At 40.8% G+C, this 268,943-nt stretch overlaps 1 protein-coding gene across 9 annotated transcripts; it reads left to right on the top strand.

Moving 5' to 3' along the window:
- The first annotated feature begins 31,155 nt into the window (after positions 1–31,155).
- On the top strand, positions 31,156–253,192 carry myocd (myocardin). Of its 9 annotated transcripts, XM_028819265.2 has the most exons (16): positions 31,156–31,304; positions 149,124–149,374; positions 223,831–223,896; positions 231,367–231,422; positions 232,215–232,290; positions 233,758–233,922; positions 238,494–238,657; positions 240,264–240,389; positions 240,603–240,865; positions 240,961–241,108; positions 241,459–242,148; positions 242,227–242,367; positions 244,545–244,682; positions 245,128–245,256; positions 247,038–247,095; positions 250,170–253,192. In XM_028819265.2, the coding sequence occupies exons 2-16, from the start codon at positions 149,212–149,214 to the stop codon at positions 250,709–250,711; spliced, it is 2,925 nt and encodes a 974-aa protein (XP_028675098.1). In that variant the 5' UTR covers positions 31,156–31,304; positions 149,124–149,211; the 3' UTR covers positions 250,712–253,192. The 9 variants fall into 9 exon arrangements, with proteins under 9 accessions (XP_028675098.1, XP_028675096.1, XP_028675101.1 ...); XM_028819263.2 differs by having other exon boundaries at positions 31,157–31,304; positions 241,459–242,367; XM_051918895.1 differs by lacking the exon at positions 250,170–253,192 and adding an exon at positions 247,659–247,787 and having other exon boundaries at positions 31,160–31,304; positions 241,459–242,367.
- Positions 253,193–268,943: the final 15,751 nt, after the last annotated feature.

Below are 268,943 nucleotides of genomic sequence, written 5' to 3'. Positions count from 1 at the left end.
CTCGAGAGTGCCACCAAGAGTGACCATCTCTCTGCTGTGCCACCCAAACTCAGATCCAAAGCCTGGGAGGTCTTTATGCAGTGTCCCGGGTCACCACAGGTGACAGCAGGAGTCGCCGTTGCCTCTCCTCACTGTGTGAAGTAAAGTGGCGCTCCGTCTATCGCTGTACACGGCGAGTGTTTATTTGAAATCCGCAGCGCTTGACTTATGGCTCTTAATGATTACTTAAATACCCTTTCTTAGAGCTAACATTTCGATGATGCCTCCAAACAGGCCCTCGCGTGTTTATTTGAATTTTCCATTTTATATTACAACATGTCCTTTGCCTGTTTACAATTCATCAAGGGGGGATTGATTTGTGGCTTTACCCTTTTTACCCACTCAAGCACAATAAACCTGGCAGCTTTTGTGAACGGTTTAGAAACACATGACAAAGCTGAGAGTGTGCAGCATGGCAGCCGGCGGGTTAGTTTATCATTGTTCTATTAAGGCGCCCCCCGCTTTCGGCCGTTTTAGAGGGAGCGCCGCAGAGCCTGGGAAGTTTCAATGAAGGCCGTGCTTGCCAGCGGCTGACGCTGCCCACCGGTGCGGGGAAGCCGTCCCTCTTTGTGCCATTCATGCGGCTGGGCCGCTTCAATGGCTTTCCGAATGGAATGAGGGGGCTATCTCAGGGGCTTAAAGGGTGAGGCATAGAGTGTGAAGGTGAGAGTGAAATTGGGCATCAGGGGCGAAAGGGTGGAATAAAGCCTGGAGGTGAGAGTGAAAGTGGGCATCAGGGGCAAAATGGTGGAATAAAGCCTGGAGATGAGAGTGAAAGTGGGCATCAGGAGCGAAAGGGTGGAATAAAGCCTGGAGGCTAGATTGAAAGTGGGCATCAGGGGCAAAAGGGTGGAATAAAGCCTGGAGGTGAGAGTGAAAGTGGGCATCGGGGCAAAAGGGTGGAATAAAGCCTGGAGGTGAGAGTGAAAGTGGGCATCAGGGGCAAAAGGGTGGAATAAAGCCTGGAGGCGAGAGTGAAAGTGGGCATCAGGGGCAAAAGGGTGGAATAAAGCCTGGAGGCGAGAGTGAAAGTGGGCATCAGGGGCGAAAGGGTGGAATAAAGCCTGGAGGCGAGAGTGAAAGTGGGCATCAGGGGCGAAAGGGTGGAATAAAGCCTGGAGGCGAGAGTGAAAGTGGGCATCAGGGGCGAAAGGGTGGAATAAAGCCTGGAGGCGAGAGTGAAAGTGGGCATCAGGGGCGAAAGGGTGGAATAAAGCCTGGAGACGAGAGTGAAAGTGGGCATCAGGGGCGAAAGGGTGGAATAAAGCCTGGAGACGAGAGTGAAAGTGGGCATCAGGGGCGAAAGGGTGGAATAAAGCCTGGAGACGAGAGTGAAAGTGGGCATCAGGGGCGAAAGGGTGGAATAAAGCCTGGAGACGAGAGTGAAAGTGGGCATCAGGGGCGAAAGGGTGGAATAAAGCCTGGAGGCGAGAGTGAAAGTGGGCATCAGGGGCGAAAGGGTGGAATAAAGCCTGGAGACGAGAGTGAAAGTGGGCATCAGGGGCGAAAGGGTGGAATAAAGCCTGGAAACGAGAGTGAAAGTGGGCATCAGGGGCGAAAGGGTGGAATAAAGCCTGGAGGCGAGAGTGGAAGCTAAGCCAGTATTTGGGTGGGAGACTATCTAGGAAAAGCAGGGGTTGCTGCAGGAGGAGGTGTTGGAGGGTCCAGCAGGGGTCTGTGTGGGGATTCCAGTGCAGTGACGGGGACACTGTGCTGTAAAAATGATGCCATCCTTCAGATGAGGCGTAAAAACCGAGGTTCTGACTGTCTGTGGTCATTAAGAATTCCTGGACATCTTTTGAAAAGAGTGTCCTGGCTGAACTGCCCACCATGGCCTTATCCATTCCGGCTGTTTGTCTCGTCTCTCTACATTACAGTTAATGTTGGGTGAATGTCCTGGTGCAATAATGGCTGCCGTCCCATCATCCAGGTGCGTGCTACACAGTGGTGCTGTTTGAAGTGGCTCTGTACTGTCAAAATAAAGCACATCAAGTCGTGACAAAAGTGCTAGTGTATAGAAATGTAATCTCTCTATTATAATAAAAACATCTTGGGAAGCGAGACGAGACGCGACTTTCTCAGAGAGACACATTCACATCCCACTTTGTGCCAAGAGACCACAACGGAAATAAAAGACAAAGAGAAGATGACAAAGGAGAACATCGGAAAGAATTCAGAAACGTTGGCGCGGTACACATGGAGAGCAGGTTAGAGACAATGGAATTAGGAAAATTCGAAAGTCTCAAAAAAATGACAGTAACGATCGCATTAGTGCAAACAAACGAAAATTATTACTCGACGAAATAACGGAACAGCGAAAAGAGATCAAAGATATCGTTCAGATTTAAATGTTAAGTCAGAGACTAGTGGATCGTCTGAGTCGTGTTGCCATCAGGGAAAAGTCGTGTTTCTTCCCAATGAGGAGGCGCATCTGCGAGAATTAAAAGATTTGTTGTTTGGTGAAAGAGAAATCCTATGAGAGAAAATTTCAAGCCCCGCGAGACAAGAGCTTATGCAAAGAGATTTGGAAAAGTCCTACACACATAACAACGCACACGGCTCAATCATCTCTCATTTGTGTGAATGCTATTGTCAGACACAAGAAAGAAACGATAATCACTCACGGGCAGTCATACGTTGCGTTGTCACGATGGAATTCTAAACACGGAATGAAAATTTAATGCGATATTCACGAAAAGGTAAAAGTGAAAAGAAATCGAATATATGAACATAGGTGATATGACAGAAGTGTGTCGATACTGTTTGGCTTTGAACGTTAAGTCGGAGACGTGTAGATCATCTGAGTCGTGTTGCCATCAGGGAAAAGTCGTGTTTCTTCCCAATGCAGAGGCCTATCCGCGAGAGTTAAAAGTTTTGTTGTTTGGTGAAAGTGAAATCCACAAACGAGAGCAGCAGAGATGGGAAGTGGCTGGCGTGTAGCGCAGGCGGGGGGGTTGGCGAATGAAGAGAGCAGGGGGCGAATCCCTCTAGTTGATTATTATTATTACTAGCCAACCCGCGGCGTAGCATACGCCCACAGAATCGACAAAGAGCTATCAGTCTGTCAATCCTCTCCGTGTCCGGGCCGGGTGAGGTTTCCCGTGTTGAGTCAAATTAAGCAAAATTTGTGTGTGTTGAGTTGTTGCGTTCGGGCACATGAGCGGGCACTGTGAATGCCTTGAGAGCGCGGGTGGACGTGTGCTCGAGTTGGTGGGCTGGGCTTTGTGAGTTGACTGACATGGCTATTTTTTGCGTATCCCATGGTTGTCTTCCGGCAGTGTGAATGCCTCGAGAGACAGGGTGTCCTTGTTTGGTGAGTTGCGATGGTTTTACATGCTGGTAACAGTCAGGCAGGCGGGCCGGCGGGCAGGCGTTCTCGTCCTATGGTCTTAGCGTTGGTGGGCGTGGCTCTGTGAGTTGGCGGGCGTGACTATATCGTGCGTATCCCATGGTTGTCTTGCCTGTTCTGTCGGCTTAGTGAATTATATATACAGATTTTTGTAGACAAACGTTTTCCGTGTTCCTGCAGGACCACCTAAGAAGAAGCATATTTGTCGCGGAATCGAATCGCTGTATGCAGCGTGTAAAACAGTCGTGCGTCGTAATCGAAAGGAATAATGAAAAGTCAACGTGGCTCTGAGGTGCATATGGACCTTAGCGGAGACGAACCCAACTGACGCTGTGATTGGTGAGTTGTTGCGTCCGAGTACGCCGCATAATTATTTATTGATGAGTGAACACTTCCTGAAAGACACAGTTGTCCAAGTGAGGTTGGTTTGAGGATACGACTGTAGGTAAATGAAAAGAGAGGGCAACATACAATTGTCCGTGACTGACAATTGGAGGACCGCCGTCGCACGCTCATTCAGCGATTCACATCCGTGACAAACATGCCTCTTCTTAGATGGTCCTGCCGCTTCCACCCTCGTTCTCGAAGCATACACACCGCCTGGTCATGTGCCCGCTCGCAAGAGCAACTCACGGAGACCCGCCCACCAACTCTAAGACCATGCCGTGTAAAACAGTTTGCGATGGTGGACGCGGTCCTGCATCATAACCAAAAAGAATAATGAAAAGTCAACGTGGCTCAGAGGTACATGTGGACCGTAGCAGAGACGAACGCGAAATGACGCCCTGTGTTGTGAGGTGCTGCGTCCGAGATGGTGGGCGTGGCTCGGCGAGTTGTCGTCATATCCAATGGTCTTAGAGTTGGTGGGCGTGGCTCCGTCCTGCGTGCTTCCATGGGTGTTTTGCTTGCGCTGGCGGCGGCTTAGTGAATTATATATATAGATTATTGTTATTACTTTATGTGGGCTGAATCCCCCATTTAATTATTATTATTATTATTGTTATTGTTATTATTATTATTATTACTAAGTATGTAAACTAAAAATTGAGATATGCTGGCTAGAAAAGGAGTTACATAAAAGAGCTCAATGGGCAGCGCGACTATTGTACCTTGGGCTGGGGTGCCTTCTGTTTTCTGTTCTCTTTCTCCTCGTATGAAATTTCTCTGAACACATGTCACCCCTCACTGTGGGACTCGATGAGTCTACCCTCTGGCGTTATGGCGCCCCCCCCCCAAAATAAAAAAGCATTGTTAGTGCTGCCGCCTTGCGATTGAGAACACCAGGGTTCTTGTGCCCTGCGTGCCCCCTGTGTGATGTTTGTATGTTCTCTCTGTGTCCCCCGGGGGTTTCCTCTCACACTCCAAAGCCGTGCACTTCAGTTGGATTGCCGTTAGTGTGTCTACCCTGCGTTGGATCGGCACCCCGTCTGGCGGTCGTTCCTGTCTTGTGCCTGATGTTTGCTAGGATAGGCTTCAGTGTCCCCGTGATCCTCCCATGGATAAGTGGGTTTGGAAGATCGACAGATGGAAGCGGGACAGTAAAAGGATAATTGTGTGTGACTGTGTGCTCACTCTGTGAAAGACTGGCCTTGCACCCGGTGCTTGCTCAGCAACGCTGCTTAGGATGAAGTGGGTTTGGAGGACAGACGGATGGATGGATGGATGGAGACGTGACAACTAAAGGATAACTGACTAATAAACTGCACCCCCTAGTGGCAGCTTTCTTTTCCTGATGTTCCCTCACTTTGAGTTGGACACACAAGATGAAAAGCAGACTTGAAGAGCAGACCAGCAGCACCCTTATAAAGACGCCTGCCGGGGGCCGAGTTTGAGTGCCTTGAGAGGTGGCCACAGACCAGACCTGGAGGAGGAGGAGGAGGTTGCCCACCCGCCCTGTAAGCTGGACGTTTGCTCATCATTCCACTCCTTCCTTGCCCTCCTTGTGTGATTTTATGAGCAAAGCGCATGAAAAACTTCCATTCTTGTAGGATCCCCTGCTGGTGTTCCATAAAGTATTTGCTCTCGTGTTGTTGACGTACCTGTCAGCTTCTCGCATTAAAATGTGAAGAAATCTGCTTTGACATCTGCGACTGATTAGCATGCCTGGTGCCAGGCCCCGCCCCGCTTTGACCGGTACCTGCTGTCCAGGACGCTGCGGGAGCTGTTATCATAACCCCGCTCACAGCAAGCCCTAAAAATAACACAGGAGACCCCCAGTACAACAAGCCGCCCCACAAACTACATACTGATGTTGGTCACGGCGGCCGGCTCCTCCCTCCTGCTGGCTGTTAACACTTGACAATGGGATGCAGATGCTGGACGCCCCCTCCGTGGTGCACAGTGTCTGCTGCTTGTTTTCTTTTAAGTGAATTAAATTTCTAAATGGCTATGAGCCGCTCATATTGGGTGGATGGATGGAAATTTGTAAATGTGTACATTATTTGGTGCCGGCCTACTGAGAAAGGCACTATATAACAATGAATGGAATCAACTGCAGGACAATTTGAAGCAATTTCTATGTGTGTGCTCTCCCCCGGCCTTTCAGTCTGGAGCTGTTTATCTTTAAATTGTAACCACTCGAAACCTGAGAACTTAAAAGCCACCATAAATCAACAGTCAAAGAGATCTTGCAGCACATCTCTGCTTCCCAGCATGCCTGCACTACAGATATTTGCATAACTTTGCACCTACCCGCCTATTTTTATTTTTGTAAAATAAATCTTTTTCTGCCTTAAACAAAAAAAACAAGTGTCAGTGTCTCTGTCCGTCCGGTTGCTATGTCTTTGTCTTTCCAACAGATGGCGCATCACACACATTAACAGTGCTTTTACAAATCCCATACCTAATGGCATATAAAAGAGACATATGCTTTGCATTTGTCATTCCAACAGGTGGCACATCACAAATAAAAACACTTTGCATTTGTCATTCCAACAGGTGGCACATCACAAATAAAAACAGTGCTTTTACAAATCCCATACCAAATGACTTATAACTAAGACATAGGCTTTGCATTTGTCATTCCAACAGGTGGCACATCACAAATATAAACACTTTGCATTTGTCATTCCAACAGGTGGCACATCACAAATAAAAACAGTGCTTTTACAAATCCCATACCAAATGGCTTATAACTAAGACATAGGCTTTGCATTTGTCATACCAACAGGTGGCACATCACAAATATAAACACTTTGCATTTGTCATTCCAACAGGTGGCACATCACAAATAAAAACAGTGCTTTTACAAATCCCATACCAAATGGCTTATAACTAAGACATAGGCTTTGCATTTGTCATTCCAACAGGTGGCACATCACAAATATAAACAATGCTTTTACAAATCCCATACCAAATGGCATTTAAAACAGACATATGCTTTGCATTTGTCATTCCAACAGGTGGCACATCACAAATATAAACACTGCTTTTACAAAACCCATACCAAATGGCATATAACAGAGACATATACTTTGCATTTGTCATTCCAACAGGTGGCACTTCACAAATATAAGCAATGCTTTTACAAATCCCATACCAAATGGCATATAACAGAGACATATGCTTTGCATTTGTCATTCCAACAGATGGCACATCACAAATATAAACGCCGCTTTTACAAATCCCATATCAAATGGCATACACAACAGAGACAACTCTGCCTACTTTGCAGCAAAATAAACTCCCCCTTCCACCGGAGGGTAGGATTGTTCAAAAAGCACGCTAGATCTGCCCACTATACTGCTGAATTACAAAGGTCGGATAATCCGACTTGCTCTCGTCTTCACTCACTGAACACAATTTCACACGACTGTAATGTTACTTCCAAGTCAACGCTGGCATCACAACCAGGGTCGGGGGCAGTTCTAAAAATTTCCAAGCCTGCCATGCTACGTTGCCCTTCTGTGGTTCTTGGGCACACTGCACCTCGATGAGTAGCTTATTTGGGAGTCTTTCTGAGAAAACTGTGATTTCAATTAGTCCATCTTTGTTTTATATAGCACCTTTCACAGTGCACACCATACAATTTTAAGTTATTTAGGTAGAGACATGATTTCTCTTTGCCTCAAACATTCCTCTTCTCTTTGGGCTGCGTGAGGGGTGTCTGAAAGGGTAATTGTGGCCCCTTGATGATTCTTTGCTTGCCAGCCGGGCTGTCTTCTTACTGTGTTTTGATGTCACATCTGCCCCTTTTAGAAGCCTTCTCCACCCCCACCCCCCCCAAACTCTATTGCTTTTTCCTACACGGGACCCACAAGTGGCCTTTCTCAGCTCGAGTCATCCCACGACAATTATGGCCTATTTATAGTGTGCCATTCATTCTGAGACGTTCCTGTCCTTGCTCTTCTTGGGAATTATGAAGTCAAAAGGAGGCAGGTGGACGAGGAACACTGGGATCAGCTGGGCCAGCTTGTGCGGGGTCCCAGCACTGAGCCCATTCTAAACTGGCGACCCCTTCACCAGACTTGCACTTCCAGGCCCCACAATGGCACAAGCCGTTTGGACGTAACTCTTGGCATACAGCACTGTGGTGGGATTTTTTCGGTCTGATGTAAATGAATATTTGAATGAAGATTATTAGTCAAAATTGTTACCCTGTAACCAAACCGCTTTTTTTTTTTTTTTTTTTTCATTTTTTTTGCAGAAGAGAACACCGCCGCTCTTGAGAATGATCAGCTTAGTGGAAGATTGGCTGTTTATAGAAGTCGAAAATGTTCAGAAGGTGCCTATCTGCTGGGGCTAATCCCAGGAGCCGGGCCTAATTAAAAGCAAATGTCCGAGACGCACTTCAATACTCAGCAAAGCCGCCACCACCTTCCTTTACTTTGCTTTATTTTCTTTAATGGTGTCTGGCAAATTGCTAGCTTCTGTCAATCTTTGAGGTGGCCCGGGGGACCCCGCCATTACCCTGACCTTCGATTATTTCATTTCCATGTTGGCTGGTTGGAAGGCCTGCTGGCGAATCACCCGAGCGGCACAGTGGAGCTGCTGCTGCTGCTGCTGTTGCTCTCATGGTGACAAGCCGGCCAAGACAAAGGCTTCCAACTTGTCACCCAATTCGTCACTCCATCTTGACAGACAGCTGAGTCTTTCAAATGAAGAAAGTGCCAGGGCACTGCGTCTAAAGGGCCCGGGTGAGCAGGTCCTCCTGGCACTCGGTTCTGATTATGACAGTGAAGATCTCTTTAGGAGCCGGAAAGGGGATATCACTGGGGTCCTCATCACTTTCAAACTCGTCTTGTCCAATTTAAGGCATCGGTTACAAGGCAGGAGCCAACTCTGGATGGGACTCACTGGCCCACACAGATTTTACTTCATTTTCTATTCCGATGTTCTCCGCCCATCCGGTTCTTCATTATTGTGAATGTTGTAAAATACACATAAACATCTGAAGTACCACATTATGTCTCTGTTTGAAAGCCTTGAATGGGCTAAGGGTGAAATCACACTACATTGGTGGCATTATATACTGCTCAAAAAAATGAAAGGAACACTTGTTTTATCCGAGTATCGCATCAATGGCACTTCTGGGCTATCGAGCTGCTCAGTTGAGTAGCAGAGGGGCTTGTTCATCAGGGCACTAGAGGGGCAACAATGAGACAACCCCCAAAAGAGGAGTGGATGGTTTAACAGCTGGAGGGAGGCCACTGACATCTGTTTTGTCACTCGTTTTGTATTTGGCTACAGTCAGTGTCACTACTGGACCCTACAGAGCTGGCACAGGTAGTCCAACTTCTCCAGGATGGCAGGCACATCAATACCACGTGTCATTGCCAGAAGGTTTGCTGCGTCTCCCAGCACAGTCTCAAGGGCATGGAGGAGATTCCAGGAGACAGACGGGCAGTTACTCTAGGAGTGCTGGACAGGGCCCATCATAGAAGGTCCTTAACCCATCAGCAGGACCCACCAGAGGAACAGGATGAGCACTGGCAGAGCCTCCAAAATGACCTCCAGCTGGCAGGCAGGCCACTGGTGTGAATGTCTCTGACATCTCAAACAATCAGAAACAGACTTCATGAGGGTGGCCTGAGGTCCTCTAGTGGGCATCGTGGAGCTCAATTGGCATTTACCATAGAATACCAAAATTGGCAGCTCCACTACTGGCAGATGCCCTGTGCTTTTCACAGATGAGAGCAGGTTCACCCTGAGCACATGTGACAGACGTGAAAGGGTCCGAAAAAGCTGAGAAGAACGTTATGATGCCTGTATCATGTTTGTTGGTGGGTCAGTGATGCTCTGTCTGCGGTGGCATATCCATGTAGGGGCACACAGACCTCTACAGGCTACACAAGGGCACTGCAGGACTGCCATTAGGTATCGGGATGAAATCCATGGACCCATTGTCAGACCCTATGCTGGTTCCTCCTGGTGCCCGACAATGCCCGGCCTCATGTGGCGAGAGGATGAAGGAATTGATCCCATTGACTGCCCCCCAGTGCTCACTCACCTGACCTCAATCCAATAGAACATCTCTGGGTGGGACATTATGTTTCGGTCCATCCGACGCCTCAGCCTGTCACGGAGCTCAGTGATGCCCTGGTCCAGATCTGGGAGGAGATCCCACAGGACACTATCTGTCGTCAGGCATGGGTGGTGGTGGTGGGGGGGCATACAAAACACTGAGTACGATTTGGAGTTGCTGCAATGAAATTTCGGCAAAATGGACTCGCCTGCCTACCTGCTGCCATCATTTTGTTCCCTTTGATTTTCGGGGTGTCCTTGAATTCAGCCCTCTGTAGGTTGATTATTTTCATTTCCATCAAACGATGTGGCTGCCATCCTCTCATTCCTGACACTTCACCATACCAGTCCAGATCAGTAGAGATACCCAGCAAGATTTTTTTCCCATTGAGATCTGATGTGATTTCAAAGTGTTCCTTTCCTTTTTTTGAGCAGCTTATTTCCGCCAGGGTCCCCACACCGCCACGCCTCGGGGTCAGATGTCTCCTTGTATGTCTATGCTGTTCATGTTAATATTATTAATTACTTGACAACTTTCGTTCTGTGTCATGTGCTTTGTGGGTGGCAGCAAACCACTTACCCATCACTGTCAAGGGGCTGCCCTCTGCCCTATAAAGGCTAAAGGATAACTCGCAGTCCCCTGTGGTTCATTGTGGTGGGATGAGTTCAGTTCTGTCTTTTTGTGATTACTGCGTTTTTTGAACTGATGCTCTTGGATTTCGAATTCAGACTGACATTGCTATTTCGATTGCCTATTTTGAAGGCACTGCCACCTGTGCCTTTTGCCTTGTGATCCTCAGAGATTATTTTTGTGCTACAGAGCATTTTTGTATTATAAAGTGTGGACGCTTGAGGGCGCTCTTGCCCCGTGAAACCCAAAAGACAGATGTTCAGGACACACGCTTAAAAGCACCAAGTAGAATTTTAATCCTTTTCTTAAATGTAGAGCCCTAAAGCACCGCAATCACCACAATTCACCATAATCAATAATCACCAATTATCACAGTACTACAATCCTCCTCCCAGCAGCTCCGTCACACTCTCTCCCAACTCCCAGGAGTCCCCAGGTCCTCTATGAGCTCCCCCTGGTGGCACCCACGGTACCCAACAGGGCTGAGGAAATGCACTCCATGTCCCAGGATGCCCTGAGGGAATCTGGGGTACAGCTACCATCCAGGGGAGCTGCCACCTAGCGTTCTGGGGTAGGCAGTGTCCTGAAAATTCTGCCTTCCTCCATTCTTTCAGTTCTGGGACGTCCCGGGCCGGATTGAGCGGCCGGCCGTTTATCACAAAAGCTTCTTTGTTGCTCCTACTGTGCGACTGACTGGGGTTGACGTTTTTCCCCTTTACTTGGTGTCGGGGCGTTCATGCCTGAGAACTCTCAAACTCGACACAGGTGGTCTTTGCCCCCGTCCCCCACTGTGGCTTATTTAAAAAGAGAAGACAAAGGGGAATTGTCTGAGATGGGGCTTGTGGCAAAGTTCAAGGATTACTTTGACTGCGGTTAAAATGACGTGAGACAAGAATCGAAGAGGAGACGATCCTAAAAGAGTCGAATGATCAGGCGACCAACACCAGACAGCCAAACAGAAATCGGTAGTGAAAAAGAAGACAGGAGTTCAATAAGCCAAAACGAAACCTGACGCTAAGGCCTAATTGTTTGGTAGCTAACTACCACTTGAAAGAGACTCGGACTTTTTATCCATTATATGTACACCATCACATCCCAAGATGCAACTGATGCGACAAGTGTGGTCACATGACAACTCCTACTGCGCAACGTAAGTAAAGAATGAGATGGGAATAAAAATAAGCTTTCTCAGAATAAATCAAAATGATCCGAAAACCTCCAAAACAGAATTTATACAGCACAAAACCATGAAATAAACTAAAAAAATAACACGTATAACACGTATTAATCATTACAGACACGGAGAAGATGCATACGGTCTGGTCAGGCAAGCCTGGCCTGCTGCTCCACGACCCTCATCAAGAAAAAGTGGAGTGAAAGAGAACTCATTTTCTGGTCCCATCTCCTCCCACCAGCTTTTCCTTATTCCATCAGTCCACACGTCTGTCTTTGTACCCACCAGCTTCATCTAATTGTCTAATCAGTTTCAGGCCTTCTCCGTTCATTGGCCTCAGGGATGAATGGGGTGTGGATGAGAAAATACATGAACTGTGACTTCGTCTGCGATCAATCATTTGGAACTGATTTCTTTCAGAGGGGTTCAAACCTGGAAGCCACCTTGTGCCCTTTTGTGCGTTGTCACAGATGGCTGGGGTCCTTTTCTGGCCAGGACGCCTCTTTGCTGTATGGACTGGGGGAGCAAGCCTGGTCAAAACAGTACCTCCCTCCGGGATGCTAGATGGCAGACCCCCCTGGGTGGCAGTGGTGCCTCGGATTCCCGTAGGGCTCCATGGGAGATGGAGTTCTCTACAACCCTGTTGGGATCCAGGGGTGCCGCCAGGAGGTGCTGCAGTTGTTCCTGAGCCCGTGTGGGAGGTTCTCCGTCACACCTGGAAATAGGTCATCAAACACCTGGAGCACTTCTGGGTGGTCTATAAAAGGAGCCAGAGTCGGGAGGAGAGGAGTGGTGAAGATAGAGGGTGAAGAAGTATAGTATCGTGCTTTGGACTGTGTGTTGTGCAGTTGTGGGAACGGGGAAGACATTCTCCATGAGCAAAGGAAAATAAAAGCACTTTGTTTCAGTTGTGTTGGGTTAAGCGCTGGTATAGCGCCATCTACAGTCACAGCGTATCTCTCCATCAGTTCATCTCTCCACTTCTATCCATCTGTCTAATCCATTCATCTTATTCCATGCAGCCATCTTCTCTCCACTTTGCCGTTACGTCAACTCATCATCAATGCACCGTCACACTTACACGTGAGCAGCGACAGGCTCCATGCCAGGTCTTGGGAGTTTTCTCTGATGCCTCACCTTTTGGTGGTCCTCTGGGTTACCGGCACACAAAATGACTTTTTCAATACAATGATGTGACACCCGGCCGGGACGTCCCGAGAATGGAAGGATGGGGGAAGGCAGCTACTTTTAGACACTGCCTCCCCCAAGACGCTAGATGGAGACTTCCCTGCAGCATAGCAGTGCCCTGGATTCCCGCAGAGCACCATGGGATCTGGAGTTCGGTTTCACAGCCCTGCTGGGTACCGTGGGTGCTCCCCTTATAGCCCGGAAGTATGTAGTAAGTCACGAGGACGGAAATCCAGAAGTACTTCTGGGGCTGAAGAAAATTCAAGTTCTCCATCTGACTCGGAAGTGCTGGCAAGTCACGTGAACAGAAGAACAGAAGCACTTCCGGGTCGGGTCATATATAAAGGACTGCTGTGAACCCAGAGTCGGGTGGAGGTGGACGAAGCTTGCTGGGAGGTGTGGAGGAGAAAAGAGAATTGTGTTTGTCATCGCTTAGTGTGCTTGTGAGTTACTTGCCAGTTTATTGTGGCTGTGGTGCTTGGAGGAAGAAGAAAAAAGAATGAAAATATCTTCTTGGTGCTTTTAGTGGTGCTGTCTGTTAGGTTTAAGGGGAAACAGTGACCCCGAGCGTCCGCAACGTCTAAAACAAGATAAAGGGTTAAAGGCAATGGAAAACAAAAGAAAAAGTAGTGGAACTAAAACGCTCCAACGTTTGAAATCAAGGTCACTCCTGGCGTGAGGTTCTTCACTGAATTGGCCATTCTGTTACTTGGCCCGGGGCAGATGGGAGTTCCGTGAGGTACAAGGAAGTGACATCACTGCTCCTTGGGCCACCCCATGGTTTAGGAGCGAATTACATTCATCATAACGTCCATGAAGATGACCCTAAGCGTGTGTGTCTGACACACTACAGGAGGTGATGGTGGGTAAAGAATCAGAAAGGTAAAGATCCGAAACTGGGAAAGCGCAAACAAAAATCCCACCAGAATGAGACAGTCAGAAAACTGGAAATGTGAGAGCGCAGCTCTAAAGCGAATCACCTGTGTGTGACGTCACGTGACTTTGACAAAATCACACACAATGCTTTCTCCTGTCCAACACAGACGAGCCAGCATCTGAACTTGCCTTCCGTTCTCAGGTTTAAGCAGCCAGATGGCTCTTGGGCCGCGTCTGGATGTGAAGGACTTGACTGTAGTTTATAAGGTCTGAAGTGTAAAGTGAACGACTCCCAGAAGCACAAGTGAGTAGAAAACAAGGTCTGTTCTGGAAGCCACATTGTCCATTTTATGGCTACAGACACTTAGGCAAAAGCGGCCTGTTAAATTAGCAGCAGGAATTGGTTACTAAAGAAGAAAGACGTCGAGGGGTCCAGCCCTGCCCAATGAGGCACCAGATGTTCCCATAAGTTACCTTCGCTGTGTAGATGGTGTGGCGGGTGGCCAGGTCGCCCCTTCTACACATGTTCCGGGGGAGCAATCATGGACTGCTCAGTACCCGAGACGCTTGGTGGCAAGGTGCCTCAGTTTCCCACAGGGCCCCATGGGAGATGGAGTTCTCCACAGCCCTGTTGGGATCTGGGGTGGTCGCCAGGGGGGTGCTGCATGGGTTCCCTGATCCGGCCTGGACGACTCTACTGCCCCGCCCGGGTGGACTATAAAAAGGGCCGGCAACCACCATTCGGGGCCAGAATCGGAGGTTGCCTGGGCGGGGTGGTGGTGCCAGATGAAGGGTTATGTGTTGTGGTTTAAGTGCTTTTGGGACTGTGGGGTTCACGGGGAAGACGGTGAAAAAAATAAAAGTCTGGTTGGATTTTACACGTGCCTCTGTGTCAGTCTGTGCCGGGTCGGGCGCTATATAGCGCTACTATCACGACGGCCAGAATGGTTGTCCATCCCCAGGACTCCTGTGAAGCTACAACACGCTGCTCACAGGGTCTGCAGTGACCCCAAACCCCTTTGGGTGATCAATAAGGGTATTGCCACCCAGGATAACTTCATAAAGGACATTCTTTAGGTCTTACTTGAACTTCATTTGCGTTTGACTCACGAAGTCTGCACTTAACACACAAGGTCAGATGTCCCTTTGGAGGGAAAGTGTCTGGCTCATAATTTGAATGTGACGCACAGCTTGTTTTTTGAATGCCTGAGTTCATCTCCCCCATTACGTATCAACATCATGTTTCACAGCCAAGACTCAGCTGAGGTCCCGCTTGGCGGCTGATGGCACTCGGACATTTTGTTTGAGGACTGACACCCTTGGGCCATCACGTAGCGGTGAAATTTGCATGGCCGACAGACATATGCACTTTCTTCGGTGTCAGGTCGGCCACTTGAGGAATCATTTGCTTCCTCGACCCATAGAGGCTGCCTGGATGCTTGCAGTGGAGCGTGACAGGAATGCTCCGAGAATTGATGCTAATGGCACCTAGGGGACCGCTTGAACCCTCTGCAGAAGTTGTCAGGACATTCAAATTGTACACAATGGCATCTACTTGGATAACCTCAGAAAGCTGCATTTGGGTTGGAATTCGCCATCTCCCACTGTCCATCTTAATCCAAGCCCCTGCGAACGCACTTACCTGACACGTTCATTTGGCCACTACGCTATCGAGTTACTGTCAGACGGCGTTAGGGGATAATATCCTGCAGACGAATTTAGTCTCTGGCAGAAAGCCACACATTCCACAGTCTGTGTCAGAATCAGAAATAGACAGTTTTAAATAGAATGAACGACTTGCACACAAAACAACCCCGGACTCGCCGAGCGGAAAGGGGTGACTCTGCAAGCCTGACATTCCGACCATTTGGTCCGACTGCCACTCCAGCAGCTTTCCAATTTCCAAAAGAGAAACCGAACATAAAATAACATACGTGCCTTGTCCTCGGAGAGTTCCTGCGTGCCATGTGCCAGGGTTGGCTGCAGTGCTCCTGTGCTTATGAACTTGCGCCATGATGGATGGAGAGATGGTGTCACGGCCCAGATGGGGGGTCTAAAAAAGGCCTCGTCCTAAATGGGATCGGGAGGATGAGAGAGCAGGGCAGACGAGAAAACAAGACGCCAAGTCTCAAAACAGCAAAGCCAGAGCACCAGACAAGAATTCAAAGTCAGAATCACATTGGCAAAATGTGGAGACTATAATTAGAAAAATAGACTCCCTAAATCACAAAAGAAATGCGAGTTGCTTTATTTAGGTTTATTTTTTTAGAAAGAATCCAAAAAGACTGATGCATGAGAATACCACGCCAGCATGTTTTCTATGGGCAGTGCCATCATACACTGGGTGACCGGAGTCACATGACTGGCAGTGGTAAACAAAATGGCAGCAATTATGAAAGAAAAAAAACAAAATGGAGGCAATGGTGGATATTCATAATAGGCACTGAAAAATGAATCATCTCTCTCTCTATATATAAAATCCACCGTCCGTCCGTCTGTCTGTCTGTCCGCTTTCATGAGAGAACTACTTCACAGATTTAGATTGCGTTTTTTTCTACAATTTACTTGAACATTCCGCTTGATTTTGCGACTTCTATCAATTTGTGCGAATCCGAGAGAGAGGCTGCAGGCCGAGGGGAGGGGGAAACGTGACGTCAGGAGTGGGGAGCTGGGCGGGACCCCCCTCACTCACGTGCCAGCCTCCACTCGAGTCGCTCTACCTCTCGCCACGTGTTGGAGCGCAGCTTACCTCCGCTTAGCTAGCGATACCTGTTTGTTTATTCATTTTTAAAGTTTGTCCTGTTTCACTACTACGTGGGTGGAGCTCATTTTAATAAATTAAAATAAATATATATTGTTATGAAATGAATGCCAAAGCATAAAAGATCAAGATAGACAGAAGTCGAATAAAGCCCATCAGTGGTCAATCGCCAAAGAACCGATAAAACATGATAAAGCAAGTCGAACAAAAACAAAAATGGCAGAACAAGAGTGCAACCCACAAGCCAAAGTGGATGACACTAACATGTCCCTAACTGGCTGTAGAACGTTAGAACAATCTGGATGAGATCGGACCATTCAGCCCAGTCCTATCCACCTCATCAGGTCGTGTTTTGAACTGTCCACCACCCTACTTGGTCACTCATTCCATGTGTCTGCCCTTTACAAGTTTCCTGAGTCCTCGTGTTCCTGCTGAACTTCATGACGGGACGCACCTGATGACTGTGGTCTTGTTTGAAAAAAGTTGTAAGTGGGGTGTGACTTGAAAGAATCTCATGGCAAAAGTTTCCATCTTGCGGGACTTGCTTCCAAAAAGTCTCTTCAAAAAGTCACATCTCAAGATTTTTTTATTACAATATATATATATATATATACTAGGGGGCTCTGCCCTCTGCTCGCTTCGCTTGCCCACCGCTGGGTTTGGTTAACCGGATATACAATTTAAAGAGTTTGTGATTTTCCTGGGCATTATTACATATGCATTATTTTCACTTTTACTTTAAAACTTCAGTTTTAACAATATTTGGAATTAACTTTTCTTCAAGATCGCATTTAATTTTGACTCCGTGTTTGGACTTTGAAATTAACACGCAAATACTTTTTAAACTTACACTTTTACTGTAAAACTTCATCAAAAACAATTTGTAATTAACTTTTCGTCAACATCGCATTGAATTTTGATTCCGTGTTTGGACTTACATCGTGACAACACAACGTATAATGGCCCATGAGTGAATATCGCTTCCTTATCTTAATACATAATTCGCCTGCCTCCTCACTCACTCACTCACTCACTGACGTCCGTCCGAAGCCGAATGCACAGTCGCCCGAAAAACCTTACGAGACCAACATCCAACCCCAACATCGCGGCAGGCGGCGGATTTACGGCCGCAAAAATTCAAAGAGAAAGATGACTTCGATTAAAGCTCTAGAGGCCTGAAAGGCGATTTCGACTACAGCTTGAGGCCTAATTACGCATTCTGATTCAATTACGCATTCATTCAATACACCTATATCAGGTTTGTGGTGCTTACACTTATTACTATTCCACTCGTGCCCGTTTCATCTTACGTTGTCGAAACGGGCTCTTTGTCTAGTCTCTAATAAATTTCTCGACTTTTTTCGAATGTTTGTCCCTGCTCTTTCTTCTTCGCTTAGTTGTTGACGTGTCTAAAACGTATAAAATTATTGTCCTGATAAAATTTATAAGAGCTGAGCATGCAGGAAGTGTGTCTGCCAAAAGCATTCACACGACTGAGAGGTTAGATGTCCGTGGTATTGTTTAAAAATGATTGTAAGTAGGGCGTGACTTGAAAGAATCTCATGTTTAAAGTCTCCATCTTGCGGTCACATCTCGTCCCAAGATTTTTTTTTATTATAATAGAGACTAGGGGGCTCTGCCCCCGCTTGCCCACCGGGTTTGGTTAACCGGTGTAAAAGAAGCACAAAACGCACATAAAGGTTTGGGGTTTCTGGCCCCGTGTACTGTAGAAAGTGATGAAAAAATTGCAGTAATTCATACAACAGTTTTCATAACACCGTCCGCCATCATGGCGGATGGGGTAACATTTATCTTGCGGGACCAGAAATAGATGAATGGACTGATGGGAAGGAACCGAGATGGATGTTGGGATTGCTGACGTCATCGGGGTGAGACAGAGGGAAGGCGGAAGTGGCGTGTTGTTTTGAAGTGTTCAGGTGGATTCATAATAAATAGAGAGAGGGTAGTACCCCGCCATTCCCGTCTGGCATATGATGTCGCGTTACATTTTGGGTCGTTCCACGGCTCCCTAATCGCGCGTGCGTGACACCGGATAAACAATTTAAAGAGATTTTTATTTTCATGGGAATTGTTACATATACATTATTTTCACTTTTACTTTAAAACTTTTGTAAAAACAATATTTGTCCATTATTTCCGGCCCCGGGTGTGGTCAAATCTCTTCCTTGCGGGACGTATAACGCTGCTGGCGTTGTGAAGGGGGGGACTGAACGCACACTAAAGAGATGCGGTCAGTTCAGCTGCTGGCTTGCTGCTGCTGGCGACCTGCATCTTCTGCTTGTCGTAGTTTTAAGAGCTGGGAGCACATGAAGTGTGTCTGCCAAAAGCATTCCAACAACTGCTAGGTTAGATGTCCATGAACTTGTTTTAAATTGTTTGTAAGTAGGACGTGACGTGCAAATGTCACCGTCTCACGGGTTTTGCTTCTTAAGGTTGTAATGTCTAGTCTCACGTGTCGTCAAAGTGTCTCTCCGAGATGATCACGTCTCGATCGCTTCGCTCAGCCCCCCTGCCCCACCCCGATGCGCGCTACGCTCCTGCCACGTCCCGTCTCTCCCACTCGCGTTCTGAATGGGGGGAGCTGAACGCAAACTAAGGAGTAGCGGATGGATCAGCTACTGGCTTTGTGCTGCTGCTGCCGGGGTGCGTGTTCTGCTTGTCGCTCTGCACGTCGATCATTTAAAAGCCAGTGCAGCAGCTGTCCTTCTGCCTCACAGCCTTGTCTCGCGTGACGTCAAATTGTCTTCTGAGAAGATAATAATAATAATAATTCTTTGCATTTATATAGCACTTTTCTCACTACTCAAAGCGCTCAGCAATAGCAGGTTAAGGGCCCAACAGAGCAGAGTCCATTTTTGGCATTTACGGGATTCGAACCGGCAACCTTCTGATTACCAGTGCAGATTACATCTCGTCTCCCTGTTCTCCCTGCCAAGATTTATATACAGTATATATACATATATATATATATGGAGACACTTGTAAGGTCCTACGCTCCTTCTCGAACACTCAGGTTTGCTGATGAATGGCTCTAGTGATGCCACCTCAGCCCGGATCTCAGTGCCACCTGCTCGTGTGTACTTCCTGGACTGGACTGAGCTGCCCACCTCTGTTTGAAATTCCGATTCTCTCAATGAATATAAAAAGTGTTTGAAGCTTCCCTTATTCTCAGAACTTCTGTCTAATCGATAATGGCTTTGGCGGGTGACTAAGGAAGTGTAACCTGCCGACATTGTGAAGATCGGTTCTGTAACCTTGTCCTGTTAACACTTGTCCCCAAACAGTCCACCAAAGTGATGTTTACACGATTATGTTGACCTCTTTTCCGTGTTGCTTTGGATAAAGGCAAATAAACATAAAGGTAAATTTAAAATCCCTCGTTTGGGGAACATGCAAGAGCACAAGCTCACGAACCAGGAAGTGAAATAAAGAAGGATGAAAGGCAGCGTAGGTTGCTGGAGCCAGATGGTTAATGGCTCTCGCCGTGCACTTTCCCTCAGTTCGAGTGATCGATCGCTCTGCTTTGAAGTCGCCGGGGCGGGGGGGTGGGGGGGGTGCAGCACCTGTCTTGGACGGCACTGCACTCCGAGCTTTCCTTCCCGCTGCCGTCTCCTCAAGATAAGCGAGTGCAGGCAGGAATGCACGCGATGTGTCCAAGTCGGCAGAGCCGCGCCGTTCAGAAGCCCGCTGAGCGAGCCCAGCACCTTTTATTGCTGCTCTGATTGCGTTACATCGCTCCTTCCAAGAGTTTGCATTTTATCAGTCGGCTGTCAGCAGACAAGAAAAAAAAAAAAGCGGGACTTTTTGGACATTTGGCCACTAACCATGATTGAAAATGCTATTTCGAAAGAGGTAAATTTCTCATTGTTTTCCGTTTTCTTGGATGCGTCAGGATGAAAATGGCCCTGCCAAGTCTGTGAACTTTAGCGGCGGCCAAGAAACATCTTACAAGTCACAGGGAGAGAAAGAGCAAAGGGGCAGCGGGAGTGCACGCAGCAACAGTCGGAGACACCTCACGAGCGGCTCGCGTGGTCTCAGATTTATTAGCCACAATACAGAATGAGGTGGCGCCTCCGAGCCCTCAGTGATCGTAGACACGTTAGCCAGATGTGTGAAGTGTCAAATAATTTGAGCATTTGATCTCAAAGTAGGTGGCATTATGGCTGACCAATGAGCTCCTCCTCCTACGGGGAGGGTTACAGACAGTGCCTTCTGGCTTAGTCGTACAGTCTGGATTTGAAGAAGCCCAGTTCTGCTCTGGCTGCCTTATACCGCTAGGGTCCCGGGTTCAAATCCCAACCTGGGCTGGCAGTTCACGTGTCCTACCTAAGCATGTTTGGGATTCCTTCTAAGCCTCAAAGACCTGCTGATTAGCTTGCTTTATGATTCTAAACAGGCCCCAGTACCACCCTGCCCTTCAATCGACTGGCACCCAGCCCCAAAATAATTTTTTTTGCTGTGTTCCCAATGTTACAAGTGAAGGCTCCGACTTTCTACAACCCTGACTTGGATTAAGCAGGTTCAGAAAATGGGAGATATGCTACATTCACAAGGGTTATGTGTGTTGGAGGTGGGCAGTGTCATCAATCCAAGGGTTCAGATCCTGGTTACTTTCCATGTGGTGTTTGCATGTTCTCCCCATGTGTGCATCCCCAAAGACGTGTGGGTTAGGTTATGCTATGTCAGCGACCTGAGTAGATTCGAGAAATGACTGGGAGAATAGATGACAAAACAGAAAATTTGCTCAAGAGAAAAGAATCCTGGTCAAAAATTCTGAGCAAAAGTCAGAACCAAGAAACGCCAGCACCGAGTAACCTTTAGAAAGCGATTTGAAGAAAGGGCTTTGAATCCACAACTCAGATGAGAAAGGGAGGACCTTTTAACCTGTCCAGTCATGAAATAACCATTGTGGTACGCGGCTGGGGGTGGCACCCAGCCGGGACACCCAGGAATGCGGGAGGAGGGCTCTGCCCTGGTTGTGTTGGGGGCCACGGGTACAGGGCTTGGAAGCCCAACCCTGTAGGGGCCCGTGGTCACCGCCAGGGGGCGTCCGCCTGCCTCAGGGACCTGGACCCCCAGCACTTCTACCACACCAGGAGGTGCTGGGGGGGAAGAAGACTGGGGACACCCGGAGGGCTTCCAGGGGCACAGCCGGCGCTTCTGCCACACAGGGGAGTGTCCGCAGAGGAGCAGAGGAGTATCGGGAAAGCACCTGGAGCCCATCCGGGCATGTATAAAAGGGGACTGGAGTCGGGCGAGGAGTGGACAAAGTTCTAAGTGAAGGAGAGTGGAGGTGGCCTGAAGGAAGCAGGCACTGAAAGGAGAGGCCTGGACTTTGGGGAGATTGGTGCTGGAGGCACTGGGTTTGTGCACTTGGACTATTGTAAATATGATTAATAAACGTGTGGTGGACTTTAAAAGGGTGTCCGTCTGTCTGTGTCCGGGCTACTTCTCACACCATCAAAAGACACGGCCCTAACGATGAGAGCTTCAAAATGGCGGACCTAACGGGTCCAAAAAAAAAAATTATTAGGAGAAAAATCCACAAATGAATATCAGAATCAGACTCAAGGTGACTCAAAACCCCTCCTGAAAAGAGTGTAAGATAACCAGAACCGATACAGAAAAACGTATTAAAAGTCAGAGCAAAGAATCCAGTCCTAACAGGTTAGGTTCCTACTCCATATTGCCCCTACGTGAGTGTGTGTGTGTGTGTGTGTGCGCAGCTGGGCCCTCAGATGGCGTGTTTCCTTCCTTGTGCCCGATGATGCCAGGATAAGCTCCCACACCCTTGTGACTCTGAAGCTGGATGACGCTGGCTTGAGAATGCTATTGTATGACAGATGACCCACTGAGAGTTGACACCTACTGTCTGGAAATGTCCTCAGGTCCTTCAGAACTTTACAGAAACTCGCCAGTACTTGTTGTTTCCAACAATGCACAAGTGCACACTTAGTACTGGCATTCTGCCCTTCTGTGTGGCCATTATCCTATGGACAATATCCACATTGTCCCAATTTCTCTGCAAAAGGACAAAGGTCCAAGTCTTTAGAGTCCTGGTGCTTCCTGCCTTGCTATATGGTTACGAGACATGGACGCTATCAGTGACCTGAGATGAAGACTGGACTCCTTCATGTGTGTCTCTTCAGACCGCTGGTATGATGCCCCGAATGAGGCACATGACCTGCACTGTGAGGGAGCGTCAGTTACGGCACTACGGCCATGTGGCGCGATTACCCGAGGGTGATCCAGCTCGTAGGATCCTCATTGTTGATGGCTGATTGGCTGGACCAAGCCAAGGGGACACCCACATAACACCTGGCTGTGGCAGAGAGAGGGTCCTTTCTGGAGGGTGGGATTGGACCATGTATTATAATAATAATAATAATAATAATAATAATAATACATTTTATTTATATAGCGCCTTTCCATGCTCAAGGCATTCCAATGTATCTGTCTGGGAGGTTGCCATTCAGAATCCCGAGTTGTTTCGTCGTGTGGTGGGTGCAGCAATGCGCTGTACCAGTACCTGCTCCCCAACCTCACCTGACCTGATTGTCCTGACAGTGAACTGACATGTTAACTTTTAACAAAATAAAGGACAAGCTGGAAAATCACAAAGCCAAGAGGTGAGGACCAAACAAAACACGCTAGAATAGTTAGAGCACGGTGTTTTGATAGAGTTTTGGTGTCCACCGATCGGATAAAGAAATAAACCCCTAGTCGTCCTTTTATCCCGTCACGTTGATTACAAAATGGTTATGACCTCTGAGGTCACACCCCTAGAAACGCAGGGAAAGTGGATCTGACGACAGGAACTCAAGACGGCAGCAATAAGAACTTGAAATGGCGTCCAAGGCATTGCAAAAACAAAATGATGAATGGTGTGGGTGGTGTGTGATGTTATGGACAAGCGGGTGAACGTTGCTCTCCGACCTTCAACTCCTGAGAAAATGAAAGCAGAAACAGAATCTGGTTACACCCATTTCAGAAAAAAAATAAGATAATACTCGTTTAGTACCATACTGGCTTTTCTTATTTTTTCTTCAGGTGTCCTTTTTGTAAAAGTGTGACCTCATAAGGGCACTCTAACTGCTGCGTGGAGAAATTATACCACAGCTCAACCATTTCAACGCACGTCCAAAGGTTTATCAAACTGGGTGAATCACTGCATCGACTACCACGGCTTCAGCAACATCACCTATGGCCTTCAAAGTCAGGTACTCTCAGGTCTCTTAGCCTGGCTCTCCCGGTACTACAACGGGCAAAGTTTACGCCCATCAAAGGTCAGAGGTGCTCTTCAATTGGTAGCCAAATCAGAGCCGCCAAGCCCCCTTCCAATCCGACCGTCCTGGGTCACATGACCAGAAGAGGTTGTCCTGCCCGCTCCTTTTAGTGACCTTACAGGGCGATTCCTTATTTGGCTTTCTTGTCCTTTCTGGAAATTTCTTTTCTGAGAAAAAAAAGCAAAAACACATACCGGGGTGTCTGGGGTGTCCTCCTGTACCGGAGTGAACTGTGACAGCAGATACTGTGAATTATAGACGGCAGCTGCAGGATTGTTTAAAATGTGAATACCGTATATACTCGAATATAAGCCGAGAGAGAGACACGCGAGAGAGACACACACACATGTGTGAGAGAGAAAGACCCGCGCTAAAGAGAGAGACACACACGTGTGCGCGAGAGAGAGAGACACACACGTGCGAGAGAGAGACATGTGCACGAGACAGCGTGAGCGAGAGAGATACCATATTTTTTTTGTTGACCCTCTTCTCCAATTACAGAGCTAGTTTACTGTTTTTCCTTGAAATAAATACTCAAAAACATTTAATCTACTGATGCCTCAATTAATGTACGGTAATTTTTATTGGTATTTATTTTGATTATTGAAACTTACCAGTAGCTGCTGCATTTCCCACCCTTGGCTTATACTCGAGTCAATAAGTTTTTCCAGTTTTTGTAGGTAAAATTAGGTACCCCGGCTTATATTCAGGTCGGCTTATACTCGAGTATATACGGTATGTTCTCCGCATGGCACTGTGAGTGTGTACTGAGAGTAGGATGAACGATGAAACTGAATGTAGGGACGAGGTTCAGAACCTGACAGCATGGTGTGACATCAACAACCTGGTCTTAAATACCAAAACGACCAAAGAGGTTATTCTGAACTTTAGGACCACTAAAACCACCAATCACGGTCCAATTTGCAGAGAGTTTCCGGCGTGGAGTTTCCAGGAGTCACCATCTCAGATGGACCTGTCCTGGGCTGACAACACCTCGGCTGTGATAGACAAAGCACAACAACTCCTCTGTGTTCTGAGGAAGCTAAGGAGCGCTGACCTCCCCCAGAAGCTGCTGGTCACTTTCTATAGGTCCATCATAGAGACGGCCTGGTACAACAGCTACCCCGAGGCGGCTAAAGAAGCCCTGCAGCGGGTCGTAAAAACAGCAGACGTCATCATCGGCACTGAACTCTTGTGTAAGACTTGCTGTGTGAGGAGGGCCAAAAACTTTATCAAGGAAATTCTTTGTCTGAGCTCCTCCAATCAGGTGGATGCTTTACATCAACCCACATACACACAAATGGACTGAAAAAAAAAATAGCCTTTTCCCACCTGCCATAAACTTTCTGAACTCTGAATCTCTTCAGTCTGAGATCATTTTTAACTGAATATGTGCAATAAGCCATATTGGTAATGTGCAATATACTAATAAAATACAACATATAATACGCAATATACTATTCATTAATAGGTGCAATAACAATTCATGCTGCCGGACATTGGGCAATAATAATTTGCTCTGGTTTCTTGATCACTTAACACTGTATATGACATATTTGAAAATATTTGAGATATTTTGTATAACTATTCTATTTTCTTCCTTTTTGTAAATTGTTATTTCTATTCTATTCTTGAATTAATAATAATAATAATAATAGTACATTTTTTTTGTAGGGGGGCGACATGGTGGCACAGTGGGTAGCGCTACTGCCTCGTAGTTAGGTTTGCTTCTCAGGTCCTCCCTGTGTGGGTTTTCTCCCACAGTCCAAAGACATGCAGGTTAGGTGCATTGGCGGTCCTAAATTGTCCCTAGTGTGTGCTTGGTGTGTGGGTGTGTGTCCTGCGGTGGGCTGGCGTCCTGCCTTGGGCCCTGTGTTGGCTGGGATTGGCTCCAGCAGACCCCCGTGACCCTTTGTTTGGATTCAGTGGGTTGGATAATGGATGGATAGATGGGATTTATTTGTAGGCGCCTTTCTAAACACTCAAGGACACCGAACAATAGATAAAACACAGATTATACACAAAACTAAAATACAAAAATTAAAATCAGACAGAGCAATTGTAATCAAAGAGAAAAAGCCGTCTTAAACAAATGAGTTATAAGTTTAGATTTGAAAAGTGAAAATGATTCAATTTTTCTAAGCTCAGATGGTAGTGAGTTCCAGAGTAACTGAGTGCTGTGCCCCCCATAGTGGTAAGACAGACAAAGGGGACAGTCAAGTGGATGGAGGAAGAGGATCTCAGGGTACGGCGGGAATGGCAACATGGAGGAGGTCAGACAGATATGGAGGGGCGAGGGTGTGGAGAGCCTTAAAAGTTAACAGAAGAATTTTGAATTGAATGCGGAACTGAACTGGAAGCCAATGAAGCTGCTGCAAGGCGGGAGTGACATGGTGAGTAGAGGGGGCTCCAGTAATGATGAGGGTGGGCAGCTGAATTCTGGACCAGTTGAAGCTTATAAAGAGATTTGCGAGAAAGACCAAAGAAAAGGGAATTGCAATAATCGAGACGAGAAGTGACAAGTCTATAAACGAGGATAGCAGTGGTGTGGGGAGTGAAGGGGGGGCGAATACGATTAACGTTACGTAAGTGGAAATATGAAGACCGGGAGATGTTACTTATGTGGGACTGAAAGGATAAAGTACTGTCAAGGATGACACCTGTGGGGAAGGGGAGACAGAGGAATTATCAATAACAAAGGACAAACGATCAGCTAGGAGAATGTGGATTTTGTACCAATGAGACCTTAGTTTTGTCACTTGTTGTTATTTAATTTAAGAAAATTTGAAGAAAACCAGGATTAGATTTCTGCTATGCAATTAGTAAGTGAGGAGGGTGGAAGGGAAGCAGCAGGTTTGCTAGTAAGGTAGAGCTGGGGGTCATCAGCATAACAGTGGAAGATAATGTTATATTTACGAAAGGGGAAGGAGGTAAATAATGAAAAGGAGGGGTCTCAGGACAGAGCCCACCTGAAGTAACAGCGGTGGGTTGGGATGTGAAAGGTTGAAGCTGAACAAACAGTGCGGCCTGAGAGGTGGGATCTGAACCAGTCTAGTGGCGTGTGGGTCATGCCAATCGAAGATCATCTATTGAGAAGAGTCGTGTGACAAATAGTGTCAAAGGCCGCACTCGGATCAAGGAGGATGACAATAGGAATTAAACCAGAATTAGCTGCCATAAGGAGGTCGTTAGTCATTTTAACAAGTGCTGTTTCTGTACTGTGGAGGGGACGAAAACCAGACTGGAACTGTTCATACAGATTATCATGAGATAGATGAGGATGAAGTTGAATTGCACCTTTGGGGCTGTCATAAAAGTAACTTCATTGTGTTACACAATGCCAATAAAGTGCTTGAACTTGAACTAGGACAAGAGTATTAATGAACTCAGATATGTGGCCATACAAATGGATGTGTGGACATAAGGATGGACAAATGGCTGCCTACATATTCAGTGGGCTGATGGGTGGCTGAAGAGGTAACTGCATAGGCAGATATACAAATAAACTAATGGTTAGAAGGATAGCCGAGCACATGGAAGAACAATGGACTGAGCTACAGTACAAGAGGATCAAAGAATACGTATGGAGTGTAGACATACCAGTGAATGGAGACTGTCACACACGTGCGAGTAGGAGGTCAGCTAAAGGGCCTGAATAATTGTAATTCCTCAACAGACCAGGGGGCGGCGGGGTGCACTGACTGTCTCTCACAGTTCCCTGCAGACCATTCTCAGGAAATCCCGCCAGGTTCCGGCGCCTCTAGTGACGTCACTTCCCATCTCAATGACATCACTTTCCAGTCCTGGCCCCAATGGTGACGTCACTTCCAAGCCCGGGGCCAATGATGACATCACTTCCAGTTCTGATGACATCACTTCCGGTTCCGGCCCCAGTGATGACGTCATTTCCTGCACTGGACTTCAAAGCCGCCATCTTGCCTCCAAACAATCAGTTCTGTCTTGGACTGAGACCAGTGAACATCTCTGTTCATCTTCAAACCTATTTTTGCAGCCGTGGAACAATAAACGGGTGGCTGCCCCAAACCTTTATGATGTCTTTGTCTCGTCTTTATCACAAGACATAAACATGGAAATGGGCAGATGGATAGACTGACGGACAGGCAGAGGGGCTAAAGTTCACATAAACGAATGGACAGACTGATAGGCACAGAAATGGATAAACGACTTCACAGATTAGATGGATGAATGCGTGAACAAACAAATGCAAGGGTGAATGGGCTGACATTCAAAAGGATGGGTACGCTGAAGTAAAAAAAACAAATGAACGGCACAAGTCACATGTGACAGAGTTTTTGAAGTGAAGGCAGGACTCTTGACCAGTGAATGAGGAGGAGAGGCAGATCTTCAATTCAATGTGATTCGTGTTTCCTGCTTATGATGCGCACCGATTTTTTCCGGAAGAATTTATCTAAAAAATATTTTTTGCAAAAAAACGCATGTGTTTTTCATGTTTTGAGCATACAACTGCATAACTGACATGTGGATTATGTGACACAAGTAATGTGAGATTTTCTCCATGGATGTTGTTCATATTGCTTGCCGTTGTACAGCATTGGCCACCATTAGCCTCTTATCTATCATAATTTTTTTTTTTAAATCTTTGTTCTCCAAGAAAGGATGAGATTAAAAAATTTTCTGGGACATCACTAGAAAGCACAAGTGCTCAGTAGCATATATATATATATATATATATATATATATATATATATATATATATATATATATATATATATATATATATACAGTATATATAAATTACTTTTGGGTTAAATGTTCCTTTATAACCTTGTGGCTTGTGACAAGAAAGTTTTCACTATTGCAGAACTCGCGTGAACATGAATAGAAAAGGAAATCGCCACGCAGGACCCTTGGGTGTCAAGCACCGTGAGCTGCCCATCTTGACTAAACCAGGAGCACTTAATTTACACCAGAAGCCTAAACACCAAACAGCATTCAAAAGCGGAGTGAGCACCTAAAGAAGCACATTTACACCGTTAATAACGTCTTATAACAACAGGTAATAACTGGCTTGAGCCAGAGTGTCTAAGGGGCGGGGGCAAACACAAGAGCACCAATGGGATCACTCGAATGTGATTTAGTCAGACGAGGTCTTCCATCAGATGCTCTCTCTCCTTCTTCATTTGTGTTCTGGAGGTTTTCCAAAAATCTGCTTTAAGGTTCTGGGTTGAATACCGTATGTGCTATATGGCCAAAAGTACATGAACACCCTTCCTAATAGACACATAGATAGAACTTTTCCCCCAGGGGGTAATTTGGCTTTTTACAAAAGCTCAGTAAATAAATATACACACACACACACGAGAGTGAAAGAAAATAAAAACAAACTTCTGACTCGGCTATCAAAGTGCCAGTAAGGTGCTATACACTGAAAAAAGTATTCAACTTAGAATAATTAAGGTAATGATTCACACTTAATATTTTCAATCTGAACCAATATAATTCTTTTTATCTTATTGAACACACATTTTTTAAGTTGAGGCAAATCATTTAGAGTGATTGGGTGTAATTCACTTGTTTTATACTGAAGTAAATCTATTTTTTAAGTTGTTACAATTTAAAATGGTTTATTGGTCGTAACCTGTTTTTATGCTATTAGAAATATTACAAACATAACACATTCCAATGCTGTACTTTTTACATTTATTTAACAATCTAGTGTAAATCTTAAATATACCTCAAAAAATTATTTAACGTTTCTAAAGCTTTCTTGAAAATATGTTTTATTACGAGTTGTTATACTTAAAATTAACAGTTGAGAAACAGGATTACTTACCAGAAATCCTCCGTTATAAAAGTCTGCTACTGAAAAAGACCAGACCTGTATAGACACGTCCACTCCACTCAGGAAAGTCATCTTCTTTTTTGGCAGTTGGAAAGCCATCACGCTGGAAAGTTCGACCAGAAGAATATACAAACGGCCCCTCGCACACAGCACACGAACAACCTAAAATATTAGGCTAACTGAAATAAGATTTTTACGTTTATTCCCTCCACCATAACTTACTTTGGTACAAAGAAATTATTTTACTTTGATTGAGATCTGAAACAAAATTTTTCAAGCTACAACACTAAATGATTAATCTTAAGTTGCTTGAAAGAGAAAATTTACATTGAACGAACAACATCAATGTTATACATTTTTCAGTGTATAGGAGTATTGTTGCTGGTGTAAAGGAGCCCCCTTACTGTTTCTTGCTCTGCTAAATAATTTGTTGGCTAAAAGTCCTCAGTGTAAGTGTGTCAGATAGAGGATGTGCAGCATTATTCATAATGGCACTCGGTTTTGTCTTCGTCCTCTCTCCACTATCACCTCTAGGAGGTGCTCCATAGCTGAGCCTGCCCTTTTTAATTAGCGTGTTGATTCGCTGGACCCCTGTTGAAGTGAAGTTACCAGCCCAGCACACCACACTGACCACCACAGAGCTCTAGAAGATGTGAAGGATGTCACTTCCCACATTAAAGGAAGGCAGTCTCCTAAGGAAAAAAAGAGCCTGCTCTGCCCTTCCCTAAATAGTTCCTTTATGTTATGAAACCAGTCCAACCTGACACTGATGCGGACCACCCTAAGTGCACCACCTCTACATCCACTCCCTGAACTGTGACTTACGCCACCCTTGGACTCATGCTAATGGTTTTGTCCAAGAGGCTCATATAGGTGTCACGGCCACATAGTGCAAATGAATCATTGTTTGTGACAATGAACCTTGTTACAAATTTTGCATCTCCAATTGTTATGCGCATGTTGTCCAAGGTGCTGGCACCCTGCCCGGGATTGGTTCCTGCCTTGTGCCCTATGTTGGCTGGGTTTGGCTCCAGCAGACCCCCGTGACCCTGTGTTCGGATTCAGCGGGTTGGAAAATGGATGGATGGATGTTGTCCAAGGTTGAACTCCCAGTTCTACCTTCTAATCCAGGATTTCCTGTAACACTGATAGTGCTGTAGAAATGACTAAGTTTATTAAAGAGCTTGAGAACTGATATGTCCAAACACACCAAGTGGGGCAACTTCACAAGATTTGTTGCGCCAAGTAAACGGTGTGTTTATTTAATTTCTCCTTAAGCCGCTCAGATGTTAACAGCTTCTTCGGTTATTCTAAGAAGAACTTGTAAGCGCTTCGTTTTCTGCAGCTTCCGTCAGCTTGTCAGCATGCTGGATGAAGCTTCGGTAGCGTCCGTGAGTCGACGGCAAGGCAGCCGATTCTTCGGCCGTTTCGGCAAACAGCTGGAGCGTCGGCCCCTTTCCGTCAGTTCGGCCGGGTACTTCGGCAATTTCCGTCAGCCGCGCGGCTTTCGGTCGTGTACTTCGGCAATTTCCGTCCGATCCGCATCAAAGCTTTTATATCGCCGCCGTTGCAGCACTCGAAGTTTATAGACCTGGCGAACAGTAACAGGAGCGGTCTGTTAAAATCATTAGCCACCCGCCCAGACGCTTAATCCTGCCTGAGAGACCGAGCGCCCACTGTCACAGCTACTAAAGTAAGTATTTTATGAAGTTTTGTTCTTGGCTTTGAAAAGACAACATGAATGAGTTGGATGTGTGCGCACATTTGTAGTGCTGATCGCGGATGCAGCGAAGCCGGGCGATGGTGGGGGGGTGTTCTGGCCGCCCTTCTGCGCGGTCCTGGGTGGGCTGTCAGATCGAGGGCATGTGAAGGTGGGCAGCTGGGTGCGAGTGGACTTTTATTCCGCATGTGCTTGCTAACCGTGAACTCGTGGCGTGCGCGCTGAAGTCCTGTCAGTGTCCTGTACATTCTCGGCTGTTCTGTCACTTGTATGGACATTCGTGTTACTGGTCAATGCTAGTAGCGGGAAAAGACGCAACCCCACTCGCCAGCGGAGTGAACTGAAGGCAGGTACGTTAGTCTCTCCGCCGCACACCTGTCTGCCGCACGGCCGAGGCGGATGTGCGAGCGCGATGGCTGGAAATGCCTGGGCGCGAGTCTTTAGTGATAAAAAGGCTTTGACAAATGATAACAATTCCGTTATGCACTAAACGCACTAAGGTCAGACATCCTTGTACTTATGTGTGTGTGTATGTCTATGGTCGGTTCCTGCCTTGCACCACATGCTGCCAGAAAAGGCTCAGGCTCCGCAGACTCAAAAGGCAGAAATGAGGCTCATAATGGATTGATATATTTACAGAACACACATTTGTCGGAATTTTACAAAACATATAATTTGTTTTTATATTTTAACAATGAGACGCCCGGCAGGACTCCAGGGCGTCAGTGATGGGCTTTGAACCTGAAGCCTTCTGTTGGAAAGACTAAGGGGTGTCACACTGTTAGTGTAAGAAACAACTCTTGTCCTGTCACAGTGGGCATCGCTGGTCACTTACAGGACCACCTGGTCCATGTGTGGCGTCATCCAAACCGTCTTGATAAATTATGTGCTAGGAGAAATTATTTGAGTCCCTCAAGCGCCTTGAAATTGTGCCAGCGTCATGTGTTGAGATCCTATGCCCGTTAACTGTTGGTGTGGCATTTCTATGTGGGTACTTCTCAGTGTGCCCTAATGGTATATGCCAAGGCTGTGTTAAGTTAACTTGACAGTCTTAAACTGGCCCAGTGGATATGGGTGTGAGAAGTGCCCTGCAATGGACTGAAAACCAGTCCAGGGTTGGCTTCTACTGTGATGCCAGGATGGACAGTGGTTTCTCGCTACTTTGAACGGAATTCTAAGTATGTTTGAGAATGCATCACACGCAGAACACAGACATGTCAGTAACGTTCGGCAGGGTGACTTACGCAGGGCCGCGCTCGGTGGGGACTGACCGTGTGATTTTAATAGTGGGCAGCACCCCAAGGTGTTTGACTCACATGGTACATATGGCTGCCTATTTTTAAAACATGAGCATCAGCTGGTGAAGCAACTCATATCAGGCAGCACCACTGAACAGGCAACCAGACAGCTGTCCGAGCAGGGGGCGAAGCTACGGGGGTGGTCATTTAGAAGTAAGGCCCCTCGTTAACGTTTTTATTTAATTGACTTTACTTGCCAATTATTTCAGTTGCTCTCCTCAAATGGATCCCCCTTGCCAGGAGCTTAGTTCAATCGGGTCATCATTAAACTTCAAGAATGTGAATTTCCCATTGGGATTAATAAAGTATCTATCTATCTATCTATCTATCTATCTATCTATCTATCTATCTATCTATCTATCTATCTATCTATCTATCTATCTATCTATCTATCTATCTATCTATCTATCTATCTATCTATCTATCTACCTACAGTAGTTGTTGCGATTTCTGTCCTGGCTGCTGTTTCAGAGCTACACCTTAACTACCTGCAGGCCACGGTTTTCAGGTAAAGTGAGAGACTTGGGGTCAAACCGTGAGGACTTCAGATTTAGTGCATCAGACACTAGGAGGCCACACCACCATCCCATTCATTAATAAAGCACTACGAAGGGAAAAACCTGGGGGTGGGTGGCAGGATTGGCACTCCAGCCACCGTAAAAAAAAAAAAAAAACCTCACCCTGTCCCAGAGTGGTACTGAGGTGTCACCCGCTGCACTCGGGTCTCAATCCAGGTGGTTCGTTGTATAGTGAGTGGGGCAACGCGCCTCTATGAGGTGTGACAATCAAATTCCTGGAATGGAGCTCAACGCTATTCTAGAAGCCGAGTTCTGGTTATGTTTCTAGCAATGGCAACGCCGTCTAACTAAATTCATACCCGCGGAAGGAGATCACTTTTAAGGGGACAGTGCCCGCTGTTGCACAGATGCACACCCTGCAGGTTCTACAGATTCATTCTGGGCATCAAATTGTCACACATCACATATTAAGCAGCGTGGTGGCATGATGTGATCTAGAGCAGGGCTTACCAGGCTCAGTCCTGGGGCACCGCTGTGGCTGCTGGTTTTCATTCCAACCAGTTTCACTATTAAATGGCTCAGTCTTACTTCTACTGTAAATGATCTGATCGTTTAATTACTCTCCTTCTTCTCTTATTTTGCATTCAGAAATATGTGCTGAGATATTTACATGGAATTAAACTTCACAAACTGCACTTTTTGCCGTAATGTTAAGTCTTAACTTGCGTTGACGATATGTCCTCTGGAGTTTACTTCTTTCCAATTACTGACAGTCAGCGATGAGCTGTGAGGAGCAAATGGCATTGAATGTTAAAGCAGAGCTGCTGCTTTAATGTTACATTCATTTTGGGGCTAACTGGTAATAAAAGGCTTAGCTAAGTGGTCCTCAAGTTCAGTGCTGCGGACCACCTTAACTGCAGGTGTTCACCTTCTGCTTTGAACTGAACTCCTGCCTTTATTAAACAAGCTGCTATTTCTCATGTTCTCCCTTTGTTTGTGTCAATCCAGAAATTTCCAGAAGGGTTTGCTGCGCTTTTACGGGAATGCAGCAAACAGTTTTGTGTGTGACATTATTATTCGTTCCCTTTTCTTGCTTTTTAAGATGTTGCTCTTTTTATGTTCTGCTCATATAAGCCTTTTCTTATTAATCAGCTCACACATGATTTTTGTACTGAAGTAGCTGCCCCCTTTAATATTCAATGTCATTTGCACCCATGTCTGAACCTGCTCACTGCTAATCGTCAGTATTTGGGCCCTTGCCTGCCCGGGACGCCTCTTCCTTGGAAGGACTGGAGCAACAAGTGTGGAATGAGCATTAGCTCCCCTGGAATGCTAGATGGCAGCGGTGCCACGGACTCCCATGGGGCTCCATGGGAGATGGAGTTGAATACAGCCCTGTTGGGATCCGGGGGCACCGCCAGGGGGCACTGCAACTGTCTTCTGGCCAGGGACGTTCTTAGGCATACGGGTAGGACCCTGACCATGAGGGGGGGGCCCCCAACCCGGCCCCAACTTACAATTTATTTATTTATTTTTTTGTCGTGCTGTGGGCCTGGGGCCCCTGTCATGCCCTTGGCACTGCAGCCGTCTGTGCCAGTCCCAGGAAATTCAGTTCAGTGCATCTCTTAGTCTTATTAACAATGGTAATACATTATCCAAATTGCAATCTTCACCTAAATCCCTAATAATATCTTCACCTAAATCCCTAATAATATTGTCACGCCATCGTAACTTTGCCAAATGCACTATAGCAAACGTTAATTTTAGAGATTCGTTTTGGATTCATTCAGAGAGATCCCCATAAAATCATGAAATATCCCAATATTACCGGCCTTCACCAGATCAAGAACAAAATAATATTTTACCACTCTGCATACACACAAGCGTACATGTAGGCCTACTGGTCATCTAAGGCCAGACGTTTTATTAGAACACCTTCCTGAGCTCCACCACCCCCCCCTGACACCCCTGCACATTTCTGAACCACGTAGGGCCCCCATACTGCTAAGAACGGCCCTGCTCTGGCTTCTTATATAAGGCACCTGGAATTGCTTCAGGTGTCCGTCGCCCCACTTCAGGGTGTGGCACAACAACCCCCCACACGGGCTCAGGGAGAGCTGCAGCGCCCCCAACAGGGCTGAATCCAACTCCATCTCCCATGAAGCCCTGTGGGTGTCTGGGGCACCACTGCCACCCAGGGGGGGCTGCCATCTGGCATTCCGGGGGGACGTATTGCTCTGTCCACACTCGTTCCCCGGGTCCTTCCAGATCCACGACACTTACAACTGAAGGAGTAAAGTCCACCGTGAATTAAAAAGAATACGGTGAAAGAAATTGAACAGAGATATGGCACAAAATGCAAGTTTACAAGTAAATCTCACTAGATAGATAGATAGATAGATAGATAGATAGATAGATAGATAGATAGATAGATAGATAGATAGATAGATAGATAGATAGATAGATAGATAGATAGATAGATAGATACTTTATTAATCCCAATGGGAAATTCACAAATTCACTAGCACATATTTACGAATGCAAAACAAGTGAAAAATGAGACTCACTAAAAAATGAGATCATTTAGGAGAAAGACTGAACCATTTATTTGTGAAACTGGCTGAAATGAAAACCCGCAGCCACGGTGGCACCCTAGGACTGAATGATCTGGTGGACTACTGGAGAGGCTGAGGTTTATAAATATGTGCAAAAAGTCCAATTCCATTTTAAATAAACGTAACTCTCAAAGTGTCCTTCGATTGTTGCCTAAAAGTAGGCCGATATCAATTAGTTCTGGAATAGAGAGGTCACATGACACGCGATCACATGTGTGTTAATAGTCTGCTACAGTAAAGCGTCAGCTTGGATCAACAGGCCTTCTACAGGGTCAGGCAAAATGATGTTAACGCTGACGGCACTGCTATGCATATACTTGTATTCAATTTATGTGCCTCATATGGTCCATGTGTTGAACATGATGGCCAACAGGTTGAGACATTCCTGTAAATCGTCTTGCACATATCAAGTATGTTTTATGAATAAACTGTTTCCGCCATTCAAATGTTAACATCATTTTGACTCACCGTATATTATAATCCAAAATCACACGGCGTGAGAAGAACCAAAATTCAAGATCATCCTCTGTTTCCCTTACATTGGATTTATATTAGCGGGACCCTGACTAGGTGGCACAACAATTTTGAAGATGTTTGGCTTTAAAAGGTCCAGTGTCATGGGTTTGAATTCAACACTCAGTTGTTGTCTGCATGCCATGTATGCTTTCTCCCTATTGTCCGGGTTGGTTCCATTTTTCCCTTTCGGTTCTCCTCCCACATCCACAAAGATAAGAGTTGTGGGTCTACTGGCAGTTCTCACTTGGTCAGGTGTGGCCCTGTGATGGGCTGGTAGACCCACAACTGTTTATTACCTTGGGTTCAATCCCAACAGGATACCATCAGGCCACTGTGACCCTCAAGGAGAGATTCTGAGAGTATTAAGTTGTGTTATGTTGCTGATGTATACTGTAGGCACAATATGTCTGTATGACGGCAGGTGAAGCGACTCCATCATCATCACATAATGAATCACTGCTGGTGACTGAACCTGCAACCTAATTTGACATTGTAAATGCCATTCCAAAGCACTGCACATTTTTACTGTATTTCAACACATAATAATAATTCTTTGCATTTACAGTGCATATGGAAAGTATTCACAGCTCTTCATCACTTTTTCCACATTTTGTTATGTTACAGCCTTATTCAAAAATGGATTAAATTTTTTTCCTCAGAATTCTACACACAACACCCCATAATGACAACGTGAAAAAAGTTTACTTGAGGTTTTTGCAAATTTATTAAAAATAAACAAATTGAGAAAGCACATGTCCATAAGTATTCACAGCCTTTGCCATGAAGCTCAAAATTGAGCTCAGGTGCATCATGTTTCCCCTGATCATCCTTGAGATGTTTCTGCAGCTTCATTGGAGTCCACCTGTGGTAAATTCAGTTTATTGGACATGATTTGGAAAGGCACACACCTGTCTATAGAAGGTCCCACAGTTGACAGTTCATGTCAGACCACAAACCAAGCATGAAGTCAAAGGAATTTTCTGTAGACCTCCGAGACAGGATTGTCTCGAGGCACAAATCTGGGGAAGGTTGCAGAAAAATGTCTGCTGCTTTGAAGGTCCCAATGAGCACAGTGGCCTCCATCATCCGTAAGTGGAAGAAGTTCAAAACCACCAGGAGTCTTCCTAGAGCTGGCCGGCCATCTAAACTGAGCGATCGGGGGAGAAGGGCCTTAGTCAGGGAGGTGACCAAGAACCCGATGGTCACTCTGTCAGAGCTCCAGAGGTCCTCTGTGGAGAGAGGAGAACCTTCCAGAAGGACAACCATCTCTGCAGCAATCCACCAATCAGGCCTGTATGGTAGAGTGGCCAGACGGAAGCCACTCCTTAGTGAAAGGCACATGGCAGCCCGCCTGGAGTTTGCCAAAAGGCACCTGAAGAACTCTCAGACCATGAGAAAGAAAATTCTCTGGTCTGATGAGACAAAGATTGAACTCTTTGGTGTCAATGCCAGGTGTCACGTTTGGAGGAAACCAGGCACCGCTCATCACCAGGCCAATACCATCCCTACAGTGAAGCATGGTGGTGGCAGCATCATGCTGTGGGGGACTGGGAGACTAGTCAGGATAAAGGGAAAGATGACTGCAGCAATGTACAGAGACATCCTGGATGAAAACCTGCTCCAGAGCGCTCTTGACCTCAGACTGGGGCGACTGAGGTTCATCTTTCAGCAGGACAACGACCCTAAGCACACAGCCAAGATATCAAAGGAGTGGCTTCAGGACAACTCTGTGAATGTCCTTGAGTGGCCCAGCCAGAGCCCAGACTTGAATCCGATTGAACATCTCTGGAGAGATCTTAAAATGGCTGTGCACCGACGCTACCCATCCAACCTGATGGAGCTTGAGAGGTGCTGCAAAGAGGAATGGGCGAAACTGGCCAAGGATAGGTGTGCCAAGCTTGTGGCATCATATTCAACAAGACTTGAGGCTGGAATTGCTGCCAAAGGGGCATCGACAAAGTATTGAGCAAAGGCTGTGAATACTTATGGACATGGGATTTCTCAGTTTTTTTATTTTTAATAAATTTGCAAAAATCTCAAGTATACTTTTTTCACGTTGTCATTATGGGGTGTTGTGTGTAGAATTCTGAGGAAAAAAATGAATTTAATCCATTTTGGAATAAGGCTGTAACATAATAAAATGTGGAAAAAGTGATGAAGCGCTGTGAATACTTTCTGGATGCACTGTATATAGCTCTTTTTCTCACTACTCAAAGCGCTCAGCAATTGCAGGTTAAGGGCCTTCCTTGCTTAAGGGCCCAATGGAGCAGAGTCCCTATTGGCATTTATGAGATTCAAACAGGCAGATCCCCAGCCTCCGAACCACCACTCCGCCTATGTAGACTCAATGGAGAAAGTGACCTGGCAGCCTTATGGTTTACAGTACAGTATCTTAGCCACTAGGGGGACATGCATTTCATACACTTCTTTCTTTCTTTCTTTCTTTCTTTCTTTCTTTCTTTCTTTCTTTCTTTCTTTCTTTCTTTCTTTCTTTCTTTGTCACATACATAGTTATACAGGACAACACGCAGTGAAATGCATCTTTTTCGCATACCCCTTGGGGTCAGAGTGCAGGGTCAGCCATTGTACAGCGAGCGCCCCTGGAGCAATTACAGGTTAAGGGTCTTGCTCAAAGGCCCAGCAGAGCAGCATCTGTTTTAGCAGTGACGGGGATTTGAACCGGCAACCTTAGGGATGCCAGCGCAGATCCTTAGCCTCAGAGCCACCACTCAGTTTATATAGTGCCTTTCCATAGAGGCCACCATCTCAGCATTTTATGGGCACAGTTAATTTGCGTAAGTGCTGCCACGGTTGCGCAGAATACTAGTGGTGGCAGTGAACTTACCACTTCATGGCCCACCATGGTGGGGGGGGGCAACACATCTGACATTCTGCGTCTTCATTCTTTTCTCAACTTATCATTTGTGTGTTTACCAAAAAAAAAAAAAAAAAACAAATAGCACACTGCGTGTTTTTTTTCAGTTGTAGAGATTAATTTGTACTTTGCCTCAAGCATTGGTTTTCAATGCAAAAAAATGTTAATTACTTCCATCAGTGTTGCATTATTAATGTACAAGCTGAAGAGTACCTGGAAGTAATCTGCACCGTGTGTCATGCGCTGGGAGTCCTTTACTCCTTCAGTATAACTTTCTCTTCCAAGCCCCATTACTTTCCTTAACGTTGTAACTTAATGACAAAACTGAATTCTGCACTACGAGCTATGCGGCCCAGAATGGCACCCGAATATCTGATTTGAAATCAATCATTTGGCTTGTTGCAACAAATTTTTTTTTTTGGTTCTTTATTTTGCCTTATCCAATTTCTTGTATTAGGAATTTGTTAGTTTTCGCATACCCCTTAGGGTCAGCCATTGTACAGCGAGTGCCCCCTGGAGCAATTACAGGTTAAAGGTCTTGCTCAAGGGCCCAGCAGAGTAGGATCTCTTTTGGCAGTGACGGGGATTCGAACCGGCAACCTTCTGGATACCAGCACAGATCCTTAGCCTCAGAGCCACCACTCCGCCCCAAACAATAAGGATCCATTGACTCGGCTGTCATAACTGACAAAGTGGAAGTCCCGCACGTAATTAAAAAAATGGCAAACAACGTCAATGGGCCTTACGAAGGTACTGAGACGGGCGCCTCCAGCAAGGGAGCCAAGCGATCCTCAGACGTTACTGCTGGGGCCTTTTGGGAGTCAGATTCCACCAGGTTTAATTCACTCGCTTGCTTGTTCTTTATTTAGTTCCATAAGGCAGGAGGAATGCGGGGGGGAGCCGATATTTTCAGAAGTATTTATATGAGATAAGTATGTGTAACTACCCATCCATTCATTCATCTTCATATCCATTCATTCATTCATTCATTCATTCATCCATCACAGCTATTGGGTATGTGCTCAGTTCGACTCGAAGCTGCTAACCCTTAGGACGCCAGCACTGCCAGTATCATGCGTGAATGGAAGTGTTCACAGACACACACACACACACACACACACACACACACACACACACACACACACACACACACACACACACACAGACACACACACAGACACACACACAGACAGACAGACCTGTACACGCTGAGTAAGTCCATTTATATTCTTCTACCTCAATGACAGCTGATCTCCATTTGCCCTTCTTTTTTACTTTTATAAGAACAGGCCATTTGGCCCACACTTCCTAGTCACCAACTCCTCTCTCAAATCATGAACTCCCTGGGCGTTGTTACTTTCTGTGGGCAACACTTCATTACCACACTCTGCCTATTTTCAAATGGGTAATGCAGCACGTCACAAAGCATGGATCTTGTCAAGCTGATTGGCCGTACATAACAATGACTTCAGCCTGCTCCAATGGCCTGCACAGTCCTGAGATCTCGATGGAACAGAGCTGCGGGATGTCAAATCTCAAGTCTCTTTCGGGGCGGTTGTTGACTTTTGTCGAAATTCAGGGATGGAGGACGGTAATCAGCTGTAAACTGTGACAAAACTCGCTGTTATGTTTTCATTCGGCTCTCTTTAAAGTTAGCTTTGTTCATTTGACCGAGATTTCCTGCGCATGCGTGAGTCGCGAAGAGCAAACACCCCCTCAAAATGGCGTCGATATCTGGCGAAAGAGCAAAGAGAATGCGCAAAACAAAATACTCTGCGGACGACGATTTGCGTATCATATCACCGAGTCGGACTCTGAGTTGTCGGATTTTGATGTAAGTAATCTGGAGATCGGAAACCAAAGTGAAGGTACCAGCGTCAGCTGATCGTGGTGCCGCACATGTCTGTGTAGCTAATGGGCCTACGCTCACGTTCACCCGGGAAGACTGCCTCTTACGATGATAAGCGCTACAAACCAGATTGTGTCACACTGCGACCACTACTGCTGCGTGAAGACAGCCAGGCAGCCGGCCCATTACCTATTCCTGCTGGTCACTAAGCTGCCAAATGGGCGCCGACAGCAGCCATGGCATGCAGCAAAGGATGCTTTATATTGATTTCTGTGTGAAACCATTGCTTTGTGTGCTTTTCAGAAAACTGGAAAAATATTCAGCCCTCAAAGAGTTAAAGGAACATTTTCTTCTTTAATCCGTGTCTCAAAGAATTCAGGCTGCACTGGAGAAAAGAGAAGGTCCCACCTGCTACTAGCTAGCTCAGTGAGTCTACACAGACATGACATACTGATATATACACACAACATATCATTTACACTTAGGGTATATAGACAGACGGGCATCCCAGATGTATTGGCTCACGGTACGTTTCCAGACCGGCATCCGTTATTCGAACATTAGAACACTCTAGACGAGAACAGGCCATTCAGCCCAACAAAGCTCGCCAGTCCTATCCACTTATTTCTTCCAAAAAAACATCAAGTCGAGTTTTGAAAGTCCCTAATGTCTTACTGTCTACCACGCTACTTGGTCGCTTATTCCAAGTGTTTATCGTTCTTTGTGTAAAGAAAAACTTCCTAATGTTTGTGCGAGATTTCCCCTTAACAAGTTTCCAATTGTGTACCCGTGTTCTTGATGAACTCATTTTAAAGTTACCATCTCGATCCACTGGACTAATTCCCTTCATCATTTTAAACACTTCAATCAGGTCTCCTCATAACCTTCTTTTGCTTAAACTGTAAAGGCTCAGCTCTTTTAATCTTTCCTGATAACTCACCCCCTGTAGCCCTGGAATCAGCCGAGTTGCTCTTCTCTGGACCTTTTCTTGTGCTGCTATGTCCTTTTTGTAGCCTGGAGACCAAAACTGCACACAGGACTCCAGATGAGGCCTCACCAGTGTGTTATAAAGCTTGAGCAGAACCTCCTGTGACTTGTACTGCACATGTCAAGGCGCTATATAACCTGACATTCTGTTAGCCTTCTTAATGGCTTCTCAACACCGTCTGGAAGTTGATAGCTCAGAGTCCACTATGACTCCTAAATCCTTCTCATAAGGTGTACTCTCGATTTTCCGACCGCCCATTGTGTATTCAAACCTAACATTTTTACTTCTGATGTGTAATTCTTTACATTTACTGACATTAAATTTCATCGTCCACAAATCTGCCCAGGCCTGTCTGCTATCCAAGTCCTTCTGTGATAATATAACTGACTCCAAATTATCTGCTAATCCACCTATCTTGGTATCATCTGCAAACTTAACCAGCTTGTTACTTACATTCCTATCTAAATCATTTATATATATTAAAAACCAGTAACGGCGCACTGCACGAAAACGTGCAGTGAATACACTTGACTTGAGCATTCATAGTATTCATCCTCTTCCTCTGTACGTTAGCATTCGTCTGCTCAGAGGTTGATGTGCTTGCTGCTTAATGAGCAGCTCTTCTTTACTCCACCCTAGCGGCCAGCTGCTTCTCTTCTTTCGTCAGCATCTTTTCGTGTTAAAACTGATTAAGTTAGTTTTTGTGTTGCAATTACTTAGTACGTTTTCTTTAATTTTTCACTTAATCTGGCACTTAAGTCTTCAATCTGCCTCAAGAATGATTAGCGAAGGTGGTAGGGAATGAGAACGGCGCCCGTACGCATGCGCCGCACGGCCGCCCTGCTGCGCACTGCCGAGAGTTGATTCTACAATAAAATAAAATAAAAATAAAAAGAGTAATAACATCATCACCCCGAAAGCGGATAGTAGACCTCACATAGTATATGTGTACCAAATTTCAAGTCAATAGGTGAAATGGTTTGCGAGCTACCGGTGATTTAAAATCCTGGACAGACAAACAAACAGCCACGGTAGCGTATTATAGAAGAAGATAGCAGCAGCCCTAGCACTGCCCCCTGTTGGTCACCACTCTTAACATCGGCCAGTTCTGATGAGGTTCCTCTCACCTCTGCTTCCTGTGTCTGAGCCAATTCTGCACCCATCTACACCCCATACCCTGAACTCCCACTTCTTTTAATTTGATGCCCAACCTCTCATGTGGCACCTTATTAAATGCTTTCTGAAAGTCCAGATAAATAATCTCATCTGCTCCACTTCGATCGTATCCTTTTGTTGCCTCCTCATAGAATTCCAGTAGGTTAGTAAAACACGACCTCCCTCTTCTGACCACATGCTGACTGTCCTGTCCTTGCCAGGTGTTGCTCAATCTTATCTATATATATAAAATCCCTATGTGCGTCCAGGTGTCCGTGTGTGGGTGTCTTCTGATGAAGTGCGCATGCGCGGGGCACGGTGAGTGTGCGATATTACTGTCAGAGAAAATTAGAGGCATTTTACGGAAATACAAACCAGTATTACTGCGAGAGGAAATTAAAGGTACACAATACAGTTACGCATATTACAGCCACATACAAGCCAGTATTACTGTCAGAGGAGATTAAAGGCATATTACCGACGCGCACGCTTGTATTACCGCCAGAGAAAATTAAAAGTATATTACGGACATACAAGCCAGCGGACGTACAAGATGGTATCCTTATTGAATAGAGCCATACAAGACAGTATTACTGTCACAGAAAATTAAAGACACACAATACACGGCGGCAGCCCACAAAGAACGGTCAGCTCAGCAAGTAAACATCAACAAAAGAAAGGCTGAAAGAAAGAAAAATACGACCAACAAAAAGAATGAGGTCAAAGTCCCTTGCCATTTCATATAGACTGTTCCTACTAATGTTTATGCACTGTTCTAGCGCCCGTTATTGTAACGGGCTAAATGACTAGTCCTTAATAATTCCTTCCATTAATTTTCCTGTGATGCACGTTAAGCTTACTGGCCTATAGCAGCTTGGATCTGCCCTGTTACCCTTTTTATATAATGGGATGATATTTGCCATTTTGCAATCTCTCCAGTGTACAGTGACTTCCTAAAAATATGTGTCAAGGGATTATATCTGCATTCACTAGCCTCCTTAAGAACTCAAGGGTAAATATGATCTGATCCTGGTGATTTGTTTGAGTTCAGTTTATTTAATCTCCCTCTACAATTTCCAAATCCCTCAGTACCTCCTTAGTAGTCCCTGTTACTGCTCTGAGGTTATCCACTTGCTGACTTGTAAACACCTCAGCTCATCCACTATTTCACTGTCTGTATCTTTTAATTCCCCTTTACTATTTCTGATGCACTTGACCTCCTCCTTGATTGTTCTTGACTGTTAATAGTGGAAGGACAGAGGAAGACAACCTCCCAGGGCCATGTACGTATGTTCCACAGTACGCTGGGTAGCAGTGTCCCTCCACCGGTATGGCTGCCTGTTTGGACACCCTGTTGGGTTGCACAGAGATTGTAGCTCTGATGGGTAGCCCTGTTGGGGTCCTTCGGTGTTGCTAGGGGGGCAGACTGCAATGTCAGGTATAAGTCCCAACTCACCCAGAAGAGCTTCCTGGTGACGGTGTAATCCCGGATCCAAGTTAAAAGAAGATCTTCACCTCACCTAGACGAGAGTCGGGAGTGGAGGAGTGCAAAGCTCACCTGGGAGGAGTGAAGGAGAGAGAATTATACTCGTATTTGTACAAACAGAAAGGAAAATGCTGTGAAAGTTATTTGTTTAAATGAATAACCCCGGGACTGTGGGTTGCATATATTTATTTCTATACTTGTATGCACAGACATGTAGACCATACGTAGAGAAAAACACACATGCAATTACTCACACACTATACATTCCATAAATGTTTTGTGCAAATTACATTTTTAAACGTGTTTGTTTGAATGCATTATTATTATTGTTATTATTATCTTTGTTCCAAGGAAAAGTCAAGATGACTAAGAAGGAATTTCTGTGGCACTGTTTTTTCTTTCTCTGCTCGTCTGCGTGAAATGTCATCAGCCTGATGTTTTCATGAAATTCCATTTGGAGTTTCACACAGACGTGTTCTCACAATGACCAAATAAATCTGCCCTGTGGGAGCCAAGCTGCATTTGACCTTTGCTCCGCCAAGTCCCTGGAGAAGCAGCCCAGTCACTCATAGGCTGTGTTGCCGAATTGTGCGCACTGAAGTCTCAATGCTAACATCGTGTCATTGTTTTCTTTTTCGTAAGCTGGAGGTTCCCAAACTTTTTTTTTTGCTTGTTGCTATCTTTGGCGCACCCCCTGCTCCTCTCACTGAGGTCTCGAGTCACTCAAGTGGAGGGTGACACCTTGTGAATCTTGACGTCCTCAGATAGGCGAGCAGTTGTTCAGGTTTAATGAAAGAGTCCCACGACTGGCTTTAGTGACCGTGGCCAAGCCCACGGGGACGCCTTCTGGCCTGTAGCACTCCAAAGCCCCCTTTTCGTGGTTTTCTCTTCAATGTTACCCTCACTTTGTGAACATGAAGCCTCCTACCGTATTTAGAGACCCTGCCATCGGATGTTTGCGGCTCACAGACATGTCTTGCTGTTCCATAGATAAGGGCTTGATGTTTAAAAATAAACCAAGGAAAGTCCCACTTTCAGGCAGGACTGCCCAGATAAAATGCTTGCCTCGGTTTGTACTCGCTGATGTGGTTCCTATGGCTTGTAAAAACTATGGCAGCCACCACCTTGCCAGGAATTCAAAGGGATGCAGCAGTGACACAAGCATCTGCTTCAAGTGCTCATGTACCAGCGAGTGTTTGGGGTCGAAGGCTGGCACGGGTGGGTGGATCAGTGCTTGGGCTGCCAGATATTCCAAAGGAAGTGAAGTGCAGTTTTAAAATTGCAGAAGTAAGACAATTCGACAAAGCTGAAAGGAAGAGTGCTGATATCGCTATGCGGGTAACCCAAACTCTTACCAGTGCAATGTTATATACAGTAGTGCCCCTCACAAGGGATTCAAAATGAATCTATGAAAAGTAAAATGATGTTTATGTCCATAAATGTATACATTTGCCCATTCATCTAGTCTATTGGTATGGTCATCAGTTTGTGCGTACATTTATTTCCAACCTCCAGTTAAACTCTTCTTGTGACAGACGGGTATCAGAAAGAGTGAACGAGAAGGTCTACAGGACGGTAGTGAGACCAGCTATGTTATATGAGGTGGAGACGGTGGCACAGGAGACAGAGCTGGAGGTGGCAGAGGTAAAGATGCTAAGATTTGCATTGGGGGTGACGAGAATGGACAGGATTAGAAATGAGGACATTAGAGGGTCAGCTCAGGTTGGATGGCTGGGAGAAAAAGTCAGAGAGGCGACATGGCGATGGTTTGGACATGTGCAGAGGAGAGATGGCTGAGTATACTGGGAGAAGGGTGCTAAGGATAGAGCTGCCAGGCCTAAGCAAACGTTTATGGATGTGGTGAGAGAGGACATGCAGGTGATGGGGGTGACAGAACAAGATGGAGAGGACAGAAAGATATGGAAGAAGATGATCCACTGTGGCAACCCCTAACGGGAGTAGCCGAAAGAAGAAGAAGAAGAATTCAATTAATCTCTTCATCTGTTGTCCTTTCCTCTTCTCTTCATTACCAATAGTTGCATCCAGCCATCTACGTCCTCAGCAATCCAAATTTTCAACTCTGTTCTGTTCATCTAATCATTCAGGAGCAATCATACTGTATACTGCACAGCATTGCCCCGTTACGCATCCATTCATCTCTCCAGCAAACCAACATTTTTATACTCTCCATATACTACTGATTACTCCAAACATTAACAACTGGCTACCATACACTATTAGATATCATCTTACTCAGGCAAAATTACAAAACTGCATGTCATCAAGAGATTTCACATGCCTACTTGGTCCCAGATGCACAAATAGATTCCAGATGGGAATGCCACCTCAATTTCTGCCCTGTGAAAAACAAAATATTTACAGCTGAGTGCCAGTGTTAGTAAATGTTAAGGGATGATGATAATATCCACGCCGCCCCCCCATCCCAATCCAATTATTCGTTAGTGAAGCACTTGTCTATGTTGATCTACCCGTCCCCTCTTTTGTTATCATCTCTATTCATCTATTTATCTGCCTTGCGCCCGGTCCTGCTGGATGGGCGCCAGCTCACTGTGACCCTTATCTTGATTAAGCGGGTTTGGGAATGTTATGTTATGCTTATCTGTCCATCATGCATCCTAATTTCTTTCACTTAGTCACTACATTATTCTGTTAAGGGTGGCACAGTGGCAGACCGCTTAGTGCCGCTGCCTTGCAATTCCAGATGCCTGGGTTCAAATTCCAGACTGATTGTCACGTTCTCCTTTTGTTCACGCGTGTTTCGCTCCACTTGTTCTGTGTTTTCTTCCACATTCCAAAAATATGACAGATTTTGTGGACTGGCAGCTCTAAACGGGTTCACTGGGCATGAATGTGTCTTGTTCTTTTCCTGATGTCGCATGCAGGGTTGTTTCATACCTGTGCCCAGAGCTCCTGTGATAGACATCAGTGCCATACAACGCAGAACAACAGGTCAGAAAATGGAAGAATGGCTTCTGGAGATTTAACTTTACCTGGCTGGATCTACAAAGGCTGCCATTCTTATTTTTATTTTTTTAACTCAATACAACACGCAGGTGAATCTTGGCACAGTCACTTCACCCTGGCTCAGTGGTTTCTCACTTGTGCTCCACGTTGCTCAGTTGGGCTATGGCCCCGACTGCCCTACAGTTGATTAAGTGGGTTCAGTAATGGATGAATAGATGGACACACCAGCAAACTCAACAAATGTGGGCTTTTGGTTTTGGATTGTCGGGGCAGGACTGCAGAAACAGAATCCAGTGAGTGGGGACTCCATACACACTTAATCGCCAGTAGGTACTGACTGTATTGTTTTGTCTTGTCCTGCCAAACCTGCCTCTCTGGAGTTTGTGGACCTGTCCAGGTCTGATTTGTGCAGGCACTGGCATGTCACTGCCTGACAGACCCTATAGCCCAGGGGTCGCCAACTCAGGTCCTGGAGGACCACCGTGGCTGCAGGTTTTTATTAATGAGTGCCCTGTTTGTGCTGCTAATTAACTTCTTGTGAATTCATTTTAATTGACTTCTCTTGTAAGATTTGTTCCCCTGAATTTCTTCATTTCTTTCCTTAAATATAGTAGATATCGGGAGCGCCATCCTGTATTACTATATGGTTGTGAGACATGGACACTATCCAGTGACCTGAGATGAAGACTGGACTCCCTTGGTACTGTTGGGTGCCATTGGTTTGACTTTGTGTTGCTCATGGAGTCCCGAATGAGGCACATGACCTGCATTGTTACGGCACTACAGCCATGTGCCGTGTATCCCCGAGGGTGATCTAGCTCATAAGATTCTCATTGTTGGGGACCCGAGTGGCTGGACCAGGCCAAGGGGTCGCCCATGTAACACCCGGCTGCGGCAGATACAGGGTCATTTCCGGAGGGTAGGACTGGACCGCGTGTCTGCCCGGGGGTTTGCCAACTGGGATCCTGAGCTGTTTCGATGTGTAGTGGGTGCAGCAACGCCATGTACCAGTGCATGCTCCCCAACTTGACTTGACTTGACTTCCCTTAAATGGCAGCCAAACAGAAATGAAACGTGAAGTGAGGAAGCCAAGAGAAGACCAACTAAGTCAGGTTCTCAAACGCCAAACAGTTTCACTCCAAGCAGCTGCTTAATGAGGTGCCGATTCTTGTCGTTAATTAAACTCCTTCTTTAATTCTGTGGCTTGTTGTTGCTCTCATGGTGCCTTAGCAGACATTTACGAAACTGTTGATTTTCTCTTTTCTAAGAGCATTAGTCAGATGTTTTGGGGACCTGAGCAGATTGACATTCCTTCACCTTTCTTTATTTTCAGATACTGTATGATGGACACCAGTTGTTTTGGCTCATTTTGTATCTCATTATTTTTTTGTTTGGCTGCTAATTAAGGAAAAAGAAACAATGAAGGGGTCCAGGTCTTCAAGAGCAAGTCCATTAAAATGAATTCAAAAGAAGTTAATTAGCAGCCAAAACAGGTCACTCATTAAGGAAAGGGTTAGAATGGAAACCTACAGCCACGGTGGTCCTCCAGGACCGGAGTTGGTGACCCCTGCATCACAACCTCTAAAGAAGTAAGTATAACACAATACAATACTGTCAATTCACAATTCAGGGATGCAGGGGGACTGGAGCCTATCCCAGTAGCACTGAAAGGCCCAGTCATGCACACGTCCACACTCACACTCATTCAGGGCTAATTTAGGTTCACCAAACCTTCTAACGCGCACATCTTTGGAGATTTTACCAGAAAACCAAAGTACTCAGAAAGAAACCCACACAGACATGAGAAGAACAAGAAAACGTAACGTAGGCATGAAATGGGTGTGAGATTCTGGATATCTGAGGCAACAGAGCTAATCACTACACCACAATGCGGACATAAAAATATATGCTGGAATTAACAAAATAATAAATAGAATTTGCGACACAAATGCTTACTTTTGTGTCAGAACCTGGTGGAAGGCTATCACAGCAGTGCGAAGGAACAGAGGTCACCCCAAGGCTGGATTTATGGATACGGAAATGGATGAGGGCTGTTAAAGAAACATTTATAGTCTCCATGGGTTTGGATAACCCCTTGACACTAAACACGTGACCTCTTCTCGCCACTTTGACCCCGCCTGAGGGGAGCCCACTTCTTCCTCACATCACTGAGCTAGGATTTAACAAAAAAGGAGACAAGGCGTCCCGGGTGAAAAATGATAAGTGCGACAGATAAGTGGATCCAAGTGAGCCTGAATCACTGTCTGCAGGACACTTCGGACTTCATATATATTTGGCTTTTAATTTTTTACAGTTAGTTATTTGGCTGATGACTCACAACATTTGAGATACAATTGGTGACATTCCTTTTTGGAGATAAAGGGATTTGCTCAAAGTCTCAGTAGTGGGATTTGAACCCACAACCTCAGCATTTGAGGCCTAAAGCCTTAACCAGTACACCACACTGCCTGAATGATTCTATCCTTTGCTTAGTTCTACAAATGTCTATTTTATATGGACCGTCATGGTGTCTGGGTAAATAAATTGTATTCTTCTTCTTCTTCTTACTTCCACTAAGTCCAGCATACAGTGTTAATGGATAGCACAACTTTTTGGGGTAGTAATTCTAGAACATGGTGTCTACTTATGCCCTAATCAGATGCCCAGTCTTCTGAGTGTGCCTCCTTAAGAGCGTGAATTCTGGCTTGGCTATGTCTTCTGCTGCCAAGGCAAAGCAAGCATAGTAAATGAAACGGAGCCGAGACATCGGGAGCAGGAGAACCACATGTAACGGATCAAAGCTGCCTTATCATGGCAGCAAGCCCCTACATCTCAAATTAGACTATTCATAGTATCTGGGACACTGTGTCTTAAATTAACCTCATGTTCATATCTGGGGCACTGCATTCCAAATCAGCCTCAGAGTGACAGCACAGCTATTGCGGCCCACGCCAGCCTCTAAATGAAACTGCATTCTAAGACGGGTAAAAAACAGTGTGGCCCTTGTAAAGAAATGTGAGCAAGTCCTAATATGATGGCAGGTGAAGTGAATGTGGCATCAGATCCTCAGGCTGGTATCTGAGCTGAGTGGAGGTGCTGCTCCCTCATCGATCCTCAACTCCCTCCCTCTCTCTCTCTCTCTCTCTGGGCGTCTCCTTCTCTCCCTCAGTTTCTATGCCCTTCTGCTTTAATGTCTCCATTTTGTACATTTAATTCCGAGTCCAACTGTGAAGGCAGTAAACAACCGGGGAGGACTCCTGAATGAACTTAACAAAGGACGGGAGGATTTGTGACATCAGAAAAGATTTAAAAAAAAAAAGCAGCTTCTGGCTTCTTTTATGAAAAGGCACAGACCACACAGCTTGATGTCTGGGTAGCGGCACCTCCACCAGAATGCACATCTAAAAGATTACAACTTGAACCGGAGCCTGATCAAAGCACTGCAAATAAACATGTGCATTTAGGAAGAAAGAAGGCGCACCGACTACCGCCTCATAGTCAACTGGCAGCACTGCTGCATTTAAACTCATGTCTGTCACACCCTGATGGTAAATGAACTTGGCAGTTTACTGCAGGCACCCACCAACCCAGCACTCCAGCCCCACATGTAGTGTGGTGCTAACCCTGAGGATGAAACATAAAGAGAAAGAACTGGGAGTGAGCAGACTGAAGAGTTGCCATTGCCAGTGTGAAGTGACAGCCTGGAGACAACTACTCGGACTATCTTGGGAAGAATGGAGATAACATAAAGCAACATTGTAGACAAGGAATAAAACACAAGGTGCTACGAAGACGAAAAGGAGCATCCCATTAAAAAGTCAAAAACCTGTACACAGGGTTAGGGATCAGTTGGCCATGTTTAGGAAGTACAAGCGTATGCCTGTTAAAGATAATAATCAGTCAATAAGCACGCACATAGGACAGTTAAATTGATAGAATGTTCCCTGAAGTAGAAATAAGGAATTTTGGCACACTAAAGATGACAGTTATCTTAAAATATTTATTCTTTCATATTCAGTCTATTCCAGGAGTGCAGGATACAAACCAGAGAGCGAACCTTAAATGAGATACCACTCCTTGGCAGGGCATACATAATTCTGATTGTAGATGTGGATAAGGCCAATTTAAAATTGCTAGCTAATTTACTCTAACCCTCTTTGAGGCTGTGGCAAAAAAACACAGGGAGAACATGAAAACTCCGCACAGACAGTGACCCGGCCCGGCTTTTTAATGCAGAATGCTGCAGCTATTGACAGCGGTGCTAATCACTACATCACCATATACAAATGAATTTCGGACCATATAGTATATATGCCTATAATCAGATTTAATAATGACCACATTATTTTACCTTTCAGGGCTTACGTTGCATTTGAATCTGTGCAGTGGCTTGAAGTGGAAGACATTATAAAAAGGCACTACATGAAAACACAAGGTCACCAGCCAATCCTAAAATGGCCTCTCTGTGTGACCTTAAATGCAAGGCTTCAGTTGCCAGGCTTCAAGACAAAAAGAAACAATCTGTATCTATAAAGTGCTTTAGATTGGCACACGGTACAGAAAGGAGCTACGGTATATAAAACCTAAATGTCACTACTGTTTCCATGGAGGACACTGGAGTCAGAAAAGTTTCTTTCTATTGTCAGAATCCACATTCTACTGATGTAGAAATATTTAGTATGAACATCTGGAAATTGTCTTGCAGTAGCTTTAGTATACGGTAAAAACACACGGTTGTTAGTCTAGCCCCTCTTCTACCCCTGTGTGAGTCTCTTCACATTCCAGAACTTCCAGAATGTAGAAATATACAGGCATTTAGCATTATACTGTACGTGTAAACTGACTTTAGCTAGTATTCAGCAGGCCCGGTCTTAGGTATTATGGGGCCCTAGGCGAAAGGGGGGTCCAGGGGCCCCCCTGGAAGCTCTGTGAAATGCGTGAAAATTAGACCAAGGAGTCGATCCAGGGCCCCCCGGACGCCGGGGCCCTAGGCGGTCGCCTACTTCGCCTATGCCTAAGGCCGGGCCTGTATTCAGTCTGGGAACATGCTATATAAAGACATCAACACCGCTTGAAAATGCCTCACTATGTAAAGGGAGTTGCTTCAGTTGACGGAGTTCATACTGTGGAATTGGTGCATCTGTAGTGTGTCTTGGGACTAAAAGGTGCCACATTATAAGACGCTCTCTAGTTCTGTCCCACCACGGTTTAATTGTGAGACCTTAAGTGACTCATTTCACTTGACTTCGGCACAGTCTTTGCGGATGAACGCCTTCTCTAAACCTCTGGCAGTGTCTAGAAAATCAACGCCATGACGTCATTCAGACAGCAAAGCAACAGTAGGACACAACTTCTCAGCCTCATCTGATTGCTGCTTCTGCTTTCAGAAGCCTCCGAGCTTTCACTCTAAATAAAGTGAAATGCTAGAAAATGGCTTTCTAAGAAGAAAGCATCCAAGTGTTTGCCATCTTCTTACAAGACTGAAATGAGAAACACTAAAGTATAATTATTATTATTATTATTAAAGGGCAGGTGAAGAAACATTAAACACATTTGAAAGAACTGACGTTGAACGCAGTTTTCCAGTGACGAAGGCAGTGGTCAGTGCTTTCTGCTTTGCCTCTAAAGCAGCAAAACACCTTCTGTGATTTTCCCCGATATTCTACATGTTTCAACCATTGGCCGCACTCCAGTCAACGGCTCTACATTTTGGTGTAAATAACACTAAAGTAACAGATGAGCGCTTGCCACAATTCTGGTTTTTCCCGTAAAAGCTAAAATCTGCAGATTTACTTTTGCCTTGAACTTTCTGAGAGGTTGTTTCCTGTAAGTCTGCTTGTTATCCTATATTTCTGTCCTGTAGGCATGCAATAGATCTTTTGCTATAAAAAAATAAATGGAAGAAGGTAACTTGCACATCTTAAATATGTGTGTGTGCGTGACTCTTTCCCAGGTCAACAGCTGGAATGTGAATATTCTGATGTGGAAGGAGGTGAACTGGGGATCAAAACTCGACTCAGCATGGTGTGCCCTATATTATACTACCCAGAAACTGGACTGATTATTCGTTTGATTATTTTTAATTTGATGATCTCTTGTCATTAGCACTTTCTGGTTCTCTGTCACCCGTGACCCTGTGTTCGGATTCAGCGGGTTAGAAAATGGATGGATGGATGGATGGTTCTCTGTCATTGTTTTATGAACCTCTGACCACAAACGTTTGAGAGCTTCGTTATTTTTTCATTGCCCAGTCGTTTTTCAGACTCTGGACATTTACCACCTACACTGTTCTTAACACACTTTGTGGTCTTTGACCCTGTCTGGTTTTCCACCTTTCCACTTTCTACCCAAGGCTTATTCTCGCTCTCTTTCTTCACCAGCCTGTCACAGAAACTGCCAAACGCCTTCGCTAATTTCACCACCCGATTATAGACTCACATGGGACATGACTGGGCACAAGTTCCAGTTCATACTCCTAGAAAAAGCCCAGGGGCACTTGGCCACAGTGGCCTCTAGTGGTCTTGGAATAAAGTATTTTCCTGGACCCGGAGTGGCATTTGAATTAGACCCCGAGGTAAGATTTGAGGCTACCTGCTCACTGAGTTGAATGAACAGCAGGATGCCACTTGTTCCCTTTTAAAAGAGCCTGGGCATTCTGCTGTGCTTCTGCGAGACTTCTTTCTTGGATTGTTGTTCTTGTACAGAATTTAATTCTGTTACACATGTAAGACAAAATGATTGATAGTGCGGCTTTCTGTATCTGTAATTGCTTGAGGGACACATCTAGCATCTCTTGTCATGTCATCTTGGTGGCAGCAGCACTAAGCACTGTGCCATCCACTTTACATTCATGATATTAATAATTGATTGATAATGTTAAGAAAGTTGGGTAAAGATGAAGTTAAAAAGTTGATACAACCAGTCAGCTCTTTGCCTCCTTGTCTGCACTGGAAACCCAGAGCCTATCTTGTCAATATTAGGAAAAAGAAATGCACTTATTGTCTTCTAAAGAGGTGTCGATCCATCAGAGGGTACACATACTGCACATACTCGCATTAAGGCAGTTTTACACCACCAACCAACTTGAGAGCAAAAGAACAGGTGATGGTTAAAAAAATGTAGTTAGAGATTCCATACCTTTGGGTGAAAAGCAACGAGTCTCAGCAGAATGGCTGTGCTTTAGGTGTGTTGGGGCTAGCTTATTAAGAAAATCTGAAAGCCTCGTTTTTTTTTTACCTCTGTATTCTTGGCAGACAGTCTTTCAAATGACCATGTGTCTTTTGGATTTCCTGCATTCTCTGTGTTTTCCTTCAGGCAGAACTAGATTGATCAGGACAATCTGTACCACCTCAGGTTCAGATGAGTGTTCCAGTATCTTTTGATGTGCGTTTGATTAGTGTGGTTTTACCGTTATCGCCAAATCTGCACTCCTGCTTTCCTTAAGGCAGGTCCGCCATGTGAAAGCTGAGATGACTGGTGCTCAGCATGGTGTCGTCATTATTTCCTGCCTTTCTTCTGACCTCAGTTGACCTTTCTGAATCCTAGTTTGTCTGCATTCCAATATCCTATCAAAAGGAAATCCAAAAAGCAATATATCATTCTGCTAATCATACGTAGAGAGACAGAACATGCAGACATCAATGAGAAGGAACCCACGACTATCTGCATAACTTAAATTTTGAATATGTCATTGTAATTAGGGGTAGCAAAGATAGATAAAACTATATTTGTCCCCAAAACCTCAAGAAATAAATATTACAGTATAACAAACACCAAACCCCTTCTTAAGTATGCAATAGAATGTCCAAAAAGAAAGAAAACTAAAAAAAGAAAACTTCTGACTTGATAAAGATAAAGACCAGTGACAATGACTGTGAGGCATTTTAACGGCGTATCACCGTTGGTATATAGGAGCATGGTAGATAGTATTTTACTTGTCCCAAGGGAGAAGTTTAGCTTTTAAAAGAAGCTAATGAAATACTGTAAATGATAATTGAGCAGTCATTGTGGGGCATTACAAAGGCTTATTGCTTTAGGTATAAAGGAGCCTCAGTTGTGTTTTTTGACACACTTCTGTTAAATAAATTGTTGGATAAAAGTACTCGATTCCAGTGTGTCATAGAGAGGGTGTGCAGTGTTGTTCATGATGGTCATCAGTTCTGTCTTCAATTTCTCCTGACCTCCCATAACTGAGCCTGCCTTTTTAATTAGCTTTTGAATTTGCAGTAGTGGGCCTCTCCTGGAGTGATGTTACCGGCCCAACACTCAGAAAATCACAATGGCTGTCACAGAGCTATAGAACATGTAAAGGATATCACACTGATTAGTGCTGCTACATCACAGATCAAACTTTTTGGACTTGATCCGCACACCTGGTCACTGTCTATGTGCACCCTTTCAGACATGTCTGCTGTGGGTTTATCCTTCAAACTCCCCAAAGATGAGGTAATCTGGTGATTCCAAATTGGCCGTGTCTGAGTGTAAGTGGCCACTCTGTACTGGGTTGCCTCCTGCCTTGCCTCGAATGGCAATGGAGTGGCCATCCTCGTCCCACTGTGTTTCAGCAGCAATAAATGACTTCTTATTAAGAAATTGGGTAGAAACAAAGACACGCAGCCACCGGGGCCCTTCAGAACCGACGCTGCCCACCCCTGGCATTGGCTGCACAAAAGCTGGCCATGATTCTCAGGATGTACATTGTGACTACAGCGTTACGTAAAGGTGAGTACATAAGACAGCCTTCTCTGACCTGTGTAATCAATCCGGCGCGCGGAGTAAATCCTGGCAATTTCAGGCGCATTGCAAGGTACAAACCGCGGATGCGCTGCGGACACACGTTGAGTCGATCTTGTTGGAATCGGTTATCCAAAAAAATAAATACAAGCAATCCGGATATTATTATTTTGATTCACTGCCCATCCATCTCCAGTAATGTACAGGTTTAGTCAAAAAAATGTGTAGCGGACCGAAATCTGCTGTTTAATGCACAAGCGCATGATGTTACGCTGTTAGCGAGAAAGGCGGCAAAGAGAGACGTGAAATCTCACGAGATCGACACGCGAAAGTCACGTGGAAAAAGCGCCCTCGCGCTTGGCGTTTGAAAAACAACAACAACAACCGGAAGTGCTCGACGGCGTTGACGCCTGAAATTTTAAATGTTTAAAATACGGCAGAGCATGGAAATGAAAGACGCTGCTAATTGTCGGAAGATACACAAGCAGCATTTCGAGGTGTCAACGACACGGCACGGGGTTCGCCTTGAAAGATGTCACGAGGACGGCATTTATTCGTCAATCTCAGAATTCAGGCGAGTTTTACCACGTTTTTCATTCAAAATTGTACGTTGTTATCTTAATGAAACTGTAAGGAAGATGTATTTTAAAATTCGGTAAGTATGTTTTAAACGAGCCTTTTCGGGGTTTGATATTGAAGTGTTATTACTGCCTCAGCTTGGAAGTTCTGTCTAATCGCATATATCACATGAGCTAAAAGATGACGCAATTATAACGTTTCAGCGTTAAGCTTTTCATATATTTATTAACTTTGAGCTATGGTATGGGGCCTGGTGAGTCAGTTTGGCGCATCTGCCTCTCCGCTCAAGGGCCCTTGGGTTTGATTGCCGAGCCTTCGCACAGCAAGTGTGCAGCTTGCAGGTGGTCCATGTGTGGATTCCCGCTAAGGGCATCAGACGCTGATTAGAGCGCGAGGCCGCACCCACCACGCGTTCGGCGAACTGTAACTTACACACGCAGCCCACGTGAGTTTGAGTGCGTGCGGAGTGAGTGGCCCCGGTGGCCGACCGCTGTTCTGGTACTTCAGGATAAGCAAGGCCCAAACTACCCGAGTGAAAAAAGGGATGGGAGTGGAGCTGCAACTGCTGTTGTCCTGACCAGAGTTTTTCTTGCTTTTAACATTTTTTTTAGTTTCCGTTTTTATGTAGCTTTCATTCCTTTTTATTTAGTTTTTCATATTTTATTTTTTACATATTTAGTTTTTTTTCAGTTTTCTTGTTTTGCTTTGCGTTCTCGCCAACCATACCCTACCGTCCACGGGGGGAAGAGCGAAAGCGTTAGATTCGTCAAAATGTCCGGTTTTCAACAGCTCTCGACGTTACAGGGTTCACCCGCTACAGCAAACCTCGATGATGGGCGGGTGGAGGTGTCGGTGCGTCACATTTTCTTGAGGACGGTCTAGAGCAGGGGTAGGCAACGTCGGTCCTGGAGAGCCGCAGTATGTGCAGGTTTTTGTTCCAACTCAGTTCCTTAACGAGAACTCAATTATTGCTGATGAAGCACATATTGCTTAAGTGACATTTTAATGCTTCATTTTAGTGGTCTCGCTTGTTAAGGTTCTCCAACCTTAATTGCTTATTTCAATCTTAAACTGCTGCATTCAGTGTTTTAATTGCTCCTTATCCTTACAGCTGGATGATAAATTAGACTGGACTGCCAATACTGATGCGCTGTGCAAGAAAGGACAAAGCCGGTTATACTTCCTTAGAAGGCTGGCTTCCTTCAACATCTGCAATAAGATGCTGCAGATGTTCTATCAAACAGTTGTGGCGAGCGCCCTCTTCTACGCAGTGGTGTGCTGGGGAGGCAGCATTAAGAGGAAAGACCTCACGCCTGGACAAACTGGTGAGGAAGGCAGGCTCTATTGTTGGCATGGAGCTGGACAGTTTAACATCTGTGGCAGAGCGAAGGGCGCTCAGCAGGCTCCTATCAATTATGGAGAATCCACTGCATCCACTAAATAATGTCATCTCCAGACAGAAGAGCAGCTTCAGTGACAGACTGCTGTCACTGTCCTGCTCCACAGACAGATTGAGGAGATCGTTCCTCCCCCAAACTATACGACTCTTTAATTCCACCAGGGGGGGTAAACGTTAATATTTAACATTATACATAGTTATTGTCTGTTTTTTTTTTCACCTGTATTATTATCATTCTTTAATTTAATATTATTTATTGTATCAGTATGCTGCTGCTGAAGAATGTGAATTTCCCATTGGGATTAATAAAGTATCTATCTATCTATCTATCTATCTATCTTATTAGCAATAAGATGTAAAAGACAAAGCAGCCAGCAGTTCTCCAGCTAGCTTTTTTCCAATTACATCTGTGTGTGTTCATCATGCACGGTTTGATTTAATAAAACACTTAATAGAAAAATGTGACAAACTGAAAATGATCTGTTTTAGGCTTCAAATCATTTGGATGATATCCTTGGAAAGGAAAAAAATCTACGATATAAAAGCCTTACATTGCACAGACTAACAAGCCATAAAATTAAATAAGGTCTGAGATTGGCAATGATTGGTTTCTAATTAAGCAATTGGGTTGGAATGAAAACCTGTAGCCACTGCGGCTCACCAGGACCGACATTGCCTACCCCTGTTTTACATCTTATTGCTAATAAGGAGCAATTAAAACACTGAATGCAGCAGTTTAAGATTGAAATAAGCAATTAAGGTTGGAGAACCTTAAGCGAGACCACTAAAATGAAGCATTAAAATGTCACTTAAGCAATATGTGCTTCATCGGCAATAATTGAGTTCTCGTTAAGGAACTGGGTTGGAACAAAAACCTGCACATACTGTGGCACTCCAGGACCGACGTTGCCTACCCCTGGTCTAGAGCAGGGGTGTCAAACTCCAGGCCTGGAGGGCCGCAGTGGCTGCAGGTTTTCATTCTCACCCTTTTCCTAATCAGTGACCAGTTTTCACTGCCGATTAACTTCTTTCCCCCTTCATTTTAATAGCCCGGTTTTTAAGGATTCAGTGCTCTGAATTGATTCACTTCTTCATGAAATGGCAGCCAAACAGAAATGAAACGTGAAACGAGCCAACAGATGAGCAGCTAAACTGGGATTTCAAACTCCAACTTTTCTAATGAGAAGCTGATTTCTTGCTTCTAATTAAGCCCATTATTTAATTCCGTGGCCTGTTGCCGCTCTCATTCTGCCACAGCAGATGTTTCCAAAACTGTTGTTTTTTGTTTGTTTTGGTGACCTGAGAGATCAGCCTTACTGAGACCTTCACTTTTCTTTATTTTCAGATATTGTGTGACGGGCACAGGTGAGCTGGTCATGTGGTGGCTTGTGTTGTGTCTTATTGTTTGGCTGCTAATTGGGGAAAAAAAAGAGACAACTAAGGGGCCAGAGTCAAGTTAATTAAAACTAAAGCAAAAGAAGTTAATTAGCAGCAAAAACTGGTCATTAATGAAGAAGATGGTTAGAATGAAAACCTGCAGCCACTGTGGCCCTCCAAGACTGGAGTTCGACACCCATGGTCTAGAGCAGGGGTTCTCAATGTCAGTCCTGGGGACCCCCTGTGGCTGCGGGTTTTTGTTTCAACCCACTTCTGTTTTTAATTGGGATCTGGGGCTAGTTAAGTGAACTGTTATTGCCCAGATTCTGTGTTTTGTGAACAATATGGAATTTAGAAAACTAAGTTTGGTTTAAAAAAAAATATATATATATTAAAATGTACTAAGCAGTTATATGGGAATAATGTATTTTTTTTTCTTTTTAACAATATTTTCATCTTGATGTTCACTCTATTTTTCCAGGTGTTCTTATTGTTTAATTAATCCATTGTTTTCTAATTAGTGGGTCTAACGCTAAAGTAGTTGGCAGCCTTTCATGATTCAGTGTTGTTTGCCAGCGTATCTGCTCTGCTAGTTTTTAATTGTCATTAATAAGATACAACAAAGGGGGAAAACTGCACAGAGAAAGGGCAAAATATAAAGAAAGCAACAAAAGCGAATTAAGCATTTAAATCTATAGCAAAAATAGAAATATTTCTAAATGTCTTATAATAAATGTAAAAATCATGCCTCTGTGCTTTCTTAATATAGAATAAGAGGAGAAAATACAGCTAATTAATTGAGATCAGTGTTAGCAGTTGCTCACTGATTATGAATCTGGTTGAAGCAAAAACCAGAAGCGACAGTGGGCCCCCAGGACCGACATTGAGAACCACTGGTCTAGAGCTAAAAGGGCTGGACGGCAAAATACCAGACTCAAAACTTAAGTCTGCTATGAGATGACGATGTGCTGAAGAGTTCTTGAGCCAAATCGTGCAAGAGAAAGACCCTCTAGAGCAGTGCTTCCCAAACTTGGTCCTGGGGACCCACTGTGGCTGCAGGTTTTTGTTCCAACCAGATTCATAATCGGTGACAACTCCAATAACACTGATCTATTTTAATTAGTTGGTATTTTTTCTCTTATTTTAAATTCAGAAAAGCACAGCAGCATGATTTTACATTTATGACACTTTTAGAAATATTTCTGTTTTCGCTATAGATTTAAAAGCTTGGCTGTCTTTTGTTGATTTCATTATCTTGTGTCCTTTCTCTGTGCAGTTTTCTCCCTTTGTTATGTCTTATTAATAACAATTAAAAATGAGCAGAGCAGACACCCAAACAACACGGAATAATCAAAGGCTGCAACTACTTTAGCGTCAGACCCACTAATTAGTATGTAATGTTTTAATTAAACAATTACAACACCAGGAAAAGCAGAATGAAAATGCAGATGAAAATATTGTTAAAGAAAAAAAATACCTTATTCCCATATAACCGCTTGGTACATTTTAATATATAAAATATATATACAGTAATCCCTCCTCCATCGCGGGGGTTGCGTTCCAGAGCCACCCGCGAAATAAGAAAATCCGCGAAGTAGAAACCATATGTTTATATGGTTATTTTTATATTGTCATGCTTGGGTCACAGATTTGCGCAGAAACACAGGAGGTTGTAGAGAGACAGGAACCTTATTCAAACACTGCAAACAAACATTTGTCTCTTTTTCAAAAGTTTAAACTGTGCTCCATGACAAGACAGAGATGACAGTTCTGTCTCACAATTAAAAGAATGCAAACATATCTTCCTCTTCAAAGGAAACGGAGTAAAGCAAACAAATCAATAGGACTGTTTGGCTCTTAAGTATGCGAAGCACCGCCGGTACAAAGCTGTTGAAGGCGGCAGTTCACACCCCCTCCGTCAGGAGCAGAGAGAGAGAGAGAAAGTCAAAAATCAATACGTGCCCTTTGAGCTTTTAAGTATGCGAAGCACCGTGCAGCATACTTAAAAGCTGCACACAGAAGGTAGCAACGTGAAGATAATCTTTCAGCATTTTTAGACGAGCGTCCGTATCGTCTAGGTGTGCGAACAGCACCCCTGCTCACACCGCCTACGTCAGGATCACAGATAGACAGCGCAAGAGAGAGAGAAAGAAAAGTAAGTTGGGTAGCTTCTCAGCCATCTGCCAATAGCGTCCCTTGTATGAAATCAACTGGGCAAACCAACTGAGGACGCATGTACCAGAAATTAAAAGACCCATTGTCCGCAGAAATCCGCGAACCAGCAAAAAATCTGCGATATATATTTAAATATGCTTACATATAAAATCCGCGATAGAGTGAAGCCGCGAAAGGCGAAGCGCGATATAGCGAGGGATCACTGTATATAAACCAAACTTTGTTTTCTAATTTCTATATTGTTCCCAAAACACAGAATCTGGGAAATAATTCACTTAATTAGCCCAGGAGTCCAATTAAAAACAAGTTGGTTGGAACAAAAACCTTCAGCCATAGTGGGTCCCCAGGACAGAGTTTTCTTTTCAGTTCAGTTTCAGCTCTTTTCAGTTTTCCCCCTTCGTTGTATCTTATTAATGACAATTAAAAACGAGCAGAGTGAACATAGAGGCATATTGTTGGAAAAAATGCATTATTCCCATATAACTGCTTGGTACACTTTAGTTAGTAGATATAGATATATATTAGGGGGGCAAGCCCTCTGCCACCTTTGGTGCTCAACCCCCAGTTGTGGTCAGTCTGCCACTCGTGCTGTGAAGAGGGGGGGGGTGAATGCATCCTAAGGAGATGCAGTCGCTCCTCTGAAATCCCCTCTTAAACGGTGATACAATGGGAAACAGTGGTTTTTATTTATTTATTTATTTATTTTTTAACCTCCTGTTTGCTTGATTAGCTGCTGGCTTGTTGCTGCTGCCAGGCCGCGTGATCTGCACCTTGCGTGGCACTTGGAACATTTAAAAGCATGTACAGCAGCTGTCCTACTCTTTGTCTTTTATTTCCGGCCCCGGGAGTGGTTAAATCTGTAAGTCTCGTCTTGTGGGATGCGAGTTCTTGATATTTTTTTAGTTTATAATTTAAAAACAGAATAAGAATCTGAAAATCTAATAACATCACATTAAAGTTTCGATAAATTCTAAAAAGAATGATACAAAACATATATATGTAGGTTTCAAAATAAACCCGATTTAAAGCGTGACATAAAATCGTTGCACTTTTAGGCTTAGGACTTCATGTGTCAAGTTAGGTCAAGTAGATGTGTACAATTCTAATATATAATTTAAAAAAAAAAAAAAATTTATTTCTCATTATAATCTGAAAGTTTAATGCTTCCAGCATAATCAAAAATGCAACAATCAAGTAGGTAGTATGCTATGATGCTATTTGTTTAACATGCAGTATGCTTATTTAATTTTAAAATCACCTAAATGTTTAGTTGTTTGAGTCACTTTGCAAGCTGTAAGATCATTGCACAGATATAACTGATATATATGATATCAATTTTTGATATTGGCTGATGTTGACTGTCCAATACCAATTACCAGACTTTGAAAGTATATTTCTTCTCAGGGAATTTTTATTTGGTTTATATTTTAAAATACGGTTGAAGTCTCAACTTGAACTGTGTTAGTATCAGTAATAACAGAAATGTAGAAAAAGGTTTTCCTTGATTAGAGCCTTTCTACAAGCTTATTTACATCAAATGCTGAAAGTGTTATCGAAACTGAGCCTAAACTAGGTGGATGTACTGTAATTCAAGAACACATTTAGGATCTGAACAAACATGTTTTCACAATTGAGAGTGCTTAACAGCATAATTCTAATTCTTGCCCGTAAAACTGGTAATCTTCTGCAGTTATTCAGTTGGCCTGCACGCACATGGACAAAATTTGCAAACTCTTACAGACCCCGACTAGGCTAGTAAACCTGAGGCCATGGCACTGATAAGAGAAGAATACTGGCAGTGCACCACTGCTCTGCCCACGTTAAAAGATCAGTATTAATAACCTGATAAAGTAATTTCACTTCGGATGATATCATTAATTGAATGGTGCACGTCTGCCTAATCTGTCACTGCAATGATGCTGCCAGCAAGAAAGTAAAATTTTTGTGAAATAACAGTTTTTTTTTTCCCCTCTCTAAGTGTCATGAATAAACATCTGTACCTGGCTACTACACTCTCATCCGCAAGCTAAGACATTCAGGGATCCTTTCTTTCAATTAATGGTATTACTTTGTAATATAATAATATTAGGACATAAATGTCTGGCCTCAAAACTTCACAAGTCTTGGAGAGGACACCAGTCCATCCATTCTAATGTCTTAAAGTAATATAATCGTTAGTAGTTTGTTGTCAGTCTGGGTTTTGTTTTAGACAGTAGAAGCCTAAATCTAAGTGGAAGTTTAAAAGAGCAGAATCTTCAATGGGGGGAAAAAAACAAAATAAAATTTTATCCAGTAACCACAGTTAAACCACAGTTATCTCCCTTTAAATGTTGTTATGCATGTCCACCGCAGTGACTATAATAATGTCTCTGAAAACTCCACTGACACCACCACATCACAGGCTCTTTTTCTTCTTTTTCGGATTCATGTGCTTCTGCAGTAAAACAGTATTGTTTAGAACAGTGATGATAACTTTTTGAAATGAAAGTTAACTATTTTTAGTGGTTCATCTGTGCTTTGACTGACTGTAACTGACCGCATGAATAAAGTCTAACCACGCATGTCTGTTTACAACTTTTAAATTCATTCCCACTACACAAACCCTTGAGCAAGTGGACCATAGGGATTTATGTGGGAGTGTAGACCTCGACTGAAGTCAATTAGTAATTTGTCCTTTAAGGAATCAAAGACATAGCAGTTCTAGACAAGTTCATGTGATCCAGATAAATAGTATTATCACAAGAAGTTAAAATAGTTCACCCACAATTACAAACATGGAACATGAGGAAGCAGGGAGAAAAAGCCCAGTGGTGCTCAAGACATATACTGCTGCATAGACTGATCATCCAGTTTTAGGTTTCAGCTCTGGAGTCTTTTCTTGTTCACATTAGAGAAAAGGACATTGATGCTAATAAATCAAAGTTGGAAAGTGAAAACAAGATGGGCAGACATTAGCCTGGTCAGAAAAGCCTGCTGCCTTCTTGATTGGTAAATCTATTTGATAAACATACCAGCATATACAAATATTTAAAACTTACCCAAAATTGTAGTGAGTTGTCTTTTTTTTTTTTTTCTTTTCTGAACTGACAAATGAGGATAAGACTCCAACGGAGTAATTGTCTCTAGTCTTGGAGGTTATGTACAAGTTGTGATTATTGTAGGATGCAGTGCTTGTTGGTCTCTGCATTCATTCCATCTTGCTGGTCATGCACACCTGGGCTCAAGTGGAACCATGCAGTGAAATCTGGTATAGGCTCAAAATATCTGTGAATCAGGAGCCAAGCTGCCCTTTTATCAAGTAACAGATGTAAGTATTTGGAGGATGCACAGTTTTAAAGGCAGCATTCATGAGCTGTTATAAAAAAATGTATGAAATGGAGTGCTGGGGCTTCTTGGATTGGGGTAGAGGGACACAGATGCCCTTCTTCATTGTTGTGTTCATGAATCTATTGACCCATCCATTTTTTTGATAAAGCATGTCATTTTCACATCATACACTCTCACCTTTGGAGGTTGTTGCTACAAGCTGTGGCTTCACAGGTGGAGAAGCCATTTTACAAGGATAGTGAGTGAGATGGCACCCCATGAGGCCCGGCAGGCTAAATTGACCATGCTGCTCTGACTGTGCAGATTGAGATGTGACAAAAATAATAGTCATTAATCTCAGCAAGATGGATAAGCACTAGATACTAGAAGACACAACTGGAGTTTTTATGTAAAGGCACTATTGAACACAGTGCATGAGCAAAGCCCACAGCTGAGCTCCTTTTTATGCTATGATTTCACTCAGTTAGGCCCTTGAACAAAGCCTTTAATCTACAGTTGCTCCGTCCTGGGTATGATTTTAATCTGCATCCAGCCCTGCAAGGATTTGACGGGGGTTGGGTTTGGTGGCTAGATTGGCACTCCAGGCACTGAAAGAAAAAACGAAAAAAAAACCTTGCACTGTTCCATTCCAACCAGTGTGATGTTGAGGTGTTGCCCATTGCTTGGCTGCACTTGGGCCCTAATTTGGGATCCTGAGGTGATACGTCGTGTGGTGGGTGCGGCAACTTGCTGTATTAGTGCATGTTCCCAACGACTCTGTCGCTCTCTCTCATATCTATCATGACTGCTGAATTGGTAGGTACAGACAGTTTGAAACAGGGGTAAGTATGTGGCAAAAGAAGGGGCCGAAACAGAGCCACCTCTTTTATGTTATCCATTCATTAATCAATTGATCTCTCCATAAATTCACTTATCCAGTGTTGCTAGAAGCCAGGACCTGTTTTATCACCTTAGAGCCTAAGTGAAGAGTCAACCCTTGGTTGGACTCCAGTCCAACAGAGAGAGCATTCACATGCACACTGACTCTCCTCCACAATTGGTCCATGATCCAGGCTGTTGGAAGAAACATGAGTACCCAGGGAAAACTCGCACAGATACCAGGCTGGCAATCAAGCACATATCCTATGATCTACAGTAATCCCTCCTCCATCGCGGGGGTTGCGTTCCAGAACCCCCCGTGAAAGGTGAAAATCCGCGAAGTAGAAACCATATGTTCATATGGTTCTTTTTATATATTTTAAGCCCTTATAAACTCTCCCACACTATTATAAACATTTCCCGCACAATTATATAGCATAAATCCTTTGTATTAGATATTAGGTAAGATTCGTTGAAATTATGTATGTAAACACAGTTTATATACAGTAAAACCTAAATATTATTTTAAAGATATCGAGTGTCTCCGATATCACATATGTTACAGCCATTACGACAGACAGGCCACCAGCAATAAATACGTAAAATGCAAGAAAAATTGTATACAGTAAAATGTGTGTACAGTGACACTAAACTATGCACATGTAATAAGTACTCTACGTAGATAATTAATTATGGTTACTCACCAACAAGGACACGATGACTTGTCCGATAACGATGAGTTTAATTTTACTGCACAACTGAGGAGAGCGTTACAGCTCTTGTAAAGGAGCCTCTTCAGGCTACTGTGTAGCACCGCCATCATTCTTCTTCCATCAGTCTTCAATCCAAATCCCTAAAGCAGATTCCATCCAGACTACTGCCTTATCACGTCCACTTGCAACTCATTTTGCGCCCTGGTTAAAGGACACTGCGGCTGTAGATCTTATATGCTTTTCCTCCTTTTTAAATAAAAAGAATGGTGTCCTGCAGTGGTGTAGCTGTTCCCTTCCTTCAACATATCCAAAACTTTTACCTTTTCTGCAATCATTTGCATCTTCTTTTGGCACTTAGACACAGCCCCTGAAGCAGTAGCAGGATCACGTTAATGCTGAATAAGTGAGATGAGACTTCCTGGTTAATGCAGCACTCCGTCGCTGAGCCAATCAGCACACAGGAACTTTAACTGTGTGCTCTGATTAGGTAGCTTCTCAGTCATCCGCCAATAGCGTCCCTTGTATGAAATCAACTGGGCAGACCAACTGAGGAAGCATGTACCAGAAGTAAAAAAGACCCGTTGTCCGCAGAAGCCCGCGAAGCAGTAAAAAATCCGCGTTATATATTTAGATATGCTTACATATAAAATCCGCGAAAGTCGAAGCGCAATATAGCGAGGGATTACTGTATATCTGTGTGGGTCATCCGGACCACTGGGGGCAGTATGCTCTTTAGCTATATAGAGCACCAGATAAATGGACTTGCCATGTGGCTTTGGGAGTTCGCCAACCTTTTTCTCCTGGCACCACAGATTCCCCGAAAGAGCATATCGATACCTGACGGGTATTTAATGGTGTCTGCTGTAGTAGCTCTGGAGCCAGCAGAGGGCACTGTGTCTCTTTATAGGGCATCCCTTTGCCCTAACGGTGGTACAGGGGGTGCTTTTAGAAGTGTATCTACAAAGTGGTAAAACTCATTCTCCCTGCTATAGCACATTTTGTTACTCTCAGACCTGCCCTGTTGTTAGAAAACATCTACATTCTATGTGATTTCTTTTCTACTGATGCTCTGCTTTTACTGAGGTGCATGTGAGGAATGATTAGTCACACAGAGATCATTTATCTAGAAAAGAATTGTGGTAATGTGCTTGTCTGTATGTCTGCAACTTATGTCTAAGTATGATCTCATCTTAGGCGTTTTTTGTGCACTGTGTATTTATTTATTTTTTGGAAATACGGCAATTTTGATTTGCCTCACATTGCAAGAATTGTGAATGGAACCTGCTAGGTCTAAAATCCCCTATGACTGCTCTTGAGCGTCTCTATGTTCAGGTTCAGCCATAGCAGGTCTTAGTCAAATTACAGATGTAAGCAAATCTCCGTGTGTTAATGGGATCAGAGATAACAATGGAAAAACATCAGCATATCCCTCTGTCAGAATAAAACGAGTTATTCATTGTTTTTAGAGATATATGATATGTAAACTTATTATTATAGTAAATTCCATCAAGCCATCTGACAGTGTCTATGAGATAACCTACATGTTTTCACCTTTCTTTGTTATTTGTGAAGATTAAATTTTAGTAATCTTTCATTTCAGCATTAAATGGTTTAGTTTGGATTGGTAATTCACATGAAAATAAAACAAATGAACCTGTTTGTGGTATAGAGTATGGTGGTACATTGGTTAGTACAGTAGTGTTATTGTATCCAGGAACCTTGTTTCAAAACCCATGGCTTTGTACTTTGGGTTTCCTCCCACTTTCTAAATCCATACACGTTATGTTAATGGCTGACAATCCTGTAAACCGGTCCGTGTGAATGATTATGGCCCTCATATGCTAACACCATATGCAAAGTTGGTTACTGCTTTGTGTCTGCTGCTGTGGCCACGATAAGCTGAAGCTCTCTGTGACCTTGAAATGGAAATAGTGAGTTCAGAAAATGGGTTGATAATGGGCAGAATGGTGGCACAATGATTAGGGCCACTGCCTCATAGCCCCAGAGGCCTAGGGCCTCATTTATAAAAAGATCATATAGGCAGACTTAGTTATAAATTCAGTGTATTTGATCTTATGTGAAAATTAATGTACAAAATCTGGGCTTTATAAATCCTAAAGTTGATGTGAAAATAGTATTATAAGAACATTTGTTCATTCACATGTACTACTCGCTCACAGACTAATTTATTAGGTTCAGCTAACAAGTGTAAAAACCTAAAAAACTTAAAGAAATATGGGCAACTGAAATTAGAATGGCATTAACATAATGATAGGGCAATATACAAAGAAGACAAGAAACTGAATATTTTAAAAGAATACTAAAGTGAATTGCATTGCTTTCATGGACTGTATATATCTTTTGAAGAGTAAGGAGTCGTCACCATATTTGCTCTATTAGAGGACTTCATTAAAGGTGTGTTACACAAAGAGTGCAGTTTGACAGAATTATTAGACTCATGATAATGAATGTCTCATTAACTGGTAACAGCTACCAAGAGTCCTCCATATGAGCTCTGGCCAGACTTGAGAGCTCTTACTACGTGTGACCATGCTATTCCAGTGGAGGTGCAAGTGCTCGCTGTAGTTGGTGTTCTTGTGACAGTGACCTTTCAGTGACAAATTACATACAGGTCAAGGGTATCTGTTTTTTCTCAGTTGACTTTTGCTTGCTTGCTGGATTTTTTTTTTCTTTCTTTTTTTTTATCTGCTTAGTTGACTACCATTGTCACATTCTGCTAAGGAATATATTTTGATTTTCCAGTAACCCAGTGTTCATGGTACAAAATAAAATATTTCTTCTGTCCTCTACATCTGTCATCAGAAACTCTATCTCATTTGTTTAGAAGTTCTCCTTTTTTTTTCTACAAACTTGGTGTTCACTTACCATTTTAACAGAGTTAATTATTGGTGACTTGTAGTTTTATATGAGGAATAATAGACATCAAGGTATAATGGGATTAGTGTCTCTGCCTCATAGCCCCAAGTATCGGAGTTCACTTCCTAGCCTGGTCGCTATTTGTGTTTCTTTTGCCTGCACTCATTGTGTTAAGGGTTTTCTTTGTATAAGTTGGTCCCAAAGTTAAGCAGGTCATGGTGGGTTAACTGAATTTGAGAGAGAGTGCCCATCCAGGGTTTAACTTCTGACTTGAGCCCAACACTGCCAGTATAAACTCCAGTTCCATCACAGATGGATTTACAAAATTGATGGATAAACATTGAACAGGATTTTTTTTTTTCTGTCTGCCATTAATTATTTTTGTAAGCTGAAATATTAGAGAACAAGACATTTCAGTGGTCTCCCAATGCCAAAATATTTATTTTTTATGTCTGACACACTTAGAAGTTTTTCGTACAAGCTCAATGAAGCAGACAGAATTTGACCATTTGTCCTCTTGTGAATCTCGGAAGCAAGGTGGCTCATTGCTGTAGTTGAAAAGTGCTCCAAATGAATAACATGCAGGTCAAAAACCTTTCTACCCATCACAAATTGAACAAGGAAGACTCATTGAGTAATCCACTTGTGACACCAATGCCTTTTTGTGATCCTGTCTGGAGCTGAAAGGCACTGTAGAAATGAAAACATCATTAGTGAGGTCAATTGGAATGACTACTGCTGTGGCTATGGAATGGCTCAGTGGTGCTTTGCTTCCCCATGCATCTGCACTGGGTTGACAAACGAATCTGAGACACCGGGTCACAGATCAGTGCTCAGCCTAAATGCTTTAATTAAGGTGCTGTTATCAAGGCAGCTTATGGTACTTGTTCTGTTGACCGTTCGGTCGACTGTGACTTGCCAAATTGGCTGTATCTGCAGCAAGTGTCAGTCAGATACACTGATAAATAGTCTAATCTTTGATTACAGGTCACAGAGAGGGCACTTGAAATGCTTGATTCTTTCTTTTTCTTTCTTTCTTTTATAGGTTGTTAGTGCTACTTATACAATGATGTATTGTAGTTCCATGCGAATAGTAGTAGACAAAGTGAATATTAAGGGGTGATATGTGTGAAAGTGGACCAGTGATGGCTAATATTCTGAGTTGAAGATAAATCTGAAGGTCCCAATTCCTTGCTGGATTAGAACTCATTTACCTTCAGAATTGTGAGCTTACTTTAAATAGCTTACAGAGATCTCTGAAAGTGAAGAAAAGGTTAAAAATTAGTGGAGTGCATCATTTTAGTCAAGGATGTATTAGGAAATAATTGAAAAGGAAAACTATTTCTTGGTGGCTCAGTAGAAGCTGCTCCACAACTCCACTTTCCTGAGATCAAATCCTGGTCTGCGTGGTGGTTGCCAAGCTCTGTCTTCGTCTGAATTTATTTTTCCTATAGAAAACCCTGGTTTTCTCTCTGATTAGAAAGATAACTGAGCTTGGTTAATAAGCTACCTTAAATAGGCCTTTAATATGTATTTACACTCTGTGATTCACTGCCATCTTATCCAGCTTTGATTCCATCTGGGAAAGGCTTTAACTACTGTGACTGTGAACTGGATTAGGCAGGTTAAATATTGGATGAATAGATGAATGCATAAAAATTATTTCTTGGTGTAGCAACTTGGTCTCCTATGCCTTGCTAATCCCCTGACCCCAGGATTCCACAAAGTATAATCTTAATGGTGAACAAGAAAGTAGGTAATGTAGGTTATGCAATTTATAGATAATTGCTTCTTTTGTCATATAGAGTCCTATGGTGACCCTATTTCCCTTTTTATACTTTTTATTATGCAACACTTACCAGAATGCCACAAATGCCATACATTTACCACTCAGTGGTGAAGAACTATAGTTTAGCACTTCGTCCCCCTTTCCTCCTTTACCTATGACATCAGGCAATTCGATAAAGTGAAAGAACAGGCAGGAGCAAGAGCTACACAATTTATGTATTGTAGGTAATATGCCCAAATAATAACAAAATAAAATGTGTATGACAATAATTTCAGTGCAGCCTAAGTAGAGGTGCTTTTTGTGTCCATAGGTGGCTTTCAGCCTTATGTTTTGCCTGGCTTGGTGTTTGCTGCCACATGGCATTTGAATGGAGTACTGAAACATGCAGTATGCCTTTCTCGGTAAGGCTGCCATGATAGAGTTGTCCTCATCATGGCGAGAGAGAGGTGGTCTTCTCTTCATGACCATCTTGTATTAGAGAGAGACTGACTGACTGACTCAGCGGGAGGGGAGCCTTGTCTTATACTGGTCCAACTAAATTTGGTATACCTCTAGACCAGTGGGTGCAGACAACTCCCTTAGTACATCTAATCCTGTTTCAGCAATTAAATTCTAATAGAATAAGTCTGCCTGTCTCTTCCTGGACCATTAACCAACAAAACTGCAAAACCCTTCTTCCCACTTCAGCTGCTTTACAGTATGGGTGTAATAAACAAGAAAAAAAAGGAAACAATCTTAATACGTAATTCGCCTGCCTCCTCACTCAGTCACGTCCGTCCGAAGCCGAATGCGCAGTCGCCTTCTGCGCAGTTGCCCGAAAAACCTTACGAGACCAACATCCAACCCTAACATCCCGGCAGGTGGCAGATTTACGGCCGCAAAAATTCAAAGAGAAAGGCGACTTCGATTAAAGCTCTAGAGGCCTGAAAGGCGATTTCGACTACAGCTCGAGGCCTAATTACGCATTCTGATTCAATTACGCATTCATTCAATACACCTATATCAGGTTTGTGGTGCTTACACTTATTACTATTCCATATTGTACTGGAACATTCATCATTCAATATTATACTATAGGCCTGGAAAATTCATCAACTAACAGTACAAGCCTGTACAGTAATGAGTAAAGTGGACTGCAATCATTGCAAAACAACTTCTTCGTTACTTATCATTTGTTCTTCATACACTGCTGACACAAACTCGTGCCCGTTTCATCTTACGTTGTCGAAACGGGCTCTTTGTCTAGTTAAAGCATAAACCTTGTCCAGATTGTGCTGGTCTCATCAATGAAACTCTAGGATGGAAACTGTTTATTCCAGCTTCCTGACTGTTTAAAATTACAAATAGGTTGATAAATATTTTATACATCTTTATGTGCTACATTTCACTTCCTCTCCGCTACAGAGGTTCTTCGCCTTTTACCCACAAGTTCATCCTGCTCTGGAATATGGAAAAGCTTGTTGGCTTTACTAGAAGGCCTGATCTGATTCTCACCCATTTCGTCAGTTTTAAGAGAATAATAAACTCAGGCAGACTTCTCTTGGAGATGACACAACAATAGTGACCAGTTTGTGTTGTGTGCTGAACACTTCCTGACAAATACATTCTTACTGCCTTGTTTTGTTTTATGGTGTTAACAGATTGCTTAACAGACCTGATGCATTGGAGGCTCCTGTCCTCTGAAATGCACTGTGGCTATCCTGTCAGTAGGGGTGGAGTGGCTGGATGCTGATGGGCACCTTCATTATTTAAAACTGTTGATCACTTAGTGACTCTTGCTGATCTGTCTTGCTGCAGAGTAGCCTCCCTGCAAGAATTTTGTGTTTGACAACTTCTTTCAGGTCACAACCTTTCCTACCCTACTTTTATTCCTCCAGTCATTCCTTTGTTCATCCCAAAGACGCATCTAGCAGGGTGACTGGTTCAGGACTCATTCCTGTGTAATTGAAATTGCCATTATCTTGTCAGTGTGGGCTACATCCCAGATTGCTTCATTTGGCTTGTCCACATCTTTTTGTGTACATGGTCACTGTATGGCACCCTGCTAGTTCATGCACCCGTTTGGAGATCAAGACTTGTGCTGTTGATGTAGAGTCCATGTGTATTTTTGAGCTTCTTTGATTTGTCCTTTGATTGCTGAGAGGGAGCACTTGCCAGTTTTCATCACTACTGCATGAGCAAAACATTTCTGTTGGCAGAGGCCGCATTTGACATTAATTTTGCGCACATTCTTATCATCTGAATGAGGCGTGTTTACAGTCTCGCTGATTGCCGCTGTATTTACTCGGCAGTTTGTTTTCACTCACTTAATAAGTCAAATGTTTTCCCTTTAAGGATGAGTTCATCAGGCTGCTGGAAGTCATTAACCATGTGCTGGACAGGCTCAGCAGTCGTGCTGCTTAGTTTCATCTGTGATTTCAAGACTCTCACATCCAACAGCCTGTTCTCACCAAAAAACAAGAATGCAATGGTCGCCCAGGATCACTTCTGATAAAAGGCTGGTCTGATTGGTGGGTTTTGGTTGAGGGGTATTGCTGCATTCCCCTAGAGTCCTTTCTCTTTTACAGAACCATGCCTGAAATGGGTGCACCCTTGCAGATCTCGAGAGGCAGGTGATAGTTGCCATTTTTAGGCCAGAAGTGGACATATGGTGATCATGTACTTCCAGAAGTCTTTTCACCTCAGAGATATAACCATATCACAGAGTGTGAGACTCCTGAAAGATTGTAGTCCTATCATTATGGAAATGTTTTTCTTTTTATACAGTGGTGTGAAAAACTATTTGCCCCCTTCCTGATTTCTTATTCTTTTGCATGTTTGTCACACAAAATGTTTCTGATCATCAAACACATTTAACCATTAGTCAAATATAACACAAGTAAACACAAAATGTAGTTTGTAAATGGTGGTTTTTATTATTTAGGGAGAAAAAAAAATCCAAACCTACATGGCCCTGTGTGAAAAAGTAATTGCCCCCTGAACCTAATAACTGGTTGGGCCACCCTTAGCAGCAATAACTGCAATCAAGCGATTGCGATAACTTGCAATGAGTCTTTTACAGCGCTCTGGAGGAATTTTGGCCCACTCATCTTTGCAAAATTGTTGTAATTCAGCTTTATTTGAGGGTTTTCTAGCATGAACCGCCTTTTTAAGGTCATGCCATAGCATCTCAATTGGATTCAGGTCAGGACTTTGACTAGGCCACTCCAAAGTCTTCATTTTGTTTTTCTTCAGCCATTCAGAGGTGGATTTGCTGGTGTGTTTTGGGTCATTGTCCTGTTGCAGCACCCAAGATCGCTTTCAGCTTGAGTTGACGAACAGATGGCCGGACATTCTCCTTCAGGATTTTTTGGTAGACAGTAGAATTCATGGTTCCATCTATCACAGCAAGCCTTCCAGGTCCTGAAGCAGCAAAACAACCCCAGACCATCACACTACCACCACCATATTTTACTGTTGGTATGATGTTCTTTTTCTGAAATGCTGTGTTCCTTTTACGCCAGATGTAACGGGACATTTGCTTTCCAAAAAGTTCAACTTTTGTCTCATCAGTCCACAAGGTATTTTCCCAAAAGTCTTGGCAATCATTGAGATGTTTCTTAGCAAAATTGAGACGAGCCCTAATGTTCTTTTTGCTTAACAGTGGTTTGCGTCTTGGAAATCTGCCATGCAGGCCGTTTTTGCCCAGTCTCTTTCTTATGGTGGAGTCGTGAACACTGACCTTAATTGAGGCAAGTGAGGCCTGCAGTTCTTTAGACGTTGTCCTGGGGTCTTTTGTGACCTCTCGGATGAGTCGTCTCTGCGCTCTTGGGGTAATTTTGGTCGGCCGGCCACTCCTGGGAAGGTTCACCACTGTTCCATGTTTTTGCCATTTGTGGATAATGGCTCTCACTGTGGTTCGCTGGAGTCCCAAAGCTTCAGAAATGGCTTTATAACCTTTACCAGACTGATAGATCTCAATTACTTCTGTTCTCATTTGTTCCTGAATTTCTTTGGATCTTGGCATGATGTCTAGCTTTTGAGGTGCTTTTGGTCTACTTCTCTGTGTCAGGCAGCTCCTATTTAAGTGATTTCTTGATTGAAACAGGTGTGGCAGTAATCAGGCCTGGGGGTGGCTACGGAAATTGAACTCGGGTGTGATACACCACAGTTAGGTTATTTTTTAACAAGGGGGCAATTACTTTTTCACACAGGGCCATGTAGGTTTGGATTTTTTTTCTCCCTAAATAATAAAAACCATCATTTAAAAACTGCATTTTGTGTTTACTTGTGTTATATTTGACTAATGGTTAAATGTGTTTGATGATCAGAAACATTTTGTGTGACAAACATGCAAAAGAATAAGAAATCAGGAAGGGGGCAAATAGTTTTTCACACCACTGTATATAAATGAGCAGAAGATTCTGTGGAATATGAATGGTCCAGTAGCCTCATGCAGCCTGTCTTTGACAGCACCCTGGTGGCTTTCCCATCTGAAGCACTCTTCATTTGTGTTTGTAAACCTGATGTTTTTCCATCACTGATTTTAGCATTCTGTGTAGAGTACCCTTTTAATGATCAGGAACACACGTGCGATACTTGTGTACAAACTTCAATGTCACTGAGCTTTAGGGGTATTAGCGTGTCACGGAATGCTTGTATAACAGCTGTAGTGCTTTGTCTTTTATATTCATTATTGTTTGTAATGCTTGAACCCTTCTGTCTTGAAAGCGGGTATTTCATTAAAATTGGCACTTTCAATGGAATGGATTATAGCAAAAAACAAAAGTGTGCCAGTAGCAGTGCTGCAACATTTCAGTTTACTGTTGACTGGGGTGAATGGTACTGTATGTCAGAGTGTACATACATAGTTAAGTGCAACCAGCCACAGCCAGGAGACTCTCGGCATCACTCAAGGAATTTAGTGTGATGACACTGTCTCAAGTTAGGAAGGCCAACATGTTGATATAAGGTCAGTGCTTGTAATTCTTGAAACCTTTGCCTTGGATCACTCTATGAAGGGTTCATTGTGAGTGAGAAAGTAAATAGGAGAAAACCAAAAGTATGTTGGTCAGGACACTGTATAGTATAGTGTAGTGACGTGAGAGTGTACGTCAGTAGGGCAGACCTCAGTTCCATATGTTAAAGCCTGGTAGCTCTTTCATGTCAATGTGTAAACATTTTGCACAAACTTTAAGAAATGTAAGGCCTTAAGTACCAGTTCTTTAGGGGCATTATTATAAAATCCTTGATCTTCTATCTTAAAAGGTTGTAGTTTGAGTTTGGGTTAGTGGTAGTGTGTCACCAGTTGTGTAGTTACTGTTGTCTTGGGCTGCTCAGTTAAGGATGCACTCAACAATGGGTTATGATGTAGCTAAGCAGAATGTGCCATATCATGGGAGACTATAGTATTGTTTCACCCTAAACTTTTTAACGGCAGCAATATAGTGTTCATATAGATGCCGAAAGACTGCTGCTGTATTTTGCAACTGGCACATTACATAAATGGAAACCTAACATTGGAGACAATGAATGCTGTCCCCAGCCTCCAAACTGTTCTGAGGGCCCTCAGTGTCCATGGACATGCTTTAATGTTAAGATGCAGTGCAGTGCTTGGACACATTGGGCTGGGCCGGCCCCATCTAATTTTTTTAATGAAGTACAAGTTCCACTATCTTGTCACTACAATCTGTCCCAAAGCTCTTGCACTGTGAGTATAGCACTTCTGGCCTTCTGTGGTGGTGGGTGGCTTTGGGTGATCTGGGTGAGGTTAAGGGTGATGGATGCTGGGATTCTTCCAAGCTGTTTTGGTAAGATGAGGGAGATATAAACATGTATGTGATCTGGTGGCATGGGACCTAAAATATAAGCCCAGTTGATCTCTTTCTAACTGCAAAAAGGCACTGTATAAATAAGAGCTGATTTACTAAAATATCAAATAATCATATGTTGGAAAAGGCCGAAGAATAACTGTGATGAGAGGTCCTGTCTCTGAACTTCTTTAGGTGGTCAGTAAAAGTCAGTTCAGTTGTTAATGCAAAGTGAAAAATCTGGTAAAATATCTGTGTATTTTCCGGTATTTTCTATAGTTTATGGTGTAACTGAGCACAAAGACCCAAAAGGCGACAACCTGCAGGCCTCTGTAAACCTGGTAATAGGTAAGAAATGTAAACTGGAATGGAATGCTTTTCTGTAAATTAAGAGATGGGGAATATTTGATTAATATTTACTTTTACATTCATTAATTTATCTACCAAATGTTTTTATGTTAAGACACGTTAGAGGTTTTTGTTTTAGTTAGCAGTGTCCTCATGAGTAATAATAATGGTGTAATGGGGCAGCAGAGTTCTCAGAATGTTTGCTTTTGTTGTCTTGATGTTGAAGATGAATGTGAAGCCAACAAAGTTTGTGACAAACCCAGAGACAATTTTCCAGTGTTCGCACTAACTTCATTTGAAGTCATTTTAGTGATTTACAGTCCATGATGTTTAGCCTGACTTATGGGCAGTAATGAGTCATGCATATACTTGGATGGATGCCCTTGTAGTGTTGAGGGTTAGCCTAGACCTAGGATAAAACTGACTCCTTAGATATTTTTTCTTGACCTTCTCTGTCACTCTGAAGGCTATATCTCAACATGATGTTATGTTGACTTTATTTACGGTTACTGTTTGCTATTACAGTTACTTCAAATAGTCTTTAGCAAAATCTTTATATATTTTGACACTGAACATTTTAGGTCTTCTGCTTAAGAGAGAGAGTGACAACAAGCCTTCCAAAATATGCAACTGATCTATTAAATTGAATTAAATGGGTTCAGTAAAAGGATGGTTGTTCAACATCAGAAGTCCCTGTGTTGAAAAGGCATCTACTTTGAGGCATTAGCTGGTTTATAGTAAATAAAAATTTGCTTTCTCTCTGTGTGTGTGTGTGTGTGTGTGTGTGTGTGTGTGTGTGTGTGTGTGTGTGTGTGTCACATTATTGTGGATGAATTACAATTTCTTCACAGAGAACTATTTCAGCTAATTAAAATTTTAGGAATGTTATCATGAAGGGGTCATTTCTAATCATGGAGCAACACTTTTTTGCATTTAGGTCTAGATATTGACTTGGATTTTCCATTCCATCCATTCATTTTCTCTGCCAGCTGGTAGTGCTGCTGCTTTGCAGTAAGGAGACTGTGGAAGATTGTGGGTTCGCTTCCCGGTTCCTCCCTGTGTGGATAGCGCTTTGAGTACTGAGAAAAGCGCTATATAAATGTAATGAATTATTATTATTATTATTATTTCAGGGTGGCTCGAAGCCTGTCATGACAGCATTGGAAAGATTGGAATCAACACTAGAGAGAATCTTAATCCATTGTAGGCATATTTATACACACACACCATACTATGGCTTCTCCAATATGTATGGCCTCTGTCTGGGGAATATGTATGTTAAGAAAACGTGCACAAGAAGAATATGCAAAGTCTAATCTTTATATGGGCTGTGCTTCAGGTGATGCCTGGACATTCTGTTGCAAAAGTTATGTATAATTCAATGATGACTGGCTGTTTAATTCCTGAGGCAGCCTATCATTCCTAAGCCATGGCACTGCCACCATAATTCTTAAGAGAATGAAATGAGATGCATGACTTCCAAGCAGTTCCTTTTGTGACTGATGTGATGACAAAACATTGCTTTAGACGTTTTGAAGGTCATCTTGTTGGTTTTTAGTAAATTTTGAGATGAGAATTAATACCACAGTTAGAAAGGCTCAATATATCATAATTGATGCTTGTGTTTGGGAGGAGTAGTATATATTTGAAAATGGTTTAGACAAGTAACTATCAAAGTGAAAAGGCACCCATGATCTTTTCCAAGAGCTCTTCATATTTACAGGGTAAGTCAAAATTATGTTAATACTAATGGTACTGCTATGTATATACTTACTCAGTTTTTGTGGACAATTTGTGCCACATATGGTAAATGTGTTGAACATGATGGCGAACAGGTTGAGACATTCCTGTAAATCGTCTTGCACATATGAAGTATGTTTTGTGAATAAATTGTTTCCGCCATTCAAATGTTAACATAATTTTGACTCACCCTGTATAAGTGGATCAGGGTGCAGAATGCTTCTAGAATCTGTGTAGTAAAAACATCTTTATAGTAAGAGTATTGAGGGATAACAATTAGCCCAGCTTTAGATACCACATTCAAAGTTTTGATTTAGCAGGTGGAAGTGGTTGTTAATGTTTTCATGCAAGGACACCCTGCATGTTATATCGCTTTCCTCAGTTTACCAATGGATAAGGGTACACGTCTCTGCTGTTTTAATTGGCCCAGAACCACTTTAGATATTACTAGGACCCAATTGAAGATCTAAACAGACTTTCAAATGTTGTTCTTTTGGACTGTGTAACAGTTGTGCAGTTGGTTAGTGGTCCTGTCTAAATCCTTCATTGACTCAGATTGGATTTTTAACTTGATTTCTGTTTGTCTGGAGTTTGTTTTCTTCATGTCTGTGTGGGTTCTTTCAGTACTCCACTTTCCTGTCACATCCTAAAGGTGCACAAGCTAGATTAATTGTTGTCTTTAAACCAGAGATGTTAAACTCTTATCCTGGTGAGCCAGTAAACAACTACCGTTACAAAAGAAACATCTTTCTTTTGACTTAAAAGATTCTGAACTCTTAATTGCTTCTTTTACCTATAACTGACAGCAAAACGATAATGAGATGCAAAGTGAGCCACAAGATGGCCAGCTACCTTGAAAACCATTGTATCTGCATCCATCATGTAATATCTGTAAAATATTTAAAAAATTAAAAAGTAAAGATCAAATAAGTTGTTTTTCTGCCCTCCACAAAACATTTGTATGGTTTTCTCAAAAAACAAAGAAAATTCAACATTTTTGGAAAATATTTACTATGGCAGAGTGAGAGCACTAACAAGCCTTTAAGGTGGGCTTCTGATTAAGAAACAATTTTGGATAAAGAGAATAATGTGCCTCCAGGAATGGAGTCTGACACCCGTAAGTTAGTTGCTTAATTGTTGGTTAACTTTGCATTCCCTTATTGTTTTTTGTCTGATTTAAGGTGAGCAGAATTAAAATAAATAAATAAAAAAAAACAGGCAATTAAAAAGAAGGCAAAATAAGTATGTTTCATTTAGAGCAGTGCTGATGGGTCATTTATCCTATTGGAATACCCAACAAGAAAGTACAAACTGTAGGTGGTGATGCTATTGGTGGGTGTGATTGGATAAACTGTTGTGGTTCTTTTTTAAAATACATGGTTTAAATGGTTTAGTCATGATCATTAGTATGATAAATATATCTTTTTTTTTTTTTAATTACAGTGATCCCTCGCTATATCGCGCTTCGCCTTTCGCGGCTTCACTCTATCGCGGATTTTATATGTAAGCATATTTAAATATATATCGCGGATTTTTTGCTGGTTCGCGGATTTCTGAGGACAATGGGTCTTTTAATTTCTGGTACATGCTTCCTCAGTTGGTTTGCCCAGTTGATTTCATACAAGGGACGCTATTGGCAGACGTCTGAGAAGCTACCCAACTTACTTTTCTCTTTCTCTCTCTTGCGCTTTCTCTGATCCTGACGTAGGGGGTGTGAGCAGGGGGGCTGTTCGCACACCTAGACGATACGGACGCTCGTCTAAAAATGCTGAAAGATTATCTTCACGTTGCTACCTTCTGTGCTTAGTGAAGCGACATGCTGCACTGTGCTTCGCATACTTAAAAGCTCGAAGGGCACGTATTGATTTTTGCATGTTTGTTTTTCTCTGTCTCTCTCTCTCTCTCTCTCTGCTCCTGACGGAGGGGGTGTGAGCTGCCGCCTTCAACAGCTTTGTGCCGTGGTGCTTCGCATACTTAAAAGCTAAACAGCCCTATTGATTTGTTTGCTTTCTATGTCTTTATGACAGTCTCTGCTCCTGACACACACTCCTTTGAAGAGGAACATATGTTTGCATTCTTTTAATTGTGAGACAGAACTGTCATCTCTGTCTTGTCATGGAGCACAGTTTAAACTTTTGAAAAAGAGACAAATGTTTGTTTGCAGTGTTTGAATAACGTTCCTGTCTCTCTACAACTTCCTGTGTTTCTGCGCAAATCTATGACCCAAGCATGACAATATAAAAATAACCATATAAACATATGGTTTCTACTTCGCGGATTTTCTTATTTCGCGGGTGGCTCTGGAACGCAACCCCCGCGATGGAGGAGGGATTACTGTATTTAAACAATAGAAATAATTTCACTGCTGACAGTAGTCTATAGAATATGTGGAAGTATGTGTTTAATTTTAAATGTTGTTATAAATAATAATTAACCAAAACTCTACAAGTTGTAACAGCTTATAAAAATGAATCATGAATGTTATTTCCCTGTCCTGGAAAGTAAAGCTAATTACAAAGAAAATGGACATTAACTGAGCAAAAGTTCTTGGTTTGTCTGCAAGTTGCTTGTATTTGAGAATGGAATGACTACTTTTTGTTAAGAAATGCTGGCAAATAACATCTTTTAGGTTGTCTCACTTTTCCTTTATTGTTTGGTTTTAAACTGAAATGTGTAATACTTTGCGGTATATGCTGAGCTGCACATCTACATTATCCACAAAACCTAGTGCATGATGTCACTGTGTGGTCGCTGCAAGGCTACAGTTCAGTAAAAGGTGCAAGAATAATTGCTTGCCCTTTGTGGTTTCTTGTTTGTAATAAAAAATATTAACTCTGCTAATCCATATAAGATGGATACAAAATGAGTGTAAACTGCAAAAGCTGTATTTGACTATAAAATAGTATACATTTTCAGTGTCAGTCTTTCGTATTACTCTTGCAGGATCTTTTTTTCAAGGCAGTTGTGCCAAAACCACTGTAACTAAAGGCAGAAACTGTCCAATCATTGTTTGGAAAAATATTATCTAAGGTAACTGAGCTTCAGAGCTTTGGAAAGCTTGTAGGGTACTTGAACACAATCTCTTTGATCTCAGTTGATCTGTCCAGGTAGTGTTAGTGATGCCTTTGTGTTGTAGTGTTTGAGTGCAGCTAAGAAGAATATACAAGTAACAATTTTGAGATGAATGTTTTAATCACTACATCTTTATCAGTGTAATTCAGATTTTGCAAAAATAGTGTTACTGCAGTGAGGTGGTTAACTGAATGCAGAACTATGTTTATTTGCAGCAGTAATTTTTTACTAAAAAGTGGCTACAATGAAAACCCAAAGGTAATGTGGCCATTCTCAATCTGAATTTGGCACCCCTTCTCTAAACTCTGCACCCTGTGATGAACTAGACCCCCATCCAGGAATGGTTCCTGCTTTGAGCCCATTATAGCCAAGATACTACCCCATTCTGCTGCTTTATTTAGTAATGTGCAGATTTATACATTCATTCATTTTTCAAATGAAATGTTTTTTGGGGTCTGTTAGATTAAGAATTGTTTTGAAGCTGATCAAATACACATCAAGATCTTCAAATATACTTTTGGCTTTACAGTCATCCTGTGAGTGACTGAAAATCTCTCATTGTTTGAATAGTTCCTGTCAGTTTTCTCTTGCAGGGTATGTAAATCATCACCACCCTAGCCTGTCTTTGTCACTTGGACCCTGAAGCTTATTTGTTTCTGCCATGGTCAAAAAGGTTTCATCCGATTTTTAAGACTTTTGATTAGTGATTGCCCAGGTGTGTCAGAGTATATCCTGTAGTAGTCATATGTGCTCACTGAAGGGTGAGTTTCTACCCTGTATGCATTGTTGTTGGAAGCTTAAAATTAATAGATGGTATAATATACACCTGAAGCAGTGAAATATGCATTCTGTGTCACTGTTAACATTGTTATGAGAACTTAAGGAGCACACTAGAGGCAACTCTTTCATTGGATGGCAGGTAGTGCTGAAGGTGGAATCTCCATGTCAAGCTCAGAATATACTTTCTGGTTGCAATGTGAAATTACAACTTGGACAGGGGAGGGCCTTTTTCTTGGACATGCAGATTTCCACCACTCCGCTACTCCTCCTTTCTGTTTGAACATTTATTGTAACAGAAATGCCATTCGGATGTCCCTCTGGGAATTACTGATGGTAAACCCATTAAACGAGTTCATACTGCATTCCCTTCAGTGGGAACTGGATATGTAATGCTTGTACTGCTCCCCGAGTCATGGTTCTCATGCGAAACTGTACATTGTTTCTCTTAATTTTTAAGGAATTTTTGGGCTTGTCTTACTATGATTGGGAAGGAGTGGTAGAAGAGGGCACGTGATAGTAAATTTAGTTTAACACTGTACTTGAAAATCCTGAAGCTATGGAGGTTGGTAAAGTGTATCCCTCTGCCAAGTCACTCTTTTTATTTTCCGACCGCTTTTATAGCTCTGCCGGACAGTCGTTCACATTACATCACTGGAAATGAAAACAGAAGATGAAAACTGAGATGAAAAGAGAGGGGGAGATAGAGGGCGAGATGAAGATAGCATTTCCCACATTTAATGGAGAAAACTTGAGAGGATGACCCAGTTTTGTGGTGAAGGGGAAGTTATATTTAGACTAAAGCTGCCACTTGCTGCTGTCTGAGGCCATGTGTTTTGTATTAGTTGTGACTTGCTCAATAAGTTTTGCGTCCTTTGAACGCATCTGCTGTTGGCCTGAACTGAAGCGTCTTGGGTCACTGAGGTTTCCTTGATTCTCCTTTAAAACTGAAAGCATGTTTCCTTCATTGCAAGCACAGCTGTGGTTATATGCAGAGTGGACTTCTCCCACTTAGTGGCACTTTGAATACAGTAATACAGTAGTAATATGGTCATTTGTAACTCTGTTTCACCTTTTGAAGTCAAAATGATTCAACACATCTTATTGCTAAGTTGTTAGCCAAGTGTCGAAACTTGAAAGCATATTATTCAACTGTGTTTGAGTATGCCCTATCATAGGACAGGGTTGTCCAAAATTGACACCAGTTCTGTTGGGATCAGGATTGTCTCTGTAGCTCACAAGTAGATAAATGTTTCAGAAAATGGATGGATGTATTTATTTATTTTAATAGGTTGGTTCTAGCCCTCCATTAAAAACACTGGAAAATTAAAATTATTTGTATGGTGTTGTTCCACACTAAAAATCATATTACATTTATTGTAGTAGCATAGTCTTTTTTGCTTTAGGTAGTTTTTACATCTGGAATAAAAGCAAAATGCTGAACTAATTCCTAACCAGCTGGAAAAAAAGACAATTATAAAGTGACATGGTGGCTAGTGCTGCTGCCTCACAGTTCCAGGGTCCTGGGTTCAAATCATGGCATGGGTGCTATCTTTATGCAGTTTGAACGTTGTTCTCTGGATGCTCTGGCTTTCATTCCAGATTCCAAAGAAAGGTTAATAGGAGACTTTAAATCTGATGTGTACCCTTAGCATTCATCCTGTGTCTTTCCTCACTATCCTTGTGTGTCTCAACATCTCTTGGCCAGTGCTTCCTTACTTGATAGCATTTCTGTAAAGCCTGCTTCTCAGACTCTGTCATTGTGAAACACCTTGCTTGCCTCTAGTCTGCTTTGTGTCCAGCAATGGCAGATGAGACCCTATTACTTGCTGAAAAAAAAAAATCACTTGTATCCTTGTGAATGCTTCCCATCTTTGAAGGAGAGTCAGGATGCACTTCATTAGTATTTAGCAACTAAGTATCGCTCTGCACATTATTCACTTCATTGTCATTGAAATGCTCCATTTTAACTCCTTTTTATAAACGAAAAAATCACAGTAAGGAATTGAATTTCACACTCCTAACATGGTGCAATCAGTAATACTGTCAAATTAACTAATCAGATTGCTCAGAGGGATTGTAAGCATGCACACACACGCAGACACACACAGATGTAGCATTGCATTATATAGTAGATGGATTTATATAAATGTAGTGGAAAAGAATGTCAAAAATGTCAAGGGACAGAAATAATGAGGGGTGGATGGAAGTGAAGCTTAATCTTTTTAACTTCATTTAAATATTTCCCCCCTCAATCTGTTCTTCACACAGTCTGTAAAATGGAGATAATGACATTTGGAATGTGGATTTGTCCAAAGTGTGAAGTCAGAGTGTTCACTCCTTGTCAAAGTAAGCCAGTGTGCTGATAAAATTGAAAAACAAATCCCATTAGCATCACTTAGTTCCATTTTGGCACCACTGGTGGGGGCATCTGTATATCTGCACCACCTTTCCGTTCTTCATCTAACTGGCTGTCTGAACATGGATTGACTAATCCTTGGACAGGAAAGCCTCCCACTCTCTCAACCAAACAACAGTTGTGTTTTTGTTTAATTTTTTTTTTTTTATACCATGTGCTCTGTCAGATTTTCGGAGGAGGATGGAGTCGTGCCATCACAAAACATCTTCCTTCAGTTGGACTGTTAAGGTTAACTGGTCATCTAGCAATAACACGCCATATGCTCTTCAGGGTAATATTTCACATGACTTGTACTCTGGTGTAGTGACCCCAGGCTGTAATATTTGATGCATTAAAAAATGTTAAGATTGATTCTCTGAGAATTTGTCACTTGGCAAGCAATGAAATGAAAAAGTTTGTCCACTACTTGAGAATGACCACCCTAGCCAAAATATATCCTTACTAAGAGGCCAGTTATGATAACAATAGGTTCAGTGACATACACAAATGAAGAGCATTACTAGATGAGGGTCTTTGTAGTGCCATCTCATCTATACGACAACTGTTATGGCTACACCTCTAAGGCACATTAATCTACAACTTCAATCCTGTATTTGAGGTCACGGATGTATGTCAGAGATCCTAGAATCTCCTGAAGCTCCTCTTACACTTGCTTGTCTCTCAGGATTATGTTTAAATTGACCCATTAATTGGGTAAGCATTTGAAGCTCCTTTTAAATTGTGTCTGGATTATTCTAGAACCAAGTTTAATATCTTACTGCTCCGAATGATTAGCTATGCCATCTGTTTATTGCTGTCTGACAATAGTAATTAAATGGCAGTGCCCCAAGGCCCATTTTTGTCTTAGTATATTTAAGAAGGTTATTTTTCCTCTGTATCTGTTTGGTTATGTAGTCATTTCTCTGTTCTCAGCTGTAATCATTTCTTACATTTTTGGGCCTTTTGCTTTATGTCAACTATGGACTGTTTACAGTCTTCCCATCAGGGAGGCACTACAGGAGCCTTTGGCACAGGAATAGTTTCTTTCATAACACCATTACCATTCTGAACTCTCAACCCTTACCACTCAATACCTGACCTTTCTAAATATCAATAACTTGTATTTACATATATCTATTCTATACATAAAATATTTCATATCTATATTTTCATATCATACAGTTAGGTCCATAAATATTTGGACAGAGACAACTTTTTTCTAATTTTGGTTCTGTACATTACCACAATGAATGTTAAATGAAACAACTCAGATGCAGTTGAAGTGCAGACTTTCAGCTTCAATTCAGTGCGGTGAACAAAACGATTGCATAAAAATGTGCGGCAACTAAAGCATTTTTTTAACACGTTCCCTTCATTTCAGGGGCTCAAAAGTAATTGGACAAATTAAATAACTGGAAATCAAATGTTCATTTCTAATACTTGGTTGAAAACCCTTTGCTGGCAATGGTAGTCTGAAGTTTTGAACTCATGGACATCACCAGATGCTGGGTTTCCTTCTTTTTAATGCTCTGCAGGCCTTTACTGCAGCGGCTTTCAGTTGCTGTTTGTTTGTGGGCCTTTCTGTCTGAAGTTTAGTCTTCAACAAGTGAAATGCCTGCTCAGTTGGGTTAAGATCAGGTGACTGACTTGGCCATTCAAGAATCTTCCACTTCTTTGCTTTAATAAACTTCTGGGTTGCTTTGGCTGTATGTTTTGGGTCATTGTCCATCTGTATCATGAAACGCCGGCCAATCAATTTGACTGTATTTAGCTGGATTTGAGCAGACAGTATGTCTCTGAACACCTCAGAATTCATTCGGCTGCTTCTGTCCTGTGTCACATCATCAATAAACACTAGTGTCCCAGTGCCACTGGCAGCCATGCACGCCCAAGTCATCACACTGCCTCCCTCCACCGTGTTTTACAGATTATGTGGTATGCTTTGGGTAATGAGCTGTTCCACGCCTTCTCCATACTTTTTTCTTGCCATCATTCTGGTAGAGGTTGATCTTAGTTTCATCTGTCCAAAGAATGTTTTTCCAGAACAGTGCTGGCTTTTTTAGATGTTCTTTAGCAAAGTCCAATCTCGCCTTTCTATTCTTGAGGCTTATGAGTGGCTTGCACCTTGCAGTGCACCCTCTGTATTTACTTTCATGCAGTCTTCTCTTTATGGTAGACTTGGATTTCGATACGCCTACCCCCTGGAGAGTGTTGTTCACTTGGTTGGCTGTTGTGAAGGGGTTTCTCTTCACCATGGAAATGATTCTGCGATCATCCACCACTGTTGTCTTCCGTGGACGTCCAGGTCTTTTTGTGTTGCTGAGTTCACCAGTGCTTGCTTTCTTTCTCAGGATGTACCAAACTGTAGATTTTGCCACTTGTAATATTGTAGCAATTTCTCAGATGGGTTTTTTTCTGTTTTCGCAGCTTAAGGATGGCTTCTTTCACCTGCATGGAGAACTCCTTTGACCGCATGTTGTCTGTTCACAGCAAAATCTTCCACATGCAAGCACCACACCTCAAATCAACTCCAGGCCTTTTATCTGCTTAATTGATAATGACATAATGACGGACTTGCCCACACCTGCCCATGAAATAGCCTTTGAGTCAATTGTCCAATTACTTTTGAGCCCCTGAAATGAAGGGATTGTGTTAAAAAAATGCTTTAGTTGCCTCACATTTTTATGCAATCGTTTTGTTCACCCCACTGAATTAAAGCTGAAAGTCTGCACTTCAACTGCATCGGAGTTGTTTCATTTAAAATTCATTGCGGTAATGTACAGAACCAAAATGAGAAAAAAGTTGTCTCTGCCCAAATATTTATGGACCTAACTGTATATCTGAACATACTTATCATTATTCATATCTATATACTGTTCTTTGTATATACTATTACCTGTAAATTCAAATATCATATAGATATGTGTTCTCATTTGTGTGCTGTCTTATTACACCTTTCTGTCTATTGCACTTTAATTTACTATTTGCACCCACTGTCTGTTGCATCTTAATCTGCTGTTTGCACTTTCTGGTTAGATGCTAAACTGCACTTTGTTATACCTGTACAATGACAATAAAGTTGAATCTATTCGCATATAGTTTGTGATGGTCATTTCTGTTTTTATCTTTTATTATACTGGGAGTTTTGCCCCCACCAGCGCTATGTGCCGTTGTCAAGAGGGTAGCTGAACGCACTCCAAGGAGACGTGGCTACTCCTCTGAAACCTCTCTTAAACGGTGATACAATGGGAAACAAATAAGGTTTTCTTTTTTTTTTTTTTTTTTTTTTTAACCTCCTCTTTGCTCGATCAGCTGTTGGCCTGCAGCTTCTGCTGTGCCGCGTGATCTGCATTTTGTGTGGCGCTTCAAACATTTAACACTAGAATAACCAAAGCCTATGAAAAAACTTTTAAATCTGGCCCACCTTAAATCCCTTTGCACCTCTCCGTTAGCGTCTTTTGTCCTGTAAATGTGGCGATAAAGATGAGCAGCAGTATGCAACCTGCTATTCCATCCCCCACCACCGCAGAATGTGCACAAAGTTCTCCCAGTTCATGCCTTGATTATCTGGGAGTGAAGTGCTGGAGTTTTAGAGTGGAAATAATAGATTGTTATTTGGAACACATGCATTTCATGTGAGTACAGTTTCTACAATAATCTCTGTAAATACATTGTTAAAACAGAAATGTTTTTCATATTTAATAATAAATGACAAAATGTAGGCATAAACTAGGGCTGCAACTAATGATTATTTTGGTAGTCGACTAATCGTTCAATTTTTTCCCCCCGATTAGTCACGATTATTTCATGCCCGACTCTTTTGATGCCTGCGACCTGTGGTTGCACAGCCTGTTCTGGGCTCCAGTGCACGTCTTACCTCCTCTGCTCTCGTCTGTCCACCTGTGAACGTCACCCTGATGTCTCTGCATTAACATGGTTAAAATTAATAATAATCAAATTAAAATAACAACCAGTGAAACATATGAATTTGCAAATTAGTTCTTGTAATATAAATTGTTGTATTGTGATGGTCACACTAATATAAAACTAAAGTGCACATACAAAAAAAGTGCATTTAACTTAACTAAAAATGGCCACTGGTATGTCTTAAAGTCCAAAAGTTTAAATAAAGCTTCAATTCAAATAAAATAAAACAATAATGTATAGTTTATAAAAGATTCAGTTAATATATTCCTGATTGCAGTGCAGGAATGTGAGCATTTCGACATGCTCTGGTGTGAGGCTGGCTCTCTTCTTTGAGACAATGTTCCCAGCTGCTAAGAAGAGACATTGAAAGGGAGTAGAGGTAGCAGGAATACGCAAGAATGATTTTGCAGACAAAGATGTTTTAATCATAACACTCTGAAGGAAAAGTGTTGTAGTTTATTACATCATGTACTATATTATGCCAAAATGAAAAAATAACTGATTAAATATGTAACAAGCTAATTAGTGATATACTCCAAAGCACAAGTTACCTAACGTTAGTAAGAGATGGTTTACTATTCATATGAACTCAAATATTATACGAAAAAAGAAGAAAAGAAAAACTAGGACGGCTTAGCTACTCCTATTCACTTGTTTACTATAGCTCCAAACACGTTAGCAAACATAACTGAAATTATATTCACTTAACCGTTAAACCGCCATTTACCACCGCAATTTGCCAGCACGGCAGAGCCGAGTATATTCGGGAAAAGTACATTTGTTGAATGCTGCAATTGGCTAGAGTCGCTTTCCAGTGCAATTTGGAAGCACTTCGAAGCCGAGTATATGTGGCCAAATACATTCGGCGACGTACATTCATTGAACTCTGCAACTGGTTAAAGTTGTTTCTCAGTGCAATTTGCCAACATGCTGGAGCCAAGTATATTTTGCGATGTATATTCATTGAATGCTGCAACCAGCTATAGTCGTGTCTTAGTGTAATTTGCCAGCACACAGTGGGACGAGTATATTCGGTGACGTACATTAATTGAACCCCGCAACTGCTATATTTGCTTCACAGAGCAATTTGCCAGCATGCCGGAGCTGATCAGTCAGTGCCGTATATTCGTTGAGCAGCCAGCACATGACCACTGCCGGCCCCAGCAGAACTGCAGCACCACTGTCTCTGGGATTCAGCCGCTGCACTAGACAAGCCTGCAATCATCAGCGTTTACCTCTGTGTTTGCATGCAGCCAGTTCAAGCGCAGTTGGCTCTGTGATTTAGTGAATTTCATCAATGGCTTCAGTTGCACCTTGAACATATAACAATAGATTATTGCAGTGTTTTTATATAGTTTTTACAGTTTGTTTGCAGTGTGTAAAATGATCAGTGGTGCAGTAATTGTGATGCTCTTTGCATGAAAAAAAAATGTGTTCCATTAAAATTTCACATTTTTTTGTGAATTGTGACGTTTACTTAAAAAGTACAGCTAAAAAGTATTTGGAGTCCAGGAGTGCATTAACCCCCAAGTATGTGCCGGTTTAAGGACTATCATTGTCGAAACCTTGATATATACATTATAGTACAAACATCAACGTTAACATGTGACACTAACTTTATTTGTTAAAACTTACTTCTCAAGAGACGGCAGCATCACAGCTCTAGGATGCTTGTGTTTCAGATGCTCATGCATCGCAGTGGTGCTGCCGTGAAAAGAATAATCTGCATTCAACTTTTTTTCCTTTTTTGGTGAAGTGCTCCCACACTTTAGAAAGTTTCTGTCTCAATTTTTTTCCATCTCCTTCCCCTTCTATCCAACTCGCCATTGCAACCACGGGTATTTTCCTCTTACTTCTTCTCCTCAGACGTTTTTCTTCATTGGTAGGACTGTGTGCAGTCTTGACAAACAATAACAAATGATACTGCCCTTAGACGTTCATGTAGTGCATTGCAGTTACAAAAAATAATATGGTTCTTTGTGAATGGAGCCTCTATTGAAGGTTCTGTTTATGACACGTCGACAATAAAAAAAAAAAAAAAAAAAAAAAAATCTGCATTGGCGATTTTTTTGTAGTCGACCTTGTCAATTACGTCAACTAATCGTTGCAGCCCTAGCATAACCTATATAATGTGTGAAGCCTGAAGTCCAAAGATCAAATAAACACTTTCACAAAAGGTTCAAGGACGATACAACAGGACGATACGCATCTGTGGCGTAGCAGTAAGATTTGCTTGTAATCAAGAGTCCCCCAGTTCGATCCTGACTGCCTCCTGTATTTACTGTTTTGAGTAGTGAGCTGCTCTTATTGTTAATATTATACAATAAACACATGCTTTTGGTTTGTGTCTGTAACAACCGATGTACATTTATAGTCCTTGTAAAAGTTAGTTGTTTTTTTTTACTTTTATTCTCTCAGTCACGATCACGTTACATACTACTGCTCCCCCACCCAGGGATCTGAAGCGGTTACTTTTTATCTGAAAATGGGAATAACTGTAGATGTGAGTGGTGTTTTGAGACAATCGAACTGGAAATTCTCTGATCTGGATGGATAAAAGCTGACAGACAAACGCTGGTGAATCTTCCTTCTTCGTATCTCACTGTCACTTGATTTTTTTTTATTCAGTTTTATTGAGTGTTCCTACTCACACTAAATTATTATGCACCTCATGGTCCATGATGTCAAAGCCGCACTGACACAAAAAAAAAACTATTTGATATTTGGAATTATTCATTTTATAACCTGTATAGAACATGTACTTTAAAATGGTGTTTTTAAATCTGTAATATTACAAAAAGGAACATCTGAAGTACAGTGGCGCCTCATACTTCGAACTTACTTTGTTTCAGGAGGTTGTTTGAACTCTAAATGAAGATCGAATTAAAAATAATGGAAAGTGAATTAATGCGTTCCCAGACCCTAAACAATACAATTTCACTAAACTTAAACAGCAAAAGCACATAATTTAAGGTAAAAATAACACAATTGAATGTTCTAAATAATAAATTAAAACATGAAAACAATAAATAAAATATTTAAGCACTGTATAATAAAATGAAAGTTGCATTTACTTTAACTTAATTCTTTGAGATAAGTTCCTTTTTCACCTCAATCGTTGATACTACAACATTCTTCTTAGGCTTTGTTGCTTCCATGCTCTTCTTGGACTCCTTAGTTAATAGATAGGGGTTATATATGTGTACAACAAAACGCACCAAAAATAAAGCGAAATAGCACTGAAAACACAGGTGCGTAATGTAAGAGATGATTTCACAAGGAGAGTGAGTGACGACTTGGGAGCACAACATGACGTTTACACTCACTGCATAGGTACCATTTGTTGCTGCATTTTTTCAATTCAGCATCATTCAAACTTTGCAGCACATTTCTCTTAAATGTAGCATTTGAATTCTAGGATGTTCATAGAGAAAAGCCAAGCAAAATGACACCTTTTATTGGCTAACTAAAAGATTACAATATGCAAGCTTTCGAGGCAACTCAGGCCCCTTCTTCAGGCAAGATGTAATCAGGATGTTCAAAGTGAGAATCGTTTTGAAGTACGAAGCAGTACTGTATTGCAATTATTTTTAATTGTTTTACATGGGGGAAATGAAGTCAACTTTTGGTTGTTGTGATGGTTGCTAAACAGTTCTAACATGAAACAGCAGGAAGTCAAGGTTCTCCGATTCAAAACTGACTTTCAGGCTGCTGAGAATTGTTGAAAATGCTCCTGTTACTGCAGTTGTATGTCCAAGGCCAGAGCACCAAAATTAAAAAATCTGTACGAAAAGATGTGACAGGGTTGCGTTTAAGCAGCAGAAGGCTGCCCATTTTACTAATGTCAGTATATCCCTGTTAGGGTCTGGCCAGTCCCTTTACCTCCCAATTAAATTTCATTTTCCAGATTGGCAGATCACATCCAAGATGAACTGTATCTGAGGATGGAGATGAAGTCTAGGAAACAAATATATAGCTAAGGCTTAATACTTCAATTACCTAAATTAAGAGTTTAGTACCAGTTAGTCATGCGACTTTTTAAGAATTATTGGTCATGTTAGTGCTTGCTGGCCTGACCTCGATTACCAGAATGTCGCTTAGACTTGTTTAAAGGCCCCAAGATCAGGTCCCTGAAGTAAAATTTCTTTTTAAACACCCTTGAGTGTAACAGTCTTTTTAGATGGGGATCTCTCATTTTTTTTTTTAAATTGAGTCAGCATTAAAAGAGATTAATTTTAGCAATAGACACTTTTTAATCCAGTAAGTTTGTCTTATCTGTTTTTGCACTGAACGATCCATTTCTGGTACCGGCTTTGAGGTTCATCATTGTGCAGCCCTCTTGGCTGACACGGAGAAGAGAAAGCACGATGTGTTTATTGTAGCAAGTGGATGAGTGTGTGTGGCTTTGCTTTGTTTTAGTGCCAGATGTTAAGACAGACATCATGAGGGTCATTCATGTTTAAAAAGAAAACATGGAGGAACACAAACTGGCAGAGAATATGGGAATCCTTCATTCTTTCATTCTGGGAGAAGCCAGCTCTACTCTCAGAAGGCTTGATCAGATTAGTGTGTTTCTGGAACAGCTTTTCATCTTTTCTCATTCCTTGATTTTTATTTGTAGCCCTAATGAGCTGCCAGTACTGATCAGTCTGTTGTGTTTGCTATTGTGTTTCTTCATTTTTTTCACATTAAAACACTAATGTGGGTGTTAAGACACCATTATGACTACATATATTTGAAAAAATAGACAAGTACAGGACATTTTTTTTTTTTTTTTAAATCCTATTTGTGAGTGCAAATCCAGTTGATCTTAATACATTTAGTTTAAATTCATAATCCAGAAAAGAAATGCAGGCATCTAGAATCTTGAAGAGATGTGAAGCATATGATGTGAGGTGGGATTATCACTCGGTGAACAAGAACCGATTGTGTTCTCTTCTCTAAACGTTTACTAACATTGCAGGGTTGCAGTAGCATCAGTTCTTTGGTAGGTATGACACGCATCCACACTCTAACCCAGCTTATTTCTTTCGAATGTATGAGGAAACTGCAGAAATGGGAATCTATGGTGCTAAATACTGAGCTGCTATGTTACTCATGAAAATGTCAAATACAGATCCTGAGTACTGGCAGAAAAATCTCAATTTTTCCTTGACGTTTTCCTCACTTGTGTCTACATCTTTTACTAATTTTATGATGAGGTTCCTAATTTCTGCTACATGATGTCTGACTTTTTAATGTTACTGGTTTTTCATTTTCTTCTTGTCTGTAACAGTCTTCAAGGCTTATTAGCATGGTATGTGGAAGAACGATTTTTTTTGTTCTTCAAAAAGCATTGCTTAGGTTCCATTCTAATCAACATATGTTATGGATTCATGCAAAAACAAAGCAGCTTGTGTGAAAATACCCCGGCACCCCATAAAACATACATCACCCAGACTCATCTCCATCTTCCAAGAGGGTTACTTTTTGCATCCGGCAGTATTTCAGCTCTCATTTGGCTGTGAAAACTTACAACAAAAAGACAGTATCTGAGAGTGTTTTTACTTTGCAAGATCTTTGATAAGAGATGACTAGAGACCAAATGATGGGAGCAATAATAAGAAGCCCACCCATGTTGACATGGCTGAGTTTCGCATATCAAAAGCATAATATTTTTTCTCATTTCCTTATCTTACGTTGTGTACTGCAGTGGAGCAAATGAAATTGGAAGAGATGAATAACATCCTGTAGGTTTTGGGGCAGTACATGCTTCAAGGTCATCTTCCTTAACCTACTTGCTTTTCTGCTAAGTTTCACAACAAACAATCTTTAAATCTTGGAAAACACTCCACAGATATACCTCATGGTGTTTTCATTCTAGTCTCAGTGCTAGCCTGGAAGAAACACTCTTGAGTGCCTTTGGGCAGGTGCTTGTCAATTGATGAAAATCTATCTGTCCTAAATTGATTTCAGTGGCATTTTAGAAAGCATGCAAAATAACAATGCTGTTCAGAAGAAAACTCAAATCCAAGTTAAAAATCACAATAAAGCTGTATAGTTCTAACTGACTTGTGTCATTGGGGAACCCCAGGTGGCCATTATCCTTATCGTTGGAGGGCAACTGCTACAACATACCCACAGAGTTAATGCTTATCGGACACTACCAGGCCTAATGGAGGGCTCCTTAGGAGGCAGCAGCAAATATTCAGGCCAGATTGCTCTTGCATGAAAACCTGGCACCAAGTTGGGTCACTTCACCACCATGGAAGATGTGGCTGCTGCATGATCTAATAATAAGGCCTGCAATGTTCCCATGACAAGGCCCTGCCAACAAAGCAAGGCACGTCCCGCCATCAGTCCCTGCTTTTAAATGTGAACTCATGGGAAAGCTATTTCTGGATTTGTTCCTTTATAGCTTGCGGGAAATTCTGCCAGCACTCAGTTAGCAGGTGCAGCATTGTAAGGAAATGAAAATGCGGGCCTAAAAATAAAGGCGTCTCCTGATGTTTTAACATGATGATGGGTGAAGGGAAAGAATGAAGGCATGTGTTGTTTTATGTCTTTAATTTTATATTCCACAGCAATAGTATTACAATTCAAGAAGGAAAGAAAGCATGGAAAAAAAAATGCATATGTTATGAAGAAGTGATGGGAAGAACCATTCAGACTTAATAGCTGAACTGCATTCTTTCCTTCTGGGCATCAGATTTTAATTTATATATTTTTTAAACTAAGTCTGAAGAGTGAAACAGTGAAACTCTGGCTTATTAGGATGTTTTCCTCAGCTACATCACAGATGGGAGGCTGGCCTCTAGATGTTCACCTCAGCCAGTCATCACTTCCTGGAGAAACTCCCCACAGTCATATTATTTAAAGTTTTCTTCCTAACAATATAATGCAGTTTTCTCTCATCAAGTAACACCCACTGCAGAGAATTTACAAAAATCCTCACTTAACTATTTAATATTTTCATCAGCATAAGATCATTGTCATTTTAAATGTCTTATTTTAAGACTTAAGGAGGCTATTCTTTATTTTTGGTGATTCTCTTGAGTAGTGGTGGCCACAAGGAGAGGTAGAATTGTGATAATGAAATAGCTGCCTGTCTGACTGGTGCAGTTATTACAAAGGCTGCAGCTAACTTCTAGTGCCCCTTTTAATGGTGTTATTAGTGCCTTCCGATGGATGTTGTGACTGTAGTAGACATTTATATCCAGCCTGGCTTTGTAGCTTTCTCATGCCATTTTTCATGCTTGTGGATGCAACTATTTTTTTCCCCCAGAGTACACATATTGTATTGTATAACGCACATAAATGTATTGTGAATGTGGGGAGTATTTGTGTTCCATACACCATCAGTTTCGTGCCACCAATCATTTTGAAACCACCCTTAAAGTATTAGGAAAGAGCAGCATATCCATGAATTGAGCAGGTGGCCAAATGGTGTAAGGCAGCTTCTGTCAATGCTATACATCTCACAGTCCTGTATATGCAGTGTGATATCCATCCATCCATCCATTTTCAAATCTGCTTAATCCAGTTCAGGGTTTGTTGGGTCTGGGCCACATTGTGGTTGTATTTGATAAATACAAGGAATTGGCCATGAATGAGCCGCCTCCTTGTTGGACCTGTGCATTTAGGAAAGGATTATACAGAAAATAATTAACTACAAAAAAAAAACAAAACTTTGTCACCACCACACTTGCTTGACACAAAAAAAATAACATAAATATCATTAAAGCCTGGTAATTTATTTTCTAAATTCTGACATAGTGTGGCACACACTTAGTGCTGGGCGGTATACCGGTCCATACCAAAAACCGTTTTTTACTTTTGTTATGATATGGATTTTTCTTATACCACAACACCGGTTTAAATTGCCTAAACGAGGTTCAGAATGTGGCACAGCGGGCAACTGTTCAAGTGGGGACCTTTTTCACTGCTACACTGCTAATCACAGAGGTGTTGCGCTGGGGCTCTTTTTCACTGCTACACCGCTAAATAGGTAGTGTAGGTATTGCGCGGTGAAAATGGACAGAGAACATTCTGAAACTGAAGCTGTAGCCGAAAAATAGGTTGAACACGATGACCCAGAAGAACTTTTGCCGACAAAAGGAGTCTCGTCTGTTGCCTGGAGATACTTTGGTTTTAAAAGGTCGGATGTGGACCATTATGTTCAAATGTGTAAATACTGTTTCTATACTACTAGATAATACTGCAAGCCAAGTTGTACTTGTTTTATTTGTTTTCAATACAGTGTAATGTACCTGGGTACTGTGTAATAGTGTAACGACATGTTGACTTTAATCTCGACGCTTATGACAAGATTAAAGTTGACATGTTGACTTTATTCTCGTAATTTGTCATTAAAGTAGAACATCATAAACTAAACTTCATCGTAAAATGAATATTTAATTTACTAGATTTTTTCAAACCCCGTCATAAGTTATATAGCACATGAAATGCTTTGTGTTAAGTGTTCCCCGAGCCATGTTAAATTGGTATGTGCTTCTTAAACTGACTTCCTCTTGTACTGAGGAGGCGCCGCAGCGATCGTCGCACAGAATACATTCACTTCGTGATTTTCTTGCTCTCTGAACATTTAGAATGCTAAGATAAATACTTGATATAATTTTCATGATGAAATGCATTAAAGCATGTATTAATCATGTGGGGGCACGGCAGCGTGGAGGTTGCACTGCTGCCTGGCAGCAAGGGTGTCTCGGGTGTACCCTGCCTTGAATTTGCATGTTTTTCTGGTGGGTTTACTCGACGTGCTTCAGTTTCCTTTCAAAGTCATGTAGGATGTGTGGTTTTGTTCTGCTATATTGACCCTGCTAGTGTATGTTTTGCTTGTATTCACCCTGCGATGTGCTGAAGACTCGTTCAGGATTTGCTTCTGCTTCACACACAATGCTTACTGGGATGGGCACAACCCTGAATGGATGGCATAATTAAACATGTATAACGAAGATATTTTTAAAATACTGAACACTCCGTGGGCTAAGTTTACAACTACTTTTAATTTCACAAAGACGTTTATCGTGTGGTGATTGGTTATGTGGAGAAAGAAAAAGGGAGGATAGGAACTGGGGTGCAATAAAGAAAGACCGCTCAGAAGAACATCCATTGAATTCTGTGTTCTTGTCTCCGACCACCAGATCACAAAGCCAACATTTACACAATATTTAAGTTAAACCTCTGCGATACCCATTCATACATCCAGTTTTTTCGATCCTTGTCACACCTGCCATAAAGTTGTCCACATTGAACGTACACCTGGGGACCCCTTACTGCGAGGGAGCAGCACTACCGCCTCACTACTATGCATGTTTAATACCTGCTTTAATGCATTTCATCATGAAAATTATATCAAGTATTTATCTTGGCATTCTACATTTTCAGAGAGCAGGAATATCATGAAGTGAATGAATTCTGTGTGGTGATTGCTGCCGGCGCCTCTTCTTAGTGCGGAGGAAGTCAGTTTAAGAAGCGTAGTGATTAACAACTGGGTCGGGGAACACTTAACATGAAGCATTTAATGTGCTACTTTAACTTATGACAGGGTTTGAGAAAATCTAGTAAATTAAACATCGATTTTAGGATGAAGTTTAGTTTACGACATTCTACTTATAAAATTATGAGAATAAAGTGGAAATGTCTACATTATTCTCGACAGTTTGTTTTTTTTTCTTCCCTGTGTCCGAATTTTTTTTTTTTTCTTCACTGTGGCCCTAATACGATTCCGTAGGGCTATACCACAAATAGCATCATAAATGCAAGTTGCAGTTTTATTATTTATATATATATATATATATATATATATATATATATATATATATTTATATATATATATATATACAGTGGTGTGAAAAACTATTTGCCCCCTTCCTGATTTCTTATTCTTTTGCATGTTTGTCACACAAAATGTTTCTGATCATCAAACACATTTAACCATTAGTCAAATATAACACAAGTAAACACAAAATGCAGTTTGTAAATGGTGGTTTTTATTATTTAGGGAGAAAAAAAAATCCAAACCTGCATGGCCCTGTGTGAAAAAGTAATTGCCCCCTGAACCTAATAACTGGTTGGGCCACCCTTAGCAGCAATAACTGCAATCAAGCGTTTGCGATAACTTGCAATGAGTCTTTTACAGCGTTCTGGAGAAATTTTGGCCCACTCATCTTTGCAAAATTGTTGTAATTCAGCTTTATTTGAGGGTTTTCTAGCATGAACCGCCTTTTTAAGGTCATGCCATAACATCTCAATTGGATTCAGGTCAGGACTTTGACTAGGCCACTCCAAAGTCTTCATTTTGTTTTTCTTCAGCCATTCAGAGGTGGATTTGCTGGTGTGTTTTGGGTCATTGTCCTGTTAGAGCACCCAAGATCGCTTCAGCTTGAGTTGACGAACAGATAGCCGGACATTCTCCTTCAGGATTTTTTGGTAGACCGTAGAATTCATGGTTCCATCTATCACAGCAAGCCTTCCAGGTCCTGAAGCAGCAAAACAACCCCAGACCATCACACTACCACCACCATATTTTACTGTTGGTATGATGATCTTTTTCTGAAATGCTGTATTCCTTTTACGCCAGATGTAACGGGACATTTGCCTTCCAAAAAGTTCAACTTTTGTCTCATCAGTCCACAAGGTATTTTCCCAAAAGTCTTGGCAATCATTGAGATGTTTCTTAGCAAAATTGAGACGAGCCCTAATGTTCTTTTTGCTTAACAGTGGTTTGCGTCTTGGACATCTGCCATGCAGGCCGTTTTTGCCCAGTCTCTTTCTTATGGTGGAGTCGTGAACACTGACCTTAATTGAGGCAAGTGAGGCCTGCAGTTCTTTAGACGTTGTCCTGGGGTCTTTTGTGACCTCTCGGATGAGTCGTCTCTGCGCTCTTGGGGTAATTTTGGTCGGCCGGCCACTCCTGGGAAGGTTCACCACTGTTCCATGTTTTTGCCATTTGTGGATAATGGCTCTCACTGTGGTTCGCTGGAGTCCCAAAGCTTTAGAAATGGCTTTATAACCTTTACCAGACTGATAGATCTCAATTACTTCTGTTCTCATTTGTTCCTGAATTTCTTTGGATCTTGGCATGATGTCTAGCTTTTGAGGTGCTTTTGGTCTACTTCTCTGTGTCAGGCAGCTCCTATTTAAGTGATTTCTTGATTGAAACAGGTGTGGCAGTAATCAGGCCTGGGGGTGGCTACGGAAATTGAACTCAGGTGTGATACACCACAGTTAGGTTATTTTTTAACAAGGGGGCAATTACTTTTTCACACAGGGCCATGTAGGTTTGGATTTTTTTTCTCCCTAAATAATAAAAACCATCATTTAAAAACTGCATTTTGTGTTTACTTGTGTTATATTTGACTAATGGTTAAATGTGTTTGATGATCAGAAACATTTTGTGTGACAAACATGCAAAAGAATAAGAAATCAGGAAGGGGGCAAATAGTTTTTCACACCACTGTATGTATATATATATATATATATATATATATATAATATAGCTTAGCTTGAAGCAAGGTCCATATTAATGCAGTTTGCCTAAATGATGGTTCAGTTGGTAAAGATGTCATCACCAAGTTGCACTTTTTATTTTATTTTAATTTGGTAAATACTGTGTAATGCACCTGGGCTTGAAGTCTTGAAGTAACAGTGCAACTATCAGTAATAATACTATTATTTATTTTATTATTATTTATTAGTTTAAATATTATGCAGTTTAATGATGGTAAAGCTGTTTAAAAAGTCACTTTAACATGTCAGTGGACAGAGATGATTAACATTACAGAAAGTGTAGTTGGTTTACAAAAAATATTTACTATTTATTCCTTTTCTAAGACCTGTTCAGTGCAATACAACTTTTGACAAGCACCTCTGGATATTTTACTAAGTCTAAATGCCTCTTTGGATTGTTGAATATATGTTGTCAAAATTATAGTTTAAGTTGTTTGCAAAATTTGTTCAATAAAAAGTTTCTATATTTTGACTGCATCTGTCATGCAGTGTGATTCCTTCTGTTCATTAGTGCCACCCCCTTGAAAACTATCACTTTATGGGGCCATGCAAACCTGTTTTAATACTTGTGTGCACGTTAAAATGTTTTGTTTTTTTTTGTTCAATGTACAATGCTCATGACAGTGGAATAGGTTATTCTTAGCCAGTCTACTGCAGTAATTGCAGTAGAAAATGTGGTTAACATCCACTCATAATGGGGGGGGTTGGGGGTAATACCGTTGAATACCGTGAAACCGGGATAATTTCGAAAAATACCGTGATATAGAATTTTATTCATACCGCCCATTCCTACACACACTTATAAAAATGACTGCACTTCATAAGGAACTCCATTAAATTCATAAGTTAAAGCATCACCACCATATATATGGAACTGTGTAATAGGTATGTGGGAGCAGGATCTATCTCCAAAGCACCCTAAAACTCCGTTTAAGTGGGTTCAGTAAATTAAGTTCTCTTCGTAACACTTCATTTTTATATGCCGATTTTATATGCTGGGCTAGGTCAGAATGCTGCTTTGATGTATTCGGTACAAGACTGCAAGGCAGTCTGTCCTGCTTAAGACGTAGCACTAAATTGTCCTGAAGATGAAATCTTAGAGTGCCTTTTAATACATGAATCTATTATGTTTTAGGGCAGAACTTGCATAGACCTTAACACCATGTACTGTATGTTGTATCCTCTTAAGCATCCCACTAAGTTTCATCTGGTACTGTTTGCGTGGTGATTTCTCACATCAATCCTGACCTCGAGTCCAGTGGTGTTTAGTGACATGGCTCTACAACTCGACAGTCTCCTCATATCCACTCATATGTGCTCACCAGGATTGACAGTGTCTAAGTCATATATGTTGTTTGGAATGTACAATCCATGTTTGGGTTGAGAGGAAATCAGTCCACTTTATCCTGCATATATTGTTATGTCTGTGGCCTTGGTGGCCGTCTTCACGGGTTTTGAAGTTGCTTTTAGATCCCTTATGATTTATGCCATATGGCACCTCTAAACTGTAACAGACTGTGAAACTCGAAGGGTAGGGTAGAAAGTTCATGAGGCTCATTACTGGTGTACCACTTCATATGTGTTATTTTGGAAGATAGGGCCAAGCTTTGAATTTTCGAAGAATTGACAGATGTTTACTCAGCACAACTTTTTCAAAAAATTATTTCATTTTATCTCAGATAAAATAACTGATTTAATGTGATGCTGACATTTAATAGATAATTTGTTTTTATTTATAAAATTTATAGTAAAACTCAGTTTGATTTTGGTTTTTGTTCTGCTACAGCTTTTAGTAATTTATTATGTCTGCATTTATAAAGTGACAATAAGCTTCTCCTGCAGTGCACGATCGTTGCAGCCACTTCAGCTTTCACTGTGTCCATTTCAGTTCTTTACCAAGCTGTGCGGGGTACTTTGAGGTTATTTAATGTTTACGGATAAATAAAGCATTGATGTTGGTGATACTGGTTGACAATATGAGGAGGGGATATCTATACAAAGTTAACAATAACAGCTATTATGTGTAGCTTTGGATGACGGGAAGCTTCCTCCAGGCTCTTAGGCTAGGAGACCTTTACCCTTGTTCTTTAGTCAGCCTCCACATAGGCACAATGTCTTTAACACTTCTGAATAATCACCTTCATACTATATTAAGAACTTTACATGGGGCTACCAACCCTTTACATAGGTCTAAATTATTTGAATCACACATGTAATGTGGCATTTAAAGCCACTCCAGTAACAAAGGTGCTCTCCTGTTTAACCAGAGGCATCTTTAATGACCAACATGAAATAGATAAGAGCTACAGCCCTTGGACTAAAGTAATAATCATTTAGTTCAGTAATTACAGTTGCTTATTTTTCTGCATTAAGGGAGATTGGCAGTTTGTAGGTTCAAGAGGAATTAGTGGCCAGTGCATTGTATACCTAATAAAATATGCTCACTTCTAAACACTGTACTGATCCACTTACATTCTAGAGTTTCTAAGTTTCAAATCTTGGTGAGGGTGCCTTCTTGTTCCTCCTATTTTCCTGTTAAGTTATTGCTTAAGTTATTGCCAGGATTCCATGGAATCCTTTAGTCCTTTAGAGACCTGATAGACAACAAGAGATTATGAAGATGCTGTATAATATAATAGTGTTTGGACCGAGTGGAATGTTGTCTTACTGCCTTGCTATCCTGTGTGCATATGTACTATGTACATTCTGTACTCAAATGGTATCCTGACAGCAGGCGGCTACATCTCTGTCCCCTTCTCTTTGGGATTATCTCTCATTTCTTGAACTCCGCAAAATATCAAATGCAAAAAAATGACACGAAGGTTCTGCACGTGCTGTACAAGCAGAGTGTCTTTGATCCTCATTATCTTACAATTGTGATTTTTTTTTTTTTTAATTAGCTGACCCTCCAGAGGACCACCATTTATTTCACAAAAGCAGCACTCTTCACTGCCAATGTACACAGATCGCTGGAAACACAAGCTATGGCACATGTTCTGCCAAGAAAAGTAATGGCTAAATCTAGTAAGGCAGAAAAGCAGTGCAGCTCAACATTCTGCCAATAATTTCTAGAAGCTGAACAGCCTTTTGGGATTTTTGTTTTTCATTTTCCTTAATCTCATTCTTTTTTGTCATACCTTTTTTGCAGTTGGAAGTGACATGGCCACTTTCACACATGCTTGCTCTCCAGAAATGCATGATATATGGCCATCAAATCGATATTGGAGATTGCTGAAGTTCTAGTGGTAGGGCAGGTTATTCTTTCCCCAACTGGACAACAGAAATGAATGACTGACTTTTTCTGATTCTCATGGTTTTGGGGATGTACTTAAACATTTAACTGCATTGAGGCAACATATTGCCCCCAATAAGGACCCATTGTTATTTTTTGTGTACATCATTAACATAAAAAATGCAGTTAAATGGCATTCCTAACAAAGCATTTTTGTGTATTGTATCCATTTTTGGCAACTTTAACTGTACTTTCTTTTCACAGTGCGGAGACAGTGCTTTTAGGTCCACTGGCAACTCAAAAATGGTATGTGGTCTCTGTGCATGGAATTGTGTTAAGATAATCCACATTGCTGACCACCTCACATTTATCTTTTTTATTTATTTTTTTAAGTGCTGTTAGGTTCAGAAGAATTTGTTAACTAATAAAGGTGTTGTACCGTGTTAGCCATTATGAATGTAGAGAAAAGTCAAGCAGAATGACACCTTTTATTAGCTAACTAAAAAGATTACAATATGCAAGCTTTCGAGGCAACTCAGGCTCCTTCTTCAGGTAAGATGTAGCCTGAAGAAGGGGCCTGAGTTGCCTCGAAAGCTTGCATATTGTAATCTTTTTAGTTAGCTAATAAAAGGTGTCATTCTGCTTGACTTTTCTTAACTAATAAAGTCCCTGTCTTTGTCCCATTGTTGTCTGTTGTGACTCTACTTCCTTCTCTCATTTTCCAAAGACAATGCTCTTAGGAGCACTATAATGTGTTGTGTGTGTGTGTGTGCTGTCTCACAAAGGCTCAGTCAGAAGTTCTTTTTCATGATGTCTATTTTAGCAAGTGTTGTCAGAAGCTTGAACAGTATCAAGTATAGGAATAGGGTCAACGTTGGCCAGTGACAAGCCATTAACCCACAGCCTGGAAATTAAAAGACCACACTATGTACAGTTTACATAACTACGAACCAATATCCCAGTCACATGCACTCATACAACACATATGTCAAACCATTTCTTAATTTAACCAAAGAACGTTGACGTTTATAGTGAGACAGTGTTGACAGGCCAAAGATTTACCTTTGTGCTTATTCTTCCATTGCCAAGTTGCTGCCATAACCATAACCAGCTGTAAGAGCAGAGTTTAGAGCTGTACCCTGCATTGCTGTAAACGCAGAATGCACGGTCTGCTTTTACTGGCTATATATATATATAATCATCTTTCATGCAGGACCAAATCCCGGCATAGCCTGCTGTTAGGACATGATGCCTGGGTGTAGCAAATGGCAGTGATAGGCTGAGTGTTCTCTGCCCTGGGAGATCTGTGACCCTGTGACACGTGCTTTCGTTTTTGTCTTTCCCACACAGTACTGCATGACACAGGCTAAAGTACTGCTATATATAAGATTGTGAGCCATTCATCTGGCCAGCATCGAAGCAGCAATTTGTCTAGTGCTATGAGGATTTGCTCTAGGGTAAGACTTTCACATTCATCCATGTCTCAACTATGAATAATCGCTGAGCCAAGATGAACTATTTACTTATACCAATGCAAGCTGTGCCGCTGATTTAAAAAAAAAAAAAAAAAAAAAAAAGTTTAAAGGGAGAAGAGTATATTAGAAAATGTAAAGTCAGACAGAAGCCACACATTCTGGCTGGTGTGTATTTGAAATATTTTATTTTACATAGTGGCAATCATTTATGGTATTTGTGTGGCTCCCCATGGTTGTGTTTTTTAAATTCTACTCCTGAAACATTAGCTCCACCTCCAGCCCGGTTTTCTTTAAGCGTCATTGTGATTTAGTTTCTACTTCCTTAGGTTAATAATACTGTTAGCTTGTCACAGGTTTGAAGTAGTGCCCTTATGAGATTAATCCTGTTTCTCACAGGTATTCTTCCCCATCCCCAGAGCAATTAGCCTGACCTCATACAGGGTTCAAGTGACTATCCAAGTTATTAGCTCCATCTCCAAAGAAATTAGCCCATTATATAGGCCTTAACTCACTCTTGTTAGTTATTAATCCCACCTGTCGTAGTAGTTATGCCTTTGCTGTCCCCCAAATTTGCCCAATCTCCTACAGGGTTAAAGTGATTAGCCCAACCCCCAAATGGTTCTCCTAGGGTTACTAACCTTCATGGTATTCTTAGGCTTTTTTTTTTTTGCATTTCAGGTGTCCAGATGAGCAGAATAATCAAAAATGATTAACTTATTTCTGGTACTTTTGTATTGTTTGGGTTCCTTTATGTTCTTCATTTGAAGAGAAGTGTTGTAGATTTTTATAGGAAGGATTCATTAAACTGCATTTCACAGAACTGGCCAAGGGTACACCCAATTCTTGTACCAATGTAGTGGGGACAGTTGGTCATGTATGATTCATGCCGTTACTGCCTGAGGTAGTGTCAGAGGCTAGAGAGTCTCTTGCTTACTTTTCCTCTCTCACTCGCACCAAATTTCCATTAATTTTTGCAGCACATAAAAGAACACTGTCTGCAAAAATTTTATCAGATATGGAAAGAAATCAAAGCGCTACAGACAAGAAATTATATGGAATTTTTAGCATCAATCTACCCTGTACCAGCTGTTAAAGAGATCTCAAGGTGACATCATGGTTAGGGGTTCAAGGTGTCTTTATTAGTGGATGTGCAAGGGCATTGCTTGCTTAAAATAAAAAAAAAAAAGAAGAAAAGAAGCCAAGGTGGGCCTGTTGGGGTGGGATTAAAGTAGGACTTGAGGGCTTCTTTCTCCTCCTGCTCTCATCTGCTTGTGCAGCTCAAATTAGACACATCTCCCTGCTGCCAGCCACTCCAGATATTTTGCATGTAAAAGCTTGTCATTAATAACCTGAAATGTTAATTTTTTTCTATTACATGAAAATTTGTTCAGGCCTTAGTACATTTTCCTTCAACCAGTATGTAATGGTTTGCAGTTTTTGGTAACTTTGCTGTTTTTGCCTTATTTACATCATGTTAGAGCAAGGTGAAGTGCTTATGGTAAAGCAGGAGCGTCTCATACTCATCAACAGATTATCACGCTGATTAAGTATGGTGGTCTGGTACCAGAAGCCATCCATCAAGCATAGAGTCAAACCATAGCCTAAGTACAGATATACCAGTCTTTCATGCTGCACATTTTCTCAGTTACTTTACAGTGTAATATATCATAACTTAAGATGCCAGCATATATATTAGTGGTTCTAACTCCAACTAGGAAAACTGTGGTGTCTTTCAAGGTGTGAGCAATCCAACATTAATTTTACAGTGTATTCTGTCACAATATGCACATGCTCCCAAAACTAAATGGATTGGGTTTCATAATGGAATCAATAAATATATAAAATGTACAGTATGTCACAGCCCTACTCTCATGCAGATAGTCTGTCATTATAGCATTACAGTATAATTTATATATAAAAAAAAGGCACTGATATAGCAAACCATAACTTTCAGTGCCATATAGACTGAAAAACATCACAAGTCGCAGATAAGGTTGGGCACAAACATTCATCACAACTGGTCTCTCATTCAGATAGTCCTTCTCTGTTAAATATGATGTGATTTGAAAAAAGCAAATCATTCCATTCAACTTGGAACTTTACAGCTTATAATTTATCATTCCATTTTCCTATCCTGCTAATCTAGGGCATGGTTTTAGCGCAACAGTCATTGTGTGCAAGCCAGGAACACCACCTGAACACATGGAATTTAGCAATATTGATTCACCTAACCTGCATGACTTTTTTTTTTTTTAAAAAAAACTTTGGAGCACCGGGAATGTGAACCCCAGTCTCCATATTGCAAGACAGCAGCTCTACCATGGCCCATACAAGTTATGTGTAAGTTTTATTTGATTATACAGTACTGTGCAAAAGTTTTAGGCAGGTGTGAAAAAATGCTGTAAACAAAGAATGCTTTCAAAAATGGAAGTGTTAATCATTTATTTTCATCAATCAACAAAATGCAGTGAATAAACAAAAGAGAAATCTAAATCAAATCAATATTTGGTGTGACCCCCCTTTTGCCTTCAAAACAGCATCAATTCTTCTAGGTACACTTGCACACAGTTTTTGAAGGAACTCGGCCAGTAGGTTGTTCCAACCATCTTGGAGAACTAACCCCAGATCTTCTGTGGATGTAGGCTTCCTCACATCCTTCTGTCTCTTCATGTAATCCCAGACACACTCGATGATGTTAAGAACAGGGCTCTGTGGGGGCCATACCATCACTTCCAGGACTTCTTGTTCTACTGTACTTTATGCTGAAGATAGTTCTTAATGACTTTGGCTGTATGTTTGGGGTCGTTGTCCTGCTGCAGAATACATTTGGGGCCAATTATACGCCTCCCTGATGGTATTGCATGATGGATAAGTATCTGCCTGTATTTCTCAGCATTGAGAACACCATTAATCCTGACCAAATCTCCAACTCCATTTGCATAATGCAGCCCCAAACGTTCAAGGAACCTCCACCATGCTTCACTGTTGCCTGCAGACTCTCATTATTGTACTGCTCTCCAGCCCTTTGACAAACAAACTGCCTTCTGCTACAGCCAAATATTTCAAATTTTGACTCGTCAGTCCAGAGCGCCTGCAGCCATTTTTCTACACCCCAGTTCCTATGTTTTTGTGCATACTTGAGTCACTTGGCCTTGTTTCCACGTCGGAGGTATGGCTTTTTGGCTGCAACTCTTCCATGAAGACCACTTCTGGCCAGACTTCTCCGGACAGTAGATGGGTGTACCTGGGTCCCACTGGTTTCTGCCAGTTCTGAGCCGATGGCACTGCTGGACATCTTCCGATTTCGAAGGGTAATAAGTTTGATGTGTCTTTCATCTGCTGCACTAAGTTTCCTTGGCCGACCACTGCGTCTACGATCCTCAACATTGCCCGTTTCTTTGTGCTTCTTCAAAAGAACTTGAACAGCACATCTTGAAACACTAGTCTGCTTTGAAATCTTTGTCTGGGAGAGACCTTGCTGATGTAGTAGAACTACCTTGTCTTGTTGCTGTGCTCAATCTTGCCATGACATGAAACTGTCTTCCACAACCTCACCTTGGTAGCAGAGTTTGGCTGTTCCTCACCCAGTTTTAAGCCTCCTACACAGCTGTTTGTTTCAGTTAATGACTGTGTTTCAACCTACGTGTGACATTGATGATCATTAGCACCTGTTTGGTATAATTGGTTGATCATACACCTGACTAGAATCCTACAAAATCCTTGACTTTGTGCAAGTGGACCTGTAAGAATTGATGCTGGTTTGAAGGCAAAAGGTAGTAACACCAAATATTGATTTGATTTAGATTTTTCTTTTGTTTGCTCACTTTGCATTTTGTAAATTGATAACAATAAGCAATCATTATTTATATTTCTGAAAGCATTCTTTGTTTACCCCATTTTTTTTCACACCTGCCTAGAACTTTTGCACAGTACTGTATATAGATATCTATCTATTATCTATCATCCATCTATCTCATCCAATAGATTAAAGCACATCACCTATACAGACAGTTAGCTGTTAACTTGTACATATAATTGAATTTACTCACACATGCATCATTGCTGTAGCCAGTTCAGATACTCTATATTTATTTTGTTCATCACATCTTTCCTGATACTCATTATAAATAATGCATAGGCAAGTACCCTAGCCAGCTCAGGGTAGCACTTAAATCGTTTGGACATTGAAATTTCTGCTTAGTGGTATAAAGATGACACCCTTTTTTCACACTGTTCTTGCTAGTGTGGGAGGAAGAGGCATCAAGTAGTATAAAGTTATTGGGTCTTTATAGCACCAGTGTTAAATGAGGGTGTCACACCTGCGTTTTTCCTACTGATGCTGCCCACCACCCAGAGTGCACATTTTTTACTCTTTTACTGTATTTCCCCTGATTTATAGACTTTCATGTATGCTCTCTCTTTCCACTGCTATGTTAAAATATTTTGTATTTTTAACTTCCAAAAGAGCATTGAAAACATCTGGCTTTACAACTGTAAGCAGTGCTTCCTCACCCTCCTCCAGCCTTCAAAATATCTTTTTTTTTTTTTTTTTCCTCGTCTCTAAGTGGTGGTCACTGGGGGCATCCAGGTGTTCAGACTGCTCAATGAGAGAGAGTTTTTGTAAGAACAAATGCTTGAACATCAGATTTTGATGGTGAACTGTCAATCTTGGTCATCTTTTTGTATAAATTTTATGTGTCCACTTTTTTCTCAACATGAAATCCCACCAGCCCTGTCAACCAAACACATCTTGAGCCACCTGGAACAGTAGGAAACATTAGCCACTTTTGTCATATTTTATTCTGAGTTATATTCCATATAACCTATGAAGTGAGATTCTCAGTAATGGAAAGTGGTATGTGTTGTGTCTTGAAAAGCATGAAAATAAGAATTTCATTCTACTCCATACAATCGATTTTTTTTTTTTTATATATATATATATATATATACCTCCTTCCACGATGTTGCCTGCTGTAGTACATAGACTGGAAAATGATTGTTGCTATGGTTTGAGTCACATCCTGGCTTGGTTTTCACTTTATGCCTGTTGTTGCCAGTGTAGGCTATGTTTTCCCACAACTCTGTAGTGTAAAAGATGGATTCATAAAATAAATACTGGTGTGGATGGATGGGTCTTTCTTTACGATCACTATCCTTATGCATGTTATCCTAATCCAAGTGCACATTTACATTATTGGCACTGTACACTTTTAAAAACATTGATCCCTTAATGGCATTTTAGTGGACTGTATGGTTCATAGAACCAATGCCTGATAACCATTTAAATCTGGGAAGAGTTTTCTGCATATCAAGTTGGTTCTTTGGGCTTTGAAAGGGTTTCTAATATGTTAGAAAGGAGAAACATTTTTAATGTAAACTATATATTGCAGAATACTAATAGATCAAGAAAGCTTTTTGTGATTGTATGGAGCAAAAGTACTTATAAGATCTATTATCATGTATTCATTATGTTACCTATTATGGATCTAAATAAACAAGTGTTCTTTCTGGAGCCCTCTTCAGGATGTTTCTTTTGTGAACCAAATATGGTTCTTCTGTGTCATTGCTCTGAAGAACTGCTTTGGCATCTTAATTTTTAAGAGTGTAGATGTGGATGTTATTTGCTTAGAATGATATTTGGAAGCAGATGAGGGAAATAAACATACAATCATTTACATTCTACACTGTCTACCCTGCCCTATCCTTAAATTAATCAACATTTACGTAGGTTTCTGTACATCTCTTGTCTTCGAAGTTAAACTGTCACACAAAAAAAAAATCCAATTGAAGACCAGAATATTCCTCCGGTGTAATCCTCCAGAGTCTGAATGTGTCCATAATCAAGAGTAAAAACACTGGGTGGGTTGAATCATGATTAAAAAGGCTCATGGTGTCTCTTTTGGAAGGGTATACTAGACAAACAGGCCAAGAATGCAAGAGAGGCTTCCTCAGATGGTTCTCAGCAGGAACACCGTATATGCCATGCCTTCGCCCTAAATCCTTTGCAGCAGTTCGACAGCATGAGTTAAAAAGCGTTCTTACACAGATTTGTTTCAGACATTTGCTCAGTTGTGCAGTTTACAGATACTTCACTGGGGTTGGCAAGGCAATGGCCTGTTGAATTATTTGAGTGCCAGTGTTTTGTTCATCATGACTGAAATAATTTTGCTTTACAGTTATGTCAGAAATGTATCGGCTGAGGCTCTGAAAGCTCATTTGTTGTTTTTTGAAGGGGTTTCTTTGATTTGTTAACTTTACAAATTAAAGTTGAAATTAATTCTACTAGGGTTGGGCAAAGTTGCTATTCTTATTTGAAGGAACTCTTTAAAAAAAAAAAAAAAAAAAAAAAAAAAAAATAATAATAATAATATTCAGTGAAGCCCCTTGAATGCCACATAATTATGGTGTTTTATTTATTTTTTTTATGTTTTGAAATTAATAATTATTTCATTAAACATCCTGAAAAAACGTGCAGCTGTAAATATAGGCTACAAACATCTTTGGTATTTATGTTAATAATAATACTTTGGAAATTGTGTGTGACTGATGATGGTTTAACAATATTCCCTTTCCTGGCGTATAATGTTTTTATTTAAGAAAGTTGTGGTGATGTGGCCTGGGTAAAAATGAGAGCACAGCCATGTATGAATGGCACAATTGTAGGGGTCATGCATAAGTACTGTATGCTCTTGCCAGTTGTACCAATTGTAGATACATATCTCACTTGTCTTCCAACAAAAATAATGATCCATGTAAAGTGGTATACCTTGTCCTTTTATTAGGGATGAAATTCCACTTCTCTTGGTTCCATTGTTTCAGTATTATAATCATCTTAGACTTTTTTTTTTCTCATTTTATTGTTTCTTGGCCACCATTTTCGTTGTTTTATTGGGCTTAGTGCTGGCCTGGCACTCGTACCAGCAGCACTGCTAAAATTTGAAAAGAGGTTACATACTTTGTTTTTACTGCACATTTAGCTACATTTATCATAAACCTCAAGTATTTGTGTGTTTGATTGAGAAACAATGCAATGTATGTGAACTAGACTATTTGGTCATGAGTTGCTATCATTTATATTGGTAGTGGGTTGCAAGTGGGTCATGAAGTTGATCTTGGTTTGTTGCCATTGTGGCAATTGTGCCCGATCCCACACCTGCTGCAACCATTGTGCTTGATTTATCATACATGGGGTCCCCTGTCCCCAACGGTTGTGCTTAGTTCAACTGCAGGATGGGGGGGGGGGGGAGGCGATGGTTGCTCTCGATTTGTTAGGGGAGTTCAACCCCCCCCCCCCAAACAAAGACACTTATTTGGGGAAAAATTGGGTCACAAACCTAAAAAGTTCAAGAAATCCTGACCTTGAGTTTACTGCCCCAGTCCTCGGGTTTTAGTTGTCTCTCTGTTCAAACAGACATGATTAGGTTTCTTTTATGTATTGAAAGGAAGAGTTACTATAATACGATTTACCACAATTTCACTTGGTAGCACATTTTGAGAGAGCTTAGCACATGTGCCAGCTCCTCCATAATGCCTTATCTATGCTTAGTCAAATCAAGGGTCCGTATGTTTTGAGAGTTTAGTTTAGTAGTAGTTCTATCAAATAGGACCGTAAAGTGGGTGCTTCAGCTTGTCATGGGAAAAATTCTAGTTTGTGTGAGTGTACAGCACCACTGTACACTGGGTCAGGCAAGTTCTTAAAGAGTTACTTCTATTTCATGTGGTATGAATCATGGTTGAGCCACAGTTTAAATATGAAACAAATTGACTAGCAGAGGCTAACATGATTTATGCTTCCCAGCTTGAAAGCGTCAGTTGTGATAAGATGGAATGAATGTGCAAAGAAGGGATGCGAGTTCTATTCAGAGTGCTTGTTGTCAGCTAAGGCAATCATCTACACACATGCTGTCACTAAGTGAGAACCATTTAGTAGTGACAAAAAGCAGTTTAGCTAAGTTTTCATTGATATGCTTTCTCTGGTATTCTTGTTTGTAAAGCTATACTATTTATTCCCTACTGACAATGTAATGGCAAGGGGCAGTGACGTATGATACCGAATTAAGTGCTGTCCAAGAGTTTGTCGCAAGGGGTGTTATGTTCGTATAGCTTCTCAAAACCTTGAGGGTACTCTTCTTTGTGATGTAACTGTCCGCTTGATTTTGAGAAATGCATTTCAACTTTAAAACACTTCAACATATTTAATAGGAAGCATGTCCTTTCCAATTATGTTTGAGATGAGTGTTGTTGTTTGCTGTGTTTGTCTGTCAACACAACAACATTGTTTGATGACGCAGCTTGTAAAGAAACCATGCATGGTTATGGTTGACTTATGAAGTGCCAGTGTTACCCAGCAAAGTTTCAGTTATGAATGACTTTTATATATCTTTTTGAAGAAGTTCCACATAGAACTGTTGGATGCAGTCTTTCAAATTCAGTGTAAATTTTCATTATTTTCTGATTCTAACTTTATAGTCCTTGTGTGTAAAGAATTGGATGAAAGGATATGCAATAGATGCAATTGCTACATCTATGCATAGAACTGCTACAGCTATCATGACCATAGAACAATAAAACCTGGAGAAGAACAGTGGATATTATCTGAAAGGAGTACTTACTAGAACATGAGCTCATAAGACTTCTCATTATGCATTTGGCAGGACAGGACATCCAAAAACCTTTTTGAAAATCAACTAAATAAATAAAACAAATTTCTTGCCAGAAGATGTATGACATTAACTTTGAATAAATGGTATGATAAAACATGAACAGTAAATGAATGATTGAAGAGAAGCTGCAAAAAACAAACTTTTAACAAAGGCTCACTAATAAACTGACTTTATGACATAATTTGAAAAGCACTTCCAGTAATTTTTGTAGCCAATATTGATAAACAGCAATGCTAATCATTGCTCAGCTGACTACATTGTTACTAAGTATGCCTATAACTTTTTAAGATATTTGTTAAATATGGCTATAAGAGCAAAAGGCAATGCTGTTCACAGCACCACAATGCACATTTATGTGTAATATGTTTTGATTTTACGGAGCTGCGTCTGATTGTCCTATGACTGTGTTAAATTCAGCAGGTACAAGGAAAAGAGTGTCTCTTATCCTGTGTTTTGAATTCAACAAATATGAGGAGATACAAGGTGTCAGAACGAGAGATGGCTTCTTTAGAATATATGGGTGAAAGTGCTGATTATGGGGTTCACCATTTCTTTATTCATCATCTAAGGAGAAATTTGCCACCTCACAGTCTTGCGCCTTTACTCCATGATCAAGTTTGAGTCATTGAAGCATAACGTGTAGAAAATCTTTTCCTGAGTGTGTAGAGGATTAGAAGAAAAAAAACAAGATGATAGTGGATGTTAGGATGAGAGTAGCGTGCCGTCTAAGTGAATTTCACGCTTATTAGCCTCCCTCTGAAGCGGTGTAGCAAAGCGATCATTTGAAAAACTCTATTAGCTGAGCCTTTCATTAGCCTGACGGCCGCATGTAGGAAGTGAAGGATTAGTTGGGAGAGGCCTGATCGCGCCTGTTCCATCATAAAGGAAAGGTGAGAGCTGTTTGCTGAGGATTATCCTGTTCACTCTGCCTTTAGAATGGAGTTGTTCTCAAGCTGCCTACCCTGGCGCCGCTAAATCTCTTATCATGATGGTCTTCCACACATTTCCCTCAGTCACGCTCTAGTCAGCTAGATGGATTCTGCATGTCTAGGCTGTTCTTAAAAAGGACGAATGTGAGCACTGTCAATATATACTCCTAGCGCACCTAATATCAGCATACTTGTATGCCCAAAGCCACTTGCCTTGAAGAAACAAAATGAAGATCCATCTGTAACTTAGAATGCAGTTATATTGTCCTTGATAGGATTTGGATGAAGATCTGATAGCACTGGACTATGACAGCATAAACAATGGCACCTGGCACCTTGGAAATGTGGGATAGATAGATAGACAAATAGGCAAAAATTCACTTGCTCCTGCTGCAACCTGGAACATGAAGGTATAGAGCAAAACATTTAATAGCACACAAAATTACACAAGTGCAAGATCCAGAACTAAGCTGTACACACAACATGCAGTGCATTAAGTAAGGTTTATTTTCATGTGTACATGTGGACAGATAATGTCTTGAAAGAAATATTATCAGCTTGGCAAATGTCTGCAGTGTAACTGGAGTTCAAATGCATTTAATTTTTAAATATAGAAACCTATAGGGCGATGCCAGACATCCGCACTGAAAGCCAAGGCTATATCTTGGGTATGAATTTCATATGTTATGAAATTTATGTTTATGTTATGAAAATACTGTATTTAATGAAATAGCATTACCATAACTTAGCTATTTGATATGTGCCAGCGGGGGCATTGATTCATCTAGGGTTTTGTTTTCTGATTTGCCCACCCCCTGCCTGGTGCCTAAGTAATTTCTTAATTTCAGTATTTGGTTGGGGGGCAAATAGACATGCCCTGATGTTGTACATCAGCGAAACAGATATCGGGATGGAAGACGGGGACCTGATCCTCTTGATATGTACCCATTAACCAGATGATGATCCTGCTTGAGTCAAACATCCACTTTCTTGTCTCTATGCATACAACTTGGGCTGACTGTAGAGATTTATTAGAGGTTCTCATATGGCAGCCAGAACACATTTGCATCTCTAAATGACTACTCATCCACTCTGCCAGACAGCACCAGTGCAGTCACATTAAGAAGCAGATATTTCATGCTATTGTTTGACTGTCATGCAAGTGGTGAGGTGAGACTCATCCAGACCTCTGCTTGGTGTCATTTCTGGTTTGTTGAGCAAGCCTTCCTCTTCTCTAAGGTGACAGATTTTGTGTTAGGTGCCAAGCTAATTGTGGATATATTCATGGGTAATGTGGAAAGCTGTAAGAATTTTCATAACTTTTACAGCTAAAATTAGTTTCAGCAGCTTACATAGCAGGCTGTTTATGAATGAGAGAGTATGAGGGGTAAGATCGATATCCACCAGGCATTTCTAACAAGTGAAAGCTAAAAGCCGGAGATTTGCCGTTAATCATCCTGCCATGATTGCGAATCTTGCTTGTAATCAAATTCACACGAGTGTTTCCGGTTTAACACACCAGAAGACATTAAAAGAGAACTCCAGTGGGATTTTATTTTTTACTTCTTCCCACGTTCCTTGTTCCACATTTATCACATTGTTTATTTATTTATTTTATAGTATGCCAGGATAACGTCAGCATGGTTCCTGAAGGACAGTTCACTAATGCCTACTTGAAGTATTCGCAAACAGGAAATGTGTAAGCTGTGTCACGGTGTGATTAAACCTGCAGAAATGCAGGTAAAATGTTAGAGGGAAAGTATCCACTTGTGTAAATAAAGAGAGAGACCCTCACAGCCTAATGGTTCCAAGTGGTTTTCTACTACTGTGCAGTCATATTGGCTTATAAAAGCAGTGGCGGGCTTTTAAGAGGCCACGGAACAAGAAGTTCCAAAAGGGAGGCATACAGGTTCTGTCCAACTTTAGAGAATGGTCAATATTCCAGGAGCAATGTGTGCGTGTCTAGCTTCTAAACTAGGAGAGAACTGGGGTGTCAGAGGCCTGAGCCCTGGTGGGTTGTGAGCACTTTGAGGCATCCTGTTGCCATAGCTTATTACATTTAAATTGGGAGACCCGGGCAGGCGATCTAGATAAGACAGGCAGTAGCACTGTTTCATTATCATATTGGTATCATTGTAAATACAATTGTGTTTTACATAGAAGGCATTGTGGGTACATTGTTAGTCTGACGAGTCTGGGAACCTGAGTTTAACTACTTGACTACCCAGTCATCTAAATATGTATGTGTACTTTTCTACTTTTATTTTTCTATTTTTATTTATTGATTTATTGTATCAGTATGCTGCTGCTGAAGAATGTGAATTTCCCATTGGGATTAATAAAGTATCTATCTATCTATCTATCTATCTATCTATCTATCTATCTATCTATCTATCTATCTATCTATCTATCTATCTATCTATCTATCTATCTATCTATCTATCTATCTATCTATCTATCTATCTATCTATCTATCTATCTATCTATCTATCTATCTATCTATCTATCTATCTATCTATCTATCTATCTATCTATCTATCTATCTATCTATCTATCTATCTATCTATCTATCTATCTATCGATCGGGTTTGGTTACTCTTCCTGTATCAGAGCATATTTGCTTTTTTTTCTCCTACCAAATGTGTTATTTTAACTGGCATTTCTAAGCTGGCCCATTTATAAGTATGTGTGATTGTTCTGCACCATCGTTTGCAAAGACTAGTTCTTGATTTTCATTCTCTGCAAACCCTATACATGCAGTGGTATGCTCTATCACAGTTAAATGTTATAAGCTTCCCCGTCCAAAAGAACCAAGAATAATTTATTAGAAGAGGGTGCTGTTTTTTTTTTTTTAAATATAATTTTGGTTTACAACCATCTAATTTATTTAGTGCAATATCTCCTCAAACAACAGAACACTACAACCCTTAACATGCCTTCTTTTAGTGCTTGGTGCACATCTGTGTCTAAGTTGCCTGAGCATTTGTAAAGTGAGGAGTGCACCTTGGCAGACTACCGAAGGGGAAGGCATGCTACCAAAGCTCTGGTCATGGTAGGCAAACCTCCATTTAAAGTTCTGGCCAAGGTAGACAAACGTCTGCACTCTGTAGTAGTGGTTCTCTTTATGACACCTGAGAAGTCTCATTACCCAACGTGCTAAGGCCACACATCACTATCTATGACTCTTTGCAAAGTATAATTTGCTCCTTTCTTTATTTTTCTAATTATCTGTCCTTTAATGTGTCCTTTCATCCATCAGTTGTCTTATATTCCCACAGTATTAGACCCAAGAATGGGAGAGGCAGTGAATGGAAGGTAACACACCCACTTGTGCCAAGCCAGGTTTGTATTGTCTATCAACCTTGCAAGCAAGAGTGTAAACTCTATGTTAATGGCACCTCCAGAGAGGAAAAGAACCAGGCTCCAAGCACTGTGATAAAAGTAACTCCGGCCATCAGTATTTAGTTAGTGTCACCTTTTTTGAATTTATTTAGACTGTTTGCAGAAGCCCATGTGAACAAGCAGCAAAAATTAAAAACTCCACATAGAAGGTACCTGGCACATAGACTGTGAGCCCCCTTTTTTTTTTTTTTTTTTTTTTTTGAGTAATCTATCAGCTTGGAGCCCCATGTGTACAACTCGTGGAAGGCACTCGGTCCAGAAATTGTAAGACACCCACACACTACTTGCTCCATCACTGACCCACAGTCGTTTATTTCAGACTTTCAAAAGTGCTTTGCCATGTATATCAGTGTCAAAATTTAAATCTTTAAAACTAATCAAACATTTTAAGCCAGCTGTCTTGTCTGTGTTTTACACCTAAAATACAAACCAGTTTAATGATACAGAAAAAAAAAACAAAGTTGTAAGAAAGTAAATAGTTTACATGACATGGTGTAAGTCTTAAAATCATAATGTAAGACAGTATATAAAAGCGAGGGCTGTGCTCAAGTAAAAATAAACGTTCGTTTGAACTGTCTGACGGGTCTTTATTCAAACTTTATTCTGTTTGTTGAATGTAATATTAGTGGCCAATTGCTGTGCCCAGATCCCTGGATCGTTGTTTAGCTCTATCTTGTAAGACTGTGGAGAGCTTCCAGCACTCAGAATCATGAGGTCCATTAGCACTATGGAGGAGGTGAGCAGACTTCTGTAGGTGTGTGTGTGTGTACATTGATGACTCTCTTTTCACTGCTCAGGACATGAATGGTGCTGGGTTTTGGGTAATGGGATGCAAATTAGGGGTGCAAGAAGCCTAAGGCTCCATTTGCCAGACAGTTCTTTTGAAAAAATGAAAAACAAAGGTACTACATTTCTTGCCAGGGTATCCCTGGTTGATTGTTACGGAAGTTCAAGGGTTGGACTATGTGCCATTTCTTTCTGTACTGCATTCAATGTTCTGTGAGGGAGGAGGGTGATTGGGAGCATGCATTGATGCAGTGCGTTGCTGCACCCATCACATGTTCTCTGAGCTAAGCAGTAATTAGAAGTGTGATCCGTATTAGTTATATAGGTAATTAAATGCGAGATTGTCAAAGGTGTTTTGTGTGGCACCTGAAGGGTAGAGAATTAAAAAGAAAAAAGCTGTTGCTCAGAGGTTTCACTATCTTGTAGTCTGTTTTCAACTTAAAGCATTAGGTAAAGGACACTGGTCGTCTGATGTGTGATTGTTGTCTTTACCATAGGTAATTCTCCCAAAACTCTGAATAGTCCCTTCACAGTTTTTGATTTTGTGTTCCTTTAATTTGGGTAGTGACATCCTTCACATCTTCTACAGTTCTCTGATGGCCAGTGTAGTTTTCTTTGCTGTGGTCTGCTGGGTTGGTAACATCACTTCAAGAGAAGCTCACTGAATCAACAAACTAATTAAAAAGGGAGACTCGGTTATGGGACAAATTCTGGACCTCATGAAGGTAGCAGTAGATTGAAGACAAAACTGAGTGCCATTATGAATAATGCTGCACATCCTCTCTCTGACACACTAACACTGAACACTTTCAGCCAAGAATCCATCAACAGAAGTATGTTTGTAAATGAAACCGGGACTGCTTTGTATCAACAGCGATTTTCTTCCTTTTTAGTGATTCTGATGTGTGTTCAGACCATAGTATATAATCATGTGACCATAACATATATAGTGTGTGTGTGTGTGTGAAAAAATTATATAGATTCCTTGAGCCTCTGTAAAAAGCTAAATTTCCTCCTAGGGACAAGTAAATTTCAGTTGCTCTGTGTCTCTCACTGTTTAGTAGGGAAAGGTAAATGGTCATGGAGACCACATGCCATCAAATATTAACCAAGAGATAGTGTCTTGACAACATCAGTTATTGGTCATCTTGAACCCATGGAACTTTCTGAGGTGCCTGTCCTCCATATGATCACATGCTTCCAGCTCTCCAGCCCAGTACATACAAAAAAATACTGGAGGCTTCAATCCATCCATCCATTATCCAACCCGTTATATCCTAACTACAGGGTCACGGGGGGTCTGCTGGAGCCAATCCCAGCCAACACAAGGCAGGAAACAAACCCCAGGCAGGGCGCCAGCCCACTGCAGGGCACACACACCCACACCAAGCACACACTAGGGACAATTTAGAATCGCCAATGCACCTAACCTGCATGTCTTTGGACTGTGGGAGGTAACCGGAGGAACCCATCCAGACATGGGGAGAACATGCAAACTCCACGCAGGGAGGACCTAGGAAGCGAACCTCCGAACTGTGAGGCAGCAGCGCTGTCACTGCGCCACCGTGCCGCTGGAGGCTTCTATCTGCTGGGAAATTAAAAAAAAAAAAATCTGTGCTTTGTTCATTTCACTGCCGTTTATCCCATCAGGCCTTTGTCCTGTTTAGTGTCTCAATTTAATATCCTGTTTATTTCAGTAGTAAGCTAAATATACACTCACTGGCCACCTGTTCAACTGCTTGTTAACCCAAATATCTAATCAGCCATTGACATGGCAGCAACTCAGTGTATTTAGATGTGTAGACATTAAAACGACCTGCTGAAGTTCAAACTAAGCATCAGAATGGGAAAGAAAGGTGACTGAAGTTACTTTGAATGTGACCTGGTTGCTAGTACCAGACAGGCTGGTCTGAGTATTTCAAAAACTACTGGTATTTTCATGCACAACCATCTGTAGGGTTTAGAGAATGGTCTGAAAAAACAAAAGTTCTCTGGATGAAAATGCCTTGTTAATGCTAAAGGTCAGAGGAGAATGGCCAGATTAGTTCGAGCTGATAGAAAGGTAAGAGTAACTCAAATAACCACTTGTTACAACCGAGGACTGCAGAAGAGCATCTCTGAATGTGCAACATGTTGAACCCTGAGGCAGATAGGCTTTTGTAGCAACAGACCACAGTGTGTGCCACTCCTGTCTGCTAATAACAAGCAACTGAGGCAACAATTCACACAGGCTCACCAAAACTGGACAATAGAAGATTGGAAAAATGTTGCCTCATCTGATGAGTTTCGATTTCTTTGACATTCAGGTGGATGGTCAAAATTTGGTATCAACAACATGAAAGCATGGATCCATCCTGCCTTGTATCAGTGGTTTACACTGTTGGTGGTGGTAGTGGTGGTGTAATAGTGTAGGGATATTTTCTTGGCAAACTTTAGTCCCTCTTCGTACCAATTGAGCATTATATAGCTGCCACAGCCTACCGTACAGTATTGTCCCTTTATGACCACAGTGTACCCATCTTCTGATGGCTACTTTAAGCAGGATAACATACCATGTCACAAAGCTCAAATCATCTCAAACTGGTTTCTTGATCATGAAAATGAGTTAACTGTACTCAAATGGCCTCCATAGTCACCTGATCTCAATCCAGTAGAGCACCTTTGGGATGTGGTGGAACCAGAGATTTGCATCATGGAAGTGCTGCCGACAAATCTGCAGCAACTACGTGGTTCTGTCATGTCAATATTGACTAAAATCCCTGAGGAATGTTTCCAGCACCTTGTTCAATCTATGCCACGAAGAATTAGCAGTTCTGAAGGCAAAATGGGGACCAACCTGGTACTTGCAAGGTATACCTAATAAAGTGGCCAGTGAGTGCATGTTCACAGTAGATACTGTAAGCCATGAATTGTATGTATATAGGGTAGTTTGGACCATAAATTATATAGCAGCATAGTAATTGCTGATTATTTTCCCCATTGTCCATGTACAATACAAGGTTAATAGGTGGGCCTTAAGGGAGTGTAATGAAGCAATCAATAGTAGCAGACATCATTAATGGAGAATGTGACAAAAGCTTTGAACACATATGGCACCAATATCTGCAAACCTGGCGGCTTTTATTTGCAAATCCACTACTCTCTAGGAGTTATTCATGAACTGTTTATTTCTGCAAATGTCAGACAGGCTTACCTGAGGCAAGTGGAATTCTCATTTGTCAATTTCAAGTTTATGCCAGAGGAGAAGGGAGAAGGGGTAAGAGAAGAACTGGTTTGCCAAGCTGAGCTTGATCAAGCCCCATTACTTTGTTCCAGTAGTTTGAAGGTTATAACAAATAAGAGTTTAGAGAAGTGCAACTCATTTTTCTCTCCTGCCTTTCATTCAGAGCTGTTTTCATGTCACATTCTATTTGAACCATCTGCGAATAAGCTGCTTGGAATTTTCATTTGTAAGTCGCACCTTTCTTAATTTGCACAACAGTAGAATGCTTATATGAGGCCGTGGGTCCAGCTGCTGTGGTTTTTCCTATAATTTTTAATTGCTGCCATGTTTGCACATGTGCCGCAGTTTAATCTATGGTGGAAATTTTAAGCACTTTCCATTTTACAATGCTCTTAAATTGCAAACTCCATCGCCTTTTAATAAACTGATCAGCTCAATGGTATTGCTTATTTTTTGATGATGTACAAGAGGCTTCAGTTCTTCCGAGTGTCTTTTACTCAGCAGTGTCTTACGTGGTTGGTTGTTCTCTTTTAAAATGGCACTACTTTAGTCCTGCTGAGTCCTGTTGTTGATGCCAGGATAGACTTTGGTTCCTTGCGACCCTGAAATTGGGTGAAACAGACTTTAAAAATGTTACATAGATAGATATTTTTCATAAATTATTTAAAACCACGCCTAAAGTTAATTGGCCTGAAAGGCAGATGTGAATGGCAGTTTTTAGTCTAGATGCGTTCCATGAATCCAGTAGGTTGTATGCATGTATGCATGCCACATTGCTAAATATTAGGACTTTTCATGAACAAAACCAAGTATATTGATTTAACTCTAAATCATGTCTTTTACCGGAGAACATTGAAGTTATTCTCATAATTTGGTATATGGACACAAGACAGAGAGTTGACTTATTCTAGGCCCCACAGGTTCTCAATGTTGGGAACTGAACCTGTCCACCTTATGTTTAACTTCCTACTCTTAGTCATTATAAAACCACATTGTTCACAGATCTGACTTCAACTAGACTAGACTAGACGAGAAGACTGACATTTCAAAGCATACAACCCACAGTCACCCTCAGGCAACAACAAGAAAAACAAGAAGTAAGCTACCTCTGTCCTGGCTTAAGGTCCTCACCTTTGCCCATATTCTGCTTTTATGGGAATTTCAACATAGCTTATTTTAAATGAGAATGCATTTTACATGTGGATGTCTAATTACCTTAATTAAGACCAAATATAAAGTTCATATATGTGACTGGCAAAGGGCCACTGCAATATGAGTTTTACATACTTTTAGATGATGATTTTAAGTATAAAATGTCCTTTAAAGCTGTATCATTAGTGGAAGTAAATATGGTAACCTAGACCAACCAGTTAACCAAATACATATGTATTTGTTAGGCAGGGTTAACCAGAGCAACTTGTGAAAAATATACACAAATTTAGGAATTTTGGTAATCGATTGTTGGTAATCGAACTCTGGTCCCTGGAGCAGTGAGCAGCAATGTTGACCACTGCACCACGCTATACAGTCATGTAAACAGCAATAATAGTTGAAGATGTACAATTAATAAAGACTTGTAAAGCATTCAGAATAACAATAGATCTGGTTATACTTTTAGCATCACATTAGTTTTTTCATATTTGACTAATACAATTACAGATTCAGAATTTGTCACTTGACACACTATTTGCAGCAGTAATGATCAATATTATTAATAAATTGTTTCCAACAATATGAATAAATGTAAACTTTTCGATTTTATGTTATGATTTTACTGCTGCTGCTTCACTTCCCAGGCATTCCCTGTGTGGCATTTTCAAGATCTCCTCAATGTGTGTCTATGTGTCTTCACTACAGATTTGATAGATATACATTTTAGGTTCACTGGCCCATTTAAATTTGCTTGGTGTGTTTATGTCCTGCAGTGAATTGTTCCCCTGTCCAGGATTAGGTACTAACTTCCACATAGTGATGCAGAGATGGGCACCATCTCACTGTGATTCCAGTCAGTGCCATCAATTGTGTGACATGTTATGGGATTGCAATAATTAATAAAATCTGCTTGTGAATAAAATAGCTGTTCTTTTATTTTGCATTCTTACCCCTTGATGGTATGTTCTCACAATTCATTGGCATGTGGCATAATGAATATGAACAAACATTTCCACACATGGCACTTGTTAGAATGTTGTATAAAGCCTTCAGTGAAGGATGCCTGCCATTTGTCATGCTAGAAATCATCTTCGGCATGGAGCAAAGTACTTCATTTTTCCATCTTTGTCTTGTGCACTCTAGTTAGCCAGATGCCTCTGTGATTGTTCTCCGTCTCTTCTTGCAGCTTCCGTAATTTTAAGTGGTGATTGTGCCTAAAGGGCTCTAATAAATGTATCGCTTGGGCATACTGAGAAGAAAAGGAGCTTGGGGGGAAAAAAATGTTAGATCCTCAATTACTGGTTTGTCTTCGAAAGGTTGGCATCCTCCCGTAGTTAGTTGAATTTCCCAGGAGCATGAGTTTTCTTATTCTTGATCCAAAAGAGTGAGTTAGTCAAATATGAGTGGTGTAAAAAAAAAAAAAAAAAAAATCAAAGGACCCACCAATTTTACCAATCAATTACTTTGATTGCATGCTGTTGAAAGGCTTCAGTTAGGAACATAAGATACGAACTTACTTGAAATGAAATTTTAATCATCTTTATGCACAAGTTATTAAAACCTGATTTTTACTAAAGCTATGACTTGTTTACCTGTTCAGATTTGCTGAATGATTACTCTAGAGTTTCATGGTGTCCAGTGGATTTAGTTTTTCAGATCTTTTATGGTATCCAGTGATGTAAAAAATTCATACATTTCAGGTATATGACATGTAAGAAAATGTACGCATAGTGTAACGTTCAGGTGTTGGCAATTAAGTTTGCTGTCAATGAATGGCTTTCCTTGTTGGGAGTTGATTTAGCTTTACTTTTTCTGTACTGGCATAAGAGCTAGGAGTATATATGGAAGAATTATTCATTGTTTTAAGTTACTTATGGATAGAGAATATGAATGAGTGCCTTCTATTCAGTAGTCTTAACTGTCCCAGAAGAATAAAATCTTGAACAGTGTTAGTTCTTCATTGTTTGGAGCTACATATGAACATAGCATATTTTGGAGTTTAATTCCTCTGCTTTTTTTTCATCTAGGAGTAAAAGATTGGGATAGTTGTGAGACTTCAAATGTACAGCTATCTAGAAGTGGAAGATGATGAACACTTTGTGTTGTTCAGAGGTCTCAGTTACCCAGTAGTGCAATATATGAAGAAGTGTTAGTTTTCCGTTGTTTTGTATTCACCATGGGTATAGAGTATTAGCAGTCCGGAGATAGTTTCTCCCATGTTTATATTATTGAATTGTGTAATCTATCAAAATGAGTTAACCATGAGTGTATTATTCTGAAGACTGTGAGCCATGCATATGTTCTGAATTAATTAACACATTAAAAAGTGTGAGGTACCGAGTATAGACAGGCCTTGGGTTATGAATGAATTCCTGTGAACAGTCATAGCCCAATTTTGTATGCAAGACAGAATTTACACTGAAAATATTTATTAGAAGAATCTGCAAATATACATACTGCTTTATTCATTATTTTACAGAAATATATTTTAAACTTACTTTAGTAAATATTTGTGAAGCAAGTTTACTTCACAAAACCTAAATAATTTAAAGTAACTCCAATTAAACTGAACTATGGGTATGTGTAGCATGTAGACCTTATGCTAAAATGTCTTATTATGTTTTTGATAATAATACAGCATCTTATACAGAGGAAAAGGGCATTATAATGGTACAAAAATTCCCCACTAACTGACAATTGTGAGACATTTGCTATCTTTGTTGAAAGATCACTCTGAGTGTTGCTTCCCCCTCCCTGAAATAGTATGGCTGGGAAAACATACTTAGGATACTGGAATTGCAAACAGTTAGAACTCTAGCTGCCAGTCTAACTGCTTACCTGTAAATGATCTTCTTGCATTGCTGAATGTGTTTCAGGTTACGTTCACCTATTCTTTTTCTCTACTCGGTACTCGGTTCACTTGGTGCCACGGCCCACCTGCCAAGTTGTTTTGCCTGCCTAAGGTAAAGTCATCCCTGATGGAGGATCGCAGGAATCGCGGGAAAGAGGGGTCCTTTCATCGGATTGGCTGGCCCAGCGCTGTTTCAGCCGTGGAATGGCCAAATTGGGGAGGCAGCTTGATGGATGAGGTCTCCTGGACTCTAAACATATCCAAATCTTATCCTGTGATATCATCTACTGTTAAATTCTGCTCCGTACTTCTAAAATTTTTATTTTTATACTGTATTGAGGATTTGTTCTGTGTATTGTATTGACCCCCTTCTTTTGACACCCACTGCATGCCCAACCTACCTGGAAAGGGGTCTCACTTTGAACTGCCTTTCCCAAGGTTTCTTCCATTTTTCCGTACAAGTTTTTTTTTGGGAGTTTTTCCTTGTCTTCTTAGAGAGTCAAGGCTGGGGGGCTGTCAAGAGGCAGGGCCTATTAAAGCCCATTGCGGCATTCTTGTGTGATTTTTGGGCTATACAAAAATAAATTGTATTGTAATTGTATTCAGTGGCACATGCAAAGGAAAGCCCAATATCATTGAAAATGGTGCCAAAGTAGTACTGTACGCTACTGTACTAACCATGCCTTAGCATTCGAGATGACTGATACATACTTATTATCATTAACAATTGTTCACTTCTTTAATAAGGAAAAACGGAAGGGCCTAGATGAAAGTTAATTCAGATTAAGTGGAAAAGGTTGGGGTTCATGTGCTTGTTTCTATCTGCAGAATTGCCAAAAGTCGAGATGATCATAACCCAAGACATGCCTGAACTTTGTTATGTCCAGAGAACAAAAAGGGAGTTTAAGTGTGACCTGTTGATTTATATTTGGGTTTCCCATGCATAGAAATGAAGTTGAATACAAACAGGATTTTTATTTAAACAGGAATATAAAATACAGTATAGAGGAGTTTGTGTTATTTAAACCTTTTGAGTTGGTAAAGCTTCTGCTACACATAAATGTGTTTTTGTGGAACAGAAGTAACAGAGGTTTGAACTCTTCAGATGTGTGAGTTATTTAAGTGAGTTATATTATCTGGCAACAATGTTGTGGATTTAAAAACATTTTATTCCAGCACATGATCAGGGTTTTTTTTTAATATCAAAATATGGGGTAGGTGTTGTTGCACTGCTTATTGCAGACATGATTAATTATGCAGAGTTATTGGGGTTTTTCAGTTTGATTGAGCCAGCCTGTGAAAGAGAGATGGCATTCTGGGTGGCATTGCCATGCATAAAATCAAAAAGCAGGTGACCTAATCCAGTTCACATTTTCTCTGGTTAGAAATACAGCAATTCATGCTGCAGGGTTCAGTAAAGTGCTAAGCAGGATGGTGTCAGCACAGCTGTGTTTGTTAGTACTTTCAGCTTCTTACTGGAATTTTATCATATTTTTATTGGTAGGTCGAGGGGTTAAAGTGTGCCTGCATCTGTACACTGTTCCTTTATTTGAAAGAAGACTTACTTCTGCGTTTGTTCTAAAGAAACAAGAAAAGAAATATGACAGGATAGTAGTAAATTCCTCTGTGCGCCCTGGTCCAATGCCAAATAGATTTACTGCGACTGGGTCACCAAGTCTGAAAGCAACCTGGTGTATTTATATCCTGAAAGTCACACTATTGGTAACCTTCTCATTGTCCAATACATGGATTTATATTTATAAGTGCCATTTGGATGTCTGCGATGGAACTCTGCCAGCAAAGTGAAATAATGACCGCCAGTATATGGTGGAGAAATCCTAAAAAGCTAGATCTTGCAAGATTTCATCGTTCCAAGAGGAATTTCAGACTGGAGCAAAGCAAAGCGTAATATCTCCACCATGTGTATATGTCTTAGATGAAGTGATTTCAACATTTATTTCAACTGTTTTCTAAGCATTCAGCAGTAATGGAAGCCTTGTTTCACTTTACAAGTGATTTTCAGGTTATGGGTGAAGTTGTTGCCTTTAAATGCTAAATCTTAGATCATATCAATTCCTAACTCTGATTGTGCTTTCCCCCTAGGCCAGCAGTTCTCAAACTGTGGGGCGCGCCCGCTAAGTAACAAAAAAGGGGGCACGAATGTTGCCATATGTGGCGCAATTTCGCTATTCGTAGGGAAATTTTAAACTTGTAACGTTGTATCGGCAGCAAAAAATATAGGAATATATTTTATTAGGGTTTCAAAAAAATGTTAGGGGGCGCGATTAAAACTGTTATGAAAACTCGGGTTGCAAATACTTAAAGGTTGAGAAATGCTGCCCTAGGCCATGGGAACAAACTCAGGCTGAGGACTGGGAAATATATGGAGGGAAAGATAAAGCTTTTGACATATTTAACAGATTGCAATATGTGGGCAATGAAGAAGGGAAGGTTAACAGGAAAGTTTATTTATATATATATATAAATATATATATATATATATATATAAATTTAAAAAAAAAAAAAAAAAAAAACTCTGTCTCTGTGTGCCCCTCATTTACAAAGTGCAACTGACCTTTGTGTAATCTTTAATTGCAGTAAATGGATTCTACTTTTTATGTCAGTAAAATTTACTGTCCAGAAATGACAGTAAGGCATCTAATACCTTTTGCTTACTTTGACTATTCGAGTTGTGCTGTAAGAAATATCAAAACAACCTTCATTTTTGTAGTATTAGTAGGATAAACTCTCTAGAAGCAACTTTTTACCTGTTCCACAGTTACAGTCCTTTCTGGAACAGCAGTAGAGCATATGAATTCAGTACAGGTACTGTATATGTTGCACCTCATGCAGAATGGTGCTCTGTTATATGGAGATCTGTGGACCTGTTTGTTTAACCATTGCAAGAAGCTGAAGTCAGTGACATATTCATGGAAACATACGACAATGGTGGGTATAAACGGCCATCCTAGAGATCACTTCCGTATCCAAGTTGTTTGTTCATTTGTTTTGAAGAGTTTCCTTCATACGTAATAGTCTTTACTGGTCTCATTTTAGTATTAATTCAGCTTTCACTTGGTTTTGTCCTTTTTTTTTTTTTTTTCCCTTTTTTTTTTTTTCTTCTACCGGTATCAGCTAAACCTTTTGCTAGTGATTTAGTGTAACAGTGACCGAAATGGTATGCTTACACTCTTTTTGTTTGTCTGCCCAGATTTGTAAAGTTCATTATTTTTAAATAATGGAGCAGGGTACTGTAAAAATTAAAAGCAAATTTTTGGAAAAAATTATATATTGCTTGTTAGAGCCAGAACTGCTTCCTTTCTTCCTGATTTTGCACCCCATAGGAGCAGCTCATGACCTTGCATTGTTTAAGCAGCCTAAGCAGGGTGTTTATACCCGTTGTAGACTGCCACAGGTGTGCTGCATCAACTATTACTTCGCCAAAGTTTAAAATGGGGAAGCAGACAGTTTATTTCCTCTGATTACGGTAGAATTTGTATGAAAGTGCAAGACTTGGAGTTGGAGAGAGTCAGCTGGGATACGTAGATCTGGGGAGACATGGATTAAAAATGGCTACCAGTTTCAAAGGCATCAGAAAGAGGGAAAAGAGTGTGTGTGTGTGTGTGTGTGTGTGTGTGTGTGTGTGTGTGTGTGTGTGTGTGTGTGTGTGTGTGTGTGTGTGTGTGTGTGTGTGTTTTATTATACAGTACTATAATGTATAATACAATCTGACTTTTAAGCCACCCCACTGACCCAGGTATAATGCGTTACTGATACAACAATCATTATGGGGGCAGAGGAGGAAACCTGAACAAAATCTCAAGCTGCCAATAAAATTTATGAGCATTAAAATACACTTTGGTAAAGTAGTGAATCTGAAACACTGTTATGTCGGCATAAAATGATGTAAACAGAATTAATAAATTGTTTCTATTATATAAAATTTTTTTATCAGTACTCACTATATATTGTCTTCCTACCACATTATAAGGACATGAAGATAGACTGGCAATTCCAAATTAGTTTTTTGTGGGTGTATGCCTGAATGGCCCTGCAACTCTCTGTGATCCTGAAGTATGTTCATCAGGTATGTTGTCCTATCAATCCATGCTCTGTATTATCTATTCTTGTCTTGTACTGTTTTTTCATACAGTAAATGCAGGTTTTTTTAGACTATACACTGTTAATACGTATGTTTTTTGGTAGCCCAGCTGCTCATTAGTTCCCACTATGCCTCATAGGTGCAGAGCTCTGGGTTTATTGTCCCTATTTCACTATGTATTTTCCCCACATTTCCTCACACATTCTAAATACATAAAATTTAGCTTCTATGGAAACTAAGCAATAATAAGTTTAGAGAACAAATTAATAAATATGCTTTAACCATTTAGTTATTTCCTTTTATTGTGCCTAGTACTGCCAGGTTATCTTTGGATTCCCATGATCCTAAATTAAATTAATATTCAATAATACTTTTAAAGTTTTTGCTAATGACAACTTTCTGAACTTTGTTGTGGTGATGCTTGCAAGATTTGCTACGAAGTAAATTCTGACGATTTATCCTTTAGTTTCATTTGTGAAGATCCCAGAGTGGTTCTTTACATAAAGCATTGTATAGAATTAAATGAATTGATACCATTTTCAATGAGATGATGGTGCAGTGGCTGGCACTTCTTTCTCAGACCTTCTGGGTCCTGCTCTCCTACTATGGGTTGATGTGTATGTGTGTTCCCAGCAGTGAATTGTTGTCTAATATGTTGTTGGCTGCATCCTTGTGATGCTGCTTAACTTCCGTGACCTTTCAAAGACAAAGTGATCCTTATTATTTGTTGTTTTTTGTTTTGTCTTATTTTGTTTATGAAGCAAAATATAATGACAAAACACACAGCAAACTAGTGAAAATAACATAGCAAGTACTATAATATGTTCCAGAGACATGCCATAAAAATCATTAAACAAGGTGTCTTTTTAAAATTGTCATCTACATTTTCATTTCATTTGCTTACTGATGGTTCATGCGATGAAAGTATCACATTTTAGTAACCTTACAAAGCACCTAGTGATTGTACAGTGAAAGCTGTTATGCATTAAATGAAAATGAAGTTTTATGAGGCTCAGCTCAGGGTCCCAAAGAGATGGTGCATACCCAGAGCAGCACTTGTTGCAAGTTGAAAAGCAACCCTAGATGGGGTGACAGTCCATCACAGGGCACACACACACACACACACACACAATCTTACTTACACTGGCACAGTTAACCATTTGAGATAATTTTCTTATTTTGGATTTTATCTTTTTTCTGTGTCCATATGTTTCTTCCTCTTTGAAGCAAGCCCAGTTCCAGCTCTGTTTAATTTGGGGTTGATCTTTCTTTTGGATTCCATGGCGCCTTATATCTTATTATCGTTTTGCTGTTCTTGGCAACAGACAAGGCAATAAGTGATAGCAGAGCTAATCACTAGTCATCTGTATCCCTATTCCAGAATTGGAGAAGAAGCTCCAAAAACAAGTAATGGTTTAAAGAAAATAACAATTATGCCCTCGTTTAAGTTATTAAAAGAAGCAGAGGCTTCATGTCCGGGGCTCCAGTCCGCTTACTAGGATGGCCCCGGGGTATTAAGCCCGGCTCCTCTTCTCGTCTGATCCTATTTTTATCACTCTTAATGTCTTTTTATATGCTTTTGGCTAATTGTTCCTTAAATAAATACTTGTGATTTTCAAAATATACAAACAATTTTCAAGAGAGAGTTCTTTTGTAAGCTGAACTGGAGATTTTTAACAGTAATGGCTTTTGCAAATCCCTGGGAGGTTTTGCAGTCTAAACTAAATGTCCATATGGTATTGCTTTAATTATCTCCACATTAATAAGGAAGGAGGAGGGGGCTAAGTGGAATATTGAAGAGCTGCTTAGTGTTTTAAAGAATTACGGGACCATTGGTCGTCCACCACCCAGTGAACCTCCATCTTGGCAGACAAACTTTTTTGCGGGTATGTTGTAAAACTTTACGCCATCACCTTTCCAAGGTGATCGTTGTCGTCTTGACTGTGCTTAACTTTTATGGCACCTATTATGATTTAGCTGTCAATACTTGTCATATGTGTTTGCAGTAGATGATCCCATATGTGATTAATGGCATCTATTACCTTTGATTTGACCCGATATTGCTACAGGCTGATTTAAAGTCTGATGCTAAAGTAACCGTCCTTTATCTTTTGGGCATTAACTACACCTGCTGAGCTGGGGCACTTGGAGGGTGTCACTGTAAGAAAGCAAAGGTGTAAATTTGTCACTTTGAAAAGAAGACAGTGTGAACCTGCTCTTCTCTGAAGCTGAAACAACCAGGCTACAAAGGCCTTCCAGCAGTTTAGGTGTCCATGTCACTCAGGCATCTGTTTTGTATAACTGTGCTTTTCGCCTCAGTGTATTTAATGCAAATTTAATTTTCAAACATCACTGTGGCTGTTGTATTAAACAGTCATCACTAAAACCACACTTCGTCTCTGTATTTACCAGTATGGAATGTGGAGGCATGTTAACTCCTGAGCGATACAGCATGCACTTCTTTAGGTGCCATCTGCTTTCTATTCATTCAAGCTCCAACTAGCTAAAATGTGTTACAATGAGTGGCACGGTGAGTGGTGTTCCTGGTTCAGATTCCCAGTGACCTGGGTGTATATTGTGTGTCTGTCATTGTCTATGAGCAGTTTGCACATTCTCCCTGTGTTTTAAGCGGATTTTCTACAATTATTCCAGTTTCATCGCACATGTCAAAAAACAGATATGGAAGATTAACTGGTGACAATAATATCCCAAGCTCTCTTATGCCTTTGTAGCAAAATATTATTGAAGCAGACTAAACCTTGTAACATGTTGACCTAATGTGTCATACATAAACTCATTTGTGGAACATGTCTGAGCACTGTAGTCTTATTTTGGTCATTTGTGGACATTAAATGAAGGATGATCACTATTGTCTTTGTTTTATGTTTGTATTAATATTTTATTTGTGAGATCTTCACCAAATTGAATTCCATACAACCAAAATTATGACAATAAAGTGAAAAATAATGGAAAGGGAGAGTTGAGAAAACAAATGGGCGAAATTTTTGAACTGTGACTAACATAATGAGTTTTATTAACTAAACCATCTTACAGAGTTGAACTTTATGGAATGATGCTGTACTCAGTAAGCGTTCAGTTTCTTGCACTTCACTCCAGTTGCCAGTGTTTGCAAAATAAGGAAAAATTTAATGCCTGTAAAGGCATGTTTTAATGCGATTGTATAACACCTTGAAATGGTCTGCCCTATGGATAGGTTCATGCATCTGTACATCAATTTTCCATCCTGCTTGTGTACTTTGGGGTTGACAGCTAGTGGCAATTAGACACCAAGTAGGAAACCTCCTTCAATGAGATGCCAATCCAGCATAGGACAAACGCACACACCTCCATGTTCATACTGTAACAATTTAGAGTTGCCAGTTAACATATGTATGTGCTTTACAAGGACACATTTGTGCATTCCCTTCAGCTGACTTGGGGTGTGACCTTAACAGTCATTTCATATTGTAGAACTATAAAAACAATTATCATTTACCTGTGAAGACCCTTGGGAGGGAAAGGTGCTATATAAAATGGTGTGTTTACAAAGTTCTAAACACTGAATCACTTTGACACTGAGCGAGCCACTGCACCTGCTAGAAGAATTTGTAAACACAAGTAATATGAGGAGCCTTGTGACAATTTTGACTAATAAAGTGCTATATAAAATAAAGGTTATTGGTCATTGTGTTCAATTTCGTTAATGTTCTTGATTTCATGCCAGTTTGTAAGTTCACAACACTATCATTAAAGTCTGATACCTAATATGCTTTTGTCTTTGTGGGTGTATTCTAAGATAAACTAATATTCTTATTTTCACTTAATGTCAAGCAGCCTTCATCACCACCCGAGGCTTGTTTTGTTCTTGGTATGAACTGTACTGTAGGAATAATTCTGTCCTTGGGGCGGGCGCGCACACACACACCCATGCTGTGTACCTAAATTTCATTAAAAAGACTAGAAGACTTGTTCTGTATTTGTCATGTTTAAGGAATCAGATGAAAGTTGCCCAATATGGAGAACCAAACGTCTAGGATTATTTTATTGCATCAGTATTGAATTTACTGCTTAGCTTTACTGTCTTCTTGGAGTAAGGAAGATTGACGCATGACAAAACGTGACGATGAGTATGATTTTTGGTGCTACTATACCATGTTTGGGTGGCATGGTGATGGAGTTGTTAGTGCAGGTTAGAAGGTGCCCCTAAATTAGATTGGTGTGAGATGGTATGTTCCTCCAGATGGACTGGCACTAAAAGGTTTGTACTCTGACCCTGTAGTAAGATTAAGTGAGTTTATACATTAGTGAATAAACAAATCCACTATCCTGTTATTTATTGTACCATGGTGGCACATTAGTTAGTGCTGCTCTCTCACAGTACCAAAGTCATGGTTCTGATCTTGACTTCGACTTTGCCTGTGTGCATTTTTCATGTCTTTTTCCATGATTACACTGGTGTTTTTTCAATGAAATTAATTATAGTACGATGGTCTAAGATTGTTTTGTATGAGGGGGTGTTTGTGTAAATATGAAGGTGCCATGCATTGTGTTGGCATCACATCCTACTTTGCAGGCCACCTGTGTAGGCAGCAGGCCATATTTACTTTTTTATGTTCTTCCTTAAATTTTATATAACCAAGAGCTGATTTATATTATATTTGTCTTATATTGCAAAACACTTGGTGAAGGCTCACATGATGTAATGTAATATAAAATCAATACTAAGTGAGTTTTACCATACAGAAATGAAAGTCAAGCACGTGGGTACAGAATGAGTTGGGCATGTTAGGCTACTTGGAATCTCAGAGAATCTGAGTGTGTAGGTGAGCGAGTGAGCCCTGCATTGGGCTGGCACCATGTCCAGAGCTGGTTTCTATGTTGTGCCTAGTACTTCTGGAATAGGCTGCAGTCTACCAAGCCTGAACTGAATGAGTATTATAAAATGGAAGGATGGATACATTTTGAAACACCCACTCAGCAATCTAAAGAAGACTATTAAAATGGGGTATCAATTACCTGCCCAATTCTACTTACCTGCTGGTGCGAAACATATAGGTGGTGGCTTTTTCCCTTGGCCTTGTCTCTGTCACTTGCCTGCTGAGGGCTACATTTATTCAGCTCCAGAAACACTTGTGTTACTTTTTCCATTAGAAAAACCTGGGGTCACTGGCATGTCGGCCTCTTTTTAGCCAAATCCAGATGGGGTTTTCCTATAAACAAGTGTACCGGGAATATTTATACAATCTATGGCACCTGACGCCATAACACTCATGACATTTTCTTAGTAGCCAATGTTGCCATAAGTCACTTTAGAAGATTAAGTAAATATTTTCAATATAGCCATCCTGTTGTTTATTACAGAATGGCAAAAGCCCTAAATCTTGCCAAATGCTCAGTTAAAAAGTAATTTTATAACAGCTTGTGTAGCGCAATTGGGGAGTGAGCTCGCCTGATCCTTTTATTGTTCAGATGTCTATTTACTTTTAAACAAATCTCATAACACTTGCTTATGAGAAGTGACATAAGGCAGGTTTTAGACACGGGCTTTCACAGGACAGTGACTGATCACTGAAACAATGCACTGCTGTAGTGAGGGCAATGAGAGGACTGGGAGGCTCCTGCTGCTGCAGCTGACTCTGGCACCTTATAACATACTGGTTACCCCTGGTGCTTTAGAATACAAAAGTGTGGTGGCACTTTTAAGGCCACAGAAGACCACAAACAAAATGAAAATATCAGTCTGCTTTTAGTCACTTCTGAAGTAGGAAAGGTTCTAGGGAAATCAAACATGCTTAGTGAATGACTTGATTTAATAGCCGACAGGTTGTTTATGTGTGAACTATGTTCATTTTCCCTGCTTCTTAACAGGATTCCATCTGCCTTGTGAAACTGAACTTAAGAACATCAGGAAAAAAATAAAGGTTTTATTGAAATCGTGGTCTTTATGTGCAAATATGGTATAGTTTTGGCATGTATGAGTCTTTCAAATTATGAACCTAATTTAAGCTTGCTCACACTTGACTTCTCTATGCATCATCTTGCTTTTTCCTGCATTTCTCAGCCGCCAGTGTTATTCTTTTACATGTGCTTGAGAATATCAATTTGAGAGTCATTATGAAAGCCACTGTGTAATATAAATATTGATTTAAGGTTTACAGGATCAGTATTGTCATATGTACAGAGTACAGTGAAATTCAGTGCTAATCAACATACAACTCGTTTCCATTCATTGGTGCCATGATTAAGAATTAGAGTGATTGATTTACAGCTATGTTCTTTGGTGTTCCCTTTTATACATTACAGGTGGCCAGAAAACTGATGTTTGTATTGAAGGACTTGTTTTATTCAGTCGATTGAGAATATCAACTTCTGCACATTATGGAAAGGCACTATATAATATAAAGATGGATCTTTATGGATGTATACTAGGGGCTGTGTTCGTTCAGATTAAACAACTTGCATTCCATAGCTGCTCATGGGTTATTTTATTTTGTTCTGCAGATGAAATAACACATTTCAAACATTCTGAGTACATCTCTAGGAGTGCATCTTTTATTTTAGTCCTTTACAGCAGCTTTTAAACAGACTCCTGATACACTGACGTCTGACTTCACATTGCTTTATGCAGACACTGGCCAGAAAGTCACTGTTTTTTAACCAGCCATGTTCCTTTTTTGCGACCAGATTTTTTTATTAAGCAAGGATAAACAAGTCCATTACCAATGTACAGGTACAATCAATAAACCTGGTACTTTTCTGACCTGCTTCAGTATAGTATGTGTTAAATTCAAATTCAGATTTGAAGAGTATAGAAGAAATAGCCAAGCTAGTTTTTAGGAGTGCTTGAAAATATCAACTTTGGCTCATTATGACGGGCACTCTGTAATATAAATGGAAGTGTTCAGGTAAATAAGCATCACATTGTCTGCAGGTAGTGGATATTTTCCACAGATTACTTAGCAAAGGTCCTATCCCAACGTGGACATCTCGCCAGTCCATTGCATGACACAAGCACTCTCCATCAAAACAAACCAGATTTCAGGCACTGCATTGATTCGCAGACTGGAACTTAAATCTGGGGCAGTGGAGTTCTGCACATTCATATAAGTCAAGATCAAATCAGTGGACTGCAAATTTTAGTTTCAACAGTAGTACACTGTCATAAATTTACCATACTTCAGGCAGCATAGCCAGAAGGAATTTTTGTTTTCCTTTCCTCTAATGTCAACTGGCCATAGTTCAACAATTAATTAATTCACAAATAGTGCTGGGCTTCATTTATGTTAATCAGTTTCACACTACTTTTTGTCTTTATGAACTTTATTATGAAATTGTAAAGTTTGCATTTGCATTCCACCTGAAAACTGAATTGAATAACACTTGTCATTGCTATTAGGGCAGCATTACAAAGCACACGGGATGTATGCTGTTGTCAGACAACTTCAACATGTTTTCTGTCCATGTTCTCCACAAACAACATAGTCATCCAGTATTGGATGGTGGCTCTGTTTTCCTGATTTTAATGCTTTTGGTGTGTAAATCCCTTTTATCAGTAAAGTTGACACTCTCCACTTCACCCATTTTTTCTGTACATCTTTTCAGTACTCTTGAATGAGTATTTTCCCAGGTGGCCCAGTCACCCAGCTCTGTAGTTATCACAATTGAATGTTTGTGTTCTGTCATTTGTATAGCATCTCACATTGATAGTATGTCACAGCACATGCAGACTGTCATGGATTCTCAATCCCCTTTTTGACTCAGTTCTTCCAGCAATTCTCTAGAGTATTTATGGATTTCATGTTGTTTATTGGGCAGCACGGTGGCACAGTGGTAGCGCTACTGCCTCGTAGTAAGGAGACCTGGGTTCGCTTCCCGGGTCATCTCTGTGTGGAGTTTGCATGTGTCTGCGTGGGTTTCCTCCCACAGTCCAAAGACATGCAGGTTAGGTGGCATTGGTGATCCTAAATTGTCCCTAGTGTGTTCCCTGCAGTGGGCTGGTGCCCTGTGCTGGCTGGGATTGATTGTTATATGTGTACTTGAATTGTTTTACCTTTTTATGTTGTTCTGCGTGGACACCACTATGTTGTTCATTACAATAATGTGCATTCCTGAAAAAATGGGACAGGTAGTCCGAGGCACATGATACCACTGTGTCACTGCTATAGGAGAGGTGGTTATCCATACCTATGAGTCTGAACATTTGAACAAAAAGAAAAGACTCAATTAATAAATTGTAAGAAGAAAAATAAATAATGGGTTAAATATTGATGTTGTTCGATTTTCTGACATTACGTTGCCTTTTGGCTTTGATGTATTGGTTATGTTTTTTCTTCTTTCTTTTACCACATCGTTAAACATGTTTGTGCCTGTGCCACTCACTTTCCTTTAATAATGAACATAAAACGGATAAATGATGAGGGTCACTCTAATTAGACTGTCCACTAAAACTGTCCTGTGGCTCTCCAGGTTATATGATGGGTGCTCTCCCAATGAACCATAATCGTTACCTTCTCCATGGGATGTGCCAAAGTGCACCTTCTAAAGTAGTTCTCCTGAACCTGTTTCAGTGGTTGCATTATTCAAAAACCCAACTGGATTGTCATAGATCTCAACCATTTAGTCAATCTTTATTTCATAAAGGAGCAATAACAGCCTTATCATCATCATCAAGAAATTTTACAGAGCTAAGAAGATCACACTAAAGTATCATTTGCAAAATCTGAGCACACATTGCTTCCATTCCCCCATCTTGACTGGCTACACTCCAGCACAACTGGTGGCCTAAAAAAAAAAAGTTCAGATGAAAACAGCGGTAGAATGTAATAATCAGCGGACGCACAGGGCATCTGGCCCTGGTCATGTGTTTCTGAGCCAAATTTCTGAGGCTCGTGTACTTTATGCACTTACCAGGCTATTAATATTAGCTCAGAGATGCATTTGGTAAATCTCTTAGTTTGAAAAGATGAGATTTTTTCCTTTTTCAAACAGACACCTTTTTCTAGTCTTTGCCATTTCCCCTTTCCCACTGTAGCATTTGGACACTTGCAGCACTCTGAAATACACATCTGAAGTTGGAAGGATACCCACCTCCTCTTCCCTTAGATATATTGTTAAGACCCTGGTGATTTTCATGGATGTGGGGGTCACCACTTCAGGTACCAGAAAGCCTTGCACACTGGTATTGTTAGAATTCAACATTTCTGACTCTTGGTAACATGTATTTCCCCTGTAATTCCCAAAATTATGGTGTACTATGATGTGTCAGTTCATGGTTAAATCTGCCCTGGGCCCTAACTGAGATACTGACAAATGCATGTTCTTGTGCATTCATGTATGTTTACATATGTAAGTGTAAGTTATATGTATTGTGATGTTTGTGGGGTGACTCTTTCATGCTCTTTTGGCCCAGAACACACCTGAAACATCCCAGCCATCAGAAAAACAAAAATCTTTATTATACTTGGGGGCTCCGCCCCCTGCTCGCTTTGCTCGCACACGCCAGGGTTTGGTTTACCAGATATACAATTTAAAGAGATTATTTTCATGGGAATTGTTACATATGCATTATTTTCACTTTTACTTTAAAACTTTTGTGAAAACAATACTGTACTGGCCTTTATTTGTGTCCCCGGGCGTGGTTAAATCTCTTTCTTGCAGGACGTTTAACGCTGCTCGTGTTGTGAAGGGGGGGTGGATGAATGCGCGCTAAGGAGAAGCGGTTGGATCATCTGCTGGCTTGCTGCTACTGCTGGCGAATTGCGTCTTCTACTTGTTGCTTGTCCTTGTTTTAAGAGCTGGGAGCACATGAAGTGTGTCTGCCAAAAGCATTCCAACAACTGCTAGGTTAGATGTCCGTGAACTTGTTTTAAATGTTGTCTCACTGCCTTCTCTCGCGGGACGTCAGATTGTCTTCCGAGAAGATCACGTCTCATCTCCCTAGTCTCCCAAGATTTTTTTTTTTTTTTTTTATAAATATAATAGAGAGGTAACTAGCTGTGTAAGATCGTACTGTTAAAAAAAAAAAAGCCCGGGCTTCTAAAAACTATTGAAATTGTTAGGAAAAAAAAATTGAAATGCAGAGTTGGTGGTTTTGTTTTGTGGATATTGCTCACCCCCCATGTCTCTCAGCGGCTAAGTGAGTTTCTCTCTCGTTTGTCTTTCCTCGGCAGTTTTACTTTGGCGACCAGTCATTTTCTTGCAGCTTCATGCTGTAGCCTCATACTTCCAGGCCGCCTCACACTTATGGGCCAGATAGACCGACACACACACTTCCACGCATAGACACTTATATATAAGATTTGCTTCAAATACAAACCCTCTCTCTCTTTGACATGCATTTCCCTTTAATAATGCAGGAACAGACTTCTGGACCTTCTGTATTGTAGACACTACCACCTAAAAGGTATTATTGACAGTCGTAGCTCTTCAGAAGTTTTTACATGCATTTGGGAGGTTATTATTTTTTATGTGTACTCACCAGTCTATATAAATGCTAGATAATTTAACACCCATAGACACTAGAGGAAAACCAGACTACAAGGAGAAAACATATGCAGACAGAGGAAATTTACAAATCCCATACACGTAATAACACAAAACGGGCTGAAATTTAAATCTGGGACTGTACACCATCTTGCAAACCCAAAACTCCATTCTAATGTCACTTTATTTACCATAATTCTAGCCTATAGCATTAAATCCCATTAAAATGAAATACACTATCCCAAGTGGCACTCATGAAAGCCAAGTCTCCGGGCAGAGAGGTTTTTAAATACATTTAAAACTTCCAGACATGAGCCACTGTCAACCTGAAAAAATTTGACCCACTGCTTCGCAAGCCTTTTCTAAATAAATAAGCTTCTTCTTTCAGAAAGACACGCTGAGCTGTTCTTCTTTAATAAGCATTCACACAGACCTGGGTCACCAAGTTAATCCTCACCATTCATTAAATGCAAGTCAACCGAAAAACTTTATTTTAATCTAAATACATGGAGCTTTGCAGTGACAAGTGGCCCAAATATCTTTCAAGTTTCGGTTGCATTAATAAGCCCATAAACAAGCAGGCAGAGGTGAGCGGCCAGCTGAAAAATTCTGTTTATGAGCAAATATTTCAGGGTCCATGCAATATGTAAGAAATCTGTGTTTATGTTCAATAGCTTGTGTTCTGGGTTTGATCAAGCAGCTGGCAATGTACACGGCTATAGACTCTAAACAAATGTAATCTAAAAGATTTTTCCATGCAGAGTTCACCTGGAATGTTCCACTGGAAAGAGCCGATATTGCTCCAGTGTTTAATAAAGATTTCTTCACTTGGACATTTCTCATGATAAATATTTCATTATCTTCTCCTTTTGGTCATGACACAGCACAAAAAGGTATTGGCATGTGTTTCAAATGGGGAAAAAAAGAAAATCCACACTTCATAAATTTGAGTGAATTTTGGAAAACCTGAACTTGTTTAAAACTTTTTTTCACAAAGGTTGTATAACCATGTTCTTGAATATTTATTAGCACTTTATTTTAAATATTTGCACTTGTAAACCAGGTGGCCAGTGCAACACTTTACAGCTCATTTGTTTAATCATCAGCACCAGATGGGATTGTTAGAGTACCACCGGGTGGAGGGCAGTCTATTATGATAGCCCACCACCCCCCACTTCAGTGACTTTGAAATGTCTGGTTTTACAAGATTTTTAATCGATTTATATCCCGCCAATCCATCCTCTGCTGCAAAGGCTATCTAGTTACTTTGTTATCATACACTTGTATATATAAAAAAAAAAAAAACGTTTTTGTAAAGCCATTTCTAAACTATTGTATCATGTGATTGAAATGTGTTATTATATAATGCCTGTCTGAGTAGATCAGCTGTAGTCGTTAAACAGACTATCAGAGTCAGAAAAAGTACACCATATATTCCATCTGCTTTCAGACCCTGCTTATTCCAGTTTAAATATAATAGAAGAACCAACCCCATATGGCACGCCAGTCCATCAAAAAGCTTAATGTCACACCAATTTCCTGACACAGCACCAAGATTTAGTAATCGGCCTAACCTTCCTATTTTTTGTATTTTGCTGATAAACAAAAACACTGGGAAACCTTGCAAATTCCAAATATGCAGTTGAAAAAGGGTGTATACACCTAAAAATATAATATTCTCATACCTTCCTAGTCCACTTCAGTGTTGCTACAGCCAAATCCCCCATAATTGAGCTCAGGAGAGAAATTAACCATGAATGGACCACCAGCTCATTTCAGGGACCATACAATATGTGTATGTGCTGCTGATAAAACTTTAAAATACGAATATAATTAATAAGGCATACATTGTACCAATGTGGTCAGTCGATCAGATTCATCAGCATAATAGCAGTTTGGTCCCCTGGCCGTAATTCATCAGCCCATGGACTCAACAAGGTGCTACAACTGGAAGTTGTTACATGTCAGTTCCAGTTGATGGTAGGTCTCTACTTTGAATAACTATCAACGTGTCATCCTACAGGTGCTCTGAATGATTGAGATGTAAGTTGAATTCAAGGTTATGTTCCTTGAACCATTCTGTGGCTTTCATAGGATTGTGGTATGGAGCATTATCCTGCAGAATATAATTATCATGAAGTGACCTCTCTTTCTGCCAACAATGTTAACATATCTAGTTGGTATTCAAATGTTACTGTCTTATAATCATTATAATAAGGGAACCAAGTGATTCAGCTCCTTCAGGCTTTCCTCTTTACTCCATCTCCTTAGTACTGGCTCTTCCCAGGTATTCTCTAAGGCTATTATGGCTGCCAAAATTACACTTAGTATTAGGATTCACAAAGCTTTATATAGTTTTAGTATAATCTTTGTTGCATATCATACAGTGAGTCTGCTACAGTGGTGTGAAAAACTATTTGCCCCCTTCCTGATTTCTTATTGTTTTGCATGTTTGTCACACAAAATGTTTCTGATCATCAAACACATTTAACCATTAGTCAAATATAACACAAGTAAACACAAAATGCAGTTTTTAAATGATGGTGTTTATTATTTAGGGAGAAAAAAAATCCAAACCTACATGGCCCTGTATGAAAAAGTAATTGCCCCCTTGTTAAAAAATAACCTAACTGTGGTGTATCACACCTGAGTTCAATTTCCGTAGCCACCCCCAGGCCTGATTACTGCCACACCTGTTTCAATCAAGAAATCACTTAAATAGGAGCTGCCTGACACAGAGAAGTAGACCAAAAGCACCTCAAAAGCTAGACATCATGCCAAGATCCAAAGAAATTCAGGAACAAATGAGAACAGAAGTAATTGAGATCTATCAGTCTGGTAAAGGTTATAAAGCCATTTCTAAAGCTTTGGGACTCCAGCGAACCACAGTGAGAGCCATTATCCACAAATGGCAAAAACATGGAACAGTGGTGAACCTTCCCAGGAGTGGCCGGCCGACCAAAATTACCCCAAGAGCGCAGAGACGACTCATCCGAGAGGTCACAAAAGACCCCAGGACAACGTCTAAAGAACTGCAGGCCTCACTTGCCTCAATTAAGGTCAGTGTTCACGACTCCACCATAAGAAAGAGACTGGGCAAAAACGGCCTGCATGGCAGATGTCCAAGACGCAAACCACTGTTAAGCAAAAAGAACATTAGGGCTCGTCTCAATTTTGCTAAGAAACATCTCAATGATTGCCAAGACTTTTGGGAAAATACCTTGTGGACTGATGAGACAAAAGTTGAACTTTTTGGAAGGCAAATGTCCCGTTACATCTGGCGTAAAAGGAACACAGCATTTCAGAAAAAGAACATCATACCAACAGTAAAATATGGTGGTGGTAGTGTGATGGTCTGGGGTTGTTTTGCTGCTTCAGGACCTGGAAGGCTTGCTGTGGTAGATGGAACCATGAATTCTACTGTCTACCAAAAAAATCCTGAAGGAGAATGTCCGGCCATCTGTTCGTCAACTCAAGCTGAAGCGATCTTGGGTGCTGCAACAGAACAATGACCCAAAACACACCAGCAAATCCACCTCTGAATGGCTGAAGAAAAACAAAATGAAGACTTTGGAGTGGCCTAGTCAAAGTCCTGACCTGAATCCAATTGAGATGCTATGGCATGACCTTAAAAAGGCGGTTCATGCTAGAAAACCCTCAAATAAAGCTGAATTACAACAATTTTGCAAAGATGAGTGGGCCAAAATTCCTCCAGAGCGCTGTAAAAGACTCATTGCAAGTTATCGCAAACGCTTGATTGCAGTTATTGCTGTTTAAGGGTGGCCCAACCAGTTATTAGGTTCAGGGGGCAATTACTTTTTCACACAGGGCCATGTAGGTTTGGATTTTTTTTTCTCCCTAAATAATAAAAACCACCATTTACAAACTGCATTTTGTGTTTACTTGTGTTATATTTGACTAATGGTTAAATGTGTTTGATGATCAGAAACATTTTATGTGACAAACATGCAAAAGAATAAGAAATCAGGAAGGGGGCAAATAGTTTTTCACACCACTGTATATAACCCAACCCAACCGCTTTCTTAATCACTTGTGGGCAATAAGTCCCTTAAGGATGTGAATGCAAGATAATTCACTGTTCCAGGCAACTACTTTATAATTATAACTAAAATTTTATTCACTATGTATACTACTTTATATTTTTTCTTTCTTCATATTTTCTAGTGTTTGTCCCCAGCGGCTCCGCCTACGTAGTAGTGAAACAGGACAAACTTTAAAAAAAAAAAAAAAAAAAATTATTTATATTGAAGAATTTATATTGATAGCTTTCATATCCGAGGTTCTCTTGATATACAGTATTTTTGGTTTTGCTATCGGGCGAGAATGTAGCTGTTCTCTTTGCCAAAAATGTAAAAAGTTGGCAAGGTATCTCTGGTCAAGTGGAGGGACCTGTAGGTGCGCTCCAACATCAAACGTTACCACTGAATCTGATCATGTTCAGCTCTGACAGGAGAGCATCCCCCACGTGGAGAGAAGCACATGTGGCTGTGATATCTCTGCCAATGAACAGGTAACCTCTAAAACACACGTAGCTCTGATCTCTTTCTCAAAAACGTTAAACGTTACTCTTTTTAACAAATTGTAGATGATGATGTCTGCTGAACAAACGGGTATTACTAGCTAAGCGGAGGCAAGGTATGCTCCAACACGTGGCAAGAGGTAGAGCGACTTGAACGATGGCTGGCATGTGAGTGAGGATGGCCCCGCCCTCCTCCCTACTCCTGAAGTCCCGCCTCCCTCTCCCCTCGGCCCAAAGCGTGTCTCTCGGATTTGTGCAAATAAATCAGTGCCACAACTGAACTATAATACTTAACAAGATGAAACTGCAAAATCAACCGGAAAAGCAAAATTATAGAAAAAAACCCTATCCAAGTCTGTTAAGTAGTTCTTTTATGAAAAGCGGACAAACGGACAGATGTTGGGTTTTATATATATATAATTAGATATATATAGATGGAGAGAGAGAGATATTTAGAAAGAATTGTTTTCATGAAAAAATTGAAATTCTGGTTTTGGTACTCCTAGAACATGTTTTTAGCAGTCCAGGAAGATGTGTTACTGTGCGTTTGTGTGTCTGTAGTAAAAACTTTGTGGACACTGCAACTTAAGAATGAATGGACTGATTCTTGTGAAATTTTGTTGCCAACTTGTACTCTAGTCTTAAGAGTTGATTAGGATTGAGTAAATTCCAACTATTTAGATTCGAGCTTTTAAAGGACAAAGTACTTAAAGAACAGCAAAAAGCCAAACCACAGCTCTGAAGTTCACAAAAATCATCATACGCATTTAGAACTCTGAAGGAAAGAATTTTGAGTTCTGTCCTAAAATGGAGCTATAAGCTGTTAAAATTCAAAATTTTCAAATGCAGTAGTCACAGGGACTTAATACTAATTAGAAAGATTAGATTCATTAGAATTCATGCCTTTAGTACATTATGTTTGTTCCTCCTGATATTCCATTTTCCAAAATGTGCTGCCAGGATACTCTCCAGCCTCTGTGACCTTGAACTTAATTAAATAGATTAACAATGGGCAGATGTTTAAATCCAAGATAGGCACTTTCCCATACACCCCTACTACACAAACACACACACTTTTCACACACTCTTTTGTGGCATTTTTTCTGACTGAATGAAAGGAATCTCCAAGTGTTATGTTTGTATTCATTAAAGCACACCTATAGGGTATTTAAAGGGGCAGAGAACTATGGTTGTCTTTGGCATAAACAGAATAAGGTCTGATACAAATTTACTTAAAGAGCCTTTTACTGAAACTAAAATGCAATACTAAAGTCCCACTGCTTATAGAAAAACGCTTTTCCTTTGTGTTGCTTTAGCACCAGGTTGTCGTGGGTCTCATTTAAAATATACACAATTTGGAAGGGACAGTGCATGTGTGCCACCAACTTTTATAACCACAGTTTGCTTATTTTATGTTTTGTGCAGCTGTCGGCTCTCTGAGCTAATAAGTTTTATGTTTCTGTCAACAAAATAACAGAACCCATGAAAAAAACTCAATTTTTATGTTATCACATCAGTCACAGCAATTCTTTTCTAACAGACAGGATCTAATCAGTTAGATGTCCTGTAATTGTGCCTTTGTCACCATATATGCCAGCAAGATCTTACACTGTGAAAGAATACTGAAACACCGATTGAGACAGAGAATGAGGAGCACGACATCTCCAACTAAGAAAGCATTTTTTATACATTATTGTGCAGTGGTCATTGAACCAGTCAGTAACACTACTGATTGATTTTGGTGTAAAACTTTACACTTTGTGGTTTAGTGGTATACATCTGTGTCCTTTTTTTGTTGTCTTTTGACATGAGTAACTCATCATCTGAAGTGCCCCATTCACATAGCCAATATAATTTTAGTGACTGTGTAGGCCATTCTTGTAGTTTTGTAGAGCTGTTATCGGAGACAGAATTGTTAACATAGATGAAAGAGAGTGCAGTGTGTTATAACATTGACATTATAGCAGAGAGATAAATATGAAGAAATGTAATTACAATTTTGGCTTATACCTAAACCCCAAGAGCTCGTTCGAAGATAGAGGCATGTGGGGAGTTTGACTAGGGTGGTACCTGTGCCAAGTCATCTTTTAGATGTCCTAAGGTGAACTCAGGAAGGCCAAACACCAAATGTGGAGCATAAGGTCAACAGTTCACTTGAACTCAAGTTTCAGTATGAGTACACAGGGTAATAATGGGGCATCACAATAGTTTTGGATTTCTGCATTTTAAGCAGGACAGACATACAGTATATTAGAAAATGTACTACTGGGATAACTGGCTTGTAGCAGCTGAACATTTTGATAGCTTTGTAGTTTTCTAAACCTATAATCCCTTTGTAATTTTAAATAGCAATCCTCAGTGTCAACCCTCTCTTGGTGCTTCTGCACTGTGTAATGGTTTCCAGTGTCAACAGGCCTCAGGTGCCCCAGAGAGCAGGTAGTGAGTGTTACCTTGGTACCCTATTACAGTAATACTGTGTATCCACTCTCAGGGTCACAAATGACTCATGCCTAACTTTGTAGCAAAACCTTTAACCCCTAAAGAAGTCCTATTATCAAAAATAACCCTTTGCAAATTCTTATTCTACTATAAACAAAGTTGAATGTTGAGGGTCACTTTGTTAAATAATGAGCCATGACGTCTGCATCTTCCAGTTGCTGTGGATAACAATGGTTGCTGCTGCCAACAACAATAACTCCACAAAGTGGCGGTGTCTGTGAACAAAATTTGTAACCAGAATGGCAGGGAATAAAATAATGATAAAAATTATTCAAGGTTTCAGATTCAGAATCATAACAAAAGCAAAAAGTAAGTGCAAGAACGAGAGTAGCACACAGAACCACAACAGGTACCACAGTAGTGCATCAGTAGCGAGTGCAAGTGTCCTTACGATGGTGTATCTTTATTAATTAATTTTTTTTTTAAATTTTTGTCTGAAGAAAGTAACATAATGCACAATGAAGCAGATAAAATTTCCAGAACTTATGCAATAAATAACCTTAAAGTCAATCTAGATAGAACACAAGAGAAATAAAAAGGAAAAGAAAACCTAACAAAAGAGGAATCCTTTATTTTTTTTCAAAATTTCAAGACATATATATATATATATATATATATATATATATATATATATATATATATATATATATATATATATACATATATATACATATATATATATTTTAATTCATCTAACATTTAGTCAACTAGTTTTGACTGTAGCTCAAATGAGTTATTTGTTTGCTTATTGATTTATATTTTCAATATTTATTTTTCAACAGTTTGTCTTCACTTTCCCCATCGCTCTAACCCTTGATCTCTTCGAGTGGAGACCCAGGGGTCTGTCAGGGTCCTCCCAACAAAACGGTGATGAATGGCGTTACCAAAAAAGAGAGCAACAGCCAAGACGAGAACTCGGTTCAGTGCAGCAGTGTCGGGAGTGTCTCCAAGTGTGACTTTGTGGCAGATGAAATGCAGGAGCTCACTTTGCAGGTGAACCAGCAGTTGCCACCACTAACAGAGAGGAAGAATGGTGAGTGTGTCATCCCCTAGGGGAGTCCTTTCACTTGGTCTTTTTTAATATGAGTTTGTCTTTCTCTTAGTGTAAACTATAGTTATGTAGGAAATGGGGGGAACTGGATGAATGTTCTTCTTGCTGCTTGATGGATTAGCATAGTGGATCCAACAGGTCTGTGTGGAGGGTGCGCTGTCATGTCCATTTTATATTATGTAGACAGAAAGCACAGAGCTAGTAAAAAAATTCAACAAAGTCTCAATGGTGGTCCAGACCTGTATTTATTAAGTTCATTCTTTTTAGAGCTGGTAGGGTAGCAATCTCTACTAGCCCACCATGATTCACCAAGTCAAGCATCTATTAAAAAAAAAAAAAAAAAATACAGTGACTGTAAGGATCTTCAGCAGGTTCAATGAATTTTGCACTATTTTGATAATGTGTACACATTGTATTTCTTTAGAAATGTGTTTTTTAAATATTGCAATCCTTGTTTTTGTCATTGCTTTGGGGACATCAAGCTTATTGTAGCTCAACTAGGATAGTTTTTCAATTTTTTGATTTAATGCTCTGATTTGACTTCTTTTTTTAGCTTGCTGTATTGGGACTTAGGTTGCATTGGATCACCTTATTGTTTATGGTAAATCCTTTTCCCTTTATGCTCCACGGTGCTTCATTGTTAGTGAAGAACATATTTATGATATTAAACTTTTATTTTATATACATAAAAAGTACAGTTCAACACAAAGTACAAGAACTCACCACTCCCTAGTATTTTCAAAATGACCCACCAGGAACTGTGGAAGATGCTCTAGATTCATAGGGTGGAGGGCAATTTTTGGTGGTGGTTGGCAGGTGCCCCTACTCCTTGGGGAATCGCCCACAAAACACACAGAACATGTCACAGGTATAGAAAACACAGCAGATAATTAACAAAAGTAACATTAACATAAATAAATGGGCCAACAAAGAACAAACAAGACTTTGAACCCCTAGCTAGGTGAAGAACCCTGGCTGAGATATAACAAAGTTGTTTGTTTTATATATAAGGATGGTTAGTTCTTGCAGGTTGCCACTATAAATGTGACAACTGTTGATACAGTAGATCGGAGCTGGGAGTTATGTCACAGATTTTGTCTGTGGTTTAACTAACAAATAATGGAAAAACTCTCTCCATAAAAAATGAATAGGAATTAATGAAAAAAATAAGAAATGTTATGTTTTTAAAAGTAATTGGTTCCCTTCTTTGAACTGAAGACTCAAATTTTTTATTTGTTTCTTTAACAAAAGTTTCATCGTTTGATTTGCCTTTGTTAGACTGTGACTTCTGTTTTAATGCTTTATAATTTCTGCCAGCCAAGAAACAAACAACTAGCAATGCATTCTTTTCATTTTGGAAAGAAGTTCTTTTCTGTCATAGTGACTGTCTGATGGTATTGTTTGTTTGTGCTCTTTACTGTATTTTAATTGAACTTGCAATATAAGAACACTTTTGTTTGACTTCAGGTTTTATTGTTTTATTCTATGCTTATAGGCACTTGCACAGGCAGATGGGATTTTACAGGGGAGCAGAGCAGCACTCTGAATCATATGGTGGAGGTTGTACAGTACCTGCCTCCCCAAATGCAAGTTGATTACAAGACCAAATGAAAACCTTGTTTAATGGCCATTTTGTACACCAGTTGGGACTAGCTTGCCTGCTGATCTGGGCTTTCCATTTCAGACCTGTACTAGTCTATTCATCATACAATATTCAATATACATACACGGAATAAGAAACCGTCGCAAGTAGCTCTTAACAATACTACTAAAATAAAGTTAAGGACCAAATATAAAATGGCACAATCCTATCTGAGGCTTAACGTTCACTTTGGGTTAAGGGGCCTGCTGCCAAAATGTGTAGCAGGTAAATAGGTAAGTATGCAATGCACCATTCTGCCAAGCAGCTGCATGAGCCAGAAAAACGCACAAGCCTGTATTAAAACCATCTGATGATTAATCCACGCTGGAATATTATTTAGTTACAATCCTGGGCTTCATTGTCCGATCAGAGCCGCCTTAGCACACTGAGTCTGAACTCAAGGAATGCAAGGACTTGTGTGATCTAAACATTCCTTTAGAGCCAGGCAGCTTGCACAAAAATGAAATATTACACTCACTGCTTTCTTAGTGGAAGACAAAGCAAGTGTGCCTTCTGCTAAACCACCCCCCTGCGCCCCCCCCTTTCCATGATGTAATGTGCTGTTTTTAAGACTCTAATTGAGAGAGAACATAGGTCAGCAGCTGGCATCTCCCCAGGTTTATCCATTCATGCCTTTTAATCCCACTGGTTTTCAGGTGAATTTTTTCTTGCTTAGATATTGTAATGTATTTTGTGTTATGCAGCACTGCGCAAGTTTGTTGGAACAGTGCTGAACAAGGGAACTGATTACTTTGTGGTAAAATAATCATCAGAGTACATGGAGCTCGTTCTTGTAAAATGGCTCCCATTATGTCACACACGCACATACAGTAAACATACAGATGTGCACATATAACTACAGCCCCAGCAATGAGTGACATCATAGCAATAAAGAAACATTGATTAAAAAAAAAAAGTCAAAAAACGAAACAATAAAAAGTAAACCTCAGAAAATGGAAAAAGAAACAACTTCATTTAATTTGTGGCAGCTGACAACATGATATGATTATGTAGTGTAGCTCAAATTCCTCTAATTAACAGTGACTTATACTTAAATATTTTACTATAGTGAGCTAACGATGTGAAGGATGTACAATAGTACACCAGTAGTTGTCGTCATCAGTTAATGAAAGGCCAGACTAGTTAACAATAACTTCTTGTTCCTTACACCATTGTAATATGCTTAATATTTTACTGTAGGCATATTGTGGTGCATGAGCTGAAGTTCTGAAAAACTTGCCATACCCTTCCCAATAGATGTGCTGATATGCTCAATTAATAATAGGCCAGCATCATCCCTGAATACACATTTAACTACTTGTTACTTATCTTTATGTACTTAAGAGATCTTACCATAAATGTACTGTACAGTATATAAAGTTCTTTTCAGAAGGGCAAGAAGAACACCTAGGTAGGGTGCTAGTCAATGACAGGGTGCAGGCACGCACGCACGCAAGGGCCAGCTTAACAGCCCAGTTCATTTAAGCTGCATGTTTTTGGATTGTGGGAGGAAACTGAAGCACCCAGAGGAAACGCACAATGACATGGGGAGAACATAAAACTCGTACAGCTCCTCTAGTGCTGGAGATTTGTATGTGCATATTAAAAATCATAGTATTTGACTGGTCTAAAGCTAATACCTCATAAAGGTCATCATTTGCTCACCATTTAGATAGTAGACCCAAACACCTGAAAACTGCTTGGCTCAGCACCCTTAACTCTAAATTTACTTGAGGTGGAAACTGGTTTGCTGTTCTTTAAACATAACTATTTGACATGGTGAGCTGCAAACCTTAAAAAACCTGCCATTCTTCTCCTCAGTGATCATTAAAATGTATTATCATTTGTAACAAATACTGTTGAGTTCATTCAGGTAGCATATTCATTTACCACTCAAGGCATTGTAATATACATACATGTGTAATTATCAGAGTTCTCCACAGCGCCCTTAAGTGATTGGTTAGGCATTATTTAAAGTGTGCCTTGTAAGGCAGAGGTAATTGAAGTGGCAGGTGTCGTTCCTTCATTAGAAGTATTTAAATTGAGGGACAAGCAGATGAGGAGCAATTTGAAAGATGCATGACCGCACCCCCTATAGTTAGATCGGTGTAGTACACATGTGCAATAAACAGGCCATATATTTGTGAAATATTTGATGTCAGACAGATAAAAAAACTGATAATTCTGTAGAGAAATGATATGTGGCCAATCAAACAGTAGTAGCTCCAAAAAACCCCTGCTTCATCCAGAAGGCAAATCCTCTTGTGCAGCCATTAATTTAGAATGGCCACACCATTTCTGTAATGATGTCATTGCTATATTTTGTGCTAAGCTTTAGAAATAAATTCTAAGGGAAGTCCAAACTTTAACACCACTGGACCACCCCACCTCCCCCTGGGTGAGGACAGGGTCTTGATTTACAGTTCAGCAATTCTAGTTTAGACAAAAACAGGCAGCAGTTTGTGCGCTGATCGCCAGCACTGGCTGCTTTGACAGCAGGCAGAAGTGCTGAATTTCCGAGTTAATTTAAGCAAAGATTTCAATTTTTTAAACAAAATAATTTCTGATCCTGATGACACTGTAGATAAACATTGTGTGCGGAGGCGTGGCAGAGAAACATTATTAATAATAAGAATCATAACATGTTCAATTAGTCATAAAGTGTGCCGAAGACATGAATTATAACGGCCTCTGGAAGAAGCAAAAAGAGCTCAAACTCATTCTTTTGTCTCCAGACAGAAACATTTCATTTTTTATTATTATAAATATGTACTTTCTGAAAAGTCTTAACTTTTTTTGCCAATTTTCCTTCTTTCAAATCTCTGCTGACTGCAGCAACATGGGAGCTAATGGACAGGTTGCCATAAATATTTATATATATTTAATGTTTGTTTAAAGTCTTTCTCAATGCAAGTTTAAAAGTAAAGGGGTGGAGGGGGTTACAAGAGGTCAATGATGGGGCATGAGTAGTGAGCTGATGTCCTGACCCTCTGCCTCAAATGAAAATTCTTTAAGGCAGAAGTTTCCATTGCCTATACGGTAAGTCCATTCTATTGGCTTGTCAAGGTGGATCTCAGCATCTGCTTTTAATGGTCTTGTGTGGCACACTTGGATTGATTTTTAAAGAAACAAATTTTATTTTCTTCAGTCTGTGTGGACCCAAGATACTTTGTAGATAGTCTAATCATGTGAGCCTTGGTAGATTAACTGAGTCTGTAAAGCCATCGAGTGAGAAAGTAGGGAAGCATCCATCATTTTATATACCGTCTTTCAAACTGTCAAAAGCATTTTTGACTTGCATTAAAGTGTTTTCATAAATCTTCAGTTGAGTTAATCAGTAGATCTTAATCAGTAGATTTAAGTTACTTGTTCAGATCTATAGATTGAAACAGAAATAAAAATTAAATCTTTATTTTTATGATTTCACATAGTACTTTTTGCGGTCAGCGAGCTTTTTCACATTGTTTACAAATGTATTTTCACCCACACTTAAATGACTGAAAATGCTTACAAGGTAGACGTTTACCTACACTGGGCATGCACGCATCACCAGAAACACAAAAATCAAATGTCCTCCTTGCAGAGATGGTTACGCCGTCGGCCACAGAATTTATCACAAAACTTAAGTGCAGGTTGAGTAATTTGACTTTTGCACTTCTATGCATCTTTCTAATTGTACTAAATGCAATTTAGATGCATACAGGCAAGCAACACAAAAAGCACCATGAAGATCAACAGGACCCTAGTCATATAATAAGCACAAAAAGATCAAAGTGTAATTAAAAAGTCTCCATTTTCAGGGATTAAATACATCGGGGTATGTGTGGACAAAAGGTGAAAATAGAGATAGTGTGAGTGTGGCGTAAGTGACAGTCAAAGGGGGACTTAGACAGGGAGTAATGCAAACTGAAATCTGTGCCCATTGTAGTATTATGTAGAAACTTCTGACAGCACCAGGCCTACATGTTCTTTACTGATACAATACAATTGTTTCTATTATTCTGTAATCGGGCATGAGCAGTTAAGTAAATCCTGCAAGGTCCCACTAGGAGACAGTAGTGAAGAGTAAATATCTTTACTTCTGGTTTTTATAGTGTCTTTACCTATAAAACACCTCAGAATGTTTTTTTCAAAGTACAGTTGATTCATATCTCTATAGTATGAGCATTGACAGGTTAAGTGTCTCAATAAAGGTTACAGAATTAGACATTATTGAAAATATGACTGGGGCAGTTGTGATTTTGTATAGAACTTTATGTATAATTTACAGTTATTTACAAATCTCCATAATGCGAGTATAGTGAACGATTTGCTCAGGTTCTCGGGTAGTAAGACAGCAGTCAAGATTCCATCCCATCGCAAGGTCCTTCATTATATAGAACAACTGTGTGCACAATTTGACTATTTGTCTCAGTACTTCACTCTAGGTAAGTCAATGTTGAAATAGAACCTGTCAGGGAATATGTTGCCTTTCTTATTGAATTTCATTCAAAGCCTTTTTTTTTTATATGCAATATGTATTTTCCATATTTGTACACTGCTCATCCAAGCAAGTTAAGTGATAAACTCGGGATTAGTTAGCATGGTACACATTTTTGCAGTATGAATGCTGGCAGGCTAAGTAAAAAATAGTTTCACACTTTAAGGCAGTAGTGAAAACTGATTCTGTACATTTTTGATTTTTATATACAATAGTGTTTTTGATGTTCAAAACCATGTCTAGGTTACTTGTTCAGTTACAAGTGATTGGTGCATTACAATTTAATGTCTTACCCACTAGGGGGTGACTTCAATTACACATTACACAAATAGGAAATGCTACCTTTTTCTGTAAGGGCTGCTACTTGTCTGATTCCTCCAAGTTAATCATTTTATTTTCAGTTTTTATCCCATCCAGCCCAGCCAAATTGTGCTGCTCAATGCATAATACCCCTCTGTGTTAAGTCTGCACTTCTATCTCATTATACAGAAAGATTTAACACAGTGATACATACCTTAGTTGTATAATGAAAAAATATGAATTGTGAAATAAAGTCATTGTACCCTATTGGCAGAGAGACTGGACTAGAAACCTCTGGGCTACAGATTCAGATTCTAAAATTCTTTTTCATGTCATCAGAAACATTTCTTGTGGAGATGGTGGCCAAAAAGTGTAAATCCTACTTAATGGCATTGAGGCACCTTGTATGTGCAGTGGATGTGAATTTGCCGGCGTCTGGAATGATGCTGCAGTGTCTTTCCATTAGAATGTCAAACAGTACATGGCTTGTCACGGCTTTTCTTCATGAATGCTCAACTTGGCATCTAGGAAGACTGTGGTGTAGATAGATAGATAGATAGATAGATAGATAGATAGATAGATAGATACTTTATTAATCCCAAGGGGAAATGTAGGAAGAGTCTTGGTGCCATACTTGTACTGTCTGATATACCTCAGCTGAGGATGTTAAACAGTTGTGCAGTGTGGAATGATGGTAATGATTGAGGATCATAAAACAACAGGACATATTGCCATTATCTTCTAAAGACTTGGTGACCTTGAGACTTGAAAATGCATGGCACATTGGTATATATCACTACTGTTGGAACAAAGGACTTTGGCCTGTAGATTTCATGTTGTACTTGAAGAACATAGTGAAGAGTGATTCATCTTATTATATCTCACGTTTCCTCTACTTACTAGTCTATGGCCTGTATCCTTTGCGTTTTTGTCCTCTGCACCATAGTTATAGGTACCCTGCTTGGTACTCGCCTTCTGGGAAAGCATCTGCTTCTGTCATAGAGAAATTGTTTCAACCTGTGGATTTTGTCATGCTAACCTGTTCATCCTCATACCTTCAGCTAATGCACGTCTCAGTGAGAGCTGCTTCTGTTGACCACAGTCTTCTTTTACTCATTGTGCCCTTACCTCCGAGTTTGAAACTGAAGTCACTTTAGACACAATTCATGGTCACAAATTACAGGATAAGCTGCCTTCTGTGCCCGTGGAGCTGCAACCATATTTGTCCAGCGATTAAATGTCTTCCAAAGTTAGAAAGGTCTTATCTTGTAGCCATGCTGTCCAGAATCACAAACATCCACTTTATGTAGTGTCCTGAGCATGGTGAGAGCTGAATGTCTTCATCAACTTAGCATGAACGTGTGTGTGTATGGAAAAACCTGTTCCAAAATCGTTGTCTCCCTACTTGAACCAGTGTGCACATATTATAGGCACATCTTCTTTCAAATCAAATGTTTTGAAGTGTTGCTGACCATTAATATACAACAGGAATTGAGTCATCTTTTGTAACTCTTACTAGGTTTTACATCCGCTAACTGGTAACCACTCCACCAGCAATTCCCACAGGTCTTCTCCACATTCTTTTAGGCTGGCAAGGCTTTAGCTAAGCTATAAACTGTGTGGCAGAAGTGCTTGGTTGGCAATGAACCAATACAGTCCGACACCGGAAGCACAGGTGAAAATCAACAAAATTATTTATTTGTTGTTCTTCTGTGGGATACGCCTTCCTCGTACCCACAGACACAACACAGTCCCCAAAAAGACACAACAGAAAACCCAAAAACACCACAAAAATCACTCCTCTTTCTCCACTTCTCCCAAGCATCTTTGTCCTCCTCCTCCCGACTCTGGCGCCCTGAGTAGTGGCCACAGGCTACCTTTATAGCCCACCTGGAAGTGTTTCAGGTTGCAATTAACCTAAATTAGGCTGCACTTCAGGGTGTGGTGGTGTTACTGCCCGCACGGGCTCAAGAAGCCTTGCAGCTCCCCCTGGTGGTGGCCACGGAGCCCAACAGGGATGAGCCACGGTGTTTCTTTCAGAATAGTGGCCCTGATTCAACCCAGGGGGGCTACCACCAAGTGTTCTGGGGAACGTAGCGTGGATCCCATGGCTACTCCCCCAGATCTAGTGTCAAAGGGACTTCCTGGCCAGGCCTGGGTCTCGGCTGTCCGCCACAACTGATTCAAAACATTATTGTGACCTATGGTACCATCTCTATTTCAATCACCTGTCCTCTATTTAAAATTAAAGCAAGCACCTGCGAGTAAAAGACACCTGCTAAAAATTAATGTTTTGCAGAAATAAGAAGTAAAACTGGAGATTAATGGAGGAGTACATAAAGTGGGTGGGACAGTGGTGTGGTGACAGATTTGCTTTGAGTCCCAGTCTCAGGAAGGCAGAAATATATGTACGCAAACTGGCATCATGCACAATGCATATTAATATATATAATGACAGTGGCGACAGAAAAAAGATGAGCTACTGGGTACTGGTGACAGAGGAGCCTGAAAAAACAGTTAAATGTAGTGGGGCACATGCCAAAGGTCTCCTGAGGTTCTTTAAAGTAAATTCCATGCTGGATAAGTGTTGGATGAGGTCACAAGATTAGATCCATCTGTTCCTAATTTTGCTTTATCTTGAAGAATCTTGAATGTTACAAGTTCCCTTGCGGACATTCTTCCTTGTAATGGGCATAGCTGGCACCATCCTGAGTTTCAGGAACGTTTGCACTAAGTGAGGCCCCCTATTAAAAATAAACACTGGCATGGAGTTGATAAATATTGCGGTTTTTGGGCATATTTTTAGCAAAAAAAAATCTGTGAGACAAAAGTAGAAATAGAACCTGAAGTGCAAGGTTTACTCTGAAGTGTATCCAACGTTATAATAAAGGGACAGTCAAAGTTCTAGACTTCATTCTGCTATTCTTGTTACTTTGTTTCTGCATGTTGTACTTATACTGAGGAGACTGAGACTTTACCTGTGTCATTCATCTCATTGCTTTTGTGTTACCTGGACAGAGCAATTAAAGGGGTCACAATAGGCATCATGTTTATATTATGAAATATTGGAATGTTTTTTTTTATATATGCTTGTGCATGCACGACTAATGTTTATCTGAGCAAACAATTACCGTATATAGTGTCTTTCTGTTGCAAATGCCATTATAAGCTGCTACAAAGCATAATCATTTACAGTGAGAGCGGTGGCAGGAGATGTGATACACAGGCATGTTAAAGGGACCTCTGCTTTACTGTCCAATATCCTGGTCACTGGATTATCCTTACTATGTCGGTGTACTTGTAATACTATGCATGCATGAGTGTATATATTGTATGTGTATGAGTTTATACAGATACTTATATGTATATGTGAGTCTGAGTGACTGTGTGTAAATTTTGTATATGTGCTAGTTTTATGAAAGTATATATATAAATAATATAATATACGAGGGGGGACCCAAAAATAACCGGAATTTTGTTGTTGTTAGGTTGGACTTGTAGTACGTGGTTGGGCCGCTAGGGCGATCTAGTTACACTCCTCTCAAGTCAGTCTGGAAGGTTGTGCTTGTGTTCAGTGAATTTTTTTGTAAAAGTAGGTTGCGCAACAGTGTGAGAAGGAAACGCCCTGATTTGTGGGAGTCGGGCGATTGGTTCTTCCATCATGACAACGCTCCATCTCACACTGCTCTCAGCATTCGCCAATTTTTGGCAGGAAACGGTATGACAACCCTGAACCACCCACCCTACTCACCGGATTTAGCTCCGCATGATTTCTTTTTGTTCCCTCGGATGAAAAAAAGACTTGAAAGGAAGGCGTTTTGCTGACGTCGACGAGGTAAAACAAGAAACGAGCAGAGCATTAATGGGCATTACTTCAGACGAATTTAAAAAATGTTTCAAACAATGGAACAAACGGTTAGATAAGTGTATTTCCGCCAATGGAGAGTACTTTGAAGGAGACTAATTGTAGTTTGTACAGAAAATTAAATTAAACAGGTTTTAAAAATATTTCCGGTTATTTTTGGGTCCCCCCTTTTTTATATATATATATATATATATATATATATATATATATATATATATATATATATATATATATATATAATATATAATATTATAATATAGTATAAACGCATGAAGAGGGCCCCATGGTGGATGTTTGTCAAATGGTAGACCAACCACATGCGTTACCTGGTAGGTAACGACCTATACAATCCGGTCAGGACTCAGACTACGAATGCAATGAATTAATTACTCCGATCTACAGGCTGTCAAATAAACGAACTACACGCCGTGGCGCAGTGTAAAGGGACTTCGTCTCTTGACGCTGACGTCCAAAGTTCGATCCCCGCAAGGGGAGCAGTAGAGTGTGTACGCCTGATGAGCCCCAATAAGGGCAAAACACGTGTCGCGTACTCTTCACATTATTTGACAGTAAACTATGCAACATTCCATGATCTGCTTCTCGCAACTAAATAGGGCCCCATGGCAGATGTTTGCCGAATGGCAGACCAACCACATGTGTTACCTGATAGGTAACCACCCATACAATCAGGTTGGGACTCAGACTACGAATGCAGCAAATATATTTATGTACACACAAATATTATAACAAACAATCAACAACTCCCCTAACCACATGAATATATCAAATCATATCAAACACACACATAAGAAGTTCTGGCATTAGAGACCTTCTGCTGTCAATCTGTCATGTACAGTGGGTAAGAGTAAGATGAGGTACTATGAGGACAGGACTGCTCAGTTTTGCTGCAGGTTTACATTTAAAGGCATTGACGTTTGAATCAAGCAAGTCCAGCTTGCTGTGTCCACATGTCAACATGCTAATTGAAGTTTGTTCTTTCCAGTGTCCCCCTGGTTAAGTCAACAGCATTCTAGTCAAAATGATTCATTTGTTAGAATATTAGCTCAGAGTGAGTCATTTCTATTCCTGGGCTAATAAATATTAATGAGAGAGTATGTGCATGTGCAGTGTAATTTTATGTATTTGGGTTTGTCTGTGTCAGACTATGTGAGATTGAAAATGCATATATTGTATATATACTTTTCAGTTTATGTATAGGTCTGTGAGGCTATACTAGGTGATATGAGTGATTACATAATTGTTTGCATTGATGTACTTCTTATTGTACGTTATGTGAGTGTGTGTATAAATAGTATGATTCAGTGAGTATGCATTGTATATGTATTTGTTTATCTGTGTGCCTTTGTATATGTGTATGGTTGTGTCTCTGTGTGTATGGTATGTCAGAAAGAGGGGAACTTTTGCACGTGGCCGGACTCCGAGTTGTATTGGAAGTCCGATGTATATAGGTTGAACAGGACTGGAGAAAGTACAGTCCCCTTCAGCGCTCCTGTATTGCTGACCACAATGTCAGACCTGCAGTTCCCAAGACGCACATACTTTACGCACAATTAGTAGGAGTACAGTGACAGTGCAGTTATGGATTTACAAGAAACTGCATTGGAGCCAGCAGCTGGTAACAAAGCCACACAGAGTATATAACACTGCTTGCCACTATGCTATACTACTTAAACGACTGTACCAAATGATTTACCCAGTTCTGCCATGCTGATTTCCAATAGACTGTTAATACAGTTTTGTTTATAGTGTGGTGAGTGTTGTCTGAGCTGAAGTTAATGATTAGCATACAAGTTGCTAAATATAAAATAAATATGAACTGAGTGTGGGCAAGTATGCTATCAAGAAAAAATAATTTACAGTAATGCTGATGTAATGTAACACCATTCAATTCTCATGTTCATTTTTTTAAACTTGATGAGTGATGTGAGGGACTTCAGTTTTGTAGGTTTCACCTAGGTGTGTTTAGTAAAAGAAATAGGAAAGCTTTTCATTACAAGTATTTTCTGGACATTGGGTGATGCCCCAGAGGTTCACCGGTAGGTGGAGGGAGAAAGAAGAATCAGCACCCTTAGCATTGTCATGGTTGGCAGGAACACTAGCCCAATTCCATTTCAGGGCACAGATGTCAGAGTAGCATCCAAGCTAACTTGCTGTAAGTTTCACTATGCTGAAATAGCTATTGATAATGAAGGGGTTGCAGTAGACTGCTAAAAGAGTGGTGCAATATTAATGACTTTTTAAAGTTTTCTGTTTGATCTAAAGCAACAGATTACCTGTTCCTTCCATTCATGTTTCAGTGCCAGATGTGAAATGATTGGACTGTCTCAAAGACACAAACTTGGGCTGCAAAGTCATCCCCCAGTCCAAAGTCCAGGTCCCCCTGCATTGGGATTGCGGATCCACAATCTTAACACTCTGTACCCTTTATTTTTCATTCCTTTCAAACCACTACAGTTTCAGGACGATCAGCTTGGAGTTCAGTTTTGGCAAGAGAAATGGTGTCAGTTTGAGTGTTCTGTTTTGAGACATCTAAATGTGTTGACACTTCCCTACTGGATGATTAGTTTTCCTTGAAGAGAGTTATTCCAAAATCCCCAAAGTAAGCACATTGGTAAATTGGTGACACTAAATAAACTTAGATCCCAGTTGTTTGAATAGCTTCCCTTCATAGACTGATCCCTGCTTTGTGCTCAGTGTTGCCAGATATGTTCTTGAGGCCCACTAACATAGTGTGAATATGTTGAGTAATATGTCAAAATTTGTAGAGATTCTGCCTTCCCTTAAGTCACGAGTGTATGATTGACAGGAAAGCTGGCAGGATAAGCCAAAGTGCAGTCAGTCAAGAGAAGTTGTGTTTGTTTTTGCAGATTGCCCTGCTTGCTCTGCCTGATTCTGTTGTACCTACTTTGGACCAAATCAGCAGCTCTATGGACTGCTTAAAACAAACGTACAGTAAACCCTGCCACAATTAAAAGTGGAAGTTGGTAATGAGCATCCACTACAGTTCTAAAGAATCATGTGTTGTTCTTAATTTGTGCCATTTTATTTTATTCATGATCCCTCAGTCAATGGAGCAAATGCAGATCTGGGGCATTAGCTCTGAAGAATGCCGTCTAGATGCAGATCAGCGTGCGCTCCCATATTTTAATGGATTCAAAGAGAACTTCTCTCCTGTGTTTCCAAGCTTAATGAGGAATGTGAGTTGGCTGAAAATGAAAGTAACCAGTGAAGCACAAGAGTGCTACGTAGAGTTAATAAACCCAAGAGATAGGACTTTTGTACCACACGTGCCTTCAGATGACTGAGAAAAGAGTGGGAGGCATCTTGGCAGAGAGAGAGAGAGAGAGACCTTTTCATGCTACCTTGACCTAATTAATTTTCAAAAAAACTTGTCTGTTTTTTTGGGAGGCAGGGATATACTTGTTGATTTTTTTTTTTTTTTTTTATGTACTTTGTGTAAAGTTAAAATGTACAATATCAACGACCTATAAAGTGAATGTGATTTAAAAAAAAATAAATAAAAAAATTAAACTTGTGACAGTGCATACTGAAGAAAAACCATGACATGTGTTGACACAGTGTGCCTCTTAAGATGTATTCCCCTATAACACTAAAACCTTGGTAACCCAGCATCCATGGCTGGACTATCTATCATATTGGCACAAAATGTCAGACCAATTATTGTATAGAATTACTAATTAGAGCTAGGTCAACACTTAATTGACATCAATAATGCAATGGTCGACTTTTTATTTTTAAACCAGTATTAACTATGCTATCAAAAATAGAGGCCAACACTGGATAACTATTGCAGTATGACCAGTGTTATACCAGCCGATTAGACAAAATGTTCTCCAAATTTTTAATCTGCTAAACATGCCAGCCATCTCACCAGCTCCATAGTTGACCAGAATCTGAACCATTGTGCCAGACAAACAAATTAACATCAGCAGCACTATTCCTTTGCTAGGCAAAACAAGATATTCGGCGGCCACTGGTAGTCCAGTTGTTCATTTTCAGGGACAAGGCTGTCCAGCGACCAAGCCAACACTGGACTAGCCCTCATTATATATATATATAAATCAATTAGACTAGCAACTCTGCAAATATTGTATCATCCAGCATATCATTAGTCATTCTGGTGATGGATGTCTACCTGATCAAAAGAGTATTAGTCAGACATACTCTAAAACCAACCTCATAGCTGTCCTATGTAGTCTCACCAATAATTTAAACCTTCCCACTATAATTAGTCTAACTCCACCAATCCAATGTTTGGACAACAAGTTAAGGAGTATCCAGTTTTAGTATTAATATTCAAAATATTTAATTACCGGGGCTGAAGAACTTGATTATGAAACTATTAGAATAACATTTTTCCAAATAAATCAGACATTTGTGGCATTAGTGGAGGACCACTAGCCTCTTCAACTTGAGTGTTACAGGCCATGCCTTATTCTCTTACTGCATTTCTGTTACATCTATTTTCCTGCAAGGAAAGAATTTCTAGATTTTTTTAACGTCGTTTTCACCATCTCCAGACCCATCCTTGTCAAGAAAGATCGATTCAGATAGATAGATAGAAAGATAGATACTTTATTAATCCCAATGGGAAATTCACATTATCCAGCAGCAGCATACTGATACAATAAATAATATTAAATTAAAGTTTGATAATAATAATAATGCAGGTGAAAAACGGACAATAACTTTGTATAATGTTAAATGTTAACGTTTACACCCCCGGGTGGAATTGAAGAGTCGCATAGTTTGGGGGAGGAACAATGTTCTCAATCTGTCAGTGGAGCAGGACAGTGACAGCAGTCTGTCACTGAAACTGCTCCTCTGTCTGGAGATGATACTATTTAGTGGATGCAGTGGATTCTCCATAATTGATAGGAGACTGCTGAGCGCCTGTCGCTCTGCCACAGATGTTAAACTGTCCAGCTCCATGGCAACAATAGAGCCTGCCTTCCTCACCAGTTTGTCCAGGCGTGAGGCGTCTTTCTTCTTAATACTGCCTCCCCAGCACACCACCGCGTAGAAGAGGGCGCTCGCCACAACTGTTTGATAGAACATCTGCAGCATCTTATTGCAGATGTTGAAGGACGCCAGCCTTCTAAGGAAGTATAGTCGGCTCTGTCCTTTCTTGCACAGAGAATCAGTATTGGCAGTCCAATCTAATTTATCATCCAGCTGCACTCCCAGATATTTATAGGTCTGCACCATCTGTACACAGTCACCTTTGATGATTACGGGGTCCATGAGGGGTCTGGGCCTCCTAAAATCCACCACCAGCTCCTTGGTTTTGCTGATGTTCAACGAAGTCATGTTAACAAAAAGTTTTCTTGTGTTCCCAGGTCTATAAGATTTATGTTGGGAAAGTAACCTTTTGGGATTTAATTACAGATCTTAACAGGTTAGCCAAACACTGGCCACTGGGTCTGTAGGCCTTAAGGCAGTCAAACTTCTGGCCTATGGCTTAAATGCCTACCCACTGATAGCAGCTGTCCCTGGTGGATGAATATGCTGGCTAATCGCTTTTTCTCTATGTAACTGGCAACTGCACCTGTCCAAAATGGTCAAAATGCCTTCCTCGAAGCAGCAAAGGTCACCATGTGCCTTTACCAGTCCACCACTTGATGACCCTGCCCTATACTGTACCTATATGCCAGTCTCCCATCTTTTGAAGTCTGCTTCCTGCTTCAGAGCCAAATGGGAACCCTTTCTTATGCACTCTTACACCTCTAATGAGCTGTTAGCACTTAACAGTTTTTCACCACTTTTACAGACAGTCACTTGGTCCCAGAGCCATCGTTAGCTACTCAAAGCATTGTCTACCCATAACCAGCATGGAGGTGATGGATACAATTCTACCTAACTAGATATTTCATCAAAAGGGGTTGATTGGAATTTCTCACATCCTAAAGACCAAAGAGGGCCTGATTTCCCTTGTTTCAATGACTTTAAAATTACCATTTTAAGAGCATGTTCAGTGTCCTTAATACATTAATTTTAGTCATCGTGGGCAACATGCTCATAAGCTATAGCTAGAGCTCCTAGTGTAATATACAAACTGATATCTACATCCAAGCTGATTAATCAATTAACCATTCTGATGTTTCCTCAAATTATTGATTATACAAATATTTGTTTGATGCATCCCTATGATCAATCATCAGTTTTAACAAAAATGCTGGGACAAGTTATACTTTTACACTAAAACCTATGTAGCTACATTATCATCCAATCATTAACATAACTATTTCTGAAAATGAGTTCATATTGATATGTAAAATGCAAAAAGCTTTTATGCCCTACAAGTGAATGGGTGGCAAAAATGAGAACATGGAATGAACAGAACAGGGAAGAATTTCCATGCAGAACAACAAGGAAGGCATTTTTGAAATATTTGATTTTTTTTTTTGAAACCAGATGATTGCCATTCAACTCACGTCCAAGTCATCATTCAATGTCTCGTTAGCATAATAACCATTTAGTCAGCTGCTGTTGAGTTGAACATTTTATAAACTGTAAAACCACTGCATTTAAGTGTCTCTATTAGAAATTCAAATATTTCCATGTGTTTCCACATTCCCAAAGGGGCACTTACACTCTAACTACTTCCTGAACTGATAGGATTTAAGACACTCATTTCTTTTCTTGACGTGCAGTACTTCCTATTACTGATCGGAGCATTTAATCCAAGATAACTGAGTGAACAGCCCTTACTGTACTTCTATAAATATCCACATTCTTGTTTCCATTTATTTGCTTTACCTTGGCGCTGCTAGAAAATGGCACTCCAAGAAGGAAATGAAATGAAAAACAGTGCATCTTTGACATCAGAATCAAAACATACTGTATTAGTGGATTGTACCAGTGCATCACTGCCGGTATCGTTCTGGCTGCTGACATTCCGGTGATGGTGTTTAATTATGAGTACATTAAAAGTGCTCCCCATGCACATGTTCATAATATTGCAGTAGAATTTGCTCAAAGCACACAGGCAATTGAATACAACCAAAAATCCCAATACAAAAACCCAAGAATAGTCGAAAACCAGAATGAAATGTCAAAAATTTAGAAAATCACTAAGCACATTAAATACACCAAAGTACATTAATGCACCACCCCTAAACACCATGAACTGTGGGATACCCTTCAGATTTACAGTGGGAAGGACAGTTCCTGGCAATGAATGGCAGGTGACCTCACCTTTGGAAATATAACACAGGCTTAGCTACAGATACATAAAATGTAAAGAATTTTGGAAAAAATAAACAAATGAAATAGTATCACATACAAATAAATCTACAGCAAAGACACAAAACAAGAATTTGAACCTAAGCCAGAGAAGGAACCCTGGCTGAGAAATGACAGTTACTACAGTAAGAACTGATGACCGGTGTCGGACTAGTGATTCCTCCTTAATGTTTAGCAAATCCCATGTGTACAACAACTATTCGCTATTGAATTTCACATTTGCGTACCACTACGTGGCATGAGAGCCAAGTGGTAAATATGACAAGTAGTAAAACATTTATTTTATTTTTTTATTAGAAATTAAGTAACCAGTTCTTTGCAGTTTGACTTTTATTAAAAAAGACCACTGACAGAGTGTGCATGTAATTTTTTTTTATATATACATGTACTGTATGTCTGTGGCAGGATTTATTTGTAAGAATCCACATTTCCCTGACTGAACTATGTGTTGCTATGTATTAATTGTTCTTACAAATAAAAATAAGGGTTCACTTCAGTTTACCGTCTTCTACTGTAATATTGCCTTTCAAATCTATTTATCTATTTATTGCTGCTGTAAATTTACCTGGTATTATGGTAATGTCTTTTGTGCATTGTGAATCACCATTCAATAATCTGATGAACAAGCACCCTGTTTGACTTTGATTTCCACCTTGTACCCATTACTACCAGAATCTTCATTTTTTTTCCTATATTTCTAAAGTGGATAAATGGGTTAGAAAATAGATGGATGAGTGTGTCTGCTTAGTTATCAGTATTGGCAGGCATAAATTTAATCTTCTTGATTTGTCATAAAATGTGCATTCTACTGTATGTCCATGTAATAGTGTTTGGCAGTGGTGGCTCTATTTTTTTGTTTCACATAAGACTGGACATCTCCATGCACCCACTTACCCAGGGTTCCCACGCGTCCTGGAAAACCTGAAAAATTTGAGGGTTATTTTCCAGTCATTGAAATGACCTGGAAACTGATCGAAATGGCCAAATGTCCTGGAAATAATCTTTCTTGTCCTGGAATTTTATTTCTGTTTTCGCTTTTTAATTTTTCTGTTTGAAACAGCTTGCTTTTCGTAAGTCTAGATATGATGACAGCTGAGCTAGGTCGTGGCCTCTGCTGCGCAATGTCTCCACCTACTGAGACATGTATAGGCAATTATATTTATAAATGATTCTTTGACTGGTGGCTCATTTGATGGAGTATTGCCAAAGCCCCTCTTACAGCATTGCAGAAATGCCAGGATGCGATATGTCCAATACCTTGATGATGAAAAAAAGAAGAAAAAGGAAACTGAAAATGACAAGCAAAGAGAAGAGCTCCGCTCTGAAATCACAAAAGTGGCAGCAAAGAGACAGAAAATAATCACTAGCATTGAGGCAATGCAAGAAGAAGCAGATGCAATGGCAGAGAAGGCTGAGAGAAAACAGGACTTTACACTGCTCACAAAATCTAATGCCTATCGTAAAAGTGTTGCTGAAAAAAACAAAGAGGTCATCCATCAGTCTGGATGCAGTTTTATCAGACCTCAAGGAGCAACACCAGCATTGTTTCTAAACCTAGGCCTACACCAGATGCCTTTTTCATAGGTTACACTACAGTGACTTATAGATTGTTTTTTTTTTTTTCCAATATACTGGAGTTCAGGCTCTTATCCTTTGTTCCTAGTATTCTTTCTAGTTTAACCAAGTTTTCAACTCAAGAATTGATGGCAAGGCTATTATGATTTAAAATGGATGTATTTTGCTTCTTTTCCCACAAAGATAAGTTCTTTATTATAATCTTTGTCGTTGACTTATGCAAATTCTACAGCTGCTGTATTCCCAGTAAAGCTACCAGTTGAAAGTTAACTCTGACTTTGTTTTGTCGTGTGCCAATTGTTGCATATATTAGTGTTATAGGCATCATACACATGATATAGGCAATAAATTGGCTTTATGCAGTTTTGTTTAATACAAACATTGTACATAAATTTATTTGATACAAACAATGACATAATATGTAATATGCAAGTAACTTTTACTGAAATTAGGTCACTATGGTAGCCTAATTCATGGTGTGATCAACAGCTCTATACTGAACATTATGGAATTGCTCAGTATATGTCAGTGTTTGGATAGTTTTCCACAATCCAAGAGGCATTTATTTCTTTAAAAGAGTTTTGCAGTTTAAAACAGTGTGTAACAAAAAGAGGTCAAACAACTCCATTATACATCAGTGCATTAATTGGTGTTGCCTTTATGTAATTTAGCATATCGGTGACACTAAGTCCCTGCATAATCAAAGAGAAATTAAAATGGCGTTATGCCTGCGACTAAAGTGTATGACCAGATCCTGTCATGAATTTCTGGAAAAAGCTCCTGGAAATGTCCTGGAAAATGATTCCTTAAAAAGAGTGGGAACCCTGTTACCAAATCTATTTGTCCATCATTCTTTTTCAAAACCAGGCTTCACAAGCTGGTAGGCTGCCAGATGTGTTTAGATATGGGCTTGGAATATTAGGGTGGTAATCAAATTTAACAAAAGCTAACAATAAGACTGCAAAGCACTATAGTGGTTAGTATTGCAGCATTGTATTTTCAGGGAACTGGCCAGCATCCACATTGTCTCTTTGCATGTTTTCTTCCCATGTCCACTCCTGGGTAACCCAATATATCCTCTTATAATCCAAACACATGTTAAGCTGATTGGTAAATCTAAACTGACCGAATTTCAGGGAGTTTGCCTAGCAATTAAATGGTGTGTAAGTCAACTGAACTCAACCCCCTCCAAAGGTGTGTGGAGATAATCAGATATATAAAATGGAGTAATTAATATTCACAACAATGAGGAAAAGTTGGTTATTCACACAAGAGTGTTCCATCCATTCTAATGAGACATATTTTGAATGTCCCTGGTTCGTCAGCAGGTGGAGAAGTCAAGAAATTGTTGGATTCTGCTCTGCTCTATTCTTGATGAGGATCATTGCTGTTGGCCATTTGAAAGCATTCTGTTGCTCTGACTTCAGGGTCCTTAGGATTAAGCAGTGTGATGACTCATTTCTCTGGAACATCTGTGCCAACGTTATTTTGTTTCTTTTTTGAGAGTTTTATAGGCAATCTTCCCGTATTTTTGAGGGCCAGCTGGCTAAAATTATACATAGAAAAAGACAGGCTCACTCTCAGTAATTCCATCCATCCTTATATCCAACTATGCATTCACTCAGTAGTTGATAAATCTATCCATATGATCACCTAGAAGGACTTCCACTATCTATCTATCTATCTATCTATCTATCTATCTATCTATCTATCTATCTATCTATCTATCTATCTATCTATCTATCTATCTATCTATCTATCTAATCCTGCCTACTACACCAAATTCTATCTATCTATCTATCTATCTATCTATCTATTGTATAGTGCCTTTCATACCTATCTATCTATCTATCTATCTATCTATCTATCTATCTATCTATCTATCTAATCCTGCCTACTACACCAAATTCTATCTATCTATCTATCTATCTATCTATCTATCTATCTATCTATCTATCTATCTATCTATCTATCTATCTATCTATCTATCTATTGTATAGTGCCTTTCATACCTATCTATCTATCTATCTATCTATCTATCTATCTATCTATCTATCTATTGTATAGTGCCTTTCATACCTATCTATCTATCTATCTATCTATCTATCTATCTATCTATCTATCTATCTATCTATCTATCTATCTATCTATCTATCTATCTATCTATCTATCTATCTATCTATCTATCTATCTATCTATCTATCTCTATCTATCTCTATCTATACCTATCTACCTATCTACCTACCTACCTACCTACCTACCTACCTACCCTTGCACTTGTTCATTCATTTATCCACATGTTCAACCATACAGTATATTAACAAAATCTTACTTTAATTCATTAGTCTCCAAATGTGTACATTACATACAATTATCTATCCATTCATCCCTGCATACATCCACACAACATTCCATCCATTTGTATTAGCCCTCCTTTTATCAGCCTTTCATCCATTCACCTGTATATGACTGTATATATCCACACAACTGTTTTCATCCATCCACCTACCTGTATGTATAAAGGTTTCCTTCTAAGGAAGAAAAAAAAATAACAAAAATGGAAGGACCCATGGTCCATTAGACTTGTTCTTCTTTCAGTAAGCACCTTTTAATAAGGTTTGTCCTCATTGGGATCATAGTCCAAATTGAGTATCAGTTTCTGGTTGATGCTCTTCCTACTTAGGGCCTGATACCAGAAGGAGTGGAGTCCTAGGGGCAGAGCAGAAGTGAAGTCATGGCTTGCCTGTGTTTTTTTCCTCTCTTCTAAGGGAAGAGGGGTACAAGTAGTTATCAGCTGTATTTCACCCTTCTCCGTGTTTCCTGCGTGACCAGAGTCAGTGAAGTGCTCTTGTGGCTTGGGTGTGTAATAGTATGTATATTCATAGATTCTCACAGCTTTTCTACCATTCACCTAAACAACAGTCTACCTGTGTGTTTCCACTTTCCCTTTTGCATTCATTTGGGATATCCCTTTAAATTGTGATATACTGTATATACTCGCGGATAAGTTGGGACTTGATTTTACAGTATAATTTCTGGTATTTTATAATGTCAGTCATACAAGTTGAATGCGGAAAACTCACTCTGCTGGTCCAAGTGATTATGATATGCTAACGCCTACCTGAGAGAGTAAAAACGGAGCACACTGCCTTTTTTTTTCTATGTGGGTGCTTCAATGCACTGTATCAGCGCGTACTCCTAACCTCTCTCTGTCTCTCTCTCTCTCTTGTGACTACATGGTAATACCCGAACTATTCTGAAGCAATGTTTGCACTGTTTAGTGTTTTTTGTATCTCACACCCTCATACACCTTTGTCGTAAGAGCATCCCTCATCTACGATGGAGCGTTCGATCAGAAGAAAATATGAAGCTGGTTTTAAATTAAACGTTGTTGAAGTAGCGAAAGAAATTGGTGACTGTGCTGCTGCAACAAAATTTGATGCGTCTGAGAAACTGGTGTGAGATTGGAGGAGGCAAGAAAATTTAAATTTTTTTTTTTTTTTTTTTTTTTACGTGTTGCATTTTTGAATGGGCGTACAAGTCGGGGTCTGATTTTCATGATCAATTTTTCAGGTTTCAAGACCCGACTTATATACGCAAGTATATACAGTATATATGGTAAATTGATTTTTCTTAGTTTTCTGGTAATGCTTGCCAGATCTAGCACTTCTCACATTGTAGTGTGCAGTCATTTTTTGTACAAATTAGAAGTTAACCTGCGTTTCTAGAGCTTTCTTTTGTGAGTATGTATTTTTCCACAGTCATTTGGCTTTCCTGTTTTGGTTTTTGGATAGATGTGGTCACAGGTTTGCCACCTGGCTTCTTCTGATTTAGTGACCATGTACCGTAATTTTGTACATGTGAAAAGGCAGGCTGTCTAGCCTCCTGGCTAATGAATTGAACTTTACTCCCCCTATTGGGGATACAGTGTTCTATTAAATGTTTACTGAGAGAAAATAGCTATTGAAATTGTACCACTACTCTGTACATGCTTAACAGTATATCTTTTACAGGCACTGCTGTACTGTTTTCACTAAATAACAGTTCTGTAGATATTTGCAAGACATGTTGAGTAGGGCTCTGTAAAGGCTAGAGAATGTCAGAAACAAACAAAACGAAGTATTGATACATTAAATATTAACAAAGTAATAGCATGATCTGCTTAAGTATTATCATCAAGCCATGAGGATGAATACTCGGAGTAAACCTCTGGGAGAACTTACCAACTCTACATAGATAGCAACCAGAATTTGAATCTAGGATGTCAGACCAGTGAAGTAGCAGCACTAACCACTGCTGCACCATATATCCTTGAAAAAAATTAAGCATTTCTACTTAGAAACTTTAAATGATGATAGTGGCACCCACTAGTGGTTGATTATAAGGCTTTACCATTTTGTGTCCATAGGTGTCTGAGATGTCTAAAGGGATAAAGCAGTACTTTTGCACAAATAATAATCTGACCAATGTTATAAATGTTTTTCTTGGGTGGGGGTGATTTTATTATTTTTTTGTTATCGTCTCGAACAGATTTTTGTGAGAGGCTGGGTGGTCTGGCTGCTTGATTACAAGCCAGAGAGCTTCAGCCATTTGAGATTATCTTGGAGGCAAGAGAGGAAGACAAGGTTTTTTTTTTTTTTTTAGTGTCTTTAACTCCCAGACCCACCCCCATCACCACTGTTTCTTTATCTTGTATATTAACAACATATCAGTAATGTAAGACATATCTTCCCTGATAATGAGGAGTATTTTACAGAACTTTTCTAACAGAGTACTGTGTTTTTGTTCTGACCCCTCCAAGCAGAGGCAGGCAAGAAAAGATGGGCCAACACTGTGCATATGCAGTCCCGTGTAACCCCCAACCCCTTTCTCCCCCACCAGTTTGTCACACCACTCTCATTACTATGACTATCACTGTTATTTTGGGTTCAAAGATAAAAATGTACAGACTTGAGGCCTGTGTCATTTAATGGGCTTGCTCTGGTGACCTGATACCATTCCCTTGTTTTATAGAGCTCCATGTATTTTGTTGAACACTACCGTGAATGGCTCTCAACAGGGTTAGGATCAAAGAAACTGAAAAAAATAAAATCGCGCACAATATCCTCGTAAAATTATTTTTTGTTTATTATGACACTGTGTATGATGCTGTAAAAATAAAAAATAACTGGTCACTTCTTGTCCTCAGCATCAAAAACATTTGAAAAAAATATCTTCTTTGTAGAACAACACTAATGGGCAGTGTATTCTTGTAATGTTGAAAGTGTCTTTGTATTATTAATGTAAAAATAGCTAGATATAAAAGATACTATGTAAAATTAAACCATTTCTTACTAAGTTAAGATCCATCCATCTTTCTGCTAACTGGCTTGTGTATTTCAGGGTCATAAGGAGCAGGAGCCTATCTTGTCAGCACAGGGCACAGTGAAACATTCCTTCTGACTCTTCCACATCTCAGTGTGGTTAGTCTGAATGAGCTGGCCCTGAAAAAGACTGACATCCCATCCAGATTTACATCCTGGATTTTTCAATACAAATAAAGCCCAAAATATTTTTGATTCATAACAGTTATTCCTGGGCGTTCATAAGCAACAGATTACAACAAACAAGTTGATACTGCATAATGCAGTGTTGGAGGACCACACTGTAAAAACCCAATTATTTCCAATATTTTGTTGCAAGTTCCTTTGTAATTTTATTTGTTGTATTTTATTTTGCTGAATTAGTTTAACTGGCATAATCAGCAAAATTCTCTTCCTTGTTGCATTATGAGTCGTCTCCTTTTTGATGTTGTTGGGCAAAACTTGACCATGGGCATTGTAATATTAAAGAGACTGTTGTGGTGAGACACTCTCGCTGGGCTCACATTAGCATTAATACAGTATAAGGTTTTTCATGATGAACATCACTGTGAAATCTTTACGCTGATACTTTTTTTCAGTTCAAACAGACTAAGTAGCTTGCTTATAAATACATAAACACAGATGTGATTATGGCATCACTTAGACACTGCCTAGGATTATGAACAAAAATAGTCAATGTCACATCATGTCCAAAAAAATCTGATGATGTGTTTTATTCCCAGAGATGCTTACACAAATGAGAAAAAAAATGTGAACATTTGGGTTTGTCAGCTCTTTGTGAGTCTCATTGGATTTACTTTAATGCTCTGTAACTGGAGAGTGATTAGACCAGTTGCTTGCAAAAAGTACAATACATCGTGCCACTTAGTTTCAGGTTATCAGCAAAAGGCAAGTACTAGGGTGTTGTTAGCCATTATGGATGCAATGAGAAGTCAAGTAAAATGACACATTTTGATAACTAAAAAGACTGCAATATGCAAGTTTTCGAGGTAGCTTAGGACCCTTTAGGTAAGTTCTTGCCTGAAAAATGGGCCTGAGCTGCCTCGAAAATTTGCATATTGTAATCTTTTTAGTTTGGGAGGAAAGGGCATTTTTTTTTTTTTTTTTTTTTTTTTGGTGACGGAGAGCATTTATTCTGGGAAGTTTCTGGGAGTGCGCTTTACAGATGACCTGACATGGACCACAGATACCACTTCTCTTGTCAAGAGGGCACAACAGCGACTTCATTTTCTCCGAAGGCTGAAAAGAGCAAACCTTCCCTCTCCTGTCCTCACAGCTTTCTACAGAGGCACTATAGAAAGTATATTGACCAGCAGCATCTCAGTTTGCTATGGTAGCTGCACTGTCGCTGAACAGAAGATACTTCAAAGAGTAGTGAGGACATTGGATAAAATCATTGGGTCCTCACTCCCATCTGTTCAAGAATTACACTACTCACGTTGCCAGAGCAGATCCATTAAGATCATAAAAGATCCCACACACCCGGTACATGGGCTGTTTGAACTTCTGCCCTCTGGAAAATGTTACCGCAATATGCACTGCAGAACGACCAGATTTAACAGGAGCTTCTTCCCCCAGGCCATCAGAATACTAAACTCTCTGTTAAATAACCTTTGTCCTTTTGCTCTCTTACTTACTGTGCACTTTATTACCACAAATCGGTCTTAAGTTTACATTATGTTGTATTGTAATATCATACAATATTACATTGTCTATATTGTATATATTATGTATAAATATTGTAACCATATAGTGCAATATCACAATCACTGTGAAATGATGTGCAATATTTTCTTTCATATTATATTTCACCCACTGACTGGCTTACATTTTTATATACTGTATATCTATCTATCTATCTATCTATCTATCTATCTATCTATCTATCTATCTATCTATCTATCTATCTATATATATATATATATATATATATATATATATATATATATATATAAATAAAATCCCTATGTGCGTCCAGGTGTCCGTGTGTGGGTGTCTTCTGGTGAAGTGCGCATGCGCGGGGCACAGTGCGATGCGCGATATTACTGTCGGAGAAAGTTAGAGGCGTTTTACGGAAATACAAACCAGTATTACTGCGAGAGGAAATTAAAGGTACACAATACAGTGACGCATATTACATCCACATACAAGCCAGTATTACTGTCAGGGGAGATTAAAGGCATATTACCGACGCGCACGCCTGTATTACCGCCAGAGAAAATTAAAGGTATATTACGGACGTACAAGATGGTATCCTTCAATAAGGGCGTGCACAAAAAGGCGAGCCTCAAAAGGGCGACCTCAATTGGGCGCAGCGAATAAAGACGCGTGTAAATAAAGATCTGCACCTTTGTTGCTCTTCACATATTCCAGAGCCATTTGAACTAAATTATCTACGAACGCCTTTATTCGCCGCGCTCAATTGAGGTCGCCCTTTTGAAGCTCGCCTTTTTGTGCGCACCCTTATTGAATAGAGCCGTACAAGACAGTATTACTGTCACAGAAAATTAAAGACACACAATACACGGTGGCAGCCCACGAAGAACGGTCAGCTCAGCAAGTAAACATCAACAAAAGAAAGGCTGAAAGAAAGAGAAATACGACCAACAAAAAGAATGAGGTCAAAGTCACTTGCCATTTAATATAGACTGTTCCTACTAATGTTTATGCCCTACTGTTCTAGCGCCCGTTATTGTAACTAATATATATATAATCTCCATCCATCCATTTTCTTCCGCTTATCCAAGGTCGGGTCGCGGGGGCAGCAGATTGAGCAGAGATGCCCAGACTTCCCTCTCTCCGGCCACTTCTTCTAGCTCTTCCAGAGGAATCCCAAGGTGTTCCCAGGCCAGCCGGGAGACACAGTCCCTCCAGCGTGTCCTGGGTCTTCCCCGGGGCCTCCTCCCGGTGGGACGTGCCCGGAACACCTCACCAGGGAGGCGTCCAGGAGGCATCCTAATCAGATGCCCGAGCCACCTCGTTTGACTCCTCTTGATGCGGAGGAGCAGCGGCTCTACTCTGAGCCCCTCCCGGATGACTGAGCTTCTCACCCTATCTTTAAGGGAGAGCCCAGACACCCTGCGGAGGAAACTCATTTCAGTCGCTTGTATTCGCGATCTCGTTCTTTCGGTCACTACCCATAGCTCATGACCATAGGTGAGGGTAGGAACATAGATCGACTGGTAAATTGAGAGCTTTGCCTTGCGGCTCAGCTCCTTTCTCACCACGACAGACCGATGCAGAGCCCACATCACTGTGGATGCCGCACCGATCCGCCTGTCGATCTCACGTTCCATTCTTCTCTCACTCGTGAACAAGACCCCGAGATACTTGAACTCCTCCACTTGAGGCAGGATCTCGCTCCCAACCCTGAGAGGGCACTCCACCCTTTTCCGGCTGAGGACCATGGTCTCGGATTTGGAGGTGCTGATTCCCATCCCAGCCGCTACACACTCGGCTGCGAACCGATCCAGAGAGAGCTGAAGATCACGGCCTGATAAAGCAAACAGGACAACATCATCTGCAAAAAGCAGTGACCCAATCCTGATTCCACCAAACCGGACCCCCTCAACACCCTGGCTGCACTTAGAAATTCTGTCCATAAAAGTTATGAACAGAATCGGTGACAAAGGGCAGCCCTGGCGGAGTCCAACTCTCACTGGAAACGGGTTCAACTTACTGCCGGCAATGCGGACCAAGCTCTGACACTGGTTGTACAGGAACCGAACAGCCCTTATCAGGGGGTCTGGTACCCCATACTCCCGGAGTACCCCCCACAGGATTCCCCGAGGGACACGGTTGAACGCCTTTTCCAAGTCCACAAAACACATGTAGACTGGTTGGGCGAACTCCCATGCACCCTCCAGGACTCTGCTAAGGGTGTAGAGCTGGTCCACTGTTCCACGACCAGGACGAAAACCACACTATTCCTCCTGAATCCGAGGTTCGACTATCCGACGGATCCTCCTCTCCAGGACCCCCGAATAGACTTTTCCAGGGAGGTTGAGGAGTGTGATCCCTCTGTAGTTGGAACACACCCTCCGATCCCCCTTCTTAAAGAGGGGGACCACCACCCCGGTCTGCCAATCCAGAGGCACTGTCCCTGATGTCCATGCGATGTTGCAGAGGCGTGTCAGCCAAGACAGCCCTACAACATCCAGAGCCTTGAAGTCCAGGCGTATCTCATCCACCCCCGGGGCCCTGCCACCAAGGAGTTTTTTGACCACCTCAGTGACCTCCGTCCTAGAGATGGGGGAGCCCACCTCCGAGTCCCCAGGCTCTGCTTCCTCATTGGAAGGCATGTTAATGGGATTGAGGAGGTCTTCGAAGTACTCCCCCACCAACCCACAACATCCTGAGTCGAGATCAGCAGCGCACCATCCCCACCATATACAGTGTTGACACTGCACTGCTTCCCCTTCCTGAGACGCCGGATGGTGGACCAGAATCTCCTCGAAGCCGTCCGAAAGTCGTTCTCCATGGCCTCCCCAAACTCCTCCCACGCCCGAGTTTTTGCCTCAGCAACCACCGAAGCCGCATTCTGCTTGGCCTGCCGGTACCTATCAGCTGCTTCCAGAGTCCCACAGGACAAAAGGGACCGGTAGGACTCCTTCTTCAGCTTGACAGCATCCCTCACCGCCGGTGTCCACCAACGGGTTCGGGGATTGCCACCACGACAGGCACCGCCCACCTTACGGCCGCAGCTCCGGTCAGCCGCCTCAACAATAGAGGCACGGAACATGGCCCATTCAGACTCAATGTCCCCCACCTCCCTCGGGACATGATCGAAGTTCTGCCGGAGGTGGGAGTTGAAGCTACTTCTGACAAGGGGCTCTGCCAGACGTTCCCAGCAGACCCTCACCACACGTTTGGGCCTACCAGGCCTGACCGGCATCCTCCCCCACCATCGAAGCCAACTCACCACCAGGTGGTGATCAGTTGACAGCTCCGCCCCTCTCTTCACCCGAGTGTCCAAGACATGTGGCCGCAAGTCCGACGACACGACCACAAAGTCGATCATCGAACCGAGGCCTAGGGTGTCCTGGTGCCAAGTGCACATATGAACACCCTTATGCTTGAACATGGTGTTCGTTATGGACAATCCGTGACGAGCACAGAAGTCCAATAACAAAACACCACTCAGGTTCAGATCGGGGGGGCCATTCCTCCCAATCACGCCCTTCCAGGTCTCACTGTCATTGCCCACGTGAGCATTGAAGTCCCCCAGCAGTACGAGGGAGTCCCCAGAAGGTATGCCCTCTAGCACCCCCTCCAGGGACTCCAAAAAGGGTGGGTACTCCAAACTGCTGTTCGGTGCATACGCACAAACAGCAGTTAGGACCCGTCCCCCCACCCGAAGGCGGAGGGAGGCTACCCTCTCGTCCACCGGGGTAAACCCCAATGCACAGGCTCCAAGTCGGGGGGCAATAAGTATGCCCACACCTGCTCGGAGTCTCTCACCAGGGGCAACTCCAGAGTGGTAGAGAGTCCAGTCCCTCTCAAGGAGATGGGCTCACCTCGACGCACAGCATGGACTCTGGAACCAGACTATATCTAGCCGGAACCTCTCAACCTCATGCACTAGCTCAGGTTCCTTCCCCTTCAGAGAGGTGACATTCCACGTCCCAAGAGCCAGCTTCTGTAGCCGAGGATCGGACTGCCAAGGTCCCCGCCTTCGGCCACCACCCAACTCACACTGCACCTGACATCCTTGGCCCCTCCCATAGGTGGTGAGCCCATGGGAAGGGGGACCCACGTTGCCTCTTCGGGCTGTGCCCGGCCGAGCCCCATGGGTGCAAGCCCGGCCACCAGGCGCTCGCCATCGAGCCCCTCCTCCAGGCCTGGCTCCAGAGGGGGGGCCCCGGTGACCCATGTCCGGGCAAGGGGAAAACGCCGTCCAAATTTTTTGTTCATCATAGAAGGTCTTTTTGAACCGCACTTTGTCTCATCCCTCACCTAGGACCAGTTTGCCTTGGGTGACCCTACCAGGGGCGTAAAGCCCCGGACAACAGAGCTCCTAGGATCACTGGGACACGCAAACCCCTCCACCACGATAAGGTGGCAGTTCGAGGAGGGGCTATATCTATATCTATATATATATATATATATATATATATATATATCTATATATATATATCTATATATATATATATATATATATATATAAAATATCTTTTGTTTTTATTGTTTGTACTGTTCCGCCTTGTGCTGTCTTACGCTGTCTTACCTATTTTCTGGGTAAGAAGTGAAATGTTTGTAATGTCTGTATGTTGTCTGGCGTGCACTTGTCTTTTATGCACCTGTCTTTTATGTCTGCACATTGAGCCTGGAGAAATGCAGTTTCGTTCAGCTATGCATCTGTTGTTGTACTATTGTATGAATGACAATAAAGTTCACTTACTTACTTAATTATTCCAAAGTAGTAATCACTTTTTAGTGTCTTCGTGATAGAGCTTCTTTCTTCTTTGAAATACAGTAGTGGCTCCCAGTGGCCTCTGGGTTCATTTAACGAGACTGCTTGCACTTAAAGAGCAGAAGTGTGAGGTATGTTTAGTTCTGCAGTTCATTGGTTAAAGCATTGTCAGGTTAGTGGGCATAGTCCATGTCCTATTGAACTATTGTGAATTTCCCATCGGGATTAATAAAGTATCTATCTATCTATTAAACCTTTAAATACACATTCCCATACTTTAGCCACTAGGGGGCCATGCTGCCTCCATAATGTGAGTCTGAAAGAGAGGCTAAGGTTGTCATCTTTCCAAGCCACAAGTAAACTTCTTCAAATGCAGCACGCTTTATAAAGATCCTTTGTGGTCACTTCTTACATAAACCAGCGGATGTTTGTGGCTTTGAGCAAGGCCATTTGGCTAGGTCTTTAGAACCTTTTTGTTATAACTGACTGTGATTCTGCCAGAGGTTTATTTTGTCCAGGAATGCTGTTAATTGGAATTTTGAATTCCTCTCCTCCATCATCAGCTAACCATATATTTACATGAATTTATATTATCATAATTTGTTTGTTAATCATTGAGATTACATTGTTTTACTGTGTGCTTAACGTAAGTAGTGTGTTTGTGTACATTATATAAATGTTGCATGGTTTAATAATTTACTCTTGGTACACTATAGTGGTAAATTTGTGTAAGGGCCCTCAGTTTGTACTTGGAGAAGGGGGCTTTACAAAAATAGCATGTAATCCTCAAGGCTTTTGAATCTCTTCTGCCTGTTTCAAATTCTTATTATAATAATAATAATAATAGACATGCTTGTGTTTCTGGAGTACCCCAGCAGTAAAGATCTAATGAGCTAAACAATACATTGTAGACCAAAAACTACATTTATGGGCCTCTTTAGGTTTGTGTTAAATTATTAAGGATTAAAACCGAATTGCTTTGTGCTGGCACAGTGGCCATTTCTGTTACCTCACTAGCCTCCCGTCTACATGGATTGATTCTTGCCTTGCATACAATGCTATGTGGATAGGCAGTGGTTCCTTGTGATCCTGAACGGGATAAATTGCTTAGAAAATAAATGGATGAAGAATTATCCATTAATTTGGGGAAGTGTGATGGCATATTGGTTGACACTGCCACCTCAGTTCTTGAAGATCCTGTTTTCAAAGCGTAATCTGGCAACTTCCTGTATGAAGTTTGAATGTTCTCTCTGTGCGTGCATGGCCTGATTAATGCCTTGCACCCAGTTGCTTCCAGGGCACGGTCAGGTTAACCACAAACATCTAAGGTATAAAGCAGCTTAATATAAAGAACAACAGATTTAGTAAAAACATTAATAACTACTAAATTCCTTTTTAAGGAAATTTAATCCTGAGTTTTTGATGGTTGTATTCATTAATCATCAGAAAGAATTCATCTGTCTCTTGCGTTTGATTTGAAATAACATAATTAATAGCACTTCCAGGCACATCCACTTCATAAGAACATAAATTTGACAAATGAGAAGAAACCATTCAGTCTATCAAACTTGTTTTGTTTAGGTAATAGCTGAGCTGTTGCAATATCTCATACCAGATAATTCTTAGAGGTTTTCAAGGTGTGTGTTTAGAGAAGTCAAGAAAAAGACACCTTTTATTGGTTACCTGAGTTGAATATAATAAGCAAGCTTTTGAGGCAGCTAAGGCCCCTTCTTTAGGTAAGATGTAATCACATATTGTAATCTGTACAGTTAGCCAATCAAAGGTGTCATTTTGATTGACTTATCATTGCATCCATAATGGCTAACACGGTACAACACCCTACTAGTACAAAGGTTTGTGCTTCAACTCCATGTTTCGGTAGTTTGTTTCAGATTCTTGTATCTCTGCATAAAGGAGTCCTTCCTGGCTTCAGTCCTAAATGCACTTCTGCTTAGTTTCCACTGGTGTCCCTGAGTATGTAATTCACTGTTAAGTTGAAGGAATTCTACTGGATCTACTTTATCAATGCCTTTGAGAATTTAAGACCTGGATTATGTCCCCATGCAGTTTTCTCTGCTTGAGTCTGTACAGTCTGTCAAAGTAGGACATGTCCTTACGTCCTGGGTTATTCATGGTTACTTTCCTCTGCTTCAGGTGCTGCTTTGTCTTTCTTGTAGTGTGGTGATTAGAATTGCATGTGATAAATTTATAATATTAAAGTTGTTTAGATTCATACATCACTCCTCGTTACTGTTGCTTTAGAGTACTTTTTGAGTATGCCGGTTTTCTCCTCCCACATCCCAAAGATGTGGGTGTGTGTTAGGCTAACTGTCAACTTTAAAATGGCACAGTATAAAAGACTGTGTATGTCGGTGTGTGTGTGTGTGTGTGTGTATATGTATGTGTGGTGGCTCTGAGGCTAGAGATCTGCACTGGCAATCGGATGGTTGCCGGTTCGAATCCCGTAAATGCCAATAGGGACTCTGCTCTGTTGGGCCCTTAAGCAAGGCCCTTAACCTGCAATTGCTGAGCGCTTTGAGTAGTGAGAAAAGCGCTATATAAATGCAAAAAATTAAAAAAAAAAATATATGTATATTTATATGTGTATGTGTGTGTATATATATATATATATATATATATATATATATATATATATATATATATATATATATACATACACACAGTGCATCTGGAAAGTATTCACAGCGCATCACTTTCTCCACATTTTGTTATGTTACAGCCTTATTCCAAAATGGATTAAATTCATTTTATTCCTCACAATTCTACACACAACACCCCATAATGACAACGTGAAAAAAGTTTACTTGAGGTTTTTGCAAATTCATTAAAAATAAAAAAATTGAGAAAGCACATGTCCATAAGTATTCACAGTCTTTGCCATGAAGCTCGAAATTGAGCTCAGGTGCATCCCGTTTCCCCTGATCATCCTTGAGATGTTTCTGCAGCTTCATTGGAGTCCACCTGTGGTAAATTCAGTTGATTGGACCTGATTTGGAAAGGCACACGCCTGTCTATATAAGGTCCCACAGTTGACTGTTCATGTCAGAGCACAAACCAAGCATGAAGTCAAAGGAATTGTCTGTAGACCTCAGAGACAGGATTGTCTCAAGGCACAAATCTGGGGAAGGTTACAGAACAAATTCTGCTGCTTTGAAGGTCCCAATGAGCACAGTGGCCTTCTTCATCTGTAAGTGGAAGAAGTTCGAAACCACCAGGACTCTTCCTAGAGCTGGCCGGCCATCTAAAATGAGCGATCGGGGGAGAAGGGCCTTAGTCAGGGAGGTGACCAAGAACCCGATGGTCACTCTGTCAGAGCTCCAGAGGTCCTCTGTGGAGAGAGGAGAACCTTCCAGAAGGACAACCATCTCTGCAGCAATCCACCAATCAGGCCTGTATGGTAGAGTGGCCAGACGGAAGCCACTCCTTAGTAAAAGGCACATGGCAGCCCGCCTGGAGTTTGCCAAAAGGCACCTGAAGGACTCTTAGACCATGAGAAAAAAAATTCTCTGGTCTGATGAGACAAAGATTGAACTCTTTGGTGTGAATGCCAGGTGACGCGTTTGGAGGAAACCAGGCACCGCTCATCACCAGGCCAATACCATCCCTACAGTGAAACATGGTGGTGGCAGCATCATGTGTGGGGATGTTTTTCAGCGGCAGGGACTGGGAGACTAGTCAGGATAAAGGGAAAGATGACTGCAGCAATGTACAGAGACATCCTGGATGAAAACCTGCTCCAGAGCGCTATTGACCTCAGACTGGGGCGACGATTCATCTTTCAGCAGGACAACAACCCTAAGCACACAGCCAAGCTATCAAAAGAGTGGCTTCAGGACAACTCTGTGAATGTCCTTGAGTGGCCCAGCCAGAGCCCAGACTTGAATCCAATGGAACGTCTCTGGAGAGATCTTAAAATGGCTGTGCACCGACGACTTCCCATCCAACCTGATGGAGCTTGAGAGGTGCTGCAAAGAGGAATGGGTGAAACTGGCCAAGGATAGGTGTGCCAAGCTTGTGGCATCATATTCAACAAGACTTGAGGCTGGAATTGCTGCCAAAGGTGCATCGACAAAGTATTGAGCAAAGGCTGTGAATATTTATGTACGTGGGATTTCTGTTTTTTATTTTTAATAAATTTGCAGAAACCTCAAGTAAACTCTTTTCACGTTGTCATTATGGGGTGTTGTGTGTAGAATTCTGAGGAAAAAAATGAATTTAATCCATTTTGGAATAAGGCTGTAACATAACAAAATGTGGAAAAAGTGATGTGCTGTGAATACTTTCTGGAAGCACTGTATGTATGTGTATATGTATATGTGTGTGTGTGTGTGTGTGTGTGTATGTATGTATGTATGTATATGTATATGTGTGTGAGTGGTTGGTCCCTGAGATGGGCTGTTGTCCCATCCACTGTTTTATCCTTGCCTTGTATCCAATGCTGCTGTTATGGGCTCTGGTCCCCCGCAGCCCTGAATTGCATTAAGTGGGTTTGAGAACTTGTTTTGATATACAAAACAAACGTCTGGCAATACACACACAACTACAAATTCTCTTTTAAGTAATATCATTCCAGTGGGCCTCAGCCTCCATGTCACTTCCTGGTGACCACACTTGGCCAGCTGATACATGTCAAAGACATTTCACCGTCAGGGATGCCATGCTGACGGCACTTCACACTCTCACAGACAACAATTAGTCATCTTGCCAGTAAGTGGACATTCAAGGGAAGATGAGAGGTGTTTTTATCACCACTAGTGTCAGTGGCTGTGAGTAATTGAACTGGAAACTGAGATTGACTTGGAAAGAAACAAAGAACATTTAACAGTGGGTGACGTGCTCGAAAACAAGGTGCTGTTTGAATAGATGAAGTACAATGTAAAGTGCCACTGGAGTTTACTAATTGGGTGTAGTAGTAGTAGAAACATTGTACAATTCTTATTTTCATGTCTGACCAGCGTGTCTGTATTTTTACACTTTCACAATTAGGATGTATAATCGTATTCCCATTTCTCAAATCATTTTTCTTTGATATACCGGTACTACATAAAAATGCAGAGAGCTTGCTGCCTTTTACATATGAAGCACTGACAATCTGACATTTGAACCCACTGCCTAATTACCCTTGTCTAGCAAGCGAAGCTGTCAAGGAAACTTTGACATCTATGGTGGAATGAGAACTAGGTGGTTGTGCCTCCCTGACGGTAGAGTGCTGAAGGGAAACCCCTGTCTTATACTGCAAATAAGCTCCTTAGATGTCATTGGGCCTTAGTGTGAGGGAATGTGCCAAAGGCCTTTAATAGGATGACCATTCATTAACTTATGTGATAGCACATTTCCCTCCCATGGCAGTGCCCCAGACATACCCCCAGCTTTATTAGTCAAATGCTGAGAAAAGTAAATCTGCTGATGAGCCTGCTTGGTTATGTAACATCCGTTAAATTAGAAAAAACAGCTTGAATTATGGGGATGAGAACTAAGCCAGCCATGTCAAGCTTTAATTTCTTTGCTGTACACTAATTTGCAGTAGAGCTAGACTGATTCTTTCTTTATATACTTGTCTCTCAGACTAATATGTTTTTATTCAGGAATGCTTATTGAGTAATGTACAGTGGGTAATGGCTGTTTACGTTATTGGGCACAGTAGATTTTTTCACCTTGGAAGGAAGACTGTGCTGAAGTTGGCATTAATTTATTCTGTCAGCTTCCCACCTTGCACATCAAGACAGACGCAATGCAGGTGGCATTGTAGTCACTCTTGCCGCCTTTCATCTTCAGAGTCATATGTTTGAAATGTTACCCATGCACTGCATTTCTAGATTTTACACATTCATTCCAGGGCTGTATAAGACTTCCTCTTGTACTGGTTGGAGAGGGGTTGAATGACAAAAATGCAACATCCATTTTCTGAACCCAGTTTTTTCCTTTTTATATGTCTTATCACTGTGATGCAAATGCACTTTTCCTGTGTTGGACACTGACAAATTTTAACCTACAAAAGACTACCTGACAGTTAAAAGAAATGTACAATACTTTAACAATAAAGGAAATTTTCAATGTGAGAAAAAAATGTTTTAAGACGCTGCTTTGGCTGAGCTGATAATGGCAGTTGTTCTTGTGGAAAAAGTATGCTGTAAAATTAATTCATCCAAGTATATACTGTTACTCGAGATAGATCAAAAACTTTATTACTGGATTAAGGATTTCTAGTTTTAGAATGAAGGAAAAGGTTTTTAGAATACTGCTTTCTGCTTTGGGTCAAGGATATATGATATTTAAATGTGTGCTATAAAACAAAATTACATAAACATGGTAATTGGTCTTTGAAATTGATGTGTTTTGTTGCTGGATCTCAGGTTTTCGGGGTGCATGTGTGATAGAAAATCCTTCTAAAGTGTCCAGCTCAGAGTGAAATTTGTTTTTAAATAGTCAAATTTTCTTTAGGAATTCCTTTGTATAAACTTGTTTGAATTTGAATCAAAATGCTGAAATAGCTTAGACATCTTGCTGCTAGGCCTAGACTGGTGAGGTTTTACTTAAACCTGTACTTTTTTTAATTGGATACGACCCCCTGCTGTGTAACCCATCTAGCACCGTTTCAAAACGTAATGTTGGCCAGAAAATCTAGTTTAGTAATATTGGAATTCTTGGATGTCATTTTCATGCTTTTGACTAAAAGAAAAAGATGTAATGCTTTCTAAAACATGACATAATTGCTTGATGTTTCTGTTGAAAACTTTCAGATGCAAACGTTGCCAAATTTTTCATTCTGGCCAGATTCTCAAACGAGGTAAGTGATTCGTGATGGCATGTTGCTTCATAATTGCCTTCCCGTAAATGATATTTTTACCTATCACTGACAACCAATGTTGTTGTCTTTCTTAACTACAAATCTCTGTAGGCCTCGACTCTTGAGAGGTGTACTCATCTTTTGGTGTGTGGCGAGTGCAGAAATGTTGCCTTCTTAATATACTGTAAATAATCTTGGTCATTGTAAAAGATCATATCCAGATGGTTTCCTTTCTACTGTAGGTACCACGCTATATATCGTATGGAGAAAATTCACATTTGTTTGCTTGTGTGATGACAGACAGCTTAAAATATCTACTTCTTGAAAATAGTGCACAGCCAACCATTCTTTTTAGACACATTCTTGTTTAAAGTTGTAGATCAAACGTTACTTTGAGAATTATTGCAAGATGTGAGACAATGCAGACATAATGCAGACTGTCACTTCAGTCCCCATCATCTCTACTGAAACAGATCAAGCATCATGCCGTTATTTTTATTCAGTAGAGAGGTGGATGTCGAGGAGATTATTGTAAATTTGTTTATTTGGATGGAACTCATGTTTGTCCAAAGTAGACAATGGATGCCCTGCATGTGTACTGAGGCCTGTAGAGTTGTTGATAATGCTGCATAAGGTACTATAGGAAGACAGGCCTTTTGAAAGGTAAAGACCAAATAATTGCTTTGTTGTCTGCTATTCTTTTGACCTGGCCAGATAACGTTCCCTTTCAACTTATTATTTGTTAATAAAGAGTTTGATGTGGAAGGAATGCTCAGACATTTGGTTTCTTTGAGAGAACTAGTCAAAGGAATAGTCTGATGAAAGGCAATTTAAATTAAATGTCTCTTTAGATACCACTGTGCCACTTTGGTTACTCAATTTTTATAGCCTGTTCCATTACTGAATTAAAAATTATATGAAGTGACTAAACAACAACAATAACAGTGTCTAAAAATATCACATGACATAGTGGGTACATAAAAAAAAGTTACATTAAGAACTAAATGTAGAGCTGTGTCGTGAAGGTTTTATAAGGCAACAGAAGGACTTACAAATAAAATAGCTAGTGCTCTCAACCCTAAGTGGCCTTAACACGTTTTGGAAAAATCATGAGTGAAATAGAGCATATGGTAAAGCCTACAAGGGTGTGGTTCACTAGCCTGCCTCTTAAGTCATATATCAGTACTGTCCTATACACCTATCTTTTAATTATTCTGATCAAGGAAAAGGGATAAAAGCTGACATTTTGTTCCTTTTCTCTCTGAGCCCCCTTTCATGGAGAAAATGACCTCCATGCTATTACACAGAAGTGTTATGTCACCATTATGCCAATAGTTGTACTCCAACACAGATATCAAAATAACACTATGTAGAAAAGAAAGAATAAAAATATTCAGATAAAAAAATGACAAACCTTCTTACAAATTCATGTTTAACAAACTATTTGATGTGACAGATGTTCTGTTTGTTATGAGCTAATTATATCTTTAAAAAGACTCATTGTTTGTCACTTGTACCACAAAGCATTTCTGTCTTACTTGGTTCTATGTGATATAACTCAGCTTGTCTTTAAGGCAACATTGTCTTGTGAGATACCTGTTTTGTTTCATGAATTAGTTTATTTTCATGCTCGTTCCTACATAGAGAATACACTAAACTTTTTATTATTTTGTTCCAAGTGTACTTTTGAATCAATATTTTTATTTTGTGCCTTTTTCATCACCATTTTGTTTTCCGTGTTTTCAGAATTATTTAATAATTTCTATTTCAAAGCTCCGTTAATTAGCAATGTGCAACTTCCTTATGAGATGGGACAAAAGGTCACCATTTTTGTGTGATCTCTGTACGAGATTGCTTGTATCAAATTTACAAACAACCTACTTAATGATTTTATGTTGATCTTGCAGTGCATCTTTTCAGCTACGGTTCCTGTCTTTCATTCTGGGCTCTGGCAATTTTCTTATTGTTTTATCGGTTTCAACTTGTGCTTCATTCTTTGACTTAGTCTGAAGTTCTGATCTCTAAAACTTTTGTTGCTTTTACTGTCACAGCAGTATAATCCTTGAGTTGACCTTCTCTACATGTTTGAGGTTGAAGTGGATGTGATAGACTTGGCTTAATAGACTTGTTTGATATTAGAAGTGGTTAGCTGAATCAGCAATAGTCAAGGTTGATATACTGTTAAATAAAAAACAGCATGTTTGTAATGCTCCGGTTAGCTACTTGTGTCCGCACGCAGTCACATGATTGGTTCAATTTCAGCTAGGTTATTCTACCTTTCTAATGTTTTCTTCCTGTTTTTGATTTTTTCTATTTTAAGCCCAGTGCCAGTTTTTGATGTTCCTGCTGTGCAGCACATTACTGCTTTTTTTGGATAATTGTTCTATTTCACAAAGAGCAGTTTTGTCTGACCTGGTTCATCATTTTCTGTTCATTCATTTGACATCTCCAGAATATCACTGATTTGAGATTTGAAAGTCCTAAAATGGTACATCCAGCTACTCTACTTGGTACTTGGTTCTTAAACCTAATTACATTTTTATTTAATTGCTTTTCTGGCTCTCAGCAGAAAAGAAAAAAAAATTACTTTCCATTGTGGCTTCCGCTGACTCATAACGAAGGCTCCATAAATTTCATATTATAGTCATATTATGATATGTGACCCGTTGCAATGCTGTTCCCAGCCCTGTTGGCTAATGTTGCTGTCATAATCTTGGTGACTGTGATCTGATTTAAAGCGGCCGTGCTGCCATCTTAAAAACAATGGATAGCTTACAACAGCAGTCCCTCACCTTTCCCATGAAGCTTGTCTTCCTATGTGAATAAGTAGGTACAATGCAGAGTCAAACAAACATCCCACCGAATGCAGTATTTAGGTAGGAAAGTAGAATGCCAAAGATAATCAGGTCTTCCTTTGTATGTACTTGAACATGTTTCTGTTGGCCGTCTATTTGTGCCTGTGTCTTTATATAGCAGGAATCACTCAATAATCACAAGTGTCTGAAAACTTAATGATGAATAGTATAACATACTAAATTGTGCAACAGATATTATTAGAATTTAGCAAAATGTTATTTACCTGTTTTTAATGCGTGGAGTGCTGCCACAGCTTTCCAAGAGCATTTTGTGTTGCACAGTAGTCAGAATTTGCTATGATTAAATCGTTCATAAAAGGAGTAAGCATGCCTGGCAAATAACAAGAATCAGCATCATATGAAGCTGGCATTAAATTAAGAGTATTTAATCATGCAGCAGCATACATAATTGTGAAACTGCACGTAAGTTTGGAATTTTGGGAAAACCTGTAAGAGATTGGTAAAAACAGAAACACATGCTGAATTAAATGACAAAACCTAAAGAGGACAGAGGCCAGCTTGTAGAAAAATGTTAACTTATAGAATAGTAAGTGTGCAGTATATTGCCATCTAATGCTTACAGTCTTCTAAATCCTGTTCGTGGGTGTCCCCCAATGCTTTGACCTTCTATCTAGACTGTTGTGCCCCATCATGAAGGGACAGGGGAGGAATACAACAAATACTATTTTATATGGATGTATAAAAAAACTCTGAATTTTTTTTATGTTAAAATGGGTAATAAAGTGTTCTGTGATTAAGGCAGTAAATAAACACATTTTATGCCTATAGGGGGTCTGATTTCTTTCTTTCTTTTTTTTTTTTTTTTTTTTTTTTTTAATAGCCCAACCATGATGTAACTCTGTTTCTGGGGAAACAGGTGATTTTTAAAATGAACTATTCAATGGCATACATCTCTGGAATCTGGCTCCACTTTATTAACCAGAACACCCAAATAGATTTTTGGGAGGCTTCCGAAGTTTCACAGATGTTCTTAAAATGTTCCTGGCACAAATGTTTTGCTATAGATTGTTTTCTTATGGTGAAAAAATGTTAAAATCTGCCTGGCTTGTAGGAGAAACGAGCCTTGTGACATAGACAGGTTATATGGGAGAGTGCCTAAAGGGACAAGTGTAAGAATATTTCACTCAGTCTGATAGCTAAGCACAAAATGTCAGGAATTATTCTGGGAGTGAGGCAGCTGAGTGTATTGAGACAGAAACAGGACACACTAACGCTCAGTGATTATCTCTTAACTTGAGGGACTAGATCCACCAGGCTAGTGCTCGTTAGTAAGCACTGAATGCCCAGGTGTCCCAGTTTAAAACATTGTGTTTGAGAAATGCATTGCTACTTAACTTCTGCCATTTGATTTTTGTTTTGACATGTTAATAATTTATTTTGTTTGATTTTCATTATACATCTTAGTAACTTTTATTTTCATGTTTTCATAATTAATGCCGTGACATCCTGGCATTACTGTTTTGTGTGTTTGTTTCTGTGGGTGTCCCCATTTTGTTGGGGTTTTTGATCACTTTGGTGCTACATGATTGTTGGGCAAATGGTGCTTGTGTATGTGTCATGTGACCTTTTATAGGCAGGAGTGAAGATCAGAAAGTATTGAGTGTGTGATTGTAGTCTGGGTTTAGTAAGCTTTGAACTCCTGTAAACAGCATGCTTATTAAAATATATTATTTACAGAATATTTCATATGTTTTATTTCTACTTATTATTACTGGCACTGAGTTATATTGCTTGCTTTTACTTTTCGCATTATGCGTTCTTTCTTTTTGTTTAATTATTCTGTATCAAAAAAGAATAAGAGAGTATTATTGTGCTCTGACAAGAGAAACACTGATAACATCCTGTGTGTCCAAAGATTTCAAGCAAAATGGAAAGGGGGGGGGGGTTAAAGCTCCTATTTAGACACTGATCAGTTTATTTTACCAAAACTGTATTATGTCAAAGTTATAAAAATGCCACACCCTGGCATTTGACAACCCCATCACTGCTGAACCCTGATCATGCTGGAGCATTACAACTGCTGACCTATGCAGTTCTGAGACTTTTGAATTGTCATCATCCATAACCTTCCACCCTCTAGAATTCTCTGCATACTCTGACAGTACCTGGACAAGCTAAAAGTCTGAACTTGGCTATCAAAGAAAGCGATATAGAGTAGGTATCATGGCCACAACAGTAACATTCACCCTGCCGGGGGTTTGGAGAGTAGGTGTTTCTCTTGGTATAGCCTTGTATATACCTCTCCAAAGTACATTTTCCAGCATTGAACCTGTTCCATTTGTAGAGCTGCTACTCCTTGCTGGGTACACCTGTGTCATTATAGTGGCAGTGATTTAAAAGATGGTGGTGCATTATCGTATCTGAACTTTGATATTTTTGCATTGCGCCCACCCCACCATAACTTGTCATCTATAGGGGAAGAGCGAAAGCTTTAGATTTGTCAAAAATTTAGATCTCCGGTTTTTAATGGATCTCAATGTTTTGGTCTCCTGATACTGAAAACTCCGATATCTCAATGATGGGTGTGTGGTTGTGTGTTTGACTGTGTGTGTCTGTGTGTCACAGTTTCTTGAGGACGGTCTAGAGCTAAAACAGCTGGACAGAAAAGTACCAAACTCGAAACTTAAGCCTGTTATGAGATGACGATGTGCTGATTTAGTTTTTTGAGTCAAATCGTGCAAGAGAAAGAGCCACTCTAGAGGAACCCTCAAATACTGTAATTCTGCAATTAATTATGAATTCTTCTTGTTAGTTGCTATTGTAATTACCTATTTTACGATCAGAAAGATCAGTGTGAGATCAGTAAGTAATTACTGAAATGTTGTAGAATAGTTCGGGTAACTTGGTTCCAAGGGTGCAAAGCCTATTGACGCTCACATTGAATTTTTTTTAAAGGAATGATCCTCATGAAAAACTTAACATGCAAGCATGTATTTATAGAAAAATTATGATTTTGAACTTAATTTAAATAAGACTTCAATTATGGTTTTATCCTTGTAGTTTTGGTGAAGAACTTACCAATTTTCACATAATGACCCTACTATGATCACATAATGATGCTGCTTGGAATAGCATTTTTCCCTTTAGGACATACTGCATGTCCTGTTGGTCAAAATTTATCCCAGTGACAAAATTACTAAATAACTACAGAATATCCCATTTAAACTCTGACCCCTTGGTGATTTTTTAGATACTAACAGAAAAAGTAGGTACTTCAATCCTAAAGAATGTTTTATTAGTGAAGCATTTGGAAGGAAAACTGGGAGAAAATACAAATAAAAGAATGACAACAAACTAGAAAAGTCATTTGATCTAGCAGATCCATTTCTTTGCTTACTAAAGTTTGATCCAAGAATCTTGCTCAGACTTTTCTTGAAATGCGAGATTGTGGAAAGACCCTGTGTGCTTCACTGAGGGAGTTACTGTACCTTGTGTACTAACTACCTGACCTAATGTCAGAATGACAGCTGAGAGACCTGGCAGCTGATAGTTTAGTTTTATGTTCACTATGTGTTATCTCCCTTCTAGTGCATGAAACAGAGACAGCAAATTAAAGAGCCTTTGGTACACACTGAGTTTTAAATTGTGTGGGCTGGCTTGGCACAGTGCCCAGCTAATCAAGTACTCGCCTCTGAAAGTAAAATTCTAAACACTCTGAAACTCCACGATATTCAGTGAGATCATTTTTATACCATTGCCTGACTTACCATGTTAAATACCTCAGTTCATTCCTTTGGGCATTTGCTTCCTTCATGGGACCTTCCTTCGTGCTGTCATGGTTTTACTGAGGATCTCCAGCAGCGACAGGCAGAAATATGGAAACGTAGTAGCCTTGACGAATCACATCTAAAATATAATTTGATAATAAATTATTTTTAAACACAAAATTGGGTAACAAGGCGCGAAAGCCAATAATAAGAAAACTACAAAAAAGGTAAAAGAAATCCTGTAATAAACAACTAATAAGTTTTCAGTAACTCCTTTACATTAATATTATTTATTTAGTTATTGTTTACTTCTTTGACATATTTAATGATTATAATGTCATGTTTTGTTATTTTTTTTTATTCTTCTTAAAATCAGTCATTGGAGTTGAGCAAATAAGCATTTCCCTACATATTAACACATGAAGAACAAGATTCAGGTATTTACTCGTGATAATAGTATGCAACAGCCACCCATACTGACAATTGTCTGAGTGTTTGTTATATGTTGTCTGATGGCACATTTAATGTTCATGGTTGCAGTCCTTGTTGTTTGTTGATATTGTATTGTGTAATGTTACTAGTCTGTGGGAAACCTGCAAGTAAGAACTTCATTGTATGGTGAACATACAACAATAAACTTTGGAAGGATATTACATCAAATAGAGGTAGATGTGGTTGAAATACGCTATAACTCATACAGGTGTGAAAGGCATTATAAAAAATAGAAATAAAAGATAATATACAGTAGATAATGTAAATAAAGCGAATATGTTTATTAAAACAGGAACTATTAATAGATGATCTGGTTAAATTGTCATTAGAACCTGATATTCTAAATTTAAATATAATTTGTATAGAGGGTCTCAAGAGGCTTATAGTTTGCTTATTGATGGAATGTTTTTTGTTGCAAGTAGCTCTTATTTATCGTGCAGTGAACTAAAAGATGGGTGCATGACTTGTTTGGGTCTTAAAAGTTGTAAAGCTGTCTGATTGATTTACAAGTAAGATTGAAATCTAATAAGAGATTTTATACTGGGGCATAATATAAATCACAAGGATCCCTGTAAAACAAATGTATGAAAGACTGCATCAGTGAGGAGATGAATGGATATGATAGATGCTTGAATGGATATATTGAACAATGAACAGGTGAATATGACACAGTGAATAAACTTTGGATATGTAGATGCATTGGTAAGTTAAAAAAGGGACAAATGAGGAGTTTGATGTAAAGGTGAAGAGGTAACCGATGGCTCATATTAGTAAGATCTTAGTTTTTAATTTAGCCAGGTTGGCATACATTTTGTTTCTGCTTCTTATGTGTTTAATGGTGGGTGCTACTACTATGTTCACTTGCAATACAGAAACAGATACCTAAAACGGCCTAAGTGCACAGCAGTTTTTTGTTTTTTTTTCCCATTTTGTGGTCATCTCCTCATATTGAATGAACCCTATGTTGGCCTCAATGAAACGAGCTGTGGGTACATAGCTACACTGCAGGTAAGACATTTTCATGATTGCTGCCAAATACATTTCTTGTAACTGCTAGTATTGGAAACATATGCCATGCATTCCACATCCTGAGCTTTATTTTAGAGGTGTACGTATCATATGGCTAAAGTTCACAATTGTTAAATGTTTAGCTAAGATGGAAAGTATTAAATGTCTTTTGGATAGAGAATTATTGTTGTAATTAGGCAGTGATAGCGAATGATGAGTCTGAGATCTTTGGGTTAACACTTGACCATTTTTCTCACATGAGGTAGTTTTATGTTTTTATATTCTTTAGGATGAAGTAACACACTTTACAGTTGGGTGCCAGGGTTAGGTAAATCTTCTGTAATAACTTGTTAAATTGTATTTTTCCCTCACACAGTGAGTTTGTCAGAACTCCATGTTTAACCACTTATGTTGGTGTGTTTAGGAATTACGCCACATAGAAGCTGATTTAGTTTGCACCATAGTCCCATTTTGAACCATATGTGTCATCTTGGATAGATATCTACATTGTCCTACCTGATCTAACTTTTTGACTGTGTTAAACTTCTTAGAAATCAGAGGCCATCAATAACACTATTCAACTCTCTTTGAGTAGAGCAATCTGTTACACTCTCCTCCAGATCACTCCTCCTGTATTATATTGCCCTGGAGTCTGCACTTGGTCCCTTACTGTCTACATATGATGCTGCCCATTTTGTTACATTTCTAGTCATTGCTAACCAAATTGGGGTCCATTGATGGGATGGCTGGAGGAGAAAGAGATAGAAGCTGTTCAGGCATTATCAGAATTAAGACAATGCTCTTCATTCTAGTGAGTAGGCTACCAAACAGTGGGAGGCAGCTTGACCATGCCATTCTGAGTGCATCCAGCAAGCAAAACACCTTCTTCCAGATTTTGTCTGTATTATGTCTCATTGGTGGCACAATTTATATCCCTGTCACCTAGTGTTGGATCTGTACTAAAACTAATTTGAGTAACAATACCAGCTTTCAGACCTCAGTGCTGGTACCAAAATGATTCCAAAGCAAATAACAGTTAACTTGAGAACCACTCGTCTTAATCCAGTCTGCCTGGTGTGCTACTCAATTGCTTGACTCTCTTGTGTGCCACACCCTTGGACTGTACTATGTACTGTTTCCCTCTTGATAGCCAGAATTCCTGGTTACCTTGAAGTGTTATTTGGACCCTAATGAAGTGACAGTCGTGTTAAAGGAATAAGTGTCCCCTATGAAGTCCAGGTCAAAGAAATAAGATCTTGTATAACTTCTAGATCGCTTCAAATCAAATATGAGGTCCCCATGAATTTCTGCTGGCTTCAAGAATGTAGCTTCCTTTTGTGAAGTCTATGAAATGGACATTTTTCCACAATTGTAATATGAAGTGTTGTGGGAAGGAAGGGGCTAGAATGACAGGGGATCGACAGGATAGCTGACGTTTATTTCCCCATGCCAAAAATCCCAAAATGTTGGTACTATACTGTGTTAAAATTTGGGCTTTTCTGTACTTAAAAAATATAGAGCCTTGATACACGAAGGCAACGATGTGGAACTTCTTCAGTGGACTTCCATTAAAAAGGATTTAACATTCACAGGCATTAAGCATGATGTTAATTAAATTTCATGTGGAATTCAGTAATAAGTCATTTGTTATAAGAGAAGTTCCTGGTTGAGTGCTGCAGAGTTCCATTCTGTGGAATGTTTAATATTTGGGCATTCCATGATCTTTTTTTGTTAGCATTATAGCCTGCAAGCATGTAAAAGCAGTATATGCTGCTGAACAAAATAATGGAAATTGTAATTAGCACTAGAAAATCCAATAATAGTATGGACAACTGAGTTAAAAACAGAAAATTGTATGTGGCCAGACAAGAGTAACTTCTTAACATAAACTATCTTTGAGGGAGCAAGATAGAAAGAAAATAATAAAGGAGACTTTTTTTCTGCTTTCCAAACAAACACAGAACTGAAGATCATCTCATGCTGTCCAACACTCCTTTATCGAGGAGTAAATGGCTGCCACCTCATTGCATGACATGCTGATTCACATGGCTACACTCCCACTGTGTAGTCTGGCTATTCTTCAGAGTCACAGTTTTACAACCAAAATGATGGCGGTCACCATCCTGCAAAAAACTAGGAAAATAAATAATAAAAAGTGCATAAAGCAATACCAGAACACTATCAATCAACACACACATCTTTCACCTAAAAGTGGCCTGATTTTCTCTCAGATGCATTGATGGTTGATGCAATGACTATCTGCCCAAGCATGGAAAACAGCATTACTACTTTCTAGTTCTTTTAGATTTTGTGGTCTCCTTTCATTGCATTTTGCCAGTTTGATGACATCTCATTCTAGATGTTCCTTATAATGTCAAATATATTTTTTTGCTTTATTTCCTCAATTCCTCGGGTTGACTGCTCCTCAGACTTTGACATTTTTTTAGGTTGTAGACAATGTATCTAAAACGTGAAAAGAAATGAGTATTAATTACACAAGAAAAGCGTTTCAGTTCAAACTAAGAATTTCACTGTACTCTGTAAATATGACAGTACTATAACCACTACTTCTAGTACTACTGCTACTAAAGAAGGAGCATGAAATAAGGTTAAACAGAAGCCTTTCATCTTTTTATATACATTTTATGTCTCCACTTGAAAGTATGTTATTCTCAACGTGAATTTCCCACCAACCTTGTCACCCCAACAGCACTTGAGCCATCTCTGTATATATGTCTTCATACTGGCACAGAATGAAACATTAACCAGTAAACTTTTGATGTATTTTATTCTGTTATATTTCATATAACCTATGGAGTGATATTCTCAGTGATGGAAAGTGGCATGTGTTGTGTCTTGTCAAACATGAAAATAAGAATTTCAATTCATTCTGCTTCACACAATTGACAAAAATGTTGAACTGAACTGATTAACCTGCATTACATTGTTTTGCACACAATTAAGTGGAACTTCTACAACAAATTACTTCTTAGTCAAACTTAATAAACTAAGATGAAAAGAATAAATATCAGAAAGTTAAAAAAGTAAAGCAGGAATAAAAAGAGACCAAACCAACATCATTGGTCACCTGCACGTAGTTACTAATTCAGCAACAGCAATCAACAATCAGTGTTTTATGCTTCCTATGACAGGGTTTTTGCACAAATGAGGAACCAACATTTGCCTTCTCTCAGATGTTATATGTGTAAGGTTGTAAGAGAGATAATACTTGATCTATCAGAAAGGAATCCAACAGGTGGCACATCTCAATTTTATTTTTAGTATTTCTTTGTTATTGAGGGTTGAAATGAATGTACCACCTGAAAGATGGTAGCCTAATTATACAACAAAAGGGTTCTAATGTGTGGATGGTGGGACATTGTGGAGTTGCTGGTAACCTGTCTCAGTCATCCTGGACACTGAACTTTCAAATTGAAGGTGGCCTTAGTAATGTATAATTTTAGCTAGTTTGTGCTCCAATTGTAAAAATATCTATGTAGAAAATATTTAAGAATATTTTGGAAGCAAATTGGAATGTTATGTAGTTATGAAAAGTGTTATAAAAATAAAGGCTGCTTGCTTCTTTGCAGCTGGAAATTACAAGGTTGTCAGGGTTGCTTGTGTGATAAGGTAGCATTGGAGAAACACCAGATCTTCGGAGTTGGGTGTAAGCAGCTGCCATCAGAGTTGGGCTAAAGGTTGAATGGAATGAGGATGATAACTAATATGCAAGGCATGGGGTGGTAACAGAGGGCAGGCTTTGGCCAATTATTCAATTACATCTTTTGTAGTACCATTATAGTTTCAAAACTAGTTTTTTTGCTATTACTTAACAAATGACACCCTGCGATGGACTGGTACCCTGTCCAGGGTTTGCTCCTGCCTTTCCTAGCTAGAATAGTTTTCAGCAGAGCCCTGTGACTCTCTGTTCAGGACTAAGCAGGTTAGAAAATTACTGACTGACTGAGCCAGAGGTCAGAAATATTGAGAAAAACAATCCAAAATGATTTTGTCAAAAACAGAATTGTAAGTCAAAGTCAGAATAGTCCTAATACCAAATTTAAATCTTTAGCCCTGACTCATTTTTCACTCAGCCCTAACTCATTTATAGGTGTTTTTATTTTTCCCATGTCTTCTTCTCTCTCCAATGATGATGAGATAAAGCCAGTGTTAACTAATTGAAAATGGGCTTTATGTGTGGGCATACATCCTATATAAGTGTCCAGGTTTTTGACTTTGAAAATCTGGTCTCCCTATAATTTACCATCAGAGTGCTTCATTCATCTCATATCCATAACAGCCAGTCATTGTAATAAAGTTTGCCTTTTACTTCTGTTATTCCCTAACACCGGTCATAACTGAAAAACTTTACTAGCCCCATTTCATATAAATTACTATGGGCAGACTTGCTCAGTCAAACAAAGAATTAATTGTAAAGGTGTTTTTTTTTGTTTTTTTAATTAGGTTATGTTAATTTACACTTGTAAATTGTGGTTTGTGTGAGTGAAAGTGGTCCCTGTGATGGACTAGAGTCCTTTCCAGGTCTGTTTTCAGCCTTTTGCCCAATTCTGGTTAGATAACCTTTAGCTATTTGAAGCCCTGGACTGGATTGAAGAGGTTCTAGAATCTTCCACCTGAATTCAGTTCTTTGAAGACTACAGTGCCTGCAAAATTCTTGAATGCACTGGAGTGTTACACCATTTCTACATTTTCCAACTTGTAAATAATTGAAATCCAAAGGTTTTGATGCCAGAAGTTGCCGGCTGCCATCTTAAATAAACAAGATACAGTGACAACACACATTATGTGATTTTTGAGTTTCAAGTTATGTGACAGCTATGGGCGCAAAAGCAATACTATGCTAATATTAATACTAATACTGTGGTCACAACCATGTAAAGACTGCTACAGAACTGCAGCGAACAAACTAAACACAAAAACCAAAATGTTACTGTCAGAATAACTATACCAATTAACAAGCTAAGTTTAAATAAAAATATTGTCCAAAAGCATGTATAAAACACTAGTGGAGCTAAGAACTGAGATTCATAATACAGTACCAGGTCCACATGACCCTGAATTGGGTTAAGTGGGTTGAGGCTGTTGTTATATTTCAATATATTATTGCACTTCAATTCTACAGTATTATATTTTGAGTTTCTTTTTTTTTTATGGAAATTGAAAAATAGAATTTTTTTTTTTAGAAAAAAATCAAAAATCAAAAAACGGAGAAATCCCATGTACATAAGTATTCACAGCCTTCGCTCAATACTTTGTCGATGCACCTTTGGCAGCAATTACAGCCTCAAGTCTTTTTGAATATGATGCCACAAGCTTGGCACACCTATCCTTGGCCAGTTTCGCCCATTCCCCTTTGCAGCACCTGTCAAGCTCCATCAGGTTGGATGGGTAGCGTCGGTGCACAGCCATTTTAAGATCTCTCCAGAGATGTTCAATCGGATTCAAGTCTGGGCTCTGGCTGGGCCATTCAAGGTCATTCACAGTGTTGTCCTGAAGCCACTCCTTTGATATCTTGGCTGTGTGCTTAGGGTTGTTGTCCTGCTGAAAGATGAACCGTTGCCCCAGTCTGAGGTCAAGAGCGCTCTGGAGCAGGTTTTCATTCAGGATGTCTCTGTACATTGCTGCAGTCATCTTTCCCTTTATCCTGACTAGTCTCCCAGTTCCTGCCGCTGAAAAACATCCCCACAGCATGATGCTGCCACCACCATGCTTCACTGTAGGGATGGTATTGGCCTGGTGATGAGCGGTGCCTGGTTTCCTCCAAACGTGACGCCTGGCATTCACACCAAAGAGTTCAATCTTTGTTTCATCAGACCAGAGAATTTTCTTTCTCATGGTCTGAGTGTCCTTCAGGTGCCTTTTGGCCAGCTCCAGGCGGGCTGCCATGTGCCTTTTACTAAGGAGTGGCTTCCATCTGGCCACTGTACCATACAGGCCTGATTGGTGGATTGCTGCAGAGATGGTTGTCCTTCTGGAAGGTTCTCCTCTCACCACAGAGGAGCTCTGACAGAGTGACCATCAGGTTCTTGGTCACCTCCCTGACTAAGGCCCTTTTCCCCTGATCGCTCAGTTTAGATGGCCGGCCAGCTCTAGGAAGAGTCCTGGTGGTTTTGAATTTCTTCCACTTACAGATGATGGAGGCCACTTTGTTCATTGGGACCTTCAAAGCAGCAGAAATTTTTCTGTAACCTTCTCCAGATTTGTGCCTTCAGACAATCCTGTCTCGGAGGTCTACAGACAATTCCTTTGACTTCATGCTTGGTTTGTGCTCTGACATGAACTGTCAACTGTGGGACCTTCTATAGAAAGGTGTGTGCCTTTCCAAATCATGTCCAGTCAACTGAATTTACCACAGGTGGACTCCAATGAAGCTGCAGAAACATCTCAAGGATGATCAGGGGAAACAGGATGCACCTGAGCTCAGTTTTGAGCTTCACGGCAAAGGCTGTGAATACTTATGTACATGTGCTTTCTCAATTTTATTATTTTTAATAAATTTGCAAAAACCTCAAGTAAACTTTTTTCACGTTGTCATTATGGGGTGTTGTGTGTAGAATTCTGAGGAAAAAAATGAATTTAATCCATTTTGGAATAAGGCTGTAACATAACAAAATGTGGAAAAAGTGATGTATTATTTTGAGACCTTGTCCGAACACTATCGGACAAACACAAGCACTTTACAGAACACACATTTATTAAACTAATAAAGTCCACACAACACACAGTGCTCCCGCACCAATTACTCCCAACATGGGCCTATCCCAATGTCCTTTTCGGGCCGCCTTTCTCCCTCCTGTCACTGGAGCTTCATCCTGCTCCAGCTTCCGACTCTAGCTCCCTGACTGTAGGAAGACGGCCCCTTTTATATTCACCCGGATGTGCTCCAGGTGCTTGATGACATTCTTCCGGTGGCACTTCCTGGTGTGGCAGAAGTGCCGCATGAGCACCTGGAAGCACTTCAGGTGTCGCTGGAAGGACCTTTCCCCGGTGTGGCGGAAGTGCAGAGCTCCTGGGCTTTGAGAGTTGGGGCGCCCCCTGGTGGTAGCCACGGGCCCCCACGGGTTTGTGCCTCCTTGCTCCATCCCCGTGGTCCCCTGCTTATACAGGGCGGTTGCCCCCTCATGGCCCGGGGGACATACTGGCTGCCTTCCAGGCATCCCGGCTGGGTCTGGTCCCCAGCCTCCTGTGACAAATATATATATATATAATATACAGTGGGGCAAAAAAGTATTTAGTCAGTCACCAATTATGCAAGTTATCCCACTTAAAAAGATGAGAGAGGCCTGTAATTTTCATCATAGGTATACCTCAACTATGAGAGACAAAATGAGATAAAAAAATCCAGAAAATCGCATTGTCTGATTTTTGAAGAATTTATTTGCAAATTATAGTGGAAAAAAAGTATTTGGTCAATAGCAAAAGTTCATCTCAATACTTTGTGTTATACCCTTTGTTGGTAATGACAGAGGTCAAACGTTTTCTGTAAGTCTTCACAAGGTTTTCACACACTGTTGCTGGTATTTTGGCCCATTCCTCCATGCAGATCTCCTCTAGAGCAGTGATGTTTTGGGGCTGTCGCTGGGCAACATGGACTTTCAACTCCCTCCAAAGATTTTCTATGGGGTTGAGATCTGGAGACTAGGCCACTCCAGGACCTTGAAATGCTTCTTACTAAGCCTCTCCTTCGTTACCCGGGCGGTGTGTTTGGGATCATTGTCATGCTGAAAGACCCAGCCATGTTTCATCTTCAATGCCCTTGCTGATTGAAGGAGGTTTTCACTCAAAATCTGACGATACATGGCCCTATTCATTCTTTCCTTTACATGGATCAGTCGTCCTGGTCCCTTTGCAGAAAAACAGCTCCAAAGCATGATGTTTCCACCCCCATGCTTTACAGTAGGTATGGTGTTCTTTGGATGCAACTCAGCATTCTTTCTCCTCCAAACACGACGAGTAGAGTTTTTACCAAAAAGTTCTATTTTGGTTTCATCTGGCCATATGACATTCTCCCAGTCCTCTTCTGGATCATCCAAATGCTCTCTAGCAAACTTCAGACGGGCCTGCACATGTACTGGCTTAAGCAGGGGGGCACATCTGGCACAACAGGATTTGAGTCCCTGGCGGCGTAGTGTGTTACTGATGGTAGCCTTTGTTACTTTGGTCCCAGCTCTCTGCAGGTCATTCACTAGGTCCCCCCGTGTGGTTCTGGGATTTTTGCTAACCGTTCTTGTGATCATTTTGACCCCACGGGGTGAGATCTTGCGTGGAGCCCCAGATCGAGGGAGATTAGCAGTGGTCTTGTATGTCTTCCATTTTCTAATAATTGCTCCCACAGTTGATTTCTTCACACCAAGCTGCTTACCTATTTCAGATTCAGTCTTCCCAGCCTGGTGCAGGTCTACAATTTTGTTTCTGGTATCCTTTGACAGCTCTTTGGTCTTGGCCATAGTGGAGTTTGGAGTGTGACTGTTTGAGGTTGTGGACAGGTGTCTTTTATATTGATAACGAGTTCAAACAGGTGCCATTAATACAGGTAACAAGTGGAGGACAGAGGAGCCTCTTACAGAAGAAGTTACAAGTCTGTGAGCCAGAAATCTTGCTTGTTTTTAGGTGACCAAATACTTATTTTCCCCCATAATTTGCAAATAAATTCTTTAAAAATCGGACAATGTGATTTTCTGGATTTTTTTTCTCATTTTGTCTCTCATAGTTGAGGTATACCTATGATGAAAATTACAGGCCTCTCTCCTCTTTAAGTGGGAGAACTTGCACAATTGGTGGCTGACTAAATACTTTTTTGCCCCACTGTGTGTGTATTTGTGTGTGTGTGTGTGTGTGTGTGTGTGTATATATGTATGTATATATATATATATATATATATATATATATATATATATACATACACACACACACTATATATATATATATATATATATATATATATATATACATACACACACACACTATATATATATATATAATATGTATGTATATATATATATATATGTATGTATATATATATATATATGTATGTATATATATATATATATATATATGTATGTATATATATATGTATATATATATATATATATATATATATATATATATATGTATATATATATATATGTGTATATATATATATGTGTATATGTGTATATATGTATATGTTTAATATAATATGAAAGAAAAACACACTCTTAGCTTCTGATGCTTACTTTGTTCTCATGCACTGTACAGTACCTAAATGGTTTAATATTAGGGCAGCCTAATATACAGTATTTGTGAAAAGCACAAGTTTTCTTAGATTACAAGCTAAGTTTCAGCTCTCCAATGCAAAATGTAAATTATGGAACCTGTAAGGACTTCAACATTGGTGGAGTCTCCTTGTCTGTATAATAAAAAATAATCATTTTTTCAATGTATATTTGGACCTGCCTGTTTTAGGTAAAGATTTTGCTTAAAAAGAAGATTTGAAACAAGCATTTAGGTAGATGTAACTAAAAATGGATATGTAACAAGGGCTTTAACTTTGAAAGAAACCCATCAAAGTTTTCAGACCCCAGGTGCCCCCATTGAAATACATGACAGAAGATTTCTTTAGCTTTAAATAAATAACGTTGCCAATTTGGCAATAGTATTTGATAGCCTGGGACAACAACAACAATAGTCTTAATTTTGATTCCTGATGCTGTGATATGAGAGGACAAATGAAGATGAGAAACAGATTTGAATATGATATGATGGATAGATAGAATTCAGAAATATTATACAGTATGACAGATGTACTTAAAAAGCACAATATATTATTATAGATGGATATGAAAAAATCTAGTCCCCTCCTGCAACCTAACATGTATGTTTCTACTTCAGTCTGCTCAGCTCTGTGCTGCTGCTATCAAGACGTCACTATTAATAATGAGCTGGCTGGTGTCATGCAGGCTGTCTGACTCGGTTAACATCAGCCTTTCTAGAGAAAATCATTATTTCGCACTCCACTTGAAGAACAGGGCAGGCGTCCAGCTGCCCTGTTGGGTCATTGTGGCAGATGGGGAGTCAGAGCCAATTTCTGACAGCCCAGGCGTCTCAAGCCAGATAGAGACTCTTGATTTAACACGAGCAGTTAGACAAACTGGCCCCAGAAAAAAGAAAACACAAGCACTGCCATTAAAACATGAAAAAGCAATGAAATAAAAAAATTGAAAGCAAATGAAACTGGCAATGCAGTGAGACAGAATCAAATAGAAGAGAAAATGTATATTTCTGTGAGAGTGAATGGTGAAGGATTAAATAAACATTTAAAAAAATATATATGGTTAGATCCTGTATAAACTGTGCACGTGTATGTACATGATTTTACTAACTCATGAAGTTCAATGGTATGTTAGGTAATAGCATTTAAACAGAGACTGTATGTTCTTGTGTAATTGCACTAAGTGTGCTGCTTACTATGCTGGTGCCCAACCAGGCTTGGTTCCTGCCTTGCACCCAGCAGTTGTGCCCTTGACTGGATAAGTGGGTTGGAAATAGTATAAACAGATGAAATTCATTGCGTTCATTGTAGACATCCAAAGTTCATTCTGACTTCTTAGAGTAAAAATCATGTGTCAAGCTTGGATGGGACATCATACTAGCTAATCCAGACTTGCCATTTAACCTAGCCTGTCTGACTTATGTATTTGCACAGGAAGAGTTAGTTTTGATTCAAAAGTGATTGATTCCAGTTGCTTTACCTTAAGTTGATATCCCGAAGCCAGTGACCAAATGCTGTCAATTGAAATCATGAAGCTAATTTGAAGTCCCATGTGTCTTCAAATCAAGATTGTTGTGAATGGTCACTCACTGTGTCTCCATTTGAAAACCTTAATGTTTCCAAACTCTCTGTGCTTATTTTTCCTGTTCTGTATGTTTAATTTATGCTGTTTTCCCATTGGATTCTCAATTCTGAGAATACAAGGTCTTGTTTATTTGGGCTTATTAAAATCCATCACTTTATGCAGAAGGTTTTCAGACAAGAAATGGAGAAAGGATTTGTGATTCAGACTGAATGGAAGTTGTAGTTTTCTTCTAAAATGTTGTTTGGAACTGACTTGTAGAAGTTGATGCAGATTTTTTTTGATAAATAAATGCAAAGCACCTATTTTATTGAAAAAAAAAAAAAAAAAAAAAAATCTGCAAGTGGGGTAAGCAAATTTTTTTTAAATAAGTTAAATCTTAAATGTAAATTTATTGATATTTCAGTAAACCTTACAGTATAAATACAAGCTATAATGGGTTTATATAAAAACAATTCACTTACTTAGATTTCATTTTTTACTGTGATACATGTTTCTTCACATACTGGGTACATAATGCAGTTTGAGGTGTGTTTGTGTGAGTGATGCTCTGTGTTCACGTTAAGATTTAACGTTATGTGAGTAAAGGAGTGAAGAGCACATGTGTGTTTAAGTTTGTGTCTGTACAGTATGTATGTTAACGGTAAGTGTCATTGCTTGTGTGCATGTAAAGTTTTGCAATAAGTTTAGTGTGTGTGTATAATGGAATGTTAGGGGTGTATATTTAAGTTTATGTTGGGGTGTGTCATGCTGTGTCAGTGTACATACTGTATAGTAATGAAAATTTTGTGTGTGTGTAATATAGTGTGATGGATGCATTTATATTTACTTGATTTTGTATGTGAATATTATGTGAGGGTGTTTATGCAATCTGCTTTTGAGACCAAGTTTGTATGTATGCTTAAGGTTGTGAGGGTCTGTTCATCTGAGGAGCTTGTGTGGCAATATATCTATATTCTGTGTTTTGTGCCATTTTATGTTCTTGAATCGGAGTATGTGTGTTCATGTGTATGCAAGCAAAGGTATATGCAGTGATTTATTGTGAAGGTGTTTATGAGTATGTGCACATATATAGCTGAGACGGTGTAAGAGGTGTATTTGATCTGTGTTTTCAGCGTATGGTATATGTTTATGAAATGCAGTGTCTGACTAAATTTATTAATGTCTGGTTGACTGTTCACTTCTCATCCTCTTCGTGCCTAGTGGCAATTAAGCCTTACACATGATGTTGCCATTGCTGTTTGTTTTGGGCTGTCTTCAGTGTAGTTCTTCAGATGAATCCTGCCGTCATCAGTTCTTCCTCCATAGTGCCTGTTTTTCTCAGCCTTCCTTGTTTTCTTTTTCCATCCATAGCCCAAGTCATTGCTACCTTTGCTGGATATTTAAAAGGTATATGGTGCACATGTCCTAGCTGCCTCCATCTCTGTTTGTTCTGTATGATTGTCATGTTTTCAATTTGGCGATATCCTGGAGTCTTGCATTAGATATTTGTGGCTGGCCAGTGGATTTTCTTGGTTCTTCTCAGGCGATTTGTTGTGGTAACTTGAGAGTCTGTTTATGTCCTGCTGGGTGATAGGCCAACATTCTGAACCATACAGGAAGAGAGAGAAAACATTAGTTTGATAAATTCTTAGCTTGGTGTTTCTAGGGTAGATAGATGGATGTCACATGAGCCAAAGTCTGGCATAAGCTGCTCTGGCTTCAGTTCCCCCTGGAACTTGATGATACTGCCCAGGTTGCAGCAATTCTTGACTGTATGGGGTGCATTTGTGTTTTTGTGTGTGCTTGTGAAATATGTGTGAATCTGTGTGGGTCTCTTTTTGCCTGTGATGAGCATATGTGCGCATATTCTCAAATATGGAGTGCATATGTGTTTCTGTGCATCTGTGACTGTGCCATAGGCTCCATGTGTGATGTTTGACATACTGCATGTGTGTCCATAAGAACCTCTTCATGTGAATGTGGTGCCCATACAATGTCATAATACATCAAATCATTAACTACACTGGACAAATTTTTGAGGACCACTAAAGAGGAATGCATCTCTCATATATTCTTTCTAAGTGTTTAGAGTGACATTTAGTTTCTGTGTGGTTAGAGGTCAGTTACTTCAAATGCCACACTTGCATGCCATAGCTCATTGTGTCTCTTGGTGTGCAATTAAGACAGGAATTTACTAGGAGAAGGGAGTCGGCTCTTCATTGTTTCTCTGCTGTCTGTGACCTCTGGGGGGCAGCACTGAAGTGTGGCACATGTCTGGCTCCAGATTCGGCACAGGAGGTCACATCAAGGGAACTGGTTAGCATTCCAGAGTTGTTGGGGTTTAGCATGTTTGCCTGATTAGTGCCCTGCTATGAATGGGGCGGGATTGGAATCACCCTTAGTTCAGGGCACAGCTGTGGAAAGGACGGCTTTAGTCTCAAGGTGGGGAGGGGCTCACTTCCAGTAACAGCTGTGTTTACAGAGCAGCCGCTTCCTGTGTTCAGTGTGGTTTTAGAATCTTTGCTGGAGGCAGAGCCATTCCCCGTGTTTCTTCTAGGTTCAGGGGTTATAGTTTGCATGTCTTACGTAAGAGGCCATTTGTGTATCGCCCTATTCTAGTGTGTATGTTCTCTTTAGACTTGTGTGTTGCTGTCTGTAACAGTATGTGTAGGCTAGTTTGCATTTTTGTGTAGATTTTTTGTTATATCTTTGTATAAATGTGGTGATTAATAACAGTGCATATGAGTGTTTACAGAATTGTGCATTATATTTCAACCTGAAATGCATGTGAAGATTAGGGTATGTATAAATAAAAATGTGTGCTTTTGTAGGTATGTATGACTTACATTTGTGTGTGTGTGTTGAGTGTTCCATATGTCTCAGTTTATATGTAGTATTATATGTCTGAGATACTATGTTAGTGAGTCATTATGTTTCTGGTTATTGAAGTGGAATGAAATCTTCATATTATAATTTGGCACAGAAATGTCAGTGTGCCAGAATGGCTGAGGTACTAGACTGTACTGCTGCTGGTCATTTGTAACCCTGAACGTTTTACACTGTCTGGGCTCAAAATGTAAAAATTTGTTTAATTTGTTTTTTCTACCTTCCATACTGAAGGGAGGTTATATGAAAGCAAGAGAATTATTTGTGCATGTGTTTTAAAAGCTGTGTGTTGTTTCTCATTGAGAATGTGGGATTTTTATGTATATTTGTACACAGCTGTGGACTGTATGTGTGTTGTTTTTTTTAATTAGAAGTCAGTCTTTCTAGGATTGGACTGCATCTATTTTTGGGTTTCTGCACAGTTTTGTAATTGTGTATTTTGTATGTGTTGATTTTTTGTTTTTTGTAGTCTTTTACACACTGGATTTTTCCTTTAGAGTGTCTGTCTGGCCTGCTGATGTGAAAGAGTTAAGATGAGGCACAGAGGCGTCTTTTTGGCACATGTTTACTTTCACTCCACGCCATCTCTCTCTCTCTCTCTCTCTCGACCTCTCTCTCTCTCTCTCTCTCTCTCTCTCTCTCTCTTGACATAGCCCCTGATTGGCTGAGCAGCACTTGTTGGTAAGAGGGCATCCTTCAGTGATGATCTTCTGTGTAGGGGCGGGTACATAGGCGTTCTTGATAGTAAATCTGCAACAGTGGGAGGAACTTCATTCTCCTCCCCTCTCGGGGGATATCACTTGCTGTCCTGCTGAGGTCAGAACTAGATGGGACCAAAACCTTTCACAAGTTTTCTTGGCTCCTCAGTAGAGCAGCACTCCCAGGAGGGAAAGCAGCACGCGTCTTTCTCTGTCTCTCTCTTTCTGTCTCTCCTTCTTTTTGTATTTTACTGTCATTTTTCTTTGAATGAAGTGCCCTGTACCAGTCTTTCTACAGGAAAGTTGATGGTTTAGTTTGTTGCACTTGGACTTAAGGGTACAAGATCAGGATGACTCTCTTAGGATCAGAGCATTCCCTGCTGATTCGAAGCAAGTTCCGTTCAGGTAAGCCACCTCTTGGCATTACAGTTCACTGTAGCCTCCTGACTTCATTGCAGCAGGCATCACCTCTGAAGTCTTATTGTGAAAGCCCTTTATGTGTTTTCCATTAACCCACTAACAAGTAGTGTGACATCACAACCTGGTGAGAGACAGCTGGGCATGCTGAATTAGAAGAGACTAGATTCAAAAGGCAGGTGGCAGGAAGAAGGTGGGGGGGATGAGGGCGGGGGGGGGGGGGGGGGGGGTGGGGGGTTTGGGGTTTTGGAGATTGATAGGTTGCCGGGTGAAGTCTGGCTAAGTAGACACTCCTCTGTGTAAAGCACTTTGGCTACACAGTGTCCATCAAAAAGCAATGCACCTGTAGTATTATCCAGGGTAAAAGTTAGCTACTTTAAATGAGATGCTGCCCATTCTAAATGTCAATTTGATATTCCTGTTTCTTAAACTGGGATGCACTTGTGTCCAATTGACATCAGTCTGGATCATTCCAGCTGATAAAATGTACTACCATAATGGGATAATCAAACCAGTAAGCAAAATGGTTAGTACTGCCATAATTGTATGGCTGTTGTATAGATCACACCAGTGTAAGAATGAGTGCATCCAAATTGGGATATAATTTTTAATGAAGTTTCCAGTTTTTGAATCCAGTCTTCTGATGCTGGAATAATCTTTTTCATTGAAGTTGCCAAGTTTAATATCCATTCTTCTTAAACGGAAAGTGACACCTTTGCAACAACCAATCACCTAGAACAATATACTTGTTAGAACATTATAGTATTTTAATACCTATATTTCCCTGCAAATGTATTGGGAATAAATGTGTAGTGGTCAGTCCTTCTTACATTAGATGTGCATAGTTACAGTGACGTTGATAAATAGCTAGACTCTTTGAACTGGGATGTTTATGTTCTAGATTTGACCAGTAAACAGTCTCTTTAAACTGTTTTTTTTTTTTTTTTTTTTTAAATTAGGCCAGAATAATTGACCAGTTAACATATAGTATTTTTAACTCTCTCCAGCATTGTGATCAGCCAAGCATAACTGGGATTTTCCTTCAGGAAAAAAATGTATGTGTATAACTGTCATTTTTAACTTGGTATTTATTTCTATTAAAGTGTGTTAGAACATTACAACTGTTTTGATGCGAAAAAGCCATTCAGCTCAATGAGCTTGTCAATCCTACTCACTTATTCTCCAAAATTGTTGTCAGTCTGACTAATTGGAATGCCCTTGCTTACCACCAAAACCATTACTGTAACAATCAATTTGAATTGGGATGGATATATATTTAATTTAATCCATCCATCCATCCATTATCCAACCTGCTATATCCCAACCACAGGGTCATGGGGGTCTGCTGAAGCCAATCCCAGCCAACACGGGGTGCAAGGCAGGAAAACCCCGGGCAGGGAACCAGCCCACCGCAGGGCATGCACACACCCACACACCAAGGACAATTAGGATCGCCAATGCACCTAACCTTCATGTCTTTGGACTATGGGAGGAAACTTAATTTAATTTAATATTTTATTAATTTATTGATATTAAGTGCATTCTTGTATAGTAGCCAATCTGACTTAAATGCCATATTTTGCTTACAGTTTACCCCAATCTTTCTAAGCAGGGTTGATCTTGTATTTTCTTCAATTTACCACTGAGCAGTCTGTATAAATTGGTGATATACTTGTTGTAAAATGACATCAGAATAATTATTGCTTTTCCTAAACTTCTAAGTTCTTGTTAATAAGTGTTTTCAGTATAGTGATCAGTGTACTTTTGAGTTATTCTGGTTTAAGTTATTAGTCTTGGTTGCCTGATTTGGATATTTTTACTTTTCTGGATATGACTAGACTTGGATATTATTCATACAGAATCCGCCAGTATAATGTTGAGTTCATTGGCCAGTCTACTTAATTACCAATTGTACTAGCATGAAAAGCATTCTCATTGAATTTGGACAGAAATGATAACAGATGGTGCCCGCGTGATATCCTGGATTATGTTATGAGAAATGACCCCACTATAATATCTAGGATATCTTAACAATAAGGAGAACCAGTATAGTCTGCTGAAGCAGGTAGTTGTAAATGATCACAGTATTAAGCTCCATCAATCACTGCGGTAATAAGTGTCATCAGTTTGATGTAGACAGGATGTTATGTGATAAATTACATGGTTACCAGTTCAATCTGTCTCTTTGTGACCATGAGAAAATAACATAAAATTGTAAAAATATATATTAAAATTACTATAATGTATACCTTAAAAACATTTTGGGAAAATTGTCTACCAGATATGCAGCACCAATAATTCTCTAGACAGTTTACTGCCCTGACAGTATGTGTGTCACCCATCAGTGTATGTGTATTATTCAGGTAAACGGTTTGTAAAGATTTTGAATGTTGTGTGAATTTTGAGTTGTCTCCCCCACAACTAGCACCTTTAGAAGCTCACTGAGATGTTTGGAATGATGTCCTAGTGAGTTCCTCTCCTCAATAAACAAGTTTTTTGACAGTTTTGTCCAAACTCTAGCAGGCTGGGGGATTGTTTGTAGAAGAGGAGGCCGCTTACACTATGAGGCTTGCAGTTTTGACTCTGTGCCTGCTTGCCTGTGATTGAATTCTAAACATCTATCTTATTTAATAAAACAGGAAACCCAAGCCAGAAGCAAAGGTGAGTTGTAAAAGAGAAAGGCAGCAGCAGAAGCTGCAGCCCAACTTTAACTTAAAACAACAGTGCCACCTCTCTGGTGAAAACATTACTGGGATACCTAATGAGACAAGGCACAGTAAAGCAGCCAGTCCACACTTTAACCCGTCACTGACTGTGGGTAGACTTGCTGGTGTTCCATTGGCCAAAATGACTGGCATGGGAATGAGAATTCTGATTGACTCGTTGGGTTAAAAGACCTGTATCCTAAAACAGAAACAGAAATGGCCCGGTTCCATCTTAGGCACATGCTTTATACTTGTCAGAGGTTTCCTTGGTGCCCCTGCACAAGATATACAGTCAAAAAATATTATTCTGGATTTACTTAACTATGTTATGTCAACAATTTACACAAACTAAGTTGTGTAAATTGTAAATAAAAGTATTTAGTATTGTCTCCTTAAATGACTTACAATCAGTCATCACAATGTGTTCAAATTAGATAAAATTAATTTCCTTATGTTCAACAAACTAATGCAACTTCAGCATTGTTTAACTCCAATGTATATACAGTATATGTAGTAGTACGAACTAAATGAACTTACATAAAAGATACATTACAGAATTTTGTCTTTACTTAGCTGTAGATAGTAATACTAATGAATTACATTTTGTGTAATAAATCTTCAAACTATATCAACACTGTTCAGTTTGTCAAATTTGTAGTCATTCAGTTACTACAACATAAGGTAAGTAAGTTATATTTTGGTTGATTACATTTTTCATGCAGTCTTAACATTAAATAAACTGCAGTTTGTGGAAACTAAGAAAAAAAATGCATTTCTGGTGTACAATTGGCAACATATCAAAAATACCTTATAAGTCAGCTTCTACAACTCCACAAATCTCATGGTATTTGGAAAGAAATCAGTTTGAGTTTTTAACTTTCTTTCCAAGTATACAAAGGTGTGAGGATCCTTCTGATGAGTTGTTAACCAATAATGTGTTCTTTATGCAAGACATCACACTTTATGCAAATATGGGATAGTCATGTACATAAAACCTGACAATTTTAAATTAAATCAACTTAATTTAACTGTATATATAGAAAGTTGGGATACCATGTTTTGAGCAAGATTAACAAATTATTGATTAATGATAGTAATCCCTGTTAAAGGTTATGCTTCTGTTGAAAGATGATTATCTGATTGTGTTGTTTCAACATAAATTGTGTCGGTGTGACTGCTAACAAATTTAAGTCAATGTAACTAGAAAAAGGTACATAATACCAGAGAACATTATTATTTTAAGTAGATAAAGCAAACATTGACAGTAGTTCATATTTGAGTGATATACTTAACAGTTTACTCTAATAGCTTCAAATCCTCCTGATTTACGGTGACCATCATGTTATTGCCAAAGCATAGTCTTAGGTTGGAGACACAATGCAAAACACAGGTCAGAAAAAGTACTGTTGAAGAATTTCAACAGCCTGAAAGGTCACATTCAGTAAATTAACCTGGATAAGCAAGAGGTGGCCGCTACTAACGTGTACATGCTTAGTTGCATGCAGAATTCGTGAAGGCATCTCTCTTTGGTTTATAGGCCATTGTGTTTGTGTGCATTAAATGTGCTTCATCCATTATCCAACCCGCTATATCCTAACACAGGGTCTTGGGGGGGGTCTGCTGGAGCCAATCCCAGCCAACACAGGGCGCAAGGCAGCTTTCCTCACTACTCAAAGCACTTTAGTGAGTAGGGAGCTACTTTAACCACTACTAATGTTTAGCATCCCCCTGGATGATGTGATGACAGCCATTTTTGCACCAGTACGCTCACCACACATTAGCTATTAGATAGTGAAGTGGTGAGAGAGCCAATTATCCAAGTAGATGTGTTTGTTAGTAGATGTAGGTGTGCATTTGTATATATGTAAATGAATGTGTTTTGAATTTGTGTTGATTTTTGAGCATGCACATAGCAGACTGGGTGACCTGCTCTGGGTAAAGTTTTGATCTATCATCTGTGTTTCAGGATTAGTCCTAGACTTTGTTCAGCTATATGACCGTAAATAAATCACTTTACCATGTTATGTGCTACTTATAAAGAACAGAGGCAATAGTTGTTTTGCAGCACTGTATTTGTAAAGGGCCTTTGGATGGTGTTCACAATAGTAAGACACTGATAATTAGTTGTTTGGTTATCTCTGCACAGGTTTTTGTTTAAAAGATCATTTCTGAATAAACTCCGGACACTTCTGTCTGCGTGCTTTTGTGTGTTCATTTATGTGTATATGCCCTATGCCCCCCCACACTAGGCATATGGCAGGAGCCAACCATAGATTGCTCACTACCTTATCACTGAACTGATCACATTGATTAGGCATGGGATTCATACCAAGGATGCCAGATTTGCAAAGAAGCAATGCTAACCACAGTGACACTCGTATATATAACATTCTGAAAACATTTGATATTATATATTGGGCGTATGATGCTATTGTCTTTTGTCTTTTTTTTTTTTTTTTTTTTTTTTTTTTTGTAGAACTGTATACGATGCACTGTTGTTATACCTTGTACTCTGTTGTTAGCACATATTTGATTTTTCTCAACCAACACCAGCTCATCACATGGAGGTTAGAAGTTGGATGCAAGGAATAATGACAACAAACAGAATTGATCTAAATGCAGTGCTATAGATGCTGTCTTTGATTCTGTGCATAGCTTTTTTTTTTTTTTTTTTTTTTGTAAATTTGTATATGCACATATGTGCAGTTACACATGTATATTTGTTTCTATGCAAAAAGTGGAACTTCGCATTTTACATAAGTGTTTGGGTGTATACATGTGTATCTTTCTGTATTGTAGTCCTTGTGTATGCATATAAATTGGACAGTGTGTGCATTATGTTCACGTGGTTGACCAGAGATGGGCGAGTCTGTATTTGTAGATATTGTGTCTGGTGCATGTATACATTTGTGTAAGTGTGTATATACATTAGGTAGTATATGCAGATTGATTGTAGTGGCATTTGTGTATAATTGTGTGTGTATTAAGACAGATAAGTATAGGTAGTTTGTTGTTTTTTTTATGCGAAGACGAGTTTCTGTTCATGTTTGTGCAAATTAGGAAATTCATGCTTACAATACAGCATGTGTATAGACGTATGTTTATGTACATTTGTGTTAAAATGCATGTGTATGTTTTTGTTAAGACCTATAGGACATGCCTGCTGCGTTTAATATTATACTGTTACTATTACCAGACTGATGTGTGCTCGCTGCATGGTGGGTGGGAGAGAAGTGAGGTGAAGTCATGTGATCTCTTCTGATGCTTGTTCCCAGATATGTAGCGGCCTCTTTTTTGGTTAGTACATGTCTCTGCCCTCAATACAGAAAGTGGACTTCCACAGGCAGGTTCGCCTGCATGTCAACTGTCTGGTTGAGACTGACTTACTAGATAAGTGACTGCTGCTGATGCACAGGTGGCCATCTACCTTTTTTCACAAAGATGTGAAATCCAGCACAAAAGTTTTACTAAGTTTTCACTACTGTACACTGAATTTGCACTAGGTCAGGTTGGGGAGCATGCACTGGTACAGCATGTTGCCACACCCACCATACAATGAAACAGCTTGGGATCCTGTTTGGCAGCCCCCTAGGCAGACACGCAGTCCAGTCCCATCCTCAGAAAATCAATCCTCTATCTATCTGCTACAGCCAGGTGTTTACGTGAGTGTTCACTTGGCCTGGTTCAGCATCTTGGGTCCTCAACAATGTTGATCATTCAAGCCGGATCACCCTTGGAAAATCGCACTACATGACCGAAGTGTTGTGACGCTTCCTTAAAATGACTCCATGAGCAGCTACTTGTTCGGGACAAAGTCAAACCAGCAGTGCCCAAGGATTCTCTGAAGGGACACTACTGACGGAGTCCAGTCTTCGTCTCAGGTCACTGGATAGCAACCATGTCTCGTAACCATATAGTAAAACAAGAAGCACTGGGACTCTAAAGGCTTGGACCTTCATTCTTTTGCATAGAAATTGGGAGCGCCACACACCTCTTTGAAGCAACCTTGTGATCCCCCTCCCTTAGCCCCCCCCCACCCACCCATGCTCTCCCAATCTGTCTACTGACTTCATAGGAAGAGGCAACAGACATGAATCTCACATGACAGCACTTTGGGTCCTAATTTGCACACGGGTGGTTTTGGAATATAAAGAGTAAGTTGAAGAAGAACTGTGGGAGTCAATGGAATTGTTCCTTCTGCGTTGTCAGAGAGAGGGGAGGATGTGATTACCAGCACTCTGTTTTCCTTATACGTCTCACCTTGAATACTATAACCTTGAGTGCTCCCTGGTGACCAGGCATAGTTTCTTTTTCTTTAGCATATTCTGGATAATTTGCATTCTGAGGAGCAAGACTCTGATCTGTTGGCATCAGAATTGTCTTGAAGAGCTAATGTGGCATAGGACACTAAACTGGAAGAGAAGGAGTAATTGCAAGGTCACAAGTTCAGACTGACCAGAAGATTTAAAAAATGGAATAAAATTTAAAGTCGAATGCCCATGGATGCCCTGTTTTGAGAACAGACATTAACATTAGAACAGATGACAGTATGTTTGTAAGACATGTCAGGAACAGGTAGAGACTGGTCAAAGGTTGTTAATCTGCAAGCCTGTCCATTGAAATGCAGACACAACACTTATTTTCGATAGAGCAATATAGTCTGGAGAAACTGAACATCTACCTTTCAATCAGCATACAACACCTTGCCCTATGGCAGCATATTGTGACCTCCAGCAGTGACATATTTCAAACCCCCTTGAGGTTGGTCATGACGACAGTCAGCTCTCAAGTTTACAGCATTTGGCAGGTAACTGCACACAAGACAACTGGTGTTGCTATTAATAGTCCACTGGTGTAAATTATCTTCTTCTTGTTTCTTTGCGAGATGTTTGTCCAGGGAGTGGGGAGGATATGGGGGTCTCATTTCTTCACTGGCTTGCAGTTCTTTTATTTGGTGCAGCTGTAGTTAGAGTGGTTTTATGTATGTTTAGTAGGAGTGGATTTATACAAGCAAGACAAGATGTGTAAACAACAAAGGAAGAACCTCCAGAAAATTACATTCAGGATCCAAAGCCCTCCTCTCCGAACTTGCAAAATCACCCCTTCATATCACCTGTGTCTTGCTACTGAGTTGAGTCCAATGTGACATTGAGAGTTCGCTTATAAATGGAAATTCAGAATATGTTGTATAGCCTGAAAACTTTTATTGAGGCCTTGAAGGTGTATAATACCATTCTTTACAGTTCATTGACATCACTATTTAGCTTTTTCGTATCAGAGACCCATTATAAGACTTTGAGCAGTTTGTGGGGTGGCATTCAATGTACTGTATAAATAGAGCAGAAATGTAACTGGAACTTGTGTCCTTCGCTTTCCCTTTATGACATTCCTTTTCTTAATACTCAAAGATCTTGCCTTTAACGCCCATGAGGCTTCCTTTTTCACATCTATAGCATTTCTCTCCCCTCAGATCATTCTTGAGGTCTGTTACTGATTCACCTCAAATTCCTCATCTAGGACCACTTGTAGTCTTAGTGTCAGATTGTTGGTCTGCTTGAATCATTGGCTGATTCTCTAACAACTGTTCATGCTTTCTTTCTGACTCTTGAACCACTCTCATTTCTGTGATCTCTGTTGATCCTGTAGCATTATTCACCTGTAGCATGGTAACATCCATTACTGAGACCTGTTTGGATCCTCTGAGGGCTATGTGACCTCCATCTTATTACTTCCTAAGGCGTATTTCTGTCCCCAAGATTTCTTTTCTGTTCTAGCTTTTTTAAATAGTCTTAGACCCACTTATTTCTTTTACACCTTTTTTTCTTGCCACTAAATCACATTGATTCTGTGTCAACCTGCTTTATTTCAGTTGTCTCCTATTTTCCTTTGGCCCACTTTGATAGCCTGTCTCCTCTCTCCCTGACCGTCTGTCCTAAGGTGATCTTTCAAGCCCCTGTCTAAAGGGTCCTCCACCCTCTCACTCTTTTTATTTTTTTTGTACCACTCTAATTTGTGTTGTCTATCAGGGTACCTGTCTTTGGCCAGTGGACTCCTTACATTATGTGTCTCTCTCCATGCCATTTCCGGATTGTCAGTTTTGTTAATCCTAATTATTAACCTTTCAATCTGAGAGCGCTGAATAAATTTAGATAGAAGGAATTTTGGCGGCTTTATTGAATAATGGAAAGTGAGGACAACTCTTCTTCTTTGGATATAAATGGACATTTAAAATGGTTTCCTAATTCTGCAGTTATATTAAATCAACTGGTGTCAAGTCATATCAGTTTACGGTTTCGGAATTCAAGTTCTTGGTCACTGAGAATGCAACATTTCTATGTGATCTTTATTGTGTGATCTTGCTATGTTCCCATTTCTGGAAGATGAGTTGTGTGTATCATACTAAGCACCTTGCGATTGTGTTCAAAATGAAAGATGCCATATAGGATCTTTATTTGACTGACTGATCAGCAGACAGATTCTGACATCAAGTGAAATCTTCAGGACACATTTCTTCTGGTTCAGTTACGTTTTTTGTTTGATTCATTTTACAGTTGACCCTGATGAAGACTTGAAATGTATTAAGTTGTTGCTCTGAGCATTAAGTTATTGTTTTATTATCTATAAAATGGATACAGGAAGTGCACAAGTTGAGTTCCTTTCAATAGCACTCATATATGTCGCTGTCTGTTTCATTGCTGTACTTTTTTGAATCTCATTTTACTGGATTAGATAAATTTCTGAAACAGAAGTTATTCCTCTGTATATGCAACAAATGTTAACAGATGTTTGTATATGTGGATGATATGAATGTAGACAGGCAGTGCTACAGCAAATATGTTCACTCTAGCCACCCCATCCCCTGCATTATTAGCATTGCCATTAGTCACTTTATTGATTAGCAGTGGTTTAGCATTGTCTTATGTAATGTAAAGCAACTGCACCATCTGTGCCCAACATTCTTCTTTTTGCTCTTATTCTGTAGGTATAATATCTATGTAAGTGTGTAGCATACTTGCAATGTCAAAATTCTGCCTGAATTTACCAATGATTAATTTTAATTTTTTTTTTTTTTTTTTTTTTTTTATCGGGAAGCCAGGACACCACTCATCCTGGTCCGATGCACATGCCTCTTCCACAGAAACACACTATTCTAAGGCTAAAAGTCCAAAAATTTGTTAAACTATTTACAGTCCATTTTGAATATACAGTTATTTATAAAAATCCATCCAAAACATCCCACAACAAAAACACACATTTACTCAGACAGTCTAAAACACAGTCCAGTTTACCAGTTGAAGTTTGAAAATTCACAGTGAGTTATAAAAAGGCCTAAGTGAATACCTTCTGGAAAGGTGTTAACCTTGATCTGCCATATTGTGTGAATGCCAGATGTAGGTCTATGGTAGAAAGCATGCACTTTGTTATGACAATGCCAAACAGACAATCCAAAGAGAAACAATGAGACAAAACACTGTAATTCTTGATGTGATAATAAAGTTGTAATCCAAAAAGGTTAACAAAAACTGTGACACTGCAGCTTTGATAAACAAATGCCAAAAAAAAGCTTCTTTTCAATTAAACCTGGCATTTTGTTAAAACTTTTTCCTTAACATGTGCCTGTCCATCAGCCCCTGCACAGCAGGCTGAGGTAGTTTGGTGGTGCAGTGATCCCATTGTCTAATGGGAGTTGGAGTCCTTTAAAACAGTGGTGCTACAAGCATACTTTGCTATATAGGCTGTGTATTCGAATAAAGTAGCCCTTTAAATGAGCAAATTAAAGGAATTGGTCTGATCTTATGGTCTGAGCATATGGTGGTTTATGATGACCTTTTGCAGCTGCTGTCAAAATAAACCTGTCTCTTCATGATCATAAATTGATACGAATTAGAAATGCATGCATAATAAACATAAAACTCTTTGACTAGATATTAATGAGATAGATAGATAGATAGACAGATACTTTATTAATCCCAATGGGAAATTCACATACTCCAGCAGCAGCATACTGATACAATAAACAATATTAAATTAAAGATTGATGATAATGCAGGTAAAGAACAGACAATAACTTTGTATAATGTTAAATGTTAATGTTTTGTCTTTCTTCTTAATGCTGCCTCCCTAGCACACCACCGCGTAGAAGAGGGCGCTCGCCACAACTGTCTGATAGAACATCTGCAGCATCTTATTGCAGATGTTGAAGGACGCCAGCCTTCTAAGGAAGTATAGTCGGCTCTGTCCTTTCTTGCACAGAGCATCAGTATTGGCAGTCCAATCTAATTTATCATCCAGCTGCACTCCCAGATATTTATAGGTCTGCACAATCTGCACACAGTCACCTTTGATGATCACGGGGTCCATGAGGGGTCTGGGCCTCCTAAAATCCACCACCAGCTCCTTGGTTTTGCTGGTGTTCAGTTGTAGGTGGTTTGAGTTGCACCATTTAACAAAGTCCTTGATTAGGTCCCTATACTCCTCCTCCAGCCCACTCGTGATGCAGCCCACGATACCAGTGTCATCAGCGAACTTTTGCACGTGGCAGGACTCAGAGTTATATTGGAAGTCCGATGTACAGTATATAGGCTGAACAGGACCGGAGAAAGTACAGTCCCCTGTGGCGCTCCTGTGTTGCTGACCACAATGTCAGACGTGCAGTTCCCAAGACGCACATACTGAGGTCTGTCTTTAAGATAGTCCACGATCCATATATAAATATATAAATATAAAAATACAAATATAAAAGTTTTAAAAATTGTTGTAAAAGGTGGGGGTCATATATTTAAAAGTCCTATGCACTATATTTTGATTTCTGTAAATGTAAATGAGTGCAGCGTCTCCACTTGTTTTCTTTGTTATATGTTTGCCTGAGTGTGACGCAAATTCATGTAAAATTTGGTCAATTCCAGAGCACTGATGAATTGCTTAGCCTTAAACATATGAATGAAAGAAAACAAACACAGCCCGCATAATGCAGACCTTTGTGCAACAATAATTCTCTCCTTAGCATTGCTGTACAATATGTTCTAATCATTCTATGTAAAGATTTGCAGAGAGTATTTGTGGCTTAGACCTTATTTTTGTTTTTCTGTGGAGCAGCTACTTAGGTACTGGAATATGCAGTAATTTAGGAATATTTTAAATTCAGAGGGTTTTTATATATTGATGCATATTCGTTTTGGTGCAACATAGTGACAACTTGTTAAATGTTGCCCAGACAGGCAAGTAAGAATTTCACTGTATTTAGTACACATGACAATTCATTTGAACTTCAACTATGTGTAATTGTTTGTTGTTGAGGCATGATGGTGTAGTGTTGTTGTTGCTGCCTTGTAGCTCCAGTGACACTGGTTTGCGTTCCGGTTTGCCCACACTTTGTGTGGTGTTTGCACATTGTCCCTGTGTCTAAATTGAGCTTATGTGAGTGGGTGGTTGTGGGTGAGTCAATAAGTGGATTGTGTGATTGACTGGTGTCCCGTCCAGGCCAGGTTCCTACTTTCAGCCCCAAGCTACTGGGATAGGTTTAGACTTCTTCTAACCAAGTAACAGAATCACTGGGTTCAGATATGGTAGATTTTTATTATTAATCATTTATCAAATTATTTTGTTACAATAATGCCTTATTGTTGTGGATCTTGTATATAAATTTAGTACATATACTGTACATATATTAAAATATTTATCTCAAAAATATCAAACCATGTTTTCTGCAAATTGTCCCCTCTGAGACTCGAGCCCATCACCGTGAGATTTAGTCCTTATACAGGGACATTGTAATTGTTGTCCCCAGTTTATCTCTAACCAATCAAGTGTCTAGTCTCTCAAGTAGCCTCCAAACTGCCACCTTTCAGGCAAAATAGTCTTATGGTATTTTGTCACTTCCCCATGCCGTCTCTCTGTTTTATTCTGGTTCCCTCTGAAGTTTTGGCTCTCAGCTACCACTTCTGAGAACAGGGTCTGCTATTTCATAGTATCACCTCACACATAAGTATGAAGATTTTCAGTCTTGCTGAGAGTTAGGGTATTTTGTGATGAACTAGTTCCTAGCTCTTCTAGGATAAGCTTTGTTTCCTTCCAAAGCTACAGTTAGATTAATCAAAACCAGTAAATGAATAGATAGACATCTAAGGATACTCTGACAAGGACTGGAAATAGAAACATAAGGTAATTAATGACTTAATATAGTGCCTTACATGATGTTATTTTTACAGAAACAAATTTGTCTTTGCATCAGTGCTGGGTTTCATTCACTTTTGTCTTCTGTTGTAATGTTGAAGTGCAAAACTTTGGTTTACCGAGAACTTATCCAGGGCAAAAAGGTTGAAAAGGGAGGCAAAAAGAAAACAAATCCCATAAATATATATATAACCGCTGTCTCAATGTGTGTAAACGAGAGCATTTGTGTTTACGCTTGTGAGGCGAAGGGTAAAATAATGTCAGTATATGCAAAAAAATGTAGACTCCCCCACCTCTACTGCAGGAGGGTTCTCCATCAGAACATGATGAAATTGAGCTGAGGCAAGGCAGACTGCTGCCCTGCTTCTGGACCACACACTGAAGAGTCGTTTGTTTAAAAGTCAGGAGTGCGGTTTACGAGACTTTGACGTCCCGTTTTAGTGCAGTTTGGCCAATGTTTTTTTCACATTTTATGAAGCAAGCTTTCTTGAATTTTCATCTCCTTGTCCTAGTTATCATTGAATAGATAAATATCAATCCATTTACAAAGTATGCTGTATAAATGTGTTACAGTAAGCAGGTCTGGTTCAGAGCTACTCCCAAGAAAAATCAGAATCAGTAAGAAAGCTGTATTGCCCATTTTAAGAAAAATGAAAATTTGACTTTGGCTTCCATCAGCCATAATATTGTAATACACATTGCAACACATGCAATATTCGCATCAGTAATTAAAAATTAGATGGCTGCAGTTTCCATATCTCTCTGTCTCTCTCTGTCTCTCTGTCTCTCTCTCTCTCTCTCTCTCTCTGATCTATCTCTGATCTATCTATCCAATCCTGCTTACTATACCAAATTCTGTCTGTCTGTCTTGAGATCACTAATTCTTAGTATTTTTTCATCTTCCAATAGTTGTGCAGTTAAGACTTCAACAGAGGAGAACAAGGGAGCAGCTGGCAGACCAAGGCATCATGCCACGTAAGTGTTCATTCTGAATGTGTAAGGATGTGCCGAATAAGGTTGAACTAGTATGGTGAAGGAAAGGAGCTGGCACAGCAGTGTCTGTTCCCCAATATGACACACCAATTAGGCGCCGCAGCTTTACGAAAAACTAAATGAAACCATGAATCTGATGTCAGACTGCTTACACACTACACCTAGAAGACAATGTGAGACCTCAGTTATGATTCAGTGCTAGCATAACATGGGCACTTGTTGTCAACTGGATTTCAGCACAAAATTGTAAATTGTGAGGTCACTTCACTTGATTTTCTTAATCGAATGACAGGCTTGAGCATGGGCAATTCAGTCTAAATGAGCAAAATGAGCAAATGGGATTGATTATGTGAATTTGGTAAAACAGGGAAATTTTTATATAGTTGCATGGTATGGTCAGTCACCACCCTTGACCTGTCATCTAAGAGACATTCATAGTTTTTTTTTTTTTTTCCTTTTTCTTTCATTTTCTCTTTGCTTGCCAGATGCAGTCAAGGTGAGTTTTTACACATTTTATTTGAAAATTATTTATTGATGCAAATGAGCCAAGTTAGCCAGTAATCAATGAGTCAGGCTTGACTCATTATTTGGCGTGCTGAGGAATAGCTCAATGCCAAAGGCCATTGTTACATGTTGAATGTTAGATACATAGTCAGGTCCACACATAAAAACCTCTTAGCCAGTTTTCATAATTCACATCTTATTCTTAGGAAAATGTCCATTCATCCATTTTGTAATCTTCTTGTCCTGAGAGGAAGGCCAAAATCAACCAGTCAGCCTTACCTATATGACCTAAGAAGTTGTGGACTGATAACCACAAGGTCACAGGTTTACACATTCTGTAAGTAGCCTTACAATGATGCTTACATTAGAAAAGTGCTATATGAAATTTCATAGATTATTCCCTACCTCTGACTCCCTGTATGACCTTGATTGAGTCATTTTACGAGCAAGGCATCATACGGCATGTATATATTAACTCTTTTTTAAGGCGGATGTCGACTTTTGTCGACAGGAGGGGTTGAGGGCGCATGTCAACAAAAGTCGAAATGCAGGGGTAGAGGGCGACAATCGGCTGTTAATGGCGACAAAACTCACTGTTACGTCACAGGCATTCCCTCTCTGAAAAGGAGGCACCAGTGCAACACACATTGTAAGCAGTACAACGTGGCAAGTCATACAATTGGCTGCTTTGAGCAATATCATACTTTACAGGACTTTGCTGTGAAACATGTACAGTATGTGAAATCATATAATATGCAGGCTCATACAACATGCAAGACAGTAACATTTGTCAAAAATAAGTATTTTTTGTTGATTTGATATGTTAAACCATTGCTTTGTATTCTTTTTTTTTAAAAAGTTAGTTTTTGGAAAAATATTCAGCCCTGGGAGAGGAGAAACAAACAAAAAAAAATTAGCCCTAAAAGAGTTAAGAGTACAATTATGGTTACCACTAAAATGCCATGTTATGTTGTTCACTATCAAAAGACACCGTGTAAAACCTCAAGATTCATAGAATCAGTCCTCACCACTGACTAACAAACAGTACGTTGAACAAATCTCTTTACTTGTTTATCCTGTTTTTGCTGTAATTTTTAAATCTCGGGGCAATGGCATTTCACTTGTGAAGAGCCAGAGAATTTTGTTCACTATAAAGGAGTGCCTTATAAAACGTTAAGATCACTACAAGTAGCTCACCACTGATTCACTGGATGACACTTTGTGGATTAGTTATCCTGAAGTTGAATACAGAAGCAAGAAGTAGTTTGTACAGTACTTGTAAATTATATGTTGTTAAATAAATAGTGGATTCTATTAATGTGATTTTGGGATATAACATGGATACAAAAGGGTAAACTCCCAAAACCCATCCATGTACCATTCTAAGAATGGTGCTGGCCAGATGGTAAGAAACTAAAAGATGAGAGACCTTAGCATCCTTTCTGAATGTGTCAAAAACAAACAAACAAAAAAAAACCTAACGATACCAAAACATGTTAGGACCAAACAGTTTCAACTGAAATCCCCCAAGGCGAACTATGTACCAAAACTGACTGATATTTCAAATAAAAAACAAAAAGAAATCATTGAACACTGGCTAGCTACCACCCTGAAAATGATGGTATTCTCTTGTGCATAGTGGTTAAGTGGTCAGTGTTTCTAAAATCATGTACCAGCTCTACTACACTAATGGTGGTGTCAGGGAAGCAATTTAGCAGCTTGCAATAACAGTAATGATTTTACAAAATGGACATTAGTAGGTAAATATAGATAAGAGGCGGCCGGGGTGTGGAGGAAGTGATCCAGAAGCCTGTCTTATCATTCTCAAGGAGACTGTAGTTTGATAAGGCGTGAGTTGACTGGCTGAAAGTGGCTGCCCATGGTCCATGTTGCTGTACTCACCATTATGCATGGAAGACCCAACTCCCTCATTTTGGAAAATGAGTGCCTCACTGCATAGCCTTAAACTTTAGAGCTGTTCCCTCCACGCAAGAACCTTTTGGAATATTAAAACATTAACTCAATCTGACAAAGCTCATCAATTTGCCTTAATCAACTATGGAATTAACAATCCCACCTGGGCCACATTACATCTCCATGCTTGGCAGCTTGCTCTGTCCTTTCATCCCCTTTTCTAAAGGAAACAACTAACCAATCATTTTATTGGACCTCTACTTAGTGTCTGTTTACCTAGAATGAAACGCATCATATCCTTTAGGCAGGCTGCATAATTCACCGGGCCAGTCATTAGACTGGTCAGTGCATGGCTGTGGTTTCAGTCCCTTTGTTGAGTCACTGCTTGAACGCATCTCTTTAAATAGTCTACATTGTGTTTAAAGCACTTTGGGGTTGTGTTCACTGTTGAAAGTGCTGCAATAAATTGTGTTTCTCCCCCCCTCTCCACTCCAAATTAAGAATTAAGTCTCCATGGTCCTTCATGCTCAGTCTACAATCACCCTGTTATTTAAAATATAACCTTACATTTGTTGCGGAGCAGGTATTTACTTGAAACTGAGAGATATATAAACAAGTACCTTATTAGCCATTTCACATTTACATATATAAAGTATGCAGTATAACTGGAGCAGGTGTATACTCCAGACAGAACTATACAGTTACTGATGGTGAACAGTAGTGAGTCCCATGCAAGATCTATTTTCTTTTAGGCTTAAACCCGCCATTGTAGCCAAATCCATTTCTACGTATTCCTTAAAGAGAAAAATGTTTGTTTTTTATAAAGGTATTTCCCACTTCTGTTCAGTAACATGGGTGTTGATTGAGCTTGCACCCATCCACTCTACACGGTTTACCTGCTTTATGTCAAAATCATTGAGCAAGCAGGACATAAATCGACAAGACAGTCGCTATGGCCATCTTGTACTTTCTTGTTATTTTCTAACCATTTCTTTATACTGTATCTCGGAGGAAAACAAACACACACACTTGGAGAATGTGTAAACTATACACAGACAGTGACTAGATTGAGGATTTGAAACCTAGTCTCTGGTAACTGTGTGGAGCAGTTAGGTTAATTAGTAATTGTGTATTGATCCAATAATAGTGTTTATAGGAGAGTGTGTATGAGTGTACCCTGTGATGGGCTGGCATCCTTCCCAGAGATGCTTTTTCACTTACACTCAGTGAGAATAAGCTTGGGTAACTATGATGCTGATGATACATTCAAATTGTTGCAGGAGTCCCCACTATATGAGACATCACCGGAAGCAATGTAATAATAGTTAAAATCATTCAGAGTTGCTACAAATCACAACTCTATGTTGGTATCATAGCTTAAAATCAGAGTTGATTCATCTTGAGTTACTAATTACTAATTTTCTCATTCACACACACCCTCCTCAACCGTTTAATATTCTTTACTATCTTCTCAACAAAAGCAACCCAAATGCACTATTTTAAAAAAAAATATATATATATATAATATAATATATATATATATATATATATATATATATATATATATATATATATATATATATAATATATTATAATACTTTCAACATTCAAAAAAATCTTCTTAAAATCTTAGCAAAAGTGCCCACCTTTTATTTTACGAGTGATGTATGAGAGACTTATTTTTTACTTTTTAGTACACGTTTTAACTTAATGTAAGTGCGGTTTTTAAAAAGTGTATATAATTTTCAACTTTTTAGTCTTGGGTTTGTTTTAGTTCTATCTCAGGGATGTGCAAAGTCATTCCTGGAGGGCCTCAGTGGCTGCAGGCTTTTGTTCCAACCCAATTGCTTAATAAGAAGCACTAATTGCTCTAGAAACACTTCTGTTTCATTTTAGTTATCTCCCTCGTTAAGATTTTGAACCCTTATTGCTTATTTAAGTCTTAAACAGCTGCATTCTTGGTTTTTAATTGCTCCTTATTAGCAATAAGATGCAAATGACAAAAGAAACCAGCAGTTATCCATTTTGCTTGTTACCCTTTACACCTGTGTGTATTTATCATGCACTATTTGGTTTAATTAAATACTTGGAAGGAAAGAGAAGACAAAAAAGTCAAGGACTGAGAATTACCCATCCGTTTTACACTTCAAAATATTTGGATATCTTTAGAATGGAAAAAAAAAATCTAGGATTTGAGAATGACTTGACATAGCAGAGTTAAAGCACTAACAAGCCATGAAATGTAATTATTGGCAAGGATTGTTTTCTAATTAAACAACTGGGTTGGAATAAAAACCCGCGGCCACTGCGGCCCTCCAGGAATGACTTTGCACACCCCTGTATCTGTTACTAGCTCCATCTATTGGTGAAATCTTGAGCTATTCTTCATTTGAAAATTTTATTTCTTAATTAACATGGATTAATTAGTGAAACTGATTACTGACTCATGTATTGTCATTGGAAGTGAGTAAGTCTGCAAAATTTGAAGTCGTTTGGACAATAGGAAGTGAGTTAAATATCGATTACAAGATTTGTGCCAGACAACAAACAGGTGAAGTTAATGTAAAGCGTGGTAAAAAAATCAGTAATGGATTTGTGGTGCTTTTATTCTGCTTCTTCATGGCTAAGAGCCAGTCTGTTCCGGTTTGGCTGTCCTTGCTGTCAAGTGTGAGCACCTCTAATCCACTTGAAGCTCAGATGGGACAAAGAGGAAAAATGCCCGTCTTGGGATGTTTTCAGTAATTATTCAGTTCTGTATTTTACTGAATTTATTTTTTAAATAATTTTTAAGACTTTTGTCCTCTTGTTTTCACTGTTGGCTCAGATGTGAAGTGGCTTTCAGAAGATTGTCTGTAGGGTCATCCACTGCCTTTTCTCTCCACCTCCCAGAGAGAGAGAAGGTGGAGACTGGCATCTTAAAGGACCGATGCCCACAGCACAGGCTATAGTTTCTGTCATGAACGTTGCCAGGTTTGACTAAATGGGCTTCGTGATCAATGGATGGGTGCCACTCTAATCTGCATATAAATGGCTTGTATCTTCACCATGGTGGTATACCATTGTGTTGTTTTGGCTACTCTGTCTGGAGGGCACTATTTTCTAATTTGTTAGCAATATCATTGCTTATTGCAAGACTCACACAGTCCACTAGGATAAATGCAAAATGCAATGGTTATCTTGGTCTATTATTTTGTTTTGTTCATTTTACCTTCAAACTAATTTGAGATTTAGACCCTTTTCAATGAAAATTTAGATTTTTCACTAGTTTATTTTGCTTGAAGTAAAGCGCTTAGGATAAAATTGAATTTGTTTAGAAATCTAGGATGATATTTGTCTTTAATTATTTGTATAAATTATTCTGTATTAGTGAGTATGGGTGTGTGCCCTGCGTTTGACTGATACCACAGCCAGGGTTGCTTTCTGCCTTGTGTCTGGTGCAGCTGGGGGTAGGTTCTATCTGGACTCTGACACTAAACCAGATTAAACAGGTTTAAAAATGGATGAATGGACAACTGAAGTATTAACATTTGTGTATGTATCGTTTTTCCCAAAATGAGTGTCTAAGTTGTGAGAATTAAAACAGATTTCATTTCCCAGCATTAATTCTGTGTAGTTTTTTTGTTCCTCACTTTATCTGGTGGCCATTAGACTTCTTTATGACTCATTGCCTCAGACTGCTTACTCCATTCATACACTGTCCATTTATTTCAAGTCAGGGGTGTGTGACCAAGACCCTAGATGGGACCTGGTTGGTGTCATAGGACACAGACGTATGATTTTTAAATGACTGTCACATACCCCATATTAAAATTGATTGTGCCATTACCTTTTTTCTGTTTTATCCCATATTTCCACCTAGCTGATGCTTGGGCTCCTCCTGTATTTGTCACACTCATGCTTACTCCTGGCCTTTTCCCCTTGTCATATGCTCCCTTGTCCTTGTCGTTTAATTCACCTGCTTGGGTTAATCACTGAAGTTCAGAAGGCAGCCAGTAGGACCTACCAGTACATTGACATGTGGATCAAAGGAAAAGTTGCCATCTGGGAAGTGCTGTCATTTCAGGAGCCACAGACCATCATATTCTTTGAAGGCATTCAGCTGTGTCGCCTGATCTGCATGCTATCTTCATGACCTTTATGTCAGCTCAGTGGCGTCACCTGCTGCTTGTGTTCATTTTCCACAATTGTCTGCATGTGCCTTGCATGCTTTTTGCAACCCCCATGTCAGCTGATGGGAAATGTTGAGGTCAAGTGACAGGAATCAGCAGCTGCCACATGAGTAAATCACAAAACCCCACTGCAGCCCCTGTGGTTTGCTCAGAGGTGTTGAATGTCCACTAGTGAAACCAGGTGATTGTGGTGCCTTTTAGAAAACTTGGCCAGGTTTACAGAGTCTTGTCAATTGGAAATGAGCACTGGCTGGGTGTGCTGTGAAACGTTTTATTATCCTCCAAGACTATGCCATATAATGTAGAAATTAGTCAGTCATTTACTTAGGGGATGAAAGGTAGTTTTTCTGTGAGTGTTCAGGTTTTCCTTTCACAAATGTTCATGTTCGGTGCATTTACCTCTCTAAAATGAACACATGAAAGCAAGTGGGCTCTGTGGTAGATCTGCTTCCTGTCCATTGTTGGTTTCTGATTTGCTCCAAATTTTGCCAAGATAAACACAAGCTGCCATTGCTGGCAGGTCAGATGTCCTAATACTAACAGCAGTATGTGTTGTGTACAATGTTGCACAAGCACCTTTTCAGTTTAACTTGTGCAAAAAAATGTCCAATAGAAAACAGGCTAGGACTGCCATTTGGTCACAGGCAGTAGTTCTCCATTTGAGAGGACTTGTTTTGTGGGGAAATGTGAGGCACTATAAACACGTAATGCCAGGTTGGGATTGCTGAGCAAAGAGGAGTGGGTGTGTGTAAATCCAGGCAGAATTTAACAGGAGGAGTGAAAACCTGAACCATTGTTCACATTTAGTAGGTTGATTTAGAGGAAAAAGTAATTAGCCTGACTTATTTATTTTTATTATTTTAAGCGCTGAAGAGTCCTGCTGCCTTCCATGAGCAGAAGAAAAGCCTCGAGAGATCCAAGGTAATTGCAGTAATAAAAGAGAACCAGGTGCAGTGGTGCAAGAGTTGTCCTGTTTTGTTTTTTGAATAAGACAGCTGTATCCATATCAGTAAAGAACTTTCATGCATCAGGGTAAACACCTTCAAAATGCCTCCTTAACTTCTTGCTGCCCCATTTCACACTGGGGGACAGTTGGGACATCATTTCCTGCCAGGTTGCCTGTTTGCAAGGTGCAAGCTTCACAGTTTTCCTTTAAATCGTGTCCCCCGTCAACACACATGTGGCATATGCCTTTTCCAATACACCCCTTGACAAGTTTCTTCTTGTGACAATGATTTGAATAAATGGCATAACTGTTGTAGTACCATGGCCCAGCAACAACTGATTGTACCAGTTGGGATTAAGCATCAGTACAAGAGCCTTAGATGCAAGTTTAATATTTTGGCACAAACTATAAATCAAGCCTGGCAAGGTATGGAATGTGGTCACATCTGGACTGATAAATGCACCTCCGTTGCAAATCTTTGTGGTCTGCTCCTTGTCTGCTAGTGTCTCCTTACTCACCTTCTACTTCTAACTCTTCACTTGATGGTGTAGATGGTAGGCTTTCAGGTGGGCAATTCTGGCACACTTTTCAAAATACCCATAAACGCATTGTAATCTTGCCAATGATATTTGTTTAGAAACCGCAAAGCATAATATTGTTTGCCATCCGTCATCCACCAGTGTCTTATGAACTGAACATGTACCCAAAGACCAACTATTTGCCAGAAGAAAGAAAACCTCTCATTCCTATCTCTTGTTGCCCCACAGACGGAGGATTACTTAAAGCACAAGATAAGAAATCGACCTGAGAGGGCAGATCTGGTCAATATGCACATTTTACAAGGTAAGGGGCTATTTGATACATTTTCAAAAAAATAACTTGGAAATTGTCCTAATTAAGAAATGTAGATATTACCAGATAAAGCTATTTATCTTTTGTTGCTTGGCAATGTTTTCTTACTCAATTTGTAATGGTGCTTATCGTGATATGTGGTATATAAAATAGAAAAAGAATGATTGATATAGGGGGGTGTGTGTGTAAAAATATATATATATATATATATATATATATATATATATATATATATATATACACACACACATTACACACACCTGCATTGTGTCTGTACTATTAATGTGTCTAGAGATGGTGTTCCCTGTAGAAAAGTAGTATGTAAAGTAATAGTCCTTTGTTGATTTTGTATGACACCTTTAATAAATGTCTAGTCCCTTACTTTTACTGCTCATTAATTATAAGATTTTCACATTCAACACTATTAAAAAAAAAAAAAAGTTGTTCTTGAAAGGTAAAATGTGTAGTGTAATGTGTACAGCTGCACCTAATGGCAGAGCATTTGAATACAAAGAGCGGAAATTTTAAGCAATTTTTACATACTGCAAATTAGCCTAAAAAACTAAACACACCACTAATAAAGGCCTCCAATATTGGATTCCAGTTGTTGATTATGATTTCCATTGCTACCTGATTCTAATATAACATCCATCTATCCATTCATTTTTTAACATGCCTCTCCATTTCAGATGTATAGCGGCCAGCTCCCACACTACCAGCATTGAGAAAAACTGAGTTGTAAGTCCATTGGAGGACATTCTTTTATACAAACCACTTTATACCACACCTACACATAAAGAACCAATTTAGAGTAGCAGATTAACGTAAAGGATGACACAGCTGCTCCCTGACAATAAGTAGACTGGGGTTCACATTCTGGTTGCTCCCTGAGTGGAGTTTGCATGTTCTCCACAGGTCCGGTTTCCCCCCATAATCCAAAGATTTGCAGTTTAGGTTGATTGGTGTTGCTAAATTGACTCTACTATCTGTGGGTGGGTGTGTGTGTAAGTGTTCACCTTGTGATTGACTGGCATCCTGTTCAAGTGTTATTTCTGCTTTGTGGACGACGATTGCTGAAATTGGCTCGTGGATAAGCGGGTTACAAAAATGGATAGATAGAACTTTATTTGTCCACAGCAGGGATTTGTTTTAGAATGAATGAATGAATTATTTAATAGATATTAAACTGAAAAGTGCATCTTGGGGATGACAGAGGAACCATAGAGAAAATCCCCACATAGACATAAGGAGAATGTGAACTACACTCATTCAGTGGCCTGATCAGAGTTTGAAACAAAGACCGTGGAGCCTTGAGGTAGAAGTGCTAAACACTCCACCAGCATGCCATTCTCATAAATCCATTGCACATGCAATGTCCTATTGGGGGTATTTAAGGGGGAACCATGAATCTTCATGTTCAGAAAGCTCAGCATGACTGCTGATCTTTCTTTTGTCTAGACTCTGCTGCTGAAGGCCCTCAGCAGGCCACCCAGATGAAGCTAAAGCGTTCTCGCCTGGCTGTTGATCTGAATGAGAAGATTGCTCTGCGGCCCGGACCACTTGAACTGGTGAAGAAGAATATCATTCCTGTGGATTCTTCTGTCAAGGAGGTGGCAATGAAAGGTAAATAATTGCAAGTCAAGGTGTAAGCTTTGAATTTTCTTCATGTGAGGATTATCATGTTTGTGTACAGTTCACCAACATGCTGTACTTTAAATGAGCCTTGAGCTGCTCATTTAACTCTTTTTTGAGGCGGGTGTCGACTTGTAACGAGATATAGCAGTGTCTTCACGCAGCTGCCAGCCACTACACGAATGCATTCAGTTGGGGACCAATCAGCTGATACTGGAACATCACTTTAGTTTTCGATCTCAAGATTACTTATCTCAAAATCAGAGTACGATACATCAGAGTCCAATTCAAGAAAATAATACACAAAATGCTCTCTATGGAGTTTTTTTATTTTGCGCATTCACTTCGCTCTTTCACCAGATCTGCCTTTAGCTCTGCGTGAAGTCGGCTCCGGTGGCCGGCAGCTGATCTGCTGCGCATTTCTGCCAGTCGCCGAAAACATATTTAGCCCTCAAAGAGTTAACCTATTCAAGGGCATCATGAAGAAGGTAAGAGTTACATGAACATAGGGTGCCAAAATGCCAGAATATTACTCCTAACTCGTGCTATCACCTTTCCTCATAGAAAACGGACAGGTGACGGGAGCAAGTGTGCCACCTTTGCATTAGTGGAGGAATAGAGAGAAAGTTAGCATCACAGGGCCAAGGAGCAGCCTGCTTTCCTACCATCCCAAAAGGATAATGGCGCTAATCAAACCAGAGCTTGAGGAGCCTTCAGAGCCTAAAACAGAAATGCCATTGCAGCTTATCTCGCAATCATAGAAAAGTACAGGAAGAACACTTGTCAGCCAAGCCATTTAACCTGCGCTACATTCCTACCATTAGCAGCAGAGTAAAAGGCCAATCTCTGTGATTGGGATCAGCTGGCCATCACAGAGAGAGAATGTCAATTGCGTGCAGCACATAGCTGAAGGCTGATATCAGTGGCTCTTTATAACAGTAGCCTGTCATCGCCTTCAGCTCCTGATCTACAGGGTCAGAGCACTGCTACATTTGAGATTAGGCCCAGGGACACAGGGTCCTGATATCCACGTGTAGGGACACAGTGAGATATGAGGCAGTCATGGCATCTGTCAAGCCCACGTCATCCCACTGACTTGATAGAAAATCAACAGTTAGACTTCGATTACTAGCCCCCAACAGTCACCCGGAGGTCACTGATCATGACGTCGCAAGCATCATTTTTTTTTAAAATAAATGTAAATACATTTAAAGCCATTCTTTGTTTATACGTGTGTGTGTGCAGTATAGTTGCATAAAATGTATTTAGCTGAAGTATTTTATTTTCTATTTCCTAACTATTATTTTATCTTTTGTAATATTGTATTCACTAGCAGCATTGGGGACAGCATCTCAATTTTGTTGTACTATTGTGCAATAATAATAAAGTCTTTATTACTATACATCACAACCTAGGTGACAGAATCTGCCCATTGCAGCCTACTGAGTATCTGTGCTGCCACCTTGAGGCATTATGGGTAAAGACCTTTGCACAACAGATTTTGCCATTTTAACAGTACTGCTGTGCTTTCCACCAGTTTTGGTAATTTTGGTTGCTCTATATTGTGAACAAGTTTTTATGGCTGAAATGTTCTTCTGATGTTTTAAATCTTAAAACCTAAGAAATTTTACAAACAGGAGGACATAATTCAGTTCATCAATTTTTTTGTTTGTTTAGCTAATAACTAAGCTTTCCCAATATCTCATCCAGATAGTTAAACGTTGTAAAGGTTTCTGCTTCAACTGCATGTCTTGGTAGTTTGTTCTAGAGTCCCACAACGTTTTGCATAAAGAATTTCTTCCTGGCTTCAGTCCTAAATGCACATCCCCTTGATTCCCACTGGTGTCCTCAAGTACATGATTCACCATTTAAGTTGAAAGAATTTTGCTGGATCTCCTTTTATCAATGCCTTTAATGATTTTGAAGACCTAGATTAGGTCATTGTGCAATCTCCTGTGCTCGAGAATAAACAGGGTTAATTCTTTGATTATGACCTGTCCTTATTTTCCTGTACTTGGCTTCTGTCCTTTGTACAGCTTCAAGTGCTGCTATGTCTTTCTTGTTGTATAATTTTCAGAACAGCACACAGTACTCTAGGTGTGGCCTGAATAGTTTATTGTATAATCTAAATATATTTGTATTTGGTTTAATTTCAATCAAGTGTATTTTTCTTTATGCTCCTAAGGTAACAAAAACTCTTAAACATACCCCAGTCCATGAAAGCTGTGTAGTGGAGATTAAATCTGTGACCCACACATTCAAGCATTAATATCATGGGCAGCTGGAGCTGATCTCAGCAGTATCAGGCACAAGGCAAGGAATGACCCAAGATGAGATGCTAGTTATCACAGTTTAACAATAATGCATTGCAAATAATTCTGTCCATTCAGTCATTTTTTGAATGTGGCTTTTCAATTGCAGGTTTGCAGGTAGCTAAGGTTTATCCTGGCAAAAGTGGGCTCAAGGCAGGAATCAGTCTTGGACTAGGTGATAGCCCATTGACTGACATGGTCACTCTAATGCAGTCTCATTTAAAAAATAAAAACTGAATGCTGAGTGGGTCTTTAAATCCATTTTGTTTACAAAAAAAAAAGGAGTCCTATCCTCCCTGGAAATCATACATCTCATCTGATGAAGACCAGTTTAAAGCCACTTCTCATTCAGAACTATATCAGTGCTTCCAAAGCCCCTAAATATTAATAGGAAAACAAAGTAACATTAAATTGCAAAGGAGATTCAGACTTTTATGTCACCCTGATTACAAAACCAAGCCTTTTTTTTAAATTGTAATAATGTCTCTCATTCTGATTCATTCTTGTGGTCTGCACAAACTGTAGTGCTATTCACTTTCTAGTTTTCCTTGAGGAGACAGATATTCTGATTCAGTCACGTCTGGTGCGATGACTATAAAGTCATGTCTCTTTTTTAATTTACCACACTGTCCTGTCCATTCTGATTCGGTGCTGTGTGCTGCTGTAATTTTGAAACTATGCCCCTTTCCAGACACATACAAGATCAGGTCTATGCTTATTTAGTGCTGTACCCATCTCTTCCTACTATCAGACTTGTGAGAATGCCCCCTTTTAAACATAGTGCACCATGCGTAGCCAGTGTTCACTTAATTTTATCTTTCTTCCACTAATTATCTCGTCTGAGTTTGTTAATCTTCTGGACATATCCAAAGTAATCAGCCCTCCCCCACCAAGTTCTCTGGAGAACAAATCTTCACCAACAGGTGCAGGAACTACAACTGGCCTCCTCTGGCCGATTTCCCCTCCTCCACCCTGTATTGTGGTGAGTAAAACCAGGGACTTGTTTTGGCAGCTCACGTGAGCCATGACATAAAATTAACCTTCATTCTCAGGAACCTACAATTAGGACATAATTTGGTCATCTAGATAGCGGCCTCTCTATCAGTGGTACACTGGGCGATTCAAGTGGACCTGTCAATTTTAGGCAGACTGGGGACTGGTAGACAAGAGCTTCCATCCGACTTCTTCGGGTGGGTGTGGGGAACAATGGGAGTGTTAGTTATCTACTTTTGAGTTTCTGTCTGAAAAAAAAAATTCAGCCAGAATGTTTTCCTGCTGTCACTTTCATCTGAAATGATTAAAACAATAATCCTGAGGCTGAACTCTCATCAGAAATCTGTACTGATGTAAAAGCTTAACTGCTTGGCAGTGACCGAACTGTAGTTGCAGACCCCAAATAAAATAGGTTACACTCACTTAAAATATCTTACACTTTTTAGCCTTGACTTTAAGGGTGAACCCATTGTGTGGCACATGATAATATTTAAATGTCCAAACAACCATAGTATGTATCGAAGAAATTTGATTAATTACCTGGTCACAAGGCAGGAGCCCACCATGGAAGGAGTACCAGGCCACACTCACTTGAACTGAGTCAGTTTTTAGTTAGCAAACAAACCAACCTTCCCATCCTAAAGAAAGTGCTCAGAGGAAAATAACACACAGAGAATGTGCATTTAGGGACCTGCTTAGTATATGAAACCAGGGTTCTGAAGGTGTACAGCACCAGCACTCATTTTTTTTTTCTCTTCCCCCTAAGATTACTTACTTCAACCTCTGTGACACTGTTGCTGATCCTCATTAGAACAATTGATTGTATGTTCATTCACTTGTGTTCTAAATTCATTTCAGGTTTCCAGGTTCCTGAACCCTTTCCCAGTTTCATTAGGGCATAAGCTGGAATGGAATGTTGGACAAGAAGGCCACCTATCAGAGGTTACTCGCTTTCAAATCTGATAAGACAGCATGCCCATTATGCTACCTATGTTTCATCCATGTTCAAAAAAAAATAAGTCAAGGTGTGACTAGGTGAAAGAGAGTTAGCTGTCAACTTAGTTTTATCAAATAGAGAACCCACCATTTTATCTACCCAGCTCCATAAATCCAGCACATGAAGCCACATGCCAGCCAAAGAATCTCAAATGAAACTAGCTTGTGGATGTCTTCAGCCTTTTCCCGTTCAGTTTAGATCTTATTCCTCATATGTTTCTTTGCTCATTTTGTATTCTCTGCACATTTGTATTCATACAGTTAATCATGGCAAGTTCCCAAAAGAGGAAGACACATATGCATTCGAGGAAGAGAGCAGCAGTGATGGTCTGTCTCCAGAGCATGGCAGGGGTGATGAATCCCAGGGCCCTACGGAAATTAAGACCGCTGAAGTCCCCTCTCCTACTCCTTTGGGTGCCTCTCAGGTATGTTTGAGACACCTGCTTTTTATTGTCTTTCAACTCTAAGATAGGAGACATCAGCCTAAACAGAACAGAGGTAGTGGCGAGGTCTAGGAGCACAGGTTTGAAACCATGTTGGGTGATCCAGTCAGCAGTGTCCTGCATTGCCTCCTGAGCGACTGTTAGTCCAGAGGTGACAGATATTTGGCATGCGCTGCATTCCCGCATACCTCAGTTTTTGTAACACAGTGTACTTGGCACAGAGTGCTGCAATTTTCCAGTGCAGTTGTCACAGTGCCAAGCTATTGTCTGCTTTTAGAAGATCAGTGGCAAAAGGTTTTTAAACTGCTCCAGAAATCACGTGGCATGGACTGCTGGCCATGGCTGAGGTTCAGCACGCATCTGTCGAGTTGACACAGCCACCTGACTTCATGGGACGTCCATGTTTTCTTCTTCATCTTCTTCCTCTTTTGGCAGCTTCAGTCTTATAGTTTGAGCTCACTCAGAGTAGGTGACTCAGCTCAGCTTATCAACATATTTGATGTTTAGTCTTAGAGTAGATCCAGAATAGTCATATTTATACTGGCCTGACTGTTAGCCGCTGGCTGTTGAGTCACCATTCAGCAGCAATGGAGACAACATTTTTAAAGTTTAAATAAATAAATAAATTTTCACCAGACAAGTGTGCTGCCCATATTGACATCCCAGCTTAGAGGTGTAGGAGTGAGCTCCTAAATGCAACATTAAAACGTCTGTGCATAATAGCACACAAAAGGACACGTGAGATACAGTATGTCTGTCCATGTCAGCTATATTTTTTGTGTTTAAGAGAAAACCAAAGTATCTGGGGAAGGTACACGGAGTCATGAATCTCCACACAAGACAGAAGAACAACCTTCTTAAGAGGGCTCATCTGAATGGGCTGCTAATTATTACACCGTAGTCTAGTTTGCTTTGCTCCCAGTTTGCATTATTAACTCTGGTGGCTCAAACAGTTTTGACCTCTTGGCTAACTGCTGCTTTCAGTGGCAGCAATGTAATTATTTACAGCAGGGTTACAGATGATTAGTAGAGCACATTACATATCCATCATTTAAACAGATCCACATGCTTGCCAGGCTTTGAAATAAATTTTTATAATTCATTACAGACACAATTGGCAAACAAATAATGTTATACTGGTGTTTGTCATAAGCCTCAGGACTGGGCTGCTCTACTTGTTTGTTCCCATCCAACCGTGATGTTCTTTGTTTCTTAACTGCTGAAGTCATATGTCCTCATGGATTTTTTTCAAAGGAATTAAGTGTGTCATTTACTGTTTGGACATGATACTTTATTGGAATTATTTGGCTTGGTAATTAAAGATGATCAGGTGGTTCCACAGTGATTTTGCACCATATCTGTGATGCACAGATTGTTTAGCACCTCTGGAATCCCCACATTTTGAATAATGACTGGTCATTTTCCCAAGGGAATTTTCTGTGAAGAACCATCAAGGAGTATTTACGCATAGACATCTCATATATTGTCCCTCTTTCCTTACTGATCTTTTTTTCTTTCAGGAGATTTGTTCAAACCAGTGACTCTTCCATATTATTTATTAATGCTAACCTAATCTTGTATGTCCTAGATTTCTCTAAGCCAGGAAGCAAATGTACAGAATGTTTTCTATGGGAACCATATACGTGAAACAGAGAGTCCCAGACAGATTACAACTGCGCACACACCTCCCATACCAGTCCCTGCAATCAACAAGGTAAATTTGCAGTGGTGAGAAGCAAATGTTTAAAATTCAAAGGTTGAAACATATTTCCAAAATAACAGATGATGCTTGTGCATGGTTGGCAACTTGGTACTTGAAAACACTGTGCCTTTTGTGTCATAACAACATCTCTACTAACAGACTGCTGAACATATTTAATTTCCAAGTGTCTGTGTCTCATTCTTTCTTATTTTTCTCCCTCTACAGTCAAAAACACTTGATAAAAATCGACACAAGAAACCAAAAGACACTAAGCCCAAAGTGAAAAAGCTCAAGTACCACCAGTACATTCCTCCAGATCAGAAGGCAGAGAAGACTCCTCCACCCATGGATTCAGCCTATGCCCGTCTGCTTCAGCAGCAGCAACTCTTCCTCCAGTTGCAGATCCTGAGCCAACAAAAGCATCATCAGCACTCTCATCAGCACCAACAGCACTTCAGCTACCAGACCGCGTCGCCACCCCAACTCAAGTGAGTATGCCTACCTTTCATACTGCTGATGTGTTAAAAGCAACTCTTCACAACAAGGATAAAAAAATCACCAAGTTCAATTCCTTTTTGTTCAGACAACATAATGAACCCCTGTCAAGAAGTCCAAATGTGGGAATCGGTGCCAGCTCTACAACCTCCCCAGTGAAAAACAGCTTTACTGGCCAAACATGCATCTCTCCAGTTAAGACAGGACCTCTTCCCTCCAACCTAGATGATCTTAAGGTGAGTGTTATCTTCACTGCCATATGGCCAACAGAAGTGCCTTCCACTGCCTTTGCTTTCACTCTTCCCTAATAATATCATTGATCTATCAATAATATACTTGATCACTTAAGTCTAACTTAACCCACAGTCTTGTAAAAGGTGACTAGTTACCAACAGATAAGAGGGCTCTTTGTCCTTACTTCTTATTCACGTATCACAAAGGCACATGTTAAATGAGTACATTTTTCAACCATTTGACAGAGATGAGAAAAAGGCATACTGGTTGAATACAGAAAACGCTTATATACACAAATGGTTTCCTGTTGTTTATTTTTTTTCTTATTCTATTTCTGAATTTGTGATATTAGGTATCTGAGCTTAGACAGCAACTGAGGATTAGAGGTCTTCCTGTATCTGGCACTAAAACAGCACTTGTGGAAAGACTGAGACCTTTCCAGGATCCATCTGCAAACAATGGAATGCCCTTGGGAGATATTAAAACCATCACTTTCCCAGTTACTCCTGCTAGCTCCATGACAGGCTATCAGGGATCATCTGGCACACCTTCCAATGGCTTTTACCAGTTCAGCAGCACCAGCTCCAGTCCACCTATTTCCCCAGCATCATCTGACCTCTCAGTTAGCGGGTCCCTGCCAGATAGCTTTAGTGATGTCACGTTGTCTTCCCCTCCAATGTGCCTCCAGCCGTCTCCGGGCCATCTGAGCGCAGAGGAAGGGCTAATGGGAAACATGAATGGAGGTTGCATGCAGGCAGAGCTGGAGGGTTTGGATGCAGAGAAAGACAAAATGTTGGTGGAAAAGCAGAAGGTAATCGATGAGCTCACCTGGAAGCTACACCAGGAACAGCGGCAAGTAGAGGAGCTGAAGATGCAATTGCACAAGCGCAAGAGGAATCACAGCCAGCAGCAGGAGGAGGTTGTTACATCGCCATTTTTTGGTGTTTCCATCAAGCAGGAGCATGTTGTTTCCAGCTGCCCTCTTTCAAACAAGCATGTGAAAACAGTCAGCTCCTGCCAGCCGTCGCACCTGCCTGGCATGGTAAGCCCTCTCTGCTTGGATGCCACATCCGGAAGTCCAGCTTTGTCTGCTTTTCTAAGCCCACAGTGTTCTCCACAGCATTCACCTTTGAACAAGACAGCAAGCAGCCCTCAGCACTCGAGCCTTCCTCCATCACCCAGTAACCCTTACTTCCTATCAGTGTCACCCAGTGGCCAAATTGGGGATGGAAACAATCATTCACCACATCGACCCCTGCAGGTAAGCAGTGTACTAGATCATCAGAGGTTGGCAGTTTATTGTTAAAACTGGTAGAACTGAATACATTCACACCTTTTAATGTTCTGGCCTAACTGGTCATGGTAAATAACTTGTCGATCAGAGTGTATTAATCATTTTTCTACAAACAGGGTATCCTATAATTTTACCAACAAAATTGTGTAAATGAAAATCACAGTTGATATCCTAGAGACCTTAATTAGATGTTTTCCAAGTCAAGTCCTGGGATAATAATATGTGCAACACTATGAAATTAGCAGCTCAAGCATGCAAAATATCACAACTGCTGTATGTAGTACACAGCAGTGTTAACAGAAGTGAACCAGTTATAAGGTACTCGGGTTAAGGCTGAGAAAATAGATGGCGTTGGTGCTTGTTACATGCTGTAAATATACCTCTGTGTGCACGTGTATAGCAGTGGTTCTGGTGACATCAGTGTATGTGATAACCACGTGGAAAATATAAACAAAAGAGCAAAATAATTCAATTCTGGAATAAAAAATTAAGAAAAGGCTTTATGAAAAAAATTCAAACTTAACCATATCATGTCATTAAGTCTTAAAGTGTGAATGAATGAATCTGAATTACTGAGATAATAACCCTGTTATTTCACAGCCTCTGTGTGTGAAAAGTGAATGGTAACATTTACTTCTTTCACACTTGCTGGCTATCTCAAAAATCTTGCAGTCAACAAGTGAACACAGAAGTAGAGACCATTCAGTCTGTCAGAGTCACCTGGGTAGTTTAAGTGCTAAGTTGTTGCAAATTTCTCATTCAGATATGCTTTAAAACTTCTCACGGGTTTCACTTCACACATGGAATTATTCCTTTATTAAATCCATTTCACTGTAATTCTTTTATAGTAAATGATTTATTTTAATAGATTCTTCTAGGGTATTACATTTGCTCTCAGTAATTCGGTGTCAAGTCAGCACAAGCTCCTTGCACAGCACAGCATCTTCATACCTTCCTGCAGATTAAGAGTAATAAGATTAATGTGCCAGTCAAATTGAGAGGTTAGAATACAGCAGCAGTGGTGGTAAACAAAGAGGAAATAAAGACAGAGTTGCTGCTTCCATGATGCCTTATAAAGCAACCAGTTACACGTGGTGTTTCCAGTGAAGACCAATTCCTCTGCAAGGCTTCTATTCCTCTTAAAGCAACAGTCTATTATTTTGCCAAAAAAGTAAAAACATACAACGACATTAGACCCAGAAAAGCAGTGTGAGGGAGTTGGAGTTGTGTGAAAAAGTGTCCAAAATAAAATCAAGGTGGGGAAAAAACATTAAAGAACTAAACTCAAGGGAGGGATGAACGAACAAAAGGAAGACACCAAGCACCTGAAGAACACTGACATATTAACAAGACCTGTGGTCTCTCCTGAACTTGCAGCACAGGTGGTGTGCACTAAATCTCTCTCTCTCTCTCGTCTGTAGGTCTTTTAATCCTTTCATGACTCACTCTAGGCTTCACTCTTTGTCTTCAAGGAGATTTGAGTAACAAAGGCATCTGCAGGATTGCTTGATCCTTGTGTCATAGGAAAGTTTTACTGCTTTCATCCCAGTTCACTATTCTCTTCTTTTCCTGGGTGCTACTGTCTCTTGCCCTTTTTTTTTCTGCTGTGGCATGACAATGTGCATTGTTCCGGTTTCCTGTCACCTCTACGGTCTTGATTGGTCAAACTTCAACCCTGTCTCCACCAATTCCAACTTGAAATTCCCCCTGGCCATTGGGTTACCCATCTCAATGTGAGTGTTTATCACAGATGCCATGCACTATACCCCCAGGCTCTGGCCTTGAGTATGCTGCTTGATGGGATGCTTGCACACTGAATATCAAACTATTTAGACCAGCTGAATGGTAAATAAATGATATGTTTATTGTAAAACCCATCATGCTGTAGATCCCTTCAGAATGTTTTTAAATCGTAGCTAAATTAAACATACACAATTGAAAAAGTTTAGAAGAGCTTATTGTTTCCATACAAATAGCTTTACCAGGACAGACACATCATTTACTGTCTTGATTCAATGAAATACAATTTGAGATGGTTGTTTGCTGTTTTTCCACTTGGCATTATCAGTACCATTTCAGAAATCCTATCATCCTGCAGGTTAGCAAAGAGTGTATATTTTTCACACCTGGATTTCTTTTTGCAGATTTCCCAAAGCACCAGTGGCCACTCTGGAAGCTCCACGTGTTCTTATCCCACAGATCAGAGGAATATTCAACCACCATTTGCCAACACCAACAACAGGGGTCACCCAGTCACTAAGAGTCAAAGCATACATCACAAGGTATGATGCCTAATGGGGTTAAAAAGAAACATAAGAATGATGCTCAAAACCAAGAGTTAAGAAACAAAAAAAAAAAATTATTTTGCCGCTTCAAGGTGACTTGGTTTCCTTCTCCCACATTCATTTTGTATCTTGCCTGCAGTGCCTTGGTAATGTAAAAATGGGAATTTGAAGAACAGATGCCAGTTGGCCACCAGTCTCCCCAAGTGGAGTACTGCACGTCCCTGCTATACAAAGAACTTCCTCACAACATGCATACTTAAGCCCCTTGAGCCAGGAAGAGCAGTGAATCCAGTGCAGTTCCATATATATATATTTTTTTTTTTTGCGATCTTACAGCATGCATTTAGTTACGATCAAGTTTCTTTTTGTTTTGTCTTGTCTTGTCTGTCTCCTTCCCTTCCTAACACTACATGTAACCAAACCTTTTATTTTTTTCATGTAGATGGCTATATTACACTCTCCAGGGCACGGGGGTCAAAAGTTTCCCTTCTCTTCTGCTGCCTTCTGTAGCTCAGACTCTACTGCATCAAAGATAAAACAGCCCCCCTCCTATGAGGATGCAGTAAAGCAGGTAAACTAAGAGAGCCCAGTCTGTCAAGCACCTCAAGACACACCGCCGCACTGATGTCCCAGTAACAGACCGGCCCCTGCATGTATTCCTCTTCCTGCCTGCACTGTGCACTGCTTATCATGCTGATCTTAGGCCTTTGAGCAGACAAAAAACTGGGCCACACCACATAAATAATAATAATAATAATAATAAATAATATAATAATAATAAAGGGTCTGCATTTAGACCCTTAAGAGTATCATTATTAAAGGAAAGATCCTCCCTGTAAATTGCTACAACATCTGTAAAATGTTATGTACAGAAAGGGAGCAGGAACCTTATTGATACGATGGAATATTCAGCATTTTAAAAAAAGTAATGTACTTTTCTGTAATGGTGTTAAGTTGTATAAAGTGAAAAGCAACCTAATACAAATAGTGCCGTTAACCCTACTCAAAGTGAGCAGGAATCCCCTAAATGAAATAAATTATTCTGTAATTTTGTTAAATTTCATGAGATGGGCAGGAACTCCAAATGTAGTATTTTTTTGTGATTTTGTTAATTTACACACAATGAACAAAAAAACAAAAGCAAAAGTAATCTGTTCATATTGGCACATGCTACCATGACCCTCACTCTAATGAAAGTGAAATGATATTGATCTGTTGCATAAAGAGGCGCATAGCAGACCCAAGGGACAATATGTTATTATGTATATTTGTTCGATTTACACATAATGAACAGGAATATCATCATGAAACAAATCCAGATTATTCTGTAATTTTTGTAACCTGCACACAATGAAGAAGAACTGAAAATACATTTTATTAATTCTTGTAAACTGAGCAGGAACTCAAGTCTAATAAATAGATTTTTTGTTTATACAAAGAAAGTATGAATCACGAAAAGCATTGAACTGTTCTGTGATGCTATTAATTTACACAAAGTATGCATGTACCCCAAAATGTGATAAATGTTTCCAGAATTTTGTTAATTTACACAAAATGAAGAGGAACCCGAAAAACATTTTGTAATTCTATAATCCTATTCATTTATACAAAAGGAATAGGAACCTCAATAAAAAATCACAATATAAAATTCAATAAAAAATGATTGTCTCACTGGCACAAAATGACAATCCCTAAGTCTTCAGTATTCTTGTTAAATTATAAAAGGTAAGCAAGGACACAAATATCATATAATTTTCTTTAACCCAGTTAATTTATTCAATGTGAGCCCAACAAAAAAGAAACCGCTTTGGAGCTGTGTCATTTTACACAGTGTGAACAGCTGTCCCAATAAGAGAATTAACTTTTAGAAAAATATAATATGGTTCATTTACAAAAAACGATCTTGAACACTTAAACAATGTAAAACGGTGTAAAATTTCACATTATAAGCAGTATTGCTGAAAACAAGGTCAGTTTTTCAGTTGTTGCGCCGGTTTTCAGGACATAATGCAGACCATGTCAGTGTAACATATAAAATGTCCCGGTCAATTCCCTCACAAAAGTAATAAGTTTCAGTTTATTTAACACTGTGATCATTTCCTAGTTTGAAGAGGTGGTTTGTGTATTTATTGCAAAACATATTCAGTGCATGTTTTCACTGTTTCAAGACGATTCTATACACCAAGACATGTCCGGCCAGTCTACTTACTTTGCAGAAGTAAAAGTTTAAATTAATGTAAAATAGATGGCGGCGGTCTGGTGTGTTTGGATTGGAAAAAGCAAATGGAAAAGAATGGAAATCAGTAACCTTGCACAAAACACTTCATTTTCCTTCTTTTGCTTTAATTTCAGCAGTTGACACGAAGCCAGCAGATGGACGAACTATTAGACGTTCTTATTGCAAGCGGAGGTGAGTGTTTATAGAAGGAATTGCTCAAATTTGCTTAGGAGAATGAGACTGTCCGCATTTCTGGATGAAACTTAAATGTTTGTGTGGGTAAAAAACAAGATGTGGATCCTTCTGATATTCTTCCATGACTATGAAGACATATTTTGGAGTACAGATCAAATGTTTTGGTCAATGTTTTCAATGATACACTTGGGAAAAGAATGTACAACTGTGTAAAATGGCACTTACTCTGATCCCAAGAGACCGAGCACATTTTTATTACATAATACTCGGACAGCAAGGCATAGAAAATTCTTTATCTGTGGTGCATTGTTCCATTACAGATAGAACAAAAAGGAATAACTGAAAAGCTGTCTGAGTTGCCGTGATATTTTATTTCAGGTTCCCTTAAGCGTGAAACCATTTTAAATAGTTTTTGTAGATAAAACTGACAGCTCCTCAAATGTTTGAAATATTTTGCAAAATTAGGCAGTATGAAAACCCATTGCCAGTTGGACTGAGAGAACACATTAATCTGTTCATTAAATTAATATGTATGATGTCTACTTGTATTTATATTTTAGAAGCAGCAAAATAAGCACCAAGATGATTAAACATGGATGCAGTTGTTTTAACAGGCAAGAATCAAGAACCAAAGCAGCAAAATGTGTTGTCCATTTGGTTGTAAAATATAAAACTCTTAAACAGTCCAAGGCTGATTTTGTCATTTTTTAGATTTGAATGAAATATAAAATATTTTCCTAGCCATGGAAATAGGCCTTCGTTTTTACAAAATTCAGACTATATTTAAACAAGGTGGTTTGTGATGTCACAGGTTGAGTCCACTAACCAATTACTTTGTTTTAAGCAAGTATCAAAAACTATATTAAGAATGTCCGTAAACATCTCTCCAAAGTGACAGACTGCAGCTTTACTTGGGCAGTCTTTGGTTTATAGTACGTTTAAGAGCCATCCACCGCTTACTTATAGAAGCTCTCATTTGCCGTTTCAGAGTTCTCTTGCTTTTCAAGTAAATTTTAGTAGTTTTGCTGGCTGTTTTCAATATAATATTTAAATACAATTATTAAAAAGGAGGCAATACAGTCCATCATGCTTATTACCGTGCTCTGAGCCTGTACTGAGTGAAGGGTACGTCACAAAAAAGTAAACTTAATTAAATTGAATTGAATTAGTTTAGTTTAGTTAATAGCTAATGGCAACATTTGAGTCTTACTACATGTCTTTGTTTTAATCTTTTAAAGCATTAATTCATTTCAGATTTCTACAAACCGGTAAAAATAAGTTCTCTTCTTTGCTCAAACAATGTTCTGGCACCCACTTAAAAAAGTGACGTCAAGCCCTGATGCAGGTATGCAGCAAATTATTAACATGAGTCCATGGCACTTTAGGGGGATATCACTGAAGCATGAAATCTGGAACACAAAACATGAAAAATCAAGATGATACATGAAAATGAATAAACACATAACCAAAAAAAGAACTAACACTTTAATCAAGGTATCCAATAAAATCAGTTAGTAACAGTCTAAACATGGAGTCTAAACATAGATTCTAATCTTGAAATATGTTGCTGTCATTAATCTTTATTTATGTTATGTCAGAAAGTCAGATAACATGTTTAATAACATGGCGATTGAAAGTGGAACCAAGAAAGCTTCCAAACTCACAAACATAATTATTCCTTTATCTTAAACCATTAAGTCTTTAATTAATTGCAGTTTTCTCCACATTACTAAAAATACCTTTGCCTTTTCCCTGCACAAACAATTATAGTGCAGAGAAGCTCTGCTGAGCAATTGCTTGAAACCAAAATGTCGGCTGTAATGTTAAGTATTTACACACGCGTGCACACACGGGGGTTGCAATGGTGTACACCTGTCATGCTCCCTCTGACATTACTGAAACACGACTTTCAAAAGGTGAACTGTAAACCGATAATGAGAATAGACAGAATGTGTAGTTTTAATAATTCCCACTTGTATACAAAGGTTAAAAATGGTCTGTTGTAGACTCTGATCTTCAATGTTTTCATTTCTCCAAACCATTGAGTATTTGTGCTGTTTGGTACTGCAACGCCAGTGCCCACATACGTGAACATCTGTGAACATCTCACATTAAATATCAGTGGTGTGCATCTGAATTTTCCCTCATAACTTTATTGAAGTGTGAGGCACATTCCTTCTCAGGGGTACTTAGTGTCAGGAAAACCCCTATGGCACCAGGGAATACCCCCAGGATGATCTGTAATCTGCAGTAAGAAATGAGGGCCTACGCTCTTAGCAAGTATTTGTAGTTCAGAAGCCTGGATCTAGCCCTGGCAGGCCCAAGGCACCCTAGCACCATAGAACCAATGCCCTGATGGCAACCATCTTCTGACCTGCCTACCAATGCCCTGCCTTTTCTTTGTTTCTCACTCTACATTCTACATACATTGGCATCTCTTCTCCTACCTACCAGAGGATGGCCATAACCAATGAGTTCTCAAACCACAACCCTGGTGGAGGAAGGATCTGTAGTTGGGATACAAGGGGGAGAAGAATTTGCTTTAAGATCTTCTGACTCATTGCTGTTATTTTATTTCCATTGACCTTGTAAATGGCAGCTGGCCGCCTGTGTCCGCACCAGTTCAGGCTTGTACGTTATCAGCAAGATATGACCAAAGTTTCCATTAAAAAAGAAATTATAAATTTATAAGCCAAGTCATACTTTATGGATTAAGTCATTGTGTCACTTGTGAGTTATGGCTTCTTAAATACTCCAGTTTGGACTCCAAAGCTGAAATAGCCTTTTGCTTATATTTCTGTTTTTACTGTTATTATTGTGATGTTTTTCTCTGTTAAGTGCATCCAGACTTGCTTTCGTAAGAACCAGAAGACATGAGATGTTTGAAATTCTCTAGGTTTTAAGGACTGCAGTTAGTTCTTGTGAACTGTAATATTTATTTGTGTTCCTGATCTCATTGGGCACGTCATGAGATAATAAAACATTTAAAAGGGTATAAAAAAACAAGTTCATTAAATGCAGCTATAAAGGTGGGCCTAGTGATTTGTGTTTTTGTTTTTATGTTCTTGTAGAAATGCCAGCAAATGCTAAAGAAGAACAATCCTGCCCTCCCAAGATGGTGCCGCAAATCACGGTGTCATCTGGAAACTCCAAACTGCTGCGGACCTACGAGCACATGCCCTCCTCGCAGGCTCCTTTTGAACCTGGGACAAACAATGGAAGTAGCCGTCTAGACACCTTGCTGAGCACCTCAATTAGCAGAGCGAGTGAAATTGTTCTTCTCAAACTCGGGGAAGAGGGAGGAGTGGGGGAGGAGTTTTTGGTGGCCCGTCAGGAGGAACTTCTCGGCACTCCTGAAATGATGGACACTCCGCTTTCCCCAATGAGCGTCCGTATTTCACCCACCTCTTCCACTGAGAGTCAAGCTCTGGCCTTAAGTTTCTCGGAGTCTCCCTGGGAAGCTATGGAGTGGTTAGACCTAACTCCGCCCAGTTCGGCCACCAGCTTTGTCTCCCTGCCAACATCTGGCCCCAGCATCTTTAATGCCGAGTTCCTGGATGTAACGGATCTCAGTTTGAACACTGCCATGGACCTCCATCTGGAGCAGTGGTAAACTGTGTCACTGCCAATATCCGCCTTAACCAAAGAGCTAAATTCAGAAACTGCTGGGAGATTTTCTTCCTTAAACTGGTAAGGATGCTCATAGCAACAAAGACGGGTGTCCTTAACGAAATGTCGTCTTTTGCTCAAATGCCCTGTGAACGCAGTGAAATTGCAGACCTTTTCCAAGTGCAAAGGACACTTTTTAACTTTTTTTTTTTCATTGACGACTGCCATTCTTATCATCATTCTCAATATTCTTTGCTTGAATCAGTGGAAGCGGATCCAACAGGAGACCATTTTGCCAGAGGGATGTCGACACCGTCGTTAATCAAGTAGCCCTCAAATAGGAAGCAGCTGCTGGCGTTGACCTTGAGGCCCTTGGACTTTGCCAGAAGTGGAATTGTCCCAGGAATTTGCATCTTGGAAACATCACCTCAGCTGTGTTACATGGGATGTCCGCGATGCTGGCTAGCTTGGAAACGACACGACTTCCTGGTCATTCCAGTGTAAATATTTCACCTTGCACAATTTAGCTTAGAAACAAAAATGTCACCACTTGCATTTCATGATCCATCCGTGAGTAAACCCTCCTGTGTGTAACAAACTAGGAGTCGACCCCACTACTGCCATCAAGGCGGAACAAAGAAGTTTTTATTTTTTAATTTTTTTTTAATGAAATGTGCCAAAGCTTCATGTGTTTACTTATTTAAAAAACAAAATCACAAAAAGAACCAACTCTTTTTTTCTTTAATGTCTGTTCATTGTATGTTATCAATGTATCCCTAATGTGTTAGGAGAAAAGAAACACATTTATGTTAACGCCACCCAAGCCGACACCAAAACATTTTTATATTCTCCATTCTTGAGAGTATTTTTATAATAAATATATTCTACATTATGTTAAAGATCATAAACATTCCAGCAAAGTCCCACGGGACACTAGTGATAAGCAGGATTTTGAAAATGTAAGCCGTATAAAAAGGCAGAGCAGCTCCTCGGAAAGGTAAGGGGTGAACTGACAGAAGCAAATGTTCATTAGAGGCTGCCAACTGCAGCAGCCCAGCACTGTGCCATTACGAGACGATGAATGGCGGCGCTCTACACGAGTGCACTGCTCTGTCTGTTTGTTCCTGATGCCTTCATATCCACTCGTTCGTTCGTTCATTTTGTAACCTGCTTGTTTGTCCAGCTCAGGGTCACAGGGTGCAGGTGCCTATTCCAGGAGTGTTGTGTGCAAAGCAGGAAGCAGCCTTGGCCATGGCGCCAGTTTACACACACGAGCACAACACTCGCACTGCCACTGTGCCAGTTTAGAATTGCAAGATAACCCCACCAAGAGAACACGCGTACAGAGTTCAAGGCCAGGGCTGTTAGACATTCGCACTAACCACTGAGCCACTGGGCCTCATTCCTTCTGGGTTGAGGTTTGTGTGCATGAAAATGCCTGCTTGGCACTGACTGCCCACTGAACTGAGTGATGGCAGGATAGTCTGGCAGCTGCCACTGAGCCGGGCCCTGGAGTCTGAGTGAAGATGTCCACATCCCTTCCCTGATGATGGCTCTCTTGAGCCTTATAGACCCCGAGACTTTGTGCCGCCTTTCAGCCATCTTTTACTGAGAAGGCTGGCGTCCTGTCCATTCAGCCGTCCATTTTCTTAGCAGGTTATTTTAACTCAAGGTGGCAGTATGGACAGTGGAAGCAGCAGAGTGACAAGCGCACACCTTCTAGGGTGACAGTAGTTGAGGTAAATGGACCTTTTTGAACGAATGTCCTTCTACTTGACCCTGATGTGATAAAATGGGCAGGGCAGCCTGGCACACAAGCAGCATTGAATACGGGCATCCAGCGGGTACGAGTCTGAGAGCCATAGTGTAGTAAATGGGGGGTCACATGACTGACATGGACCCCCATACATCCGGCATTCAGTGAGGTCTGCAGTGCAGGAGAACAGGGAGAGGTGGGCTTGTGTTTGGTGTTTAACAGACGGACCCCCAAAGGACAGACTCCTACAAGCCATCGTTATTTTATAGAGCGCATTTCACAGTGACATCCATCGACTCGCATGACACTCTGGGGCCACCGAGAGTCGGCTGTACATGGGTGGGCTTCATCAGAGCACTTCACAAGCTAAACCCACCCGGGCTTACTGGGCCTCACCACACGTCTGAATGCACCTGCAAACCTCTGCCAAGACTGCTGGGTGGGCACCTCGATGAGGGCTTGGGGGCTGTAGCCCCTTAAATGCCCATTTGAGGTTTAAGAAGAATGGAAACGGGGGATCACAAAGCCCACTTTGGGACTTGACTGCCACTTGTGGTGCCTTTCCAACTTTATTTAATTTTTATTTTTACTTTTCTCAAGTCTGACCAATTTTGAAGGCTGGATTCTGTCCTGCTTGATGAACGCCATGCTGTTTGCACTCTGTTGTAAATATTGTTCTTTGTTCCTTGTGCCGTGTTTGTGTACAGAAAATAACAAAAAATATAGAAAGACGTGGCAGTCGCCGGCTGCTCCAGAAGCTCCCAAGTGGTTTGCCGTTTTGTGTCCTTAATAAATCTTTTTACAATACACCATTGGAGTCCATTATTTTACACGCCTCTCACTGGAAAAGGACGCAACGCCGGGTACCCAGTTGGCCTTATAGCGCCTTTCACAAACGGTCTGCTTTACAAGGCCGTAAGGAGCCTCACAAGTCTGCGGTTTGTTAGAATAAATGGGGGACAAATAAAACACTGTGATGATATAGTGCCTTACACATCTCTGTATATGTTACTATTATATAGCGCCTTTAGGTGATCGGTCTCCTTATAGTGCTTTACATATCTTACCTGTAATTCTGTGGTGCCTCTCACGTCTGTTTATCTAATTATATAGCGCCTTTAGTTTGTCAGTCGCACGGTCCATCTGTGGTCATGTAGTGCTGTAATGATATGGCGCCTTTCACATCTCTAGATCTGTGTCTCCATTCTCTGCCGACGAGACGCCCGAACTCCTGCACTGCTAATGGCTGTCGTGTCCCTCCCTCCTGCTGTTGATCTTCAGCCTGGTGACTCTGCGCTTCTCCCCTCGTGTTCGATGGCTGGGAGTCCACTCAGGTTAGGCTTCTGTGGCTGTGGGTGATGGCGCCCAGTCCAGCATCGTCTCCTGCCTTGCGCCCGATGCCGCGTTAATGGTCTTCAGCTCCCCAGGCTCCTGTTCCAGAAATGGAGGAGAGAACGACTGAGTGGTGGACCGGCGTCGTTTCCAATTCTGTTTCAAGGTTCGTGTCAACTTGAGAAGCAGCGTCAGGAGATGGGCAGGTCCTCCATGCGAGTGGTCTCCTTTTAGGTCCACTCTGAAGCTCTTGGGTCTGCTGTGCCCCTTGGTGTATTTGACTTGAGCGAGGTGGGAACAGAGAACCTGCTTTTGGGGTCTGTGGCGCTACATCAGTTTATCACCTGTCACCCCCTTCAGGGCACAGCAGACCACCGTGCAGGTTAAGAAGCAACACTTGGACATGGAATCAAGTGGGATTAGCAAAGTCCGAGACAAAGCACTGCACCAGCCGCTGCCCCCTCCGCGCACCCCACCCAGTAACTGGCGTGCAGAGAGAAGGGGGGGGCTGGTGAGAGGTAAACAAACTGCACCCCCACCGCGCTCGGAGTCGGCACACTTCAATTTACACACACAAAGAAACCCTTTAGAATTGTTAATAAATTCCTTGACAGCCGCTCATAATATTTTGCACATTCCCAAATATATAGGATTCCTCCCCCCAAATCCACAACATTTTAAGTCAAAGTTGGAAAAGCAAAGCCGCGAAGCTCGTCAGAGCGATTAGTCAACAAGATGAAATGTGCCTGAGCCGCCCCACATGTCTGCCGGGAGAAGCGCAACATATGGACGTTGTGTTTTATGGGTTTGCTGTGCTAAAGTAAAGCACCTTTGAAAGGCACTATATAAAATGAAGGTTTTTATGTTCAGTTTTTTGATTAAACTGTCTCGGACCGTGCAAACCTCAGCCGCCTTGTGGCAGCCTGGAGGACTGCAGTGTTTCAGCTCTTCGGTCAGTTCGAACTTTCCCCAATTACCGTTTTTTTTTTTCTTTTTCGTTTCACATTGCAGTTCTTGGATTATTGAACAATAAGAAACGTCTGCCACCTTGTGGTATTTTATAGTAGTGCAGCTTTACAGGTCACTGACCAGGATCAGCAGCTACCGCTTCGTGCTTTCGTTTGTGTTTCAAGTCATTTAGGAACGTTTCAGACATCTGCCACCTTGTGGTGTCATAAAGTACTGCACGTTACAGATCATTACTTAGTGCAAATCTTTTTTTTACTTACACATTTGAAAGTGTAAAATACTGCCGCCTTGTGGTATCTTTTCATATTACAAATTTGACTGGTCATTGGATTTATTGAAAGGCACAAACCTGGGCCAACTTATGACATCTTCTAGTAGTGTTTTCGGCTTAATAGTAATAATAATAATTCCACTAGACGGTACAGCACCCACCTGCATGATGCAGTGACACCCATTATTGCCACCATGCATTATTAGCTGTAAGGTGGTGAAGGTGTGAATGAGGTAGCCAATCAGAGACTGGGGATGATTAGGGGCCAGAATGACCATGACCAGGGGTCTTTAATGACCACAAGCACTCAGGACCTCAATATTACATCTCATCACTGTGCTGGGCCACTGCCACCCACAGACAGACCACTGGTTAAGTGCCTCCTGCTGGCCTCGCCAACACCTCTTCCATTAGCACCCCAAGGTTTTCCTAGCAGGTCTCCCATCCAAGTGCTGGCCAGGCCTGAACATGCTTAGCTGCAGGAGGGTGACCTGCTCTGAGGTGCAGGCGCTACGGCTGCTGACTGGACAATGGAAACATCTGCCACCTCCTTTTCTATTTGGTGGTCTGCCCAGGAGGAGGTGGGGGTCTTTCATAGTTGTGCAGACCTCTGCCCCCTTGTGGTTTCCCTTTGTATTTGTTTATTGCATGTCGCCCACCTCTACCCTCTTTCCTTTTTTTTGACCTTGGCCAGTGCAACACTCTGCCCCCTTGTGGTGTTTTTTTTATAGTACTGCTGTATTATTTATTATTAATGCAGATATCCTTAGTATGGGCTAGCAGGATGCTGACTGTGTGGTGTCTGCATGTTCTCCTTGTGTCCATCACAGGTTGTCCCCAGGGTGGGGTCAGTTGGTGACACAAACTGGCCTGGTGATAGACTGTCCAGGGATGTTTCCTGCCAGATGGGCAGTGCTGCCAGGACAGGCTCTAGCCCCTGCCATGGTGAACTGGATTAAGTAGACTCAATTGAAATTGTCACCCCTCATGTCCCATTTTTTGGCCACATGAGGACTGGTCAGGTCCCAAAAGTGAAAGTGTCCACCGCCTTGTGGTCATTAGTGGTACTACACACCATACAAAATTGTGCCACCTTGTGGTTCCTTCTGGTACTGCAGCGTTGTTAGGTCACAGTGCAGTGCAGCCCTCTGCCAGCTGGGGGCGCTTGACTTTACACTTGTGTTGAGCAGCGCTGCAGCCATTTGCTTGAGTGGGCATCCAGTGTCCCCACCTTGTGTCATTTGCATTTATTGCAAAGGTTGGTGGGACAATTTGCTTTGTCCATTACTGAGGTGGGGCCTTGAGCACAGCCTGGATGAACAGCAAGAGGCCATTTTATTCGCCATGGGAGGACCACAGAGGTCATGCTGGAGGGCACAGGATTAGGCCCCACTTCGAAACGCTGGTGCAGGGCAGCCCTTGCTTCGTGGTGCCATCTTCTGTGTCCAGCCTGTCACGTTCATGGCCTGTGAGACACGCCAACCATTGCTTTAGACTCACTTTGTACGATGGCACCTTGGGCTCAGTCACCCCGGCCCACCTATCTGCTCATCCTCAGCCCCCAAGCCACATTTCACTTTACTGAATGGCAGCAGCAGGCAAGTCATCCTTTGAAAACAAGGGCAGCAGCCGCCATCTGGTAATAAAAGTCAAATCCTTTCCAGGTAACCCGCCTGGCACTGGCACTCAATCCACAGCTAGAAAAAGAAGTCAAAGAGACGGAGAGAAATCAAAATAAAGAAAAGCATCAAAAGCTGTTCTCCAGGTGGCACAAGGGTCGACCCTAAGCTGGCTTTAACTCTGCACTGCCCACCTCTGACCCTCCAAGATTAGGAACCCACGACAGACCACCACAATGCTAAGAAGGGCGCTATAGAGGGGCACAGATGGTATAAGCAGCCCATTGGTATTCCCTTTGTGTCTGAAGCCCCCAGCTCAGCCCCTGCCCTTCCATTCTAAGCCGAGTGTCTGAACTGTCTCTCTACTAGTCTCAGTCTTTAAGACACAAAGCTGCCATCTGCTGGTTCTCAGTGGTATTACATCAAACTCCACATGTGAAATGCTTCACCCGGTCTGTCTGTCTGTCTGTCACACGATTACTCGCCAAGCACTGGGGCTACAACCTTAACATCCTGGAAAGTCAAGAAATCGGAGGAAGCGGCGACCTCGGCACACTGACCTGCACTCGTGGGACCCTTATGGCAAAGTAACAAAGAAAAAGAAGACCAGAGACATCTGCTGAGCACCAAGCAAATCGCTGAGGCTTATGCTGCGACACATGGCACCAGAACAAGAAGAGGAGCAACAGCGCCATCTGCTGAGTGTTACGCAAATTGCAGGGACCAATGACATGACGAGCAGCATAACCCCATGAAGAGGACGAGCAGCCACGCCATCAGGTGTAGGACACAGAATGCAAGAACAACGACGAAGGGGAAATGCATGTGTGCCGGGGGTCTCAGTAGTATAAAATAATTCAGCACACTTAAAGTAGGCACTTTTGGGTAAAAAAACAGAAAAAGAGATGGATGGGCTGGACATCTGAGGTCAACCACAGTTTCAGGATGAGATCTTATTAAGAACTGAACTGGACAAGTGGGAACAGAGACAGACAAATAAAAAAGAGTTAGCCGACAACAGCAGGCGCTATAAAGACAAGAAGAGCCCTTCAGAACGGCTGAGCTTTTAGAAGATGTGATGCTGGAGCCACTGAAGCCCAAATAGGGACACAGCTCCTTGAACCCTTGGCTCGTGTGTCTGCGCCTGCCCTCTACTGGTTTTTGGTGGTATCACACCACGGCTCAGAGAAGGTGAGGCACACGTGACATTACCAGTCACAATCAGCTTGAACCCACGAGCCGGACTGCTGACACCATTGTGTTTTTAAGCGTATGGCCCACCGCTCAGAGGCTGTGGACGTCACGCCAAATCCCACTACTGACACCACTGTGTGACCCTCGGCAAGTCACTCCACCCAGAAAACCAAACGCGTTGGGACCAGCAGCATCTCAAACGTTCCTCTGCTGGCTGGTGGTGGTACTGCAGAGCTGCACTGTGCTTAAAGCCTAAACTTGAGTCGGACTGGCACTCAACAATGGAGGAGGCAAAGCTATCAAACGCCCTGTGGGGGGGTGACGCTCGCATATCCCAAAGAAGTGTATGGATAGCTTGGCCTGGCGCAAATGTGGGCACAAGTGTGGCATGCGACTGGTGCCCCAGCCTGAGTGGCTTCGTCCTTTGCACTCAAAGCTGCTGGGATTGATGGAGCGTTAGAGGATGTCACAATATTTGATGATTGGGGTGGGGGCTGCCTCTTTTTTAAAAGGGCATCCTCTGCTGCCAGCTCCGGAGAGGGCAAGGCGCTATACAGCACGGAAGTGCAGCTTAGGAATGTGAGCCATTTAGAGTAAAGACGCCAGGCAGCTTTGATTTGTCGTGTGCCCGATGGCACCCACACAGCACGCCGGCAGGGGCTCTGGGCGGGCGGCTGGCCTCTCTGTGCGCCGCTAACGCAAACAGAGCCGCATTTCTGTATACAAACGGAGTCGGTGGCCACAGGCCAATAACATCAGCAGATTCTCCACTTTAAATATTTACATTGAGCGCACTAAAGAAAGCCGTTGCTTTTTCCTACGTGAACTGAAGCTCCTCGAGCAGCGGGCCGAGCGGGAGGACACGACGTGGCAGGGGGGCACTTGGCTTGTTTTAATGTAAAGAACTGCAAAAACAAAAAAAAAACTCCACTCCTTGAATTAAATGAATGAAGTGAATGCCACCTGGCGGGCGAGCAGAGAGAGAGAGAGAGAGAGAGGGCCGAAAACATCAAGGGGGGGGGGGGCAATGAAAGTCTGCCCACCTGTGCCAGTCAATTCAGTCTAAGACGCCATATGAGTCTGAGATGCCAAAATTACTAACAGTGGGCACCGAGTTGAAAAGTCTGCCAGTCAATTCATTCTGAGACCCCATACAAATCTGAGGTACCACGATGACTAACGGTAGGCACCGAGATGAAGTCTGCCCACATGTGCAAGTCATTGGCTCTGAGGCTAGGGCTCTGCACTGGTAATCGGAAGGTTGCCAGTTCAAATCCCGTAAATGCCAATTAGGACTCTGCTCTATTGGGCTCTTAACCTGCAATTGCTGAGCGCTTTGAGTAGTGAGACAAGCGCTATATAAATGCAAAGAATTATTATTTCATTCTGATACCCCACATGAGTCTGGGATGACTAACAGTGGGCACCAAGCTGACATGTCTGCCCAAGCGTGCCAGTCAAGTCAAGCTGATGCCCTACATAAGCCCGAGATGTCATAAATGGAGGGACTCAGAATCAATCCATTCGGATACATGGCAGGTGAAGGCTGGCTGGGTATCCACTACGGTGGGCATCACACTTTAGGAACCCCAATAGTGTGTGCCAGGCCACAACCAAATTAGGGGGCATCATAAGAACAGAAACACAAAGGTAAGCACACACCATTTTTTTTATATAGCGCCTTTCCCCATCTCAGCTCTTCCCACAGACACGAGCCACATACCAAGGAACGACGTCACTCTCTCAGAATCGTGTCATTCATTTGCGGGTGCTGGGGAGCCAATGCCAATCTCAGCGGGTGGGTCGCACAGGCAGCTTGTGGTTTACAGCCACTAGGGGGCGCCACTCTGTGCACTTCATTTTAAAGTGGGTGTTTGCTGAAAGTGACAAAGAGTCCAACAGAATGTGAGAGTCAGAAGGCGTCATGGTGCCAGGCGGGCGGGCAGGTGGGCAGTACACGTTATCAGCACCCGACTTTATTTGGTCACACAGGGAGTCAGAGACAGGGATTGATAAGGGAGACGTGTGATTTTATATAGCGCCTGTCATGAGGGGCTGCGTGCCCAAGGATAAGGGGCACCATTGAAGCACATCTTTGATACATCCATGAGCAGGCCAGCTGACTACTGGAGAGCTGTAGTTTTATATAGCGCCTTTCACAGTGGGCTCCATTTCAAGGCACTTCACAAACAGAATTCTTTTTATATTTTAACAAAGCGAGCCTCACAATTCCTCCACAGCGATGGTCTTATGGCTTACAGCCACTAGGGGGTGCCACCCTCTACAACGCTTGACTCTGCCTCGGTGTCACAGCGAGGGTCCGCGGGGGGACTGAAGTTTAAAAAACACCGTTCTCTTGTCCCGGTGCTTTACAGATGTGGTCCAGCTGTTTCCACACATCTGTGAAGGGGCGTGTGACCAGTAAAGCGTTTGGACAGGTCAACACGTGGCCACGGGGGGGCGCCCCCCCCCCCCCCCCCTCTCTAGGGGTCTTTACAAAGCCTTTGGCTCAGCGACTCCGAACAGAATGGCCGCCTGACACACGACGACTCCATAAGTTTGAAATGTGAGCCCCAACACACAGGGCGTCGGTAACGGGGACTTCGCCCACACCTCGTCCACTAGGGGGCCACACATCTGGACCACTCTAAGGGATGAGAGAACAGCGGACTCCGCATACAGCGACTGGTCGGGGACTTGAACTCTGACCTCTAGAGGTTGAAGGTCACAGTACTAACCACAGGGTCATCCGGGACTCCCCCAGCCAGACTGGCACTGTGCTCAGCGTCACCCCCTGGTGGCTCTCCTTGATGTTGGTGTCCCTACACTTTCAGGTGAGCCCACCTCAAACCCCGGGGCATTGCGGAAGTCCTTGATGCGGGTGGATGCCAAGCTGGCACACCTGAACGTGCCCCCATTTATTCATTTTATTTTTGACAAGTGTGATGTTTTCCGCATGGCTTTGGTCACTGAAGCCCACAGAAGGGGGGGGGTGTAATTTGTGACGACATCAGAGAATCGGCTCCTTCCAACACTCCCACAATGCATCACAAGTTCTGCTACTTTTGTGTTCTTCCCTACGATGCCATGAGCAGAAAGTGCAGACGGCCCCCATAACGAGACTAAAGAAACAAGACGAATCAGAAGAGCGCCCCGATAAAACCCCAAGATGGCAATATTACCCCAAAACTGCCCCAAAGTCCTTACCGCCATAGCTGGGTAACTCGGGTTGGTTTCCATTTTCAGGAGGACCCTTCTGCCCTTTAGGCCCACGTATGCCTTGGCCCAGAATCTGCAGTTCTCTCGCCTTCAGCACTGGGGAAGGTTTTCGTGCTATTAAAGTTTTCCAAAGTCACCCGCACGCCGCTGTGCTTCGTCACTTGCAATTAAAACACGTACCGAGACTTCAGTCATCACCACGACAAGGAGTTTGCTTGGGTGCCATTTTTCAGTTTGTCCACAAGAGGGAGCCGCTAGCACACAGATTACCAGCCATGAAGCACAAGTGTCTGTGTCCCTGTGTGGCCATCCAGTTCCTAAGTCTCTGTCACTCCAACAGATGGAGCATCACAGACACTAACGCTGCCTTTGCAAATCCAATACCAAATGTCACAACCCAGAGACACATCCATTGCAGATGGTGCATCACAAACATTGGTACTATAATGCACATTACTACTACAAACGCTTGTAATGCACCATCTGTTGGAATGACACATGCAATACAAGCTACAGTCCAATAGATGTTTCAGTGCTAATGTTAACGCTGATTACTTCAATTTTAGCCCGTCTTAGAGGAGCAGCACAGCTCGTCATTTAATAAGAAGGTTAGAGCAGGCAGTCATGTGTGCGTCCTGCTTGCTCCCTTGGTGTTCCTTTGCAGGCCAAAGGATGAGGGACAGCCTTGGCTGCAGACCAAAATGGTGCAGGGGCGTCTGAAATACTAGAGAGGACACAGTGTGATAAAGTCGGGAAAATCAACAACATACCCGACATCACTGGGGGGCTCAGCCCGAGTAACAGACCTCTGGAAGTCGGGTCTGATGGGGGATAAGAACAGCAAACGAGTTCAGGACAATGGAGGCGCTGCGACACGGTGACATCCTGCCCAGAGAACACAAAGTAAGCACATCGATGACCAAGAATAAAACGGCCCGCCTTGACCCCGGACTGTAGTGACAGGTGGCAAAACGGGCAGCTGGGAAGGCGGAGATGAGAAAACGAAAAGCAGGCAAAAGTCAAAGGGCAAACCCCACTTTAAGAAGGTCCGCTTGGTCAACAGCAGAGGTGGGCAGAGTAGCCAAAACATTTGGTGAAAAGACTACTCAAGTACGGAGTAACTGAAATGTTGTAATAAGACAGACAAAAATATAAAATAATGTCCAAATTCTGCTATTTCCAAATAATAAAATAAAAAATGAGTAAAAATAAATAACATCTTTACAAAATAAAGATGCAAATATAACACAAAGTTCCAAATCTCAGTTTTTCACAACAAAGCTTTTGAAGCCGAAACCTACAGCAGGTAACGAGTGTGTTTGAACAGCGCAGGCTCCTTACAGGGACGAGATAACCGACTGAACGCGCACCGCACAATACGCAACACTCAACAAGGCGGCCTGTGCACGTCCAGCAAGTCTCACTTCACCCTGACTGGCCAGTCGCGGATAGTCGACAAAGATGGGGGGGTCTTTATAAAAAAAAAGTAAAAATTGAGACTGCAATTAACATAAACAAGTTCTGTAAGACATCCACTGTCAGACAGATCACTGAATAACACACAGACAGAGAAGTTACCAGACAGATAAACTGGGAAGGCGCTATATAATAGAAGATATACAACTGTCAGGAGAAAAAAAAACAGCTAGAGAGATGGATGGATAATAGATAGATGGATGGATGGATGTGAAAGACACTATATGATGAAGATAGATAGATAATGTGAAAGGCACTATATAACAGACAGCTAGACATAGATAGACAGACAGACAGATAGCTAGATGTGAAAGGCACTATATGAAGATAGATAGAATTTGGTATAGTAGGCCGGATTAGATAGATAGATAGAATTTGGTGTAGTAGGCAGGATTAGATAGATAGATAGATAGATAGATAGATAGATAGATAGATAGATAGATAGATAGATAGATAGATAGATAGATAGATAGATAGATAGAATTTGGTATAGTAGGCAGGATCAGATAGCTAGATGTGAAAGGCACTATATGAAGATAGATAGAATTTGGTACAGTAGGCAGGATTAGATAGATAGATAGATAGATAGATAGATAGATAGATAGATAGAAGTGAAAGGCACTATATGATAGATAGATAGATAGATAGATAGATAGATAGATAGATAGATAGATAGATAGATAGATAGATAGATAGAATTTGGTATAGTAGGCAGGATCAGATAGATAGATGTGAAAGGCACTATATGACAGGTGCTGCAGAAAGGCAAGCAGGCAGTGAGAGTACATTCACATGTGAAAGGCACTAGATAAACAGATAGAGAAGGCACTGGACTGATGCATTAACAGTATTAGCTATATAGTAGTTTCGTTTTATATATAATGTATATGTATTTTACAACTCGGAGAATTATTTCAAAAAGAAATACATTAAATCATATAATCAATCGACACATGTTGCACGCAGGCAGTGAGAGTGGAGACAGATGTGAAAGACGCTAGATAGATTGTATACAACAGGCAAAAATAGCGACCACTTCATAACTATTAGCTATAATCAATGAAAGCATTAATCAATCAACAGAAATAACCGCAATCGACATTTTAAACTTAATGATTTACTTAAGAAAAAAAAGAAAAAACGCCCCAGCACGTCTATGAAGGCAGACGCTGCAGGCAGGAGGGCAGGCAAGAAGCGCAGAACAGCGCCCCCCAAAACGGAAGTGGTAGAAAATAGATCGCATTGGTAGTGGTTTACTGGCAGCATGGTGGCGCAGTGGGTAGCGCTGCTGCCTTGCAGTTAGGAGACCTGGGTTCACTTCCCAGGTCCTCCCTGCGTGGAGTTTGAGTTTGCATGTTCTCCCCGTGTCTGCATGGGTTTCCTCCCACAGTCCAAAGACATGCAGGTTAGGTGGACTGGCGATTCTAAATTGGCCCTAGTGTGTGCTTGGTGTGTGTGGGTGTCCTGCGGTGGGTTGGCACCCTGCCCGGGATTGGTTCCTGCCTTGTGCCCTGTGTTAGCTGGGATTGGCTCCGGCAGACCCCCGTGACCCTGTGTTTGTATTCAGCGGGTTACAGGATGGATGGATGGTAGTGGTTTACTACTACCATAGAGAATGAATGGGAAACGCTTTAGGGAGTTTTAGCTAAAGAATACACGGAATACAGCATATATAATGGAAAAAAAGTAACGAGTCGAGTGTTGCCCAATGTAGCGGAGTAAGAGTAGCGTTTCTTCTGCACAAATGTACTCAAGTAAAAGTAAAAAGTATGGTGCAGTAAAACTACTCATAGAAGTACAATTTTTTTTTAAAAAGTTACTCAAGTAAATGTAACTCGTTACTACCCACCTCTGGTCAACAGTTAGCAGTTGCAAGTTCAATGTGATCTCCGAATACTAAAAGCCAAGTCAGGCACTTTAAAATAACAGGGAAAAAACCCCCCAAAAAACTGGACTTCAATGGAGTAACACCAAAGGGTTTGTTGTGTAGGCTGAAGACAACATCAGACTTTACATGAATTGGAACAAAGGGGTTCAAAAGACTTATGGAGAGGGCCGGACTATCAAAGGTGGGCGGTACAGCAGTAACCCCGCCCCAAAGACCTGGCCCCACCCCATTCTGCAGGGCACATCATCCCAATTCTCCACACAGACAGTCATGCGTTCAGTTCATTATACAAAGTTGTTGTCTGTCTTACCTGCATTTTTTAGAATTCTTTAATATTGTTTTTCATCAGTATGCTGCTGCTCGAGTATGTCAATTTCCCCTTGTCTGTCTGTCTGTCTGTCTATCTATCTAGGTGTCAATGGGCAGCAGGGGGGCTTGTCAGGTACGGCAGGCATTTCACCACACCGCACCCCTCCAGTCACACTTGAGCAAGAGATGCCCCCTCTTGGGTGGAGTACATATGTGGGCCTTGTATGTGCTGTCAGATTGATTAGCGACTCCATTTTGGATTGGTGTCTCCCCGAGTGTAATGACAATTCAGCCAGTTTCACGTTGGTGTCATCACATTCTCTTACCGAAAAAGCAGAAGGCTTCATTTTCAAAGCGTGACCCTCCTAAATGACATGTTGCAGTTGTATGGTTGACAGCCTATGAGACCCCATCTTTCCCAGAAGATCCCCTCCCTTTAAGGAGTCGCTAAATGAATTGTTAAAGCCCGGTATTTCTCAAATCTGCTGGATAAAGCAGTGATGGTTTACCACCAGCAGGTGGCACTGTTCTCCAACTGGAAGACAACTGAAATGCGATTTGTAAAACGGTCTTCATATTGTAAACGGTCAGGTCCAGTTGTCACTTCTAACCCTCAGTGTGTGCTTTAAGCTCATTATCTTCATTAAGAAATGAAGTCAACATTAATACGTATTTTAAACACAAGAAGTTCTTCTCAGGCCTCTTTCTGATGTCCACATAAGACACACTTGCTCCTCTAGATGGCGCTGTTTTCCCCATCCCCAGCTAAAGGAAATCAAACTGAAATAACAAACAGAATTCCTCTGCGCATTACCTGAACCCATGTCCTCCGGTAAGAATCATGGACAGCCAGGGGGCCTTGGGTGGGAACTTGGCCACACTCATGGAGCCATATCTTTGGGAAGGAGAAAGAAAAGTTAGAGCTGCAGGAGAAGTCACAGACACAGGGAGAATAATACAAACGTTACACAAGATGACTTTACAGAGCCTTGATCGGAAGTACAAAGACAACCCGCAAGGCTTCTGCAGCAAAATGCTACGTGGGAGGCGAGCAGGATCCTTTACCTGAGTGATGGGAAAGGAAAAGTGTGGACACAGAAGGACTGCGGACGATCCTCAACACAGCAGTTCATCTATGAAGCGTGGAGGAGGCAGCACCATGGCCTTGGGCGGGCATGGCAGTTTCAAAAACAATCTCACTGGTCTTGGTTGATGATGGGAGCAGCAGGATCAGTTCTGTGTGCAGAAACATCTCGTCTGCTCAGCTCCAAAGAAATGTCACCAAGCTAACTGGATGGAGATTCATAGCTCAGCAAGACAACGACCCGAAACATGCTGCCTGCTTAACCAAGCGGTCCATCAGCAAGAAAAGGTGGAAAGTCATGGGCCGGAGAAGTCACAGGAGTGCATTTCACTTATGGAAGAGGAAACTAAAGTTGGAAAAGCCCCCAAAACAAGCGTCAACTGAAGGAGGCGGCCATAAAGGCTTGGCAGAGCAGCCAAATGAAGTGATCAGGAGTCTGGAGATGCCAATGGGGGCAGTCATCGAGTGTAAGTGATCCAAATACTAAGTTCAAAAAAACTTTATAGATTTGTTTGTTCCAACACTTCTGCTCTGGGACTAAACTCATATATTTGTTATCCAATAGATAAAGCATTGCCGAGATTCCCTAGAAATACAAGCAGACTCGCTGCACTTCAGTCTCATAGTCATCTTTTCACCTACAATACTTACTTTATGAATATAAAACAGGAATAACCCACATTACCTCACTGTACAGAACACGTGCTGCCCAACGAAGACAAAGAGGATCGTTCAGGTCCTCGGCCATCCTGCCCACTCACTTTCCTCTCCTCCAGGTCGGGCCATCGGCACTTATACCGCTAGAACCGAGTGGCAGTTTGAATCCTCGGGTCATACTGACCGCCATATGACCAGGCCTGATGTGCGTTCTTGTAGCTGTCGCCTGGTGTTGTATTTATTCAGTGCCCATCGCCTGTATTACACAGTGGTCGCCAGTCATAGGAGGCATGCCAATGAGAACGTCCCTGTGCTGTGAACAATAAATGTCTGATCATCACTGACAAAAGAACAAACACCGGGTTACAATAATACACACACTTATCAAACAAGGAGGAACAGGAGAAAACTAAATCATCTTACCAGGTCTTGTATGCTGGCACCAACCCTCCAGAGTCCAAAATCACCGAGATGGGAACACGAAGACACCTCGACGGGGCAGCACGGTCTCCAGGCCGAGAGCTGCTTCCAGTACAGATACCTCCGGCAATTTGATTTCTTTGTCAAATCCCAGTTGTTGGCAAGAATGGCAACTTAAAGACTTCACTTAAGGAGAGAATTGAAGTCTCAACCACAGACAGACAGAGACAGACAGACGGAGAGCAGAAACGGGTCACAAGTCCCTTCACTTCACAAGACTGAAATGGAAACGGCACGCAGAGCCAGAATTGTGACTTACGCTGCTTTATTTCATGTTTTACTGGATTTCTGCCCATGATTTGATTTCAGACCTTACAAAATGAGAACAACAAGGTCACAGTCACATCCTAGTTTTCATTACAACTGACCTGCAGGCAAAGAGCGTATAGAACTACATGAACACTTAGATTCCATTAAATAGAGGATGAAGTCAAACCGGGATATCGCGGAGCGGAGTCGAGCGCTCAGACAGCCGATGGTACGCTTCACACACAGATATCCCTGCACATCAGTTCATTTCGGTTTTTATACTTTTATACATTTTATATGATACAGAAAATAAAGAAACCAAGGTTCACAATGTACAGTTATATTATTTTCACAGCTTGTGCCCATTATGCACATTTGATTTTTTTTAATAAAGATACACTGTAATAAAATCCTCACCCTTGATTGCAATTTATAATCTAATAATAATATTTCAATAAATTTTTTATTTTATTGTTTTTTTACAGTTTTCTTTCCACGTGAGATTAAGCACTCGCACAGCTCATTTTTGTTACCCAACAGCATAACATTGAAAGCAAGTCGAATCACACACAAGGCAACATCTACAGCATCGCTCGGCGTAGACGCCCTTTGGCCGAGGGTCTCTGGGTTATGATGCCTGATTAATCATCCTGCTATCACTGATCACACACAACAAGAGGGCCGTAGAAGAGACAAGCAGCGACACCTGGAGTTTCACCGTTTCTAACAGGAGGTGGCCATTTCTAAACAAAGAGGAAACAAACAGCAGCAGCCGTGAGCTGGACGAAGGAGCCGCTGGTACTTTAAAGGTGGGGAGTGGACTTTAACCGGCCCAGGTCTTCTGCATTCCACAAATGGATCAAGTCACACAAGGCTGACAGTACATTTCTTTTTTTAAGGCCCATATTAAGAGTTCAGCGAGATGGTTTAACAAATGGGAGACACTGCAATGGAAATGTCCCACTGCCCACATGTGCAACGACAGCTACCGTTCATTACACAAACTGCCAAACCCATCACTGCGGCCACACACTGACAGCATTTACAGAAAAAAAATATTTTGGCCTTTATAACACAATCCACAGGTGCAATGCATCATTATATATCATGGATTTATTACTACAATAAAACTGTCTCACTACACACAGTAGGTACAGCTCTTATCTAAAGCCCCACAACACCAACGTGTAGCTACATTATAAAAAAAAATAAAAAAGAAAAGCAGGTACATCAAAGATAGTCGGTCAGCGCAAGCCCTTCTAAACGTAACATGCTGCACCTTCCAGACACATGCCGAGCGAGCAATGTTACACCACAAAATGGGGAATAAAAAATGTCTGGGCAAGAACGCGGCTCGGAGCGGAACTCAGCTGATGACCTGCCTGCTTTTTAAATATTAATGTGTGTGCGCGCATACTGATATAGCTAGAACTATCTATTCAGCTCTCTCTCTCATATTTTATACATACATATATATATATATATATATATATATATATATATATATATATATATATATATATATATATACACACACACACACAAACACATACAGTGGGACTAAGATAGAACAAGAAATGAGGAAAAAGAAGCAACAATCTGATAAAAACATCAGTGCACACTTCTTAAAACCTTTTACTGTAGGTTTGCGACTTTACAGAGCCCACTGTATGTGTTTGTAAAAAAAAAAGAAAAAAGAAAAAGAAAAAAGTGTGTGTGTGTATATTATATAT

The sequence above is a fragment of the Erpetoichthys calabaricus genome, chromosome 14 (genome assembly GCF_900747795.2).
Source record: "Erpetoichthys calabaricus chromosome 14, fErpCal1.3, whole genome shotgun sequence".
In the NCBI taxonomy this organism is placed as follows: domain Eukaryota; kingdom Metazoa; phylum Chordata; class Cladistia; order Polypteriformes; family Polypteridae; genus Erpetoichthys; species Erpetoichthys calabaricus.
Note: the sequence above shows the minus strand (reverse complement) of the source record. Positions and strands in the feature narration are given on the sequence as shown.

What these genes read in the sequence shown, in the direction of transcription:
- myocd (XM_028819263.2), top strand. Translation starts at nt 149,212, where the DNA reads ATGAATGGCGTTACCAAAAAAGAGAGCAACAGCCAAGACGAGAACTCG. An exon ending in AGACCAAGGCATCATGCCAC is followed by an intron (nt 223,897 to 231,366) that starts GTAAGTGTTCAT and finishes TATTATTTTAAG; the next exon opens with CGCTGAAGAGTCCTGCTGCC. An exon ending in AAAGCCTCGAGAGATCCAAG is followed by an intron (nt 231,423 to 232,214) that starts GTAATTGCAGTA and finishes GTTGCCCCACAG; the next exon opens with ACGGAGGATTACTTAAAGCA.